The 282,944-nt window shown below is 48.0% G+C and overlaps 2 protein-coding genes, 1 long non-coding RNA gene and 4 pseudogenes across 17 annotated transcripts, besides 22 other annotated features; 1 reads left to right on the forward strand and 6 right to left on the reverse strand.

Moving 5' to 3' along the window:
• Window positions 1–10,074: 10,074 nt before the first annotated feature.
• LOC124901705 (uncharacterized) lies at window positions 10,075–13,810 on the reverse strand. Of its 2 annotated transcripts, XR_007060446.1 has the most exons (3): window positions 13,704–13,810; window positions 11,238–11,360; window positions 10,075–10,208 (listed from the first exon to the last, which is right to left on the reverse strand). It is a non-coding gene; the product is annotated as an uncharacterized LOC124901705 (long non-coding RNA). The 2 variants fall into 2 exon arrangements; XR_007060447.1 differs by lacking the exon at window positions 13,704–13,810 and having other exon boundaries at window positions 10,075–10,398; window positions 11,238–11,285.
• Window positions 23,364–24,348: an enhancer, noted in NCBI's record as "H3K27ac-H3K4me1 hESC enhancer chr7:97909829-97910813 (GRCh37/hg19 assembly coordinates)". NCBI's record gives its function as "activates a minimal SCP1, AML or CMV promoter by ChIP-STARR-seq in primed H9 embryonic stem cells {active_cell/tissue: H9 hESC(primed)}" and the evidence as "EXISTENCE:reporter gene assay evidence [ECO:0000049][PMID:30033119]".
• Window positions 23,364–24,554: a biological region, named in NCBI's record as "H3K27ac-H3K4me1 hESC enhancer GRCh37_chr7:97909829-97910813".
• Window positions 24,045–24,554: a silencer, noted in NCBI's record as "silent region_18393". NCBI's record gives its function as "represses an Ori minimal core promoter by ATAC-STARR-seq in GM12878 lymphoblastoid cells {active_cell/tissue: GM12878}" and the evidence as "EXISTENCE:reporter gene assay evidence [ECO:0000049][PMID:35858748]".
• Window positions 24,533–66,277, forward strand: BRI3 (brain protein I3). Of its 14 annotated transcripts, none has more exons than XR_007059996.1 (5): window positions 24,533–24,824; window positions 25,198–25,300; window positions 49,330–49,512; window positions 50,362–51,243; window positions 51,922–53,290. XR_007059996.1 is itself a non-coding variant. In XM_017011933.3 (4 exons), exons 1-3 carry the CDS (start codon window positions 24,643–24,645, stop codon window positions 49,492–49,494), a joined length of 450 nt encoding a protein of 149 aa, XP_016867422.1. In that variant the 5' UTR covers window positions 24,533–24,642; the 3' UTR covers window positions 49,495–49,512; window positions 65,105–66,277. The 14 variants fall into 14 exon arrangements, 9 of the variants coding, with proteins under 9 accessions (XP_016867422.1, XP_016867420.1, XP_047276073.1 ...); XR_007059997.1 differs by having other exon boundaries at window positions 49,330–49,434; XR_007060000.1 differs by having other exon boundaries at window positions 24,533–24,784; window positions 49,330–49,434.
• Window positions 24,685–25,024: a silencer, noted in NCBI's record as "silent region_18394". NCBI's record gives its function as "represses an Ori minimal core promoter by ATAC-STARR-seq in GM12878 lymphoblastoid cells {active_cell/tissue: GM12878}" and the evidence as "EXISTENCE:reporter gene assay evidence [ECO:0000049][PMID:35858748]".
• Window positions 28,918–29,630: an enhancer, noted in NCBI's record as "H3K27ac-H3K4me1 hESC enhancer chr7:97915383-97916095 (GRCh37/hg19 assembly coordinates)". NCBI's record gives its function as "activates a minimal SCP1, AML or CMV promoter by ChIP-STARR-seq in naive H9 embryonic stem cells {active_cell/tissue: H9 hESC(naive)}" and the evidence as "EXISTENCE:reporter gene assay evidence [ECO:0000049][PMID:30033119]".
• Window positions 30,343–31,055: an enhancer, noted in NCBI's record as "H3K27ac-H3K4me1 hESC enhancer chr7:97916808-97917520 (GRCh37/hg19 assembly coordinates)". NCBI's record gives its function as "activates a minimal SCP1, AML or CMV promoter by ChIP-STARR-seq in naive H9 embryonic stem cells {active_cell/tissue: H9 hESC(naive)}" and the evidence as "EXISTENCE:reporter gene assay evidence [ECO:0000049][PMID:30033119]".
• On the reverse strand, window positions 34,497–143,937 carry BAIAP2L1 (BAR/IMD domain containing adaptor protein 2 like 1). Its single transcript, NM_018842.5, has 14 exons — window positions 143,649–143,937; window positions 105,204–105,279; window positions 97,889–97,975; window positions 63,084–63,145; window positions 62,905–62,976; window positions 60,066–60,203; window positions 58,307–58,459; window positions 54,944–55,111; window positions 53,292–53,439; window positions 50,536–50,743; window positions 49,286–49,363; window positions 47,043–47,223; window positions 36,921–36,958; window positions 34,497–36,443 (listed from the first exon to the last, which is right to left on the reverse strand). Exons 1-14 carry the CDS (start codon window positions 143,697–143,699, stop codon window positions 36,368–36,370), a joined length of 1,536 nt encoding a protein of 511 aa, NP_061330.2. The 5' UTR covers window positions 143,700–143,937; the 3' UTR covers window positions 34,497–36,367.
• Window positions 37,923–38,152: an enhancer, noted in NCBI's record as "active region_26307". NCBI's record gives its function as "activates an Ori minimal core promoter by ATAC-STARR-seq in GM12878 lymphoblastoid cells {active_cell/tissue: GM12878}" and the evidence as "EXISTENCE:reporter gene assay evidence [ECO:0000049][PMID:35858748]".
• Window positions 38,761–38,875: a silencer, noted in NCBI's record as "fragment chr7:97925226-97925340 (GRCh37/hg19 assembly coordinates)". NCBI's record gives its function as "represses an EF-1alpha promoter that drives an FKBP-Casp9 reporter gene in an ReSE screen in phorbol 12-myristate 13-acetate-treated (for megakaryocytic differentiation) K562 erythroleukemia cells {active_cell/tissue: K562(+PMA)}" and the evidence as "EXISTENCE:reporter gene assay evidence [ECO:0000049][PMID:32094911]".
• Window positions 39,486–39,987: an enhancer, noted in NCBI's record as "H3K4me1 hESC enhancer chr7:97925951-97926452 (GRCh37/hg19 assembly coordinates)". NCBI's record gives its function as "activates a minimal SCP1, AML or CMV promoter by ChIP-STARR-seq in primed H9 embryonic stem cells {active_cell/tissue: H9 hESC(primed)}" and the evidence as "EXISTENCE:reporter gene assay evidence [ECO:0000049][PMID:30033119]".
• Window positions 48,691–49,191: an enhancer, noted in NCBI's record as "H3K4me1 hESC enhancer chr7:97935156-97935656 (GRCh37/hg19 assembly coordinates)". NCBI's record gives its function as "activates a minimal SCP1, AML or CMV promoter by ChIP-STARR-seq in primed H9 embryonic stem cells {active_cell/tissue: H9 hESC(primed)}" and the evidence as "EXISTENCE:reporter gene assay evidence [ECO:0000049][PMID:30033119]".
• Window positions 49,192–49,692: an enhancer, noted in NCBI's record as "H3K4me1 hESC enhancer chr7:97935657-97936157 (GRCh37/hg19 assembly coordinates)". NCBI's record gives its function as "activates a minimal SCP1, AML or CMV promoter by ChIP-STARR-seq in primed H9 embryonic stem cells {active_cell/tissue: H9 hESC(primed)}" and the evidence as "EXISTENCE:reporter gene assay evidence [ECO:0000049][PMID:30033119]".
• Window positions 55,705–55,852: a silencer, noted in NCBI's record as "fragment chr7:97942170-97942317 (GRCh37/hg19 assembly coordinates)". NCBI's record gives its function as "represses an EF-1alpha promoter that drives an FKBP-Casp9 reporter gene in an ReSE screen in K562 erythroleukemia cells {active_cell/tissue: K562}" and the evidence as "EXISTENCE:reporter gene assay evidence [ECO:0000049][PMID:32094911]".
• Window positions 60,460–60,960: an enhancer, noted in NCBI's record as "H3K4me1 hESC enhancer chr7:97946925-97947425 (GRCh37/hg19 assembly coordinates)". NCBI's record gives its function as "activates a minimal SCP1, AML or CMV promoter by ChIP-STARR-seq in naive H9 embryonic stem cells {active_cell/tissue: H9 hESC(naive)}" and the evidence as "EXISTENCE:reporter gene assay evidence [ECO:0000049][PMID:30033119]".
• Window positions 66,444–66,738: a silencer, noted in NCBI's record as "tiled region #688; K562 Repressive non-DNase unmatched - State 20:ReprD". NCBI's record gives its function as "represses a minimal TATA promoter and a strong SV40 promoter by Sharpr-MPRA in K562 cells {active_cell/tissue: K562}" and the evidence as "EXISTENCE:reporter gene assay evidence [ECO:0000049][PMID:27701403]".
• Window positions 76,991–77,191: a silencer, noted in NCBI's record as "peak6654 fragment used in MPRA reporter construct". NCBI's record gives its function as "represses an SCP1 promoter by STARR-seq MPRAs in K562 erythroleukemia cells {active_cell/tissue: K562}" and the evidence as "EXISTENCE:reporter gene assay evidence [ECO:0000049][PMID:32103011]".
• Window positions 102,548–103,425: an enhancer, noted in NCBI's record as "NANOG-H3K27ac-H3K4me1 hESC enhancer chr7:97989013-97989890 (GRCh37/hg19 assembly coordinates)". NCBI's record gives its function as "activates a minimal SCP1, AML or CMV promoter by ChIP-STARR-seq in naive H9 embryonic stem cells {active_cell/tissue: H9 hESC(naive)}" and the evidence as "EXISTENCE:reporter gene assay evidence [ECO:0000049][PMID:30033119]".
• Window positions 103,426–104,305: an enhancer, noted in NCBI's record as "NANOG-H3K27ac-H3K4me1 hESC enhancer chr7:97989891-97990770 (GRCh37/hg19 assembly coordinates)". NCBI's record gives its function as "activates a minimal SCP1, AML or CMV promoter by ChIP-STARR-seq in primed H9 embryonic stem cells {active_cell/tissue: H9 hESC(primed)}" and the evidence as "EXISTENCE:reporter gene assay evidence [ECO:0000049][PMID:30033119]".
• Window positions 105,256–106,017: an enhancer, noted in NCBI's record as "OCT4-NANOG hESC enhancer chr7:97991721-97992482 (GRCh37/hg19 assembly coordinates)". NCBI's record gives its function as "activates a minimal SCP1, AML or CMV promoter by ChIP-STARR-seq in naive and primed H9 embryonic stem cells {active_cell/tissue: H9 hESC(naive and primed)}" and the evidence as "EXISTENCE:reporter gene assay evidence [ECO:0000049][PMID:30033119]".
• Window positions 128,597–129,454, reverse strand: RPS3AP26 (RPS3A pseudogene 26; annotated as a pseudogene).
• On the reverse strand, window positions 132,602–132,671 carry LOC124901862 (uncharacterized; annotated as a pseudogene).
• Window positions 143,611–144,270: a silencer, noted in NCBI's record as "silent region_18395". NCBI's record gives its function as "represses an Ori minimal core promoter by ATAC-STARR-seq in GM12878 lymphoblastoid cells {active_cell/tissue: GM12878}" and the evidence as "EXISTENCE:reporter gene assay evidence [ECO:0000049][PMID:35858748]".
• Window positions 161,200–162,399: an enhancer, noted in NCBI's record as "P300/CBP strongly-dependent group 1 enhancer chr7:98047665-98048864 (GRCh37/hg19 assembly coordinates)". NCBI's record gives its function as "activates an origin of replication core promoter dependent on BRD2, BRD4, P300/CBP, MED14 and CDK7 cofactors, with strong dependence on P300/CBP, by STARR-seq in HCT116 cells {active_cell/tissue: HCT116}" and the evidence as "EXISTENCE:reporter gene assay evidence [ECO:0000049][PMID:35650434]".
• Window positions 161,769–161,929: a silencer, noted in NCBI's record as "fragment chr7:98048234-98048394 (GRCh37/hg19 assembly coordinates)". NCBI's record gives its function as "represses an EF-1alpha promoter that drives an FKBP-Casp9 reporter gene in an ReSE screen in K562 erythroleukemia cells {active_cell/tissue: K562}" and the evidence as "EXISTENCE:reporter gene assay evidence [ECO:0000049][PMID:32094911]".
• On the reverse strand, window positions 196,752–197,495 carry PPIAP82 (peptidylprolyl isomerase A pseudogene 82; annotated as a pseudogene).
• Window positions 218,334–218,880: an enhancer, noted in NCBI's record as "H3K27ac-H3K4me1 hESC enhancer chr7:98104799-98105345 (GRCh37/hg19 assembly coordinates)". NCBI's record gives its function as "activates a minimal SCP1, AML or CMV promoter by ChIP-STARR-seq in naive H9 embryonic stem cells {active_cell/tissue: H9 hESC(naive)}" and the evidence as "EXISTENCE:reporter gene assay evidence [ECO:0000049][PMID:30033119]".
• Window positions 221,331–221,637, reverse strand: RPS26P33 (ribosomal protein S26 pseudogene 33; annotated as a pseudogene).

The raw sequence follows: 282,944 nt of genomic DNA on the forward strand, positions 1-282,944 counted from the left end.
ACCAGCCTGGGCATCAAAGTGAGCCTCTATCCCTACAAAACATTTTTTTAATTAGCCAGATGTGGTAGTGCGTGTCTGTAGTCCCAGTTACTAGGGAGGCTGAGGCAAGAGGATCGCTTAAGCCTAGGAGGTCGAAGCTGCAGCGACCTGTGATTGCACCACTGCACTGCAGCCTAGGTGATGGAGCAAGACCCTGTCTCAAAAGAAAAAAGAAGGGCCGGGCATGGTGGCTCACTCCTGTAATCCCAGCAGTTTGGGAGGCCGAGGCAGGCAGATCACGAGGTCAGGAGATTGAGACCATCCTGGCCAACACGGTGAAACCCTGTCTCTACTAAAAATAAAAAAAATCAGCTGGGCGTGGTGGCACGCGCCTGTAGTCCCAGCTACTCGGTAGGGCGAGACAGGAGAATCGCTTGAACCCGGGAAGCGGAGGTTGCAGTGAGCCGATATCGCGCCACTGCACTCCAGCCTGGGTGACAAGGCAAGACTCTGTCTCAAAAAAAAAAAAAAAAAGAAAGAAAAAAGAAGAAAGAAGAAAAAGAAACAAATGGTCAATAAACTTATGAAGAAGTGCTCAACTACAGCGATAAGCAGGAAAATGCAAATTAAACCCACAATGAGTTGCCTGCCAGACAGGCTAAGGGAGTAGAAGTACGAGCTGGTGCCATCACTGGGGAAATCAGTGACATGACCTCATAGAGCTGAAGCTAAGATTGTGCTGTGGCCCAGCAGTGATTTAGGTGCTGTACGTACACACCTTACCAGCATTCTCTATGTAACAACAGCCCCAGGTGTCCATCTGTAGTGGAATGCATGATCAGTGTGATGGAGTCACATTAGGTTGCTGCAAAAGGACTTGTGGTTTTGGCCATTAAAAGTAATGACAGGGTGGGTGCGATGGCTCACACCAGTTATCCCAACGCTTTGGGAGGCCGAGGTGGGCAGATCACTTGAGGTCAGGAGTTTGAGACCAGCCTGGCCAAAATGGCAAAACTCTCTGCTCAAAATACAAAAATTAGCTGGGCATGGTGGCACACACCTGTAATCCCATCTACTCAGGAGGCTGAGGCAGGAAAATTGCTTGAACCCAGGAGGTGGAGGTTGCAGTGAGATGAGATCATGCAACTACACTCCAGCCTGGGCAACAGAGTGAGACTCCGTCTCAAAAAAAAAGAAAAAAGAAAAAAAGAAAAAAGGCCAGGCATAGTAGCTCACGCCTGTAATCCTAGCACTTTGGGAGGCCGAGGCAGGTGGATCACCTGAAGTCAGGAGTTCGAGACCAGCCTGGCCAACATGGCAAAACCTCATCTCTACTGAAAATGCAAAAATTAATTGGGCATGGTGGCGCATGCCTGTAATCCCAGCTACTCAGGAGGCTGAGGCAGGAGAATCACTTGAACCCCAACGGTGGGGTGAGGTTGCAGTGAGCCAAGATCGCACCACACCACTGCACCCCAGCCTGGGTGACAGAGTAAGACTCCTCTAAAATAAATAAATAAGTAAAAGTAATGACAAAAACCACAATTTCTTTGGCACCAACCTAATACAGTGTAATATTATTGGTAACAAAACAATGAAGTACAACTAAATGCAACAACATGAATGAGTCTTGAACATACACCAAGGAGAGAAAAACCAAACACAAAAGAATATATGTGATCCCATTGACATGTGAATTTCAAAAACAGCCAAGAACTTTATTATAGTGTTTGAGAGTGTATGTTTGGTAGTAAAAGTATAAAGACGGCCAGGCGCGGTGGCTCACCCTTGTAATCCTAGCACTTTGGGAGGCCGAGGTGGGTGGATCAAAAGGTCAGGAGTTCGAGACCAGCCTGGCCAACATGGTGAAATCCCATCTCTACTAAAAATACAAAAAATTAGCTGGGAGTGGTGGTGTGCGCCTGTAATCCCAGCTATTTGGGAGGCTGAGGCAGAAGAATCGCTTAAACCCAGGGGGCAGAGGTTGCTGTAAGCTGAGATGGCGCCACTGCCCTCCAGCCTGGGCGACAGAGCGAGACTCCATCTCAAAAAAAAAAAATGTATAAAGACAAGGAGGTGATTAGCATAATGTTACAACAACCAGGATGTGGATGCCTTTGGGGCAGGAAAGGAACACAGAGGGTTGGCCGTGGCCGGCAAGATTCTCATGCTTGACCTTGGTGGTGTCAGGTTTTGCTTTACAATAATTCACAAGATTTATGTCTGATATGCTTTTCTCTGTGTCTTATGTTTTACAATTAAGGAAGGGTTTTACAAAGCACATATGGTCCAGCCTGGCCAACATAGTGAAACCTGTCTCTACTAAAAAATACAAAATTAGCTGGGCATGGTGGTGCGGGCCTGTAGTCCCAGCTACTTGGGAGGCTGAGGTGGGAGGATCACTTGAGCCTGGGAGGTGGAGCAAATCACCTAATTTTACATGAATGGGATAACTTATCAAGTGACAGCATCACACGATTTGTGTGTGTGTGTGTGTGTGTGTGTGATGGGGTCTCGCTCTGTCACCCAGGCTGGAGTGCAGTGGCATAATCATAGTTCACAGTAGCCTCAACCTCCTGGGCTCAAGCAATCCTCCACCCCCAGCCTCTTGAGGAGCTGCGAGTATAGGTCTGCACCACTATGCCTGGTTAATCCCAGCCTCTTGAGTAGCTGGGAGTATAGGTCTGCACCACCATGCCTGGCTAATTTTTTTGTTTTTTTTTTTTGAGATGGAGTTTTGCTCTCGTTGCCCAGCCTGGAGCGTGGTGGCCTGATCTTGGCTCACTGCAAACTCCGCCTTCCAGTTTCAAGCGATTCTCCTGCTTCAGCCTCCCGAGTAGCTGAGATTACAGGCGCACACAACCACGCCTTGATAATTTTTGTATTTTTAATAGAGACAGGGTTTCACCATGTGAGCCAGACTGGTCTCAAACTCCTGACCTTGTGATCTGCCGGCCTCGGCCTCCCAAAGTGCTGGGATTACAGGCGTGAGGCACCGCACCCAGCCACTAACTTTTTTTTTTTTTTTTTTGAGACGGAGTCTCACTCTGTCGCCAGGCTGGAGTGCAGTGGCGCGATCTCATGATTATTTGAGGGAGCCTTCCTTGGAGCTCAGCACATGTAAGGGCAGACCCAGTAGCTGTTATCAGCCCCATCTGTCAATGGAAAGAGAAAGTAACTTGCCTAAGTTCACACAGCTAGTCAGAATTCTTGGGTTGCTGAGGAAGGATGAACCATCATAGGCTGGAAATGAAATAGGTCAAAACTCCTTCAAATAATTTTATAAATGTTGGCTCAACTTCTTGAGAATGAAAATAATACATGTCTATTTATAACACTTATTAATTTGGTTTTACCTACATTTTTCTTTTTTCTTTTTTTTTTTTTTGGAGATACAGTCTCGCTGTCGCCCAGGCTGGAGTGCAATGGCGTGATCTCGTCTCATTGTGACCTCTGCCTCAAGTGATTCTCGTGCCTCAGCCTCTACGGTAGCTGGGATTACAGGTGCTCACCACCATGCCTGGCTAATTTTTGTATTTTTAGTAGAGACGGAGTTTTGCCATGTTGGCCAGGCTGGTCTCAAACTCCTGACCTCAAGTGATCCACCCGCCACAGCCTCCCAAAGTGTTGGGATTACAGGCATGAGCCACAGCACCCAGCCATTATGTACATATTTCAAATCACATTTTGTAGAGAGATTATCTTTAGTAAATGCTTTTCTTTTTTTGTTTTTAGAGACACAGTCTCACTATATTGCCCAAGCCAAAGTGCAGGTGTGATCATTGCACATGACAGCCTCAAACTCCTGGGCTCAAGCAATCTTCCTGCCTCAGCCACCTGAGTAGCCAGGTGCGGATCAGTAGTGGGACTCTGCTGGTGAATAGCCATTGCAACCTGGGCAATATAGCAAGACCTTGTAATCCCAGTACTTTGGGAGGCCTGGGCAGGTGGGTGGATCACTTGAAGTCAGGAGTTTGAGACCAGCCTGTTCAACATGGTGAAACCCCATCTTTACTAAAAATGCAAAAATTAGCCAGGCATGGTGGCAAGTGCCTGTAATCCCAGCTACTCGGGAGGCTGAGGCAGAAGAATCTCTGTAAGATAAAAGCTTATAAGATAAAAAACAAGTTGGTTACTTCCAATATACAATGGTGGTACCAGCAATGGGTAAACATTCCCATTCCAAAAGGGAGAAATTGGCCAACAGAAAGAGGTAACAGGCTCCAGGCAAGTCTGAAACCCAGCAGGGCAGACATTAAGCCTTAAAGCTAAATCTCCCTTTACTCCATGTCAAGGGAGAGCCCCCATGACTGTTCTCCCAGGTTAGAGTCTGCTGCCTGTGGCTTTTCCAGGCTGAGGATGCCAGCAGCTGGTGGATCTACCTTTCTTGGGTCTGGTCTGGAGAGTAGTGGTCCCCTTCCCACAGCTGCACTAGGCAGTGCCCCAGTGGGGCCTCTATGTGTGGGATCCAACCCCACATTTCCCCTCAGCACTCCCCTAGTAGAGTCTCTCTGCAGGGGCTCCATCTCTGCTGCAGGCTTCTGCCTGGGCACCTGGGCTTTCTGATACATCCTGTGACATCTAGGTGGAAGCTGTTAAGCCTCCTTCACTCTTGCATTGTGTGCACCTGCAGGTTTAACACCACGTGGAAGCTGCCAAGTCTTACAGATTGTGCCTTTAGGAATAGCAGTTCAGTTAGATCTGGGACCTTTGGCCTGCGGCTGGAGCTGGAGAGCCAAAATATAGGAAGCAGTGTCCTGAGGCTGCACAGGACAGTGGAGCCCTGGCCCTGGCCCTGGCCCCTGAAGCCATGCTTTCCTCCTAAGCCTCTGGGCCTGTGATGGGAGGGGCTGTCCTGAAGACTTCCAAAATGGCTTCCAGGCCTGTTTTCCATCTCTTGACTCTTAGCACTTGGCTCCCTTTTAGTTATGTAAATCTCTCTACCAAATGATTGCTCCACAAGCTCCTTGAATTCCACCTCCGAAAATGTTCTTTCCTTCTCTACCTACCACATGACCAGGCTGCAAATTTCCAAATTGTTATGCTCTGCTTCCCATTTATTTATTTACTTATTTATTTATTGAGATGGACTTTTGCTCTTGTTGCCCAGGCTGGAGTGCAGTGGCACAGTCTCAGCTTACTGCAACCTCCGCCTCCCAGATTCAAGTGATTCTCCTGCCTCAGCCTCCCGAGTAGCTGGGATTACAGGTGTGCGCCACCACACCCAACTAATTTTTGTATTTTTAGTAGAGATGGGGTTTCACCATATTGGCCAGGCTGATCTCACACTCCTGACCTCAGGTGATCCACCCTTCTTGGCCTGGGTGACAGAGTGAGACTCTGCTAAAAAGAAAAAAGAAAAAAACCAGATCTTGCATGAACTATTAGAGCAAGAACTGATTCATTACCATGAGGGTGGTACCAAGCCATTCACGAGGGATCTGTCCCCATGACCCAGACACCTCCCACTGGGCCATGCCTTCAACACCGGGGGCCACGTTTCAGCATGAGATTTGCAGGGGACAAACATCCAAACCAGATTAACACCACAACCCCATCCTTGGGTTTAAAAATTTGCTAGAATGATTTAGGGAAACATCACTTATGTTCACCAGGTTCATTTTTTTTTTTTTTTTTTTTGAGATGGAGTCTCACTCTGTCCCCCAGGCTAGAGTGCGGTGGTGTGATCTCGGCTCACTGTAACCTCTGCCTCCCAAGTTCAAGCGATTCTCCTGCCTCAGCCTCCCGAGTAGCTGGGACTTCAGGCGCCCACCACCATGCCCGGCTAATTTTTGTATTTTTAGTAGAGACGGGGTTTCACCATATTGGCCAGGCTGGTCTCGAACTCCTGACCTTGTGATCCGCCCGCCTTGGCCTCCCAAAGTGCTGGGATTACAGGCATGAGCCACCGTGTCCGGCCGACCAGGTTCTTATAAAGGTTACAAGTCAGGAACAACTAGATGGAAGAGGTTCATGGGGCAAGGTATGGAGAGACAGTGGTGCATGGAGCTTTACACCCTCTCTGGGCACTTCACCTTCCTCATCAAATCTCACTCAAAAGTTCTTTTTTTTTTTTTTGAGATGGAGTCTTGCTCTTGTCACCCAGCTAGAGTACAATGGTGCAATCTCGGCTGACTGCAACCTCCGCCTCCCAGGTTGAAGTGATTCTCCTGCCTCAGGCTCCCAAGTAGCTGGGATTACAGGCACTGCCATCATGCCTGGCTGATTTTTGTATTCTTGCAGAGACGGGACCTCACCATGCTGGCCAGGCTGGTCTGGAACTCCTGACCGCAGGTGATCCGCCCGCCTCAGCCTCCCAAAGTGCTGGGATTACAGGCGTGAGCCACTGTGCCTGGCCAAAAGTTTTTTTCTGAGACAAGGTCTTGCTCTGCTGCCCAGGCTGGAGTACAGTGACACAATCATGGTTCACTGCAGCCTCGACCTCCCTGGGCTCCAGCGATCCTCCCACCTCAGCCTCCTGAGTAGTTGGGACTATAGTCTTCCTAGGCTAATTTTTAAATTTCTTGTCGAGATGGGGTCTTGCTATGTTCCCCAGGCTGGTTTGAACTCCTGGGCTGAAGTGAGCTTCTCACCATGGCCTCCCAAAGTGCTGGAATTACAGGTGTGAGCCACAGTGCCTGGCCCAAAAGTTCTTATAGAGATTAATCTCCAGCCTCCTCCCCGTTTCCAGAGGTCAAAGGGTGGGGCTTACAATTCCAACTCTAATCACTTGGTCTTTCTGACTGCCAGCCACTATCAAGGGGCTAAAGTCACCGTATTAGCAGAAACTCAGGTGTGATTAATAACAAAAGATGCGCCTATCACTCAGGAAATTCCAAGGTCAAGGGGTGCTCTGAGCCAAGAACTAGGGACAAAAGTCAAATATATTTCTTATTATACCACACCTACAAAGACATCCAGATTTCCCAAGCAACAGAGGGGAGTTGGCATACTTGTCAACCTTAAATAATGTAATGGAGAAAATACAGTTAGGTATAGAGCTTAAGGATGACCACCCAGGAACACCAACTCCCAAAAAATGAAGGGCAGCATTCTGAAGTGGAGAAGTTAAGATTTAACTTACATTGGTGGAGATAGGCAGAGACAGAGAAGTTTTAGCAGAATTACATTTTCTTTTTTAAAAAAATTATTGTATCTTATTTATTTATTTATTTTTGAGACGGAGTTTTGCTCTTATTGCCCAGGCTGGAGTGCAATGGTGCGATCTCGGCTCACCGCAAACCCCGCCTCCCGGATTCAAGTGATTCTCCTGCCTCAGCCTCCCGAGTAGCTGGGATTACAGGCGCCCACCACCATGCCTGGCTAATTTTGTATTTTTAGTAGAGGCGGGGTTCCACCATGTTGGTCAGCCTGGTCTTGAACTCCTGACCTCAGGTGTTCTGTCTGCCTCAGCCTCCTGAAGTGCTGGGATTACAGGCGTGAGCCACCATGCCTGGCTATTTATTTTTTTGAGACAGAGTCTCACTCCGTCACCCAGGCTGGAATGCAGTGGCAGAATCTCGGCTCACTGCAACCTCTGCCTCTTGAGTTCAAGTGATGCTCCTGCCTCAGTCTCCCACATACCTGGGATTACAGCACCCGCCACCATGCCCGGGTAATTTTTGTATTTTTAGTAGAGATGGGGTTTCACCATGTTGGCGAGGCTAGTCTTGAACCCCTGACCTCAGTTGATCCGCCCACCTTGGCCTCCCAAAGTGTTGGAATCACAGTCGTAAGCCACTGCATCCGCCTTTTTTTTTTTTTTTTCTTTTGAGACAGAGTCTCGCCCTGTCACTCAGGCTGGAGTGCAGTGGCGCTATCTCAGCTCACTGCAGCCTCCGCCTCTCAAGTTCAAGTGTTTCTCATACCTCAGCCTCCCGAGTAGCTGGGACTACAGGCATACACCACCACACCCAGCTATTTTTTCTCTATTTTTAGTAAAGATGGGGTTTTACCATGTTCCCCAGGCTGGTCTCGAACTCCTGAACTGAAGCTATCTGCTTGCTTTGGCCTCCCAAAGTGCTGGGATTACAGCCATGAGCCACCACGCCCGGCCAGGATTACATTTTCCATACGAGCCCAGTGTATACATTACAGCAATTTTATTGGTGTAGTTTCAGGGAAGATAATTTATTACTCCCTCTGTAGGGATCGTAATCTGTGAGGGTCTTATCTCTGGCTCTGTTTAGTCTTCCTAATTATTTATTTATTAAAAACAATTTTATAGAGACAGGGTCTCACTATGTTGCCCTGGCTGGTCTGGAACTCCTGGGCTCTAGCCATTGTCCTGCCTCAGCCTCCCAAAGCAGTGGGTATAGGCATGAGCCACCACACCCAGCCTAGTCGTCCTAATTATTTACAGAAAAAAAAAAAGGCAGAAGTTGCCAGGCACGGTGGCTCATGCCTATAATTCCAACACTTTGGGAGTCCGAGGCGGGTGGATCACAAGGTCGGGAGTGCGAGACCAGCCTGGCCAACATGGTGAAACCCCGTCTTTACTAAAAATACAAAAATTAGCTGGGCATGGTGGTGGGCGCCTGTAATCCCAGCTACTTGGGAGGCTGAGGCAGGAGAATCACTTGAACCCGGGGGGCGGAGGTTGCAGTGAGCCGAGATTGTGCCACTGCACTCTAGCCTGGGCAACAGAGCAAGACTCTGTCTCAAAAAAAAAAAAAAAGCTGTATGCCATGTGTGAGTCAAGCCACCTAGCCACATTCCTCTCAAGGGTCAGAATAATTTAAAATTCCAACAGCTGTAAATTTGAATTCTTTCACGTACTGAACTGTCAAAAACCCAGTCATTGTCCCTTCGAGCTCATCAGCTCAGCAGCAGGGCTGGGATGGATGCCTGGGATGACATGAATTCCTCCTGTTCCTTCTGTCTTTCTTTAAACAAGTCACCAGGGGCCATATCCATGTCCCATGGTGGGTAAATGGTGTTGTGTCCCTACAGGCCTCCCGCTCAAGGCTCTCTCTGGCCAGGAATGTGGATTTCTTAATGCACAGTTTGACCAGCTCCTTCACTGCCAGGCATAGATCTTTAGGTACTGTAAGTGTTCAGTAAGCACCCGTGAAAGGTCAGAGATGGGGGCAGACGGTGGAAGTGATTCAGAGAAACAAGAAGGAGAATTTGATTGTGGTATGAAAAGGCTTCCACAAGCAGCCAAAGATAAAATATGCCTATTGATCTACAGGATGTCAAATTAAGAAAAACGGCCAGGTGTGGTGGCTCACGCCTGTAATCCCAGCACTATGGGAGGCTGAGATGGGCGGATCACAAGGTCAGGAGATCGAGACTGTCCTGGCTAACACGGTGAAACCCCATCTCTACTAAAAATACAAAAAATTAGCCAGGCGTGGTGGCGGGCGCCTATAGTCCCAGCTACTCGGGAGGCTGAGGCAGGAGAATGGCGTGAACCTGGGAGGCGGAGCTTGCAGTGAGCCAAGATCACACCACTGCACTCCATCCTGGGCAACAGAGTGAGACTCTGTCTCAAAAAAAAAAAAAGAAAAACATAGGCCGGGCACAGTGGCTCATGCCTGTAATCCCAGCACTTTGGGAGGCTGAGGCGGGCAGATCACGTAAGGTGAGGAGTTCGAGACCAGCCTGGCCAACATGGTGAAACCCCGTCTCTACTAAAAATAGAAAAATCAGCCAGACATGATGGCACATGCCTGTAATCCCAGCTACTCGGGAGGCTGAGGCAGGAGGATTGCTTGAACCCTGGAGACGGAGGCTGCAGGAGGTTGCAGTGAGCCAAAATCACACCATTGCACTCCAGTCTGGGCGACACAGCAAGACTGTCTCAAAAAATAAAAAATAAAAAATAATAATAATAATAATAACTTTAAAAAAAAAGGTTTGAGGCAGCTGTTCACTCCATCTGCCACATGGTGGCACAGCAAGTGGGCAACTATGAAGCAAGAGTGAGCCCTGACCAAGCACTGAATCTGCTGGGGACTTTATATTGGACTCCCCAGTCTCTAGAACCATGAGAAATAAATTTCTGTCATTTATAAATTACCCAGTCTAAGATATTTTGTTATAACATCCCAAAGAAACTAAGACACTGCACAACAAATGGTCACAAATTTATCAGCTCCCAACAGCACACATTTATTCTTCCACAGTTTCCATTGGCGAAGTCTGGGCACTGCTTGGCTGTGTCTTCTGCTCAGGGTCTCTTGGGGTTACATTCAAGGTGTTGGAGGGAGAGGCTGCATTCTCATCTGGAGGTGCGAGTGGGGAATAATCTGCTGTCAAGCTCGTCCAACTTGGCAGAATTCATTTCCTTGCAACCGATGATGGAAGGCACCCTGTGTCTTGCTGACTGCTGTCTTCCCTCAGGTCCTGGAGCCACCTACCATTTCCTGCCACATGACCCTCTCCAGGGGCTGATCACAACATAGTTGCTTGCTTCTGCAAGGCCAGCAGGACAGAGGCTCTAGCCTCCAAAAGGGCCAAATCCCTCTTCCAAGGGCTTCTATTAATTAAACCAAGCTCACCCAAGATATTCTCCCTTTTGATGAACTCAAAAGCAACTCAATTCAGTTAAGTACATCTGCCAAACCCTTTCATCTTTTCCATATTCTATTAGCTAGAAGGAAGATAGAGTTCAATTCAAGGAAAGGGGGTTACATAGGAGGCAGAGAGGCTGGGAGCCACCCAAGGGTCTGTCAGCCGCAGTGAAATGACTGGGAGAAAGATAATTTGATTTTGGTATGGAGAGGGAGCCATAGATAAATATGCCTACTGATCTCAAGGAAGTCAAATTAAGACAAACATAAAGGAGGCCAGGTGCACTGGCTCACGCCTGTAATCCCAACACTTTGGGAGGCCAAGGTGGGCTGATAACCTGAGATCAGGAGTTCGAGAGCAGCCTGGCCAACAGGGTAAAACCACATCTCTACTAAAAATACAAAAATTAGCCTGGCATGGTGGCACATGCCTGTAATCCCAGCCACTCGGGAGGCTGAGTCAAGAGAATTGCTTGAACCCGGGAGGCAGAGGTTGCAGTGAGCTGAGATCACACCGCTGCATTCCAGCCTGGGCGACAGAGCAAGACTCTGTCTCAAAAAGAAAAAGAACTGGTGGGCACGCTGGCACACACGTATAATCCCAGCACTTTGGGAGGCCGAGGTGGGTGGATCACCTGACCTCCTCACCTGAGGTTGGGAGTTCGAGACTGGCCTGACCAACATGGAGAAACCCCGTCCATAGTAAAAAATGCAAAATTAGCTGGGAATGGTGGCACATACCTGTAATCCCAGCTACTCGGGAGGCTGAGGCAGGAGAATTGCTTGAACCCCGGAGGCGGAGGTTGTGGTGATGTGAGATTGTGCCACTGCACTCCAGCCTGGGCAGCAAGAGCGAAACTCCTTCTAAAAAAAAAAAAAAAAAGACCAGCTTATGTGGAAGGTGCTTCTGTTGGGCACTCAGGGTCAACGGATGCAGGGCAGGGTGGTCCTGAATGGCACGCTGAAGGGCCAGGATCTCACACCATGGGCTGCTGAGAGCCACTGAAGGTTTTTAAGCAGGGAGAGCTGGTGGCTCAGCTGAGCACAGTCACTCAAGGAAGATTACTCTGATGGTGGAAGGGGTACGCAGAGATGGGAAGCTTGCAGGTGACAGGGGCTGGGACTAGTCTAGGTCATGAGATGGATAAGAAGGCTGTGTAGGCTTTAAAAGCAAGACACAAGGGCTAGGAGCAGTGGCTCACACCTGAATCCCACCACTTTGGCAGGCCAAGGCAGGAGGATCACTTGAGCTTAGGAGTTTGAGACCAGCCTGGGCAACACAGCAAGACCCTGTCTCTTAAAAAAAAAAAAAGCAAGACACCATTATTACACCTCAATAAGGCTGTACACACACACACACACACACACACACACACACACACACACACACACACGACAGACTACAAGTCGTAGTTCCTGGATACAGGAATACAGGAGCATTGTATGTTTCCATGGAAAAGGGTTTCTCAAAAACTAAAGAGGGGCCAGGCATGGTGGCTCACACCTGTAATCCCAGCACTTTGGGAGGCGTGTCTTGACCTTGTGGCCTCAAGCGATCCTTCCACCTCAGCCTCCTGAGTAGTTGGGACTACAGGTGCGCACCACCACACCTGGTTAGTTTTTGTATTTTTAGTAGACATGGGGTTTCACCATGTTGGCCAGGCTGGTCTCGAACTCCTGACCTCAGGTGATCCATCTGCCTTGGCTCCCAAAGTGCTGGGGTTACAGGCATGAGCCACCGTTCCCGGCCCATATCCCTTTTTCTAATGCTATATTATAAATGCAAAAAGGAATTGTCCCAGGAAAGTAAGGAAAATGATCCACTAAAAAGAATGAATGAATGATGATCTTTTTTTTTTTTAAATTTTTATTTTTTGTAGAGATGGGGTTTCACTGTGTTGCCCAGGCTGGTCTCAAACTCCTGGGCTCAAGCCATCCTCCCGCCTCAGCCTCCCAAAGTGCTGAGATTATAGGCATGAGCCACCAGGCATGGGCATTACAGGCATGAGCCCAGCCTGAGGTGGGGGTCTCTGAGGGGGGCTTGGTTCATGCAACTGAGGGGTCATTCCTGCCTACTCACGGATCAGGCTTTCTGCTCACCTCAACTGACCCTAAAGACACTTTCTTTTTTTTTTTTTTTTTTTTTTTGAGATGAAGCCTCGCTCTTATCCCCCAGTCTGGAGTGCAATGGCGCGATCTCGGCTCACTGCAACCTCTGCCTCCCGGGTTCAAGTGATTCTCCTGTCTCAGCCTCCCTAGTAGCTGGGATTACAGGTGCATACCATCACGCCCAGCTAATTATTTGTATTTTAAGTAGAGACAGGGTTTCACCATGTTGGCCAGGATGGTCTCGAATTCCTGACCTCAGGTGATCCGCTGGCCTCAGCCTCCTAAAGTGCTGGGATTACAGGCGTGAGCCACCACGCCTGGCCCCTGAAGACACTTTCTAGGGCCTCAGGGAAAGCCTGAAACTGGGCTGCTGGCTTGGGCATTTGTCACTTGGCAACTTGGGCATTGTCTTGTCACATTGTGTTCATGTGGCTGGTTCTCCGTTGCCAATTCTCATAAGTCAGGGTTTTTATCAAGGATTCCCTTGGCATTGGTATTAATCCAGCTTCTCCCCAAACCATCCTGGCTCTGAGGGGTGGTACCTGGCTGTGGGCGCCATGAGTCGCTGGCTAGCAGTCGGACTCCAGGCTCAGAACCTGAGAATCTTGGCGGTGGGGCAGGATTGTGAGGCCGCATTCTGTCCCCGGTGAGACCTGGCTCTGTCCAGTTCCTCCCGGGCCTCCCAACGCCCCCGATGGCTCCTTCCCCCTGGCCATCTGTCCGGTCCCTCCTTCATGTCGGTCGCTGGCCCACCGGTGACTGCTTGGCTTCTGCTGGAGTTTAAGGGGGCTTTCCGCTGCCCCGTACTGAGGCATCCCCGCATCATTCCTGGGCGTGTCCCCAAGAACAGCCATGGCCTCCACAGTGCAAGCTGAAGGTAGGAGCCCCCGGAACAGACCAGGGAGGCAGTGGAGGGTGGGCTGGGCCAGAGAGAGGATGGGGGCTACCTGCTGGGGAGAAGGGATGGGGGAGTGGAGAGGGGACCCTCCTGCCACAGTGGCATCGGGAGGCCCTGGGGGCTCCTTCCCTCTGTCTCTTCGCCCATGGCAGCCTCTCTTCTTTGGAGAACCCCTCCCCACTGCTGCCCCCCAAGCTCACATGTGCTGCAAAGCCAAGACTCTATGAAACAGCATCTCCAAGCCTCGGTGCCTTCTCCTCCACTCTGCGGCTTGAAGCAGAACCGAGTTCTGGGCACTGCTGGCAAAATAGAATAATGACGGAGAGGAGGAGACCCAGATCCTTATAGGCCCTGAGAGGGTCCCCCCAAACATCATTGCTTGGGGGTGAGTCCTGAAAGCCGCTCCCTTACTGACCAAAGGAAGTGACCTCTCCATCTCAACCTGGGAGTGGTCATTTTTCTGCTTCATCCTAACCAAAGATGATGCCTCCTGTCACCAAACTCAGAGCTCTGGTGACTGGGGACAAGTTTGCCTCAAATTCCACTTCAATTCTCTCTACCATCATAGATTATTTCAATTTTATAATGTTTATGTATTCAGGGGGTTCAAGTACAGATTTCTTTTTTCTTTTTCTTTTTTTTTTTTGAAACGGAGTCTCGCTCTGTTGCCCAAGGCTAGAGTGCAGTGGCGCGATCTCGGCTCACTGCAATCTCCGCCTCCTGGGTTCAAGCAATTCTCCTGTTTCAGTCTAACAAGTAGCTGGGATTACAGGTGTGTACCACCACACCCAGCTAGTTTTTGTATTTTTAGTATAGATGGGGTTTACCATGTTGGCCAGGCTGGTCTTGAACTCCTGACCTCAAATGATCTGCCCACCTTGGCTCCCAAAGTGAGGGAATTACAGGCATGAGCCACCGTGCCCGGCTTTTTTTTTTTTTGAGATGGAGTCTCGCTCTGCTGCCCAGGCTGGAGTGCAGTGGCGCGATCACAAATCACGGCAGCCTCAACCTCCCAGCCTTAAAACACCTCAGCACCCTGCGTAGCTGGGAACACAGGTGCACATCATCATGACTGGCTAATTTTTAAATTTTTTTTTGTAGAGACGGGGTCTTGCTGTGTTGCCCAGGCTGGTCTCAAACTCCTGGGCTCAAGCAATCCTCCTGTCTTGGCCTCCCAAAATGCTGGGATTACAGGCGTGAGACACTGCAGCCAGCCAGCCACAAGGACAGATGCCTTACATGCAGGTATTGCATAGTGCTGAAGTCTGTGCCTTCAGTGCACCTGTCACCAGAATCGTGAACATTGTACCCAACAGGTGATTTTCAGACCTCACCCCCCTCTTGCCCTCCCACCTGTTTCAGTCTCCAATGTCTATTCTGCCACTCAGTATGTCTGTGGGTACCCATCGTTTAGCTCCCACATATAAGTGAGAACATGCCATCATAAATTAAACCACAGCTAACAGATCCCATAGGGAAAGACCTTCTGTCAGTCTGGATAACTTTTTTTTTTTTTTTTTTCTGAGATGGAGTCTTATTCTGTCATCCAGGCTGGAGTACAGTTGCGCAACCTTGGCTCACTGCAACCTCCACCTCCCAGGTTTAAGCAATTCTCCTGCCTCAGCCTCCTGAGCAGCTGGGATTGCAGGTGTGCACCACCACACCCAGTTAAGATTTGTATTTTTAGTAGAGACGGGGTTTCACCATGTTGGCGAGGATGGTCTTGAACTCCTGACCTCAGGTGATCCACCCGCCTCGGCCTCCCAAAGTGATGGAATTACAGGCGTGAACCACCTCGCCTGGCCAACAATCAGGATAACTTTCATTGTCATCTGATAGAGAATAGAAAAGTCACAGAGGTGCCTCATTTTCCCTGAATGACACTTGTAATCTCCAAAACTATCGAGTGAGATCCCAAAGAGCATCAGTCATCTCCACTGGCATCTTCCCTGCCATCTAGGCACTCTCAATTTATTTTATTTTATTTATTTATTTTTTATTTATTTTATTTTATATTTTATTTTATTTTATTCATTTTATTTTATTTTACTTATGAGACGGAGTCTTGCTCTGTCGCCCAGTCTGGAGTGCAGTGGCGCAGTCTCTGCTCACTGCAAGCTCTGCCTCCCAGGTTCACGCCATTCTCCTGCCTCAGCCTCTCGAGTAGCTGGGACTACAGGCGCCCACGACCGAACCCAGCTAATTTTTTGTATTTTTAGTAGAGACGGGGTTTCACCATGTTAGCCAGGATGGTTTCGATCTCCTGACCTTGTGATTCGCCCGCCTCGGCCTCCCAAAGTGCTGGGATTACAGGCGTGAGCCACCGTGCCCGGCCTATTTTATTTTTTAAAATTTTTTAATTTGTGGAGACAGAGTCTAGCTCTATCGTCCAGGCTGGAGTGCAGTGGTGTGATCTCAGCCCACTGCAACCTCCGCCTCCCGGGTTCAAGTGATTCTCCTGCCTCAGCCTCCCAAGTAGCTGGGATTACAGGTGTCTGCCACCATGCCCAGCTAATTTTTGTATTTTTAGTAGAGACGGGGTTTCACTGTGTTGGCCAGGCTGGTCTGGAACTCCTGACCTCATGATCTGCCCACCTCGGCATCCCAAATTGCTGGGATTACAAGCATGAGCCACCGTGCCTGGCTTCAGTTTATTTTTCTTTTTTCTTTATTTTTAAAAGTAGAGATGGGGGCCAGGCTCGGTGGCTCACGCCTGTAATCCCAGCACTTTGGTAGGTCAACGCAGTTGGATTACCTGAGGTCAGGAGTTCAAGACCAGCCTGGCCAACATGGTGAAACCCCATCTCTACTAAAAATACAGAAATTAGCCAAGCGTGGTGGTGGGTGCCTGTAATCCCAGCTACTCAGGAGGCTGAGGCAGGAGAATCGCTTGAACCCAGGAGACGGAGTTCAAGGTGTAGTGAGCCGAGGTTGCACCATTGCACTCCAGCCTGGGCGACAGAGTGAGACTCCATCTCCAAAAAAAAAAAAAAAAAAGAGATGGGGTCTTGCTATGTTGCCCAGGCTGGTCTCGAACTCCTGAGCTCAAGCGATCCTCCCGCCTCAGCTTCCCAAAGTTCTGGGATTACAGGAGTGAGCCACCGCACCTGGCTGCTCTTGATTTTTTAAAATGAGGAATGGCCTTATGTCATGATCCAGACATATTTCTAGCCTGAAGAGAGGATGCCCTTTATGGTCTAGGAACCAGAGCTTGAGTCTGGAGGTGGGAGAACCTAGGTTTGAATCCCCGCTTAGCAGTCAAATGATTGTGGGCACATGACCTTGAGTTCAATTAAACATTTAGTGAGCTCCTACTACGTCTGAGGCATTGTGGATACAGAGATAAGGCAGTGTCCTGGCCCACAAAGGGCTCAGGGGACCTGCTCAATGAACAGCCCAGCTCCTTCCTCATTTCTAAATCGGGGCTGATAATATCTGTCCATCATGGCTCTGGGGTTAATCGTGACGACAGAATATGGAAGTATGAATCACAACACAGTACTCAACACAAAAGAGAGCAGTGGGACATGCTGCTGCTTTCTCCCTTGAAGTTCCATTTATTTATTTATTTAGAAACAGGGTCTTGCTCTGTCACCCAGGCTGGAGTGCGCTGGTGCAATCATAGCTCACTTCGGCCTCCACCTCCTGGGCTCAGGTGATCCTCCCGCCTCAGCTTCCTGAGTAGCTGGGACTACAGGTGCATGCCACCATGCCCGGCTAAGTTTTTATTTTTATTTCTTATTTTTGAGACAGAGTCTTGCTCTGTCACCCAGGCTGGAGTGCAGTGGCGTGATCTTGGCTCACTGCAACCTCTGCCCCGTGGGTTCACGCAATTCTCCTGTTTCAACCTCCCAAGTAGGTGGGATTACAGGTGTCCACCACCATACCTGGTTAATTTTTGTATTTTTAGTAGAGATGGGGTTTCACCATGTTGGCCAGGCTGGTCTTGAACTCCTAACCTGCTCGGCTTCCCAAAGTGCTGGGATTACAGGTGTGAGCCACCACGCCTAGCCTGGTTTTTATTTTTTGTACAGATCTTGTTGCCCAGGCTGGTCTTGAACTCCTGGGCTCAAGCTTTCCTCCCTCCTTGGCCTCCCAGAGTGCTGGGATTACAGGCATGAGCCACTGTACCTGGCCTTGAAGTTGCATTTAGAAATGATGACTCTGTCATTCTGGAAGGTGATGAGATAAAAATGCCCCCAAAGAATAGATATGATTATAATTCGGAAAGGATGCTTGAGATCTCTGGTTTTAGAAAGCCTGGCTCCCTGAGGTTAACTGACTTGCGCCTGTCCCCCAGGGAGGAGATAGAACAGTCTGAATGAGAACCACTTGTTCTTTCAATCACAACTCACTGCCCTCGACATCCCAATTTGGCTGATGTTTTATTGGATTCCCCCCTGCCACCGATCAAGAAGTCTTGGAAAAGCACCCTGTTCTGTTACTCTGAATATAGCAGAGATAAAAGGTGTCCACTGAATTCTGCGTGTGTTGCCAGAAATGTGTTCACATCCACGTTTTAGCCTGGAGGTATCGGTGCATCTGTTAATCCTGCAGCTGCTTCTCAGGGGTTTTGAGTACAGCAGGTTGGAAACTTACTTAGCCAGAAACTTGCCATTCCGAATTTGTGCTTTTGTTAATTTTTTTTTTCAACCTCCATCTCCCAGGATCAAGCCATTCTCCTGCCTCAGCCTCCCGAGAAGCTGGGATTACAGGCATGCGCCACCACTCCCAGCTAATTTTTGTATTTTTGTATTTTTTATTTTATTTTATTTTTTTTGAGATGGAGTCTCATTCTGTCGCCCAGGCTGGAGTGCAGTGGCGCAATCTCGGCTCACTGTAAACTCTGCCTGCCAGGTTCAAACAATTCTCCTGCCTCAGCCTCCTGGGGTAGCTGGGACTACAGGTGTGTGCCACCACGCCTGGCTAATTTTTTTTTTTGTATTTTTATTAGAGACAGGGTTTCACCATGCTGGCCAGGCTGGTCTCAAACTCCTGACCTCGTGATCCGCCTGCCTCGGCCTCCCAAAGTGCTGGGATTACAGGTGTGAGCCACTGTGCCCAGCCCTAATTTTTGTATTTTTAATAGAGACAGGGTTTCACCATGTTGGCCAGGCTGGTCTCGAACTCGTGACCTCAAGTGATCCGCCCACCTTGGCCTCCGAAAGTGCTGGGATTAAAGGTGTGAACCACCGTGCTTTCTTTTTAAATTTTTTGTAGCGGGCAGAGTCTCACTATGTTGCTCAGGCTGGTCTCGAACTCCTGGCCTCAAGCAATCCTCCTGCCTTGGCCTCCCAAAGTATTGGGATTACAGGCATGAGCCACCATATCTGGCCCAGAATTTGTTCATTGTTCTTGTGGCAAGTGCTTGAAAATGTGGATTACAAAAGAAATGCTTTCTATGTTTCATTGTGTGAGTTAAGTATGTTCTACCAGGCAGATTTATGTAGTGAGGACTACCCCATTAGAGAATGAAGAGTGTAATATAGATTTAAATATGTAAATATATACATAGAGGATATATATATGTATATACACACATGACTTGTGATATAATTTGTCTTGTCACTCAGCAAGAGAAATTTTTGTCTGTGTCATGTAAAAACTTATGTGCTTAAGTTATAAAATATTTAGAAATATTTGCCTAGTAGAACCATAAGGCTTACCTCAGGCTAACCATAAAACTCGGAACTTAAAGTGTTTATCTAAGATAAACATTTAGCAAATATTCAGCAAATATTTGGCAAGGGCCTTCCCTGAGCCAGGCGCTTGTAATTGGTTACAGCCTTGGATTTTGAAATTATATTTGCTTCCTTTTTTTTTTTCTTCTTTTTCTTTTTGGTCTTAGTTCCTACCATGTGAGATACTTGCTGCTTGTGTGTTCCCAGAAGCTCACGTGGTGGATTATCAGCCTTTCTCAAGAGCATTCAAGAAAGGGCATGATCCTGGTTTAGGTTTCCTCTGGTACACTGGAGGAGAGTCAATGGTGACTGTCAAGGTTTCCGGAACAAGACATCTCCCTCATCCCCCAGGCGGGGGCCAGGACCTCCACTGTCCAGCCAGGTCTCCTTGCTGAGTGCCCCCAGTGAAAACATTCACACAGAGCAACAAAAATCACATATATTCATTTGTATGGGAATGGCAGTACTAAAAATAATTTTTTAAATGTCTGCATGAGGCCTGGTGCGGTGGGTCACACCTGTAATCCCGGCACTTTGGGAAGGCCGAGGTCAAGAGTTCGAGACCAGCCTGGCCAACATGGTGAAACCCCATCTCTACGAAAAATACAAAAATTAGCTGGGTGTGGTGGCGCACGCCTGTAATCCCAGCTACTGGGGAGGCTGAGGCAGCAGGAGAATCACTTGAACCTGGGAGGTGGAGATTGCAGTGAGCGAAGATCATGCTGCTGCATTCCAGCCTGGGTGACAGAGTAAGACTCTGTCTCAAAAAAATAAAAATAAAAATAAATGTCTGCATAATACAAAAGTGGATAAAAGGCCGGGCGCAATGGCTCACTCCAGTAATCCCAGCACTCTGGGAGGCCAAGGTAGGAGGATCGCTTGAGGCTAGGAATTCAAGACCAGCCTGGGCAACAGAGGGAGACCCCATCTCAAAAAAAATTAAAAAAATTAGCCAGGTGTGGTGATGGCACACCTGTAGCCCCAGCTACTTGGGGAGGCTGAGGTGGGAGGTCACTGAGCCCGGGAGGTTGAGGCTGCAGTGAGCTATGAATGCACCACTGCACTCCAGCCAGGCAAGCAGAGCAAGACCCTGTCTCTAAAAAAAAACAAGAAAGAAATCCAAAAGTGGACTGTATCCACTTTTGTATTTGTATTCTGTATTCTGTATTTTGTATTTTGTATTCTGCTCTGTAGCAGAATTTCGGAAATCCGAAACATATGCATATTTATGTATTCCAAGTCTTCTTCAATAGGAATGCATTTCTCTTAAAACCAACAAGAGGCCGGGCATGGTGGCTCACACCTATAATCCCAGCACTTTGGGAGGCCGAGGCAGGCGGATCACCTGTGGTTGGGGGCTCGAGACCAGCTTAACCAACATGGAGAAACCCCATCTCTACTAAAGATATGAAAAAATTAGCTGGGTGTGGTGGCACATGCCTGTAATCCCAGCTACTCGGGAGGCTGAGGCAGGAGAATCGCTTGAACCCAGGAGGTGAGCCTGGTGAGCCGAGATCGTGCAACTGCACTCCAGCCGGGGCAATGACAGCAAAACTCCATCTCAAAAAACAAACAAACAAAAAAACAAACCAAAACCAAACCAAACAAAAAATCCAGCAAGAGGCGGCATACTTCTCTTGTATACTTGGCATGGAGGCAGTGTGGGGTGATCCTAGGATTAAGTGTGGTACATCTGTTGTTTGAAGACCCACCTCTACTGGTTGGGAGGCTTTGGAAACGTATGGAGGCCCTCTGTGCTTCAGTTTCCTTTTTTTTTTTTTGAGGCAGGGTCTCGCTCTGTCGCCAGGCTGGAGTGCAATGGCACAATCTTGGCTCACTGCAACCTGTCTCCTGGGTTTAAGTGATTCTCGTGCCTCAGCCTCCCGAGTAGCTGGGACTACAGGCACGTGCCACCACATTCGGTTAATTTTTAAATTTTCTGTAGAGATGGGCGGGGGGCTGGGGGGGGTCTCGCTATGATGCTCATGCTGGTCTCGAACTCCTGGCCTGTAGTGATCCTCCCACCTTGGCCTCCAAAAGTGCTGGGATGACAGGTGTGAGCTACTGTGCCCCTCCCTTCAAAGACATTTTTCTAATACTGAAATCCGATGCTCACACTCCCCTGTTCAAACTCTACGCAGTTCCCCAATAGGCTCTTACAGGATGCTATCCCAACTCCAATGCCCGGCACCGCCTCCCCTGGCCAGCCCCACCTCTGCCTTCTAGAGACTCTTCCAGGGCTCTGGCCACACCAAGTGACAAGTCCTGGCATATAATGGGCCACTGTATACTCTTTGGGATTGCAGTTCACTCTGCCTGGAATGCTCTGCCACTGGTCCCTGGGGCTGACTCGCCACTGGCCTTCCAAGCCAGGCTGTGGCCCTGGAACTCTCCAGGCACCCAGGCTCATCACCACCCTGTGTGTGGCAACTCCAACCCTCTTGCCATACAAAGCTCCCTCCACCACAGTTACTATCTGGCTCCCTGTCTGCTACTTGTGTCCCTGTCATCGTCCTCTTTGGCCCCCCAGGGCTTGCACACAGAGCCCGGGATAGCAGTTCCATCTTCCGCACACTGCACGTTTGGAGGGGCAGGAACTGCTTTGTGTCTGAGGGCAGCACTGGTCAAAGCCATGCCGGGACATCCCAAAGTCACACCCCAGCATTCACAGACTTGGAGTTCCAAACCCAGGGGCATTGCTGGGGCAAAAACAATTGTTGGAAGAGAAGGGGACCAGGAGCTGTGGATTTTGTAGGGTTTATCAGGAAATGCAGGCAAGCAGTGAAGGGACAATTAGCCATGAAATGGAAGGGAAATGTGCCAGCTTTTGTTGATCTGATAGGAAAGGAGATCACCGGGCCTGCAGCTGCTACTCCTCAGCAGTTTGCAAGGCTGGGAGGAGAATCCAGGTGGCCCCTGTTGACCAAGTGTTAGGAGGGTTGACGTGAGCCACATCTCTTCATGGTTGATGAGGCACGAGGCTGCACCCCAGTATTCTCTGGCCAGGGGCTGTCACCCTGTGGTGCCCGGACAGCTGCCCCCAGGAACAATGGCCTCCTCACTGCCTACCAGAGCCTCTACTGGCTCCAAAGCCCTTGGCCACTCCTGGCCAGTCTCCACTCTTTTTTTTTTTTTTTTTTTTGAGATGGAATCTCACTCTGTCATCCAGGCTGGAGTGCAATGGCACGATCTTGGCTCACTGTAACCTCCGCCTCCCAGGTTCATGTGATCCTCGTGCCTCAGCCTCCAGAGTAGCTGGGATTACAGGTACCCCCCACCATGGCCAGCCAATTTTTGTATTTTTAGTAGAGACGGGGTTTCACCATGTTGGCCAGCTGGTCTCGAACTCCTGACCTCAAGTGATCCACCCACCTCACCCTCCCAAAGTGCTGGGATTACAGGCATGAGCCACCACGCCCGGCCCAGTCTTCACTCTTGATCTGGCTGTTCATCAGTGCCAGGGGCCACCCCTCAGTTCCCTAGTGTACCTGGACCACCCCTCAGTTCCTTTTTCGAGGACTGTGGGTACGATGACTAGGACAGCAGGTACAAGATCGATGGGAATGGGCTTCGAAGAGCTGGTCTTGTGATAAAGAAATATGATGGTCAGGTGGGCTTGGTGGCTCATGCCTATAATCCCAGCACCTTGTGAGGCTGAGTGAGGAGGATCACTTGAGCCCAGGAGTTTGAGACCAGCCTGGGAAACATAGCAACACCCCATCTCTACAAAATATAAAAAAAAATTAGCTGGGCACTGTGGCGTGCACCTGTAGTCCCCAGCTACTTAGGAAGCTGAGATGGGAGGATCACTTGAGCCCCGGAGGTCGACGTTGCAGTGAGCCAGGGTTGCATCACTGCACTCCAGCCTGGGCCACAGAGTGAGACTCTGTTAAAAAAAAAAAAAAAAAAGATATATATATATATATATATATATATATGTATGTGTGTGTATATATACATGTGAATGATGATCCCTTATTAAAAAATAAAAATAAGGCCGGGTGCAGGGGCTGACATCTGTAATTCCAGCACTTTGGGAGGCTGATGCAAAAGGATTGGTTGAGGCCAGCAGTTTGAGACTGGCCTGGGCACATAGCAAGATCCCATACAAAAATTTTTAAAAATTAGCTGGGCATGGTGGCGTGTGCCTGTGGTCCCCAGCTACTGAGGAGGCTGAGGTGGGAGGATGGCTTGGGCCCAGGAGGTCGAGACTGCATTGAGCAATGACTGTGTCACTCTACTGCAGCCTGGGTGACAGAGCAAGAGAGCCCCCCCAGCACCCCCTACAAATTTTTTTTTTAAAAATTAAAAAGGCGCGGTTCGAGAAGAGCTGTAGTCGTCCCAGAGCTACAGTGCAGGTGATATCAAAATGCAGGTGAGAAAACTGGAGACAGAATACAGTAACGGATACAGGTGCCCCTGAAAAGGTGCAGAGGCGCTAAGGACGCAAGCAATCCTGAACGTTCCAATCGTTCGTTTTAAAGTTGTCCTGGCCAACCCGTGAAGCCTTGTATGAGGAAATGTTTCAACGAGGGCGCCTGACGCAGTCCCCGAGGCCAGAAAACACCCAGGTTTAGATACGGGCTCTGACCCGCACCTGCCACAGCCAAATCCCTCCCCCTTCTGAGCCCGATCCCGTGTTGTCCTCCAGGGGTAAGCAAAACACCTGGCAGGGCTGCCTGAAGATTAGGGAAACTGAGGAGACGCGGCAGGTGCCCAGTATTTATAGTTTTGTCCCCAAACGGGGGAGTTATTTGTAAGCACTGGCTACTACCCCCGTCAATCACCTAATTGTCCAAAAAAAGGCAAACGGAGGGAATGCGCCGCAGCTGAGCACCGCGCAGGCCGCAGCTGAGGTGCACACCCGGGTGTGCCCTTTGTATTGCTGGAAGCGCTGGCGATCATAGGGGCAGAGGGCTGGCGTTGGGGCGGCCTGGGACCCACCCGGCCCCGCCCCCTCTCAGGCCCCGCCCTCCCCCTCCTCCACCGGTAGGGGGACCTCGGCCGGCCTGGGAGATCGGGGCGTAGGGGGAGGTGGGGGTGCATCCGCGAGCCCTAAAGGTCATGACCCTATGGGGCGTCTCTGGGTCGTCGTGGGGGATGGGCGGGGGGGGGGGTCTCCCCGCCACGGGAGGTCTAGAGAGCAGCGGCGGCGGGGCGGGGCGGAGTGCAGAGGCGCCGCCGGCGGGGCGGCTTCGGGAGGGCGCGGCCCCTTTAAGACGCCCCGCCGGCCCCGCCCCCGAGCCCCGCCTCCCGCCGCCCACGTGACCCCGGTCTTGTGACTGGGCCCGGGAGGGCGGGGGAAGCCCGCGGCTCGCGCCCGCCCCGCCCCGCCCCGCGTCTGCCTCAGAGGGGCCCGAGCCACCCGGTCCGCCGCGTCCCCGCCGCCGCCGCCGCGTCCCCCGCCGGGGCCGACCGAGCCGAGCCGGGCCGGAGCGGCGGGCGCGGCCGGGCCGCCATGGACCACAAGCCGCTGCTGCAGGAGCGGCCGCCCGCCTACAACCTGGAGGCCGGCCAGGGCGACTACGCGTGCGGCCCGCACGGCTACGGCGCCATCCCCGCCGCGCCCCCGCCGCCGCCCTACCCCTACCTCGTCACAGGTGGGCCCGTAACCAACTTTCCCCGCCGGCGGCTTCCGAGGTGGCAAGCCCGGTCGGGGGACGTGGGTCCGGAGGCGGGTGGGGCCCGCCCGGGGGTCCTTCCTGGAGCTGGAGGTCCCCGGGCTGGCTTCGGGACCCGGCGCCGCCGAGGGCCAGCCTCCCCCCCGGGGCTCTAGTCCTCGGGCCCGTCGTAACCCGGCGGGGCCGGATCCCTGCCCCAGATGAACTTTGTGTCACGAGGCGCTCGCTGTTGGCAGATTAGCGCCGAATCAGGCCCGCGGTGGCCGTCCCGAGGGTGGAAAAGACCGGGGGCTTTTTTAGCGGGGTGGAGGTTGAGGGGACAGGATGAGTAGTCCCCGTGGCGGTCCGATTTCTCCTCCCTGCACCCTAATGACCTGCTTTCCCGCCCACAGGGATACCCACCCACCATCCCAGGGTCTACAACATCCACAGCCGGACCGTCACCCGCTATCCTGCCAACTCTATCGTGGTCGTAGGAGGCTGTCCTGTCTGCAGGTGAGTGGGTCTGCAGCCTGGGGACTGGCCCTGGAAGCTCTGAGGACCCCCGCCCTAACCCCCAGGACCTCACAGCTCTGCTTGTGGGAGTGGGTCCGGCTTGACTTGGATCTTGACCAGAGCCCTTTATGGGAGGGACAGACAGGCTGCCCGAATGCGGTGTGGGAGAGTGCGGGTCCGCTCACCCTTGGCTCTGAACACATTTTGTGGGGGCAAAAGGGTGGATTCCTTTTCCTAGATCTTGGGGCATTGCACCCCAAGTGATTGGGATGTAGAAATGGTAACAACGGGACTCGTGGTCCTTTCGTCTTTGTTCTGGGACTTGCAAGGAATCAGGTGTCTGCTTTTTCCTTCACTTTCCGCAAGTTTACTCTGCAGTTGATCGTCGAAGGTGGTGGAAGGTTTCATTTTCCCGGAAGGGGCATTTGGAAGTAAGTGCACCAGCAGGACAGACCTCAGTGGGAGAAGCGACGGCCGTAAGAGCTGCTTTATCCAAAGTTGGCTTGAAACGCTCTTCCACGAGCTGGACCAGGATGGAAACCCCGTGTTTCTTTGAGGCAGGAGTTATTTTTTTCATATCCTCGCATTGGACCTGCACACGCTTTTTGGTTTTTATAGGGCCCCGAGGTGCAGCTAGAGGCTTGTTTTGTGGAGGTTTTGAGGATTCACATTTAAATAAGGATTAATTAAATATAAACCCTTGGCAGCTGGGGGTGTTCAGATTGCTTAGAAAGTAGGGGCAGAGTTGGCCGGGACAGGGTTTTCAGCTGTGTCTCGGAGGAGGAAGTTGAAGCCACTGAGATGGAATTAAGAAACCCTGGTTTGGACTTAGACTTGATTTCAAAAGTGTGTGTGTAAGGCCTAGAGTGGAGTCACGGGGAAGTGAGTGATTTCAGAGCCTTAGCAGGCAACTTCCTGGGAAGGAAGGGCAACCTAGAGGTGGGGACAAGAGGCTGGGACCTCGGGGGCAGGTTGTGGCTGCTTGCCTGCACAGGGACCCCGTGACAAACCCTAACTGGGACGTCAGTTTGACACAGTTGGTCACCACCCAGCAGAAACATTAGCCTTTGGAGTGAAGGTGGAGGGAGGGCAGGGTGGGGCGCTGGCTGCCTTCGGGACATAGTTCTCTCCCGGAGCTGCACCGGGTTGGGGGGCTGGCAGAGCTGTGTGAGTGTGAAGGCACATGGAGGGGACTCAGAACATGGAGGAGCAGAGGGTCTGCCTGCGTGTCATTGTCCATGCCCTGCCATCCCGGTGTCCAGCCTGCCGGAGGAGCCGGGTTCCGGTCCTGGTCCTGCCAGGAACAGCGGGGCTTGTTTCCCCACCTGGGACGTGGGGGTGTCTGGTGAGGTGTCTCTGAAGCTCTTAGCTCTTCTCTGCCCAAACCCCTGAACTTGGAGAGGTGAGAGACCAGCGGCAGCGAGGGATGGGCCAGATATCCCAGGGCTGGGGGGCGCCGAGGTGGTGGCGCAGTTGCTGTCGGTATGGGGGCACTGGCCCTGCCACTTCCCCTTCCCTAGGTGGGAACTGTGTCCCTGCGGAGGCCCATGGCTTCCGCTAACCTGGAGGTGCTCTCCAGTTATGCAGAACCTGGAGCGGGGTCAGACTGTGCTCTGCTGGGAAGGATCTTGGGCTCGGCCCTCAGAGGCTGTAGGGGTGTGGGGTCCTTGGTTACTTAATCACTGCTCTCTGCCTCTGGGCAGCTGCACCAGGCAGGGTGGAGGCTGGGTCCTCTCTGGACAAGGTTGGGGGGTCCTTAGTCCTTTAAGTTGGGACCAGAGCACTCTTGGATCCTGCGGCGACCCCTTGGGTTGCAGCCAGGCCCTCCCAGCACACACGTCCCTGCGCTCTGCCCGTGGTGCCTTGGATGCTGGAGAGTGGCTCTGGCTCCCCGAGGCTTTGCCTCTGCAGCTGCATTGGGCATGGGATGGGCCCCTGTGCCCTGTGGCAGCCAGAGGGCGAGCAGGGGGCTGGGTGCTCTGCTGCTGGCGTGGGTGGGGTGTGTGGTCCCTGGGCCACTCCTCTCTGCGAGGAGAGTGGAGACGGTTCCCTGAACACACAACACACACGTCTGGCCGCTGCCTGGCGTCTTGGCCCGGGAGACAGGATACCACTCACATGACCACACTTCCTCCTGCCCCAGGTCCAGCCCGCCGGGCTCTGTCCCCCTCCCTGCCTGGTGGCATGGCAGGAATTTGCCCAAGTCACACATCTGTTAGTCCTTCTGAGTGAGGCTTGGCCAGAGAAGCCCGTGTCCCTTGTGGCTCTGCTGCCCTGGCCAGGCCTTCGCTGAAGCTGCCTGACTCCATCTTCCCTTTCTAGCCGTTTATGAGGAAGCATTTCCGCAGCCTGGCGGCGGATATGTCCCTGCTCCTCCCACCCTCCTGCTTCACCCCTGCCCTGCCCTGCCCTGCCCTGCCTTGCCCTGCCCAAGGCCTGGGCCTCCCTGAAGCCAGGTTCTCCCTTGCCCAGGGAGGCCAGTCATTCTTTGCTGGGGGTGTGGTTGTACCTAGGTGCAGGATGAGGTAGCTGCGCTGGGAGGCTCTCCTGGGCTGGAGCAGAGCCTGCGTCCTGCAAGCGGGGAAGGCAGGAGTGGGGAAGGCCCCTGGCCTGCACCAGGCCCCCATGAGTACTGGCTGGGCTGTCACTGGGTATTTAGTTTTGGGGGTGACCAGAGAGAGAGGAAATCCTGGAAAGGATTTCACTTTTCCTAGGGAAGGTGAAAAGAACAGCTGTGGAGGGCGGATGTCGCTCAGAGGTCCAGGGTGCGGCTCAGTGGCCAGCGTGGAGGCTGCCACGGCCCTTGGGGGGCAGAGGTGGGCTGTGGAGGGCACGGGGTGGTGACTGTGGAGCCCGGGAGGGGCTGGAGGGGAAGGAGCCTGTGACAGCCTTGGGCTTCCAGACGATGGAGGTGGAGGGGCTGCTCCCTCCTACCACCTGTGACCTGGAAGCCAGAGCTCCCCTGGTTGAGGAAGTGGCTGAGTTAGCTGGGATGGCTCTGCCCATATGTATGGCCTGTGGGCTGTCCCCGTCCTGACAGTCTTGGCCTGAGGTGTGGGGGCAGCGGATGGGCCGGAGCTTGGGCCTGGGCTGCTTGCTGGGCAGGGCTGCAGACCTCGGTGCCCAAGTGCTCCCTCAGTGGCCTCCTGAGTCTCTGACCTTGGGCTCAGCCCCCAGCTGTGGGCCAAGTGGCACTGCTGGGGTGGGTGTGGTGGCAGGCAGAGTCTCCGGGCACCTTCTCAGGCCTTTCTTCCACAGGGGAGGCGAGGGCTGGCCCTGGCCATTGGGTTTGCTGGGAATGGCCCTGGGAGGTCCTGGTGAACTGTCCCTAAGCCAGGCAGCTCCCCTGTGGGGAGTGGACACCCTGGGACAGCCAGAGCCTGGCTGGAGCTGCTTTGGGGCCACCTCGCCCTGCGCTGAGCATGGCTTCAGGCCCTCAGCCCTCTGAGGAAGCCCTGCGTCTCCCCTTTTCCTGGCGAGGCCTGGCCTTCCAGCGGGGTGGTGGTCTGGGGTTGTTCCTGGGCGTGGATGGTGCCTTGAGGCCACCATGTGCGCAGAGGGCAGCTTGGTGCCCTAGGGCCAGCCCCCTGTGACACTGCCTTTGGGGGCTACCTGGGAGGGAGAACTGGGACCTGCAGGATGGGTGCTCGTGACTGGGGAGCCCATCTGGGTTCAGATCCCAGCCACGCCTTTCCCGGCTGGGAGTCCCTGGACACACCCTCAGCTTCAGCCTCCTGTAAAGTGCCTGTGGGGACACAGGGAGGGCGAGGATGGCCTTCTCCCTGGGCAGCTCAGAGCCCTGCTGCCAGCCCCCTCTGTCCTTGGTGAGGCGGGAGCCCCGCGGCCTCTACTGTCCCAGGGCCCAGCTCTGAGTGGATGACAGTGGCATGACTGGCCACTTTCACTGCAGGACTGGAGTCGCCTTAAGGGAGTGCTCTTGGAATTAGTCAGTTCCCTAATTTCGCCAGTGGCCATGGTCCCTCCCTGGCCGCGTGGCTTATTGCACAAGAATGGGGGAGGGGCGGCTAGAGAGAGCCGGTCAGGACCAGAGCGGTTGAGAAGGTTGAAACCCACCTCACCAACTCAGGTGGGCTCTTCCGGGTTTGGAAGGGAGGAGAACTCGAGGCTGTGGGGACCGCAGGTGTTCCGGGGCAGGGGTTCCCCTTCTGCCCTCCAGTGCTGGGGACAGGACTGCCCTGCAGCTTGGGGAGTCTTGACCTAGAATCTGGATTGTGTTTCTCAGTTCAGAAGATTTGGGGTTTTAAAAAGTAAATGATGCCAACACTCCTTTTGAGGTCTAGGGCAGTACTGCAGTTAAAACTTTAATATTTCTGCAGCAAGACATGAATATTCAGATAAAGTAGGATAAATTACGACTATAAATAGCCACACACCAGTTCAGGTCACATGTTGCTGCCAGGTGAGTTTGCTGTCAAGTGACAGCGAGTTCTGCCTTCAGCGCCTCTTGGCGTTTGAAGTTGTGGGTACGGCTGTGGAATCCTGGGGGGTAGGGAATGCTGCCCACCCTTAGGCTGACCCCAGAGCCAGAGGTGAGGGCCGAACTCTCCTGGCCAGCCCTCGGGCCTTCGAAGCCCGTTCAGAGCTCTCAGGCCCAAGTGCTCGTTCTCCCGGGCCGGGGTTCTCAGGTCTGGATCACAGCCTTCTGTTGCTGGCAGAGGCCTGAGCCTCCTGGGACAGCTGGATCTGTCCAGCTCCCGGGCGGCACTGCAGGGAAACAGGCTCGCTCTCCCCAGAGACCCGGGGGCCTTGGCCCTCCTACCCTCTCTTTAAGCGGTGTGGAGGTGGGCAGGAGGGTGGGGGTTGAATGGACCAGGGATAGGGAGGCTGCCTTAGGAGGTGCCGGAGTGGGTCCCTGGACTGAGGGGCTCAGGCCAGGGTGGCACAAACGGCCCAGCCCTGTGCTCTGGCTGAGGATGGGATGGGTCTGGACAGAAATTCCGTGGGTTGGAAGGAGGGTGTTTCCCTGTGCCTGGGAGGCCGTGGGGTCAGCACATTAGGTTTGGCCCATTGTGCTGCTTGCAGCCCCGGGGCTGGGAATCAAGGTGCTGGGAAGAGAGGCGCCGGGGCCTGGGTGGGCTGGGCTGGCGCTGCTGGAAATCCTAGCACTCAGGTGGGCCGGCGCCCTGGCCCGTGGCAGTGGGAGTGCAGCAAGAGTGAGCAGCCTTCCTGCACTTCTCAGCTCTGACAGAGTAGGTGGGTTTTGGGTCTGGATGGAGAATTAGGAAGCAGGAGGGCGCTGCTGCTCTTGGACTTGGGTCCCAGGCGCGAGCAGCAGCTGCAGGTGGGAGGCTGGTGTGGGCGGGGCCCCCAGGCAGCACTGTGAAGCCCCACCCCTGCCCATTGCACCATCACACCTGGATGTCTCTGCTGCGCCCCATGGGCGGGCTCCAGCCGGGCTCCCCACCCACACCCCTTTGCCCAGCCTCCTCCCAGGCATCTCTGGGCCTTTGAACAGGCAGTCAGCTCTGCCTGCAGCCCTGCCTCTCAGCAGCTTTGGTCCTGAGGTGAGGTGCTCAGATGGTCACTGATTGGGCTGGCTGAGGGGTGCCCGGTGACACTGGGGACCACTCTGGGGGGTGCGGGCCTCTCCCCTAGAAGGATTTCTCAGCCGGTTCACCCTCCCTGTCTGCTTTTTCATGGGACATTTTCTAACCAGAATATACAGCCAGTGTGTTTCCTGGGATTTGACCGCAGATGCCAGGAAGAAAAGGGAAGAGGAAGCTCCCCTGAGAGGCCTGAGGCCACTGGCTCCCTCCAGCTCCCCCGGAACCTGTCATGGCCATCTGTGGGGACACAGCTGGTGCTTGGCCTTCCCGAGGCTCCCCCACCTCGACTGTGTGGTCTTGGGAGCTGTGGCACCTGGGGGAGAAGGTCCTGGAGCCAGGCAGGGCGTGCTGCAGTCGGCAGGGCTGGGCGGAGGTGTCCTGCCCAGTCTGGACTGGCAGGGGCAGCCCTGGGCAAGGCTGAACAAGTGTGGTGGCCTGACGACCTTCTGGGGCTTAAATAGGGGACACATTTGTAAAAGCCCACACAGGAAGTAGAAACTTTCCTGGCAGACTCTGGTCTTCTGCTTGGCTTTGCCTTGGAGCTTCATGGTGTGCCCTGCAGCCCAGCTCAGCCCCTCCACACAGACAGGTGGCGTTGTGTGAGTTTGGGAAACACTGGGTATAAGAGTGCTGCAGGACTTCTCAGAGCCTTTTGAGAACGAATGGACATAGGGACTGTAGGAGAAAAGTTTCCCAAAATCGGCTGAACAATCCCCCTTTTCCAAATGCATACCACTGTGTCTGGCTAATTTTAAATTTTTGTAGGGAGGGGTCTTTGTTGCCCAGGCTGGTTTTGAACTGCTGGCTTTAAGCGATCCGCCTCAGCTTCCCAAAGTGCTGCAGTTGCAGGCGTGAGCCACGGTGTCCTACTCCACTGGAGATTGCTGAAGGGACCTCCCTGAGTAGGCTAGAGGGAGGCAGGTGGGCATGAAGTTTTTTTCTTTTTTCTTTTTTTTTGAGACGGAGTTTTGCTCTTGTTGCCCAGGCTAGAGTGCAGTGGCACGATCTCAGCTCACTGCAACCTCTGCCTCCCAGGTTCAAGCAATTCTGTTTCAGCTTCCCGAGTAGCTGGGATTACAGGTACCCACCACTACGCCCAGCTAATTTCTGTATTTTTAGTAGAAACGCGGTTTCACCATGTTGACCAGGCTGGTCTCGAACTCCTGACCTCAGGTCATCCACCCACCTCGGCCTCCCAAAGTGCTGGGATGACAAGCATGAGCCACTGCACTTTGCAACTTTTTCTTTCAGCAGTGGAAAGCCCGACTTCAGAATATTCTGGTTTATTTTTCCATAATCCCCGGAGAAGCAGGGAACAGGTTCTGTGGGTGGGGTTTGGGCTCCCCAGCCTGCTTTGCCCAGCAGGGGTGGGGGCAGTGGCCCTCATGAGTCCAGACCCCCAGGAAGCAGCTGGAAACATCCAGGGGGCTGGGATGGGAGTAGGGTCCCCCAGATGGCCAAGTTTTCTCCCCTTAGCAAGGCACAGGTAGTCATGCTTCCCTGTCGCAGGCAGGCGGCTGCACTGCCTTGCTGTAGGCTCCCCTTCCCCCCTAAGCACCAGGTCCCATCATCTATCAGACAGCCCCACCCTGTTGTGTTTTTCTGTCCACTCACTCCAGCACTGGCTGGATGGGGGGTTTGGGCCCCCAGGAGGCCCAGAAGGAGCCCGTTGGGGTCTGCCTGTCTGGTGGGAGCAAAGCTTTTCTCATTTGGGCTGAGCTGGCTAGTGTGGTTAATTTCAGCTGTGTCCAGAACTTTCCAGAAATAGCCTAAGGAGCTGAGCTGAGCACTAGGCTTCTGGCTTCCTACTTTTAGGGCCTCTGAAACTGACAGTTGGGTTCGATGATGATTTCAGGTCACTGAACCTAGGCTCACTGGCGCAGGATTTGAGGGATGGCCTGCAGGTGTCTTTAGTCTGTTACAAACATTGAACTTTGTTGAAGAGGCGGCTTTGAGATCACATTTCTCAAAATAAGTGGCCTTCAGACATTGTGTGAACATGGCCGACTGTAGTCTCCCATTAACCCACCCCCGCTACCAAAGGAACGGAAATCGAATAAAAGCCCAAACCTGACTGGATCACTAAGCTGCTAGTTGCTCCTTTTCTAAGAGCAGATGTATGTGGCTTGTGGCACCAAAATGATCATGCCTCTCAAGGTTGTTTTTTTTTTTTTTTTTTTTTTTTTGAGACGGAGTCTCGCTCTGTCGCCCAGGCCGGACTGTGGACTGCAGTGGCACAATCTCGGCTCACTGCAAGCTCCGCTTCCTGGGTTCACGCCATTCTCCTGCCTCAGCCTCCTGAGTAGCTGGGACTACAGGCGCCCGCCACCGCGCCCGGCTAATTTTTTGTATTTTTAGTAGAGACGGGGTTTCACCTTGTTAGCCAGGATGGTCTCGATCTCCTGACCTCATGATCCACCCGCCTCGGCCTCCCAAAGTGCTGGGATTACAGGCGTGAGCCACCGCGCCCGGCCATCTCTCAAGGTTTTACTTTTTGAGATGGAGTCTCGCTCTGTCGCCCAGCCTGGAGTGTAGTGGCTTAATCTCGGCTCACTGCAACCTCTGCCTCCTGGATTCAAGCGATTCTCCTGCCTCAGCCTCCCAAGTAGCCGGGACTACAGGCATGTGCCACCACGCCTGGCAGATTTTTGTATTGTTAGTAGAGACAGGGTTTCACCGTGTTGGCCAGGCTGGTCTTGAACTCCTGAACTCAGGTGATCCACCCGCCTCCGCCTCCCACAGTGCTGGGATTACAGGCGTGAGCCACCACACACCCTGCCTTGCCTTTCAAGGTTAACTGATGAGTCCTTTCAACTGTTTTATTCTTCCCGTTTTCTTTGAATGTTACATGTAGTGATTAAATAACTATGGCCATTCCATGAACGGGTACGTGCAGCTGGTTCTTGGGGCTCTCCAGGCCAGTGGGCTGTAGCTGGGTGGTGGGGTGGGGGGCTGTTTTCTGTCACTCGCCAGAGGTCCCCATGTGACTCATGGCCACTGGTTGGTTATTGAATGCAAGGGTGGCAGGGGTGAGGGTTCTGGCTGCCCGGGTCCTTACGGTGCCACCCTCTCTGCCCGTCTCTGCTGCAGGGTTGGGGTGCTGGAGGACTGCTTCACCTTCCTGGGCATCTTCCTGGCCATCATCCTCTTCCCCTTTGGGTTCATTTGCTGTTTTGCCTTGAGGAAGCGACGATGCCCCAACTGTGGAGCCACCTTCGCTTAAAGGGAACACCAGGCCCGGCTTTCCTACACCCAGCTCTCTTTTTCTAATGTAAATGTTGTGTACAATAATTTTATTTGATTAAGCTTCAGGACTGTTTTGTAAAGCGAGGTGGGACCGATGTGGCACACGCCAGCTGCGGTTTCCCGGAGCGTGGAGAGGCAGTGCTGCTGCTCCCGCCCGAGGCTCATGACAACTCAATAAAGCACTGCTTTTATTTTTTGCAGTCTTCAATTTGAGAAAGGTGAGAAATAATGTTTTCAATAAATGAGATTCATACCATTGTTGACCTGGTGCTGCTTACTCGGTGCTTTCAGAGACCCAGGAAAGACTGGAACGACACCCCCATCGCTCCCCCGGCCAGTCCTGACCACAGTTGTATTCAGCAGGCGCTTACAGCTCAAGAAAATGTTTTCAAGTTCTGCTTTATTATTAAAGTTGTAATCCCTTGATATTTACAGAGCAGGCACCTCGGTGCCAAGGACCAGGCCATGCCCGTTCTGGTCTGGGAGGCAGAACCTGGGGTTGGGTGAGCCACGGGGTCTGCAGGTTGCATCCGAGACCCCCAGGTCCTATTCTTCCACCCCGTAACAAAACCAGAAACCTCCCCAAGGCAGAACGCCAAAGGCCAGGTGTCACCCACACCCCAGCAGTTCCCCTTAGCGCCAGATGGGGCTCCCTGAGCCCTGTGGCTGAAGTGGGGAACACGGCCATGGGGCTTGTGTGGACTGAATTCTCATGTGGCTGCAGCCCTTTCTGTAGTACAGACTGGGGTTGTTAACATAGTTCATGGTGCCTGCAGCCCCTTCATGGTGGGGGTGCCTGGTTTGTCCTCCCAGGAGAAGCAGATGGTAACACTGCTGGACCTGGCTGGAAGGAGCCTGAAGCATCGGCCACGTCCACTGGCTTACCTGCATGTAACCTTTCCCAATCTCAGCCTCATAGGATACTACACTTATGGCAAGGCTAAAGGAGAGGGGATAAGTCACAGCCCCAGCACCCAGCAACACACACGGTGAGCGGCCGGGCTGGAGTGCAGCAGCATGATCTGGCTCACTGCAACCTCTGCCTCCCGGGTTCAAGTGATTCTCCTGCCTCAGCCTCCTGAGTGGCGCCCACCACCACACCTGTCTAATTTTTGTATTTTTAGTAGAGACTCCTGACCTCAGGTGATCCCCCTGCCTCGGCCTCACAAAATGCTGGGATTCCCGTACCTGGGCCGGGCTGGGAATTTTAACCATGACTCTCCACTCCAAAATAGGTCCAGATCCTTGGCAGCCAAAGATGATTTCCAGCCCCGGGCTCAGGGCAGCCAGTGCGTAGTCCTCACATCCATACCATAGGGCCAGGTTCCGAGGGCATCATGGCTGCTAGGCTGAAAAACCCGCCCTTCTCCAGGCACCAGAGGTCATCCTGGCTTTACACGTATCCTTTGAGAGTCTGTACCTGATTCAAACACGGAGAAACCAGGACCCCGAGCAGTTTGAGTGTACTGGTAATGGATGCAGCTTTGGCCAACTAGCTGAGTGAGAACACAAGGAGCCGTGACTCCGACGCCCAGGCCTGTGTCCTGGATGGGCCGTGTGCAGCGAATCCGTTGGCGACTCCTAACTACCAAGAAAAGGAGCTCTCGGAGGAGATTTCGTCGAGTGCTACGTGTGGCTGTGATAAGGGCAGGCAAAGCGTCTTAGCACTCTACAGCTCTGGCGTGGTTGGAGGGAGGGTGGGGGTTTCTCCATCTCTGGAAGCTCTACACTTAAACATTTTAAGTTAAATTACATTTATATAGTATTTTCATAATTTATATTGCTTAAAATTATGATTTGCATGCTAAGATGCAAACTTACGTGATATCTTCTTTAGACATAATGCTATTAAGAGCACATGCTTTATAAAATAAAACTGGTCTCATTCATATCAGGTGCAGAAAGCCAGTCCTGAAAGCATAGACTATCCCTTATTCTGGCTGTTATTAAGGAAAAAATTCATTTAAAAAATACAGTAAAGATTGAAACCAAGTTTACTGTTTCTTGAACAGAATAGGAAGAAAATATTTTAAATGGCTGAGCTGGTCATTAGACTATTACTCATTTATCTTAAAGGCAGAAACTTGTCAACCCAACTACGTGAAACAGAGAAGCATGATTTGCTTAAGCAGGCGACATTAGAGTTAGGCCTCTCCACTGAAGCTTCCCGACCGTCAGCACGTGGCAGACAGGATGCGCCCATCATTCCGCAAGGGAGAACCGGAGAGGCCCGGGAGAGTCCTTGGCTGTCCTCTCATCGAATGATGGGTGCCGAGCGATCATTCGTCACAGTCGGGCGGAGTTTCACAGTGGCAAAGGGGTTTTCTCCGCTGCAGGGGATAAGAAAAATCTTTCAGAACTTCTGCTCTACGAGGGAAACTGGATTTTAACAGTGCTAATAACCCGTTCTTGCCCTGTGAGACTGGGCGGCTGACCACCTCCCCAGCTTGTACAGGTCCCAGCAGCGTTTTCTGAGTGTGAAAGTTTTGTTCAGTGATGATTCCTACACCATACCACCTGCTGCAGAACGATCCCAGGTTTTAAGCGTTCTGGACGTGGGCACCCACACCTCTTTAGTCCTGCATTGTGTGTGACATGGGGGTCACTCTGGGGTGGGGAAGCCCTGCTCCCAGCGTGGTCTAAAGTAGTTGGTAAAGCGAGCAGGGGGCTGCACTCCCCCATGGCTCCACAGGCCGAGGCCTTTCTCAGGCTGGACCCCCTGGGCTGGGCACCGAAGGCCCTTCCGGGGGACACTACAGGGAAGAGCAATGTCACACACTGAGGCTCACGTAGGAAGCCACGCCTACCTGAGAAAAGGCGGCTTTGCAGTCCCGTTGGCATCGTTCTGTGAGAAAGATAAAGAAGTTTATGGAGGGCTTAGAATTGGTCTTTTAAAAATTATTTTAGGTAGAGATGGGGATTTGCTATGTTGCCCAGGCTGGTTTCGAACTCCTGAGCTCACGTGATCCTTCCACCTTGGCCTCCTAATGTGCTGGGACTACAGGTGTGAGCCGCTGCGACTGGCCTGTATTGGAGATTTTTAATAAGACCCGAAGGTAAAGACATCTAAAACATAAGGGATGTTTAAAAGTGCCCTGTCCCAATCTGTTAGACTGTCTAAATTCACTTGGAAGAATAAGGCAAGAACAGAAAACGCTCTGAAAGGCGGTAGCGGCCCTCCCAGGTGTCAGAGCGTGAACAGAGCATGGCACTGCCTGCGCGGGTCACCCGTGATGTCGGGAGCTCACATGTGAACGAGCCGCCTGCTAAACTCGGAAACAGTTTCACAAAATGAAGCTTGAGCAACAGAGCGACATCACAGAAGAAAACATTTGTGCCAAACAGAACCTCTCAGACTCGGGGCAAACAGAGATCCCACAGGTCCTCAGCCACGGTCTTTTGAACGCAGAATCTAGTGACTGGGATGTGCTTTTTGGGAGCTGACTCCTGAAGCATGACAAAGAAACAGGAAATAAAAATAAAACCCCACTGGCTTTGGGGCTGCTAGAGCCAGGGATCTTGTAGGAAGCTCAAACTGAGGAAAAGAGAAGGTGGAACCAAAGTGCAAAGGTGCCTACAGGGCTCGGGTGGGGAGCAACTCCTTCCAGCACCTGCCACCCAGGGCGAGCCAGGGCCAGGTGTGTGCGCGCCTTCTTTCCCTCACTCCAAAAAGCCTGGAGGGTTTAACACTCTTTCCTGCCTGCACACAGGGAGTGGAGTCAGGCAGCCGCCCAGGAGAGGGCAGTGTAACACTGTGTAACCAGCCTGTGGCCCGGCCACACCGTCCTGACAGCCCCAGGAAGCGTCCCAGCACCCCCAGGGGGTCTCAGGGAGCACGCAGACCTCTCAAGATTGACTTAGGGGAGGCCCTCTCATGCCCGATGCCAGCGCTAGAGCGCAGGCCGTTCCTGGACATGGAGGCCCAGGCCAGGCCTCCTCTGGGATGGCCTCCACTGCATGTTGGGTGTACAGGCTGTGGAGACGGAAGGCAGTTTGGGAGCCCCAGGGCTGTGCCTGAGACCTGTCCCACCCTCCCCAGATCCCCTGGGCAGGGCATCTGGGGCCAATTCATTGTCTGCTTTTCATCACTGGAGCACAAAGCCACTGACCTGCCTTGCACATCCTACAGGGCTTTAAATGGCCGCAAAAGTGACTTCCTGCGGGGCACTCAACGCTTCCCTAGCAGGCCTCAGAGGAAGTCCTTGCTGGTGTGAGGTGCATGCTCTGCGATTATGATGGGCTAATTTATGATTTAAATGCACCAGGGTGCCTGTCGCATGTGCTCACGGTGCTGGCATTCGTGGACTCTGTTGCAGAAGGGCCATGGCTGGGCCTGAGGCACGATTCATGCCAATCCTGACTCCACTCTGCCCTCCCCTCCTCTCCCACTGGAGTCATCTGACTCCTTGGGGCCAACACCATCTCCCTCACATGTGCAGCTTATGCTAGGGGAAGGCGCTTCCCAAACTAGAAACCAGAAACACCCTCCACCCACCCCAAGCACACCCCGGAGCTTGTTCAGAGCCTCCTGGGCCCCCACGGGACTTTAAAAAGGTCCCAGTAAATCCTCACAAAGAACGCAGCAAGAAGCACCGACTCCTGCCAGGAGGACTGAGGAGGAAAAAGAACGCTTAAGATGACAGCTGGAAGCCACTCAGTGTTGGGCCAACCCCGTGCACGCATGCCTGGGGCCCAACAATCCTGCTCCCTGTAGGAACAAGCAGGGCACACACCCATGGGCACCGAGACACTCGGGCAGCCCTGGAGAAACAGCCCAGACCAGAAACACCAGACGCCCGTCAATGGGAGAGTCAGAACCAGCTTCTGTGCAGACAGCAGGTCACCACACAGCACTGAGCGACTGTCCCTACGGGGCCACCCCAGACAGCCATCTCTGTGCCAGGGCTTGGGGAGTCTGGTGTTGGAGAAGGGATGGTCACGGAGGTGGGCCATGCTGGGTGATCGTGGGGGCCGGGAACGTCCTGCTGGGTATACGGAGTCACATCATGAAAATTCATTGTGTGCTTTTCTGTCTGTGGTATTCTGTAATACAATGTTTACTTTAAAATATGTATTGGGCCAGGGACAGTGGCTCATGCCTGTAATCCCAGCACTTTGGGAGGCTGAGGTGGGCGCATCACCTGAGGTCGGGAGTTCGAGACCAGCCTGACCAACATGGAGAAACCCCGTCTCTACTAAAAATACAAAATTAGCTGGGTGTGGTGGCGCACGCCGGTAATCCCAGCTACTCAGGAGGCTGAGGCAGGAGAATCGCTTGAACAGGGAGGCAGAGGTTGTGGTGAGCTGAGATTGCACCACTGCACTCCAGCCTGGGCAACAGAGTGAGACTCCATCTGTAAAAAACAAAAAAACAAAAAACCAACAAAACAAAAACAGAAACAACAAAAACATATTGGACGTGTTCAGGCAGATTTCCCGTTTAACATCTGCATGTTTCTCAGGGACCTGAAACCCCAGCACTCCTTCTGGATACAAGGCTGGCAGGAGCCTCTCTGCCTCCCTCTCCACTGCAAAGGAGACCCACGAGGGCAGGGGCTTGGCACATACGGTGCCTCTTATCTGGTGGCCCCCAAGGGTCTCACAGCATCCTCCCTGCGTCCCTGTCTCAACCGCATACCTCACACTCAGCCCACTGTGGTGGTCACTGAACATAGACCTGCCCTCCTCTCTGTTCCCTTTCCTTGCAGTGGGGGACACCTCCAAGCCACAGGCAGCACTGCCACCGGCACCCAGGGCCCCGCGGGCACTGCCTGCTGCATGTCCTGTGTCCCCAACAAGACAGGAGACCACTAAGGCCACGAAACCAGCAGCCACTACGAGAGTGGTTGGGCTGCAACTGGAGACTATAGAGCGAGGCCACCAAGCGGCTGACTGCGGCCAGGGTGGACACATCTTGTGATCCCCCATCTCCCGCAAGAATCCAAGAATCCAAAATGTGTGTGTGGACACTGGCTGACCACCCATCACTCGATGCCTGGTCCACACCCCCTTCCCGACTGTACGGAGCTTCCAGGGTGCCCACCACATAGCCATGCGCCCAGGTTGGGGGACTAGTTGACCTGGCTTTCAGAGGGGTCCCGGGCAGCTCGGAGCACCGAGCACCACTTTTTCCCTTGGGCTGCAGCAGAGAATGCTGGTGGCCCTCACTGCAGAGGGCAGGACAGAGTGAACAGGGCCAGTGCAGGTGGCCTTGCTCCTGAGCAGAATGGAACAGCCCTAAGGAACATTTCCAAGCCAGCTGGAGGCCAGTTACTCGCAACAAAAGTGGCCCTCACTGACACCTGTCTTCAGTGTGAAAACCCATTCCAGTCCTCGTCTGTGGCCCGGACTTGTCTTCCAGTTCACTTCTGATCTAGTTCAACCCCTTTATTCTCAAAAGGGGGACGCTGAGGCCCAAACAGGGAAAAGCCAACTGCTCCGAGCCACTGGGATCTTTTTGGAAGCCGAGGCACCCATGTTGTGACGCAAACGAAGATGCGTGCAGGCCTGCACCGGGGGCACTGGCGGCTCTCAGGAGGGGCTCACGCCACGTGAGGGCGCGCTGTGAAATGCAGGCTTGCTTTTACAAAGGAGAGCTGTGTGCTTATTTAAAATGTTGGGAGGGAGCCAATACTTCCTCACTTGGAACTGCAGTAGAAAATACGTAAATTAAAAAAATTCAGGCCGGGCACAGTGGCTCACGCCTGTAATCCCAGCACCTTGGGAGGCCAAGGCAGGAGGACTGCCTGAGGTCAGGAGTTCAAGACCAGCCTGGGCAACATAACAGGATCTTATCATTGTTAATAAAAACTTAAAGAGATATCACGTGACCTGTGGCAAACCCCTAGCTTGAGTCCTGGCAAGTCTCCCCTGCCCCCTTGGGAGAAGCCCCTGCTCTCAGATCGTCTAATAAGACGCGCCGTCACAGGACAGCTGTGGGGCTTCCCAGGTGAGTGGGATGCTCTATGGACACCTAAGGTTAAGCATTCCAGTGTCACACGACCTGTAACTCACAGGAGCTGGATATAAAACCATGTATAAAAATGCTTTTAAAAAACATTAGGGGCTGGGTGCGGTGGCTCACGCCTGTAATCCCAGCACTTTGGGAGGCCGAGGCAGACGGATCACAAGGTCAGGAGATCGAGATCATCCTGGCTAACACGGTGAAACCCCATCTCTAATAAAAATACAAAAAACTTAGCCAGGCGTAGTGGCGGGCGCCTGTAGTCCCAGCTACTCGGGAGGCTGAGGCAGGAGAATGGCGTGAACCCAGGAGGTGGAGTTTGCAGTGAGCCGAGATGGTGCCACTGCACTCCAGCCTGGGTGACAGAGCAAGACTCTGTCTCAAAACAAAACAAAAAAAACATGAGGATGCTTTCCCAGCTCTCATGGATCCCAGTGTTTGGCCTGGGATATAACACAGCTTTCCCCAACATCATCAGCTGGTTTAGGCATTTTGGTTAGGGAAAGCTAAGTTATTAATCGAGGTGGACATAAAAAGGCTGAGACACATAATTCCAGGACTGTGTCCCCAGCCCTCAAGGGTGCCAGAGGCCCCCGGGGCTTTCAGGTGGCAAAGGCTGCCATTGTTTTTGAGACAGGTCTTGCTCTGTCACCCAGGCTGCAGTGCAGTGGCACAATGACAGCTCACTGCAGCCTCGACCTCCTGGGCTCAATCGATCCTCTCACCTCAGGCTCCTGAGTAGACTACAGGTATATGCCACCATGCCTGACTTTTTAATTTTCTGTTTTTTGGTGTTTTTTTTGAGATGGAGTTTTCCTCTTGTTGCCCAGGCTGGAGTGCAGTGGCGTGATCTTGGCTCACTGCAACCTCTGCCTCCCGGGTTCAACTGATTCTCCTGCCTCAGCCTCCCGAGTAGCTGGGATTACAGGCGCCTGCCACCATGCCCAGCTAATTTTTTTTGTATTTTTAGTAGAGACAGGGTTTCACCATGTTGGCCAGGCTGGTCTCAAACTCTTGACATCAGGTGATCCACCTGCCTCGGCCTCCCAAGGTGCTGGGATTACAGGTGTGAGCCACCACGCCTGACTGGTTTTTTAGTTAATTTTCTATATAGACGAGGTCCCACTATATTGCCCAGGCTGATCTGGAACTCCTAGGCTCAAATGATCCTCCCGCCTCGGCCTCCCAAAGTGCTGGGATTACAGGTGTGAGCCACCGTGCCCGGCAGGCTGCCATCTTTTGAGCCTCAGCCATGGTACCTGCTTCTTGACCACCACGTTATGGATCAAGCTTATTTTTATATATAGAGAGAGATGGGTCCTTTCTCTGTCGCTCAGGCTGGACTTGAGTTCCTGGGCTCAAGTGATTCTACCACCTTGGCCTTCCAAGTAGCAGGGATCACAGGTGTGAGCCACCGTGCCCAGCTAGAGCAAGTTTTTAAATGGAACACTGTACTATTTTGTATGATCTATTCCTAACTGTCCAATGTGGCAACCACTAGCTGTATATGGCTACTTAAAATAAAATTTGCCGGGCGCAGTGACTCACGCCTATATTCCCAGCACTTTGGGAGGCTGAGGCGGGAGGATCACCTGAGATCAGGAGTTCGAGACCAGCCTGGCCAACATGGTGAAACCCCGTATCTACTAAAAATACAAAAATTAGCTGGGTGTGGTGGCATGCACCTGTAGTCCCAGCTACTTAGGAGGCTGAGGCGGGAGAATTGCTTGAGCCCGGGAAGTGGAGGTTGCTGTGAACCAAGATCATGCCACTGCACTCCAGCCTGGGCGACAGAGCAAGACTCCGTCTCATAAATAAATAAATAAACAAACAAACAAATGTAAACGTCTAGTTCCTTCGTTGCACCATCCGTTTTTCAAGTGCTCTGCTGCCCTGTGTGCCCTGTGGCTGCTGGACTGGGCAGGGAACATTTCCATCTGTGCTGCTCGTCTCTGACACACACATGCTTGATCCATGATCCCTGCTGGTGAGGAGGCTGTGAGGCCAGGAGGCCCAGAACACACAGCCATTCCCCCTGCTCCCTGCTCCCGCCCTTGGAGCAGCACCAATGCGTCTGTAGGCTGTTTCCCACAGCTGCGCTCCCGGAACTCCTGACTGGGATTGGTCTGGATGAAACGTGGTCACTTGTCTAACAGGAGTGCTGTCTACAGAGGCTGGATGCGGGTGACAGTTGCAGTCCCTCCCCGCAATGCTTTTGCAGTCTGCATAGGATGTTAGAATAACAGCATGCAGATGACCGCGCCATGTCTTATCAGGAAAGCGTACTGATGTGGAGGCCAAGAAGCTGCTGGCTGAGATTTCAGAACTGGGTTTCTAACCTGCCGTGGGCCTTGGACAGCGGCTGCCATTCTTCTGTGCCTCCCTTTCTCCATTTCACGAGGCCCCGCTATCCCTCTACCTCCCCAGGAGGTCCCAGCACAGGCACTGCTCAGGAAGCACCACCGTGAGGTGCGAAGGGTGTGAAGGTACGAAAGACAGGAGGGCACCACAGGCTGGCGGCACCACTCCCCTCGCAGGCCAGCCAGAAGCCAGGCAGCAGTGTGGAGGCTCATCCTGCCTCTCTGGCTGGTGCCCGACCCCAGCTCTTGAGCCCCCCAAGTCACCGCAACGCCCAGGCCTTGTGTTTTTGCCGAAGCTCGTGCCTCAGAGCCTGGCTCCGACGCTTTCCTCCTAGAAGCCTCCCCTGATGCGTCCCAGGAACCCTGGCCTCTCCCCTTGTCCTCACCCCATGCATCGAGCGCTCCCTGGACTCCACCCCTGCGTGGGTCTCATTCCTCTTTGTGTCCTGAGGGCTTGGCTCTAGGCCGCCCAGTAGAGGCCGGCTGGATGAATGCTGATGGGACGGTCTCATCTCTGTCCACAAAACCCCTCCCCCACAGCCATACCCTCACTGCCATGTGACTGTGTTGACAGAAGTCTGCTGGCCTCAGAGGTCTGCGGCCCAGGAAATCTCAGCTGCCATCAGTGATAAACATGACCTCCCTGTGGGCGTCACCTCCACCCCTGTGCTGGATGGGCCTTCTCATCGATTTCAGTGATCATGAAGTTAATCAGCAGTCAGCACTCAAACACGTGCAGAATCAATGACAACTGAAATGATTAGAATCCGCATAAGGAGGGCATTCTCATGAGGTATCTGGGGCTTTTGAATGTTCTTGGATGAAACCAGAAATGAAAGGCTGCTAAAATGAAAGCCTGAAAGCCTTCTAGCTTTTTTTTTTTGGTATATATATATATATATATTTTAAGTGGAGACGGGATTTCACCGTGTTAGCCAGGATGGTTTTGATCTCCTGACCTCGTGATCCGCCCACTTCGGACTCCCAAAGTGCTGGGATTACAGGCGTGAGCCACCGTGCCCGGCCAAGCCTTCTAGCTTTCAAGACAGAAAGGGGGAACCTGAAGATGATGGTGTGTGTGTGTGTGCACACGCGCGTCTGTGTGTGTGGTGGGGGTTAGAGGGAGGGTGGTCTTGGGGAAGTGAGCTTTGGCAGGTGCGGCCTGTGGAGGCAGCCGGGGACTGGATGACTGGGAATCTCTCCCGTGGAGGGGACAGCCTGAAGCTCGCGGGTGTGAGCTGAGAATACCAGCTCAGGTGGGAAGGGTGGTGGTGGTGTCCACATGGGCCAGCTGCGCTGGTGGAGGCTGCAGGGCACCAGGTCACCCCCTGCAGGCAGCCCCAGCTCAGCCCAACCCTCCAGGTCAGGGCCCTCGGGGACAGTGGTGTGCTTAAAGCTCTGCTGCCCGAGGAAGTGGGAAGCCGGTAAGAGGCGTGCACCGTGCGCTGGCAGTCTCCCGACACTGACAGAATGTCATGATCCAGCCAACGAAGAGGTTTAAGAATGAAGCCAGGTCACCTTTCCACTCCCCAGTGCTAAGTAAGGAGGAATCTGTCATTACTGAGTACACTGATACTTACAACCAGGCTTCTTCCATTTATCCAATTCCCTGCAGTAAGAATGGCGGCGACAGTACTTTCTTCACCAAGCTTTATCCACACGATAAATACGCTGACAATGACACGTTTTCATTTTCTAACACTGAAGACTATCCAGGGTTGGCCAAAGTGTCAGTGCTCTCACTTACAATGCCAGAGCTGTGATTTTTGGGGGCAAGATTCTTTTACCTTAAAAGGCATTATCCAACCTCAATAAAGCAGCAGGCTAGGCGAACATCAACAGCTACTAACATCACAAAAAGAGATGGACGTCCACACGTGCCTCCTCACTGGTGAAATGCTCCAGCAAAACACAACAGTCAAACAAGCAAAACAGCAACAGACTCTGAGCAGGGCCTGAGGTCTAACTACCAATTTACAGAAATACAGGAGACACGGGGGAACGCAGAAAGGACACCAACAGCAAAATCCAGATGGGGGACACCCTCCAGGACAAATGACTGGTTCTTCTACAAAGAGACTGCTAAGGACAAGAGGCAGAGGGGGGACCTGTAGCTAGAAAAGGCCTCACGAGCCCTATCCACCAATTATAATGTATGGAGCTGATTTGGATCCAGATTCAAACAACTACACTGTAAACCATTTTTCTTTTTTTATGAGACAGGGTCTCTGTCATCCAGGCTGGCATGCAGTGGTATGATCACAGTTCACAGCAGCCTCGAACTTCTGGGTTCAGGCTATCCTCCCACCACAGCCTCCTGAACAGCTGGGACTACAGACATGTGCCACCGTACCTGGCTAATTTTTTATATTTTTTGTCTACATAGGGTTTTGCTATGTTGCCAGTTTGGTCTAAAACTCCTGGGCTCAAGTGATCCTCCTGCCTTGGCCTCCCAAAGTGTTGGAATTACACAGACATGAGCCATTGCACCTGGCTTCAAAGACATTTTGAATGAAGTTTCAAAAGCTAGCATTCCTAAACCAAATCATGCCAATGCAGTCTACAATGAGGCAGGTCTACGTTCCCAGACTCCTCAAGGCTCACGCGTAGGTCTGGGGCAGGCACATCTTAGAAGCACATCCGTTTCATATCATCAAGACACTCCACACCTGGGCACCACTCACAGCTGAACTAAGGCCCCGGACACAAGGTATAGGGGCCTGGCTCCTTCGCCCCAAAGCAAGACAGCTCCTGGAGCGAGGGGTGCAGACACCACCACCCAGCCTCCTCCCCTTCACCCACAGGTCTCACACCAGGGCGCACTAACCTCAGCCAACCCAGCCCGGGAGTGATGTCCAGCCGCGCTGCTCCCCACCACGCCATCACCTCACCTTGTGTTATTCTCTGCATGGCTTCTAGTGTCAGTGTTTTTGTTTATTTTTTATTGTCTGCTTCCTATCACTAGAACAGAAGTTCTGAAGAGGCAGGCAGAGTCCGGCCTTGTTCTCCTCTAGCTGGAGAGCCCACACCAGGGCCTCTGTGCGGTGGCGGGAATGGATGAACTGGTTCCGGGAGCCCAGGACCTCCATGCTGGGCCCCCAGAGGCACGTTAGGGTTATCTTTCAGGGTTATCGTTAACCCTAAACGCCGTGCCTAGAAGGTTTAGGGTTAAAGATAACATCCACAGTGCCTGGGAGTAAAGACTTTCTGAAGAAAGATGAAGTTACCACTTTTAATGTAAGCCTCTCTTCAGAAAATAAGAAAATGAAAGAAAATGGTGATTCAATGGCTAGAAGACTGCAGCCAGGCAGGAAAGATAAGAAACCTAATAAAATCTAGCAAACTAGAGGCGACTGTGTGTAAACTCTCACTGACAAGATAGAGTCCACATGAAAGAAGGGCTGAAGTCAAGGAGGTGAAAGGCTGCATGACAAAGAAGGGAATCTAGAGGATCAAAGGCAGCAAGTCCCCTCCTCCCTCCTCCCCGGGGACACCACTCTCCCCCTGGGGACAGAGCAGAGCAAGGCGGTCACCACAGGACCTGCGCCTCCCAGTCGGGGATGGCGAGTCCAGGACCCAGGACGCCCTGCTGCGGCTTTACTCACAGGAGCCGCGGTCTCGGGCTTGGACGCTGGGGCCTTAAAGGTGGATGTCGTCCTGGCCGAATCTGCTCTCCTGTCGGCAGCTGCCCCCATGGACAAGCATTCCAAGTAGTCGGGTGGGGGGATGACAACACTGCTATTCTCAGACAAGTTCACGGTGCTGATGCTTCTCACTGGTGTGGGGCTCAAACCCAAAAAGGACACAGCACGTGTTAGATAATGTCTCACCACCAAACCCCAAACATCCTCTGTGTCCCTGACCAAGGACAACAGTAATAGTACATCACCAATCAAAACCTGATCTTGATCTCACACACACAGACACACACAGTACATATATCAATACAAAACACTGTATTTTTTAAATTTTTTTGCGACAGAGTCTCACTCTGTCACCCAGGCTGGAGTGCAATGACATGATGTCAGCTCACTGCAACCTCTGCCTTCTAGGTTTAAGTGATTCTTCTGCTTCAGCCTCCTGAGTAGCTGGGATTACAGGTGCACGCCAGTGTGCCCAGCTAATTTTTTGTATTTTTAGTTGAGATGGGGTTTCACCATATTGGCCAGGCTGGTCTTGAACTCCTGACCTCAGCTGGGATTACAGCATGAGCCACCACACCCGGCCTAAAACACTAATGTTTTTAGTGGTTTCTAAACATATCCTCACAAGAAATTTTTTTTTTTTTTTTTGAGATGGGGTTTCCCTCTTATTGTCCAGGGTGGAGTGCAGTGGCGCGATCTTGGCTCACTGCAACATCCGCCTCCCTGGTTCAAGTGATTCTCCTGCCTCAGCCTCCCAAGTAGCCGGGATTACAGGCGCCTGCCACCACGCCCAGCTAATTTTTTTGTTTTTTGTTTTTTTTTTTTTTTTTTTTTTTAGTAGAGACGGGGTTTCATTATGTTGGCCAGGCTAGTCTTGAACTCTTGATCTCAGGTGATCTGCCCGCCTCGGCCTCCCAAAGTGCTGGGATTACAGGCATGAGCCCCTGCGCCTGGCCAAAAAATTATTTAAAAGACATGACAAAAGGAGAGGAAACCTTTTAAATTAGGGGCTGGCTCTTGATTGATTTAATCTAAGGAAAGAAATTGGAGACTAGCAAAAGCTGGAGTGAGCAATGAGCTAAGAGTTAAAAAAAAAAAAAATGTAAACACTTGAAATTTTAACATCCTAAAAGTGTTACTCAGTTTTTGTTCCCCAGCACAATGGCATTTTAGCTCTTCTGCTAGGGATGAAGATTGCAGACAGCATCAGACCCTGGGGAATGCAACGTCGGACCTGGAGGCCTTCTACCTGGCTAGCTGGATGGGTTATGGGGGTTCTGTGAACTTCGATCCTCCCGCCTCAGCCTCCAGAGTAGATGGGACAATGGGCATATGCCACTATGCCCTGGCTAATTGTTTATTTTTTTTGTAGAGATGGGGATCTTGCTATGTTGCGCAGGCTGGTCCTGAACTTGTGGCCTCAAGTAATCCTCCTGCCTCCATCTCCCAAAGTGCTGGGATTACAGGCACAAGCCACCGTGCCCGGCCAGTTTCCTCATTTTTTAAAGTGGGGGCCCACCTCATGGGTCTGCTGTGAGAATTAAGTGAAAAAATCAATGCAAAGTCCTTTGGACAGTCTCTAGGCAATAACTACTGTTAGTATCTGATCTGGAATACGGATTTGGGGGTTTTCGGCATGGAGGTGCTCAGCAAAGCCCATCAGTGTATTTCAAGCCATGGGAGTGGATGAGATGGCCCAGCACAGGCAGGAAGGATGGACCCAGGGTGACTCCCAAGAACACTGATGTTTAATTGATGGGCAGAAGAGGGGTGCAAAGAGCTGGTGAGGCAGAAGACAAACAGAGCACAGGTCAAGCAGCCGGGGCCAGAGAACATTCCAGAAAAAGCATACAACAGCGTTAAGGGCTGTAAGATAAGAACGGTAAGATAAGTGTAAGATAAGGACGGAAAACACATGGCTTGGGTTTAGCGACCAGGAGGGGCAGGGCACAGGGAGGGAGTTTCAGAGGGCTGCAGGACTGCGAGGAGTAGGTGGCCTGGGCTGGGTCTCCTCACAGCAGCAAAGCTCGGGGACAACAGAAATCACGGCAGACAGCACTGTGAGCCGCGGTCTCATCTCTGACTAGTCCACGAGAGCTGAGGCTTAGGGCAGGGCCTGCGACACAGCTAGATGGTGGTGTGTTACAGAAACGACAAGGCAGGGGTTTCTGTCACCGGGAGAGCTCAGCCACGTTCAGGGCTACCTTGGCGTGGGCACGGTCACTGCTTCTGTCTCATTTTCTTCCAGCAACTTCGTGTACGACGACGGGAACCAACCCCTCCTACCGGCAAAGAGGGAGAAAAGACCCTATCAGCAGTAGACATGTGGACGGCAACCTCCCTGAACAACCTGGTGAGAGCTCAGGGCAGACAGGTCCACTGCTCCAGAAACGCCCATGTGTGGAGGAAATGAAATTAAGGCTTTTAATAGGTAAATATGGACTTTCACATACACTGAACAATGTGTATTGTTAACAATTTTTTTTTAATAGAGACAGGGTCTCGCTCTGTTGCCCAGGCTGGAGTGCAGTGGTGCGATCATAGCTCACAGCAGCCTCGAACTCATGGGCTCAAGCAATCCCCCTGCCTCAGCATCCGAGTAGCTGTGACTAGAAGTGTGCACCACCATGCCTAGCTAAAAAGCAATATATGTTGTATGTATAACATTAATTTGATTTGGATTACCCCTTTTTTTTTCCATATTGGTTTTATTTAATACATCTGAACAATCTGTCTAGAAAACTGACAAGCTAGTTACAGGAAGGCTTGTGCACATAATTATGGCTGAAATTAAGAGGATTGCATTCAAACTACCTACGTGCTAAACCTTAACAAAGTATATCTGATATGCAGATTATCTTCAATAAATCAAATGCTAATTTTATTTATTTTTTTGAGACAGAGTCTTGCTCTGTCACCCAAGGCTGGAGTGCAATGGCGAGATCTCGGCTCACTGCAACCTGCGCCTCCCAGGTTCAATCCTGCCTCAGCCTCCCGAGTAGCTGGGATTACAGGCGCCTGCCACCACGCCTGGCTAATTTTTGTATTTTTCGTAGAGATGGGGTTTCACCATGTTGGCCAGGCTGGTCTGGAACTCCTAACCTCAGGTGATCTGCCCGCCTTAGCCTCCCAAAGTGCTGGGATTACAAGCATGAGCCACTGCACTGGCCAAATGCTAAATTTTTTTTAAAAACAAAAGAATGTTTAAACTACTTTCAGACAGGTGACTTCATACGCTCTAATAACTATGCATGCACCAAATGTATCTCTACATGCACAGACATACAGAAAATAGCCTGGGATCGAATAACTTCAGTTAACTAAACTAGAACTAAACCATAAACTTAACTTTGGCTAAAATGTGAGCATGTCCACGAAGACAGTTTGCAGCTTGGCTGCTCTGGAAGGGAGGGGCCGTCTGGTGCCCTGCGGGGACCATCACGCCCAGACTTACGCCTTGGACACGTCGTGTTCTCCATAGAGCCAGCCATCCTTCTCCTCGGGGATGAGCAGCGTGATGACATCTCCCTGTGCAAAGCTGAGTAAGGTCTTGTTGGAGCCCGCAGTGTGCGGGAAGATGGTCTTCACTTTCTGCTTCTTCATCATGTTCAGTCCCGTTGCAACCGAAACTGATCGCTGTAAACTGGGATCTTCGGAAGTACCTGTTGGAGGGAGTGTAGCAGTAATGGCTTTTCAAAGCATGAGAATCAATAGGCACATTCCAATGAGCAAACCCCAGGAATCCACCTGTTCTCATCTTGCCAACAATGCTCCTTCCACGGAAACTGACCCTGTCCTATTTCCTCGCTTTGATCATTGCCCAGAAGGAACAGGGACTGTTGAGAAACAGAGGCAGCGTGCAGCCTGAAGGCATGCACCGTGCAGAAGAGGATCCCTGCGGCTGCGGGCTCTTTTCCAGGCCCAAGGACAAGGCGGTGTGTGCCGGGTTGATCTGCACTGCTTTAGCCAGGATGGCTCTTCTTAGAGAGACAAACCGCTCCAACGCCAAACTGCCCTCGCAATTCCAATCGCAAAGGCAGGCTAGGGCCACAGTTCAAACCCAACTGCCAATGTCCACAAAGAAAAGAAGAAAGCTGGAAATGCAGTTGGTCTTGCCATGCTGGCCGCTCAGCTTCTCACCCCCAGGCCTAAGAAGGACAAGGTGAGGATGAGTTCCATTTACAGAGTCCTCACCAGGTGCCAGTCACGATCTCAATGTCTCACAGCTGCCATCCCGCCAGGCTCCCAGGAGGAAGGTGCTGCTATTTATTATCCACAGGACAGACCCCACAGCTGGCAAGTGGCTGGGCCAGGAACCAGCTAGGGCAGGTTTGTCCCATACTCTCTACCCATGAGCACGAGGCTGTGCTGTTCATGTCTCCATTCAAACACAGGCTGATATTTCCACTCCAGGGGAAAAAAGGTAGAAAAAAATATATATATATGTATGTATATACATTTGAGACAGAGTCTCACTCTGTTGCCCAGGCTGGAGTGCAGTGGCAGGATCACAGCTCACTGTAGTCTGGACTTCCCAGGCTTAAAGGATCCTCCCTCCTCAGCCTCCTAAGTAGCTGGGACTACAGGCACACGCCGCCATGCCAGGTTCATTTTTAAATTTTTTTGTAGAGACAGTGTCTCGCTATGTTGCCCAGCCTGGTCTTGACCTCCTGGCCTCAAGTGATCCTCCCAGCTTGGCCTCCCAAAGTGCTGGGATTACAGGTTTGAGCCACTGCTTCTGGCCGTTTTTTTTTTCCATTCAAATTTTCCCAGGCTAGTAATACAACAAGCATCTTTAATTTAAAACAATGCAAGATCTCTTTCTGCTTTATTCTTGCAGATTCTTCATGATTACAACATAAACCTGCGCCCCCTTAACCTGCCACTCTCTACTTCGCTGGTGTTGAACCCACCAGCAGTTTTCTTTCTTTTTTGAGACAGAGTCTCGCTCTGTCGCCCAGGCTGGAGTGCAGTGGTGTGATCTCGGCTCACTGCAACCTCTACCTCCTGGCTGGGTTCAAGCAATTCTCTTGCCTCAGCCTCCTGAACAGCTGGAATTACAGGCGCGTGCCACCATGCTCGGCTAATTTTTGTATTTTTAGTAGAGACAGGGTTTCACCATATTGGCCAGGCTGGTCTCGAACTCCTGACATCGAGATCCACCTACCTTGGCCTCCCAAAGTGCTGGGATTACAGGCATGAGTCACCGCGCCCAATCCTCCACCAGCAATTTTCATTCTGCTTTTACCAATAAGAACCAGAGTCATCTGAATCACTGGGATGCACAGAGTATTACATACTTTAACTGTGTATTTTAGTTAACTGACAGGACTTCCTTCAAAGGCAAATGCCTGCAGACCATCATCTTCCTCTACTGGGCCATCCTAGTCATCATTCTGGAAAACTCTGTTCTTTTGCCCAATAGCTTCACACGCTGTGGTCCAGGGCTCTCTCTCACAAACAGCTTGACTGCCGCAACCTTCACACCATGGGGGCCTGTGAGACACCCCACGTGGATGGGTTGGGGCCATGGCACAGGTCTCGAGGGTCCTGGGTGCTAAAGACTGTGCAGAAGGACGGGGTCTGACCAGTGAAGCAGCCGGCAACATCTGCAGACAGTCACTGGCTCCAACTTTTGTTTTTGTCACTGTGTCACCCAGGCTGGAGTGCAGTGGTGCGACCTCAGCTCATTGCAACCTCCGCCTCCTGGGTTCAAGTGATTCTCCTGCCTCAGCCTCCCGAGTAGCTGGGATTACAGGCAGGCACCACCACGCCTGGCTAATTTTTTGTATTTTTAGTAGCGATGGGGTTTCATCATGTTGGCCAGGCTGGTCTCAAACAACTGACCTCAGGTGATCCACCTGCCTCGGCCTCCCAAAGGGCTGGGATTACAGGCGTGAGCCACCGCGCCTGGCCTCCATTTATTTGTAAATAGATAATTCTCAACAGTATGTTTACTCTGGATAAACATCAGTCAGTGCGTAGAACTGGTAAATGTCAGAGAAATGTATCACTTATCAGAGCGTCTCACAGTCTAGTCCTGTATTTCTTCTGAACTCACGCTCTGCAAAGCCAGGGCTGAATGTATCTACCATACCTGCTTGTTTACCTCCAAACCTTGCAATACATTTATACAAAATATTTATTTCACAGCTTATCTTAAAACAAATGTAAAAGGTATCTTCAAATAAATCAGACTGAATCTCTTACCTGTTGAATTATTTACCCTTTGTGAATTCGGGGCAGCCGTGGCTGGGTTATTAAACATATCGATCAAGGGACTGGTATATGCTCTGCCTGAAGGAGCGGGGGGCATCTTTGGTGAGCATTTAGAAAGGGTGTCGTAATCTTTCCTAACCTGTGAAAAATTCTTTATTAGTCCAATATTAGTATAGTGCAGAACCGGAATTACACAGATTCCCAAGGCTGTTTTTTTTTTTTAAATAATAGGCTATTTATTTATTTATTTTGAGACAGAGTCTCGCTGTGTTGCCCAGGCTGGAGTACAGTGGCACGATCTCAGCTCACTGCAACCTCCGCCTCCCAGTTTCAAGTGATTCTTGTGCCTCAGCCTCTTGAGTAGCTGGATAACAGGCACGCACTACCACATCTGGCTATTTTTTGTATTTTTAGTAGAGATGAGGTTTCACCATGTTAGCCAGGCTGGTCTCAAACTTCTGACCTCAAGTGATCTGCCCGCCTAGGCCTCCCAAAGTGCTGGGATTACAGGTGTGAGCCACCATGACTGGCCACATTTCAGGGGGTTTGAGATGGGCAGAAAGAGTGGATCCATGTGTTCAAAGTACCTGCTGCATCCCAATCTCCACAGAGCCCAGGTTCAAAGATCAGCAAACTACAAATGTGTGAATTCATTACTGTGAATACTTTGATGCCTATTTTTTTTCCTGAAGTGCCTTACGTTGTGATGAATGCCATCAGAGTGTGTCTAATTTATTCTGAGACACCTATACTTCCTTACTTGGGAGTAAACTTAGTTGGAATGATTACAAATAAAAACAGTAAGTATGGTTGGGTGCAGTGGCTCACGCCTGTAACCCCAGCACTTTGGGAGGCCGAGGTGGGCGGATCACGAGGTCAGGAGATCGTGACCATCCTGGCTAACATGGTGAAACCCGGTTTCCACTAAAAATACAAAAAAATTAGCCAGGCATGGTGGCGGGCGCCTGTAGTCCCAGCTACTTGGAAGGCTGAGGCAGAATGGCGTGAACCCAGGAGACGGAGCCTACAGTGAGCCGAGATTGCGCCATTGCACTCCAGCCTGAGTGACAGAGCAAGACTGTGTCTCAAAAACAAAAAAAATAAAAAAAAAACAGTAAGGATAAAATTTCCAAAACAAAGATAATAGCGCCAAACATAGTATAAAACATGTGCCCAACTTATGGTGGCTCATGCCTGTAATCCCAGCACTTTGGGAGGCCGAGGCAGACAGATCACGAGGTCAGGAGTTTGAGACCAGCCTGACCAACATGGCAAAACCCTGTCTCTACTAATAATACAAAAATTAGCCAGGCATGGTGGTGCGCCCCAGTAATCCCAGCTACTGAGGAGGCTGAGGCAGGAGAATCACTTGAACCCGGGAGGTGGAGGTTGCAGTGAGCCGAGATCACTCCACTGTACTCCAGCCTGGGCGACAGAGCAAGAAAGACTCCACCTTAACAACAACAAAAAACAAACATGTGCCCAGCTACCTTCGCCCCTAAAGGTAAGGGGATAGAGGTGCGAAAAGGTGGTCCTGGAAGTAATAAAGGGGGACCTGTGATTCCCACCAACACAGGCAAATTTGGCCCAGATCAAGTTAGGAAACACACGATTGAAATCTGGAAGAGAAAACTGGCTCCTACCACATTGCTTCTCTCGATCATGGGTGAAGCCTGAGGAGTTCCAGACACGGGGGTAGAGGCTGGGGTCTTTATTTCTTCGATCATATTCATGATTTTCTCTGGCACTTTGATGGCATCAACACAGGTCTCCTGCCACCGAGGCAGCTTGGAATTCAGTAGTTCTGCAGACTGCAAAGCCAAAAGAAGAAGACTAAAGACAAAGAAGATTGTCTGAAGAGCTGAGAAAAATGACATCACGTCATATCGCTGATAACAGATTACTGGCTTAGCACCAGGAGTGTGGGGGCCCTGGGTTAAACTCGGTGAGCACTTTAAGCACCTAGAGGATCAGCTGTGTCTCACCGGCTGAGAGGGGCAAAGGCTCTGACTCAAAAGGAAATTTCCTGATCCCTCAGTGTGAATACAGAGCATGGGACTAATACGGGGATGGTAAATGGTTAAGAGCAAGAACAGAAACTCAAAGGGAGGGAGGGAGCAATCTGTATGAATCCCGTTTTCCAGGTGGCCCCAGAAACGCCAACCATCACTTTCTCCCTCCCACTCCTACTAAAAGCAGCACCTCCAACACAGGCCACGGGCCCCGTAGTTGACTCTGACCGATTCAGACATTAGAGAAGTGAATCAGACACTGTCCTGAGAGTCTGTCTATGGGGAAGAGGGACTGGGTGAGTGGTGGGCAGTGCTGAGGGACGCCCCCACCACAGGCCAAACAAGGTTTTGCAGAGCAGACCTGACCAGCAGGGGTGAGAACCCGCAACCCTGGAGGCAGAGTGCCCCTCCAGCACCCACAAGCCTGGCTCTGCTCCTGACAACTGGATTCTCAGAGGCCCCCCAAGCGCTTCCAGTGAGCACCTTTTCTGAAGAGCACTCTGGTTGGGAAAGGGGAGGCAGGAGCCTGTCCTGCGGCTGTGTGCATGGCAGTCACACTGCTTTTACTCAGCCTCTGAGTTTATCAAGAGTGGTGGGGGGCTGATGTCAGTCCTGGGGAAGGGCAAAGACCCCCTCACACCACCCCTGTCCCCAAATGCCACCCCACCCCCAACTGTCACCCCACCCCCAACTGTCACCCTGACACTCTGCAGCACCGTGGACCAGCTGCTTGGGCCTGCTTCATCCCAACTCCACAGAAAGGACTGAGGCGCTTTAGCTGAATTAAGGGAAGCCACAAAACCAGTTTTCAGATACTCGAAGAAACTTCCAGCATAGAAACGAGCAGATTTGGTCTGCGTCACTCTAGAAAGCATTACTGGGACCGATGGTTAAGTCTAAGAAAGACTCTGCTGATAACTGGAGCTCCCTGAAAAGGTGCTAGGCTGCCTCATGACACGGTGGGGATATCACGCAGGAAGAGAACCTCAAGGTCACCTCTGTCCTCTCCAGCCTGCGACCCTGGTGCCACAGGATGCCCTCACTCTGGGAAGAGAAGATTCTAAAGTGAACTCTACATTCCCGAAACTAGTACAGACATGCTGTTGACAAAAGTGATCACCTAATACAGCAACTATTTCCTTTGCTGTAACCATTTTCTTCTGCTTTTTTGAGAGAGGATTTTGGCTCTGTCACCCAGGCTGGAGTGCACTGGCACAATCACAGCTCACTGCAACCTCGAACTCCTGGGCTCAAACAATCCTTCCACCTCAGCCTCCTGAGTAGCTGGGGCCACAGATGCACATCACCACAACTGGCTAATTAAAACTTTTTTTTTTTTTTTTTGGTAGAGATAGGGTCTCGCTATGCTGCCCAGGCTGGTCTGGAACTCCTGGGCTCAAGTGATCCTCCTGCCTTGGGCTCCCAAAGGGCTGGGATTATAGGCATGAGCCACTGTGCCTGGCCTGCTGTACTAATTTTAAATCTTATTTAGGGAGCTGAATACTCCTTTTTCTTCCTTTTTTTTTTTTTTTTTTTTTGAGACAGAGTCTTGCTCTGTTGCCCAGGCTGAAGTGCAGTGGTGTGATCTGGGCTCACTGCAACCTCAGCCTCCTGGGTTCAAACAATTCTCCTGCCTCAGCCTCCTGAGTAGCTGGGATTACAGGTGCTCACCACATGTGATTAATTTTTGTATTTTTAGTAGAGACAGGGTTTCACCATGTTGGCCAGGCTGGTCTCAAACTCCTGACCTCAAGTGATTCACCCACTTTGGTCTCCCAAAGTGCTGGGATTACAGGCGTGAGCCACCATGCGCAGTCCTGAATATTCCTTAAAGTTGTAAAAAGTTTATAGAAAATACAACATTTGCATACATACAAGGCCAAAGTATTTTTCCTTTAAAACAAAGACAAAGCTGACTTATATTCAAGCTCTTGCAAAGCTTCTCCTATATTGGAACACTCTCTAACTTTACTATGAACAACAATGAATTTCTGACCTCAACCAGTGCTAGTTTTGGATGTTTACAAAGGCCCAACAGAGTTCATAATTTAAAACAAAGGAAAGGAAATGTGACATGTGTTGCATCATGATTCCTGGGGGTTCGAACCTCACAGCTGTGTGTGTTGGAAGGAGGGTGATGAGGTCATTCAGTTGAATAAACCAGGAACCAATACCACCAAGAGGAATGAACGCATCACTGAGCCCAGCTGTCCTGATGCGCGTGAATGGGGGCCCGTGGGCTGGGGCAGAGCTGCCCGTGACCCCCGGACACGGACCCATGAAGGGAGCATCTCAAATCGCCCAGGTGGGGTAGACCTGGGCCCGCTGGGACTCACCAGCAGCCATGGTGAAGACACTGATGCTGAGGACACATCAGAAAGGGCCTGGGGAAAGCTGACTCGCAGGTGAGAAGAGCAAACATGTGCTATTTTTCAATGATGAAGCATTATTTTATGAAGGACTTTAAATATGGATGTATTATTAATTTATTAAACATTATACATGGACGTTTGACCATTTCAGCTGTATTTCTATAAGTTTATATGTTCAAGTTGGCCAAACACAGTTTCTCTGGAATCTTTTCATTGGCAAAATGGCCCACTGCTTTATATTGGGCATGTGTGGAAGGTGAGTGGCGTGCATGTGTGTATATCTCTGTACGTATGGACTGATTGAGACAGGGTCCCGCTCTGTTGCTCAGGTTGGAGTGCAGTGGCACAATCATGGCTCACTGCAGCCTCAACTTCCCAGGCTGAAGGGATCCTCCCACCTCAGCCTCCTGAGTAGCTGGGACTACAGGCACATGCTACCATGCCTGGCTAGTTTTTTTTTTATTATTTTTTATAGAGACAGAGTTTTGCCATGTTGCCCAGGCCCACCTCAGCCTCCCAAAGTGCTGGGATTACAGGCGTGGGCCACGGCCCAGCCTTCTGGGGCATTTAAATATGAAATAAAGTTATTAATACGCTCAAGGCAATTTGCCACCACACCCACCTGTAAGTGATAATAATGTATGTGGTTTGCAAAGCCACAGTGCTTATCAACCAGAAAGCAGAAGCGCCTCTTCTCTTCAAGCAGAGCCTCTTTGCAACCATCTGCAATGAATTTCTGGATTTCACTCTGACGAGAAGTAACGGTCTCCACATACTAAAAAAAAAAAAATAATAATAATAATAATTATATAAGCATGACATGAGCATCAGATAGCGTGCAGCCTGACGTTTATCTTCTGCCATCTTTACACCTGCTTTATTTGAATAATAGAGTAAATACATGAGAGGAAAGAATGCTGTAACCTGACCTAAGTAGATACCATCGTTCTCCTTGAGGTCCCTGACTCGTGTGCAGAGAGAAGTTGCCCAAGGGCTTGACATTCCCACGGGGCAATTTGCACAAATATTACTTTGTACTTCAGAGATATGATCGTGTCCTACTGGAAAGCACCACGGGCTTTGGAACCAGAAAGTTCCAGGTTCAAACCCAGTTCCAAATGCCAACAATAGGTGATATGCTTTGGCTGTGTCCCCACCCAAATCTCATCTTGAATTGTAGCTCCCGTAATTCCTATGTGTTTGGGGAGGGACCTGGTGGGAGGTAATTGAATCATGGGGGCAGGTCTTTCCCATGCCATTCTTGTGATAGTGAATAAGTCTCACAAGATCTGATGGCTTCATAAAGGGAGTTTCCCTGCACAAGCTCTCCTTTGCCTGCTGCCATCCATGTAAGACGTGACTTGCTCCTCCTTCCCTTCCACCATGATTGTGAGGCCTCCCCGGCCATGTGGAACTGTGAGTCCATTAAATCTCTTTCTTTTGTAAATTGCCCAGTCTCGGGGTATGTCTTTACCAGCAGCATGAAAATGGAGTAATAAAATATGATTTAACCTAAGCCTCATTTTCCCCATCTGTACAATGGGAATAGTAACACTGATCATGGAGAGTCCCTTCTTCTTTCAGAGCCAGGATAAAAAGCCCATGTTTTGGCAGGAGGTCACTGATTAATTATACTTAACTCAGGGAAACTCTACAGCCTTCAGCTCTCAGTCAAAATGCTTATTTTTAAAAACTGATAGATTATATATTTATAGGGCACATGTGATAATGATCAAAGCAGGGTCCTTGGGTGGCCATCACCTCAAATTCTTATTGTTTCTATGTGTTGGGGACATTCCAAGACCTCTCTTCTAACTATTTTGAAATAATGCATCGCTGTTAACTATAGTCACCCTACTCTGCTATTGGACACTAGAACTTATTTCTTTTATCCAATTGTATGTTTGGACCCATTAACCAACCTCTCCTTCATCCACTCCCCAGTCAACACAATGACCATCCTCAGCTATCTAGAGAATGACAGGTAACCATCATTCTACTCCCCACTTCCATGAGATCAACTTCAAAACTTTTTTTTTTTTTTGAGATGGAGTCTCATTCTGTCACCCAGGCTGGAGTGCAGTGGCATAATCTCGGCTCACTGCAACCTCTGCCTCCCAAGTTCAAGCAATTCTCCTGCCTCAGCCTCCGAGTAGCTGTGACTACAGGTACCTGCCATCACCCCAGCTAGTTTTTGTAGAGGCAAGGTTTCACCACATTGGCCAGGCTGGTCTCGAACTCCTGACCTCATATGATCCTACTGCCTCGGCCTCCCAAAGTGCTGGGATTACAGGCGTGAGCCACCGCACCCGGCTAACCTCCTCTTAAACTGTGCAAATTGTCAACAACAAAAGAAAACAAGATATTGTTGAAAAGCTCACCTCAATTTCTTTGTGTTCATATTTGAGTGCGTTTCGGCTTCCTTGGCTTTTCCTTCTGATCTTCTTCAACTCAGCTTGGGATTTCTCCAAAGACTCTAATTTATTCTTGTGTTCTGTTTGGTATCTTTTTAGAGTTGCCTGTAAGTTAAATGGCTGTGCTTATTTTACTGTGGCACCACACGAATTGTCACACAGTTTGCCTTTACTCACACTTCCACTGTGTGTGGCTCAACGGGGCCCTGACACCCTCACTTCACACCATCCTCACACTGGCTGGGGCCCCCACACCCACACCAGTTCACACCATCCTCCTGCTGGCCGGGGTCCCATGCCCACACTTCGCACCATCCTCATGCTGACCAGGGCCCTCATCCCTCAGTTCACACCGTCTGCATGCTGGCTGGGACCCTCACCCTGCAGTTCACACCATCCACACACTGGCTGGGACCCTCACTCATTTCACACCATCCTTACACTGGCTGGGACCATCACCCCGCAGTTCACACCATCTGCATGTTGGCTGGGGACGCTCACCACACAGTTCACATCATCCTCACACTGGCCGGGGCCCTCGCTCATTTCACACCATCTTTACGCTGGCTGGGACTGTCACCCCGTAGTTCACACCATCTGCATGATGGCTGGGACCCTCACTCTGCAGTTCACACCATCTGCATGCTGGCTGGGACCCTCACCCCACAGTTCACATCATCCTCACACTGGCCGGGGCCCTCACTCATTTCACACCATCCTTACGCTGGCTGGGACCCTCACCCCGCAGCTCACACCATCTGCATGATGGCTGGGACCCTTACTCTGCAACTCACACCATCTGCATGCTGGCTGGGACCCTCAACCCGCAGTTCACACCATCCACACACTGGTTAGAGCCCTCACCCCTCAGTTCACATTGCCCCCTTCATGCAACTTTAATGTCTTGGCTTTGTTCTAAAGGTTACTGTTTAAATGAGGAGCCCCCGACCAGAAGCCAAGTCTCTAAGGACATCTTCTCTTTCTTTTATTCCTTCTTTCCTCAAAGGCTTTTTGATGCTGGGTGGTTAACTTTCTTCTGCCACCCAAAGTCTCAAAGTTCCATCCAAAGCACTTAGCCACCAAGGTGGTTGCAGCAAGCTGAGATCGCGCCACTGCACTCTCTGCCTCCCGGGTTCAAGTGATTCTTGTGCCTCAGCCTCTCCAGTAGCTGGGATTACAGGCGCACACAACCACGCCCGGCTGTATTTTTAGTAGAGACCAGGTTTCACCATGTCAGCCAGGCTGGTCTCGAACTCCTGACCTTGGATCCACCCGCCTTGGCCTCCCAAAGTGCTGGGATTACAGGCGTGAGCCACCACGCCCAGTGAACACAGGGTCTTAAACGGACCCGCGTCAGAATTCAAATCCTTGTTTTCCCTATAATCTGTGAAGTGCAGATAAGAAGGATGTCTGGCCGGCATGGTGGCTCACGCCTCTAATCCCAGCACTTTAGGAGGCCGAGGCAGGTGCACCACGAGGTCAGAAGTTTGAGACCAGCCTGGCTAAAATGGTGAAACCCCGTCTCTACTAAAAAATACAAAAATTAGCCGGGTGCAGTGGTGGGTGCCTGTAATCCCAGCTAATTGGGAGGCTGAGGTAGGAGAATCGCTGGAACCCAGGAGGCGGAGGTTGCAGTGAGCCCCGAGATTGCGCCACTGCACTCCAGCCTAGGCAACAGAGCAGGACTCCATCTCAAAAAAAAAAAAAAAAAGAATGGTGTCTATGTTTTGGAGTTTCTGAAGGCATAGCAATTAGATAACGTATGTAAATCACTTGGCATGAAATGCACCTTAGCAGCTGTCCGGGTCCTGTGGCCTCCTGCCGGGAGGGTGCAGCCAGGCAGCAGTCCTCACGAGGACGACAGGGGAGGGATGATTCCAGGGCAACTCGCACACTCACTGCCACATGGGGGTCTGGGTGAGCAGGAAGGGGACTTTGGGTGGCAGGAGAAAGTTAAGTACTCTATAGAGCAAGGGAAGATGGCAAGAGCCCTCAATACCGGGTCTGTAGGGCCACCCTGAAGGGGACCTGGATAAACCTGCTGAAATGGACAAAAGTGGATAGAGAAGGGGCGCCATGCAGGAGCGGTCTCTGCAGATGGGCCAGGGCACACCGGGAGCCCCGGACGGTGCTCTCCCGCACACCACCCACAGCCTGAAGTGCTGCTGGCTTAGGAAGTGTTATGTCTGCATCAGCTGCAGCGACAGAAGCACAAATGTCCTACAGCGTGAATGTATTCTGTGAAGACAATGCTTTCTGGAAGCAGTGTGATTTCCTGCAATACTTTTTCCTATGCCTTTTTTTTTTTTTTTTGAGATGGAGTCTTGCTCTGTCGCCCAGGCTGGAGTGCAGTGGCGCAATCTTGGCTCACTGCAACCTCCGCCTCCCCGGTTCAAGCCATTCTCCTGCCTCATCCTCCCGAGTAGCTGGGATGACAGGCATGCACCACCATGCTCAGCTAATTTTTTTTTGTATTTTGAGTAGAGATGGGGTTTCACTATGTTGGCCAGGCTGGTCTTGAACTACTGACCTCAAGTGATCCGCCTGCCTTGGCCTCCCAAAGTGCTGGGATTACAGGCATGAGCCACCGCACCTGGCCCCTATGCTTTCTAATAAGATCCCAAGTGTTAGCGAAAACCGGCCCACACAGCCCAAAGAGAGCTTGTCGGTTTCATGCATCTGGGCATCATCAACACGGAGCTTCTCTCCTGTCTGCTGCTGATGAGTCAACAGTGGGAACGAGTTCTCCCCAGGCTGGGAGGTCAGGCAGCCCAAGGCTGGGGCTGGAGGAAAACCATGCACTTACGTTCATATATTTCACGTCAAGTTCTATCTTCTTCTCCAGCTCATGGATAATCTCTTTGTGGAATTTTTTAAACTGTTAACAAAAGGAAATAAATTCATACCAGGTTTGAGATTTTAAGCAAAATAAGTTCTAAAACCTGAAATGAGTGTATTTTGTAAATAGAAACACAGATCACGTACATTTTCATCAAGACTCTCGTTGAGTTTCTTGTGGGTACTTGAAATCTCTATGAGGACATGTCCTGGGAACAAAACCAGATATGTTAGCGGGAAGCCATTGCGTATTTTTTTGTTTTGAAATGGAGTTTTTGCTCTGTCGCCCAGGCTGGAGTGCAAAGGCACGATCTTGGCCCGCTGCAACCTCCGCCTCCCGGGTTCAAACTATTCTCCTGCCTCAGCCTCCCAAATAGCTGGATTACAGGTGTGCATCACCATGCCTGGCTAACTTTTTGCATTTTTAGTAGAGACAGGGTTTCATCGTGTTGGCCAGGCTGGTCTTGAACTCCTAACCTCAGGTGATCAACTGCCTTGGCCTCTCAAAGTTCTGGGATTACAGGTGTGAGCCGCCGCGCCAGGCCCATTGCACAGTTTTGTAAAGTATTAGGAAAAGTGAAACAGAACAGGGAAACACAGAAATACACTGTCCTCAGGGTCTCTAAGCATCATCCCTGAGACACATCAGGAGCACAACAGGGTCCCCACAGTGGCTTCCAGGGGGACACAGCTGAGAGCAAACAGCTTCTACAACATAATTAATCAGACAAATGCAAACTCTGTTCAAATTCACATGAGTCTTTCTGTTCTGTCTTTTGTTTTTTGAGACAGGGTCTGGCTCTGTCACGCAGGCTGGAGTGCAGTGGCACGACCTTGGCTCACTGCAGCCTCCACCTCCTGGGTTCAAGTTATCCTTCCACCTCAGCCTCCCGAGTAGCTGGGACTACAGGCGTGCACCACCACACTCAGCTATTTTTTTGGGACATTTTGTGGGGAGGGTTTTTCACCATGTTGCCCAGGTTGGTCTCGAACTCCTGACCTCAAGTGATCCGCACACCTCAGCCTCCCAAAGTGCTGGGATGACAGGTGTGAGCCACTGTACCTGGCCCACGTGGCCCTTTCTATATGCACTTTTTCCCTAAGCCAAGTTCTATATATCTGATTCAAATTTTGAAATTGTCTCACAAATGATTACTTCGGTCATCACAGTAGCTAACTCTAGGAATAAAAAATGATTTATTTTTATCGAATCCCCAGAGTAATCTGATTATCTGTCAGGCACGAGAGATAAAGGCTATTTCTTTTTTCTCACGTTAGTTCTTACAATGTTTTGGAAAATACTAACGCCAGGGGAACCCGCAGCAGGAAGAGTGCTCAGCCCTGCCTCTGCTGGGAATACACCAGCCCCTGAAACCAAGCACAGTCACATGATGGGCAGGATGCTCCAGGACAGAGAAGCCTCACCGCCGAGGGCAGCAATCACGCCCCCGGGTTTGCAATCATATCTCTGCAGTGAGTGGCAGTGCGCCAGCTCTCTGCCACCTTTCTACAGGTGACATCTGATAAAGGTGAACAAGGGCCTCTCTCTGCCAACTTATCTGCAGGAACCAAACGGGTTTCCTAGGGTCTGACACCTAAGAAATGGAGAAACACATAGACTCATCTGGAACCACCGTTACCACCACCATCAAACAATGCCGACCAACAGCAAGATGTGCCGGCGGACCATCCTACAGCTCAGCGGCCAGATAAAAATGAATTCCAGGCCGGGTGTGGTGGCTCACGCCTGTCATCCTAGCACTTTTGGGAGGCTGAGGTGGGAGTATCACGAGGTAAGGAGTTCGAGACCATCCTGGCCAACACGGTGAAACCCCGTCTCTATTAAAAATACAAAAATTAGCTGGGCATGATGGCACGTGCCTGTAATCCCAGCTACTTGGGAGGCTGAGGTGGGAGAACTGCTTGAACCTGGGAGGCAGAGGATGCAGTGAGCCGAGATAGCGCCACTGCACTCCAGCCTGGGTGACAGAGTGAGACCCTGTCTCCCCGCCCCCCAAAAAAGGAATTCTAGTGGGGAACTGAGAGGCTGCAGGGGAGGAATCGGAATGAGGACTGTGGTAGAATATGGGGAGAGAGAGAAAGCACAGACTGGACTATGGCCTCGGCTATGATCACCATACAAATGACCCTATCATGTCCTGTTCTAGGTACATCTGAAGACATCTGAGTCTGACACTGGCCACCCAGGCTTCCCTTGTCCCAGCTCAGGATTCAACCCTTGCTGAACACGACCACGCAGACGTCCCATTGGGCACACCTCATCCTCGACATGTCTCAAAGTGACCTCTCTGGCTGCCCTGCATTCTCTAATTCCAGCTCTCAGCTGCCAGCCAGCCAAGGATCAACTTCTCGCCCATGTGTAATACCTGACAATCCCTTGGGGATAGGAGGCCATCATCGGAGCCACCTGTAGGGTGCAGCCATGTCCCTTCCTAAGCTCTGTGGTCTCTTCCCTGCCCAGGAGAGAAGGCATGGGGCATGGCGTGTGAAGTCACCAAGACATGTTCACCAGGTGATCTGTTCCACCAGAGATGGCGGAGGATTCTCCCATCCACCCCCAGCACTCACGTCCCACCACGTGGGCTTTCGAGGAGGTCCTCTCTCATGCCTGCCCAACCCCAATGCCTGCTTCCATCCCTCATCCTCTCTCTGGACTCCCAGCTTGTTCTTTCCCAGATCACCTTCCTCACAGATGCCAGGGATCTTTCCAAAATGCAGGCGTAACATGTCGCTCCCCTGCTCCCGCCATGGTGTTCCAGGGAAACCAGCTTCCGAGCTGTACTTCAGAGCCCTCTGCAAACAGTGCTACCTAGACAAGGTGGGGTCAGAGGCTCTCAGATAAGCAGAACTTGCAGGGCTTGTGACAGGTATATAACCTAGTCCTTAAGCCCTGTGGGATTTTACAGCGCTCTGACGGAGTAACTCGATGGCTAAACACGGGGAGTAAAGACAGAACCATCCCAGCACTCAGGGCTCCACCCTCCGAGTAAGCGAGCTTCCCACTCCACATCCTTAGCAACGCTGGCTTCATCTTCCAGAACGGGGCATGAGAAAACCGACAGACCAGAATTCTTCACAAAAGCTGCCTTCACACAGCCAAGAGCATAATTCCATTAATATGCCATTTTATAGCCCCTCAGTCATTTCAGATACAAACTCAGTTACTTTCACATCTATTTTAAACCCACAAACAATTCCTCATTGGGGATGAAATATAAACAACAACAAAACCCGCTCCAGTTATTTAGAAAATCAGACACTCTATTCTTGGCAAAGGAGATCTACTTAAAATACATAAATAAATAAACATCTAAAAATAATGTGGCTCAAAGCATTCGGTGATTTGAGCTAGAGGAAACGCATTCACATTTTTTCCCTCATACTGTTCTCTTTCATGAACTTTATTTCCACAACCTTATATAATGTGGATCTCTGGGAAGCATGGTGCCAAAACCAAGGTGTGTGCTAGGGTGGACGCCAACACCGTTGAACCTGGTGCTCTGGCCTGGCCGGGCCTCTGGGCACGCTCCATGCTCCTGCCCGTGGCTTCCCGCAGCATGGCGGAGAGGCGCAGTGAAGCAGCTCTTTCACTCTGCGGGCAGGCAGGCAACACCTGGCCTTGTTATTCCTGTCCCTCACTGCTCCTGGAATTCAGATGCCGACCTCACAGCAGCTGGCCGCCGCGGAGTCAGCGGTCACAGAAAGGATTAACACACATCTTGGCTGCGATTCTGCAAGTAGCCGAAAGAGTATCTTGAAGCGGAAGATGAAAACACCCTTTATGTTCAATCTGCAGAAGTTTCATCTTAAATAGAGCAAGTGTTACTTTATGTTTAAAATGCGATGCCACATTGGTTTGTTTGCTCTTAGTTCGGTAACCTACTTTTTCAGAAATTACATTTGAAAAGGGGGAAAAAAAAAACCCGGAGGGTGGGGCGAAGCAGGCACAGCCTGGACTCAGAAGAAGCAAAGCTAAGCATGCGCCCCAATAAGAAACACACCACTGTGCTGTGCACACTGGGGCGCCTGCTTCCTTTTTCCCCCGGTTACGTTTGGAGTCACCCTTTTGGGAAGAAACTCAGCGCCGTCATTACAGTACTGTGATTCAGTCTGAATAAGTGGCAATATACACGTATTTCAAAAGCAGGAACTCAACATAACTCGAAGACATTTTCTGCCATCAATTTTTCCTCAATATTCGCAGAAATAATTCACACAGAGTGTTAGAGCTCTGCAAGAGCTTGTCTAGCAGGTTGTGGAAATCTCCAACAAAAAAAGAATGGTTAATGGTGGTATCACTCTGATTTTAGAAACTGTGAACAAATATGCCCAACATTTTGGACACTATTGTATAAAGAGATGCATTTAGCCAATAGGTGGTATGGAGTTAAAACAAAAAAAGGACAAAACTTCAGGAAGATTATTGGTATGAATGCCTAGAACATTTTCATTGGAAACACAGGGCCAGGTGTGGTAGCTCAAGTCCCAGCACTTTTTCGGGTTCAGGCGGGAGGATCGCTTGAGGCCAGGAGTTCAAGACCAGCCTGGGCAACACAGTGAGACCTCCACCATCTCTACAAAAAAAAATTAAAAATTAGCTGGGCTTCATGGAACATGCCTGTAGTCCCAGCTACTCAGGAGACAGAGCAAGACCCTGTCTCCAAAAAGAAAAATAATACAGTCATTGGACTATTAATATATTTTCTTCATCAGTTCACAGTACAAATTTAGAGGAACCAGATGGAGATTACTAATGCACCTGAACTGCATAGGACATGTAGGCATAAAGATTCTTTCCATTTATATCTGATCATGGATAATCAGAACCTGCTTCATTTCCAGAGAACGCAGAGCAACGCCTGAGTCACGCACTACTTCCTACACATCACTACAAGTGGAGTCAGACAGTAAAAAGTGGAAGCAGCCAATCTAGTACTGTTCTAAAGCTATGCTGCAGAGATTAAAGTAAAATTGATTAAAAATATCATTGGAGGCCAGGTGCAGTGGCTCACGCCTGTAATCCTAGCACTTTGGGAGGCGGAGGCAGGCAGATCACAAGGTCAGGAGTTCGAGACCAGCCTGGCCAATATGGTGAAACCCTGTCTCTACTCAAAATACAAAAATTAGCTGGGCATGGTGGCAGGTGCCTGTAGTCCCACCTACTAGAGAGGCTGAGGCAGGAGAACTGCAGAGGTGGCAGTGAGCCGAGATCAGGCCACTGCACTCCAGCCTGGGCAACAGAGCAAGACTCTAAAATAAATAAATAAATAATAATAATAATTGGAGGCCAGGTGTGGTGGCTCATGCCTGTAATCCCAGCACTTTAGGATGCTGGGGTGGGTGGATCACTTGAGGTCAGTAGTTTGAGACCAGCCTGGCCAACATGGGAAAACTCCATCTCTACTAAAAATACAAAAATTAGCCGGGCTTGGTGGCGCGTGCCTGTAGTCCTAGCTACTCAGGAGGCTGAGGTAGGAGAACTGCTTGAACTCAGGAGGCAGAGGTTGCAGTGAGCCAAGGTCGTGCTACTGCACTCCAGCCCGGGTGACAGAGCAAGACTTTGTCTCAAAAAATATATACATACAAAAAAAAAATAAAAATGTCATTGGAAAAAGGACTGAATTTTTCTGACAATTTTCCAAGTTTCAAATGGAATGAGGAGAAAACAGTGGAAGTAAAAGCAAACCGCTCCCCAGCACACACACGGGATGCATTAAACGAGCGTGAGCTCTGAAGATTAGAGTCACCACACTGAATCAGTGCGGAGGCAGATGAGCAACCACAAACGTGATCAAATTTGAAAGGCTCGGTCAGCATCTGAGAACCTGCAGTCCCTGGACGCAGTTGGAAGTGAGGTGCCCTCCTGGGGTCAGTACCAACACTGCACAAGCAGCGGGGTGCAATGGCTCACGTCCGTAATCACAGCTCCCAGTTTTGGGAGGCCAAGGCAAGAGGATTGCTTGAGCCCAGGGGATGGGCCACACAGTGAAACCCCATCTCTCCAAAAGATACAATGATAAGCTAGGTGTGGTGGTGTGTGCCTGTGGTCCCAGCTACTCGGGAGGCTGGGGCAGGAGGATCACTTGAGCCCAGGAGGCTGAGGTTACAGTGAGCCATGACTGTGCCACTGTACTCCGGCCTGGGCAACAGAGCAAGGCACAGTCTCAAAAAACCAAAACAAAAACACGTACAAACAACCAATGTGCTTGTAGGGGTGACCCCAAATAAGTGATAGGGTGAGCATTGCCTGGATCATTCCTCCGTGTCTAGCTGCTGACTTAAATAACAACGGCACCACATCCTAATCAATGTCTTACAAGGAGACATTGTAAGTTACTGTACACTGTGCTCAAAACTAACTAACTAACTTAACTAACTAGCGGGTATGCCACAAGAGCCGGCTTGAAGGAGCTAGTACTGGCCATGTAGAAGCTCATACTGGGACAACTTGAGCACCAAAATAAAGGCAGTCACAAATTACAAGTCATGGAAAAGTCTAGGAATCTGCGAGTCCACAGTAAACAGATTAGAAAAAAGAAATGGGGGACCAGGGACAGCTCTTGCTAGAAGTAGAGTTGCACAGTGCCAATCAGTAAATGAAGAGGGAGTACAGAGATGGAAAATCATCACCACAGGGCAGGGAAGACTTGTCTGGACAAAAATCATCAACAGATGCTCAACTAGGGCACAAGTGTTGACAAGGAAAGAGAGGTTTGTATGGTCTGAAAGTGTTTTCCCCACAAATTGCTTACTAGTCGTGACAAAAAAAAAAATTAACTACACAGTGTAGAGATCAGACAACACCTTCAATGGACAATCAAAACAAACATAACAAATGAGAGGAAGATGAACACTGTGTGCTGAAATTTTATACTCAGCGGACATAAAATGACTTGGACAGTATTCCAGCTGAGAACACACAATCTGAATCTAATCAGGGAGATCTGGTATTTGAAAGTGAGGATCCCGGCCAGGCGCGGTGGCTCATGCCTGGAATCCCAGTGCTCTGGGAGGCCAAGGCAGATGGATCACCTGAGGTCAGGAGTTTGAGACCAACCTGGCCAATATGATGAAACCCTGTCTCTATTAAAAATATAAAAATTAGTCGGGTGTGGTGGTGCACATCTGTAATTCCAGCTACTTGGGAGGCTGAAGCATGAGAATTGCTTCAACCAGGGAGGCAGAGGTTGCAGTAAGCTGAGATCATGCCACTGCACTCCAGCCTAGGCAACAGAGCAAGACCTTGTAAATAAATAAATAAATAAATAAATAAATAAATAAAGCCAGGCGTGGTGGCTCACGCCTGTAATCCCAGCACTTTTGGAGGCCAAGGCAGGCGGATCACCTGAAGTAAGGTGTTTGAGACCAGCCTGGCCAACATGGTGAAACTCTGTCTCTACTAAAAATACAAAATTAGCCGGGCATGGTGGTGCACACCTGTGATCCCAGCTACCTGGGAGGCTGAGGCAGAAGAATCACTTGAACTCGGGAGGCAGAGGTTGCAGTGAGCTGAGATTGCACCACTGTACTCCAGCCTGGGTGAAAAGAGCAAAACTCTGTCTCAAAAAAAAAAGAAAAGTGAAGATTTTGTATTCCTGACTATTCATCCTTGTTTAGCATTTCTGATGTGGGTTCGTGCCTGTGCCAATTCTTTATTGCACTACTAAATGGATTTACTTATTTCTTTTTAGAGAGGAATAAATTGATTTCATCCACCTCCGGCGGTTAATCCAGTGTGGTTGAGGGAGGTAAGGGGGAAATGGAGAAGTGTGTTAACAGGATAAATATTATTAACGCTTTGCTTAACAGTAAAATCTCTGGCAACCTCAATTTTAGAAAATGAGAGACATGGCTGAAGACTTGGAGGTGAAAAGCCAAAAAGAGCTGCAAGCAGAAACCCGAACATTGTTTTTTTTTTTGGAGAATGGGTTCCCTTTTAGACACAGCACAAATACACCTTCATTTTATATATAAGTCTAGAATGGATTGCTCAAAAGACATTGATTTTTTTCATACTAAAAAGTCAGAAGCGACTGCTGACCTCTGAGTAATAGAATACAAGATCTTTAGGAAGAAGAGCTCATGAGGAAGATGGGAAGGCTGGCTGAGGAGGCCGGAGAAGGGCCAGGCACCACGAAAGGGAAAAGACTGGACGCAGCTTCAGAAGGCAGAAGGTTCTGGATCAGCCTCTATAGAGAACTCAAGGACACGAAGACGGGGCAAAGGTCACAGCATCCGCAGGAAGATGCAATGACATCAGACAGGCCTCTTAGTACCTGTGCATCCCCGGGAAGTTCCCTAACCTCTTTCTGCAGTATCTCTTGGAGCTGTGGTATTCTCATCTGTGTAGAGTGCCTGCTCCACAGGCTTCGGTGGGTACTGTGCTTTCCAGTGTTCTGGAGAGAAACACTGGCTGCTGAGGTGCCCCAGTCCAGACACGTGGAGCAGATGGGTTCAATAATGCACTGGCTTATACCTGGAGTCCCAGCTACTTGGGAGGCTGAGGTGGGAAGACTGCTTGAGCCCAGAAGTTGGAGACCAGCCTGGCAACATAGCAAGATCCCATCTCAAAAAAAAAAAAAAAAAAAAATTCATGATACACACCAACAAAAATGTGCCCACACACTCCTCAACAGGCCATTTTCTAGGCGAGTACTTGTTTTCTGGAAATAAAATCCACACATGTGATTGTTCAGCCTGTAGTCACCATTTTTTGGTGCACTTTACACATATCCATCTATACACTCAGCTCGACACTTCTGTCATAGCCTTTCTTTCCCCAGTCCCGGAGTCCTCAAAGGAAAAACTGTCAATCTCCTGTTATCTAAGGGAACATACCTGTAGAGTATACTTTATTTTCCTCTATCTTTTAAAACCTTAAACAGAATACTGAGAACCTCAGTCTGAAGTGCTGACATTTCTCCTATAGTTTAAGTTGCATCCATCAGGATTGATCCATCAGAGAACACACACATCTGGTCACCGTTGATGCAAAAACAATCGCAAAGGCACTTCCGGTTTCCACTCCAGCACGTCTAAGAGCTTAGAGGTCGTCACTCCCTTATAATAAGAAAAAGCTAAACAAATGGAAACAAGCTAAAATAAGAAACAGTAATTCTGAGACGCATGACAGGACTAAGCTCACAGGGTGAAGATGTACCCTGAAAACCAGACGGACAGGCTGACGCAGAGACTCACAGTTCACAGGGAGCAGAGACCAATGCTGGGGCCATTCCTGGCAGAAACTCTTACACCGCAGTGGAAGAACTGCTGGGGGCTTGGCATGGAGGAGTCTGAGAGTTGCAAACTTCAGGGGGTCAGTCTTTGCGGGCGGTCCCCACACTTTCATGAGTTTTACGTCTAGGAGTCCCACCACATTCTCAAGGGGAGGTTGGATAAGCTTCCCCTGAGGCTTCTGGTAGAGGGGGTGGGAGGTAAACATTCTGAAATATGCCCAGAGCTTTGTTCTGTTCCAGTTATGTTCTCTGTACGGAAGGCCGGGCCTCAAGGGAATCTGCTGTAATAAAGCCTTATCTGACCAGGGAAAGGGCGACTTGCTAACTCCAGCCCCCTCCAGTCTTCCTGTCTCAAGTAAAGGGATTTAAAAAAAAAAAGACTCAGAAACTCTTCCAAAAGGCATCCCAGGAACTCTGGCCTATCACCCCACACCCATCCAAACACAGGGATTTAAACATAAGAGGAAGATTCTTCCCCTCCCCAGTACTTGGCCACCAAGTTATCCATCAACAGGGCTCCGGGATAATATCTGTGGATTACAGCACAGAGCCGTAAGTAAGACACAGGCTTCATTTAGAAGAATTTTCTTGGGAAAACCAAAGACAACAGCAGCGAGAAAAAACAAGGACATCAGAGGAAAACCAAAGCCTCTGACTCCGTTACAAATACAGCTTCCTCTATCGTTAAATCCATGCTAACTCCTAGCCAGATAAACATAAATCCTCACACTAAAGGCTCATCTACCTCAGTTCCTATTATCTGACACGTCATGTTCAGCTTCTAAAAGCAGCAAACATTACAGGCATGCTAAGAAAAAAAACCAGATTCAGATGTGGTAGAGAATCTGGAATTATCAGACAGAGAACTAACCACCACCATGACTAATATGCTGAGGGTTCTACTGGGAAAAAGTGGGCAACGTGCAAGAAGAGATGGGTAATGGAAGCAGAGAGATGATGTGTTAGTCCGTTTTGTGTTGCTTATAAAGAACACCCGAGACTGGGTAATTCATTAATAAAGGAGGTTTAGGCCAGGCGTGGTGGCTCACACCTGTAATGCCAGCACTTTGGGAGACCGAGGCGGGCGGATCATCTGAGGTCAGGAGTTCTAGACCAGCTGGACCAACATGATGAAACCCTGTCTCTACTAAAAACACAAAATTAGCCGGGCGTGGTGGCGCACGCCTGTAATCCCAGCTACTCGGGAGGCTGAGGCAAAAGAATCGCTTGAACCCTGTAGGCGGAGGTTGCAGTGAGCCGAGATCACACCATTGCATTCCAGCCTGGGTGACAGAGCAAAACTGTTTCAAAAAAATAATAATAAAAATAAAAAATAAAGGAGGTTTATTTGGCTCTGGGTTCTGCGTGGTACCAGCATCTGCTTGGCTTCTGGCGAGCCCTCAGGAAACTTCTACTCATAGCAGAAGGCAACGTGGGCACAGGCATGTCACATGGTGTGAGAGGGAGCAAGGGAGTGGGAGGGGTGCCCTCTCTGTTAAGCAAGCAGATCTTATGTGGACTAATAGAGTGAGAACTCACTTATTACTGCAAGGAGGGCACCAAGCCTTTCACGAGGAATCTGCCCCCATGACACAAATACCTCCCACTAGGCCCCCACCTCCAATAGTGGGGGTCACATTTCAACATAAAATTGGGAGGGGGCTGATATCCAAACTATATCAAATAGAAACTCAAAGATTCAAAAAGAAATACTAGAAATCAAAAACACTGAAATGAAGAAACAAAGAATGCCTTTGATAAGTTCACCAGCAGACTGGACACGACCAAGGGAAGAATGAATGAGCTTGAAGATACGTCAACATAAACTTCCGAAACTGAAATGCAAGGAGAATAAAGAACAAAAAATGAAACAGAATATCCAAGAACTGCGGGAAAATTACAAAAGGTATAAATAGCCACAATGGAAATACCAGGAGAAAAAGAGAGAAGGGAACAAAAACAATAAAAACTGATGTAATAATATGAGAATCTTCCAAAGTTACTGGCAGACACCAAACCACAGACCCAAAAAGCTCAGAGAACACAGGACAGGATAAATACTAGAAAATCTGCACCTTGGTATACATATTCAAACTGTAGACTAGCAAAAAGAAAAATCTTTTTTTTTTTTTTTTTTTGGAGACAGACTTTCACTCTTGTCGTCCAGGCTGGAGTGCAATGGCGTGATCTCGGCTCACCGTGACCTCCGCCTCCCGAGTTCAAGCGATTCTCCTGCCTCAGCCTCCCGAGTAGCTGGGATTACAGGCATGCACCACCACACCCAGCTAATTTCGTATTTTTAGTAGAGATGGGGTTTCACCATGTTGGCCAGACTGTGTTTCGAAATCCTGACCTCAGGTGATCCACCTGCCTCAGCTTCCCAAAGTGCTGGGATTACAGGTGTGAGTCACCATGCCTAGCCAAGAAAAATCTTAAAAGCCAGAGGAAAAGAACACCTTGCTTCTAGAGGAACAATGATAAGAATGACATCAGACTTCTATTTACAAACCATGCAAGCAAGAAGAGAGTGGAGTAAAATACTTAAGTGTTGGAAGAAAAAATTCACCAACATAGAATTCTTCAGTAAAATCATCCTTCAAAAGTGAAGAAGAGATAAAGACATTCTCAGACAAACAAAAACTGAGGGGATTGGTTACCAGTAGGTCTGACTTGGGAAAAGATGTTAAAAGAAGTTCTTCAGAGACAAAAATCACATAGGTCGGAACTTTGGATCTACATAAAGAAAGGAACAGGGCTGGGCGCAGTGGCTCACACCTGTAATTCCAGCACTTTTGGGAGGCTGAGGCGGGTGGATCACTTGAGGCCAGGAGTTAGAGACCAGCCTGGCCAACATGGTGGAACTCTGTCTCTACCAAAAATATAAAAATTAGCCGGGTGTGGTGGCGCACACCTGTAATCCCAGCTACTCGGGAGGCTGAGGCAGGAGAATTGCTTGAATTCAGGAGGCAGAGGTTGCAGTGACCCGAGATCGCTCCACTGCACTCCAGCCTGGGTGACAGAACAAGACTCCATCTCAAAAAAAAAAAAAAAAAAAAAAAAAAAAAAGACAACATTCTAGATATTTAATGTCACCTTTTCAGTGAGGTACAATCTAGTCTTCCAATACCTAAGGTAGTACTTAGTAAAGATGTCTCCTCTAAAAAGTATAACAAAGTATACAGGCCTGGCGCAGTGGCTCACACCAGTAATCCTAGCACTTTGGGAGGCCAAGGCAGGCGAATCACAACGTCAGGAGTTCGAGACCAGGCTGGCCAACAAGGTGAAACCCCATCCCTACTAAAAATACAAAAAATTAGCTGGGCCTAGTGGTGGGCACCTGTAATCCTAGCTACTCAGGAGGCTAAGGCAAGAGAATCACTTGAACCTGGGAGGCAGAGGTTGCAGTGAGCCGAGATCACGCCGCTGCACTCCAGCCTGGGTTACAGAATGAGACTTCGTCCCCAAAAAAAAAAAAAAAAAAAAAAGTTAGCTGGCATCTCTCCTCAGTTGACAACCTCCAGAAGCCCCATCTGCACCCGGGGTTAAGAGGTAGAGCCCTTGCCAGGACTCTCAAAGCCCTACGCGACCCAGCCTCATGCCTTCTGTCTGCAGACCTCATCCTCGCCTGCCCCTCAGCCACACTGGCTTACATGTGTGACCCAAGCCCACTAAAGCCTCAGGGCCTTTGCACTTGCCAGCTCCCACTAGAATGTTCTCCCCAGACACCTGCCTGATGAGTTCCCCGCAGTGCACGTCCCTGACCACCCTACCTAAAACAGCTGCATCCCACCCCTTCTATCACTCAGTGGCCCCTTGCCTTATTACTACCTGGATATTAGACTTGTTTATCTGTCCACCCCACTAGAATGTTAGTTCCCTGATGGCAGGGACTTCTGTTTCATTGATTTATCCCCAGCAACTAGAACAATGCCTACGAGACAGGAGATGTTCATTTAAATGAGCACACTGGGCCAGGTGCGGTGGCTCACACCTATAATCCCAGCACTTTGGGAGGCCGAGGCAGGCGGATCACCTGAGGTCAGGAGTTCAAGACCAGCCTGGCCAACTTGGTGAAACCTCACCTCTACTAAAAATACAAAAAATTAGCTGGGCGTGGTGGTGGGCGCCTGTAATCCCAGTTACTCAGGATGTCGAGGCAGGAGAATCACTTCAACCTGGGAGGTGGAGGTTACAGTGAGCTGAGGTCATGGCACTGCACTCCAGCCTGGGCAACAGAGGAAGACTCTGTCTCAAAATAAATAAATAAATAAATATAAAATAAATGAGCACACTGGTATTTAAATATCAAAGAAAAACTACTGCAATTTCTTGATTATTAGACATTTGGTTTTATGTCATTTTCAGAATACCAAGGGATAACTACCCCGCCCACCCTCCCCAAACTAAGGGACAATTTTCCCCACGAACCAAGAAGAAACAAACCCTGTACCCAATCCCAGTACTCCAGTCTTCATCTTCCTCCCTGGCTCACGGCTCCACGATGGTGCCAAGGCTCATGTGTGGAATGTTACATTTTAAAAAGCGGTGCACAAAGTCTATAGGCACAGGGTTTAATTATGTAAAAAGAGGCATTTAAAAATAATAAAGTTAGAAATTGAGTTTGATGTTTATTAGGTTCATTTCTCAGTAAAGGTATACATTTAAAAAACACATAAAGTATATTTTAATTCCCATTTTAAAATGAAAGTACATTTCTAAACTTCCCGGGGGACTCATAAGCTATTTTAAAATGTTAATATGAAATGAGAAATTAGGCAGAAGAATAAACATGGCCTAAGATTAAAATGTTTAATCAAATAAGAAGAAAAAGAGAGATCTTAGTAGGTAACAAATTTCTATAGTTATAAAAATGGAAGCTACTAACAGCCCTGCCTTCGAGTTTAAATGCCTGAGTCACACAGATCAGCATCAGTGCACCCAAGAGTTATAGGAACAGGCTTACTCTGGAGTCTAAAAGTCCAGCTTCATTGTAAAGAGCTCACCATTTAATATGCCTCTTCAGTCACCTAGTAATTTTTATTTTACCTTTGAACTCATACTTCTAAAATATTAGTCAGTTTTTTTTTAATAACTCAAAACCTTTTAGTCCTAATAATACCAATTCTTATTTCAATTTGAAACAAGAACATACAAACCCAGAATCTGCAGCCTGGCACACAAAATAACGAGGCTCATTAAGGGGTTTTTGTTTTTTTGAGACAGAGTCTTGCTCCGTCACCCAGGCTGGAGTGCAGTGGCACGACCTCGGCTCACTGCAACCTCTGCCTCCTAGGTTCGAGCAATTCTGTCTCAGCCTTCCGAGTAGCTGGGACTGACTATAGGTGCCCCCCACCACGCCCAGCTACTTTTTGTATTTTTAGTAGAGATGTGGTTTCACCATATTGGTCAGGCTGGTCTCGAACTCCTGACCTCAGGTGATCCGCCCGCCTCGGCCTCCCAAAGTGCTGGGATTACAGGCGTGAGCCACCTTGCCTGGCCAAGTTTTTAAAAATTTATCCCTGGCTGGGCGTGGTGGCTCACGCCTGTAATCCCAGCACTTTGGGAGGCCGAGGCAGGTGGATCACGAGATCAGGAGATCGAGACCATCCTGGCTAACATGGTGAAATCCCGTGTTTCTCTACTAAAAATACAAAAAAGTAGCCGGGCGTGGTGGCGGGTGCCTGTAGTCTCAGCCACTCAGAAGTCTGAGGCAGGAGAATGGTGTGAACCCGGGAGGCGGAGCTGGCAGTGAGCCGAGATGACGCCACTGCACTCCAGCCTGGGTGACAGAGCAAGACTCCATCTCAAAAAAAAAAAAAAAAAAAAAAAAAAATTTATCTCCCATGATCCTCTCCATGAGCCCTAAATCCCAGGTCAATGGAAATATCCCATCCCTTCTCTCTGTTCCCTTCTCCAGAAAAGATCACCCTTTCCACTTCCAACGCTGACCATGGGGATATTACATATCATACCCTGACACTCAGTTTCCCTCCACCCCCACATAGGTGGGATCATCTCTTCCTATGAAATCCTATAGGCTTTGTACCATTTTACTCTAGCATTCCATCCTGTATTAAAACTATGAGTATAAATGCACACGTGTGTGTGTATATATTTCATCATCTCCTTTACTGCGTTGCAGGTATCTTGAAGGTGGGGACCAAGTCTTATTAATGCTGTAAATAAGGACCTTGATTTCAAGAAAGCCCAGATAAATCTGATTCATTGGATTAGAGCCCAATACTCTTATCTGATACACTCATTCAGTCAATCAACAAACATTTCTAAGCTCATCCTTAACTATATCCGATTCTCACATCCTTGCCTCACCAGAAATTTATAACTGAGGCAGGCAGCAGTGGCACAGGGGTGGTAACTGCTGCCAGCTCCCCCGCTGGGACTCCTCTCCGGCAGATGCCCCTGAAGGACCACCGGGACACCTTCCCTCAGCTTCAGTCCCATTCTTGAGACACTGCAGCGGCACAGCCGTTCACAGTTCCTGTCCAGGTTTTACAGAAGGGCTTGTCCCAAGGCCATTTTTTATACTGAACCAAATTCTGGCTTCCTGGATCCTCCTTCAACCAGACTGAAGGAATGATAGACAGGGGGTCTAAATCCTCCTTAAAAAGGGAAATCATGTCCTTTGCAGTAGCATGGATGCAGCTGGAGGCCAGTATCCTAAGTGAATTAACGCAGGAACAGAAATCCAAATACCGCATATCTCACTTATAAGTGGGACCTCCACATTGGGTACTCGTGGACATAAAGATGGGAACAACAGACACTGGGGACTATGAGGGGGGGTGGGAGAGAGGGGAATAAGGGTTAAAAAAGTAACTATTGTGTGCTATGCTCACCACCTGGGTGACAGGATCAGTCATACTCCAAACCTTGGCATCACATGATATACCCAGGTAACAAACCCACACATGCACCCCCCGAGTCAAAATATAAGTTGAAAGTAAAATAAATAAATGCATAAATAGGCCAGGCGTGGTGACTCACGCCTGTAATCCCAGCACTTTGGGAGGCCGAGACAGGCGAATCACTTGAGGTCAGGAGTTCGAGACCAGCCTGGCCAACATGGTGAAAAACGCTGTCTCTACTAAAAATACAAAAATTAGCTGGGTGTGGTGGCGGATGGCTGTAGTTCCAGCTACTTGGGAGGCTGAGGCAGGAGAATCGCCTGAACCCAGAAGGCAGAGCTTGCAGTGAGCAGAGATTGCACCACTGCACTCCAGCCTGGGCAACACAGCGAGACTTTGTCTCAAAAAAATAAAATAAAATAAATGCATAAATATATCATTCTCTTACATGCCCAGTCTTCCAGTTTTTGAAGACTGCTTTCATGATTTGCTCCCTGCATAGGCATCCAACATTTAAGGGTCGCCCTTAAGAAAGAGAATACAAAACTACAAATTGAAAATGAAGTGCCCTACAAGGTTTTAGAAGGGGTGGAGAGACTGGAAAGGCCTAAGGTTGAGTGCCGTGAGTTTTGTGGTGAATATTTCACTATCCATGGAATCAAGGACTTTGAATTTAAACCCCAGCTTTGCTCCTTACCTGTTGTGTGTACTCCTTAGCTGGATGAAATTAGACAAGTCACTCAACCTAAGCTTCCATTTTCTTGTCCATAAAATGGGAATAATCTCTCTTACCTGAGAGGACTGCTGTGAAAACTAAATGAGACTCCTGAATTTCGTATTTCCATTAATGCTAATAAAATTCATTTACTGTGCAAAGCGCACTGAGTCAGGGCCAACTAAAACTCTTCACGGGGTCACGGCGAGGTTACGAGGCAGCGCACGTGGGAAGTGCTGGAAAGTGTGTGGCACATTGTCTGAAAGATCTCTGACCAACCAGGACCCAATTCTGGTTTTCAGATACCATTTTTTTTTTTTTTTTGAAAGAGTCTCACTCTGTTGCCCAGGCTGGAGTGGAATGGTGCAATCTTGGCTCACTGAAACCTCCGCCTCCTGGGTTCAAGCAATTCTCCTGCCTCAGTCTCCCGAGTAGCTGAGATTACAGGCGTGTGCCATCACGCTCAGCTAATTTTTGTATTTTTAGTAGAGACGGGGCTTTGCCATTTGTCCACAATGGTCTTGAACTCCTGATCTCAAGTGATCCACCCACCTTGGCCTCAGATACCTTCTTGTGTGAACAGTTGAGGAGAATAAGGCAGCAATCAGATGTTAATGGCATTGCTGCCAGACTGCCTGAATATTCCAGAGTGCCAGAAAACACTGGTCAAATAACTGCTACTCCTACAGGTTTCATAGTTGGGTATGTGGCCGGGCGCGGTGGCTCACGCCTGTAATCCCAGCACTTTGGGAGGCTGAGAAGGGTGGATCACAAGGTCAGGAGTTCGAGACCAGCCTGGCCAACATGGTGAAACCCCATCTCTAATAAAAAGATACAAAAATTAGCTGGGCTTGGTGACGTGCACCTGTAATCCCAGCTACTCAGGAGGCTAAGGTGGGAGAATTGCTTGAACCCAGGAGGTGGAGGTTGCAGTGAGCCGAGATCACGCCACTGCACTCCAGCCTGGGTGACAGAGCAAGACTCCATCTCCAAACAAACAAACAAACAAATATGTACAGCTAGCCTCTTGAGTTATTACAATGCCTATTTTACTGATTTTAGTATGAATTCATTAGGATACCCCATATTGGCATACTTAACTCTTTTTAGTGGTATAATATACAAAAGTTTACCAAGGGTAACATTAGTACATTCACAATATTGTGCAACCATCACCACTACCCAGTTCACAATCATCTTCGTTACCTTAAGAGATGCCGTTAGGCGGGGCATGGTGGCTCACGCTTGTAATCCCAGCACTTTGGGAGGCCGAGGCGGGTGGATCACGAGGTCAGGAGATCGAGACCACGGTGAAAACCCGTCTCTACTAAAAATACAAAAAAAATTAGCCGGGCGCGGTGGCGGGCGCCTGTGGTCCCAGCTACTCAGAAGGCTGAGGCAGGAGAATGGCGTGAACCTGGGAGGCGGAGCTTGCAGTGAGCCGAGATTGCGCCACTGCACTCCAGCCTGGGCCACAGAGCAAGACTCCGTCTTAAAAAAAAAAAAAAAAAAAGACATGCCGTTAAGCAGCCATTCCCCATTCCCCTTTCTCGCATGAAGCCTCAAAATCTGCCTTCTCCCTTGAAGCCTCAAAATCTGCTTTCTATGTGGATTTGCTGATGCTGGGCATTTCATATAAACAAAATCATACAATAAATAGCCTTTTTATCTGGCTTCTTTGACGTGGCACATAACCAAGGTTCACCCGTATTGCAGCATATAGCGGTACTTCATTCTTTTTCGTGGGTAAATAATATTCCATTTTGTTTTTCCACTTATCAGCAGGTGGACATCTGGGCTGCCTCCACCTTTTGGCTATTGTGAGTTGTGCTGCTCTGAACATTTGTGGTCAAGACTATGTGTGGGTCAGGTGTGGTGGCTCATGCCTTTAATCCCAGCACTTTGGGAGGCTGAGGTGGGCGGATCACCTGAGGTCAGGAGTGTGAGACCAGCCTGACCAACATGGAGAAACACCGTCTCTACTAAAAATACAAAATTAGCTGAGTGTGGTAGCGCATGCCTATAATTCCAGCTACTTGGGAGGCTGAGGCAGGAGAATCGCTTGAACCCAGGAGGCAGAGGTTGAGGTGAGGTGAGACTGTACCATTGCACTCCAGCCTGGCCAACAGAGCAAGACTCTGTCTTTAAAAAAAAAAAAAAAAAAAGACTTTGTGTGGGCATATGTTTCATTTCCCTTGGGTTGGTGTCTAGAATGGAATCCTTGGTCATACGGTAATTCTATGCTTGAGTTTTAAGGAACTGGCAGACAGCTCCAATGTGGCTGCTCCATTTTACATGCCCACCAGCAATGGTCAAGGGTTCCAATTTCTCTGCATCTTTGCCAACACTTGTTATTGTCTGACTTTTTAATTGTGGCCACTCTATTGGGTGTGCTGTAGCTATCTTGTGGTTTGGATTTGTGTTTCCCTAATGGCTAATGATGTTGCGCATCTTTTCATGTGCTTGTTGGCACTCTTACTTTTAACAGTTTTGTTAAGTCACTCGGAAGAGGAAAGAGTACATAGGGAAGTGCATTTACTCCCAAGTTGCTAAAGACCAAAAAACTTCTAGAACCCCACCTGCACTAACGAAGACTCTAACCCCCCACCAGAACTGTCTACCCTCCACCGTGGCACCATGGTGTGCCCGGGAATGCGGCTGGCGTGGCCAGGCCTCACTCGCTTCATGATTCTAGCCGCATCCATCTTTGAGTATCCCTCTCTTCAGCCTGTCACGGGAGCTACGCCCTTTGCTGCTACCTGTGCGTGTGACCGCAGCAGCTCTTTCTTGGCATGCTCTCAACCCCACTCCCCAATTTGGGTGTCATAACCTAGTGTTTTCGTTCCTGACCCTTCACTGCAGGCCCAGCATGGTGCTGTGAAAAAGTTAGAAATCCACACCTATTTGTAAGAGGATGTAAGTAGCGCTTGTGAACAAGGATGGTGATGATGGCAGAGGCACAGCCCCAGGTCCTTTGCGCCACCCCCCCTCGCCATGACAGGCCAATTATCCGGCCCAGTTGTTGCAGCTCCTTGGCCAGCGGTCCTTTGGCTGTGGCTGACAGCGTGAGGACAGGGACACTTACGCTGTCTCCATCTTGAGTTACTAGGACACACAATATACTTCAAGGAGAAAAAGACCAATTTGAGTAACTGTGAAAACTGGGTTTAAACAATTTTCTGTTCAAACACTTAAAAATCCAAAGATTTAAGAGAACGGGCAAACATAATAAAGTTACAATGAAAAACAGGAAATGACGTTTCAGGTTGACACTTAGGATGTGCCCAGTGAGCAATCTGGAAGCATGAAGTGTGAAATGGCTAATCTGATTCAATGATTCAGCTTCTACATAAGTAATATTTATTTCTTTATTTTTTTGAGACAGAGTCTTGCCTTGTCGCCCAGGCTGGAATGCAGTGGCCCAATCTCGGCTCACTGCAAGCTCTGCCTCCCGGGTTCACGCCATTCTCTTGCCTCAGCCTCCTGAGTAGCTGGGACTACAGGCGCCCGCCACCACTCCCGGCTAATTTTTTGTATATTTAGTAGAGACGGGGTTTCACTGTGTTAGCCAGGATGGTCTCGATCTCCTGGCCTCGTGATCCACCCGCCTCGGCCTCCCAAAGTGCTGTGATTACAGGCATGAGCCACCACGCCCGGCTATGTAAGTAATATTTACTAATTATAGTACATTGAGTATATATATACTCACTTCAAAGCTGAGAGAAGGAATGTTCTTCTTGTAACAACTTTTGTAAACAAGTACAATTTATAACACAGAACATCTTCCTAAACTTTAGGAATGTACACATACTTACACCAATGCGCCTACACGACACATGGACTTCCACAGTACATGCTCTTACAGGTTTTTTTTTTTTTTTGCAGGGGACAGAGTTTCACTCTGTCACTCAGGCTGGAGAGCAATGGTGTGACCTCAGCTCACCTCCGCCTCCTGGGTTCAAGCGATTCTCCTGCCTCAGCCTCCCGAGTAGCTGGGATTACAGGTGCCTGCCACCAGGCCCAGCTAATTGGTTTTTTTTTTTTTTTTGTCTCTTACAGGTTTTATAAATTATAACCCTACCTTTCTAATTATTCTAGCTGAGACCTTTCCTGTTCCAAAAGGGAGAAGAAAGAACATCCACCCAAAAATTGAGATGAGAAAAGCCACCTTCAAGGTCTAAAGGCATTTATCATGTGCTTGCTTCCAGGAAAAAAATTATTTTCCAAACCCCAAACTGAAAATACTCAAGAAAAAAAGCTGGAATAATGATCGCATTATAAATGCTTCTAAGTAAAACCAGCAAAATTGTGATTACAGCTGAGAAAAATCCAACAAAATACAGACTCATACTCACATGGTTAGTCAGCATGGACCATATGATGGTTTGCAATTTAACACAATCCTTTATTTTGCTGAACTCTAATTGGCAGGAAAATCTGACAGCCATAAAGTAAAGCCGTTAGAAAAGCACAGTCCAGGTGCAGTGGCTCATGTCTGTAATCTTAGCACTCTGGGAGGCTGAGGTGGGAGGACTGCTTCAGCCCAGGAGTTCGAGACCAGCCTGGGCAACACAGAAAGACCCCCATCTCTAAAAAAAATTTTTTATTTTTTAAAAAAGCACATCTTTTGGACATATAGAAAATTAAGTTGGCAGACTAGGTCATATACCTGGTAGGTAGCCTGGGGTCCAATGAACCAGCCACTGACCAGATACGCGACCTCAGCAAGTTACTGCCTTTGTACCTCAGTCTCCTCATCTATAAAACGGAAATAACAAGCATGGGCCTCACAGTGCTGTCATGATGATTATAGGAGTTAATATTACATTTATAATGTGCTTAGAACTGTGCCTGGCATATAGCAGGTACAGTGTTCAGTAAATAAAATCTCCTCTTGTTTCTTTGCTATTTTTGTGGAAGAATTTTAATCTCTTTAAAGTGAGTCTAACCTGTAACTAAAAGATAAGTGATTTTGGTCAATTATAACTGCTGTGGCTCAGCTCAGCTCTTTCCCTACTGTGGTATGAATTCTTTTATCCAGATCTTAGGAATATATTTGTAATATTGTTGTGAATTAGTAACATTTCAAAAATGTTTCAGAAATTTTTTTCTGATTTTTTTTTTTTTTTTTTTTTTTTTATAAAGACAGAGTCTTGCTCTGTCATCCAGGCTGGAGTGCAGTGGTGTAATCATGGCTCACTGCAACCTCCGCCTCCCAGGTTCAAATGATTCTCATGCCTCAGCCTCCCAAGTAGCTGGGATTACAGGTGTACGCCACCATGCCCAGCTAACTTTTGTATTTTTAGTAGAGATGGGGTTTTGCCATGTTGGCCTAGCTGGTCTCAAACTCCTGGCCTCAGGTCCACCCACCTCGGCCTCCCAAAGTGCTAGGATTACAGGTGTGAGCCACTGCACCCAGGCTGAGCCACCGTTCCTGGCTTCTGCTCTAATTTTTAGACCAAAGACTGTCAGATTGGATTCTGAGTATCAGCAAGACAAATCTATAATGTAGTTTTTAAAAATTGCATGATCCATAAGCATTCTATCAATGATTAAAGGAAATCTATGATTTTCTAGGTTCCCTGATAGTGAGGAGATAAAATATTCTGTTTTGTGCCCAATTTCAGAAACTGGCCCAAACAATAAATGATTCAAAATGCAATGGCTGACTAAACTACAACAAAATAACATAGCCTAAATTTACATAATGGTGAGCTCTAAAAAGCTCAAAGCAAATTTATAAACTCCCCAAAGAAAGTCTTATTTCCTGAGAAGTCAATGAGAACATCCTTTATTTTTCTCTGCTTTAAGGATGAAAAAACTGACTCAAAGGTTCTTCTAAAGATTTTGGCAAAACATTTTCCCCTTACCATTTCTGTTTTCCCTTTCACCTTTTCAATATTTTCTGAGTTATAAAAATAAACCTTGCTTGATTTAGGAACAAAACTGGAAGTTTATGAAAATGTCAGATTCCTTTTTTAAATGGGCACTGCTGGGTAGCTGTGCTGCCTTGAACTGAACTGTGTACAGGTAATGAAGGATTAACCTTTATCACGTGTGATAAAGGATTTAACTTTATCACACGTGATAAAGTCACATGAGTGACTTTAGGTACACCCACTGACAATCTGTTGAGTGGCATGAATTTGACCCCATGACCTATTATTTAACAATTAAACAGTGGGAGCGGCCAGGCGCAGTAGCTCACGCCTGTAATCCTAGCACTTTGGGAGGCTGAGGTGGGTGGAACACTTGAGGTCAGGAGTTCGAGACCAGCCTGGCCAACATGGTGAAACCCTGTCTCTACTGGAAAAAAAAAATACACACACACACACACACACACACACACACACACACACAGACACACACACACACTAGCTGGGTGTGGTGGCAGGCGCCAGTAGTCCCAGCTACTTGGGAGGCTGACGTGGGAGAATTGCTTGAGCCCAGGAGGTGGAGCTTGCAGTGAGCCAAGATCACGCCACTGCACTCCAGCCTGGGCAACAGAGCCAGACTCTGTCTCAAAATAAATAAATAAATAAAAATAAACAGTTGGATTAAAATATGTTACTGGCCAAACCCTGACTACTGATCTCTGGATTTGGGTTGACGGTTTGTTTGCTCTGCCCAACAAGACGAAGAGGTTAGGACTTGAGTATCCCATGCTACTGTGGTTGTTAGGATTATGTCGTTAATGCACCTTAAATCCAGACACTTAGCTAGCTGGTAGTAAAGAAGTGCTTTTTCTTTGGAGAAAAGGATACCAAATCCCTCACAAGATTATCCCAATTGAAGCAAGCAACTGTATGACACAAGAGATCTTCTACTGTCTGGGTAAGGGCCAAATTGCAAAAACTTTAGGCCTTGTGGGCCAAACGTCTCTGCTGCAGCCACTCAGCCCTGCTACTGTATCCTGAATGTAACCCCAGACAGGAACAAATGGGCACAGCTGTGTTCCAATAAAACTTTCCTGGCCGGCACAAAGGCTCACGCCTGTAATCCCAGCACTTTGGGAGGCCGAGGCGGACGGATCATGAGGTCAAGAGATCGAGACCATCCTGGCCAATATGGTGAAACCCCATCTCTACTAAAAATACAAAAAAATCAGCTGGGTGTGGTGGGTACCTGTAGTCCCAGCTATAGGGAGGCTGAGGCAAGAGAATCACTTGAACCCGGTAGGTGGAGGTTGCAGTGAGCTGAGATCGCGCCACTGGCACTCCAGCCTGACGACAGAGCAAGACTCCGTTCCAAAAAACAAACAAACAACTTTCTTTACAAGCAGGCCCTGGTCATCCCTGGCTGTAGTTTGCTCACCCCTGCAGTTAAGGTACATCTGGTAAAGGTGATATTTTAGCAAAATGAAATTGAAAGGTTTCAAATTATATGTTAACTCTTATCTTCAAGTCATTGAGAACATTCAGCATGAAAACAACTAGAATTTGGTATTTCTCTTTAAATCATCAATATTTTTCTATCACTTTCAAATATACTTGAAGAAAGAGCAAGGACACATTTTCTGAATCATCTATCTAATAGAATAGATTCTATTCATAAAGGACCTTTTATTTTAAGGAGGAAAATCAAGAAATGAGTTCTCTGGTGGGGGTAAAATGTAGGTCTGACAGATTTGCCGATCATTTAAATCCATCATTATTTCCTAAATTTTAGATACTAACTTGCAAATTTTGCATATGTATATTAAAGTGTATCTTCTTCCTAAGAAGTAGGCTGGGCGTTGTGGCTCACGCCTGTAATCCAGCACTTTGGGAGGCCGAGGTGGGCGGATCACCTGAGGTCAGGAGTTTGAGACCAGCCTGACCAACATGGTGAAACCCCGTCTCTACTAAAAATGCAAAAAATTAGCCAGGCGTGGTGGCACATGCCTGTAATCCCAGCTACTTGGGAGGCTGAGGCAGGAGAATCACTTGAACTCGGGAGGCGGAGGTTGCAGTGAGCTGAGATCGCGCCATTGTACTCCAGCCTAGGCAACAAGAGCGAAACTCTGTCTCAAAAAAAGAAAAACAAGTGAACTATATTATTTTTCAGAGACTCAGAGAGGCTCTCCCATTGCTTGGCATTTCTACTTTTCATTTCCTGGTGATTTCCAATGGCAAAACTTTTACATCTTCCATGAGGCTGAGGCAGGAGGGCTGCTTGAGCCCAGGAGTTCAAGACCAGCCTAGGCAACATAGCGAGACCCTGTCTTTAAAGACACAAAAAAATTTACATCCGCAATAAAGAGGACAACCAGCCTAACATGGAAGAGAACAATAAGAGGACTTGACAAAACCCTTACAGAAAGAATCCTTCATGAACGGCCATCAAGAGATACAATAAAAACACCTAGCAGAATTTGACTCTCAAGAACTTCAAGCAACGGAACTGCTTTATAAATGACAAAAGTCAATTTGCAAACTCAATAATAAAAAAAAACATAATTTAAAATGGGCAAAGGATCTGAACAGACATTTCTCCAAAGAAGATATGCAAATGGTCAGTAAGAACATGAAAAGATGGCTGGGCACGGTGGCTCACGCCTGTAATCCCAGCACTCTGGGAGGCCGAGGCGGGTGGATCACCTGAGGTAAGGAGTTTGAGACGAGCCTGACCAGTATCGTGAAACCCCATCTTTACTAAAAATACAAAAATTAGCTGGGTGTGGTGGGGGGGTACTGTAGTCCCAGCTACTCGGGAGGCTGAGGGACGAGAATCGCTTCAACCTGGGAGGCAGAGATTGCAGTGAGCCGAGATCGCACCACTGCACTCCAGCCTAAAAGTCAATTTGCAAACTCAATAATTAAAAAAAATTAATTTAAAATGGTCAAAGGATCTGAATATACATTTCTCCAAAGAAGATATGCAAATGGCTAGTAAGAACATGAAAAGATGCTCAATGTCGTTAGTCACTAGGGAGATGTGAACGAAAGCCAAAATGAGAGCCCACTTCACACTACAGGATGTGTAAAATCATTTATAGGATGGCTATACTAAAAAAAAAAAAGAGACAATAACAAGTGTTAAAGATGTACAGCAAATGAATGGTTGGATACGGTTGGAGTTAAATGGGAAGCAACTGCTAATGGGTGAGGGTTTCTTTTTGCGGTGATGAAAATATCCTAAAGTTAATTGTGGTGATAATCACACAACTTTGTGAATATACTAAAAACCAGTGAACTGTATACTTTAAATGGGTAAACTGTATCTCAAGCTGCTATAAAAATAAATACAACAAAAAATTAATTTGCAGATTTCAGAAAAGAACTAAATAGGACTTCCAGTAACGAAAGACAGGCACTAAACAATTCAATGGAACCAGCAGTTAGGAAATAAAAATTTAAAAATACCATTTACAATAGGACAAAACACATAAAGAATGAGTCTATAAAAAAGGAGGAGACTTCCACAATAAAAAATACAAAGTAGTGCTACAGAAACGAAAGAAATCTCAAATAAATGAAAGCATCTACCATTTTCATGGATTAGAAAATCCAATATTGCTAAGATGTCAACTCCACCTAAATCCACCCGTAAATTCAATGTATTCCAATCAAAATTCCAAGTGAATTTTTTAAAGTGGAAATTGACAAGCTGATTCTAAGATATAAACAAATGCAGAGGTCCTAGAATATCCAAGGTACTCTCAAATAAACACAAAGCTAGAGGACTTATGCGACTAGATACCAAGATTAGACAGTTGCAGTAATTAAGACAGTCTGCTATTGGTGCAAGGACAGCAGAGCATCCCCACAGACAGCCGAGTGTGTAGCTGCGTTGCCTCCTTGTCTCCCAGTGATAACCCAGGCGATGTTACAAAAATGAGTAACTACAAGAGAAACTGCTAACAAAACTGAAGACACAGAAATGAAATGGGAAAAGTAGCAACACTGAGTCAAACGTAGATGGAATTAGAGAAGAAACAGCTGACTGGAAATGCTGACACTGTTGGCCTTTGTGGCACTGGATGAACGGCCACAGGAACTGAGTGAGGCCAAAACTTACCAACATAATTGAGCCAAGTGGCTGTGATGAAAAGGATGAAGATGTTTCAGGGAAAGCGATGCCAGCAAAACAACAACAACAACAACAACAACAACAAAACAAAACAAAACTTCACCTTAAAGGAACTCTTGAAGATACTTCACAACATTGTAATTGCAAGGATGAAATGTTGGAAGCTGATCCAAATTTGGCAAGGAGTATGGCAATTTGCTAAAGCATAGAAAAGATGCTCGCCCTATCCTAAGCCATGAGAAGGTGGTAAGCCCTATTTACACCACTCCTGGTAGGATTTTTACAAATAAAAACTCTAATTCCCAATGTTTCTAATGCTTTAAAGTGTACAAATATTAGTTTTACTATTTTTTAATTTCCCTATACATTTATAACTGACAGTGAGTGCGTTTTTAACAAACATTTTTAAAGGTCATAGAACAACGTAATTTTGCAGTATCAAAATGACTTTGTGTGGTTTCAGCTTGCACATTTTTATGATGCCATTACCATGCAAAACAGGGCTGCCTGTTTTTAAAATTAGTGAGTTAAATGTACCACTTAAGAAATTAGAAAGGCCAGGCGCAGTGGCTCACGCCTGTAATCCCAGCACTTTGGGAGGCCGAGGTGGGTGGATCAAGAGGTCAGGAGATCGAGACCATCCTGGCTAACATGGTGAAAACCCGCCTCTACTAAAAATACAAAAAATTAGCCGGGCGCCGTGGCAGGCGCCTGTAGTCCCAGCTACTCGGGAGGCTGAGGCAGGAGAATGGTGTGAACCCGGGAAGCGGAGCGTGCAGTGAGCCAAGATCGCGCCACTGCACTCTGTCTGCCCGGGCGACAGAGCGAAACAATGTCTCAAAAAAAAAAAGAAATTAGAAAAAGAGCAGCCATAAGAAAGGATGAGTTCATGTCCTTTGCAGGGACATGGATGAAGCTGGAAACCATCATTCTCAGGAAACTAACACAGAACAGAAAACCAAACACCGCATGTTCTCACTCCTAAGTAGGAGCTGAACAATGAGAACATGGACATAGGGAGGGGAACATCACACACCGGGGCCTGTTGTGGGGTGGGAGGCTAGGGAAGGGATAGCATTAGGAGAAATATCTAATGTAGATGACCGGTTAATGGGTACAGCAAACCACCAAGGCACGTGTATATCTATGTAACAAACCTGCACGTTCTTCACATGTATCCCAGAACTTAAAGTATAATAAAAAAAAGAAATGAGAAAAAGAATAAAAGAGTCATTTCAAAGATACATGAAAGAGAGTAAAGGAGAGACCAATGAAATAGAAAACAAAGACACAATGGAGAGACTTGAACAACTGGTTCATGAATAATCAAGAAAAATATATATTCTGGCCAGGCGCAGTGGCTCACATCTGTAATCCCAGCACTTTGGGAGGCTGAGGTGGCCTGATCACTTGAGGTCAAGAGTTCAAGACCAGCCTGGGCAACATGACAAAACCCCATCTCTACTAAAAATACAAAACTTAGCCGGGCATGGTGGTGGGCACCTATAACCCCAGCTACTCAGGAGGATGCATCACGAGAATCGCTTGAACCCGGGAAGCAGAGGTTGCAGTGAGCCGAGATTGCACCACTGCACTTCAGCCTGGGCAACAGAGTGAGACTCTGCCTCCACAAAAAAAAAAAAAAAAAGAAAGAAAGAAAAGAAAAATGTTATATATTCTTTTATTACTTACTTTATGAGAAGAATGTCAATGAAGAAAATTGTCACTGTTTTTAAATTCTGAAATATTTGCGAATGTGTGAAGTAGAAAGAGAGAGGCATCCTTCTAGTCTTTGATACAGAAGCCACAAGGCACATCATCTCATTTCATCTAATGACCTGGAAGGCGTGGCTGTCACCTCCATGGTGAGTAAATAACCCACTGCCGAAGGTGAAGTGTTGCCCGGGGTCACACAAGTTAACAGCAGGAATGTGGCAACGTCACCACTCCCGAGCATCTCTTAGGTGCCAGGTGGCATGCTATCCAGCAGTCTCAGGGGAAAGTGAGATGTGGCCTGGCCTTACTGTCCTGGGTCAAAGGATCTTTCCCGGACTCGCCTGGGCGGGGTGAGCTCTGCAACCCAGGCAGCACCCATGTCCCTACCATCCCTGGAGGGGTAACCACCCCCACAGTCCATGCTCTGCCTAGCTTGGCTGCAAAACCCCTTGCTGGGGACATGTGACCCAATGTGGTTGCCCATGGAGGTTATCTCTTAGGCCCATGTAGAAAAAGGTGACAGCTACGTTTACCCTTAGGGCCTATCAGCCACCCTGAGGAAAAACACTGCACTCTGCAACCCCTGAGGAAGAAGTCACCCAGGAGGCTACTGAGGATGAAATGAGACAACAGAAGTGCCCGGCACGCGGTGGACACATCCGGAGACCCGTGTTTCTGTATGGAAGCACGTGGCGCAAGGGCAGGGAAATACTTCTAAGACGGCACAAGAGCGGAGCAATACTTCTAAGAAGAGCCACGCCCACGCTACGCCTCTGTGATTTCCACTATCCTTACCCCGTAACTCCTGGCGTTTATGGTTGGAACCCCAGTGAAACCACCATTTCCAAGGGGACTGTGACCGCTAATCATGACACCTGCCAGCCATTCAGACACTAACGATAACCTCTCATCCCCTTCTTGAAAAGTCCCCTGTCAGCCTGGGTGCAGTGGTTCACACCTGTAATCCCAGCACTTTGGGAGGCCGAGGCAGGTGGATTACCTTAAGTCAGGAGTTCAAGACTAGCCTGGCCAGCATGGTGAAACCCCATCTCTACTACAAAAAAAAAAAATACGGCCGGGGATGGTGGCTCACGCCTGTAATCCCAGCACTTTGGGAGGCCGATGGGAAGTTTTTGTTTGTTTGTTTGTTTTCTGACATGGAGTCTCACCTCAGGGCGGATCACCTGAGGTTGGGAGTTCGAGACCAGCCTGACCAACATGGAGAAACCCCATCTCTACTGAAAGTACAAAAATTAGCCAGGCATGGTGGCGCATGCCTGTAATCCCAGCTACTCGGGAGACTAAGGCAGGAGAATCGCCAGGCATGGTGGTGTATGCATATGTCCCATCTACAAGGGAGGCTGAGGTAGGAGGATGGCTTGAGCCCAGAAGATCGAGGCTGCAATGAGCCATGATGGCACAGCCCGGGTTTCAAGGTAAGACCCTGCCTCAAAAAGGGGGGAAAAAAAAAAAGAACATACTGACTGGAAAACAAGGCTAGAAAGAAAGACAAGGATGATAAAGCGTCTGCCTTAGAGTGCTCACATCTCGGGTGATGGTTTTTAATTTTCTCTATTCCCCCTGTTTTCAACCACGAGTCAGTGGCTGCTGACCAGACCATTCAGGTACCTTGGCAGCGAGAAAGATGAGCAGGGGAAATGCACCAGAGTCCATGGTTACAAGATATCCAAAGGCTTAAAAAAAAAAACAAAACAGCAGAAGGCTGGGCACAGTGGCTCATGCCTGTAATCCCAGCACTTTGGGAGGCTGAGGCGGGCAGATCACGAGGTCAAGAGATTGAGACCAGCCTGGCAAACATGGTGAAACAATACCGCTCCTACTAAAAATACAAAAATTAGCTGGGCGTGGTGGTGTGCACCTGTAGTCGCAGCTACTCAGGAGGCTGAGGCAGGAGAATTGCTTGAAGCCGGGACACAGAGGTTGCAGTGAGTCAAGATCGCGCCACTGCACTCCAGCCTGGGCGACAGAGCGAGACTTCGTCTCAAGAACAAAAACAAAAATAAAAAAACAAAACCAGCAGAAAAAACCTACAGCTACCCTAAGGCCCCCTACCCCACAGCCCCTATTTCTTCCTCTGTGCTTAGATCTCCCCTTCCCAAATAGAAACAGACTGGAAAGGATGGCTGTGGTCTTCTGGGGGAAAAAAGTGGGAGGGCCCTGGAAAAACAGCAATTATGAAGTTTTTGTTTGTTTTTTTTTGAGATGGAGTCTCACTCTGTTGCCCAGGCTGGACTGTAGTGGAGCGATCTTGGCTCACTGCAAACTCTGCCTCCCGGGTTCAAGTGATTCTCCTGTATCAGCCTCTCAAGTAGCTGGAATTACAGGCATGCGCCACCATGCCTGGCTAATTTTTTGGTATTTTTTTTAGTACAGACAGGTTTCACCATGTTGGCCAGGCTAGGCTCGAACTCCTGACCTCGGGTGATCCGCCCGCCTTGGCCTTCCAAAGTGCTGGGATTACAGGCCTGAGCCACTGTACCCGGCCACAATTATGAAGTCTGAAGTATATGCATGCTGGTAAAACCACACACCAGCCCACGAGGGAGAAAAACATCACTCCACTCAGACACACAAAAAACGCGGAAGCACCATGTACACCCAGAGCACCGCTAACATTTCTATCAGTCCTGCCCTTTCACTGAAAGTTGTTGAAAACAGACCTTTAATACCAGAGATGCCGACGTGGGGGCTGTCACCAGGCCATCTCCTAACAGCCACATCCTCTCTGACCTGGTGTTCCTTGGCTCATGCCTGGGGAGCTTTGCTAGCAGCTGGGTCCTGGGAGTGTGATCTAAATTGGGCCGTGGGGTATAAGGGGCTGTGTGCTGGAGCTTTGGGGCAAAGGTTGTCAGCACACCTGAGAAGAAATTCCCCTTCCTGCCTTTGGAGACAATGGGGAGAGAGAGGATGTGATGGTTGGAGAGGCAGTGGCAGCCATCCTGGCACCATGAGGAAATGAGTATGAGGATGAGAAGACAGAGAGAAGGAACCTGGGTCCCTAGTGATGATAAACTGACAACCTGCTGCTCCTCATGTGGAATAATAAAGATGCTGATTGCTTAACTCACTGTTCATTGGGTATTTTATTTTTTACTTTTAGGCAAAAGCATCCTACATTATTCACACAGCAGTGAGTGAGCCGATGCCAGGAGAGAGCTAAGTGTAAGTATCCACTGCTAGACATCAGAAATGGCACCGCTGTCACAGAGGCCGACCCTCGAGGCGCACAGAATGAACGTTTTGAAATGATTCATGATTTTCATGTATGTGATAACACCCCTTCGAGTTTTCTCATATGAGAGTTATAAAGTTTCATGATGAAGTTGTGAATACCAAATACCAAAACGGAGTAACTAGACAATAAAATCTTCTTGGAAGATGAGAAAAATACAATCTATCTTTGGTCTTTTTTTTTTTCTATGAATTGTCCATGACTCTTCCATACAGGGAATTTAAACAGATACGGGGTGCCTTTTTAGTCTGAACTGTATCAATAAAAGAAAAATGGAGCCAGTCAAGGAAGTAACTCCTCCTGAGATAGCATTGTACCATGGAATTGTTCGAAACGAGAAGAAAAACCAGTAACTACATGAGATAGCAAGTATTAAGCAAAAGGACAGCTTGAAACTAAATAAAACAGAAAGTTATTTCTGTTCCCTCTGAATAAAATACATACGCACAAGTGGCTGGGCACGGTGGCACACACCTGTAATCCTAGCATTTTGAGAGGCGTAGGCGGGTGGGTCACCCGAGGTCAGGAGTTTGAGACCAGCCTGGCCAAGATGGTGAAACCATGTGTCTACTAAAAATATGAAAATTAGCCGGGTATGGTGGTGGGCACCTGTAATCCCAGTTGCTCAGAAGGCTGAGGCATGAGAATTGCTTGAACCCTGGAGGCAGAGGCTGCAGGGAGCCAAGATCACGCCACTGCACTCCAGCCTAGGTGATGGAGTGAGGTTCCGTCTCAAAAAAACAAAAACAAAAAATACCCCATAGATATATACATGCACATGAAAGAAATTTCACCATCACAAAATACTTTCCTCACTGAAATGAAAGTTCTAAGCCTGTGTTGTTTATACCAACATCGTTGCTGTGGAAATAGCTGTTTCAACATTAGGAACTCACGACTGACTCAAGTAAGGTGTGGAGCAGAAGTCTTATTTAAACAGTGGCAGGACCCATAAAACATTAAAAAGGCAAACTGGGTGTGGTGAGTCAGAGCACCATATGTTTTAATGTAAGGGTCACACATGTTTTCTTTCTGATGCATGACACCAATAGGATGTTTCTTTTTATTCATGCTATTTTTGGAACCCTATAATCATCTCAACGACTCCCCCAAATATCCTAGGTTTTGCTGTCTGCTTCTGTCTACATCCGGCAGCCTCCGTATTTTATTAAATTCATTGTGCTTAGAACAGAGTTACTACAGTTCAGTCCTCGCTGGCACATGCAGGATTATGGCACCAACCAGGGCACAAGCAGGATTTTGGAAAACTTCTGCATGTAACTGAGTCTATTAAATATAGCAGTACTGGGCTGGGTGAGGCCAGTCATCCTAGCACTTTGAGAGGCCAAGGCAGGGGGAATCCTAGAGGCCAAGAGTTCAAGACCAACCTGGCCAACACAGAGAGACCCCCTAAAATATATATAAATATATAAATATATTTATATATTTATATATATACACATATATTTATATTATGTATATTATAAATATACATAATATATATATTATAAATATATTTATATTATATATAAATATATATACATACATATTTATATTATAAATATACATATTTACATTATAAATACACATATATTTATATTATAAATACACATATATTTATAAATATACATATATTTATATTATAAATATATGTATATTAATATTATAAATACATATATATTTATATATGTATATTATATGTATATTTATAATATACATATATTTATATATGTATATTATATATATTTTTATATATATAAATAATATTATGGCTGGGCGCGGTGGCTCACACCTGTAATCTCAGTACTTTGGTAGGCTGAGGCAGGAGGATCACCTGAGGTCAGGAGTTCGAGATCAGCCTGGCCAACATGGCGAAACCCCGTCTCTACTAAAAATACAAAAAAATTAGCCAGGCGTGGTGGCGGGCATCTGTAGTCTCAGCTACTTAGGAGGCTGAGGCAGGAGAATTGCTTGAACCTGGGCAGCAGAGGTTGCAGTGAGCCGAGATCGTGCCACTGCACTCCAGCCTGGGTGACAGAGCAAGACTCTGTCTCAATAAAATAAAATAAAATAAAATAAAATAAAATAAAATAAAATAAAAAATTAAAAAATACATAGATCGCTTTCTCGCAGTACTGACTTATTCACTAACAAGGCATCACTTCCAGCATATGGTCTACCGTGTGCCTATGGCTTTATACGGAGACTGTGAGGACCCAGATCGCCTCTGCACCCAACAGCCCAGCTCCTCAACTCCACTGTCAGGCCTCTCATTTGTCCCTGTCTTTTATGGGTCAGTTAAGAGCTTCCCAAACAATCCTAAAAACCCTCAGGCCAACCCCATCGAGAAACCATGTGACTTGCCCGCACCTTCCCTTGGTGATGCCCCCACTCCTCTGCTTCCCCTTCCTACTTCTTAACTGGACATGGATGCACTTTTCTTTAAATACGCACACACTTTACCATGATTTTCCTCCGGTTAAGCCAGAAATTTTACCCTTTGTACAATAAAACATATTCAACAAGTTTTTTAAATGAGAGTGCTGTGTGGGGCCGTTTTAAAAGCCCACCTTTCCCTAACCCCCGACAGTGAAGTGTTCTATAAACAGAAGCCCAGATCCCCTCGGCAGCGGGCACTGCCCAGGGTGTAACCGCCCTCTCTGCCTGCACAGGAGAGCGATTCATACCAGCAGAACCGGAAAAATCACAGCTGAAAGCAACCAGGGAAGAGGCAAGGGCCAAGAGAGCAATGTAAAGGAGTCGGATTTTCTACTAGGTGAGTCACAGGAAACACTCTGGCCACAGCCCGAGGCCCCAGGAGGCCCGGCTCGCCCATCAGGAATGTAGGTCAAACTCCCAGCGGGAAGGGTGAGAGCCCAGGCACCCAGGGCAAAAGCTCAAGTTCCTAGGAGAACAGGGAGGCTGGCCAGAAAACAAGGCCTCCACTCGCCCTCCGGCACCAGTCCCAGCCCACCCTACGACTAAGCATCAATTTCCACAGACCGCGGTGAAGTAGAACCACAGCATGCTGGCCCAGATCTCTCCTCTGTTCTGGACTGGGCCATCCCACGCGTTTCTCTTGGGGTTCACAGGATGACAAGTGGGGTTTATGTATAAAGGGACAGATCGCTCACCCAGTTCAGTTGACACGGGGGACCCAGTGGCAATCTCACCGATCTTGGCCACTCCATCGTAGTAGGCTTTTCCTGCCAGGATCATAGCTAGACACAAAAGGTGACACACAAAATCGTCACTTAGACAAGGAAAGGAGGAAGCAACACAAGTTTTCTTCCAAACACCCCCTGGTCCCTTCTGGCTGCAGGAAGGTTTGGGCTGTGGCAGGTGTGGCTCTCAGGAGGTAAGACCTGTGTTGAGAGTGGTGCCGGGGTGGAGGCCCTCCAGCCAAGGGACAGCCCCATGAGATCCTCGTCTCTGACCAGCCCCGGGGAACCTTCAGCAGCAGGTGCTGAAAGTCCAGAGAAGGCTCAGCTTGCTCCTGATGCCAGTTTCAGAGTGGATGCGTTCCTAACGTTGAACTAGGGCTTTGCCTGGGCACGGTGGCTCACACCTGTAATCCCAGCCCTTTGGGAGGCTGAGGTGGGAGGAGTTTGAGACCAGCCTGGGCAACATGGTAAAACCCCGCCTCTACAAAAAAAAAAAAAAATACATAAATTAGCCAGGCATGGTGGAGTGTGCCTGCAGTCCCAGCTACTTGGGAGGCTGAGGTGAGAGGATCGCTTGAGCCCAGGAGGCGGAGGTTGCAAGTGAGCCGAGATCATGACACTGCATTCTACTCTGGGTGACACAGCCAGATATTGTCTCAAAAATAAATATAAAAAAAGAAGATACATCCTCTCCAGCCAGAAATCTTTTCTGAGCTAGTTCTTCTCCAGCACTCCAGGTCTGCAACATTCTTAGTTAGGAGTTGTGTGAGGTGGACTAGGAGCCTGGTCCTTTGATGGCAGTGCTTAATTTTTCTATTGAAAAAGGCATTTTGAGCCACAACCAACCAACCTATTTGTTGCCAGGAGAGAATATATGAAATTTGAAATATATTATCATTCCAAAAAGCAACACAATTGTCTGAAAAAATAACTGAATGCTCTACTTTTTCTTTTTTGGCAAAGACAAGAAAACTTTTATTGCTACAAGGTGGGTTCTAATTATCTTAAAAATAGTACTGCCCCCTTCGAACTGATTCTGAAGACTAAATTATAACTATGTAACCTCCAGGGGCAAATTACTTACCCTTTCTGAAACAAAGGTTGCTCATCCTTAAAATGCCCTAAGAATGTGAGTGACAGATGAACAAATGGAAGCTGCTAATACACTTTTTTCACTTTACAATCTAGGTTTGAGGGTATTGAAGATGTATGATAGAGACCCAGCCTGGTTAGTGTAATTTTGGAGAAAAGCATTTATTTGGAATTTTACTCTAAGATTGGTTTCAGACATAGAAATCAGTTTCTCCTGGAGCTTTGGAGACCACACAGTTTTGGAGCTAAAAGAGCCCTCGGGAATCCCAGAGGCTATACCAGCTGCAATGCCGCAATGTATAATGGGCAATTGTTTTAACAAGGTGGATTTTATTTTATTTTATTTTTTTAGAGGCAGAGTCTTGTTCTTTCACCCAGGCTGGAGTGCAGTGGCAAGATCATGGCTCACTGCAGCCTTGACCTCCTGGGCTCAAAGGATCCTTCTGCCTCAGCCTCCCAAGTAGCTGGGACTACAGGCACGTGCCACCATTCCTGGCTAATTAAAAAAAAAAAAAAAAAAAAAATTGAAGGGGCTGGGTGCAGTGGCTTACACCTGTACTCCTAGCATTTTGCGAGGCTGAGGTAGGAGGATCACTTGAGCCCAAGAGTTTGAGACCAGCCTGGGCAACATAAGGAGACCCCCCCATATCTCTACTGAAAACAAACAAAAAAAACTAGCCAGGCATGGTGGTGGTGGCACACGCCTATAGTAGTCCCAGCTACTCAGGAAGCTAAGGTGGGAGAATTGCGTGAGCCCAGAAGGTCAAGACTGCAGTGAACCACAACTGTACCACTGTACTCCAGCGTGGGCAAGAGTGAGGCCCCTGTCTCAAAAAAAAAAAAAAAAAAAAAAAAAAATATATATATATATATATATATATATATATTTTTTTTTTTTTTTTTTTAAGAGTAGGGGTCTCACTCTGTTGCCCAGGCTGGTCTTGAACTCCTGGGTTCAAGGGATCCTCTTGCCTGAGTCACCCAAAGTGTTTGGATTATAGTTGTGAGCCACAGAATTAATTCATGTGCAGGTCCAGCTGAAGGTATGAAAAGCCAAAACAGTAGTATATTTTTTCTGGCACATTAATCTACTTTAGGATTTATTGTAGAGTTAAAAATTTATAGCCAGGTGCTGTGGCTCACACCTGTGATCCCAGTACTTTGGGAGGCTGAGGCAGGAGGATCACGAGGTCAAGAGATTAAGACCGTCCTGGCCAACATGGTGAAATCCCGTCTCCACTAAAAATACAAAAATTAGCCGGGCATGGTGGCACATGCTTGTAATCCCAGCTATTCGGGAGGCTGAGGCAGGAGAATCGCTTGAACTCGGGAGGCAGAGGTTACAGTGAGCTGAGATTGCGCCACTGCACTCCAGCCTGGCGACAAAGTGAGACTCAGTCTCAAAAAAAAAAAAAAAAAGTACATATATATTTATATATATATAAAAGTTATGGTTTTTACCATATACATATCCAACTTTAGGAAATGCAATATTCTATCTACTGCACTATTATAAGACTCAGAACAACCTTAAAGTGTAAATGTAAAAAGAACAATAGCAATTAGCATTTATATACATACTTAGTTAATCTATCCAATTATGTTGAGACACAGTCCGTAATGTCATCAGCCCGTTGCGCTAAGGGCAGCGGAGTGGAGATATTCTGGGACATACCCAAGGTCAATGTTGAGTCAGCGGGAAGGCACACAGCTCTGGCTGGGCACTTCACTTCCTCAGCTCTAAATTATGGTGCTTTCTGATTCTTTGGTCTCGTCTAGAACTAAGAAAGAAGTGACTCCACCTAAAAACAAGGTGTGTAGCCAGGAAACTGTCAAGTTGTAAGATGGAACATCTTAGTATGAAGATGTTAAGTTGTAAAGTACTGATCATCTGAAAAGCAAATTAGTGCGGGAATGGAATGCAGGATTACACAATATTTAAGCAAAATGTTTGGTTTGCATCCACACATGAAATCACAATTTTTCATTAATTGTTGACTTACATTGAAAACCATGTAACCTTCTCGGTCTTGTAAAATATCTTTGCTATGATGATAAAGTTAAATTAACTTGAAAATTATAAAATTTAGCCAGAAGAGATAAATAATACTTTCATAATTTTGCCTCCCTTTTGTGAGCACATTAAGATATTTTCTACTACTTATTGTTTTAAGGAAAGAAGCATATTAGTTTTTTGTTTTTTTTTTTTTAAGAGTCAGCGTCTCACTCTGTTGCCCACACTGGAGTGCAGTGGTGTGATCATAGCTCACTGCAGCCTCCACCTCCTGGACTCAAGCCATCCTCCCACCTCAGCCTCCTGAGTAACTGGGACTACAGGTGCACGCCACCACACCTAGCTAATTTTTTATTTTTTCTAGAAATAGGGTCTCACTATGTTGCCCAGGCTGGTCTTGAACTCCTGGGCTCAAGCGATCCTCCCACCTCAGCCTCCCAAAGTGCTGGCATTACAGGCATAAGCCACCATACCTAGCATAGTTCTATTTTAGTGGTTGGCCAACTACTTCATCAGTCTAGACCAATCTATGTACTTCTACTTGATAATTTTTCCTTAAAATATGGTTTCATTGGGTGAACATTCTGCTCAAAGCCTTTGGTGTCCTCCCACTGCCCATGAGGTAAGGTCACACACCCCAGAGCCCGTAGTAGATTTTTACAGTAATGGCCTTCCAGGAATCACACCTCCCGGAATTCCCAGCGTATGTGGTCCCCTACCAGGTGGTGTGGCCATGGGACCTGCTTTGACCCACGGGTTATCAGCAAGCATGACTCCTGCAGGGACTTGAGAGGTGCTGGGCACTGGGGCTTATACTCTTAGGACACCACTGCTACTGAGTGAGGACAGAGTCTGGCCTCCTTGAAGGGGAAAGACCCCATTGCAGGGCTGCATCCAGCCCACAGCCCCACACGGGCCGCAGAAGACTGCAGGTGCAGGAGTGAGCCCGGAGGGTCTGGAGAACTGCCCTGCCTTATAGGAGAAATAAGAAACTGTTGCTATTCAAGTGCACAGTGATCTGACCCTATCCCGCCCACGCCCCAGCAGTGTGCCACCCATGCCAGTGTGGACCCCAGGTCCTGGCTTACTTGCTGTCTTTTTTTTTTTTTTTTTTGAGACAGAGTCTTGCTCTGTCACTAGGCTGGAGTGCAATGGCACGATCTCTGCTCACTGCAACCTTTACCTCCCGGGTTCAAGTGATTCTCCTGCCTCAGCCTCCTGAGTAGGTGGGATTACAGGCACCCGCCACCACGCCTGGCTAATTTTTGTATCTTTAGCAGAGACGGGGTTTCACCATGTTGGCCAGCCTGGTCTCAATCTCTTGACCTCGTGATCCGCCCGCTTCGGCCTCCCAGTGTGCTGGGATTACAGGCGTGAGCCATCGCGCCCGGCCGACTTGCTGTCTTTTATGCGTGCAGTAGTGTCTGCCTGCTGAAACCTAACATCTGGCAGATAGCTCATCTCCTGCAGGGCCTCCTCCCTGTTCCAGGCCACACCAACCCACACCACTCAAATTCTTGTGACACTGGTCTGTACAATGCTCCTAGCCATTCACCTGTAGACCTGGGTTTTTTTTTTTTTTTTTTTTTTTAATTTTTTTGAGACAGGGTCTTGCTCTGTCTCCTAGGCTGGAGTGCAGTGGTACAATCACAGCTCATTGCAGCCTCGAACTTCTGGACTCAAGCAATCCTCCCACCCCAGGCTCCTGATAGGTAGGACCACAGGAGCATGCCACCATGCCCAGCTAATTTTTTTTTTTTTCTGAGGCCGAGTCTCACTCTGTTGCCCAGGCTGGAGTGCAGTGGCATGATCTTGGCTCATTGCAACCTCTGCCTCCCGGGTTCAAGTGATTCTCCTGCCTCAGCCTCCCACGTAGTTGGGATCACAGGCACGTGCCACCACTCCCGGCTAAATTTTGTATTTTTAGTAGAGACAGGGATTTACCATTTTGGCCAGGCTGGTTTCGAACTTCTGACCTCAGGTGATCTGCCCACCTCGGCCTCCCAAATTGCTGAGATTACAGGCGTGAACCACCGCGCCTGGCCTGAGCTAATTTTTAAATTTTTTTTGTAGTGACGGGGTCTCGAATTCCTGGGCTAAAGCTATCCTCCTGTCTCAGACTCCCAAAGTGCTGGAATTACAGGCACGAGCCACCACGCCCAGCCTGCCTTGTGTTCTAACGTAACTGTGGACTGCACACCTGGCAGCCTCAACTATTTCCAAATTCTCACCAAGGACTTTACACATTTACCTACATTTCTCAATGGCTTCAGCAAAGGCACAACCAGATGGCCTGCAGAAATTCTGGAAATACCTTCTGAAGTATTTACTCCCCAGGAGGTGCTAAAGTGTCAAGAGCCCTTTGGGGAGAAGCCTTGTTAGCAGGAAGCTAAGCTGTAGGCAGCTCACTGGCTCACCTTGTAAAACTCTGCAGCTCATGCTAGAAAGAAAAAAAAAAAAAGAGGCAGCTCATGCTAGAAAGAAAAAAAAACTGCAGGTCACAGTGATTTCCTTCACAAGGACATCTAAAGCAATGACTTTGTGGCCTTGTGACTAAGCAATCTTCGAGGGAGAGTCAGCAGTGCACAGCTCTGGCTTTCTGGAGGACAGGGGCACTTGCAGAAGTCACGGGGACCACTGGAGGGCAAGGGAGCAAAATCCCAGACCTGCTGCATTTCCTGCTGCTGAAATCTCCGAAAGCACAGCAAGGCAGAAGAGTAAATGAGCAGTATACTTTTCCAGCGACTACACACAATGGTGCTCCTCCTCACCCAGAGTCCACAGTCTAGCCAGCTCACACCCTTTCCTGGGGCAGGTTCATGCTGAGCGAGAGTGAGGCCACAGGTTTATTTTCAAAATATCAACAGGGAGCAACCAGTATGGCAAAAAAGATAAGAGGCTGGGTGTGGTGGCTTAAGTTTATAATCCTAGCACTTTGGGAGGCTGAGGGGAGTGGATTACCTGAGGTCAGGAGTTCGAGACCAGCCTGGCCAACATGGTGAAACCCCATCTCTACTAAAAATACAAAAATTAGCTGGGCATGGTGGTGTACACCTATAATCCCAGCTACTTGGGAGGCTGAGGCAGAAGAATCGCTTGAGCCTGGGAGGCAGAGGTTGCAGTGAGCCGAGATTGTTCCACTGCACTCCAGCCTGGGCGACAGAGCAAGACTCTGTCTGGGAAAAAAAAAAAGAAAGAAAGAAAGAAAGAAGAGATAAGAAGATGTAAAACTTGATCTGAAGCTGCCTTCAAATCTGTCAGAAACTACATTTCTACTTATGTTACTTGGTGACAAAAGTAGAGCGGTGGGAGAGGGTGAAACTGGGGTCTGAGTGTTTTGGGGTGATACTTGCTACATTTTGGGGAAGAACTGTCTTGCCCATGTTAGAATTTGGTGATTGCTAGCGTTTTTAAGGTGATCACTGATGCATTTTAATCACAAAGACAGGCCAATAGCAATACTCAAGTTCATTTTAAATGAAGCATATATTTTGAAATGAGAACCTAAGTCCAACTGTTTAATTTAGATGTTTTTCCATTCAGGCTAAAAAAAATTTCTTCTTTTTTTTCTTTTTTGAGACAGACCCTTACTCTGTTGCTCAGGCTGGGGTGCAGTGGCACTATCACAGCTCATTACAGCCTCAGCCTCCCAGGCACAAGCGATCATCCCGCCACACACTCCTGAGTAGCTGGGACTACAGGCGCGCACCACCACGTGCAGCTAATTTCATTCAAGCTAAAAATATTGTTTCTCATGTAACTATCAAAAGTGACACATCGGGGAAAAAAAGATGAAAAAAGTGATACATCTAAAGACAAGAAATTCTTTTATATACATAAAAGGAGAATAATTTCTGTGCTGTAGGACCCTAACTTATAAATGTCTCATGTACACATTTTATATTTGTTAGTTTACCAAGAATTTGGTTTTAAAAGTAGAAAGCACGGTTTTATAGTTAAAAGACATCACTTAGAGTACCCTCACTTTCATTCAATTGACTTGTTTCAAATACGCTAATATCATTGTGTACTGTCATTGCAAAGTTCTGTAGATTAAATTCATTGTGAACAATTTTTAACCACTTAAAGGTATTTAAAAATTCAATACTAAGCATTTAAAAATAATTACATATTTACTGAGTGGCTTTATATATAATCAATTCAGAAAAACAGACTTACCGTTTACAGCTTTCTCATAATTTTTCCCCAGGTTTATTAAATTTCGCAGCCCAGGATTGAACTGTTCCATAACATTCTGCCAAACAAACAAAACACACAAATTAATAAAATAAAAAATAAACCAAGTCATCTTCAGATTTTGTCACTGTGTGGCCCAGGATAGCTATGGATGCCTAACAGCACAGTCTACAAAGTAATGAATGCTGATGTAAAAATAATGAAGCACACCTATTCCCTTACCTGATGGAACAGGGCTCACAGGTGGCAAGGTGCCCGTAACCCTGGCAGTTCTCAGTTGCCCAAGAGGCTGCCTGGAATCTGCTATAAGCGGAGCAGGCAGCAGTCATTCATGTCTCTACCATACCCTGCAGGGACTGTAGGCCTGGCATCCTCTTGGGTTTGAGTGGATTGCTAATGGTTCTCATTCTAGTGTTAAGGAACGCCTGTGGAGGATCAGCTACCTGTACTTACTTACAAAGGCAATGTTTCAAATAGATTTCGATGAATTTCTATCCACTGAATAGAAATTTCCAGGAGATTTTGTTTTTACTCTGCCTAATTATAGGGGTGTGGGCGGGGAGGGACGTGAAAGGGGGCATTGGTAGCATGTTGCTGATGGCCCCAGGACACAGGCCTGCCTGGAAACTTCTGGATGTCCCTGGCATTTTTTCTTTTTTTTTTTTTTTTTTTTTTTTTGAGACGGAGTCTCACTCTGTCATCCAGGCTGGAGTACAGTGGCACGATCTCAGCTCACTGCAACCTCCGCCTACTAGGTTCAAGCAATTCTCCTGCCCCTGCCTCCCGAGTAGCTGGGATTACAGGAGCCCACCACCACACCCAGCTAATTTTTATATTTTTAGTAGAGGCGGGGTTTCACCATGTTGGCCAGGCTGGTCTCGAACTCCTGACCTCAGGTTATCCGCGTACCTTGGCCTCCCAAAATGCTGGGATTACAGGCACGAGCCACTGCGCCCTGCCTCCCTGGCATTTTCCCACTGATTGGTTTATTCACCAAAGTTGTGTGGAGTAACTACCATGGGCCAGACCCTGTGCACACAGCTAAGGATTAGAAGGCACAGTTTCCCTCTCATGGATTTCATGGTGCAGCCAGTGTCCAGGTTTCATTTCAACACGTGTTATTCCTGTATCAGCAGAAAGTCATAAAGACAAATGCTAGGACAAGTATAAGACAAATAACTATTTAGGACGTGGGTCTAAATTTTAAAATACCCTAACTTTGAAGTACAGACAATAAGTCATTCCTACGGTACTCAGACTTCACGACTCACAACACGTGGCGATTGTTATGTGTTTGTTCCATCTAGGAACAATAAGCTTCATGATATTAATCACCCCAAAGAGACCATTCAAGTCTCACCGACCCCTTCCCCAAATGCATGCTCCATTTATATAGACGACCAGATGCAAAAAAGAATGAACAACTACCCAACATTCAAAGAGGCAGGTGCTTTACACACATACCCTTCAGAATAAATGAATCAGGAGGAGAGAGAGAATAGGACGACTCTTGTTTTTAATCAAACTGTGATAACAATGAAAAACAACCCATGCCTCGACCTTTCCATAGCCCTGGTCTTATGCCCGAGAGCACTTTCAACTATGCTCCTATTTTTGTATTTATTGCTGCAGTTTTGAATATTCTTTTTTTTTTTAAATATTCTTGATTTCTTGATTTTGGGGAGTAACTGCAGCTTCCTACGACAGCAGATGAGGCCTCAGGTCTCTATACCTCTCACTCTTCCTTTCCAATGGACTTTCTATGCAATTAGATGGCAATTTGCTGATGAAACTATAGTCAGTGTTCATTATGACTTTGCACTAAGGCTGATGGTTCCCTTTCTCAGTAAAGCCTGGCTGTTTTTCCTGGGATGGACAATTGTTTCTTTCCGCCCCGCCACCTTTGCTTAGTTTTCTGTTTATCTACCTTAAACTTGTCCCCATGCTGTATTAGACTTGGCTGAGGCCTATCAGTGTTATTTTTCAAATGTACAAAACTCTCAGCTAATCTCCTGTTCCGTTTTTCCCTTGACTTCCTCTAAGGACTCTCCACCATCTTGCTCAGTGTGGCTTGACTGTCACGATTGCCCTAGCATGGCCCTCCTGGTGGCCTGTGGCAGCGCTCTTGTCAGCCAGGTAGGTCCACGTCTTCCTATTTCTCCAAAATGGAGATCACATTCCAAAAATGATCTAAGAACTAATGCGTGAGAGGTAAATCTGAGTCCCCGTGTGTCTGAAATTATCTTTACCTTGACGTTTGCTATTTTGCTGAGTAGAGCAGAGTAGATTGAAACTATTTTCCTTAGAATTTTTAAGACATCACTTGGTCAGGCGTGATGGCTCATGCTTGTAATCCCAGAACTTTGGGAGGCTGAAGTGGGAGGATCACCACTTGAGCCCAGGAGTTTGCGACCAACCTGGACAACATATCGAGACTCCCATCGCTACAAAAAATAAAAACAATTAGCCAAGGGTGGTGGCTTGTGGCTGTGGTCCCAGCTACTTGGGAGGCTGAGGTGAGAGGATCACTTGAGCCCAGGAGTTTGAGGCTGCAGTTAGTTGTGACTGCACCACTTCACTCCAATTTGGGTGACAGAGTGAGGATATGTCTCAAAAAAAAAAAAAAAAAAAAAAAAAAAAAAAAAGAGCTATTACTCCACTGTCTTTAGCATCTGGGTCTGCTGAAGTCAGCTGCCATTTCTTCCTATGTGACTTTTTTTTAAAGCTTATTTCTGGAAGCCTTCTCTTTATTCCTGTGTTCTGAAATTGCACCATGGTCTGTCCCAGCATTTTTTTTGTTTGTTTTTCATTTATTTTACCGGACACTCAGTGGGACCCCTAGCCATGTGGAAAATTATGTCCTTCAGGTACAAATATCATTCCTGTTTTATTTCTTGTCTCTTCATTCTTTCTGGAACTCTGATGAAGATTTTATATATCCTGGATTTATTCTCTAATCTTTTTTGATTTTCCACTTTCAGTAGTTTTGTTCTATAACGCTAACAGATATCCTCAACTTTATGTTCCAATTCTATTTTTTGAATTTGATATATCTTAATTTCTAAGAGCATGTTCATGTTTCTTGATTGCTCTTTTTGTTTTGGTTTGGTTTTTGAGATGGAGTTTCACTCCGTTGCCCAGGATGGAGTGCAGTGGTGTGATCCTGGCTCACTACAACCTCGGCCTCCCAGGCTCAAGTGATCCTCGTGCCCCAACCTCCCAAGTAGCTGCGGGGGGTGGATCACAGGCATGCGCCACCACGCCTGGCTAATTTTTTGTATTTTTGGTAGAGACAGGGTTTTGCCATGTTGCCCAGACTGGTCTAAAACTCCTGAGCTCAAGCAATCTGCCCGCCCTGGCCTCCCAAAGTGCTGGGATTACAGGTGTGAGCCACCACGCCCAGCCTTTTGATTGCTTCTTTTTAAAAGTACTCTCCTGTTCTTGTTTTATAGATGCAGTATCTTCTCCTGTCTGAATTTTTTGGTGTGTTTTATTCTAGTTCCCGTATCATCTCCTGATTACCTTTCACTGTTTGATATCCCTGTCTTTCATGTTAGAGACTCTCCTCAAACGTGTGGTGATCCCTGATGGCCAGTTTGTATTGAGGCGTGCAGCCCGTCACTGCCGGCTGGAAGCTGTGGGTGTGTGCACAGGGTAGTGGCTGACTTGCTGGCTTCATTCCAAGCCAATGGCCACTCTACAGTCATCAGGGGCCACTGGGCTTCTGCTGAGAAGTTTCTAATTTCCTGTCATTGGGTGGGGGACAATCATCGGATGGTCAGCTTTCGCAGTCAGGAAGGGGGCCGGGACTGGACAGTTTGGAGCTGATTTTCAGGAACTCCTCTGTTTTCAGCTCAGAGTTCTGCCTCCTCCACCCTTGGCTGCTGTTTCCAAGTCTAGAGCACCTCAGATTATCCTGAGGTTAAATCTCTGCTCTGCCAGAGGGAGCTGCTGGTGGTGGTGGCTGGGGTAGGGAAGGGAAGCCAGGAGCTCCGCCACCCTGTGCACCAGACTCCGATTCCTGCCCCCACCTTCTGCGGCCCAGTCCTCAGCCTCTGGGGCCCCTGGGGTGAATGGCTCAGTTTCCATCAGACTCCTTTCCCCAGGTTCTTCAGGCTCTCTGAGGTCACTGAGCACTCTCTGTCCATTTCCTATCACCCCAGATTTCTTTAGGTCTCTTGTCAATGGATGTTTTCCAGGTCTTTTTGCACTGTGGATTTATTGGGTATTGTTTTTAATTCCTTTGCCATCATTTTAATGGGTTCTCAAAAGGAAGAAAATAAAATACACAAGGTGCCTCTCCCATGCCTGCCTGGAAGCCCGCTCACCTGGTATCACTAGACGCAGTCAGGTGCTTGGCACCTACGCGCAACCAGTGGCCAGGAAGCCCCAGAGCCAGCCAACTCCCCCACGATCCTCTCTACAAGATGGCAAAGCCTCATTACGTAGCCACAGCTGCTCTTTTTCTTTGCTTTGCTTTTTTTCTTTTCTTCCCTCCATCCCTTCTTCCCTCCTTTCTTCCTTCTTCTCTTTCTGAGACAGGGTTTTGATCTGTCACACAGGCTGGCGTGCAGTGGCATGATCACCACACACTGTAGCCCCAAACTCTTGGGCTCAAGTGATCCTCCTGCTTCAGCTTCCCGAGTAGCTGGGAGGTGTGTGCCACCATGCCCAGGTAATTAAATTTTTTTTTTTTTTTTAAGAGACAGGGTCTTGCTATGTTGTCCAGGCTGGTCTGTCCACAGCTGTTATTTCTGTCATCTCTTCTCAATTCTTTTGTTTTGGAGCTTCTTTGAAATAGTTTAAGACTCATAAGAGTTGTAAAAATAATACACAGAGTTCCCAGGTATGCTTCCTGCAATGGTATCTTCTATAACCATAGTATATTATCAAACCCAGGAAACTGTCACTGCTACAGTTCTATTAACTCAACTACAGACCTTATTTGGATTTTCCCACTTTTTGTATCACTCATTTTTGGGGGAAGGTTTCATCATTTCTTTTTTCTTTGTTTGAGACAGAGTCTTGCTCTGTTGCCCAGGTTGGAGTGCAGTGGTACGATCTCAGCTCACTGCAACCTCTGCCTCCCCGGTTCAAGCAATTCTCCTGCCTCAGCCTCTTGAGTAGATGGGATTATAGGCGCGCACCACCACACCTGGCTTTTTTTTTTTTTTTTTGTGAGACGGAGTCTCGCTCTGTCGCCCAGGCTAGAGTGCAGTGACGCAATCTCGGCTCACTGCAAGCTCTGCCTCTGGGGTTCACGTCATTCTCCTGCCTCAGCCTCCCGAGTAGCTGGGACTACAGGCACCCACCACCACGCCCGGCTAATTTTTTGTATTTTTAGTAGAGACGGGTTTCACTGTTAGCCAGGATGGTCTCGATTTCCTGACCTTGTGATCCACTGCGGCCAGCCCAATTTTTGCATTTTTAATAGAGATGGGGTTTCGCCATGTTGGTCAGGCTGGTCTTGAACTCCCGACCTCAGATGGTCCACCTGCCTCGGCCTCCCAAAGTGCTGGGATTACAGGCGTGAGCCACCACGCTTGGCCGGGTTTCATCATTTCTATGAAATTTTATCATACATGTAGGTTGCCACGACCATCACCGCAAGTAAAATACGGAACTGTTCCACTAACACACACGCCTCTTTTGTGCTGCCACTTAATAATCATGCCCTCCTCCTCACCAATCCTCACCTCTGGCAATTCCTGAGCTCAATCTATGATTCTGTCATTGTGAGAATGTTATATAAAAGGAATCATGGCCGGGTGCAGTGGCTCATGCCTGTAATCCCAGCATTTTGGGAGGCCAAGTTGGGCAGATCACCTGAGGTCAGGAGTTCAAGACCAGCCTGGCCAACATGGTGAAACCCTGTCTCTACTAAAAAATACAAAAATTAGCGGGCGTGGTGGCGTTTGCCTGTAATCCCAGCTGCTCAGGAGGCTGAGGCCGGAGAATTGCTTGAATCTGGGAGGCAGAGGTTGCAGTGAGCTGAGACCGTGCCATTGCACTCCAGCCTGGGTGACAGAGTGAGACTCCATCTCAAAAACAAAACAAAACAAAACAAAAGAATCATGGGAGGCCGAGGCGGGTGGATCACAAGGTCAGAAGATCGACACCATTCTGGCCAACATGGTGAAACCCCGCCTCTACTAAAAATACATGAATTAGCTGGGTGTGGTGGTGCGTGCTTGTAATCCCAGCTACTTGGGGGGCTGAGGCAGGAGAATCATTTGAACCTAGGAGGCGGAGGTTGCATTGAGTCGAGATCGCACCACTGCACTCTAGCCTGGTGACAGAGCAAGACTCTGTCTCAAAAAAATAACAAAAAAGGAATCGTATCGTATGTGGCATTTTAAGATTTGCCCTTTTCACCCAGCACAATGCCTTAAGATGTATCCAAGTTGTTGGATGTAGTTTATCACTTTTTATTTTTTTTTTTTGGCTAGTAGCATTCCATGGTATGGATATATTGCAGTTTGTTTATCCACATACTTGTTGAAGACCTGGCTTGTTTCCAGGTTTTGACAATTCCAAGCAAAGCTGCTATGAGCGATCGCATACAGGTTTTTATGTGAGCTTACGTTTTCGTATCTCTAGGATAACCTGGGGGTTCAATGGCTGCGTCACATGGTAGGCACGTGTTTAACTTTTTAAGAAACTGCCAAACTTTTTTTTTTTTTTTTTCAGAACAGCTGCACCATTTTACTTTCCCATTAGCACTCGGAGATTTCACTCATTTTCAAAATCTGATAATTTCATTAGCACACAGCTACTTTCTAATTAAAAGACAAAACTATTTTAAAGTTACTGAAAATTATTACAGGCCATGCGTGGTGACTCATGCCTGTAATCCCAAGCACTTTGGGAGGCCGAGGGAGGTGGGCTGTTTGAGCCCAGGAATTCGAGACTAGCCTGGGCAACGTGGTGAAACCCCATCTCTACCAAAAATACAAAAATTTGCTGGGCACGGCGGTGGGTGCCTGTAGTCCCAGCTACTCAGGAGGCTGAGGTAGGTGAATCGCTTGAACTCAAGAGACGGAGGTAGCAGTGAGATCGTGCCGCTGCACTCCAGCCTGGGCGATAAAGCGAGACCCTGTCTTGAAAAATAAAAAATTCATATGATATTCTTATGAGGCTGGGTGTAGGTAAAAATATAAGAAAACTGACAGAGAGCCGACCCTGCCCAATAACATATGAGCACCACAGAAAGCAGCCCAGATCTGTTCTTTCCTGCGGATATTCCTTCTCCAAATACAATAGGAGGAAAGTCTCATTTGATTTCCTAATTTTTTTTTTTTTTTTTTTTTTTTTTGAGCTAGAGCTTTGCTCTGTCGCCCAGGCTGGAGTGCAATGGTGCCATCTCGGCTCACTGCAACCTCCACCTCCTGGGTTCACGCAACTCTTGTGCCTCCGCCTCCCAAGTAACTGGGATTACAGATGCCTGCTACCACACCCAGCTAATTTTTGTTTTTTTAGTAGAGATGGTGTTTCACCGTGTTGCCCAGGCTGGTTTTGAACTCCTGACCGCAAGTGATTCATCCGCCTCAGCCTCCCAAAGTGCTGGGATTACAGGCATGAGCCATCATACCCAACCAATTTCCTGATATAATTCTTAAAATGTTCACATATAACCCTAACATCTTAAAATACGAAGAACAACAAATGAATGAGAACTTCCACAGTTAACACCATACACAAATCCCTATCCAAATGATTCTACCAGAGGGGGAAAAAAAAAAGTTCAACTAAGACTTGAGACTAGGCTGGGCGCAGTGGCTCACAAGGTCAAGAGATCGAGACCATCCTGGCTAATGTGGCGAAACCCCATCTCTACTAAAAACACAAAAATTAGCCAGGCATGGTGGCGGGTGCTTGTAGTCCTAGCTATTCAGGAGGCTGAGACAAGAGAATTCCTTGAACCCGGGACGCGGGGTTGCAGTGAGCTGAGATTGCGCCACTGCACTCCAGCCTGGCAACAGAGTAAGGCTCCGTCTCAAAAAAAAAAAAAAAAAAAGATTTGCAACTACAGTTTGTAGTCAATACTGAGTTTTTAAGCTTGAAAAGTTCAACATATATACTTCTTTATTACTGTACGTAGGTTCAGCTACAGAAATGTTCCCTCCCAGAAATTTTGGCTTTTTTTTTGAGACAGAGTCTCGCACTGTCGCCCAGGGAGTGCAGTGGCGCGATCTCGGCTCACTGCAAGCTCCGCCTCCTGGGTTCACGCCATTCTCCTGCCTCAGCCCCCTGAGTAGCTGGGACTACAGGCGCCCGCCACCATGCCCAGCTAATTTTTTGTATTTTTAGTAGAGACGGGGTTTCACCATGTTAGCCAGGATGGTCTCGATCTCCTGACCTCATGATCCGTCCGCCTCGGCCTCCCAAAGTGCTGGGATTACAGGTGTGAGCCACCGCGCCTGGCCAATTTTGGTCTTTCTAACAGTGGAAAATCCATTCCTATATTGGCTCTTCACCTAGTTATTTTAGCTGAAGTACATGTTATTTTTAAACCCAGGGACAAAAAAAGCAATGCTGCCTTTGTATTCCAGAATCTATAAAGTTTTATAGTAGTTGTGGACACACTTGTGAATAGAAAGGGTCCCACATTTTGGGGGAGAGCTGTAGTTGAGGCAAAGGTCGGTGCTACTGCAAGGCTTGTGAAGACCTGAATTGTTAAACAGCCTACAATGTTAAGAGTCATCAGGAGTAATGAACAAATCCATTTTAATTTAAGTTTGGCACTAAGAATTAAAGGGCTTAGGATACCAAGTGAATCTTAACAAAGTGAACAGAAAAATTATAAATGGGCCAAGCAGCACTGTTACTAAGAAAAAAAAATAGCAATAGCTTAGTCTATATCTCTATCGATTACTGCCTGGCAAGGATACTCTGCCAAACTGGTTTTAACCAGAATGAGTTTCATTTCCATCCAGGGAAGGGCATGCATAGTTATGGTTGCACAATACATTCTAGGCTAATGGTAATATCACTCTTCTACTTGTGCTGAGTCGCATAAAAAGAAGCTTGGTTCTACCGCAAAACCTTAGCGGTACTGGAAAATTAGTGATTAGCTATTCTAAATAAAATGTTGGAGAACAGTTCCGCTGGAACCAGCACACACTATTCACCAGATTTCTAGCTGCCCTGTTTACCTCGGCATTTCTACTGCCTCTGTAAAGTTACAGATCATAATTATGAATTAAGAATAATTATGAGAAATGAATGATGCAATCTTATGACGGTTTTAACTTCCTTAGCATATGGACTTTTTATAACTCATTTTCAAAGAATTACCAGTATGGAACTATACATAAATTAACTGTGTACATTTATAATAAAGTATACATTAATTCAATTATGACTAGCCAGATAAGCTGAGTGGACTTTAAACTTTTAAAAATTAGTTTCTCTTTTAGTTTCTTTTTTTTTTTTTCTGAGACGGAGTCTCGCTCTGTCACCCAGGCTGTAGTGCAGTGGCGCAATCTCGGCTCACTGCAAGCTCCGCCTCCCGGGTTCACACCGTTCTCCTGCCTCAGCCTCCCGAGTAGCTGAGACTACAGATGCCCGCCACTGCACCTGGCTAGTTTTTTGTATTTTTAGAGAGACGGGGTTTCACCAGTGTTAGCCAGGATGGTCTCGATCTCCTGATCTCGTGATCCACCTGCCTCCGCCTCCCAAAGTGCTGGGATTACAGGCGTGAGCCATCGCGCCCGGCCCTCTTTTAGTTTCTTTTAGTAGTTCTGTATAGGCCGGGTGTGTTGGCTCACGTCTGTAAGCCCAGCACTTTGGGAGGCAAGGCGGTCGGATCACCTGAGGTCAGGAGTTCGAGACCAACCTGGGCAACATAGTGAAACCCCCTCCCTACTAAAAATACAAAAATTAGCTGGGCATGGGGACGGGCGCCTGTAGTCCCAGCTACTCAGCAGGCTGAGGCAGGAGAATTGCTTGAATCCAGGAGGTGGAGGTTGCAGTGAGCTGAGATGGCGTCACTGCTCTGCAGCCTGGGTGACAGAACGAAACTCAGTCTCAAAAAAACAAAACAAAACAAAAATTCTCTATATGAACAAGGACAAATTATTTGATATTTTAGTGCTTTGTTTTTCTCAGCTAAAAGTGTAACATTTATGATAAATAAGCATTAAAAGTGGTTTAAGAATCTCTAAGTAAATATGCAGTTCTGTGGCTTGTAACGTATGTATCCTTGAAATTTTATATATTATTTTATTCTATACTATCTCATACAAATTAACCGAGTGACATCACAAATGTTCAAACCAATCAAGGTACATGCTAATGTCATGTAGCAAAAATAGCTGTAATGAGGGTTAACTGAGGATATGTCAAGATCGATTTTGGTTTTTTTTTTTTTTTTTTTTTTTGAGACACAGTCTCGCTCTGTCTCCCAGGCTGGAATGTAGTGGCCAGTGGCCTGATCTCGGCTCACTGCAACCTCTGCCTCCTGAGTTCAAGCGGTTTTCGTGCCTAAGGAGTAGGTGGGATTACAGGCACCCACCACCACGCCCAGCTAATTTTTGTATTCTTGGTAGAGATGGGGTTTCGCCATGTTGGCCAGGCTGGTCTCGAGCTCCTGACCTCAGGTGATCTGGCCGCCTTGGCCTCCCAAAGTGCTGGGACTACAGGTGCGAGCCAGCACGCCCGGTCAAGATCAATTTTATTTGTAGGAAATCTTGCTTCCTTCTTCCTTAAGTGTTGCTGGAAGCTGCTGTTCCTGGACTAACATCACCAATACTTGATCACCTGCTCTTCCTTTAGGGAAAGTATTAGTAAGCAAATCTGGCAAGGAGACAGCTGCCTGTGGGCTAACAGATGGTCACAAGAGTCATGCTGTTCATACCCATCATGAATTTGGAGCACAAGCCAAGTACAGAAAAATTAGACAACTGAGATGTTTCCTTTGAGGTATTGAGTTAGATCAGAAATACTCATTGAAATATATAAACCCACAAAAATGCTTTTTGTTGGTCAAATATGAGTAATGTTTTGGTTACCTATTGGTCTATATTAGCTATTATATTAGCTATCTTGCATTATGTATTAGTTTGCATTATCTGTAACTTATAAGATGCCATCTCAATAGCAATGGGCCTGGAAGGTGTGGGGAACTTGGCAGAAAGAAAATTTGGCCTTGAATTCTTGGGCAAATCACATCACCACCTCTGTGAGCCTCTAGAAAGCCTGAGTCTCTTCCTGTCTACAATGGGAATCATGATACTTTCTAGCTCATGAGGGGCATGAGGATTCAGTGAGGCAGCTTAACATTATGGAGTGCTTATCATGTACTCTGCAAGCACTTGATACTCAGTACACACTGAACCAACTGTAGTAATTAATATTCTAAGAGAAAAGCTCTAAAATATGAGTCAAGTCTCCAAACAGAGGAACACTCCTATTTACACAGGTATCTCCAGGAACCTCCACTTCCTGTTAACTGGTATCAGCTCTTCCACCCTGGTGTCATCATCAGGACGAGGGAGATCATGAACACAGAACCTCTGGAGAAGGGTACGGGACAAAGGACATTGAAGGTGTTATGATCTTCTGCTTTATTCAGTTGAGAACATTTATTTATTTTGAGATAGGGTCTTGCTGTGTTGCCCAGGCTGGAGTATAGAGGCAAGAACATGGTTTACTGCAGCCTTGACCTCCTGAGATCAAGCACTCCTCCCACCTCAGCCTCCGAGTAGGTGGGACTACAGACGCAAACCATATCCGACTAATTTTTGGATTTTTTGTAGAGATGGGGTCTTGCTATGTTGCCCAGGCTGGCCTTGAACTCCTGGACTCAAGCAATCCTCCTACCTCAGCCTCCCAAAGTGCTGGGATTACAGGTGTGAGCCACCACATCTGGCCCTAGAACATTTATGTCATTAATTTTTTCCATTTGAGGCACATTTTAACATTTACAGAGGGCTACTATGAATCCGGCTCTATGTCTAACATTTTACATGGATTGTCTCAACTGATCCTAACATCGTGGCTGTTATTAATCCCACTTGATAGACAAGATACCAAAGCTTTGAAATGTTGCATTTTAAAACCCTGCTGAAGGTCCTACCAGCAGCGAGAGGTGGGGTGGAGTCAGCTCCAGGCAGTTTCCCTACTGTCCTTTGCCTTAGGCCTCAATAGTTCCTTCAAATGAATGGTGAAAAAAAGTGAGATGAAAATGCATTTTATGAGATCAGAGCACTGACATATTTTAGTATGAGTGATTGTAGGTGTCTCTATAGTACTTTTTTTTTTCTTTTTAGAAGCTTTCTTATAATCTTACTCCTGATTTTTGGTGAATATAATTAATCTAATAGCATAATGTCGAGCAATTCTGCCTGGGCAAATACGTCTGACCCTCTCTCTCTTCTTTCCCATAAAAAAAATAAAATAAAATGGAAGAAAGAAAAAGGTGAATCTGGCCAGGCATCGTGGCTAATGCCTGTAATTCCAGCACTTTGGGAGGCCAAGGTGGGAGGATCGCTTGAGGTCAGGGGTTCAAGACCAGCCTAAGCAACATAGCAAAACCCTGTCTCTACCAAAAATTCAAAAAATTAGCTGGGCGTAGCAGTGTGTACCTGTGGTCCTGGCTACTTGGGAGGCTGAGGGAGGAGAAGTGCTTGACCCCAGGAGGCGGAGGTTTCAATGAGCCGAGATTGTGCCATTGCACTCCAGCTTGGGTGACACAGTGAGACCCTGTCTCAAAAAAAACAAAAAACAAAAACAAAAAGGCCAGGCGTGGTGGCTCACCCCATAATCCCAGCACTTTGGGAGGCTGAGGCAGGTGGATCACGAGGTCAGGAGTCCAAGACCAGCCTGGCCAACATAGTGAAACCCCATCTCTACTAAAAATAACAAAACTTAGTTGGGCCTGGTGGTGAGAGCCTGTAATCCCAGCTACTCGGGAGGCTGAAGCAGGAAAATCACTTGAACCTGGGAGGCGGAGGTTGCAGTGAGCCGACATCCGGCCACTGCACTCCAGCCCAGGCGACAGTACAACACTCCATCTTAAAAAAAAAAAAAAAATTTGTGAGAGTGTAGAATCCACAACCACCTGTAGTCCCCACAAGAATTACTAACAGTTGGCCAGGCGCAGTGGCTCATGCCTATAATCCCAGCACTTTGGGAGGCCGAGGCTGGCAGATCACCTGAGGTAAGGAGTTCGAGACCAGCCTGACCAATATGGAGAAACCCCATCTCTACTAAAAATATAAAATTAGCCAGGCATGGTGGCAGGCACCTATAATCTCAGCTACTCGGGAGGCCGAGGCAGGAGAATCGCTTGAATCTGGGAGGCGGAGGTTGCGGTGATCACACCCCCGCACTCCAGCCTGGGCGACAAAAGCGAAAGTCCATCTCAAAAAAAAAAAAAAAAAAAAGAAAAGAAAAAAAATTACTAACAGTTAACAGTCACACTGGTTCCCTTTGCTGAAAAAGCACTAAAGCACTAGAGATAAAAGGACAGGATGCCTTAGTCACCCCATCCAAGTCTCATACCCTTTCTTTTCTCCCCTGGGGGAGCCACTAATTCAGACTGCTGTTAAATATCTAGCCGATATTTTATATTTTCACACACACGTATATATTTAGTCAAGATTAACATAAAATTTTGCTTTGTGTGTTAAAAAATACTTACATAAATCCTTAAATGGTATCACATAATACATTTCACTCTTACATCTTATTTCTTTATTCAGTGTTATACTTCTGAGATCTGCTCACCTTGGTCTGTACTGACCAAGGTTCTTCCTATTTAACTTCTACACGGTATCCCTTTATGATGGTTTAAGTGTCCACGTAGCAAAGCTACAGTATTCAGTCAATTAAACACTAATCTAGGCTAGGCACGGGAGCTCATACCTGTAATCCCAGCACTTTGGGGGGCTGAGGCAGGAGGACTGCTTGAGTCCAGGAGTTGAGAACAGCCTGGGCAACATAGTGAGACCCCGTCTCTACCAAAAACAACAAAAAAAATTAGCCAGGTGGGGTGGCATGGCGTGTGCTTGTGGTCCCAGCTACTTAGAGGCTGAGATGGGAGAATTGCTTGAGCCAGAGAGGTCGAGGTCACAGCGAGCCACGATCACACAACCATACTCCAACCTGAGCAAGGCAGAGGGAGACCTTGTCTCAAAAAACAAAACAAAACCAACCCATTGGCTGGGAGCGGTGGCTCAAGCCTGTAATCCCAGCACTTTGGGAGGCCGAGGCAGGCAGAACACCTGAGGTCAGGAGTTCGAGACCAGCCTGACCAACATGGAGAAACCCCATCTTTACAAAAAAAAAAAAAAAAAACACACAAAAAGCTGGGTGTGGTGGCGCATGCCTGTAATCTCAGCTACTCGGGGGGCTGAGGCAGGAGAATCACTTGAACCCGGGAGGTGCAGGTTGCGGTGAGCTGAGATTATGCCATCGCACTCCAGCCTAGGCAACAAGAACAAAACTCCATCTCAAACAACAACAAACCAACCCACTAATCTAACACGGTGTTGTCTAAACACAGCGTTGCTATGAAGGTATTTTGTAGATATGGTCAACATCTACACTACAACTTTTATTTAAAGTTGACTTTAAATAAAAGAGATTATCTTCAATAATCAGGGTGGGTGTAATCTAATCAGTCAAAAGCCTGAGGACAAATTGAGGTTTCCCTAAGGAAGAAGATATTCTGCTTAAGGGCTACAGAGTCAGCTCCCAGGCTGCCCTACAGATCTTGGACTAGTCAGCCCCACAATCATGGAAGCCAATTTCTTGAAATAAATCTTTTCACTTATATATAGATATACATATACATACATATCCCATCATGTAAAGAGACTGCATTTTACCCATCTATTTCTTGACTGACAGGCATTTACATGGCTTACGAGCTTCTGCTAATGACGACGACGTGGTAGGGAATGATACATGTCTCCTTGTACATACAGGTAAGAATTTACCCAGAAACAGAACTGCAGAGACACAGGGTATGTGACATATTTCTCCATTTTGTTAGATACTCCCAAATTTGAAGACAGCAACTGTAGCCATTTCCATGCCTGAAACCACCGTGTCAAAGTGCTGTTTTGCCATGTTCTCCCCAACACTTGGTACTGTCATACTTTTTGCCTGTTTGATAGGCAAACAATAGTATCTTTTAAAAAGTACCATACACTAGGCCAGGCCCGGTGGCTCACGCCTGTAATCCCAGCACTTTGGGAGACCAAGGCGGGTGGATCACCAGAGGTCAGGAGTTCGAGATCAGCCTGGCTAACATGGTGAAACCCCATTTCTATTAAATATACAAAATTAGCTGGGTGTGGTGGCACGCGCCTGTAATCCCAGCTACTCAGGAGGCTGAGGCAGGAGAATCACTTAAACTTCAGGAGGCAGAGGCTGCAGTGAGCCAGTATCTCACCACTGACTCTCCAGCCTGGGCGACAGAGTGAGACTCAATCTCAAAAAAAAAAAAAAAAAAAAAAAAAAGGCCAGGTGTGGTGGCTCACACCTGTAATTCCAGCACTTTGGGAGGCCGAGACGGGCGGATCACCTGAGGTCAGGAGTTCGAGACCAGCCTGGCCAACACATAGTGAAACCCCATCTCTACTAAAAAAAAAAAATACAAAAATTAGCTGGGCATAGTGGCGCATGCCTGTAGTTCCAGCTACAGGCTGAGAACTGTGGGAAGCTGAGACAGGAGAATCGCTTGAACCTAGGAGGCGGCAGTTGCAGTGAGCTGGGATTGTGCCATTGCACTCCAGCCTGGGTGACAGAGTAAGACTCTGTCTCTCAAAAAACAAAAATAAAAACAAAAACGAACAAAAAAAAAAGTACCATACACTATTTCTCATCAGCATTAAAAAATAACACGACTGGAAATAGCTAAGCATGGGGAGAGAAATGATGAAAGGTAGTTTCCTGGTGTGTTTTAGCCTCAGTTCTCGTGTCCATCATAAGTGAATGTCATCAGTGACTTCTGTCCTTTTAACACAGGGTGGGAAGAGGCATTGAAAGCCGGGACATTCCCTGCAGCTGCATGCTCCACCTGGGTTTGGGCTGAGGCACACTGGCCTCCGGGCTGTTCTCCAAACAGGTCACATCCATTCCCACAAACTCTCAGAGACACCTTCCTTGACCTCTTCCACAAATGGTGGCAACCCCAGCCTCTCTCTAGCTCTGTTCCTGGCTTCTCTTTCTTTAAAGTACTTATCATACTGTATAAGATATTCCCTGTTTACTCTCTGTCTCCTTGGTAGAAACTACATGTAATCAAGGCTAGGGATGTTTTTTTTTTTAGACTAAGTCTTGCTCTGTCGCGCAGCCTGGAGTACAGTGGCATGACCTCGGCTCACTGCAACCTCTGCCTCCCAGGTTCAAGCAGTTCTCGTGCCTCAGCCTCTCCAGCAGCTGGGACTATAGGCACACGCCACCATGTCCATGGCTCAGCACTTTGGGAGGCCAAGGCAGAAGGCTCACTCTTTTTTTTTTTGAGATGGAGTCTCGCTCTGTTGCTCAGGCTGGTGTACAGTGGCGTGATCTCGGCTCACTGCAACCTCCGCCTCCCGGTTCAAGCAATTCTGCTGCCTCAGCTTCCCGAGTAGCTGGGACTACAGGCGTCTGCCACCGCGCCTGGCTAATTTTTTGTATTTTTAGTAGAGACTGGGTTTCACCGTGTTAGCCAGGATGGTCTCAATCTCCTGACCTCGTGATCTGACCTCGTGGTTGGCCAGGCTGGTCTCGAATTCCTGACCTCAGGCGATCCGCCCGCTTCAGCCTCCCAAAGTGCTGGGATTACAGGCATGAGCCACCGAGCCTGGCCAAAGCTAGGAATCTTAATGTAACCACCACCGCATTTCCAGCACCAAGAACACTGCCTGGATCATCTGATTAATGCCTCACAGTGTTCTCAGCAGCAGCAGGTTCTGACACCTGTATTTCATAAGAGATGCCTGCACCCACGGACGAACCAGCTGCAGGCTGTACCCTCAGCTCCACCAGCTCATCTGAACACATCGCTACAGACACAAAGGCCCCGTGGGTCAATCAGCCTCGAAAATTGAGCATTAGGTAATGGTGCCACTGCTTGCCACTTCCCTAGCTCAAGGCGATAACTCCAACCAAGGTTCACAAAAGCTGCCAGGCTCGGCCTTCTACCTACCAAGTCCTAACAGGCTTACAAATCTGCAAATACCAGGGCTGTCTGTGAATTTTGCTTCCCAATCCTATGTTTTTCTAAGCTGTCATTTAAATTCCCTGTGAAATACAAGGCATTAATGTGGCCTCTTAAAAAAAATCTTGTTTAGAGACAACCCACATGTCCATCAACTGGTGAATGAACAAAACGTGGTATATCCATTTAATAGAATATTATTCAGCCATAGAAAAGGAATAAAATATTAAGACACTCTACAACATAGATAAAACCCATTACGCTAAGAAGCCAGTCACAAAAGACCAAATACTGTATGACTCTATTTACAAAAAGTACAGAAAAGACAAATCTGTAGAGACAGAAAATCTATTAGTGGTTGCCTGGAGCTGGAAGCGAGAATGAGTAATGATAGCAAATGGGGATGAAGGATCTTTTTGAGGTGACAGAAGTGTTATAAATTTAAATTGTGGTGACGGCTGCACAACTTTATAAATTTACTAACAACCATTAAATTGTACGCTTAAAATGCGTGAATTTTATAACGTATAAATTACACCTCAAAAATGCTTTTTTTTTTTTTTTGAGATAGGGACTCTCACTCTGTCACCCAGGCTGGAGTGCAGTGGTGTGATCAGACCTCATGGTAATCTCAAACTCTCAGACTCAAGCGATCCTTCTGCCTCAGCCTCCCATGTAGCAGGGACTTTAGGTACGCACCAACACACCCACCTAATTTTTAAATTTTTTCTAGAGATGGGCTCTTGCCATGTTGCCCAGTGTATCAGTCTGTTTTCATGCTGCTGATAAAGACATACCCAAGACTGGGAAGAAAAAGAGGTTTCACTGGACTTACGGTTCCACATGGCTGGTCTCAGAATCATGGTGGGAGGCGAAAGGCACTTCTAACATGGCGGCAGGAAGAGAAAATGATAAAGCAGCAAAAGCGGAAACCCCTGATAAACCCATCAGATCTTGTGAGACTTATTCACTACCATAAGGACAGTATGGTGGAAACCGCCCCCATGACTCAAATTATCTCCCACCAGGTTCCTCCCACAACACATGGAAATCATAGGAATACAATTCAAAATGAGATTCGGGTGGGGACACAGAGCCAAACCATATCACCCAGGCTGGTTTCAGACTCTTGGCCTCAAGCAATCCTCCTACCTCAGCCTCCTAAAAAGTGCTGGGATTACAAGCATAAGCCACCATATCCGGTCCGTTTTTTTTTTTTTTTTAATAAAAAAAAAAAGGAACCACCACCACCGCCACTACCACCACCACCATCGCCACCACCCAACCACCCAACCCCCGCCCCACCCCTTCTTCCATTACAGGCTGCTAAGGATTCAGGGATCTAAATCCCTAATGTTATGGAATGGCCACAAAGATGTGTATGCCTTTGCTCATTCTTTGGTGGTCTCTAACTAGCCTGCCCACAGCACAGCCCAGCATACTGAGACGCACAGGTCATCCCCCGTCCTTTGGGAACATGGGTCCCAGACAGCTGGACACGCACCACTGGTCTGCAAAGCATTTATGCCTATGGAGCCGTCCACAGCCATTTCCCCTTCTAGGGTGAAAATCAATTTGACCCATTAGTAGAAAATGATAACCCAGCTGTTTTGAGGCAGATCTCCGGCTGGCGTAGCAGTTGTTTTTCCAGCTATGATTGGGTAGGGAGTTTGGCAAATGTTTTTCCAGGCAAAAGTCCTTACTGTGTCCTTCTAAAAGGCGGGGTTTCCTAGGAAATCTTCAGCGCATGGAGAAAACTCTCCGTGAGAATTTCATTATGACATAATCATTGTTTTGCCTTCATTCTTCCTTTCCCATCTTCACCCACAATCTAGGTTTTGGTTTTTACAGAATTATTGCTACAAAGATTGTCCTTCCAGGTGCAAAGGTCATAGCAGAAAGGAAGCCAAGAGGCCTGCAGGCTTACCAGGCCCCATCCCTAGCAACGTGGCCTGAGCCTCCACTGGGCGTGCAGGTACAGTCTTTGGGCTTAGCCTGTCATAGAAGAATATTCTCAGAGTCCTGGGAGCACCTATGAGAGCCTGAGCTCTCTAAGGCCAACCAAGCAATTGGGACCAGTGTGATCACTGAAAGACATGCACCGCTGCTTCTTCTGATATATTACTAGACGCAATCACGTTGCTGTGACCTTTCATTCAGTTGCTTAAAGAGACAGATTTCTGTGACAAACTCTTGGCTTCCTACTCCCTACTCACTTAGGCAGCAAGAATTATTCTGCAGCTAAAGCATAATTAAGCCAAAAAATGGCCCCAATACACTGAGGTAAGAAAGAAGGATGTCCTACAACTGTTCACATCTTCTGGACAAAAGTATCAAGCCCGTTAAGAAAATTAAGTCCCAGAGCTACCCCCACCCACATTAGGGTAAAAATCTAAGGGTTTTTTTTTTTTTTTGAGATGGAGTCTCGCTCTGTCACCCAGGTTGGAGTGCAGTGGCGATATCTCGGCTCACTGCAAGTTCCACCTCCTGAGTTCACGCCATTCTCCTGCCTCAGCCTCCTGAGTAGCTGGGACTACAGGCGCCTGCCACCACGCCCGGCTTTTTTGTATTTTCAGTAGAGAGGGAGTTTCACCGTGTTAGTCAGGATGGTCTCGATCTCCTGACCTCGTGATCCGCCTGCCTCAGCCTCCCAAAGTGCTGGGTTATAGGCGTGAGCAACCGTGCCCAGCCAAAATCTAGGTTTTCAATTGTTAATTTGAAAAAAGAGTGGGGAGGGAGAACAATGTACAGGAAAACTGAGCTCAGCCCATCTGAGAAGGTAACTTGAAGGAAAAAATAATGGTCTTTAACCTAGTTCAAGATTAGAAAATTTCAGCCAGGTACAGTGGCTCACGCCTGTAATCCCAGCACTTTGGGAAGCCAAGGCAGGAGGATTGCTTGAGGCCAGGAGTTTGAAACCAGCCTAAGCAACACAGGGAGACTGTGTCTCTACAAAAAATAAAATTTAAAAAAAGACTAGAAAATTTCATTCTATTTTAATTACTAGACAAAGGTTTTACATTTGCCTATGAATGGAATGGTTCAAAATCACTTTCCTTTGTAGTTTAAGTGTGGATGATTATACTGGGTTTAAGGTCCACAGATACCATAACTCTATATAGTTATGTTTATTTCTTGGCAATGCCAGGAAAGCGTTCAGGTTGAAGCTTTGGCAATTAGCAAGCTATCAAACTTTGGAACAATGTCTCGTCCACACCGGCCTCCATCAGATGAGGGATTGTGGAACCCTGCCCCAGAATTCAAGCAGGTTTTAAATTCTGAACTTCATAGGGAATAAGTAATGCCTATAAGACTGAAGTAAAAATCATTTCTTCAAATTCCTACTAGGATAATACCAGTATCCACGTTTGCTTTGTTCTTAGAGGTACATGTTCTTATTTGAAAGAATGAAACCTGAGGTCAGGAGTTCGAGACCAGCCTGACCAACATGGCGAAACCCTGTCTCTACTAAAAATACAAAAAATTAGCCAAGCATGGTAGCACGTGCCTGTAATCCCAGCTACTTGGGAGGGTGAGGCAGGAGAATCACTTGAACCCAGGAGGCGGAGGCTGCAATGAGCTGAGATGGCGCCACCACACTCCAGCCTGGGCAAGAGACCAAGACTCTGTCTCAAAGTATCAAAAAAGAAACAAACAAACAAAAAAAAGAAAAGAAAAGAAAGAATGGAAACACAATCCTTCCTATTCTAAGCTGCTATACCAAGATGACTACCATGTAATATAACTTTCAATCTTTTTTTTTTTTTTTTTCAGACAGAATTTCCTTCTTGTTGACCAGGCTGGAGTGCAATGGTGCGATCTTGGCTCACCACAACCTCTGCTTCCCTGGTTCAAGCGATTCTCCTGCCTCAGCCTCCCGAGCAGCTGGGATTCCAGGCATGCGCCACCACGCTTGGCTAATTATTTTTGTATTTTTAGTAGAGACGGGGTTTCTCCATGTTGGTCAGGCTGGTCTCGAACTCCAGACCTCAGGTGATCCACCCACCTCGGCCTCCCAAAGTGCTGGGATTACAGGCGTGAGCCACTGCGCCCGGCCATAACTTTCAGTCTTAAAAGTAACATTTCAACCAGAATCTGAAAATGTGCCTCTTTTCTGGGATCTCCTCTTTGTGTAAGTTTGTGCATGTGTGGGAGAGACAGAGAAGTAACATGTGAATGTGTGTACTTACGTTTCATTCCACCAACTCTGTAAAGTCTCACATTTCAGGCTTTCAAACACATAAAAATCTACACATTTCTGCAACATTTATTATTATGCCTACGTTGAGCCCACCCCATCCTGGACCCAGGAAACACAAAGATGAATGAAGAAAGAGCTCCAGGCCGGGTGTGGTGGCTCACGCCTGTAATCCCAGCATTTTGGGAGGCTGAGGCGGGCAGATCACCTGAGGTCAGGAGTTTGAGACCAGCCTGGCCAACAAGGTGAAACCCTGTCTCTACTAAAAATACAAAAATTAGCTGGGCGTGGTGGCACGTGCCTGTAATCCCAGCTACTCAGGAGGCTGAGGCAGGAGAATCACGTGAACCTGGGAGGCGGAGATTGCAGTGAGCCGAGATCGCACCATTGCAATCCAGCCTGGGCAACAAGAGTGAAACTCCGTCTCAGAAAAAAAAAAAAAAAAGAAAGAGCTCCAGTCCTTGGAAATGTACCGTCTTACACGGAAACAGGTACAAAGAAATACCAAGGCAATTCACAGAGACGTGGTGAAAATAAGAAATGCAAACACCTGAAATATTACGTTATCATTTAGAAATATAAAACTACAGATAAATGGCATGTATTAAGGACCAGTAACTGATTAGTTACTGATTCTGAAATAGCTGTTAAAAGATACATACTTTGAAGACCACAGAGTATACTAGGCTGTTTGACTAAGTGCTCTTGCCTGCCTAGTTACTGTTTTTAAAAGGTGTGTCCTGGAATAAAAAAGCAATCAATAAATTTACAGGAAAGGACATCTTATGCACTGGGTTACGTTGTTTAGAAAGCCCCAGAGCACTGAACAGGTAACAGGAACTTTATCGGATCAAAGTACACTGACTTACTGCACTAGTTCTTTCCAAATGCTACTTTTATAGTAGTATCTGGAATCATTCTAGCTAACTTCCTTCAACCAGACTCTGTGAGACAGATCATTCTACCTTTTTTTTTTTTTTTTTTTTGTGAGATGGAGTCTCGCTCTGTTGCCCAGGCTGGAGCGTAGGTGGCACGATCTCGGCTCACTGCAACCTCGGCCTCCCAGGTTCAAGCGATTCTCCTGCCTCAGCCTCCCAAGTAGCTGGGTTTACAGGTGCCCGCCACCACGCCTGGGTAATGTTTGTATTTTTAGTAAAGATGGGATTTTGCCATGTTGGCCAGGCTGGTGCTGAACTCCCGAACTCAGGTGATCCAACCACCTTGGCCACCCAAAGTGCTGGGATTACAGGCATGAGCCACGGCAATCAACCTCATTCTATTGTCTTAAAATCGCAGCTGGGTGGGTGCAGTGGTTCATGCCTATAATTCCAGCACTCTGGGAGGCTGAAGTGGGCAGATCACTTGAGGCCAGGAATTCAAGACCAGCCTGGCCAACATGGTGAAACCCCATCTCTACTAAAAATACAAAAATTAGCCAGGCATGGTGGCAGGGACCTGTAATCCCAGCTACTCAGGAGGCAGAGGTGGGAGGATTATTTGAACCCAGGAGGCGGAGGCTGCAGTGAGCCAAGACTGTGCCAACTGCACTCCAGCCTGGGTGACAGAGCGAGATTCTGTCTCAAATAAAATAAAATTGCGGCCTTTGCGATCTGAGGAATTGTTCAAAAACTCCAAATGATTTAAAAACAGTTTAAATTCTTTACTTTTATTTCTCAGATACCAGTAAGGGGAAATCATTTCTTTTTCTTTTGAGACAGGTTCTTGCTGTGTTGCCCAGGCTGGAGTGCAGTGGCGCAATCTCTGCTCACTGCAGCCTCGACCTCCCGGACTCAAGCGATTCAGCCTCCAGAGTAGCTGGGATTACAGCCACACGCCCCCATGCCCAGTTAATTTTTTTGTTTTTTTCGTAGACATGGGGTTTCACTATGTTGTCCAGGCTGGTCTCGAACTCCTGACCTCAAGCAAGCTGCCTGCTTCAGCCTCCCAAAGTGCTGGGATTATAGGCAGGAGCCCCCACACCCAGCCAGGAATCAACATTTCTTTTTTTTGTTGTTTTTTTTTTCACAAATAGCACTCTTTATTTGCCACTATTTGAAGTCTGAACTTTAAACAGATTCTTGGACTGGTGGTTCATATCCATCAGCTCGTTCAACTTTAGCACCTGTCTCGTCCCCAGTGGCTTTTCCAGAACTACTGCCTTCACCATGAAGCTCCATGAGCTTTCCCAATTCAAACTTGGGCTTCTTCAGCATTTTTACTTTTCTAACGAAGACATCATGGAGAGGATAAATAGACTGGCAAGCCTTTTCTATGTCTTTTCCAATGCTGTCTGGAATCAATTTATTGACCACTTCTTTCAAGTCATTTGTCTGCACCTCTCGGGTCATGATTTCGATCATCTTCTTCCGGATTTGGCGGACCTGTTGGTGCTGAGCATAAGAGGTCTTCCGTATCTGATTGTTGCGTTTTTTAGTAAAACCAACACAGAACAGACGAAGCAAGTAACCATCGGTAGTCTTGACATCAACGTGAGCTTCAATCATTGTCTGCCATTTTTTGACCATGGAACACATTTTGTCACGGGTAAGATCCATGCCATGGAAGTTAGGCAGTTTTTACCCTGAACATCTTCAGTAATCAGCCTGAATTTTCTAAATGCAACTTCATCATTCTGCAAATCAGCAAGACTCACTTCAAACACACGACCCTTGAGACCATCAGATGCAATTTTGGTTCCTTGGGTCCTGGTGACGAGCGTCTTTCCAATATTTCTTATACTGAACATAGCAGGTGCTTTCACATCATACCAATCTTTCTTAGAAAATGGATCAACCACTTTCTTCTTGGCTCCCTTTTTGCCGCCTTTCGTAAGGCGCTTGTTCTTGCCAACCGCCATGGTGCTGGTCAGAGAGCCAAAAGCAGGAATCAACATTTCTACAATGTTCTTTCCGAGAACTTTTTTTTGTCTCTCATCGACTTCTCTCCTATATTCAACTTTCCAAAGGTTTTTTTTTTTTTTTTTTTTTTTTGGTGACAGAGTCTCGCTCTGTCGCCAGGCTGGAGTGCAGTGGTGCCACTTCAGCTCACTGCAACCTCTGCCTCCAGGTTTCAAGTGATTCTCCTGCCTCAGCCTCCCGAGTAGCTGGGACTACAGGCGCCCGCCACTGCACCCAACTAATTTTTTGTATTTTTAGTAGAGACGGGGTTTCACCGTGTTGGCCAGGATGGTCTTGATCTCTTGACTTCGTGATCTGCCCGCCTCGGCCTCCCAAAGTGCTGGGATTACAGGCGTGAGCCACCGTGCCTGGCCTTCCAAAGACTTCCTTAAAGACTGTACATCGCCTTAAAACTCCTCTCAAACTTAACCTACACGCGTATTAAGCTTTTCCTTCTTTCTTCCCATATTGAGACAAAACCAAGTCCAAATATTGAAGTTGTAAAGGCCAGCCCCCGCTGGGACAGAGGGTAGGGAAGGAGCAAGGATGTTTAATTTACGACATGGGCAGGTCCAGGCGGAGGAGAGGGGCTGCGGCTACTAGAACTTGGGGTTGCTGTCCTGTCACAGCTATAAACTCTGGATGGGCACAGACCTTCTTTGTCTTTTCTCCAGCGTGGTTTCTGGTGGTAACCATGGTGCTTGGCACAGCTGTGGTGCTCAAGAAAACAGCTGCGGGAAGAACTCATGTTGGTGGTAAAAGCTCAGCCCGTACCTAACAGGTGCTCACAACATGGCAGTTGTTATTACTGACACGATCTCAGTGCCACCAAAGAGTTGGTGATGATTTCAGTCACCCCTGTGTGATCAGCACAGGTCTTCAGCATTTAAAACACAAAATTCTTGAGTTCTTACTATGCGCCACCACGATAAGGGATTAAATAAACCTTCAAGGGCTGGATGCAGTGGCTCATGCCTTTAATCCCAGCACTTTGGGAGGCTGAGGTGGGAGGACTGCTTGAGCCCAGGAGTTCGAGACCAGCCTGGCCAACAAAGTGAGGCAGGCCCTGTCTCTACAAGAAAAAAAAAAAAAATTAGCTGGGCGTGGTGGTGCACGCCTGTAGTCCCAGCCACTCAGAAGGCTGGGGCAGGAGAATTTGCTTGAGCCTAGGAGTTGGAGGCTGCAATAAGCTATGATTGTGCCATTTCACTCCAGCCTGGGCGACAGAGTTAAGACCCTGTCTCAAAACAAAACAAAACAACAACAACAGAAACCAACAACCAAAAAAACCTTCAAGGACCATATAGCTCCTTCAGGGAGATAAAAATGTGTGCCAATATTTTCAACACTATTCTCTTATCAGGTATTTACTCAGCTCCACCTATTTCAGTCATTTGTAAATAAGGAGGCAGGTAATAAACAGATGAAAATCAATGCTCTTGGTGGGGGTGGGGAGTGACAGTCTAGTAAACACACGCTATGCCTACTAACAGTTAGCCCTAATTGAATACCTACGATGCGCCAGATGCTATTCTAAGAGCTTTCATGTATGACTGCGTTTAATCTTCACAGCAACCCTAGGAGCTATTATCATCCTTATTTACAGACTAAAGCACATCAAATGAAAGAATAGGGCATTATCAAGTACATACAACCATCGGGGATGACACAAAGGATGCACTGGTTAGCTGAAGAAGCCTTCTCAGAGGGCATAAGAGTAAGACTGAGTCTCTAAGCAGATGCCTGTAATCCCGGCTACTCGGGAGGCCAAGGCAGGAGAATCGCTTCAACCCGGGAAGTGGAGGTTGCAGTGAGCCGAGATCGCACCACTGCACTCCAGCCTGAGTGACAGGGCGAGACTCCCTCTCAAAAACAAAACAAAACAAACCCATGTTTTGCATGTTTAAACTTTTTGGTTTACAGGCATATTGTTCCTGCATTTATTGTTCAGTCACATATTGTACTGTCAGACATAACTGATGTCCTGTATCTTAAGCTGCTCAAAGTGTAACATAAGCCCATGCTATGATGAGACATACCATTTAGTCCATTAAATAATCACAACTGGGCCAGATGCAGTGGCTCACATCTGTAATCCCAGCACTTTGGGAGACCGATGCAGGCAGACGGCTTGAGCCCAGGAGTTCAAGACCAGCCTGGGCAGCATAGTGAAACCCTGTCTCTATGAAAAACATAAAAATTAGTCAGACTTGGCGGCACGTGCCTGTAGTCCCAGCTACTTGGGAGGCTGAGGCAGGAGGAACGCTTTAGCCTGGGACGTTGAGGCTGCAGTGAGCCATGATCACACCACTGCACTCCAGCCTGGACAACAGAGACCCTAAGAAATTAAAAAAAAAAAACAAAAAACAAACCATTCAAGTTTTATCCAAAAAATCCTGGCCCCTAAGTATGAGGAATTATCATTGTGACTTTCCTGATTTGTCACCTGAGGTTTTTGTGGCCAGAAACAGATTGGTCTATTAACTAAGACTCAGGCAATTGTGTCAGACAGGCATGTGAAGGTGACAGGGGGCCCTGTCTTCTGTACTCCTCTCCCCTCCCCCAACAGGCAGGGGCTTCCCTCCTCCTAACTCAGCATGGGGCTGCTGGATTAGGGTAGCTGGTGGTTGGATCTGTCATCTGGGACCTATTCCAACCCCTACCCCAATCTTTTCTGCACATTTGTTCGAGGCCTTATTTTTTATTTTTTTTGAGACAGAGTCTCACTCTGTCACCCAGGCTGGAGTGCAGTGGCACCATCTGAGCTCACTGCAACCTCCGCCTCCCAGGTTCAAGCAATTCTCCTGCTTCAGCCTCCCAAGTAGCTGGAATTACAGGTACCCACCACCATGCCCGGCTGATTTTTTTGTATTTTTAGTAGAGACGGGGTTTCACCATGTTGGCCAAGCTGGTTTCAAACTCCTGACCTCAGGTGATCCGCCCGTGTCAGCCTCCGAAACTGCTGGGATTACGGGCATGAGGAGGCCTTATATTTTAATCATCTGAGATTTCCCCCATACTTTTGACAGGTTATTACCACGCTTGTACCTCTTCTTGTCCCTGTTGTCACCTGCTTTTGTGCCTTTCAAAGATACAGCCATGCTTTTAACTGCTTGCAACATAAGAAATGACTTTTTGCTCTACACATTCAGAGAAACTTCTGAACAAACTATAGAAATGACCCCTGAAAGTAAAGTCTTGACTTTTAAAAGGCAGTTTTAAGAACTGGAATTTGAGTATTTTCAATTTTGTTCAGCTAGTTGCCTGTTGCACGTGTAGTCTTGGGTTAGTAAATTTTTTTTTTTTTTTGAGAGGTAGTCTCGCACTGTCGCCCAGGCTGGAGTGCAGTGGCGGGATCTTGGCTCACTGCAAGCTCCGCCTCCCGGGTTCACACCATTCTCCTGCTTCAGCCTCCCGAGTAGCTGGGACTACAGGCACCCGCCACCGCACCCGGCTAATTTTGTGTATTTTTAGTAGAAATGGGGTTTCACCATGTTAGCCAGGATGGTCTCTATCTCCTGACCTCGTGATCTGCCCACCTCGGCCTCCCAAAGTGCTGGGATTACAGGCATGAGCCACTGCGCCCGGTCTCGGGTTAGTAAATGTTAAACATGTATTCCCATACGTAAAAATCAAGACAGAAATCATAAGATTTAAAATTAGGTTTATCTTTAAATGGGTAATTTGCAAACAGAGGTAGGAGATGGCGAATTTTAGCTTAGTTTTAAAAACATTATGTCCATTAAAACGGAATATATATATTTATCTGCTTTACATTAAATATTATAAAAGTAAGCAATTTACATTAAAAAATATAAATATGGCCGGGTGCAGTGGCTCACGCCTGTAATCCCAGCACTTTGGGAGGCCGAGGCGGGCGGATCACAAGGTCAGGAGATCGAGACCATCTTGGCTAACACGGTGAAACCCCGTCTCTATTAAAAATACAAAAACAAAATTAGCCAGGCATGGTGGTGGGTGCCTGCAGTCCCAGCTACTCAGGAGGCTGAGGCAGGAGAATGGCGTGAACCTGGGAGGCAGAGCTTGCAGTGAGCCAAGATTGCGCCACTGCACTACAGCCTGGGTGACAGAGCAAGACTCTGTCTCAAAAAAAAACAAAAAACAAAACCAAAAACTCCTGCCCTAGAGTTAACTAGTGCTTAATTGATATTGTTTAGGGACTTTTTAGCCTCCAAAGTACCATATGAATAAACACAAGTTTTTTTGTTTTGAGACAGTCTCTCGCTCTGTTGCCAGGCTAGAGTGCGGTGGCGTGATTTCAGCTCACTGCTACCTTTGCCTCCCCGGTTCAAGCGATCCTGCCTCAGCCTCTGGAGTAGCTGGGACTACAGGCGCACTCCACCACACCCAGCTAATTTTTTTTTTTTTTTGTATTTTTAGTAGAAATGGGGTTTCACCATGTTGGCCAGGATGGTCTCGATCTCTTGACCTCATGATCTGCCCGCCTCGGCCTCCCAAAGTGCTGGGATTACAGGCGTGAGCCACTGTGCCCGGCCCATAAACACAGTTTAAGCAGGAAATCTGGGGGCATCTTCACCCACCTGCTGTTCTCTCAAAAGCACAAGCACTCTAGGAGGTGAAATACTGGTTAGATCTCTGACTTGGGCTCATCTATTCTGCTCCCTGGTTTGGGAACTCATTCTGGTAATATTTTTTCTTCTATTTTTTAAAGAAAGAGAAACCGGCAACATTTTATCTCATTTATATGCATCTCACTTTTATCCACAAAGACTTCAGGCAGCTGTTACACCAGGAACTAAAACCATTAAAATCTAAAACTTGGCCAGGCACAGTGGCTCACGCCTGTAATCCCAACACTTTTGGGAGGATGAGGCAGGCGGATCACAAGGTCAGGAGACAGAGACCGTCCTGGCTAACAGAGGGAAACCCTGACTCTACTAAAAATACAAAAAAAAATTAGCCGGGCATGGTGGCGGGCACCTGTAGTCCCAGTTACTCGGGAGGCTGAGGCAGGAGAATGGCATGAACTTGGGAGGTGGACGTTGTGAGCCGAGATCGTGCCACTGCACTCCAGCCTGGGCGACAGAGTGAGACTCCGTCTCAAAAAAAAAAAAAAAAAAAATCTAAAACTCAAGTCACTAAAATCATGATAAACCAGAAGGACTCAAGGTTAGGAAGACAAACAGAAGTATAAAATCAAGGCTGAGGAAAATAAAAACAGAAATCTAACGTCTGAAAGGTCACAGAGCTGTAATTACTCTGCACATATCTACAAGTTCTAAGTTTATGGGGAAAAGTATGCCTAGTTATTAATAGGCATGAAATCGTAGGTGTTCTGGCCAATGTCCATATTCTATATGGTACACATGCTTAAATACTGAAAACACACACACATCCCTTCTATGTGTTATTAAAAAGGAAGTGGTTTTAAAAGATCTACTTAATTGAGCTGGGAACGACGGTGCACGACTGTAGTCCCTGTTACTTGGGAGGCTGAGGTAGGATCACTGGAGCCCAGGAGTTCTAGGTCAGCCTGGGCAATGTAGCAAGACCCCCTCGCTAAAAAAAAAAAAAAAAAAAAGTCTACCTTAGCTGGGTGTGGTGGCGGGTGCCTGTAATCCCAGCTACTAAGGGAGGCTGAGGCAGGAGAATCGCTTGAACCTGGGAGGCGGAGGTTGCAGTAAGCTGAGATCGCGCCATTTCACTCCAGCCTGGGCGAACAAGAGTGAACCTCCGTTTCAAAAAAGAAGTCTACCTAACTGGCTAGAGTTCAGGGAAAGGCGCACTCTCACACCATGCAGACAACAGCATCATTTGGTGCATGCTTTCTGGAGGGCATTTTGCAATGTGGAGCAAACAGGCTTTAAAATGTACCTGCCCTTTGACCCAGAGCTCCCTTCTGGGAATGTGGCTTAAGGAAAACATCATGGATCTGCTTACAGATCTGTGCAAAGCTTTGACTGCAACCATGCCCATGGCTGAGCTGTAATAGCAAAGTACTGGCAATGATCTATGTCCAACCACAGGGGCTGATCAATAAATTATGATGAAAAATGGAGTCCTGTGCAGTCATCAAAATGATAGAGCACAGAAAACTGACATGGGGATATGTACGGAAAAGTATCAGAAAAAGCGACAGCAATAGTTAGTGTTATCTCTGGTTTGCAGGATTCTGGGCACACTTATTTACACTTCTTGTTCTTTTTGAGACAGATTCTTGCTGCCACCCAGGCTGGAGTACAGTGGTGCAGTCTCAGCTCACTGCAACCTCCGCCTCCCAGGTTCAGGCAATTCTCCTGCCTCAGCATCCCGAGTAGCTGGAATTACAGGCACCCGCCACCACGCCCAGCTGATTTTTATTTATATATATAGATATATATATGTAATTTTTGTAATTTTTGTGTATATATATACATACACACATATATATACATATATACGTGTACATATATGTACACATATATGTATACACACACATATATACATATATACGTGTACATATATGTACACATATATGTATATATACACACATATGTGTACATATATATGTACACATATATGTATATATATACATATATGTGTGTGTTTATATATATATGTAATTTTTGTATTTTTGGTAGAGATGGGGTTTCGCCATGTTGGCTAGGCTGGTCTCAAACTCCTGACCTCAGGTGATCCATCCTCCTCGGCCTCCCACAGTGCTGGGATTACAGGTGTGAGCCACTGCACCCGGCCATGAAAGGGTTTTATTACATAAGGGATGTTGAAAGCACAGATGAACCCTATTTAAACTGGAGCTCGGAGTGGGGTGCAAAGTTATGGTTAACTGCATTTTCTTGTTAATTAAATATTAATGAAAATACCTTCCTTTTCTTTTTATGTAACTTTTCTATTTATTTATTTTTTTTTGAGACGGAGTCTCCCTCTGTCGCCCAGGCTGGAGTGCAGTGGCATGATCTCAGCTCACTGCAAGCTCCGCCTCCTGGGTTCACGCCATTCTCCCGCCTCAGCCTCCCGAGTAGCTGGGACTACAGCCTCCCGCCACCGCGCCTGGATAATTTTTTGTATTTTTAGTAGAGACGGGGTTTCACTGTGGTCTTGATCTCCTGACTTCGCAATCCGCCCGCCTCGGCCTCCCAAAGTGCTGGGATTACAGACGTGAGCCACCGCGCCTGGTTTATGTAACTTTTCTTGAAAATGTACCTACTTTGGACCAGGCGCAGTGAGGGGCTCATGCCTGTAATCCCAGCACTTTGGGAGGCCGAGGCGGGCGGATCACCTGAAGTCGGGAGTTCGAGACCAGCCTGAACAACATGGTGAAACCCCATCTCTACTAAAAATATAAAAATTAGGCCAGGCGCGGTGGCTCACGCCTGTAATCCCAGCACTTTGGGAGGCCAAGGTAGGCAGGCAGATCATGAGGTCAGGAGATGGAGACCATCCTGGCTAACACGGTGAAAACCCATCTCTACTAAAAATACAAAAAATTAGCCGGGCGTGGTGGCAGGCGCCTGTAGTCCCAGCTACTCGGGAGGCTGAGACAGGAGAATGGCATGAACCCAGGAGGCGGAGCTTGCAGTGAGCAGAGATCTCGCCACTGCACTCCAGCCTGGGCGACAGGGAGACTCCGTCTCAAAAACAAACAAACAAACAAAAAAACCCACACATAAAACAAACAAAAAATCCCTTTCATGCATGCAGTTATGATAGTTTTAGAGTCTAATGAACTTCAGTTTATGTCTTCCTCTAGTGACTACCACAACTGTATGGCCTCTCAGACCAGAATTTCCTAGGTCTTGGTTTGTCTTCTGACATGAAGGATTTCCCACAGGGCTCCCTGCCAAGGTTACATACACCCTACAGAGAAACGGCAGATCATCAGCAGGCCTGGAACAAACGATTTTGTTTGTGTTTACTTTAAAATTTTTTTGCACATACCCACAGGAATGGCAAAAATTAAAAGGATGGGAAATAGCAGCAGCTGGCAAGGATGAAGAGCAACTGGAACTCTCATACTCTGCTGGTGGAATGGCAACTGGTGCGTCACTGTGGAAAATCAATCAGCAGTTTCTCCTAAAGCAAAATATTTGAATGTCTAATACTCAGCCAGTCTGCTCCTGTGTCTCTATCCAAGAGAAATGAGGGCCTATGGCCATCAGACGTGAGCCAGAACATTCATAAAGCACGACTCATAATATCTTGGAATAGTCTGAACATAATCCCAGCTGGGCACAGTGGCTCACGCCTGCAATCCCAGCACTTTGGGAAGCCGAGGCAGGCGGATCACCTGAGGTCGGGAGTTCGAGACCAGCCTGGCCAACATGGTGAAACCCTGTCTCCACTAAAAATACAAAAATTAGCCAGCGTGGTGGCAGGTACCTGTAACCCCAGCTACTCGGGAGGCTGAGACAGGAGAATCGCTTGAACCCGGGAGGCAAGGGTTGTAATGAGCCGAGATCACACCACTGCACTTGAGCCTGGGTGACAGAGCAAGACTCCGTCTCAAAAAAACAAAACAAAACAAAACCAAAGAAAGAAAGAAAATAATCCCAGCCAGGTGTGGTGGCTCATGCCTGTAAGCCCAGAACTTTGGGAGGCCGAGGTGGGTGGATCACGAGGTCAGGAGTTCGAGACCAGCCTGACCAACATGGTGAAACCCGATCTCTACTAAAAAATACAAAAATTAGCTGGGCATGGTGGCATAAGCCTGTAATCCCAACTACTCAGGAGTCTGAGGGAGGAGAATCGCTTGAACCTGGGAGGTGGAGGTTGCAGTGAGCCAAGACTGAGCCACTGCACCCCAGCCTGGGCGACAGAGCAAGACTGTCTCAAAAAAAAAAAAAAAAAGTTAGGAGAGGGGCTACCCTTGGAGGGGTGCAGCGACTGGGAGGTGGCACGAGGGGGACTTCAGGGAGTGGCCATGGTTTGCTCCTTGATCTGGGTGGTGGTTACACAGGTGTGTTCAGTTTGTGACAATTTAGTGAGCTATGTATACTTAAGCACAACTTTATGTATATTGCTATTCAATAAAAAGTTTTAAAAACAAATTTTAAAATATATTTGCATGTGTCAGCAGATAAGTTAAACTAAATTTTATGCAGCTTTTATAACTTATTTTTAAGCTGGAATATTGAGTTGGAATTATTACAGCTTTGAATACAGGCCTGTAATCCCAGCACTTTGGGAAGCCGAGGCAGGCAGATTACTTGAGCTCAGGAGTGCGTGACCAGCCTGGGCAACACAGTGAGACACCATCTCTACCAAAAATAAAAAATTAGCCGGGCATGGCGGTGCATGTGGTCCCAGCTACATGCCTGTAGCTTTTGATTTACATTTGTGACACTATTTCAGTTTTGGGTATTAATTCTTGTCTTGCACAGACCTCCAAGGGAAACCTAATGTGCATGGAATTAAAACAAATTGGATTTTTATTTTCTTCAACATTCCACACAGTTTTTAGTCAAAAAATAATCATTTTTTCTTGAGATGGGGTCTCACTCTGTTGCCCAGGCCAGAGTACAGTGGCACCATTTCAGTACTGCAACCTCTGCCTCCTGGCCTCAAGTGATCCTCCCACCTCAGCCTACTGAGGAGCTGGGACCCCAGGCACGTACCACCACACCCGGCTAATTTTTGTATCTTTGTAGAGGTAGGGTCTCACTACATTACCCAGGCTGGCCTCGAACTCCTGGGCTCAAGCAATCCACCTATCTTGACCCCCCAAAGTGCTGGGATTACAGGCATGAGCCACCGCTCCTAGCCTCATTTTATTAAGAGAGTTTGTTCAAAACATGCCAATGATGATGAATTAACAGAATGACAGAAAATTCCAGTGACACCTTAGATCGCCACATTATGAAAATGTATTCGGTTTGTGCATCTTTGGTCACTGGAAACTAAATTACCATACAAACAAAGGCATGGTAAGTGGGATGTGGCAGCCGGTCACTAAGAGACTCTAGGACTCAGTTTCTCAACCTGGTTAACAACTATCCTGGCCAACATGGTGAAACCCTGCTTCTATCAAAAAATGCAAAAATTTGCCAGGCGTGGCGGCTGTAGTCCCAGCTACTCGGGAGGCTGAGGTGGGAGAATTGCTCGAAAGTGGGAGGTGGAGGTTGCAGAGAGCTGCGATTGCACCACTGCACTCCAGCCTGAGCAACAAAGCAAGACCCTGTCTCAAAAATAAATAAATAAAAATAGTTAAGCCAACACAATCCACATTCACCTGGATGGCTGATGTTTACTTAGAATTAAGCACTCTATGAAAAGTATCATCGGAGGGCGCCAGGAGCCTAGCAAAGGACAGGTGCTTCACACATTAAATGGATAAATGTCCATTCATTCAACAAATATGCATGCCTACTATGTGCCAGGAACTGTTTTAAGTGCTTGGAATACAAAAACAAAAACAAAGCTCATTGCCTTGTAGAGCTCACATTCTAGTTGGGGTGGGAAGAGAGGGAAAGAAACATAAATAAATACATCACATAGCCTATTCTAAGGTAGTGTTATGGGGGAAGGTAATGTAGTCTAAGGTGGGGCTGGGAGATGGATGGAGGCGTCTGCAATCTGAGAGTCTGAGCATACTTCCTTGAGGTGACACTGAAAGGCTTCTGTGATATCTCCCCTTTGACTCTGTTAGCAAGATTCCTGTAGGTAGGACATCCCTCGATGCTGCCACACCCGTTCTTCCTCCACTTCTTAAGCCCTTTTTTTTTTTTTTTTTTTTTTTTGAGATGGAGTCTCGCTCTGTCGCCCAGGCTGGAGTGCAGTGGCGCCATCTTGGCTCACTGCAACCTCTAACTCCCTGGTTCAAGCGATTATCCTGCCTCAGCCTCCCGAGTAGCTGGGACTACAGGCACGCGCCACCACACCCAGCTAATTTTTGTATTTTCAGTAGAGACAGGGTTTCACCATGTTGGCCAGGACGGTCTCGATCTCCTGACCTCATGATCTGCCTGCCCACCTTGGCCTCCCAAAGTGCTGGGATTACAGGCGTGAGCCACCGCGCCGGGCCCTACTTCCTAAGTCTTTAACAGTTCTAGGAAGGCTGTGGCTGCTCTTAATTAAGGGTTTTTTTGAACTACTTCTTCTACCATGAGAGCATATACTCATCAGAAAACCATGCAAAATCACAGCAAGCTTTTGAGGGCAAATTATGGGCATGCTATAAAGTGTGGAGTGGGGAGGGATTTTTGGCTGAACTCTAATTAGTAACAGCAACATTACTGGACATTTTGGGGCTTATAACATCGTTTATGAAGTAGTAAAATACACACATCCTCCTGGGAGTTAGCATGGATCTCCCATAATCATTTGCCTACGTATACATTTTAGACATTTCAGCAAATGTGTACACAGCATATATTTAAGGATATTTGATATTGGCTACAGAGGATCATTCTACTTTATAATTCCTCCTTTTCTCTAAAGTATTCCTTTATTTCATAATTGGAGAAACCTGAGTATTTAAAAACAAAAAACTAAAACCCATACTAGCAAGTCATTAAAAAATCATTTGCAGGTGGCTTTTGTAAACACACCTGGTTGTGTTGCATTTCTATTAGTAAAATATGGTAGATGGTTAGGTAATATAGAGGACATCTCTTCTTAAAAGCACTAGATTCATCAACACTGCCAGATTTTTGCCATATTAAGCTTAAACTGTTTTCAGCTTGAACATCATGGGGCAGGGCTGGATAGGGGGAAGAACCCAATACAGGGGCGGGAAAAGGTTTTTCAGACTCCTGAATTAAAATTTCACTTTGCACTGCCAAAGCCAAAGCATGGGCTAGCAGCCTTCACTATTTCATAGATTACATAAACTTGTAGTCTGATGCTGTAAATATCCTACCACCTGGACATTAAAAAAAAAAAAGGTCCCAAAACACTAACAAGGAAATAGTAATTAAAACGAACAAACATTTAGTGAGCTTTCCAGTTTGCTTTCAGACACCTGGCAATGGAAAACTATCAGGTACTGGTCTTTGATCTCCATTTACAGTGCCTTACGTCTACAAATACGTATAACCAAAATGATGAAATCCACACTTTTTCCCTGCCGTTTCCGTTCTTTGGGTAATAAGACATGCCCAAGTGGTTGGCATTTGTGACGCTGCAATTCGCCTTGGTACGGTCCCTCTAAGGAGTTATTACTAAAAGTCTACGTCAGGAAGAAGCGGGAGAAAAAAAGCAGGGTTTAACTCAGAACACCTGACTGCTGGTCTCAAGTTGCAATCGCAGCTCAGACTGGGAAGATACACAGGGCTGTTCTTGGAAGAAGGGCGGAAGGCAGTGGTGTTCTGTATTTTTGCACCCCAGTGGACATCAGACTCTGCCTCAAATTTGCAATGGCCTGCCTTCCTCAATTACACAGTTTTTCCTTCACTGACAGTCAACAGAGCAGCCACTACTTACTTTCCAGGTCTGAGTCTGGCAGAAAGAACGTTTTATTTACACACTTGGTCAGTACCCCACACCTCATGCAGCAACGTCTTCCGGGTCATTTAAATAGTAGCAATCTCAATACAAATGTAGGAATTTCTCAAATTTCGAATTTCTCAAATTTCTAAAGATCGCCCTCTATGAAGGCAACACACGAATAGAAGAGTTTTTGGTCACAGTGACTGAGCATCAAAAACGCTGTGTCAACTGTGTCTACTCTCCCTACCTGTAAGGCATAATTTATATGTGACAGTATACACTTTGTGTGTTAAGATAAACGGAACGGATCTCTTGGATTTCAATACATAACAAAAATGTTCATGTTCTTCTCTTACTTTCATTCAACAAAAGTTAATAGACTCCTCTGATTTTAGGAATTCAGACCTTGAAAACCCAGAAACTAAAATTTTAGGTTTAAAAAAGTCTATCAAAATGACTAAACTTCCTGATTCAAGCACCAGGGACAGAAAAAAGATAAAACACACCAACCAACCAACCGACCAACCATTTATTTATAACCTTAAACATGCCTATACATGAACTTAGAGAACGTTAAAGTTTCAAGGGTTCGAAGCGCCTAGGCTGAATTAAAACAAAAGTTGTTTTGTGTTCTATTAATAGCAGATGATTAACAGATATCTTATTTCACCTGGAATTCATTTGTAAGTATGTAAACTAAACAGGCCACTAATCCTAAGTCTCTGTCTGTGTCTGGAAAAATTCTCTCCTAATACATGCAAGTTAAGAGACCGGCTATCAACGCATTCCTTAAGGTTAGGTCAATTTCATTAAAACCTCGGTTGTTCTTTGACTTCAAGAACCTCACCAAATAACCCATATATAAAAGCCAAGTTCAACTGAAAGGTGGGAGAGGAAGGGTCTAAGGAGGAGGGCGTTTCCCGGGAGAACGCCCAGAGCTCGGCTCACCTGGCGATCCTAATTACAGGGGAGTTTCACCCCCACATTCTTGGGCGCTTTCTTTTCTTAGAGGAAACTCGAGCTTGTGTCTTTGGTCCCGGAGGGCTTAAGCCCGGCAGCCAGGACAGCACGGGTCACTGATTCCAAGAAGTTGGGAGGAGGACGTGGGCCCCACCGACGCACAACAGACCCCTCCCCAACTTAAGTGCACTAGTTGTAAAATGTGTAGCTGGTCAGGGGATGGGGGGTGGTCTCCAGAGCTCTGAGGGTCAGGGAAGAGGAGAAGGGACGGGGAGGAGAAGGGACAGGGGAGGCGGAGAAGGGCCAGGAGAGGAGGGGGAGACACACGGGGAAGGAGGAAGAACCAAGAGGAGGGGGAGGGGGAGGGGGAGGGAGGGGGATAGACTGGGGAGAAGAAGGGACAGGGGAGGAGGGGGAGACACACGGGGGAGAAGGAAGAACCAGGAGGAGGGGAGGGACAGTGTCGAGGGGCAGGGGAGGAGGGAGAGTGAACGGGGAGCGGAGGGGCAGAGGGAGAGGTACAGCGGGGCGGGAAAGAGAGACAGGGAAGAAGCACAGGGAGGAGGGGAGGGAAGGAGGAGGAAAAGTAGGGGGGAGGGGATGGGGAGGGACTGGGAGGAAGGAGAGGGCCAGGGGAGGAAGAAGAGGGGCTGTGGAGGGCCAGGGGAGGAGTGGGAGAGACCGGGAGAGGTGGAAGGACGCGGGGGAGGGGAGCTGGAGGGAGGGAAAGTACCTTCCCGCGTAAAGTCCCCTTCTGAACCCCGAGGTGGAAAGCCCTGACCTCCCTGAGCCCCGGGCCCTGGGCTTACCCGGTAGGTGCTCTCCGTGAGCCGGTTCACCTCCTCGGGCCCCCGGGACATGGCTGCGGCCGCCGGGCGAGCAAGCGCGGGAGGACGCGGCTGGGCCTCGTGGCCGCCGGACTCCGGGCAGCGGGAGGGCCGGGGCGCGACTAAGGGGCTCTGGAGGGTCGGCCGCCGCCGCAGCCGTCGGCCCGAGAGTGCCCGCGCGCGTCTCCGCTGCGAAAATGTCAAAACTTGCGGCAGCGCCGCCCTGGCCTTCTTCGAGGAGCAGAGGAGAAGCGGCCGGACGCCGCCAGAGGAAGCTGGGCGGGCCGGGCGGCCCCACCTGAGGCGGGCGGGGCAGACGGGGGCGGGGCCGCAGGGCCGGAGGGGCGTGGCGTACCCACCTGAGGCGGCCTGGTGAGCGGGGCCCGGCCGGGGTGGGCGGGGAGGAGGCGGGGCCAGGCAGCTGGAATGGGCGTGGCCAGAGGGAAGCGGGCCCCCCGAGTGGGCGGGGTCACCCCACCTGTGGCGGACAGGGCAGCGAGGCCACGGTGCGCCCCCTCGCGGCTCTCCCAGAGCTCCGGCGACGTAGGGCCCGAGACCCTGGAGTGGGGACCGGTGTGGAGTGGGCTGCTCGCTTTGCTGTTTTGCTAGGGCAAGGGCAGCCTGGGGGTGTTTAGACTGTGGTCCTGGAGCCCTTGTTTGCCTCGCGTGGTGCTGGCCCCGGGGACCCCGAGGCCCACTTCCTCCATGAGGGCTTCCTTCAAGCCCTGCGTTTTGGGGACCAAGGGAAGGGGCCACATTCCCCAGTTGTATTGATTTCCCTGATTGATCTCTTCTTGCCCCGCCGCTCACTGACCCCAAAAGTTAGAGGGACCCGTGGGGGCATCGGCCCTCCTAGGTGGAGAAAACGGGCTGCCACTTGCAGTTTTGAAAGCTCCTGATATATCAAAAAATTAATAAATGCCAGGGTCTAGTTACCGAAATGTTAGTACTTTTTTTTTTTTGAGATGGAGTCTCACTCTGTCGCCTAGGCTGGAGTGCAGTGGTGCGATCTCAGCTTGCTGCAACCTCCGCTTCCCAGGTTCAAGCGATTCTCCTGCCTGGCATGAGCCATCCTGCCTGGCCCCCAGATAGAAGCTTTTTGTTTGTTTTTGAGACAGAGTTTCACTCTTGTCCCCTCAGGCTGGAGTGCAGTGGTGCTCTCTCAGCTTGCTGCAATCTCTGCCCCCCAGGTTTAAGCAATTCTCCTGCCTCAGCCTCTCGAGTAGCTGAGATTACAGGTGCACGTGCCACCAAGCCAGGCTAATTTTTTTGTATTTTTAGTAGAGACGGGGTTTCACCATGTTGGCCAGGTTGGTCCCGAGCTCCTAACCTCAGGTGATCCGCCCTGCTCAGCCTCCCAAAGTGCTGGGATTACAGGCTTGAACCACCGCGCCCGGCCCAGTAGTACATTTTTAAACTTTACATTAACAACGACCTTTAACTCAATGCAGTGTAACCATGCTACTCACGAGATTGTTGTAGGGTTTAGAAAACCACCTGAGCTGAAGTGTTAGGGAAGCCTCTCTTCTTGTCATCACTCAAACTCTGTGGAGGTGTGTGGCTCCTGGGCTCCCTATTTTGTCTCCATCCCGGCCTCAGCCCTGCCCAAGGGTGAGGCAGCTGCCTTCTTTGGGCCTCTCTTCCAGGATTATGTACCTTGGGCTGGGTGACAGCCTTCTCCCCAGTAAGAACCACCATTTAGCTACCTGAGACCCGCACCCAACAAGGGCAGAGGTCTTATTCTGATTTTTTAAAACCTCTGGGCTTGGTGGCTCATGCCTGTAATCCTAGCACTTTGGGAGGCCAAGGCAGGCGGATCACTTGAGGTCAGGAGTTCGAGACCAGCCTAGCCAACATGGTGAAACCGCCCTGCCCCCGTCTCTACTAAAAATACAAAAATTAGCCAGGCATGGTAGCACGTGCACCTGTAATCTCAGCTACTCGGGAGGCTGAGGCAGGAGAATTGCTTAAACCTGGGAGGCAGAGATTGCAGTGAGCTGAGATAGCACCACTGCACTCCAGCCTGAGGGACAAGAGCGAAACTCTGTCTCAAAAACAAACAAACAAAAAGCTTCTATCTGGGGGCCAGGCAGGATGGCTCATGCCTGTAATCCGAGCACTTCGGGAGACCAAGGCAGGAGGACTGGTTGAGTCTAGGAGTTCGAGGCCAGCCTAGGCAATATAGGGAGCCCACCCCCATCTCTGCAAAAAATATAATTAAAAACATTAGCCAAGTGTGATAGTGTGCATCTGTAGTCCCAGCTATTCCGGAGGCTGAGGTAGGAGGATGGCTTGAGCCCAAGAGGTTGCAGTGAGCTGTGATGGTGCCACTGCATTCCAGCTTGGGCCACAGAGTGAGACTCTGTTTCAAAAAACAAACAAAAATGCCAAAACGTCTATGTGAGTGCAATTGCATCTTTTATGGGCTGTTAAGATGTGAGACTTCTGGCCAGGCGCAGTGGCTCACGCCTGTAATGCCAGCACTTTAGGAGACTGAGGCAGGCAGATCACCTGAGGTCAGGAGTTTGAGACCAGCCTGACCAACATGGAGAAACCCCGTCTATACTAAAAATACAACATTGACCAGGTTTGATGGTGCATGCCTAAATCCCAGCTACTCAGCAGGCTGAGGCAGGAGAATCACTTGAACCTGGGAGGCTGAGGTTGTGGTGAGTGAGATCACGCCATTGCACTCCAGCCTGGGCAACAAGAGCGAAAATTTGTCTCAAAAAAAAAAAAAAAAGAAAAAGAAAAGAAAAGAAAAAAGAAAGATGTGAGACTTCTAAACTAATCTTGTGATAAAGTTCACTAGGAAATATACACAATGAAGGCACTGTGTGGCCCAGATGGGAACATCAAGAGGGTGAGTACCACTGGACTTAGAACAGAAACCACCACCTGGACTTGGGGACTGTTTTATTGGGTTTTGCAAACTATAAAACACATCATGCAGCTAGGCACAGCGGCTCACGCCTGTAATCCCAGCACTTTGGGAGGCCAAGGTGGGTGGATCACTTGGGGTCAGGAGTTAGAGATCAGCCTCACCAATATGGTGAAGCCCCGTCTCTACTAAAAATACAAAAATTAGCCGGGTGTGGTGGCAGGCACCTGTAGTCCCAGCTACTCGGGAGGCTGAGACAGGAGAAGCGCTTGAACCCGGGAGGCGGAGGTTACAGTGAGCCGGGATCTCATGCCACTGCACTGCAGCCTGGGCAAGAGAGTGAGACTCTGTCTCAAAACAAACAAGCAAACAAAAAAAACTTACCATTCTTGGGAACCAAAATGTTATGTCTTCCTGATGTTAGGGGGAAATAACACATCAGTCCCAAGTTTCTGGCAATGGAAGCAGGTGCCTTCTTCTTTAACAGATTTACAGTATTTAGTTCATGAGGTTTGCCAACTGGGTTTCACTTCCCATATGGGAGATGCATTCATGACTTTATAATTTCTACCATTATGTATTCGGCTCTGCAAGTATGTCTGTTGGTTTTTATTGAAACTTGAAAATAGGCTGGGCGCGGTGGCTCACGCCTGTAATCCCAGCACTTTGGGAGGCCGAGGCGGGTGGATCACAAGGTCAGGAGATCGAGACCATCCTGGTCAACGTGGTGAAACCCCGTCTCTACTAAAATACAAAAATCAGCCGGGCGTGGCAGTATGTGCCTGTAGTCCCAGCTACTTGGGAAGCTGAGGCAGGATAATTACTTGAACTCGGGTGGCGGAGGTTGCAGTGAGCCGAGATCGTGCCACTGCACTCCAGCCCGGGCGACAGAGTGAGATTCTGTCACAAACAAACAAACAAACAAACAAACAAACAGTAGTGCAGTTCTCAGCTCAGTGCTTGGCACATAGATGCCTGGGAGGTCTTGGCTGAACAAAATACAAATGAGTATTGATGATCTGCTGTGCAGGCAGGGAGTCTGCTGGGGGCTGCAGTGTGCAGAATGAACTGGGCTTGAACCATGCCTGTGCAGAAGGTAGAATTTGAGGACTACAGTGAAAGCCATCCAGGTACAGCCAATCATGCCATAGGTGGACAAGTGGATGTGATCTCAAAAGGCCATTTGTTTTAGACTCTTCAAGTACATTTGCTGGTTTCATCTAAACTTGAAAATCCACAGTCTGTTATTCTGAGACTTCATGATGCTCAGAGATAAAGAAGGCAAATCAATAGGAAGGGATGACTCAGGAGAAGGTGAGAATAGCAGCCCTTGTTTTGCTGAGAACTCCCTGCAGTCTCTTTCCTCCTGCATAGAAGAGCTGCAGAAGAGCTGGTCTGGCCTCTCTGTAAATCAGTCCAATGCCTTCCCAGAGACAGGCAACCAAGATCTCCTCCTTCAGCTCCTACTTCAGCTTAAATAGAGACTATCTCCAATTTACGATGGTTCACCTTTGACGGTTTTGACTTTATGATGGTGCAAAAGTAATATGCATTCAGCGGCAATTGTACTTTTTTGAATTTTGAATTATGATCTTTCCCTGGGCTAGGAATATACATCAGGATGCTTGCTTGCTTGCTTGCTTGCTTTCTTTCTTTCTTTCTTTCTTTCTTTCTTTCTTTCTTTCTTTCTTTCTTTCTTTCTTTCTTTCTTTTTGTGACAGAGTCTCGTTTTGTCACCCAAGCTGGAGTGCAGTGGCGTGATCTTTGCTCACTGCAAACTTTGCCTCCCAGGTTCAAGTGATTCTTTGTCTCTGCCTCCTGAGTAGCTGGGATTACAGGTGCGTGCCACCACGCCCGGCTAATTTTTGAATTTTTAGTAGAGACGGGGTTTCACCACATTGGCCAGGCTGGTCTTGAGCTCCTGACATCGGGATCCGCCTGCCTTGGCCTCCCAAAGTGCTGGGATTACAGGTGTGAGCCACCGCGCCCGGCAGTAGGATGCTTTCTAGCAATGTTAGGCAGGTGGAGTGAGCTCCCAGGTCAGCTGTGGCATCATGAGGGTAAACAGCCGATACTGTGCAGTGCACTGTGGTACCAGATGATTTTGCCTACTGTAGGCTAATGTAGGTGTTCTGAGCATGTGTAAGGTAGGACAGGCTAAGCTATGATGTTTTGGAGGTTAGGTGTATTACATGCATTTTTCAACTTAATGATGTTTTCAACTTACAATGGGTTTATTGGGATGTAACCCCTATTGTAACTTATAGGGCATTGGAGTAAAAAATCCTGTTTATGTCAACAAAGTTTGTAAGACACAATGGCAGATGACAATGTCAATAAGTTTTGTTTTGTTTTGTTTTTGTTTTGAGACAGAGTCTCACTCTGTCACCCAGGCTGGAGTGCAGTGGTGCGATCTTGGCTCACTGCAACCTCCGCCTCCTGGGTTCAAGCGATTCTCCTGCTGCAGCCTCCTAAGTAGCTGGGACTACAGGCATGCGCTACCATGCCTGGCTAATTTTTTTAATTTTTAGTAGAGTCGGGGTTTTGCCATGTTGGCTAGGCTGGTCTCGAACTGCTGACCTCAATTGATCCGCCTGCCTTGGCCTCCCGAAGTGCTTGGGTTACAGGCATGAGCCACCACACCTGGCCGTCAGTAAGATTTTGAAGTCCACAGTTAAAACAAGTTCTTCTTTTGGGGTTTCTCTCTTCTTTCAAACTTACTATGTGGTGTGCCAGTGGCTTCCTTTGCCCTGGTGGGTACTTGAGCAAGGGGAACCCATGAAGATCTCACTGTATTTTGTGACAAAAGAGGTCCCTGCTGATAACAGTAGTTTGGGGCACATTCCTGTAAAAATACTAATAGGCAGGATGGAGCTTTAACCTTTGTTACTCTGTCGCCCAGGCTGGAGTGCAGTGGTGCGATCTCGGCTCACTGCAACCTCCACCTCCCGGGTTCAATCGATTCTCCTGTCTCAGCCTCCCGAGTAGCTGGGCTTATAGGCACGCGCCACCACACCCGGCTAATTTTTGTACTTTTAATAGAGACGGGGGGTTTCACCACGTTGGCCAGGCTGGTCTTGAACTCCTGACCTCGTGATCCACCTGCCTCGGCCTCCCAAAGTGCTGGGATTACAGGCGTGAGCCACCGGGCCTGGCCCGTTTGGGTTTTTTTTTTTTTTGAGACAGAGTCTCACTCTGTTGCCCAGGCTGGAGTGCAGTGGCCTGATCTTGCTTGGCTCACTGCAACCTCCGCCTCCTGGGTTCTCCTGCCTCGGCCTCCAGAGTAGCTGGAATTACAGGTATGTGCCACCACGTCTGGCTGATTTGTGTGTTATTAGTAAAATGAGGTTTCACCATGTTGGTCAGGCTGGTCTTAAATTCCTGACCTCAAGTGATCTGCCCATCTCGGCCCCCAAAGTGCTGGGATTACAGCCACCACACCCAGCTTTTTTTTTTTTTTGAGACAGGATGTCACTCTGTCACCCAGGCTGGAAGTGCAATGGCCCGATCTCGGCTCACTGCAACCCTCGCCTCCCGAGTTCAAGTCATTCTCCTGCTGCAGCCTTCAGAGTAGCTGGAATTACAGGCACGTGCCACCATGCCCGGCTGATTTTTGAATTATTAGTAGAGACAGGGTTTCACCATGTTGGCCAGGCTGGTCTCGAACTCCTGACCTCAAGTGATCCGCCCATCTCGGCCCACAAAGTGCTGGGATTACAGGTGTGAGCCACCGCGCCCGGCCAGAGCTTTAAGTTTTCTTGTTCTGAAAGGCAGATGTGAATTTAAAACTCATTGACTTTTCTGTACTTTTCTTCTAATCTCAACAGCATTGAGTTCTCCTGCATGCCAAGCTCATTTCTGCCCTCGAGTTTTTCTTTTTTTTTTTCTTTTTCTGCGACAGAATCTTGCTCTGTCACTCAGGCTGGAGTGCAGTGGCACCATCTCGGCTCACTGCAAGCTCTGCCTCCCGGGCTCACGCCATTCTCTTGCCTCAGCCTCCCCAGTAGCTGGGACTACAGGCGCCCGCCACCACACCCGGCTAATTTTTTTTGTATTTTTAGTAGAGACGGGGTTTCACCGTGTTAGCCAGGATGGTCTTGATCTCCTGACCTCGTGATCTGCCCACCTTAGCCTCCCAAAGTGCTGGGATTACAGGCGTGAGCCACCGCGCCCGGCCTCCTAGAGTTTTTCACTAGCTATTTCTTCTGCCTGGAATGTTCTCCTCCCTGCCCCCCTACCCCAACCCAGGTATTTCCTGTCATTTGGAGTTCAGTTTAGATGCAGCCTCATAGAGGCCTTTCCTGACCACTCAACCTGAAGTCGTATTTGAGGCCCTCTCTATCATACCATTCTACTTTATTTTATTTTAATGTATTATTTTATTTTTTTTGAGACAGGGTCTTGCAATGTTGCTTAGGCTGGAGTGCAGTGGTGCAATCATAGCTCACTGCAACCTCGAACTCCTGGGCTCAAATGATTCTTTCACCTCAGCCTCCTGAGTAGCTGGGACTACAGGCATGCGCTACCATGCCTGGCTAATTTTTTAAAAAATTTTGGCTGTGCGTGGTGGCTCACACCTGTAATCTCAGCACTTTAGGAGGTCAAGGTGGGAGGGTCACTTGAACCCAGGAGTTAAAGATCTGCCGGGGCCACATAGTGAAACCTTGTCTATACTTAAAAAAATAGTTTTAGAGATAGGATCTTGCTATGTTGTCCAGGCTGGTCTCAAACTCCTGGCCTCAAGCTATCCTCCTGCCTCGGCCTCCCAAAGTGCTGAAATTATAGGCATGAGCCACCGCACCCAGCAGCATTCTATGTTAACTCTAATAGTGCTTAGCGCTAGCTATGGCACGTTGAATAAGGGATCCCCAAAGATGCCCAAGTCCGAATCCTCAGAACCTGTGAATGTTCATGATATGGTTTGGCTGTGTCCCCACCCAAATCTCATCTTGAATTGTAATTCCCACAGTTCCCATGTGTCGTGAGAGGAACCCAGTGGGAGGTGATTGAATTATAAGGGTGGGTCTTTCCTGGGCTGTTCTCATGATAGTAAATGAGTCTCACAAGATCTGATAATCTTAAAAACGGGAGTTTTGCCTGGGCACGGTGGCTCACACCTGTAATCCCAGCACTTTGGGAGGCCGAGGTGGGTGGATCACAAGGTCAGGAGTTCGAGACCAGCCTGGCCAATATGGTGAAACCCCATCTCTACTAAAAATGCAAAAATTAGCTGGATATGGTGGCATGTACCTGTAGTCCCAGCTACTAGGGAGGCTGAGGCAAAAGAATCGCTTGAACCTGGGAGGTGGAGGTTGCAGTGAGCCGAGATGCTGCCACTACACTCTAGCCTGGGCAATAGAGCAAGAGTCTGTCTCAAAACAAAACAAAAACAAAACAAATAAAAAATGGGAGTTTTTCTGCACAAGCTCTCTCTTTGCCTGCTGCCATCCACATAAGATATGGTTTGCTCCTCCTTGACTTCCACCATGATTGTGAGGCCTCCCCAGCCATGTGGAACTGTTAAGTCCAAGAAACCTCTTTGTTTTGTAGATTGCCCAGTCTCGGGTATTCTTTATTAGCAGTGTGAAAATGGACTAATACAGTTCACCTTATATAGCAAAAAAAGTCTCTGATCATTTTATACTTAACATGATTACGTGTTCACAAGTGATCACATGATCATTTTATACTTAACATTTTTAGGAACTGCTAACCTGTTTTTTCTCATTTTCTATGTCTTGGAAGAGTTTATGAAGAATTAGTATTTACTTTATTTAAATGTTTGATGGAATTCACCAGTGACACCAGGTGGGCCTGAGCCTTGCTTTTGGGTTGTTTAAAAATTAGTAATGCAGCTGGGGGCAGTGGCTCACACCTGTAATCCCAGCACTCTGGAAAGCTGAGGAGGGCAGATCACGAGGTCAGGAGTTCAAGATCAGCCTGGCCAACATAGTGAAACCCCATCTCTACTAAAAATACAAAAATTAGCTGGGTGTGATGGTGGGTGTCTGTAGTCCCAGCTACTCGGGAGGCTGAGGCAGGAGAACTGCTTGAACCCGGCAGGTGGAGGTTGCAGTGAGCTGAGATCGCGCCACTGCACTTCAGCCCAGACAAAGGTGCGAGACTCTGTCTCAAAAAAAAAAAAAAATTAGTATTGCAGTCTTTTTACTGGATTAGATCTTTCAATTTCTTTTTCAGAATGTTACTTCCTTATAGCTTCTATTCCTGCATCTCTTTAATCACATACAATATTATTTTATAGTCTCTACCAGGATAGTTCTGTGTGCTTTTGTTTGCTTTGTTTTGTTTGGTTTGGTTTGGTTTTTATTCTTACTCAGCCATTGTTGCGTCTGCTGGTTCCCTATCACAGTGGAGTTTTTCCTTATTTGTTTCGGTAATTTTTTATTATGAGGTCATCTTTGGGGTGGAGGGGGGAAGAACCTTTTTTTTTTTTTGAGAGGAAGTCTCATTCTGTCTCCTAGGCTGGAGTGCAGTGGCACAATCTTGGCTCACTACAACCTCTGCCTCCCAGGTTCAAGCGATTCTCCTTCCTCAGCCTCCTGAGTAGCTGGGACTACAGGTGCCTGCCACTATGCCCGGCTGATTTTTGTATTTTTAGTAGAAATGGGGTTTCACCATGTTGGCCAGGCTGGTCTCCAACTTCTGACCTCAAGTGATCCACTTGCCTCGGCCTCCCAAAGTGCTGGGATTACAGGCGTGAGCCACTGTGCCCGGCCAAGAACCATTTTTTCTATAAGAATCGCTTGTGGCCCGATTTGTAAAATATTCCTCCAGAAAAGTTTTACATTTGTCTCTACCATGCACTCCAAGAAGTTCACCACGAGATTCAGCTTCTGAACCTGCTCCGTCTCACAGGCTTGGTGGGATAATTTCTCTTAGGATATTGTTTTTTTCTACCCAGTTAAGTCAAGCTCCCTTGTCCTCCACCAATGCCAATAAATATTTTCTTTTTTTAAGTTTTTTGAGACAGGGTCTCAATTCATTGCCCAGGCTGGAGCGCAGTGGTGGAATCATAGCTCACTGCAGCCTTCATCTCCCAGGCTCAAGCGATCCTCCCACTTTAGCCTCCCAAGTAGCTGGGACTGCAGGTGCATGCCACCACACCTGCATAATTTTCTTGATGTTTAGTAGAGACGGAGTCTCTCTATGGTACCCAGGCTGGTCTCAAACTCCTGAGCTCAAGCAACCCTCCTACCTCAGCCTCCCAATGTACTGGGATTAGAGGCATGAGTCATTTCTTCCAGCTCCAAAAAGGATTTTCTTTTCTTTTCTTTTCTTTTTTTTTTTTTTTTTTTAAGATGGAGTCTCGCTCTGTCGCCCAGGCTGGAGTGCAGTGATATGATCTTGGCTCACTGCAACCTCCGCCTCCCAGGTTCAAGCGATTCTCCTGCCTCAGCCTCCCGAGTAGCTGGGATTACAGACACTTGCCACCATGCCCAGCTAATATTTTGGATTTTTAATACAGACGGGGTTTCACCATGTTGGCCAGCCTGGTCTTAAACTCCTGACCTCAAGTGATCCACCCACCTTGGCCTCCCAAAGTGCTGGGATTACAGGTGTGAGCCACCATGCCCGGCCTCTCTGTATTCTTTTTTAAACTTCTATCCACAGCCTTGATTCTGAAATCTCTTTCTCTAGGTGCAGGTTGGCTTCTGTGAGAAGAGGCTATTGATTTGCCTAAGGCTGAGATAACCTGAACATTCTTTACTCTTCCAAGGGCAGAAAGGGAGAGACGCTGATCTGTTGTCCTGAAAACTCCTTGAGGATTCGGCTTCTTGGGGAGATGGCCCAACCGGATTTGTGGAAGTTGATCTGCCTGGCTTACCTTCATTTTCCTTGTCTTGATTTTTTCTTTCTTTCTTTTTTTTTTTTCCATAGGAAAACATTAGCAGAGAAAGTTCCAGACTTTCCTTTCCTAAGCAAATTTGTTTTATGTATTGACCAAACTCCAAATATTGACAACTGTTCCTAATGTCCTCTTAGTAAGACTTAAATCCTTGCAGGCATGCCCAGTATTTTTCCTTGATCAACAAATGCAGTCAGTTCTGGAACAATTTTCCCTTCACTTGGGGCTTTTTCTGAGAGGCAAGACTTGGAAGTACTGTTACAGAAATCTATGGAACCAAAAGGTTAGTGCAAAAGTAATTGTGGGGGCCAGACGCGGTGGCTCACGCCTGTAATCCCAGCACTTTGGAAGGCTGAGGTGGGCGGGTGACCTGAGGTCAGGAGTTCGAGACCAGCCTGACCAATATAGTGAAACCCCATCTCTGCTAAAAATACAAAAATTAGCCGGGCATGGTGGTGGGCGCCTGTAGTCCCAGCTACTCGGGAGGCTGAGACAGAAGAATTGCTTGAACCCAGGAGGCTTAGGTTGCAGTGAGCTGAGATCACGCCACTGACTCCAGCCTGCGTGACGGAGTGAGACTCCGTCTCAAAAAAAAATAAATAAATAAGGTAAGAAAAACACCTGGACTGCTAAGCAGTTCCCCAAAGGGGACAGCAGGGGATGCCAAGAGGATGGAATATAATGGAATATTCTTTTCCATGAGGCCTACTTGTCTTTTTTTTTTTTTTTTTTTTTTGAGACAGAGTCTTGTTCTGTCAACCAAGCTGGAGTGCAGTGGCACAATGTTGGCTCACTACAAACTCCACCTCCCAAGTTCAAGCAATTCTCCTGCCTCAGCTTCCCAAGTAGCTGGGACTACAGGCATATGCCACGATGCCCATCTAATTTTTTATTTTATTTTATTTTACTTTATTTTATTTTATTTTTTGAGATGGAGTCTCGCTGTGTCTCCCAGGCTGGAGTGTGGTGGCATGATCTCGGCTCACTGCAAGCTCCCCATCCCGGGTTCACGCCATTCTCCTGCCTCAGCCTCCCGAGTAGTTGGGACTATAGGTGCCCGCCACCACACCCGGCTAATTTTGTTTTTGTATTTTTAGTAGAGACGGGGTTTCACCGTGTTAGCCAGGATGATCTCAATCTCCTGACCTCCTGATCCACCCGCCTTGGGCTCCCAAATTGGTGGAATTACAGGCGTAAGCCACTGCACCCAGCCTTTTTTTTTTTGTATTTTTAATAAAGACACAGGGTTTCACAACCATGTTGGCCAGGCTGGTCTTGAACTCCTGACCTCAGGTGATCCACCTGCCTTGGGCTCCCAAAGTGCTGGGATTACAGGCATGAGCCACCACACCAGCCTCTACTTGTCTTTTAACACTTTCTCTTTCAGGGAGAGCAAAGTTTGGTGACACAAGGTTGCCTCTGATGGTCCTTTTTGTCTGCATCCCACCTGACTACACACCTGTGGCTCTGTTCAGATGGCCAGGTACCACCTCACCACACTGGCCTCTTATTGACGTTTATAGCAACTTTATTTCCACAACAGCCCAGGACTTCTGCCACTTTTCACTGTATTCATCATTGTGCCTCATCTCTGGCTTGGAATTTTCCCAAATCAATGAGTACTGTGAACAAGGAGAGAATGCAACCGTTTCACGAAAAGGGGACGTATTAGCCTTGTGGATCTTGGAATTCAGCATAAAACAAAAATTTCCATTAGACAAATGTACACAATGATAAATTATTAAGCAAAACCTTGAGTGGTAATTTACGCATTTCTGTAACTATGTCCCCAGCATATTGACATTGACCAAGAAGTGCAGGAATGCTTAAGAATCAATGGAAATTTTGCTGAGTACGAAAGGCAGGCTTCGCCAATTAAGCCCATTGTGATGTCCCGTCAGTATCTGATCACTATAAAAGTTTTAGCATGAATTTGGCCATAATGTCAGGAAGTACTGTGGGCCCAGAAAAAGGAGTCGCAAATTCATGGTGGAAAGAGCTTTTCTATTTTAATACTCATCACTAAGACGCCCTCACCAACTAAAAGGATGCATTATATGCATTAGTTATTGTATTTAGAGATTTTAAAATCTATATTTGCTCTAGCGTTGGTAAGGCAATATGCAGGCAGATAGGGGCAGACACTTTTTACTTTTTTTTTTTTGAGTTGGAGTCTTGCTCTGTCGCAAGGCTGGAGTGCAATGGTGCGATCTTGGCTCACTGCAACCTCTGCTTCCTGGATTCAAGTGGTTCTTCTGCCTCAGCCTCCCATGTAGCTGGGACTACAGGCGCCACCAACAGGTCCAGCTAATTTTTGTTAATTTAGTAGAGACAGGGTTTCACCATGTTGGCCAGGCTGGTCTTGAACTCCTGACCTCAGGTGATCCACCTGCCTCAGCCTCCCAAAGCGCTGGGATTACAGGCATGAGCCACTGTGCCCGGCCTCTGCCCCTTTTTTCTACAACAGGGGGCAGAGAGATAGAACCCTGGTTTTCTGGTTTCCTTGCAGGCAGGAGCAGCAAAACAGACACATTCTGGCCAGAGACAAAGGAAACGAAGGAGACAAGGAGACAAAGGTCTACTGAGAAGGCTGAAAAGTGAAATAGTGGAGGTTCTGGAAGGCTTTTCCTTCCTTCCTTCCTTCCTTCCTTCCTTCCTTCCTTCCTTCCTCTCTCTCTTTCTTTCTCTCTTTTTTTTTTTCAGGAAGTCTTTGTTTTTTTTTGCCCTCCTCATAACTTCCTAGAAAGCACATGTGGGCTGGGTGCAGGGGTTCACGCCTGCAATCCCTATGCTTTGGGAGGCTGAGGCAGGAGGATCGCTTGAGCCCAGGAGTCTGAGACCAGCCTGGGCAACATAGCAAGACCCCATCTCTACAAAGAAAAAAAAATAGGCAGGTGTGGTGGCAAGCACCTGTAGTCACAGCTACTTGGAAAGATGAGGCAGGAAGATTGCTTGAGTTCAGGAGTTCGAGGCTGCAGTGAGCTGTGATTGTGCTGCTGTACTGCATCCTGGGCAACAGAACGAGACTATGTCAGAAAGAAAGAAAGAGAGAAAGAGAGAGAGAGGAAGGAAGGAAGGAAGAAAAGAGAAGGGAAGGGAAGGGAAAGGAAAGGAAAGGGAGGAAGGAAGGGAAAGAAGAAGCAAGGAAGAAAGAGAGAAAGAAAGGAAAGAAAGAAAAGGAAGAAAAGCGAGGAAGGAATGAAGGAAGGGAGGGAGGGAGGAAGGGAGAGAGAAAAAAGGAAGGAAGGAGAGGGAATGAAAGGAAAGAAAAAGAAAGAAAGCCTGGGCACAGTGGCTCAGGCCTGTAATCTCAGCACTTTGGGAGGCCGAGGTGGGCGGATCACGAGGTCAAGAGATCAAGACCATCCTGGCCAACCCCGTCTCTACTAAAAATACAAAAATTAGCTGGGTGTGGTGGTGTGTGCCTGTAATCCCAGCTACTTGGGAGGCTGAGGCAGGAGAATCGTTTGAACCTGGGAGGCAGAGGTTGCAATGAGCCGAAATCACGCCATTGCACTCCAGCCTGGCAACAGAGTGAGACTCTGTCTCTGTCTCGAAAAAAAAAAAAAAGGAAAGAAAGAAAGGAGAGGAAGGAATGAAGGAATGAAGGAGAGGGAGGGGGAGAGAGAGGAGGGCGAGTAAGCAGATATGATGATATCATGCAAGAAGTAACCAACATCTTGTAAGCTGCTCTGAGCAACAAACAAGACCAAGCATCATCAAGTTGAGATTGGCCGAGTGGAGAGACACATCCTGAGCCTCTCACAGCATCTGTGAGCATGGAGTTTTCTGTTCCTTTCATCTAAAACATTCCCAAATGACCTATACTGTTCTTAAAACCTGGGAGAATTTGCCATTGTGTTGAATTCAACATATACACACAGAACAAATCTTCAAGTGAAAAAAATTCAAATGGTGAGAAATGTTCTCCTGAGACTTTTCATACATTTAAATTTTTTCATTTTGGGGATGACCATATTTTGAGATAAAATGAAAGATCACGGGCTGCCAAATTCCAGTATGATTATGGAGACCAAAGGAGGGAAATGTTATTAAAATTGGGGTGCTCTTGAAAAACCTATTGTCTGTGAATTTATGTCCTTAGGCCACTTTCCAAAAGCACTTTCGTTTCAACGTAATCAAAGAACATCATTTTACACCCACTCTTCTAAGAAATAAATTTCAGAATCATTTTTCAAGGTTGGAAAATAGGAACCTTGTCTAGAGAAATCACTTTGCTTTTGAGTCACTGTTACTGCAAGACTTCCCACAAAATAACATTGACAATATCCTCAGAAATCCTTGAATAGTATTCATGCATTATTATCAGCTAAAATGATGATTATCTTTGGGCTTGCAATGGAGCAAATAATTCTTAGATCATTTCTCTTTTTCAAAAAATTCTTAACCTGTTGTGGTAGCTCATGCCTGTAATCCCAGCACTTTGGGAGGCCGAGGAGGGTGGATTGCTTAAGCCTAGGAGTTTAAGACCAGCCTGGGCAACACAGTGAAAGCCTGTCTCTACAAAAATTAGCTAGATGGGGTAGCACATGCCTGTAGTCCCAGCTACTTGGGAGGCTGAGGTGGGAGGATTCACTGAGCCCAGGAGGTTGAGGCTGCAGTAAGCCAGGATCCCACCACTGCACTCCAGCCTGGGCAACAGAGCAAGACTTTGTCTCAAAATACATAAATGCATAATAATAATATATTTTTCTGACATCAAGAGTTGGTCATATATATATGTGTGTGTGTGTATATATATGTGTATATGTATATATTTTTTATATGTAAAATATATATGTATATATTTTTTTGAGACACAGTCTCACTCTGTCGCCCAGGCTGGAGTGCAGTAATGTGATCTTAGCTCACCACAATCTCCACCTCCCGTGTTCAAGCAATTCTCTTGCCTCAGCCTCCCGAGTAGCTGGGATTACAGGCGCGTGCCACCATGCCTGGGTAATTTTTGTATTTTTAGTAGAGACGGGGTTTCACTATGTTGGCCATGCTGGTCTTGAACTCCAGCGATCCTCCCACCTTGGCCTCCCATAGTGCTGAGAATACAGACGTAAGCCACTGTCCCTGGCCAAGATTCTTTTTCTTCTAGCAAAGGCTTTCTTCTGAACACAAAAGGAGCTGAGATTTTGGCTGTTTACTCATGGCAAAATGACAGAAAGTCATTTAGATCTTTTTTTTTTTTTTTGAGACAGAGTCTCGCTCTGTTGCCCAGGCTGGAGTGCAGTGGCACGATCTCGGCTCACTGCAAGCTCCGCCTCCCGGGTTCACGCCATTCTCCTGCCTCAGCCTCTGGAGTAGCTGGGACTACAGGCGCCCGCCACCACACCCAGCTAATTTTTTTGTGTGTATTTTTAGTAGAGACGGGGTTTCACTGTGTTAGCCCGGATGGTCTCGATCTCCTGACCTCGTGATCCGCCCGCCTCAGCCTCCCAAAGTGCTGGGATTACAGGCGTGAGCCACTGCGCCCGGCCAGAAAGTCATTTAGATCTTATTTGGTTTTGAAACATTTGGATATTGACACTAACAGGTGAAATATGTGGGCGTGTGCATTTTCCCCTCAGCTCTGACTGCTGTTTGCTTGTTGAATAGACTCCTGAGTCTAGAATCAATGGATTCTTCCTCCTCATAGGCACAGCAGCTAGGACAAAGAGGTCATATTTTTGCCTGGAGATGTTTCCAGGCCCTGATAAGCCTGACATTGGCTACAACAGGAAACCCCCTTCCCAATTCTGAGCAGCTGGAGGCTGTGGCCTCGGTTCCTGAGGACTCCTTGAAACGGGACAGAAATGCAAAGACAGTGTCCTCATCCTGGTGGGAAAACAGTAGGTCTGGGGAATTCACTTCATGTCTCAGTGATAACATCCCCTGTGACTTGGAGTAAGTCACATCACGGTCATGTCCCCAGCTCCCTCTGTCCTGGTCAATAGGAGTTGGAGGGAGCAGTGCTCCAGATGACCTTGTGGGAGTGGTGAGAGGCCACGGTTTTCCTTGGGGGCATTTCCCCAAAGATGTGGCTGCCACCTACCAGGTGTGACTTCAGGTGAGTCGGAGTAGCAGCCAGGGCTGCCTGAGTGGAGGTCGAGGGAAAGTCACTGCCTGCATCGGCTGTCCCCTCCTTCCCCTTCAAGGCTGCCTTTGATCTCTGCTGTCAACAGAAATTGCAGCTCATGCTGAAGTTTTCTGGCCTGGTCTTTCACCCCCCACATTCAGTCTGGTTGGTCAAGTCACGTGTAATTTCCACACCCCCTCAAAGGTTGTGCAACTACCATGCAAATGCATTTCAAGTTTAGCTACCTTTTTTTTTTTTTAAACAGAGTGAACTTTCTTTCTTTTTTTATTTTTGAGACAGAGTCTCACTCTGTCACACAGGCTGGAGTGCAGTGGCATGATTTTGGCTCTCTGCAACCTCCGCCTCCTGGGTTCAAGCGATTCTCCTGCCTCAGCCTCCTAAGTAGCTGGGATTACAGGCGCCTGCCTCCACACCCAGCTAATTTTTCTGTATTTTTAGTAGAGACGGGGTTTCACCATATTGGCCAGTCTGGTCTCGAACTCTTGACCTCGGGTGATCCGCCCACCTTGGCCTCCCAAAGTGCTGGGATTATAGGCATGCACCACCGCTCCCAGCCAGCAGAGTAAACTTTCTTGAATGAATTTTCTTACTATTTAATTTATTTAATTATTTTATTTTATTTTATGATACATGCAGTCTTACTCTGTTGCCCAGGCTGGAGTACTATGGCACCATCATAACTCCCAGCGGCTTTGAACTCCTGGGCTCAAGCGATCCTCCTGAGTAGCTGGAACCACAGCTGCATGCCACCACCCCTGACTTTGATTTATTTCTGCTGGCCCATTTCTCTGCCTCACAATGGTAGAGAAATGCCTGAGTCACAGATAGGCTAGGTGACCAGGGAAGCTTGGAAGAAACCCCACAGGCCACCCAAGCTCCCAGGCTACCATTTGGAGATCGTTGCTTCGGAGGAATCCCGGGTCAGGCTGCTGGAATCTGGACTCACACTTCCGAAACCTCAGTGTTCTGATCGATGCTTTACAAGCTGGCTTTGCCCACCTCTCCCATGGAACACCCTTCCTCCACTGGTCTTTTGAAATTATTGCTGTTGGTCTGATTTTGCTGCCTCTGCTACCAGACGGTAAGCAAACCCTGCTGTCACTTTCTTGCTGTGTGTCCTGGTAAGATGTTTCTCCACATTGAGCCTTTCCCCCTGCTTATTGGCAAAATGGGAATGAGACACTGTGAGTTTTACCCACATGGTATAGACAGAGCCTGCAGGGTACTGGGTATGGGTCTGGGGATCTGAGATGTCCCTTCATCAGCAGCCTTTATATCAGCAGCCACACCTCCTCTGTAGGGTTTCACCCTAGCTTAGCTCTCTGAGGACCAGGTCTCCCCTGGAGCCACGTCCTTGTCTGCCAGGGTGGGTTGAGGCATGACTCACTATGACCAGAGACTCACCCTTGAGTCACTTGGATCAGGCAGCCCAGGACGGATGTGACGTCATCAGCAAATACAAGCAGTCATAGACACAGGGGCAGCTCTGTTTGTCTTGGAGATAAACTCCACCACCCAGGCTGGGCTTTGTGGAAAAGGTGAAGGACACCAGGATCATAGGTATTAACTTCCTATGATGACATGTTTGTGGAGGGACCGGAGAATCTCAGGGTGAGAAAATCGCTGGGGATTGTTCTGTAGCGGAGGAAGGTGTGTCCTTGGCTACTGTAGGGAAAGGTTGCCCTTACTTTGAGGTTGTGTTCTTATCTCCTCCATGTCTCTAACTTTTATAATCCAACCAGAGGATCTTCTAATAAATACTCTGCCTCCTATTACTGTATGTCTCAGCTAAAAGACATATCCTACTGGCCAGGCGTGGTGGCTCACACCTGTAATCCCACACTCTGGGAGGCCGAGGCGAGTGGATCACTTGAGGTCAGGCATTCGAAACCAGCCTGGCTAACATGGTGAAACTCCATCTCTACTAAAAACATAAAAATTAGCCAGGTGTGGGTGGTACATGCCTGTAATCCCAGCTACTCAGGAGGCTGAGGCAGGAGAATCTCTTGAACCCAGGAGGCGGAGGTTGCAGTGAGCCAGGATCGCACCACTGTACTCCAGCCTGGGCGACAAGAGTGAAACTCTGTCTCATAAAAAAAAAAAAAAAAATAGACATACCCTACCCGGGGAAGGTAGGGGCGGCTTTTTAGCCCCGGAGAGCTCATTCAACCCCTAGCCCTGTGCCTGCCTCCCTCGCTGGATAGCAAACTGAAACCAGTCTCCCCCATGTAAACCCAGGGCCCCCATGGGGCCTGGATTTTGTCATTTTCTTCGGGGTCATGTAACTCTTGGTTATACAACAAGAGAGGTGATGGGATTTCCTTCTAGGGTGGTGAAAAGGTTTTGAACTAGTCAGAGGTGAGGATTGTACAACATTGTGAATGTACTGGATCTCCCTGAATTGTACATTTTATTTTACTGATTTACTTATCTATCTGTTTATTTATTTTTTGAGACAGAGTCTCACTCTGTCGCCCAGGTTGGAGTGCAGCGGTGTGATCATAGCTCACTGCAACCTCAACCTCCTGGGCTCAAGTGATCCTCCTGCCTCAGCCTCCAGAGTAGCTGGGACCACAAGTGTGCAGCACTGTGCCCAGCTCATTTTAAAAATATTTTGCAAATCTGAGGTCTTGCTATGTTGCCCAGGCTGGTCTTAAACTCCTAGGTTCAAGCGATCCTCTCACCTCAGCCTCTCTAGTACCTAGGACCACAGGTGCACACTACTGTGCCTGGCTAATTTTTTGATTCTTTGTAGACATGAGGTCTCACTGTGTTGCCCAAGCTGGTCTCAAATGCCTTGACTCAAGCAATCCTTCTGCCTTGGTCTCCCAATGTGCTGGGATTACAGGCGTGAGCCACCTTACCTGGCTGAATTGTACATTTTATTCTCTCTCTCTCTCTCTTTCTATATATATGTGTATATATATATGTATATATGTATATATGTGTATATATATATGTATATATATGTATATATGTATATATGTGTATATGTGTATATATATAATTTTATTTATTTATTTATTTATTGAGATGGAGTCTCACTCTGTAACCCAGGCTGGAATGCAATGGTGTGATCTCGGCTCACTGCCACCTCTGCCTCCCAGGTTAAAGCGATTCTCCTGCCTCAGTCTCCTGAGTAGCTGGGATTACAGGTGTGCACCACCACGCCCGGCTAATCTTTGTATTTTTAGTAGAAACAGGGTTTCATCATATTGCCCAGGCTGATCTCGAACACTGTCTCAAAATAAATAAATAAATAGTGTGCTAAGTCAATTTCTCCCTCTCCACACCTGTCCAGTCTTATTCTTCCTGAGTGTGCTATATCAGAGTTGTGGATGGACGAAAGGAGAGGATCGTGACAGGCAGCAGCCCTGGAGTTCCACTCTCCCCTGCAGGGAAGGCTAAGGGGCCTGCCTTGCGCTACGGTTTCATAGAACTGGAGTCCGTCAAACCTTCCTGAGCCCTAGCGGTAGCCTGGGAGTCAGGAGGGGCAGGTGTGTGGGGAGCTGCGCTGACTGCCCACTGCGTCCACTAGATGGCGCGCTGGCTGCACAGGTAAGCGCGTCGCACCTTCCCTGAGTGGGTCCAGCTTTCGGGAATCACCTGCCGGTATAGCCAGCACCTGTTAGCTGATCCCCGCCCCAGGTCTGCTGCATAGACGAGGAGACTGAGGCACGAACAGGTGAAATGACTCAACTGTTATCTTTTTTTTTTTTTTCTGAGACAGAGTCTCACCCTGTTTCCGAGGCTAGGGTACTGTAACGCAATCACAACTCACTACGGCCTCATCCTCCTGGGCTCAAGCAATCCTCCCACCTCGGCCTCTCGAGTAGGTGGGATCATAGGTGTGCATCATCATACCCAACTAATTAAACACTTTTTTTTTTTTCCAGACAGGATCTCTGTTGCTGGAGTGCAGGGGCACGATCTCGGCTCGCTGCAGCCTCCGCCTCCCGGTTCAAACGATTCTCGTGCCTCAGTCTCTCAAGTACTGGGATTACAGGCGTGCACCACCAACCCCGGCGAATTTTTGTATTTTTAATAGAGATGGGGTTTCACCATGTTGGCCAGGATGGTCTTGAGCTCCTGGCCTCAACTGAGCCTCCCGCCATGGCCTCCCAAAGTGCTGAGACTGCAGGCATGAGCCACCACACCCAGCTAATTTTTGTATTTTTAGTAGAGACAAGGTTTCACCACGTTGGCCAGGCTGGTCTTGAACTTCTGGCCTCAAGTGATCCACTCATCTTGGCCTCCCAAAGTGGATCACTTGTTTCTGATCTGTTTTAGAGGTATCTTTGAGAGCCTGGTGAACGTTACAAGACCCCTTCTTAAAAATTTTTTTGAAATCAATTTCATGGGCTTCAAGAACACCACAGGAATAGATTAAGAACATGTCCTTCATGTTTGCAGTGTATATGTTTAATTGGGCTTTGGCCAGAGGCAGTGGCTCACGCCTGTAATCCCAGCACTTTGGGAAGCTAAGGCAGGAGGATCGCTTGAACCCAGCAGATTGAGATCAGCCTGGGCAACATAGCAAGACCCTGTCTCTAACAACCCCCGCCCCGCCCCCCACCCAAAATTAGCCAGGTGTGGTGGTGCGTGCCTGTAGTCCCAGCTACTCAGGAGGCTGAGGTGGGAGGATCCACTGAGCCCAAGAGGCTGAGGTTGCAGTGAGCCATGATCACACCACTACACTCCAACCTGGGTGACAGAGCGAGACCTTGTCTCAAAAAGAAAAAAAAAAGGAGTTTACATTAGCTCTTAACTTTCAATTCCAGATGTGAATATAATAATGTAATCCATCCACTTACTAAAAAAAATATTTACTGAGCACCTCCTATGTGCTAGGCACTGTTCTAGGTGCTGGGGATACTTGCTTTTGTGTAGTTTACCTTTTAAAGGGGGAAGACAAGTGATAAAAATGGACAAACTGTAGTAGTCATTAGTGCTGTTCTCTAAATATTTCAAATACTCCCCCTTCTTGGTACATGGTAGGATTTTTAATTTTTCTTTAATTAGTAGAAAATTTTTTTTGGCTGGGCATGGTGGCTCAGCTCATGCCTGTAATCCCAGCACTTTGGGAGGCCAAGGCAGGTGGGCCACCTGAGGTCAGGAGTTCGAGACTAGCCTGGTCAATATGGTAGACTAAAAACACACAAAAAAATAGCTGGGCATGGACCTTTAGTCCCAGCTACTTGGGAGGCTTAGGCAGGAGGATCACTTGAACCTGGGAAGCGGAGGTTGCAGTGAGCCAAGATTGTGCCATTGCACTCCAGCCTGGGCACTGCAGCGAGACTCCACCTAAAAAAACAAAAAACAAACAAACAAACAAAAAAACTGCAAACAACAACAAAAAAAAACACCAAACAAAAAAACCCACAAATTTTTAAATTTTCTTTTCTTTTTTTTTTTTTTTTTTTAAGTAGTGGTGAGGCCTTGCTATGTTGCTCAGGCTAGTCTTGAATTCCTGAGCCCAAGCGATCCTCCTACCTTGGCCTCCCAAAATTCTGGGATTACAGGCTTGAGCCATGGAGCCCAGTCATGGTACAATTTTACTTCCTGCTTCTCTTATGGTTGGCTGAAATCATGTGACCAGTTCTGGCCAATGAATTGTGAGGAGTGGTGATGCCATACTTCAGGGCTGAGCGTTTAATTGCTGGTGAGAGGCCCCCTAGAGCTTTCCCTCTGCCCCAGGCATGAGAACTGGAAATATTTAAAATGAAGTCTGTTTAATCAGTATAGATCCCTGAGTCATGAAGCATGAGTGAGAAATAAACATTTTTTTACATCACTGAGATTTTGGGGTTTGCAGTGTATGTTACAGCAGTATAACCTGGCCTGTTCTGACTGATGCAACAATAAGAAGATCATAGAATTTTATAGATTGCTAGGAGATTAGAGCAATGGAGAAAAGAAAATGTTGAGCAGGATCAATGGTATTGCTGGGGACTAGGTGTGGTGGCTCATGCCTGTAATCCCAGCACTTTGGGAGGCTGAGGCAGGAGGATTGCTTGAGCTCAGGAATTCAAGACCAGCCTGGACAACATAGCAAGGCCCCATCTCTAACAAAACCCAAAAATAACCGGGCATGGTGGTGTGCACCTGTGGTCCCAGCTACTCAGGAGCCTGAGGTAGGAGGACGGCTTGAGCCAGGAAGGCTGAGGCTGCAGTAAGCTGTGTTTGAGCCACTGCACTCCAGCCTGGGCAACAGAGCAAGACCCTGTCTCAAAAAAAAAAAAAAAAGGGACGGAAAGGGTGGAGGGGAAGGAAGATGGAATGGTGAAGATGTGATCAAGGTGGGCTTCTTTGAGAAAGTAATATTTGAAAAGGAAGAAGGCAGTAAGCTGTGCAGGTACCTGGCGTGAAGGGGGTCCCAGGCAGGGGAGCAGCCAGGGATACACCAAAGGTTGGAGGTGTGTCTGATGTATTCCAGGAAGATCAAGCGGGTGGTGGGTGAACCAGGTGAGAAGTGAGGTCAGAGAAATAAGAGGGGCCAGGTCATGTGGAGCCTCATGGCCACGGGAGGATGTCACCATGTTTTCGGCGTGAACTTGGGAACCATGGTAGGGATTGGAACCCAAACATGACATGATATGATTTATTTATTTATTCATCCTGAGACAGAGTTTCGCTTTTTTTGCCCAGGCTGGAGTACAATGGCATGATCTTGGCTCACTGCAACCTTCTCCTCCCGGGTTCAAGCCATTCTCCTGCTTCAGCCTCCCAAGTAGCTGGGATTACAGGCATGCGCCACCATGACCGGCTAATTTTATATTTTTAGTAGAGATGGGGTTTCTCCGTGTTGGTCAGGCTGCTCTTGAACTCCCGACCTCAGGTGATGCACCCGCCTCGGCCTCCCAAAGTGCTGGGATTACAGGTGTGAGCCACTGCGCCTAGCCTGACATATGATTTATGTTTGTAAAGGATCTCTCTGACATCTGGGGAGAGATAGACAGCATGCAGGGGTGGGGCAGGATGGAAGGATGGAAGTTGGGGGGCACTTGTATATTTCAGGAGACAGCAATCTGTGGCTCACACTGGGCAGTGACAGCAGAGGTGGGGACAAGTGTCCAGGTGGACAGATCCTGGATATTTTATTTTGTTTATTTCATTTGTTTATTTCCAAGGCAGGGTCTCTCCCTGTCACCCAGGCTGGAGTGCAGGTGGGGCAATCACAGCTCACTGCAGTCTCGACCTCCTTGGCTCAAGCGATCCTCCCACTTCAGCCTCCCCAGTAGCTGGGACCACAGGCACACGCCACCATGCCTGGCTAATTTCTAAATTTTCTTGTAGAGATGAGAGGGGAGTCTCACTATGTTGCCCAGGCTGGTCTCAAAATCCTGGCCTCAAGGGATCCTCCCACCTTAGCCTCCCAAAGCACTGGAATTATACGCTTGAGCTACCACACCTGGCCTTATAATTTCAAGATAGAACCAATACTATTTCATGATAGATTCAATGAAGGATGGGAGAGATTCAAGGCTTTTGGCCCCATCCTTCCAAGAAGGATGAAATTGCTGTCAACTGAAGCGTGGGGGAGGTTACAGATGGAGTGGGTTTCATGGGGGGAAGATCAGAGTTGGTTTTGGCCGTGTTGAGTTTAAAATGTCTATTGGACCCCAAGTGGAGGCATGTGGGTGGCTGTTGGATGTATGAGTCTGGAGTCAGGAGAATATAAATTTGGGAGTTGTTGATGGAAAGATGGTATCAACAGTTTAATGTCTTAAAACACTCTTCTCTATAAGCCAGGAACAGAAAGTTAAACACCGCATGTTCTCACTCTGAAAGCTAAAAAAAGTTGATCTTGTAGAAGTAGAAAGTAGAAGAGAGAATACTCGAGTCTGGGAAGGGTAGGGGAAAGAGAGAGATTTGTTAAATTTGTTTAAAAATTACAGCTAGGGGCCAGGCACGGTGGCTCATGCCTGTAATCCCAGCACTTTGGGAGGCTGAGCTGGGCGGATCACGAGGTCAGGAGTTCGAGACCAGCCTGGTCAATATGGTGAAATCCTGTCTCTACTAAAAATGAAAAATTAGCTGGGCGTGGTGGCGCACCTGTAGACCCAGCTGCTCGGGAGGCTGAGGCAGAAGAATCACTTGAACCCGGGAGGCGGAGGTTGCAGTGAGCCGAGATTGTGCCTCTGCACTCCAGCTGGGTGATAGAGCAAGACTCCGTCTCAAAAAAAAAAAAAAAAAAAAAAATTACCGCTAGATGGGAGGAATAAGTCCTAGTGTTTCATACCACTGTAGGATGACTATAGTTCACAATAATATATAATTCCAAATAGCTAGAAGGAGGAGATGGAACCTTTCCAACACAAGGAAATGATACATGTTTGAGATGAAGGATTTGCTAATTACTCTGAGAACAGACTGGGCAACATAGCGAGACCTCATCTCTACAAAAAAATTAAAAAATTAGCTGGGCTACCTGGCATGAACCTGTAGTCCCAGCTACTTGGGAGGCTGAGGTGGGAGGATTGCTTGAGCCCAGGAGGTGGAGGCTGCAGTGAGCTATGATTGAGCCACTGCATTCTGATTGCTATACATTCTATGTATCACAACGTAACTATGTGGCACATGAATATGTACAATTATTGTCATTTTAAAATGTTTAGGCTAGGTGCAGTGGCTCATGCCTGTAATCCTAGCACTTTGGGAGGCCAAGGTGGGAGGATCGCTGGAGTCCAGAAGTTCGAGACAAGCCTGGATAACATAGTGACACCTTATCTATAAAAATAAATTAAAAAATTAGCCAAGTGTGGTGGCCCGTGCCTGTAGTCCCAGCTATTTGGAAAGCTGAGGTGAGAGGATTCCTTGAGCCCAGGAGTTGAAGGCTGCAATGAGCTATGATTGTGCCACCAACTGCACTTTAGTCTGGGTGACAGAATGACACTCTGTCTCAGAAAAAACAACAACAACAACAAACTTTAAAATAAGCCACGCATGATGGCTCATGCCTGTAATCCTGGTAGTTTGAGAGGCCGAGGCAGGAGGATCGCTTGAACCCAGGAGTTCAGGACAAGCCTGGGCAACATAGTGCAACCCTGTCTCTACAAAAAATATAAAAATTAGCCAGACGTGGTGGCGCGTACCTGTAGTCCCAGCTACTTGCAGGGGCTGAGGTGAGAGATGGCTTGGAGGTCGAGACTGCAGTGAGCCTTGATTTTGTCGCTGTATCCCAGCCTGGGCAACAAAGCAAGAATCTGCCTCAAAATAAATAAATAGAATAAAATAAAATTTAAAAACCTAGTTGGGCACGGTAGCTTATGTCTGTAATCCCAGCACTTTGGGAGGCCAAGGTGGGTGGATCATCTAAGGTCAGGAGTTCAAGACCAGCCTGGCCAACATGGTGAAACTCTGACTCTACCAAAAATACAAAAATTAACTGGGTGTGGTGGTGGGCACCTGCAAAGCTACTCCGGAGGCTGAGGGAGGAGAATCGCTTGAACCCAGGAGTCAGAGGTTGCAGTGAGCCGAGATCGAGCCACTGCACTCCAGCCTGGGCAGCAAGAGCGCAACTCTGTCTCAAAAAGAACAAACCAAAACCAAAACCCCATTGTTCTCTTTATAAAGATAAATTTTTGTTTGTTTGTTTGTTTGTTTTTGAGACAGAGTCTCACTATGTCGCCAGGCTGGAGTGCAGTGGCGTGATCTCCGCTCACTGCAACCTCTGACTCCTGGGTTCAAGCGATTCTCCTGCCTCAGCCTCCCGAGTAGCTGGGATTACAGGCATGCACCACCACGCCCAGCTAAGTTTTGTATTTTTAGTAGAGACAGGGTTTCACCATGTTGGCCAGGATGGTCTTGATCTCCTGACCTCGTGATCTGCCCACCTCGGCCTCCCAAAGTGCTGGGATTACAGGCGTGAGCCAATGCCCCTGGCCTGAAACTCAACTCTTAATCATTTGGGTCTGGAGAGCTTGTGTTTGTTTTATTTATCTTGACTTCTTACTTTTAACTCCTAGTTTTTGTTTTTTTAATTTTCATTTTATCATATGTATTCTCACTCTAAGTTGCCTCAGATCGACACAAAATGAGGCAGAATATAAAACAAAGAAATAAACATAATTGAATAAAGTTGCTTTTTAATAACAACACAACTCATTTATAAGTAAAAAGATATTGAAAATTTGTCTCTAAAGTAATCTATTATGTGCAGAATCTTATATTCCAGCTGACTTTCATTATAAAACAGAAAATGTATCCCTTCAGGAAAAACAATTCTAGTCCCAAAATGTTATAAAAATTACACTTTAAAATTGCAGCATCTATGTAAATTCACATATTTTAAGGCAAATAAGTATGCTATTGTGAGTTATGAGAATAATATGCAAAAGAAGTCACAAAATACAAATGCAAAATAACTAGAATTGCTTTTATGTCTTCATGAAATGACTTAAAGCTTGCAGGAAAAGAACATGAGTTTTCCTAACAGGAGACACCACACTTTGAGTCTCCACGTTTACCTTTCCCTGGAATCCACTGAAGCAGCAATTCTCAGATCATGGGCAAACTCTTATCCTTTCCCTTTTTGACATCCCTGTAAGTCCCTGTTTTTGTTGTTGTTATTATTTGTTTTTGAGATAGGGTCTTGCTCTGTTGCTCAAGCTGAAGTGTGTTGGTGCAATCATAAGTCACTGTAGCCTCAACCTCCTGGGCTCAAGGAATCCTCCCTCCTCAGCCTCCTGAATAGCTGGGACTAGACAGAAGCCACCATGCCCAGGTAATTTTTTTATGTCTTTTGGAAGAAATGGGGTCTTGCTCTGTTGCCCAGGCTGGTCTCAAACTCCTGGCCTCAAGTAATCCTCCTGTCTCAGCCTCTCAGAGCTCTTAGATTACAGGTGTGAGCCACTGGGCTCAGCTCAGGCTCCTGTTTTGTTTTTGATTTTTTTTTTTTTTTTTTTTGAGACGGAGTCTCGCTCTGTCGCCCGGGCTGGAGTGCAGTGGCGCGATCTCGGCTCACTGCAAGCTCTGCCTATTGGGTTCATGCCATTCTCCTGCCTCAGCCTCCGGGTTAGGTGGGACTACAGGTGCCCGCCACCGTGACTGGCTAATTTTTTGTATTTTTAGTAGAGACGGGGTTTCACCATGTTAGCCAGGATGGTCTTGATCTCCTGACCTCGTGATCTGCCTGCCTCAGCCTCCCAAAGTGCTGGGATTATAGGTGTGAGCCACTGCGCCCAGCCAGGCTCCTGTTTTTATAAGTCCATCAATATTGGTCTTTCCAATCAATTTCTTTTTTAAACTTAAATTTATTTAGAGGGGAAACAGTTTAAATAATGTATAGTGTGTGTGAATTCATGGGTTCGCTATTTTCCTAAGGTACACTAAAATCAATTCAGAAGTATTTAAAAAAATAGGATGGGGCCGGGCATGGTGGCTCACGCCTGTAATCCCAGCATTTTGGGAGGCCGAGGTGGGAGGACCACCAGAGGTCAGGAGTTCGAGATCAGCCTGGCCAACATGGTGAAACCCCATCTCTACTAAAAATACAAAAACTAGCTGAGCAAGGTGGTGGGTGCCTGTAATCTCAGCTACTTGGGAGGCCGAGGCAGGAGAATCACTTGAACCTGGGAGGCGGAGATTGCAGTGAGCCGAGATCACATCTCTGCACTCTAGCCTGGGCAACAGAGCCAGACTCCATCTCAAAAAAAAAAAAAAAAAGGTATAGTATGTTGCCCTAAAACTATCTCTTTCACCCCATGTTGCCTATGGAGCAGTGGTGGGGGGCTCTGTCCTGGGGGATAGTTCTGCACTGGGCTGCTCCCAGCCCTTGGAAGTAGATTAACTAGGCTGAATGGAGGAGGAGCCCCAGCCACAGTGAGATACGCATGTCAATGAGTCAGCAGAGAGAAGAGGAAGACTCCCCCCAGTTAAAGAGAAAATGAGGCTGGCGGGGCGCGGTGGGTCACGCCTGTAATCCCAGCACTTTGGGAGGCTAAGGCAGGCGGATCACCTGAGGTCATGTGTTTGAGACCAGCCTGGACAACATGGTGAAACCCTGTCTCTACTAAAAATACAAAAATTAGCCGGGCGTGGTGGTGGGTGCCTGTAATTGTAGCTACGCGGGAGGCTGAGGCAGGAGAATCGCTTGAACCTAGGAGGTGGAGGTTGCAGTGAGCCGAGATCATGCCATTGCACTCCAGCCTGGCCAACAAGAGCAAAACTCGTCTCAAAAAATAAATAAATAAATAAAAATTAAAAAAATAAAGAGACAATGAAGCGAGGTGGGAATACTTTTGCTGAAACACACGCAAGGAAGTCTTGATGAATGGTTGCCGAGCAGGGATGTTAAGAAAGATCTTCAGGAAGCGTGGGGTCAGGACTCATCACAGTCACGTGGTCACCATTAGAGACTAGCTCACCCCAACTCTTTCTTGTTGTGATGTAGAAATGACAGGTTGGTTTGGCCAGGCACGTGGCTCACGCCTTTAATCCCAGGACTTTGGGAGGCCGAGGCGGGCGGATCACAAGGTCAGGAGATCGAGATCATCCTGGCTAACACGGTGAAACACTGTCTCTACTAAAAACACAAAAAATTAGCCGGGTGTGGTGGTGGGCACCTGTAGTCCCAGCTACTCGGGAGGCTGAGGCAGGAGAATGGCGTGAACCTGGGAGGCGGAGCTTGCAATGAGCTGAGATCGTGCCACTGCACTCCAGCCTAGGGACAGAGAGAGACTCTGTCTCAAAAAAAAGAAAAAAAAAAGAAATGACAGGTTGGTTTCCAACAGTCTTTCCAATGGAAATCCAACAGTAATTGCAATTGGCTTTTATTTTATTATTATTATTTATTATTATTTTTTGAGACAGAGTCTTGCTCTGTCTCCCAAGCTGGAATGTAGAGGCACGATCTCGGCTCACTGCAACCTCTGCCTCCCAAATTTAAGTGATTCTCCCGCCTCAGCCTCCCGAGTAGCTGGAATTACAGGTGCCCGCCACCACGCCCAGCTAATTTTACATAACTGGCTTTTAGAACAGTGGTTCTCAGCTGCAAACCCTGAATCTGTAGATTCATCATCACCTGGGAGCTGATTAGAAATGCAAATTCGTTTTTATTTTTTGAGACAGAGTCTTGCTCTGTTGCCCAGGCTGGAGTGTAGTAGTGCAATCTCAGCCCACTGCAAACTCCACCCGCTGGGCTCAAGTGATCCTCCTACCTCAGCTTCCCAAGTAGCTGGGACTCCAGGCGCGCACTACCACGCCCAGCTAATTTTTGTATTTTTTTTGTAGAGACGGGGTCTCGCCATGTTGCCCAGGCTGGTCTTGAACTTCTGGGTTCAAGCGATCCTCCCACCTCGGCCTCCCAAAGTGCTGGGATTACAGGTGTGAGCCACTGTGCCTGACCAAAAATGCAGATTCTTGAGCCCTATCCCAGAGGTATGGACCTCCAGAGAATATAATGGGTGCTAACGTTGAGAACTACTCTTCTAGAAGAAACCCTGTTGTTGCACAGTAAACAGAGGGTGAACAGCAAGGAGACCTGAGATCTAGTCACAGATCTGTAGCCAATTAGCTGTGACCGCAGACCAGAGCCAAATTGCTGTCACCTGGAACCTGGGAACAGGCTTGGGTCTGAGCAAAAGTTCCCAGCCTAGAATCACCTGGGTACCTTTTTCTTTTCTTTTTCTTTCTTTTTTGAGACAGGGTCTCACTTTGTTACCCAGGCTAGAGTACAGTGGTACAATCTCAGCTCACCACAACCTCTGCCTCCCGGGTTCAGGTGATTCTCCCACCTCAATCTCCCAAGTAGCTGGGACTGCAGGCACACGCCACTATACCTGGCTAATTTTTGTATTTTTAGTTGAGTCGGGGTTTTGCCATGTTGGCCAGGTTGGTCTTGAACTCCTGACCTCAAGTGATCTGTCTGCCTCAGCCTCCCAAAGTGCTGGGATTACAGGTGTGAGCCACTGCACCTGGCCTCTGGGTAGCTTTTTGAATTCTGATGCTGCTACACCAGAGTCCATACTTTATGATTCAATTTATGTTAAGTTGTAGAACAGGCTGAAACTAATTTATAACAGGAATAATCAGATCGGTGGTTGCCTGATTGGCAGGTGGGAGTGGATCGACTGAGAAGGTATACAGGGGAAGTTGTGGGATGATGGTGATGTCCTGTCTTGATGGAAATATGGGTTATATGGGTGCATGCATTTGTTAGAATTTATTGAGTGGTATACATAAGATTTGTACATTTTACTATATTCATTACAAATTTTATTTTTGTAGAGACAGGGGTTTCACTGTGTTGCCCATGATGGTCTTGAACTCCTGAACTCAAGTGATCCTCCTGCCTTGGCCTCCCAAAGTGCTGGGATTACATGAGCCACCATGCCTAGCCTAGAATATTTGATTCTTTTCTTTTATGCTATGTTATTATTTAAAGCCATGATTTAGATGATGCTCTGTCTCTGGTCTGGATTGCAAGTTTATTCATTGGAAAAATATGATCCATATTGCAACATGATCTTCAGGAACACATCGAAGCAAAAAGGAAGAGACTTATGTGCTTTCTGTCTTTTTTTCTGAGACAGTCTCGCTCTGAGTGTAGTGGTGCCATCTCGGCTCACTGCAATCTCTGCCTCCCGGGTTCAAGTGATTCTCCCACCTCAGCCTCCTGAGTAGCTGGGATTACAGGTGTGTACCACCATGCCCAGCTAATTTTTGTATTTTTAGTAGAAACAGGGTTTCACCATATTGCTCGGGCTGATCTCGAATTCCTGAACTCAAGTGATCCACCCGCCTTGGCCTCCCAAAGTGCTGGGATTACAGGAGTGAGCCACCGTGCCTGACCTATATGCATATTTTATATCTAAAGAAAAAAGGACTATAAATAAATATGAGAGTCTTGTTATAATATGTGTGCTGAAGTGTTTAGGGGTGAAATGTGCTACTGCCACAATTCATTTTGAAATGCCTCAAAATTGAATGGTTTGAGGGATGGATGGTTGAATAGATTATATGATAAACTGAGCATAATGAAATGTTAATTGTAGAATTCAGGGGTGGGTATATGGATGTTCACTGCAAAATTCTTTCAACTTTTCATTAAGTTTGAACATTTCCTAAAAATTTTTAATTCTTTTTTTTTTTTTTTTGAGACAGAGTCTCGCTCTGTCGCCCAGGCTGGAGTGCAGTGGCGTGATCTCTGCTCACTGCAAGCTCTGGTTCCCAGGTTCATACCATTCTCATGCCTCATAATTCATTTATTTTTTAGAGACAGGGTCTCTCTCTGTCTCCCAGGCTGGAGTGCAGCGATGTGATCCTAGTTCACTGCAGCCTTGAACTCCTGGGATCAAGGGAAGCTCCCTTCTCAGCCTCCCAGGAAGCTGGGACTACAGGTGCGCTCCACCACATTTGGCTAATTACCCAGGCTGGTCTCAAACTCTTGTCCTCAAGCGATCCTCCCACCTCGGCCTCCCAAAGTGTTAGGATTACAGGTGTAAGCCCCACACCTCAAAAGTTTTTATAAGAAAACACTGAAGGGAAATTCTGAAGCTGAGACTCTACACTTACATCTGTTAATGAGATCTTTCCTCAATTAAATATTCTACAATTGGGGGTTGGTACATTTCTCTGTCAAAGGCAACAGTTTTTAAGCCATTCATGTACACATGTTCCTGGGAAAAGTGACACTGTGGGAGATTGTTGGTTTTTTTTTTACCCCTGAAAATTAACTTATTGGGGAATAGGTTCATGATCTCTCCACAGGTTCCAATAATGAGGGGAGACCTGGGTTCTGCACCTGGCCTTGTTGTCGTGGTTACTGTTGCTTTCAGGAGATGGCACCAGGTGTGTCTCGACTTGTACTTGCTTTAGCCAAATATGGCCACCAGGAGGAGCAGTCACCCCACAGTTGCCTGGAGCACCCACACTCTTCAAACTCACGGCTTGAAATGTCACCTGTGGCCGTCTGAGGTCATCCATCGTTATTTTCTTTCTTTCTTTCTTTCTTTCTTTCTTTCTTTCTTTCTTTCTTTCTTTCTTTCTTTCTTTCTTTCTTTCTTTCCTTCTTTCTTTCTTTCATTCTTTCTTTCTCTTTCTTTCTTTCTTTCCTTTCTTTCTCTTTTCTTTCTCTTTCCCTCCCTCCCTCCCTCCCTCCCTCCTTCCTTTCTTCTTTTCTTCCACTCTCTCTTTCTTTCTTCCCTCCCCTCCCCTCCCCTCCCTTTCCCTTCCCTTCCTGACAGAGTTTCGCTCTTGTTGCCCAGGCTGGAGTGCAGTGGCCGGATCTCAGCTCACTGCAACCTCCACCTCCCAGGTTCAAGCGATTTTCCTGCCTCAGCCTCCCAAGTAGCTGGAATTACAGGCACCTGGCACCATGCCTGGCTAATTTTTGTATTTTTAGTAGAGACGGGGTTTCCCCATGTTGGCCAGGCTGGTCTCAAACTCTTGACCTCAGGTGATCCACCAGCCTCGGCCTCCCAAAGTGCTGGGATTACAGGCGTGAGCCAACATGCCCGGCCATCCACGGCTATTTTCATCATGCCTGGCTTTCCCCTTGTTGGTTCAGTCACCCTCAAAGGACAGAGCCTCTGTGCCATGGGCCCTCCCCCGAGATCTGTGCATTGCCTAATGTGACTGGACCCTCCTCCTCACCCCCCATCCTGCCCCAGCTCCTCTGATGACATCATCGGCTCTGGAGCCGCCACTCAGTCTCGTGCAGGAGGGTCCGCTCCCTCTGACCACGCTGGTCCCTCAGGACCCCACTTCCCCCGGCACTGTCTGGTGCAGGGACTCTTTCTCCTTTTATACCCCATGTACCACAGAAGCTAAGGTAGGGTCCATATCCTCCATGCTTCCTGTGGTCACATCCAAGATATTTCTCTTCCAAAGGCAGCAGAGTCACCTGCTGACCCTCTCGGTGACTGCTGTCTGCTGGTCTTCCGCTTGTACCTCCTCATCCATTGAGGACCTGGTCTCCTGGTTGACCGTGTTCTCCATTCTTTTTGCCGTCTTGTGCCCGAGGGCGTTCATCACCCATGTGGACAGGCCAGGCTACTCCCAGTCTCTCTGGGCACCAGGACAGCTGCAGCTCCAGTGAGCTTTTCCAATGTGCCTCTCAGCTACCCCTCCCCGCGGTCACACCTGGGACCCTTCATCACCCGGAAAGGAGACTTCAGACAGCTCCCGGCTGACCTCTCCTTTCTCGTTCCAGAACTCTCTGCTTGGCCTCAACGCCTCACTGCCACTCTCTATATGGTCATTGCCTTCCTTAATCGTGGTTCATAATTAAAATCAACTCCTGCAGGGCGAGGTGGTTCACACCTGTAATTGCAGCACTTTGGGAGGCCGAGGCAGGTGGATCACTTGAGGTCAGGAGTTCGAGACCAGCCTGGCCAACATGGCAAAACCCCATCTCTACTGAAAATATAAAAATTAGCCAGGTGTGGTGGCGGACGCCTGTAATCCCAGCTACTCGGGAATCTGAGGAGGGAGACTCGCTTGAATTTGGGAGGTTGGAGGTTGCAGTGAGCCGAGATCACACCACTGCACTCCAACCTGGGCCACAGAGGAAGACTCTGTCTCAAAACAAACAAACAAACAAAAAAAAAACTCCTTTGTATTTCTCCTGACATTGTTCCCCTCAGCAAGGGTGACACAAATGGGCCGGATCTCTTGCATCTGCACCTGGACAGTCAAGCATCACTTTATTTATTCGTCTATTTATTCATTTACTTATTTATTTATTTATTTTAGAGACAGAGTCTCACTCTGTTGCCCAGGCTGGAGTTCAGTGGTGTGAGCAGAGCTCATTGCAGCCTCCACCTCTTGGGCTCAAGCGATCCTCCCACCTCAGCCTCCCTGTGAGCTGGGATCACAGACATGCACCACACTGCGCCCAGCTAATTTTCTAATTTTCTGTAGAGATGAGGTCTTGCCATGTTGTCCAGGCTGCTCTTGAACTCCTGGCCTCAAACAATCCTCCTTACCTCAACGCCCCCAAAGTGCTGGGATTACAGGTGTGAGCCACAATATCTGGCTGCACTTTCACTTTTTTTTTTGAGACAGAGTTTCGCTCTTGTCACCCAGGCTGGAGTGCAGTGGTACGATCTTGGCTCACTGCAATGAATACATAGATGAATAAATAAAGTGAAAGTTTAGCTGAGTGTGTGCTTTCCCAGTGGGGCTTGGCTGTCCAGATGCAGATGCAATAGATCCAGCTCGTTCATGTCACTCTTGCTGGGGGGAACCATTTAAGGGTTCAAGCCATTCTCCTGCCTCAGCCTCCTGAGTAGCTGTGATTACAGGTGCCCGCCACCACGCCTGGCTAATTTTTATATTTTAAGTAGAGATGGGGTTTCACCATGTTGGCCAGGCTGGTCTCGAACTACTGACCCCAGGTGATCCACCCACTTCGGCCTCTCATAGTGCTGGGATTACAGGCGTGAGCCACCGTGCTCGGCCTGGCTGGGCTTTCACTTTAATTTCACAGACTTCAAATGGGCTGCCCGGCAACCCCTCTACATTCCCCCAGGAAGTTTGCAACAGCGATTTCATACTTCCTGTCTCTCTCCTCAAACTTCCTGTGCTTCCTCCCCTCCCTCCCTTCTGCTCAGCTGAAGCTTACATCTCTAATGTTATTAGAAGCCATCAGAGTGAATGCTCTTATCTTCCCACCACCCACCGGCTGTGTCTGTTCCTTCCACTGTCACTGTGTAATAATTGCCCTTCTGGGGCTGGATATGGTGGCTCATGCCTGTAATCCCAGCACTTTGGGAGGCTGAGGCGGGAGGACTGCTTGAGGCCAAGAGCTCAAGACCAGCCTGGGCAACATAGTGAGACTCCATCTCTACAAAAAAGTTTAAAAATTAGCAAGGGGCCAGGTGCCGTGGCTCATGACTGTAATCCCAGGACTTTGGACAGCCGAGGTGGGAGGATTACCTGAGGTCAGGAGTTCAAGACCAGCCTGGCCAATACCATGAGACCCCATCTCTACAAAAATACAAAAATTAGCAGGGTGCGGTGGCTTGCACCTGTAATTCCAGCTACTTGGGAGGCTGAGGCAGGAGGATCACTTGAACCTTAGAGGTGGTCCTTTGTGGTCTGCACCAAAGAGCTTCCCCAGAAGAGTGATCTACTGGTAAACCCGTACCCGCTTCTCACTCCAAAAATGGCGACTTGTAGCATTCTGCTGACTTTTTTTTTTTTTTTTTTTGAGATAGTCTCCCTCTGTCGCCCAGGCTAGAGTGCAGTGGCCTGTTCACTGCAACCTCCACCTCCCAAGTTCAAGTGATTCTCCTGCCTCAGTCTCCTGAGTAACTGGGAATACAGGCGCCCACCACCTCGGCTGGTTTTGTATTTTTAGTAGAGACAGGGTTTCACCATGTTGGCCAGGCTGGTCTTGAACTTCTGACCTCAAGTGATCTGCCCTCCTTGGCCTCCCAAAGTGCTGAGATTATAGGCCTGAGCCACTGCGCCCGGCCCGCTGACTCTGCCTCGTGAATTCTCCCATCGCACTGGCTCCAAGCCATCCACATGGTGTCACTGAATGGGCATCTGGGAAGAGATGCATGCAGTTGGCTTTTGGGGTATTGGTGGGCTACCTGCCCCGCCCATGACCTGCTGAAGGTGACAGGAGGGTTGGGTATGGGACGGTTGGGAAAGGAGAGGTGGGCTGCACCTCCTCAGAAGCAGAGGAGTCAGTGCTCTGGCCAGGCCATTTCTTGGCAGAGTGACTCTCATTTAAGCTACACCTGGCTGGGCGTGGTGGCTTACACCTGTGGTCCCAGCACTTGGGGAGACTGAGGTGGGAGGATTGCTTGAGCCCAGGAGTTCGAGGCTGCAGCGAGCTATGATGGCGCCACTGCACTCCAACCGGGGTGAACAGAAGAAGACCCTGTCTCAAAAACAAACAAAAAAATCTGGTCGCAGTGGCTCATGCCTGTAATCCCAGGACTTGAGGGTCACTTGAGGCCAGGTGTTCAAGACCAGCCTGAGCAACATAGCCAGACACCCAACTCTAAAAGAAAAAAAGAAAAGCTAGACTGGAGGAAAATGCTTAGAGAGAAAAAGCTGTATTCTCAGGCTCTCATGAGGAAAGTTGAGGTTTTCTCTCCTTTTTGTGTAGAAAAATCCACTGGGATGTGGCATTCTCATTAGACTGTAGTTTAAACAGGACAGGCTTCCATTTGCAGGTGAGAACTTTCGTTTTCACAGCCAGGGCACAAATGTCAGACCTTTTCATGGGATGAATCTGAAATTTGGAAAATCACTGTCATTTTTATACAAATGAAGCCCAGGTGGTTCTCTCTATAGAACTTTCTAGTTAAAAAAGAGGGCAAAAGTCTAATCTCTGAATAGGAATTCCCTGTTTCTTGCAGGTGAATTAATTGCTTTCTGTCTTGGGCTATTTACAGAATACTGATGACAAGCTGAGAGGAAGGAGGAAAAAAATCTCGTAAAAAAAGAGGAATTTTTAGTCACAAAAAGGAAATTATGCCTGCTAAGTGAGACAAGATGTGAATTGGCCTTAAAAAGGAGCAGACATGAATGTTAAGTGGCAGCTTTGTGCTGAAGGTGGGCAGGCGGCCTTGAGTGGCTGAAGAGGAAGACCGGGGGTGTGGAGGCGGTGGATCCTTCTAGAACCTTCTAGAAATTCTGTCCCTTTTAACTTTTTTTTGTCTCGCTCTGTCGCCCAGGCTGGAGTGCAATGGTGCCATCTCGGCTCACTGCAACCTCTCCCTCCTGGGTTCAAGCGATTCTCCTGCCTCAGCCTTCTGAGTAGCTGGGATTACAGGTGCCTGCCTACATGGCCGACTAATTTTTGTATTTTTAGTAGAGATGGGGTTTCACCATGTTGGCCAGGCTAGTCTCGAACTCCTGACTCCATTTTTTTGAGACTCCATCTCAAAAAAAACAAAAAACAAAAAAAAAACCCCAAAGTCTGGGACCTTCCCCTTCTCTCTCACTTGCTCCCACTCTCGCCATGGAACCCTCTGGCTCCCTGTTGCCTTCTGCCATGATTGGAAGCTTCCCAAGGCCCCCCAAGAAGCAGATACTCCTGACATGCTTCCTGTACAGCCTGCAGAATCATAAGCCCATTAAACTGCTTTTCTTTATTAATGACCCTGCCTCAGGTATTCCTTTAGAGCAATGCAAAGAATGCCTATCACAACTCTCTTTCCTTGCAGATGAATTAATCACACCCGATCCTTGTCACAGGCTCTGCTGTTGGGGGAACTCACACTGGGACACCGGGGTGGTGTCCCCTCCCAGCATCACCACTGCCCAGCTATGTGACCTGATTTCCTGGGTCTCCGGGATGTGTTAGGCTCTCAGTGCCTGGAAAGAATGGAGGTCTGTTTGTCCTATGTCTCAGGTTGTTTGATCGTCACAATGTCACCTCCCTACAGGCCTGTTGCTGAGAGGTGTACCTCCCAGCCCACTGACGTCAGGCTCAGCTGTGAGATGGGAGCAGAGGTGATCCACACTGTGTTACAGCAGAAAATTCACGAGCCATTTTCTCATCCTACCATACCCCTTCCCCTCTGCCATGAGACCATCACATTCCAGATTGGGGCCGCCCCTTTAGTCCTGATCCTAGAATAAGGAGGACAGGGAGAAAAACCACTGCTGATCTGCAGTTGACAATGATGGTGGCAAGAAACCCACCTTCCTCCCTCTCTTCCTCCCCTCTACCTTCCTTCCTCCTCTCCTCCCCTCCCTCCCTCCCTCCCTTCCTTCCTTTCCTTCCCTCCCTCCTTCTGTCTTTCTTTCTCTCTCTTTTCTTTCTTTCTTTCTTTTTCTTTCTTTCTTTCTTCTTTCTTTCTTCTTTCTTTCTTTCTTTCTTTCTTTCTTTCTTTCTTTCTTTCTTTCTTTCTTTCTTTCTTTCTTTCCTTTCTTTCCTCCTTTATTTTTTCTTTCCTTTCTTTATTTCCTACTTCTATTCCTCCCTCCTTCCCGCCTTACTTTTTTCCTTCCTCCCTCCTCCTTCCTCCTTCCCTCCCTTTCTTCCTTCCTTCTTTCCTTTCTTCTCCTCTTCTTCTTTCCTTTCCCACTTCCTTCCCTCCACTGAGATTTTTGGGGCTATTTGTTACTGCAGCATAACCTAACCTTTCCTGACTGATACATTAGGAAATCCAGCAATGCCCTCATCTGGCCTCATGAATCTCCACTCCCGGATACAGCCCCTAAGGAAGAAAGTGTCTCTGGCCTTGAGTCCCAGATCCCAGTGGTGAAAGTCTGTGATGCAGGCTTGATCCTGCAGAGCCCCCTTCTTCCTCAGGTCCAGGGATTGGGGACAAAAGGCTCATGGTTCAAATAAACCTGCCCCAGAGGATGCAAGCAGAGAGGAAGAGAGCGAGATGGAACAATACTGGCACCCAGTGCCTAAGACCTGATGGCCTGGTCTGCCAGCCTGGCTGCCCCTTGAGAGAAAAGAGACCAGAGTGGAGGGGCTGGCCCCAGAGGCCAACAAGGAGGAATGGCATGTGTGGCCTGTGTACCATTCTCCCTACATTGTCCCAACTTGCTGCCTAAGTACAGTAGAAACTTAGGTCAAAGGAGAGCAGAACATACAAAAAACACTTGAGCCCTCTGAGGCACAGGGACCTAGGTACTAGCAAACAGGCCCCAAACCAGACCAACTCCATGCAGCAACCTCTTCCCTTGCACACACAGGGCTGGGGTCATGTGAAGAGAGATTCATGAGTGAGTTTTCACCCTAGAGACTGTAGTGAAAGCCAAGTTTGCAAAAACGGTTTTATAAATAGTAAAACATCCACCTGGGTGCAGTGGCTCACACCTGTAATCCCAACACTTTGGGAGGCTGAGGTGGGCAGATTACCTGAGGTCAGGAGTTCAAGACCAGCCTGGCCAACATGGGGAAACCCCGTCTCTACTAAAAATACAAAAATTAGCTGGGCGTGGTGGTGCACGCCTGTAATATGAGCTACTCGGGAGGCTGAGGTGGGAGAATCACTTGAACCCAGGAGGTGGAGCTTGCAGTGAGCCAAGATCGCACCACTGCACTCCAGCCTGGGTTACAGAGTGAGATTGTGTTTCAAAAAGAAAAAAAAAAATAGTAAAACATCTCTTATGTGATAGAATCAACCTAAACACCCATCAATGATAGACTGGATAAAGGAAATGTGGTATATATACATCGTGGAATACTATGCAGTCATAAAAAATCATGAGATCATGTCCTTTGCAGGGACATGGATGGAGCTGGAGGCCATTATCCTCAGCAAACTAAGGGAAAGAAAACCAAATACCACATGTTCTCACTTATAAGTGGGAGCTAAATGATAAGAACACAGGGACACAAAGTGGAGAACAACACACACTGGGGTCCACTGGTGGGTGGAGGGTGGGAGGAGGGACAGGATCAGGAAAAATAACTAATGGGTACTAGGCTTAATACCTGGGTGATAAAATAATCTGTACAACAAACTCCCATGACACAAGTTTACCTACATAACAAACTTGCACTTGTACCCCTGAACTTAAAAAATAAAAGTAAAAAAAATAAAAGAGGTGGGAGGAGGGCCCTCAATTCTAACCCCAGGAAGGGTTCGTGAGTCATATCTTGCTTTCCTGGATGCTGACTTCTTAGGGCAGGTGCTAATTGTGAGATCTTTTCTTTTCTTTTCTTTGTGTTTTTTTTTTTTTTTTTTTTGAGAGAGAGTCTTGCTCTGTCACCCAGGCTGGAGTGCAGTGGTGTGATCTTGGCTCACTGCAATGTCCGCCTCCCAGGTTCAAGTGATTCTCCTGTCTCAGCCTCCTGAATAGCTGGGATTACAGGCACCTGCCACCACACCCAGCTAATTTTTGTATTTTTAGTAGAGATGGAGTTTCACCAGGTTGGCCAGGCTGGTCTTAAACTCCTGACCTCAGCTGATTTGCCCGCTTCAGCCTCCCAAAGTGCTGGGATTACAGACGTGAGCCACCGCGCCTGGCCTAATTGTGAGATTTGAGAAAGAACTTCATTCACATCTACAGCAAGCTGGTAGATGTTTTTCCCAAATCGTTGTTTCTATGGACCGGGCAGATGGAATCATTTATCTAAAAGTTCCTCCCATTGGCATCGAACCAGCTGCATCTGATGCCTCTGGGGGCAGAGGCTGCTCTCGACCCAAAATCTCACCTTCAGCGCTACCTAGCAACAAACGCAAACACAATCTCCTAAGGCTTGAAAGAGAGGTCCAGTTGCAGCCCTAAACTCCATTTACAGCATTCTAGGGGCCGAGAGGACCATGGAGGAGAAGAGGGTTGCCAAAGAAACCAGAGTTATTCTATTTTCTTTTCCTTTTTTGAACTTGAAAATAGAAAATCACTGCTGATGTCTGAATCCTAAGCCTGTACTGACCACAAGGTCCTGTCTTCCACCAGGAGGAGGAGAGGGGAGGATTGGAGGTCGCGGGGCCCTTATGGGCAGTTTCCCTTCCAGGCCCGGGCTCCGGCTCACTTGGTGGAGAAGTTTATTTTCCCTTTTCTCACTCATTTTCAACCTTGCCCATCTCCAGTTTCTTTCTTCCTGGGCGTTGCTCATGTTCTCTCTCTCTTTTTTCTTTTTTTTGAGACGGAGTTTCACTCTTGTCGCCCAGGCTGGAGTGCAGTGGCGTGATCTCAGCTCACTGCAACCTCCGCCTCCCGAGTTCAAGCAATTCTTCTGCCTCAGCCTCCCAAGTAGCTGGGATTACAGGTGTCCGCCACCACACCCAGCTAATTTTGTAATTTTAGTAGAGATGGGGTCTCACCATGTTGGCCAGGCTGGTCTCGAACTCCTGACCTCAGGTGATCCACCTGCCTCTGCCTCCCAAAGTGCTGGGATTACAGACATGAGCCACCATGCTCAGCCGCTCATGTTTTCATTCCTGATGCTTTTTTTTTTTTTTTTTGAGACAGCTACTCAGGAGGCTCTGTCGCCCAGTGGCACGGTCACGGCTCACTGCAGTCTCCACTTCCTGGGCTCAAATGATCCTCCCACTTCAGCCTCCCAAGTAGCTAGGACTACAGGTGTGCACCACCATGCCTATTTTTTTTTAATTGTAGAGATAGGGTCTTGCAATGTTGCCCAGGCTGATCTTGAACTCCTGGCCTCAAGTGATCCTCCTGTCTCAGCCTCCCAAAGTGCTGAGATTACGGGTTGTGAGCTGTCGCACCCTGCCCTCTTTTCTGATTCTAATTCACTATAATCACTCCCTTTCCTTTTTAGAAATTTAATTTCCTTTTAAAATTTTATTTTTATTTATTTATTTTCGACAGGGTCTTGCTGTGTCAACCAGGCTAGAGTGTAGTCGCACGACCACGGCTCACCGCAGGCTTGATTTCCTGGGCTCAGGTGATCCTCCCACCTCAGCCTCCTGAGTAGCTGGGACTATAGGTGTGTGCCATCATGCCTGGCTAATTTTTGTATTTTGGGGGGTAGAGATGGGGTCTTGCTATATTGCCCAGGCTGGTCTCAAATTCCTGGGCTCAAGAGATCCTCCCGCCTTGGCCTCCCAAAGTGCAAGAATTACAGGCATGAGCCTCTGTGCCCAGCCTCCTTTTTGTAATTTGTAAATAAAAAAAATTTTTTTTAATAGGGTCTCACTCTGTCACTCAGGCTGGAGTGCAGTGGTGTGATCCTAGCTCACTGCAGCCTCAACCTCCTGGGCTCAAGCGATCCTCCCACCTCAGCCTCCCGCATAGCTGGGACCACAGGTGCAAGACGCAACACCTGGCTTAGAAAGTGGATTTCTTGATCCACTCTCTTCACTTTTGCATCCTGGGATTGTTTACTGACACAATGAAATGCTAATGTTATAGCAAAGATGCCAGAAAACAGAGAAAAATATCCCTTGTCCCCTGCACTCAGCAGCCCCAGGGTCTGTGGCTGCAGGAAGGTGGACTGTGGCCCAAGGCTGGCCCCAGAAGGCCCCTGTGGGTGCCTGGTGTCAGGGGCAGCGCAGGTCCTGTGCCCGGACCATTTTCTCTTCTTAAAAGACACTAGGCCAGGCGCGGTGGGCTCATGCCTGTAATCCCAGCACTTTGGGAGGCTGAGGTGGGTGGATCACCTGAGGCCAGGAGTTCGAGACCAGCCTGGCCAACTTGGCAAAACCCCATCTCTACTAAAAATAAAAAAAAATTATCTGGGTGTGGTGGCAGGTGCCTGTAATCCCAGCTACTCGGGAGGTTGAGGCAGGAGAATTGCTTGAACCCAGGAGGCGGAGGTTGCAGTGAGCCAAGATCACGCTGCTACACTCCTCAGCCAGGGTGACACAGCAAGACTCTGTCAAAAAAACAAAACAAAACCAAAAAACCCCCCAAACAACAACAACAACAACAACAACAAAAACACCGATCCTTGGATGTAGGGCTGAAATCCAATATGATATCATCTCATGATCTTTAATTTAATTATCTCTGCAAAGACCCTATTTCCAAATAATGTCGCATTCACAGATATTAGAGGTCAGGACTTGGCCGTATCTTTCTGGGAGGCACAATTCAATCTGCAACAGAAGGTACTGGTAGTTTATGAAGAGGACTGCACGATCTCATTGCTGATAGAACAGATCACGCTGGCTGCTCTATGGAGATTAGGCCAAAGTTGGGAGGTGGGGTACGGGGCCACTGCAGGAAGCTGGGCCAGGGATGATGGTAAAAAAGAAAAAAGTGTCACAGGCTTGTGGACTTTCACGGCTGGGCCTGGGTATTCTCCTGTTAGATGTAAATGATTTCGCAGATCATCGACATCGGGCAAAAGGCCGCTCTGTGGCCATGACAAATCAAAACAGTAGTCAGACGCCCCCCTTAAATCATGTCTGAAAACCGATAACATGGGGACAGTGTCTGAACCATAGTATTAACCAAACATGCTCCATCGTGGCTGACAGGAGAGACTGAGCCTTTGAATTTTTCTTTTTTTAAAAAATCAATCAAGCCTAAGCAACATGGTGAGACCCATCTCTACAAAAAATACAAAAAATTAGCTGGGCATGGCGGCGTGTGCCTATAGTCCCAGCTACTCGGGAGGCTGAGGTGGGAGGACTGCTTGAGCCCAGGAAGTCAAGGGGCTGTGGTGAGCCGTGATCATGCCTCTGCACTCCATCCTGGGTGACAGAATGAGACCCTGTCTCAAAAAAGTAAAAATGAGCCGGGTGCAGTGGCTCATGCCTGTAATCCCAGCACTTTGGGAGGCCGAGTAGGGTGGATCACTTGAGGTCAGGAGCTCGAGACCAGCCTGGCCAACATGGTGAAACCCTGTTTCTACTAAAAATACAAAAATTAGCCTGGCATAGTGGTGCACACCTGTAATCCCTGCTACTCGGGAGGCTGAGGTGGGAGAATCACTTGAACCAAGGAGGTGGAGGTTGCAGTGAGCTGAGATCCTGCCACTGCACTCCAGTCTGAGCAACAGAGTGAGACTCTGTCTCAAAAAATAAAAAAATAAAAAAAAATCACAATTCTAGCCTTGCTCCATTCTTCTCACCTTCTAGATGAGAATAATCAAGATAGTCAGGTGTGGTAGCTCACGACTATAATCCTAGTGCTCTGGGAGGCCGGGGCAGGAGGGTCGCTTGAGCCCAGGAGGTTGAGCCTGCCGTGAGCTATAATTGTGTCACTGCATTCCAGACTGGGCAACAAAGGAAGACCCAGTCTCAAAAAAAAAAGATCAAGTTACTCAATTGTGGATACCATCTCACGCCAGTCAGAATGGCGATTATTAAAAAGTGAAGAAACGGTCGGTCATGGTGGCTCACACCTGTAATCCCAGCACTTTGGGAGGCCAAGGCAGGAGGATCACCTGAGGTCAGTAGTTAGAGACCAGCCTGACCAACATGGAGAAACCCCGTCTCTACTAAAAATACAAAAATTAGCCAGGCGTGGTGGTGCATGCCTGTAATCCCAGCTACTTGGGGGGCTGAGGCAGGAGAATCACTTGAACCCAGGAGGTGGAGGTTGCAGTGAGCCAAGATCGTGCCATTGCACTCCAGCCTGGGCAACAAGCATGAAACTCCGTCTTAGGAAAACAAACAAAAAAAAAAAGTAAAGAAACAACAGATGGTGGCGAGGCTGTGGAGAAATAGGAATGCTTTTACACTGTTGGTGGGAATGTAAATTAGTTCAACCATTGTGGAAGAAGGGTGGAGATTCCTCAAAGACCTAGAACCAGAAATAGCATTTGACCCAGCAATCCCATTACTGGGTATATTCCCACAGAAATAGAAATCATTCTATTATAAAGATACATGCACACATGTGTTCATTGCAGCACTATTCACAATAGCAAAGACATGGAATCAGCCCAAATGCCCATCAATGGTAGACTGGATAAAGAAAATGTGGTACATATACACCATGGAATACTACACAGCCATAAAAAGGAATGAGATCCTGTCCTTTGCAGGGACATGGATGAAGCTGGAAGCCATTATCCTCGGCAAACTAATGCAGGAACAGAAAACCAGACACCGCATTTCTGACTTATAAGTGGGAGTTGAACAATGAGAACACATGGACACAGGGAGGGGAACATCACACACTGGGACCTGTTGCAGGGGCGGGCGGGGATGGGAGAGCACCAGGATAGACAGCTAATGCATGCGGGGCTTAATACCTATGGGTTGATAGGTGCAGCAAACCACTATGGCACATGTTTACCTATGTAACAAACATGCACTTTCTGCACATGTATCCCGGAACGTAGAATAAAATTAAATTTAAAAAAAGAAAAAGAAAAAAGGCTGGGTGCGGTAGCTCACACCTGTAATCTCAGTATTTTGGGAGGCTGAGGTGGGTGGATCACGAGGTCAGGAGATTGAGACCATCCTGGCTAACATGGTGAAACCCCGTCTCTACTAAAAATACAAAAAATTAGCTGGGTGTGGTGGCGGGCGCCTGTAGTCATAGCTACTCGGGAGGCTGAGGCAGGATAATCGCTTGAACCCAGGAGGCAGAGGTTGCAGTGAGCTGAGACTGAGCCACTGCATTCTAGCCTGGGTGACAGAGTGAGACTCCATATCAAAAATAATAATAATAATACATCAAGTAAAAAAAGATGCTCAATTGTGGAATGACCTGGTTCTTAGCAGCATGCAATCCAGAACAAAGCCTTGCTTCCTTGAGCTATTCTCCAAAACATACAACCCCAGCATGAATCCTAAATACATCCTTACAGAGATGTCCTAGGGTTTTCCACGATCTGTGCACGCTTCTTGCATCGCATCAATAAACCCACTTTGTTCAGCTGTCAGTGTGTTCCTGGTGGTCTTGGAGGGGCAGGGCCGGCTTCATGTGTGTGGGGCCTGTGCAATCCACAGAGCCCTGCACTTAAGAAGCATTAATCCCTGGACTGGATTCATGCTTGGGTGCTACCATATTGAATTCTTTTATTTTAATTTTTTTTTAGAGATGGGGTCTCTTTCTCTGTTGCCCAGGCTGGACTGCAGTGGCGTGATCACAGCTCACTGCAGGCTCAAGCTCATGGGCTCAAGCGATCCTCCTGCCTCAGCCTCCTGAGTAGCTGGGACTACAGGTGCGGCCACCAAGCCCAGTCAATTAAAATATTTTTTTTTTGTAGAGATGGGGTCTCGCTCTGTTGCCCAGGCTGGTCTTTTGGAGCAGGGGGCTCCCTGTGTTCATTTTTTACTGAGCCCCAGAAGTTACACAGGCAGTTCTGCTGAAGGTCAGGGCTGGTGGGTAACGTCAGGGTGGTCGTGGAAGAGGATGTGAGAAATGGGTGAATTCAGGACTTTTTGGCTAGAATCTGTAAGACTGGCTGATGTTTTGGATTTGGGTGGGAGGATGCAGGGAAGAGGGAGGAATCACTCCTGAATGTGGGGCTGGGACCTGGGGAATGAGTACCCTTTTTCCAGATGGGAAATATCGGGTAAACAAGTCAAGTGGATTTTGGAGTGGGCAGATGGGGTCAAGAATTTCAGTTTGGTGAAAATAAACTTCCTATCAAATTTTATAAAATAGGGACGGGATATTACATTTAAAAAATTGCTGACCAGCCAGGCATGGTGGCTCATGCCTGTAATCCCAACACTTTGGAAAGCCAAGGTGGGAGGATCGTTTGAGGCCAGGAGTTTGAGACCAGCCTGGGCAATATAGCAAGACCCCATCTCTACAAAAAATTTTAAAAAATTAGCTGAGCATGGTGGTGTGCACCTGTAGTCCCAGCTACCTGGAAGGCTGAAGCTGGGGACGATTGCTTGAGCCCAGGAGGTAGGGGTTGCAGCGAGCTATGGTTGTGCCACTGCACTCCAGTGTGGGTGACAGAGCGAGGCCCTGCCTCCTAAAAAAGAAAAAAAAAATTGGGCCAGGCGCGGTGACTCATGCCTGTAATCCTAGCACTTCGGAAGGCCAAGGCGGGCAGATCACCTGAGGTCAGGAGTTTGAAACCTGCCTGGCTAACGTGGTGAAACCCCATCTCTGCTAAAAATACAAAAACATTAGCTGGGCATGGGAGCAGGCACCTGTAATCCCAGCTACCTGGGAGGCTGAGGCAGGAGAATTGCTTGAACCTGGGAGGTGGAGGTTGCAGTGAGCTGAGATTGCACTACTGCACTCCAGCCTGGGTGACAGAGTGAGACTCCGGCTCAAAAAAAAAAAAAAAAGAAAAAGAAAAAGAAAAAAGAAAATTGGTGACCCAATATTGTACTATAGTTTTGCAAGATGCTACCACTGGGGGAAACCAGGTAAGGGAGTTCAAGAGCTCTCTCTGTATTATTTCTTACAACCGCATGTGAATCTACAATCATCTGAAAATGAAAAGTTTAATTAAAAAAAATTGGTGACCCAGAAAATCAGGACGTGAATGGAGCAATAGGCAGCTTGGGGCAGGTGTTACTCATTTTTATTCATCAGTTCCTAAATCTGCAAGGAGTTTGGGGGCAGCTCATAGAGGCAGACACAGCCAGGAACAGTGAAGGGGCTGTTCGTGGTGTCTGAGGGGATGGTGGCAGCGGCTGTGGCTCCTGAGCGTCTGTCCTTCCTGGTGGTCTGGTGTTGAGGGCTGATGGGGTGGACAGCAGCTCATCTCTTGGAGGTCCTGCCAAGTAAAGGGGTGAACTTGGTTCTAGAAGACAATGTCCTTGGCTCTGAGGACGCTGACTTCAGCACTCACCTCCTCTAGCAATTTCAGGTCACTTGGGCAGTGGGACAGACACAGGGGCAGGAAACTATGGGTAGGAGAGGAGGCCAGGATAAGCCCGGTTGGTGTTCACTTACAAGCTTTCCTTCGCTAGAGTCAGGGCTCCCGGTGGGGAGAGGAACATTTCATCTTAAGATATTTGCAGATTTATTCACGGAACTTCCCACATATCTGGATGAGGATATACGACTTGCCCCCTGGAGGAAAGAGTTAAATGAATCGCTAAAGCACAAAATGTTCCTGTAAAATTGCTTCTATATTTTATTAGACGCAGATGAGCATGAATTATTGTGAAGCCAGCAGGGGAGTTTGCAAATTTGGTTCTTGCCTTTTTCCATCAACAACCCCCAATCACCTAGATGGTGATGGAAGGACTGGTTGAGGGATGCTGGTTTGGGGTAGGACCCTTGAATAAAGAGCTCATTCACTTGTTAATTCATCCAGCCATCAGAGGTTTATGGGGCACCTACTGTATGTCAGGGAAAGCAAGCACAATTACAGCTTGCAGGTATCATTCTTGTTAATCTACCTTCCAACGACACCACCAAGGTCCTTCTGAGATGCGCCATTTTTGTTTCACGGTTATGTTGAGGATGGCATTTGGGGGAGGAAGCTTCCTTTTGAGCCTCTCAGAGTGCCACTCTTATCTGTGCCATAGAAAAGAAGTCACATTTCACCTACCCCTCCACGGTCAGAAATGCAAATTAACATGAAATTCCACTTTCCAACAATCTCCCGATTTGCATCAAGGTGTAAAACTCCTTGGGAGGAAAATGGACACAGTTGTGCAAAATTGGTTTTCTAGCTGAATAGATCTGATTAGTTTCTTACACTCGGTGTGGCTCTGTCAATTTATTTTTTCTTTTCTTTTTTATTTTATTTTATTTATTTATTTATTTATTTTTTGAGAGTCTCACTCTGACCCTCAGGCTGGAGTGCAGTGACATGATCTCAGCTCACTGCAACCTCTGCCCCTAGGTTCAAGTGATTCTGCTGCCTCAGCCTCCCGAGTAGCTCGGATTATAGGCACGTGCCACCACACCCGGCTAATTTTTGCATTTTTAGTAGAGACGGGGTTTTACAATGTTGGCCAGGCTGGTCTTGAACTCCTGAGCTCAGATGATCCACCTGCCTCGGCCTCCCAAAGGGCTGGGATTACAGGCGTGAGCCACCATGCCCAGCCAAAAATTTTTTTAAAAAGAAAAAATAGTGGCTGGGCATGGTGGCTCATGCCTGTAATCCCAGCCCTTTGGGAGACAGAGGTGGGAGGACTGATTGAGGCCAGGAGTTTGAGACCAGCCTGGGCAATATAGTGACACCCCATCTCTATAACAAATAAAAAATTAGCCAGGTGTGGTAGTGCGTGCCTGTAGTCCCAGCTACCTGGGAGGCCGAGGCAGCAGGGTCACTTGAGCCTGGAGTTCAAGACCAGCCTAGGCAACATAATAAGACCCCATCCCTGGAAAAATTACAAAAATTAGCCAGATGTGATGGCATGAGCCTGTAGTCCAAGCTATTCAGGAGGCTGAGGTGGGAGGATCACTTGAGCACAGGAGGTTGAGGCTGCAGTGAGCCATGATAGCACTGCTGCCCTTCAATTTAGGAAACAGAGCAAGACTCTGTCTCAAACAAAATTTATTTATTTATTTTTGAGACGGAATCTCACTCTGTTGACCAGGCGGGAGTGCAGTGGCACAATCTTGGCTCACTGCAACCTCCGCCTCCCAAGTTCAAGCGATTCTCCTGTCTCAGCCTCCACAGTAGCTGAAATTACAGACATGTGCCACCATGCCTGGCTAAGTTTTGTATTTTTAGTAGAGGCAGGGTTTCACCATGTTGGCCAGGCTGGTCTCAAACTCCTGACCCCAGGTGATCTGCCAGCCTTGGCCTCCCAAAGTGCTAGGATTACAGGCGTGAGCCACAGAACCCAGCCAAAAATTTATTTTTAAGTTTTTTTTCATTTCAGTAGCTTGAGGGGTACAAGTGGGTTTTGGGATGTGGAAGAATTGTATGGTGGTGAAGCCTAGGATTTTAGAGCCTCTGTCACCTGAGTAGTGTACTTTGTATCCAATAAGTAGTTTTTCATCGTCACCCACTACCATCATCCCCTTTCTGAGTCTCCAATGTCCCCACTCTGCATGTCTTTGCATACCCATAGCTTAGCTCCCACTTATTGGTGAGTACATGCAGTATTTGGTTTTCTGTTCCTGAGTTACTTCACTAAGGATAATGGCCTCCAGTTTCATCCAAGTTGCTGGAAAAGACATTCTTTCTTTCTTTCTTTTTTTTTTTTTTTTTTTTTTTTTTGAGACAGGGTCTTGTTCTGTCACCCAGGCTGGAGTGCAGCAGTACACAGCTCACTGCAGCCTTGACCTCCTGGGTTCAAGCAATCCTCCCACCTCAGCCTCCCAAGTAGCTGGGACTACAGGTGTGCACCACCATGCCCAGCTAATTTTTAAATTTTTCATAGAGATAGGGGTCTCACTATCTCTATGATTGCCCAGGCTGGTGTTGAACTGCTGGCCTCAAGCAATTCTCCTGTCTTGGCCTCCCAAAGTGCTGGGACTACAAGCATGAACCACCTCACCCTGCCCCTATTTCGTTTTTTTTTTTTGAGATGGAGTCTCGCTCTGTCACCCAGGCCAGAGTGCAGTGGCATCACTGCAACCTCCATTTCTTGGGTTCAAGTGATCCTCCCACCTCAGCCTACCTAGTAGGTGGGACTATAGGTGCATGCCACCATGCCTGGCTAATTTTTGTATTTTTAGTAGAGATGGGGTTTCACCATGTTGTTCAGGCTGGTCTGGAACTCTTGAGCTCTGGCAATCCTCCCTCCTTGGCCTCCCAAAGTGCTGGGATTACAGCATGGGCCACCGCACCCAGCCTAATATGTAATCTTAATTGAGAGCCACAAGCATTCGTTCATCAGATATCATTTGGTAGTTTTTATTTAATGGGTATATGTCTTTGAAGGTGATGCCACATTGGAAACGGGTCCCATGGGATTAATTTGGATTACCTTTAGGGAGTGACCATCAGAATTTTGGAACTCAGCTGTTGTGTTCAGTTGAGTCACTTATTAACGTAATCACCCAAAGCTGGGTGCAGTGGCTCACACGTATAATCTCAGCACTTTGGGAGGCCAAGGCAGAAAGATGGTTTGAGCCCAGGAGCTAGACACCAGCCTGAGCAACATAGTGAGACCCCATCTCTACCAAAAAAAAAAAAAAATTAGCCAGTCCGGGCGTGTGGCTTACATCTGTAGTCCCAGCTATGCAGGAGGCTGAGGCGGGAGGATGGCTGGAGTCTGGAAGGTCAAGGCTGCAGTAAGCCACGATTACACAGCTGCACTCCAGCCTGGGCAACAGAGCAAGACCCCAACTCAACAAAATAAAATAATCACCCAAGATCTGAGCTGTTGTATAATTAAAATTTTGTTCTAGAATAAAGAATTTCCCTGGTTTCTGAAAGGGAGCGTCTAAGTTCTTGGAATTTCCTGAGTGATAGGAGTGTGTGTTATTCACACAGACTGCCCATACCTGAGTTTATGTTAATGAGGTGACTTGGGATGGGAGCTGGCCATGCCAGGAAGTCCAATCGTGTGATTACAGGGTTGGGGCTTTGAGCCAGATGATATCAGCCCAGTCTGTGGGGTGGGGTAGGGTGGGAGGCTGGAGACTGAGTTCAGTCACATGGCCAGTTATTCAATTAATAATGTCTATGATGAAACCCTAGTAAAAACTGTGGACACTGAGGCTTGGGGGAGCACCCTTGTTGATGAACATAGAGGTGTGCCAGATTCTATGGGGAGAGGGCCTAGAGACCATGCATTTGAGACCCTGCCCCCTCCCACCACCCTCAGGCCTTGCCCTATGTGTCTCTTTGTTTAGCTTGTCCTGATTTGTACTCTTTATAATAAAACTGTAATTGCAAATATAGAACTTACCTGAATTCTGAGTCATTTTAGTAAATTATTGATCCCGAGGAGGATCATGAAACCTCTTCCCCTCCCAGATTGGTGGCCAGTTGGTCAGAAGTGCATGTGTCTTGGTGACCCCTGAACTGGCCTCTGAAATGAGGGCGGTGTTGCTGGGAACCATGCTCTTAAACCTGTGGAGTCAGATGTTAACTCCAAGTGCCTGGCGTCAGAATTGCATCGCAGTAATTGCAGAGCCAAGAGAACGCCACACCGTATTTCATTTTGTCAGCCAAGAAATGATCTCTCGAGGGCTTATTTTGTGCCAGGCCTGGTGGTGGGTGCCACAGGTACCACCTAACTGTTGAATGTTATGTTACTGAAGGAATTCATCAGGCTTAAAATAGCACCTGTGTCAAAGGGACGACACTGTGAAAAGCATGCCGTGATCGGAATTACTATTTTTGGGAGGATGCACAGATTTGGAGGACCAGATTTTCCCATACATTCATTAAACCAAGGAAGTCAAAAAGCTTCATGAAGTTAAAGGCTGGAAAGGAATTTTTAGCATTACCTTAAGAGGTGTCCCATTTCTTAAGAACTTGGAGTCATTTCTTGATGGAGAAAGGATTCCGGTGGCAGACACTGTGGTCCTATCCATGAGCTCTCCTTGGGATGTGCCAGTTGTGGTGAGTTTGCTGGGGGAAATGTTTGAGACCACTGTTAGCAAGGACTTGAGAAGTGCACCAGGCATAGTGTACCAAGAGCAGGAGGAAGGGCTTGAGGTCTCTTTGAGTCCTCATGTGGATGGGTGGGCCCATGACAGAGAAGCACTAGTAGATGAATGTCTGTAAGATCCCATATTGGGGCTGGGAGCAGTGGCTCATGTCTGTAATCCCAGCACTTTGGGAAGCCGAGGCAGGCAGATCACGAGGTCAGGAGATCAAGACCATCTTGGCTAACACGGTGAAACCCTGTCTCTACTAAAAATACAAAAAATTAGCCAGGCATGGTGGCGGGCACCTGTAGTCCCAGCTACTCGGGAGGCTGAGGCAGGAGAATGGCGTGAACCCGGGAGGCGGAGCTTGCAGTGAGCCGAGATTGCGCCACTGCACTCCAGCCTGGGCAACAGAGTCAGACTCCGTCACAAAAAAAAAAAAAAAAAAAAAGCTCCCATATGATCCCATATTGGGGGTTTTCCTGTCCTGGGGGCCAACACCTCCATTTCTCTCTCTTTATATTTTTTTTGTTATTTAGTTTTTATTTCACAATCATAAACTTAACTCCGTAATCCAGCTAGGCATGGAAGGGAACAAGGAGAACATGGAACCAAAGGGAACTGCAGCGAGACCACAAAGATTCTAGGATACTGCGAGCAAATGGGCCGGAAGGGTGCTCTCCTGAGCTACAGAAGGAATGGTCCGGTGGTTAAGATAAAACAGAAGTCAAACTTATTAGAGTTGTCCGCAGTCAGCAATGGTGATCTTCTTGCTGGTCTTGCCATTCCTGGACCGAAAGTGCTCCATGGCCTCCACAATCTTCATGCCTTCTTTCACCTTGCCAAAGACCACATGCCTGCCATCCACCACTCAGTCTTGGCCGTGCAGATGAAGAACTGGGAACCATTTGTGTTGAGTCCAGCATTTGCCATGGACAAGATGCCAGGACCTGTATGCTTTAGAATGAAGTTCTCATCATCAAATTTCTCCCTGTAGATGGACTTGCCACCAGTGCCATTAAGGAGTGTGAAGTCACCGCCCTGACACATAAACCCTGGAATAATGCTGTGAAAGCAGGAACCTTTATAACCATATCCTTTCTCTCCAGTGCTCAGAGCATGAAAGTTTTCTGTTGTCTTTGGAAACTTGTCTGCAAACAGCTTGAAGGAGACGCGGCCCAAGGGCTCGTCGATAACAGCAATGTCGAAGAACACGGTGGGGTTGACCATGGCTGATAGTACAGAGTTCCTGGTGGCGGCAGTGTCTGCAAAGCTTCTCTCTCTCTTTTTCAAGAAATAGGGTCTCACTCTGTCACCCAGGCTGGAGTTCAGTGGCACAATCATAGCTCATTGCAGCAGCCTCGAACTCCTGACCTCAAGCGATCCTCCTGCCTCAAACTCCTGAGTAGCCGGGACTAGAGGTGTGTGCCTCCATGCTTGGTTAATTTATTATTATTATTTGTAGAGATGGGATATGGCTTTGTTGCCCGGTCTGTTCTCAAACTCCTGGTCTCAAGCGAGGATCCTCCCTCCTGGGCCTCCCAAAGTGTTGGGATTACAGGCATGAGCCACCATGTCTGGCCAATGCCTCCATTTCTGAGGTGGACAGTCTCACTGCCCAGAGGAGTGTCTGGCTGGCCTTCATTTGTTAAAGAGCATCTCAACAGAAGGGGGCCCACCCATTGGAGGTGGTTCAGCTAAGTCTGGAGGCCCACCAATTGGTAGTGGTTGAGCTAAGTCTGGACATTCAGACATGGTGGGCCAGGTGCTTGTTAGAACCCCTTGGAAGCAAGAATGGCTGAGTAAACCAGGATTTTGTTGCAGAATGGAGTTGGTCCTGAATTCTCACTGTTAGAGTCACCAGCTGGGGAACCCTTCCAGCAGCCCCCAGGATCAATGACTAAAATGAAGTGGGCAGGCCTGGGGAGCTGGGAATGATGCAGGTGTATCCAAGCTCTGAAGGCAACCTCTACAAGCCAGTGCCAGTGGGAGGAGGCAGACAGACATCCTCCAGGAGCCTGTTGGGGCTAGAGGGAGTCGCCATGTCCCCAGTATGCTACCAGGGTAGCAGGGGCATCAGCAGCAGCATCACTGGATGGCCTCTTCTTCCATCCTCTGGCGTTTCACAGACTCACCATGAATGGGACAGATTTCATGACCACTCAGGGACTTTTCAGAAATCTAGGAGCAGGGATGACCCTGTACCTTTTTCAGGTCTGAAAGCAAGAAACACCCCATGGGCTGACAGCCCCCACCAGGGAAAGGACAGCTGTATGCAGCATCTTCCTCCTTAACTGGGCACAGATCCCAGGGGCTGGAGAAGGAGTGTTGACACCTAGGGGCTGGCCACACTGAGATGCCAAACTCCCCAACTTCTGGGAGGAAATGCATATAATGGATACAGGTATGTTTGAAAATATGCTCATAATGAGTACATATGTGTTTGAATGTATGCGTTGTGAGTACATGTGTGTGCATTTGTGTGAGTCTGTGTGAGAGCATGAGTGAAAGTGTGTGATATATGAAGCCAGCCTGATGGGGTTTGGTGGCATTGCTAGAAGCCCCTGAGAGGAAGGGAAAATGTGTGTGTGTGTGTGTGTGTGTGTGTGTGTGTGTGTGTGTGTCTGGGAGTGAGTAGGGTGTATGTGTCTATGTGAGTGTAAGGATACATAACTGTGAGTGTGTGTCTTAGTCCAAGGCGGCTGCTATAATGGAATGCACACATTCAAACCACACATAATCTATCTGGCTGTTCTTATGCACCAGTCCTTGCAATGAATAGCATGTATGTTTGAATGTGTGCATATAATGGGTACGTGTATGTTTGAATTCATGCATATAATGGATACATGTATGTTTGAATATGTACACATAATGGGCACACATATGTTTGAATGTGCATTGTGTATATGTGTGTGTACATTTGTGTGAGTCTGTGTAAGTGCATGAGTGAATGCGTAGGATATATAAATATATGTGTATGTGAGCTTTGAATGTGTGCATTTGTAAGTATGTGTATATGTGTGAGTGTGTGTTTGAATGTGTGAGGTGGTGTGCATGGATTGAGAGCATGCGTGAGATCCTGATTTACTATTCTTTAAGAAAGAGCTAATTCTCAAGAATAAGAACAATGGAAGGAGGACATATTAGAAGGAGAGTCACAGGGCAGAAATTCAGAAATCCAGGATGGATTGAGGGGCTCAGGGAGGAGGAGGGAGAAATAAATGGTAGCCAGGGTGCTGCGTGAATAAGCTATAGACCTATTTTAGTAGATGCCAGTAGTGGGAAATTTGGAGAGAGAAAGAGATGTCCGGTGAGGATTTTCAGAAAATTTCCATGAAAAGATTTGTCTAAAGCCCCTGGGCCTACCTTTTGACGAAGCCGATATGAAAGATTTACATGAGTATACATTGCAAGGACTGGTCCATGAGAACAGCCAAATATATTCAGGTTATACAAGGGAATAAAGGCCTAGTGGCCATTTCTCCAGGACATCCTACTGTGTAAATTCCAAAGGACACCCAGAGAAGCTCGATATAGATTTGTAAAAAGATAACGTTTTGAATGTCCATTGGGATATGATGAGTTTCTAAGAAAGAAGCCCAAGGGGGTGGAACAGCTGTTCGCCTATGACCATTGGCCCGATACCTCCCCAGGGAGCATGGCGGTGCATGGGAATGACATTTGATAGGAACCGCAAAGACACAGCCACATTCATCAAAATATGTTCAGCTGTTTGCATTCACTCTGGCTCAGACATTAGAGGAGATTTCCTGGCTTATGTGACTGAAAGGCCAGAGGCAGAGTGGGTGCCAGCATGGGTTTCATTTAGTGAGTCCAGTGTCATGAGGGTTTCTTCCTATCTCTGCTTTGCTTTCTGTGATGAAAGCTTTATCCCCAGGACGGCTCCTCTTCCTGGGTCCACATCATCTCTTCCACACCACCTGGGTAAACAGGGAGACACTCTGGCCCAAGATGTCAAGGGTGAGTCCTGAGATCCACCTGGCAGACAGTAATGACCATGGACGGGGACCAGCAAGGTTCAGACACCTGCTGAGTTTGGATCTGTGGCCTTTGGGTTCTAGAGGACTCAGCCCCAGTAGCAGCAGGATTTTTTTTTTTTTTTGGAGACGGAGTTTCACTCTGTCACCCAGGCTGGTGTGCAGCGGCGCGATCTCAGCTCACTGCAACCTCCACTTCTGGAGTTCAAGGGATTCTTCTGCCTCAGCCTCCCGAGTAGCTGGGATTACAGATGCCCGCCACCATGCTTGACTAATTTTTATATTTTTAGTAGAGATGGGGTTTCAGCATGTGAGCCAGGCTGATCTCGAGCTCCTGACCTCAAGTAATCCACCTGCCTCGGCCTCCCAAAGTGCTGGGATTACAGGCGTGAGCCACCGCACCCAGCCTAAGGCTGGCTTATTTTCCTGGCTCTGCCCCTACTAAACACCATAGGGGACTCCTGCTCCTGGAATGATCAGAGCCACCTTGGGGCCAGCTGCCCCTCTGCAGCACAGATGCTGAGCTGGGGACTCAGAGAAGGACATCAGTGATAGCCATCTTCTTCCCAAGAAGGCGCTGGTGCAGGGCGATGGTGGAGATACCCCTGAATTTCTGAGCTGTGGGCTCACAAGGTTGGGGGTGCAGAATGAATGAGGGGTGGGACCCAGTGTATATGAGGAGGCAGCCTGGATTTTGAATCCCAAGCTTGGAGGACACAGATCATCTGTTTTTGCAGTCTGACATCTGAAGCCCTGTCCTAGGCATTCCCAAAGCCCCTCCTTAAGCATCTTGGTGAGCAGTGGGGACACCTCCCACTCTAGGAACTGAAAACACGAGGTCTTCCATTCCCAGCATGTCTTGCAGCCTGAGCATGTGACCTGAGCTCAGCCAATCAGAGACGTCTGCTCTTCCTGGGCACTCCTTCCGGTGGTGGTGGTCACGTGGACCATGTTGTCTCGGGGCAGCCATGCCTTTCCCAAATTCAAATGTGTGGACTCTCTAGTACCCTGCCCATCAGTTCCCTTCTGTCTAATTAACAATCCAACTCTGTTGCTTGCGACTCATAAGCTGGCTGATACGAAAGGGAATGCAGCCCACCAAAGTCAGCCTGGGGATGTCGAAGGGGGTCCAGGGAGCAGGGCTGGACACCCCAGGACAGGGCAGCCAGGAGAGGATCCTGGGTCAAATGTAGGGGTCCCCTGAAGTGAGGGAGGACAATGACAGATTCACTGCACAGCCCGGTGAAAGCAAAACTGTCAGTCCCCAATACCATCCTGCCCCGACTATCCAACAGGCTGTGTGACCTTGGGCCACCGCCTTCCCTCTCTGAGCTTGGCTCCTCCTGTATGGGCTGGGAGCTGGCGTTGGTAATCTCCAGGGGGCCCCCTCCTCGCCTTTGCCTCTCTGTCTCTGCATTTGGGCTGTGCTGTGGTGGCTGGCGGCTCTGGGTGCTATCTGCCTATCAGTCCAAAGCCTCGGGAATCAGGCCAGGCCTCGGCCCACCTGGGGAGCAAGCAAGTTTTATTTTATTTTCTCTTTCCAGGCTTTGGCGAAAGGCTGTCCCCGATGGGAGACAGCTTGGGGGGTTCCGGAGGCAGGAGGGAGATGAGCTCCGTACTGCAGATCTTCAGGCAATCTGAGGAAAAGTAGGAGAATTTAAAGAGTCGTGAGACAACCTCCCAGGGAGTTCCCAAGACCAGCCTAGGGCAAAACCGGGGATGAGGGCTCAGCCCAGGCTCGGTGAACAGCTACCCCTGGCAGGTATAAATAACGAAACGCTGTAACTACTGACAGAACCACACCATTCGAAGGGTGCTTGTGAATTCTCTTTGTTTTCTCCTCTGCACCTGTGGAGTGCCCGCTATGTGTGTCCGCACCTGCCAGGGAAGCTGAGAGGCCTGGCTGGCTGCTTCGGGTTTGAGCGAGGACAGCAGCTTGGTTCTGAGTTAAGCAGACTGCATCAGAGGTAGCCAAGTATTGAGGCTTCTGCTGGGCCCCGCACCGTGTTCCCCAGCCAGTCAGGGCTACCGGGGACCCCTTTGTCCACACTGGGCACTGGGCTGAGTTGGGCTTCTGCCCGAGAGCCATTCATGAAGGTGTGTAACACACAAGGCCCAGTCAGGAAAAGAGAAACCACTCTGGGTATTTCAGAGTGAACTTGTTGGTTACCCAGGTATAGTAGGGAGTTAAGAAACAGAAAGGGTAAAATGAGGCAAGCCAGAGATTAGCAACGCAGAGAGCTGCAACCACCCCTAGGGTTGGTAAGACCCAGGGGGATGTGGATTTCCTGGAGCCAAGGATCTGGGCCATGGGGTTGGGGGCGGAGCCGTGGCAGGGGCTGACCATAGGGAGCTGGGACCACGGAGGGAGGGACTGTGCAGCAGGGGCTGTGACTGTGGAGGAGCCACCACCAGAGGCTTTACCCAGAGGAAGAGAGAGCAGGAGAAATTCCCTGGTTTCTCCCTTTACCCCATCTTCTAGTCTTTTCTTTAAAACTGTAGTAAAAGACACATAACAGGAAGTTTATCATCTGCACCATAAAAAATATAATAAATAAAAATAATAAATATTTTATTTATTTATTTATTATATTTATTTATTTATTTTAAGGCAGGGTCTCACTCTGTTGCCCAGGCTGGAGTGCAGTGGTGCAATCATAGCTCACTGAAGCCTCCAATTCCTGAGCTCAAGCGATTCTCCCACCTCAGCCTCCTGAGTAGGTGGGACTACAGGCACGTGGCACCATGCCTCACTAATTTTTAAATGATATGTAGAGATGGAGTCTTGCTATGTTGTCTAGGCTGGTCTTGAATTGTCCTTAAGCGATCCTCCTGCCTTGGCCTCCCAAAATGCTGGGATTACAGGTGGGAGCCACTGCACCTGACCAGCTCCACTTTTAAGTGTACAGTTCAGTCGCGTTAAACATATTCACATTGTTGTGCAACCATCACCACCACCCATCTCCAGAGCTTTGTCATCTGGCCACACTGAAACTTTGTCCCCATTAAACAACAACTCCCCATTCCTCCTCCCCCAGCCCCTGGCAACTACCATTCAACTTTCTGTCTCTATGAGTCTGACTGCTCTAGATACCTCATATAAATTGAACTATACAGGCTGGTCGCAGTGGCTCATGCCTGTAATCCCAGCACTTTGGGAGGCCGAGGTGGGTGGATCACCTGAGGTCATGTGTTTGAGACCAGCCTGACCAACATGGCGAAACCCCATCTCAACTAAAAATACAAAAATTAGCCGGGCATGGTGGCGTGGACCTGTAATCGCAGCTACTCAGGAGACTGAGGCAGGAGAATCTCTGTAACCCAGGAGGCTGAGGTTGCAGTGAGCTGAGATCACGCGCCTGCACTCCAGCGTGGGCAACAGAGCGAGACTGTCTCAAAATAAATAAACGAATAGATAAACAAATAGAATTATACAGTATTTCTTTGTGTGCGATTGACCTATTTTATTTAGCATAATGTCTTCAAGGTTCATCCATATCGTAGCATGTATCAGGATGTCCTTCCTTCCTTCCTTTTTTTTTTTGTTTGTCTTAGAGATGAGGTCTTGCTCTGTTGTGCCGGTTGGAGTGCAGTGGTACAGTCATAGCTCACTAAAGCCTTGAATCCCTGGGCTGTAGGGGTCCTCCTGCCTCAGCCTCCTGAGTAGCTGGGATTACAGGTGAGTGCCACCATGTCCAGCTTCCTTCCTTTTTAAGGCCAAATCATCTTCCATTGTATGGATGAGACCACATTTCATTCATTCATTCATTCATTCATTCATTCATTCATCAATGAACACGTGAATGCTTCTACCTTTTGGCTATTGTAAATAATGCCGAAACACATGTGGTATACAAATATCTCTTTGAGACCCTGCTTGCATTCTTTTGGTTATATACCCAGAAGTGGAATTGCTGGATCATATGGCAATTCTGCTTTAATTTACTGAGGAAGCGCCATGCTGTTTTCCACAGCAGCTGCACCATTTTGCACTCCCACTAGCAGCGCACAAGACTTCCAGTGTTTTGTTTGTTTGCTTTTTTGTTTTGAGACAGAATCTCACTCTGTTGCCGAGGCTGGAGTGCAGTGGCGCGATTTCGGCTCACTGCAACCTCTGCTTCCCAGGTTCAAGTGAGGCTTGTGCCTCAGCCTCGTGAATACCTGGGATTATAGGTGCACACCACCATTCCTGGCTAATTTTTATATTTTCAGTAGAGACGGGTTTTCCCTGTGTTCGTCAGGGTGGTCTTGAACTCCTGGCCTCAAGTGATCACCCCACCTTGGCCTCCAAAAGTGTTGGGATTACAGTTGTGAGCCACTGCCCCCAGCCATCTTTTATTTTTTTGTTTTCTTAATAAACTTGTTTTCACTTTACAGACTCACCCGGAACTCTTTCTCATGCGAGATCTAAGAACCCTCTCCTCTTGGGGTCTGGATCTGGGCCCTTGCCTGTAACAGGATGGCAAGGCTGGGCTGAGAAGGCAGTACTGCAGGGAGCTGGCCTGCCTAAGAATAAGGCCAACAGAAGGAAAACAAAGTCCAGGATTGCAGAAGCAGGGAGTCTTGACTGTGTTTCTGTGCCTGGATACAGCTATGCCTAAAGCCACCTCTCACCTGTGGGCATTCACAAGTTCCCTCTTTTTTCAGGGCCTAGTTGGGTTGGGATTTCAGTCAGTTGTCACTAGAGGTCATGACTGATGCATGTGCCTCGGGGCCCAAGCCCTGGCCTTTGCGCGCCTTCTTGATTCTGTATTCCTCGTGTTGCAGTTCGGGAAGTCTGGTCTTCCAGACAGGTGGTCCCTCTGAATACGCCGCAGTACTTCCTTGATTTGCACAGAGACAAGCAGATCAGAAGTTGGTGGGAGGCCAGCTGAGAGTTTTTGAGTCGGAAGGATGCACCTTTGCTGATTCTTAGACTTGGTGACTTGCCTGTGGTACCCTGGATGGTGAGTGATGGAGCTGAGACTGAGTCAGGCTGTGGGGCCACTTGGTTGTTTTGTCCACACTTGGGAGCCTGGTGAAGGCTGCGGGGGACATCCTTGTTAGACCAGGATGACAGAGCTGTTCCTGTTTCTTTTATTATTGTTATTGTTATTATTAATTTATTTAAAAGATGGGGTCTCACTAAGTCGCCCAGCCTAGAGTAGAGTGGCACAATTGTAGCTCACTGCAGACTTCAACTCCTAGGCTCAGGAGATCTTCCTGCCTCAGCCTCCAAGTGGCTAGGACCACTGTTGCACACAACTATGTCTGGCTAGTTTTTAAATTTTTTGTAGAGATAGTCTCACTTTGTTGCCCAGGCTGGTCTCGAACTCCTGGGCTCAAGTAATCCTACCACCTCAGCCTCTCAAAGCCCTGGGATTACAAGCATGAGCCACTGGGCCCGGCTGTTCCTGTCTCTAAAATGGCCATAGAGCTGAAAGAATCTTCTCTTTGTTTGGTGACAGAGTGGAGTGCTGGCCCTTGGAGGTCTCAGTGGCCCTGCTTTTGCTGAGACAGGCTCATCTCCTCCCCAGGCACTCAGGAGGGCCGCTACAGGGTGCTCAAGGCTTTGTGCTTCAAGGACAGAGCTGGAATGAAGCCCTAGCAGCCCAGCTCCTCGTCAGCCCCATTGCCATTCCCTGTCCTCCCCGAGCACTTTGCACATTCAAAAGCTGTTTCAGAAGTAGCAGCACATCTGATTCTCTTTAATGCACTTCCAGGCAGCACAGATGTGCATCAATGAATGAATGTTCCCTGAACCAAAGTGCTTCCGTGGGCCTCATGGTCCCCTCCCTCGGCACCCACTCCCAGGCCAAGAGCGTCCTATGAATCATGCATTTGTTCCTGTTATTGCTGTTCACAGAGTGGCAACTCTTGCAAAGGGAGGGGTACAAAGTGAATTTTTAGATGCTGCAGGAGACGAAGGGTCAGGGACTCTGGCTGGGGTGGGGATGGGGAACGGGAAGAAGCAGACCTTGTCAGGGGGTGATGGATGTAGGCTCCTGGAGGGGAAGCTTGCAGAGTCCAGAGCCCTGCCACCTGTTCACATGGCAACGGCACCCTGGCTGTAACACCTCCTGCATATGTCCATATGTAACAGGCTTTATCCTGAATGGAGAATTTGGCACCTGAAGCAGTCCCATGTGGAGTCCAGCTGACACGGGAGTGGGGTGGGGAGGGAACCAACAGACACAAAACAAAGCACTGGGTTGGGGAGGGGGCAGGTGGAGGGGGTGCAAAAATCTCCATGGCTGAAGAGACAGCAAACCAGAGACCAGACTAACAAGAGATGTGCAGACGGCTATACAGCAACTCCCAAATCGAAATGATTGCATGAAGCTCGTTCAAATATCCAAAGGCATAAATTAAGCACTGAGACCGTCTGTCCCTAAAATGTGTCAGTCAGACAGACAGATGACTGAGGGAAGACAGCTGATGTTTCCGTCGTTTGCAAAAATACAGTACTCTGATTTTGAGGGGGAGGCACCAAAATTCGTGATTCAACTTTGAAAGCAATGTTCAAAGTTTAAAAAAAAAATTTAAAGCTTGAAAAATGTCCCTGGAAAGGAACATGAAGACAAGTGTTATGAAAAGATGAAAGTCTCTCCCTTCAATGAAATGAAGGAAAAACATCATTGCACCAGCCACGTGGATGCTCCTGACAGCAGCGTCTCCTTGGGGAGGGTTGGAGGGGCGGTGGCTGTTTTTCCTTGTGGGAGAAGAGCTGGGATGAGAACTCCAGGGAAACCCGCAAGAGTGGATCCAGGCTTTGTGAGGCCTGAAGCTTAGACACTTCAGGGGATTCCCGTTGAGGGAAAGAATATGTAAATACAATATAAGCTTAGGTACGAAAGTGAATGTTTATTTAAAATGAGAAAAGAAATCACTACAAAGTATAGGCACCCTGTATATTCAGGTCCCTTTCTTCTGCCACCCGTTTAGGTAACTTACTAGAGATGTTTGCAGACTCCATCCTGATTTCTCTCTCCACCCAGAACACTCTATGGCTCCCAGCATCTCCCAACTCTTGCAGGGGCCCAAGCAAGCGAAGGGTCCTGACATTGGGGTATCATTAGCTTTACCCAGAATCTGTCTCTGGAAATGAGGGTGCCCAGAAAAGCCAGCTCTCTGCCCTGACTGGGATTTGCTTTCAGTGGGATTCAGGGTCTGTGAGTAGGAGGCTGGAGGATTTAGAAAAATCCAGAATGCCTGTGCTCTGGGATCTGGGGGCAGTTGCCGGAAGGCAGCCTGGCCTGGGTTTGTAATTTCGGTTCATGGAAATCTGGCCAATTGAATCATACTCTGCAAAGAGCCCAAGCATAGGGAGGCAGAGGCTGGTGAGCACAGGGAGGCAGGCTGGTGAGCACAGGGCCTGGAGACAGCTGTGGGCAGACAGCCATTCAGCTGGGGTCAGGCAAGAGGCATCTTGGCTAAGGTATCGAGGTTTTCTTGCCAGGGCTGGTCCTTCATGTGGGAGAGAAAGCCTCAGGCTGCCCTAGCCCAGAGCCCCTGCCCAAGTTTACCTCCCTCTCCTTGTTCTGATTCTGGGTTAAACAGGCAAATGTGGGCAGGGGCGGGCATTGGTGTCTTTCTCTAGGAGACCTGCTTATTGGACAAGAAATTAAAGCCAGTTTGCAAGGAGGTCTGTCCATCCGAAGCAGCCAGACAATATTAATCTGGCTCTCTTGGGAGCTTGCCTGAGGAACAGAGGGTACTGGTCTGTCACCTTGTATGCCTGATAACTGTGTCTCTCAGGGCAAGTCACTAAATTGGCATTGTGGTTTTATTCATCCATTTCTTTGAACCTGGTTCATGCCAGGTCACCTCCAAGAGAGATGGAACCATTTCACTGTGCCCAGAAAATCAATGTCTGGTGCACAGCCAGCGCTCAATAAATATCACCGGAATGAATGAAAATTAGATTTCTGAGTTTGCTGGGGAGGGCTGGGCTCAGACAGTAGCGGGTTCCCAAGGAAATGGTCGCCTTGCTCGGGCTAGGCTGGGGGAGCAGCCGGCCCGTGCTGGGTTCTCTCTGATGGATCACAGTGAGCAACAGAAGCGTGGGTGGGTATCACCTTCAGCCTCCACTGACTGCTGTGGAATCCTGTTAATGCCACTGCCTAAATACCCCAGAACTGCCCTCTTCTCTCCATCCCTTTGCCCTAGAACTCTCTCTTGCCTAGATGGCCATAGCAGCTTCCTTCACTCTGAAGCCTGGTTGGGTTTCTTCTCTTTTCTCTCTTTCTCTCTCTCTTTTTTTTTTTTGATACAGGGTCTTGCTCTGTTGCCCAGGCTGGAGTGCAGTGGTGCGATCACAGCTCAGTGTACCCTCAACTTCTCTGGCTCGAGCAATCCTCATCCTCCTGAGTAGTTGGGACTACAGGTGCACCACCACACCTGGCTAATTTTTTTTTTTTTTTAAACGGAGTCTTGCTCTGTCACCAGGCTGGAGTGCAGTGGCACGAGCTGGGCTCACTGCAACCTCCAACTCCCTGGTTCAAGCAATTCATTCTCCTGCCTCAGCCTCCTGAGTAGCTGGAATTACAGGCACGTGCCACCACGCCCAGCTAATTTTTGTGTTTTTAATAGCGATGGGTTTCACCATGTTGGCCAGGAGGATCACAATCTCTTGACCTTGTGATCCACCTGCCTCGGCCTCCCAAACTGCTGGGATTACAGGTGTGAGCCACTGCGCCCGGTCGGCTAATTTTTAAAACATTTTTGTAGAGATAGGGCCTCACTGTGTTGCCCAGACTGGTCTTGAATTCCTGGGCCCAAGAGATACTCCTGTCTTGGCTTCCCGAAGTGTTGGGATTACAGGTGTGAGCCACTGCACCTGGTCCAGGTGGGTTTTTATAAAGCTCAAACCAATCACCTTCCCTCCTGGCTCGAAGACCTCTCTGCCTCCCCATTAACCAAAGACAAACCTCAAACTCCTGAACATGGCACTGAACTCCCCTCCTCCCTACCTCATCTGCTCTCACTCCCACCTCCTACTTTGCTACAGATTGTCTGCAGTCCCTCCCACCACCCCACACCCCCAACCTGCATGCAGCTTCAACCTCCGTAACTTACTTGGTGAATTCATTTACCAGGGCTGCTGTAACGAAGGACCTCGGGCTGGGTGGCTTCAACAATAGAAATTTATTCTCTCAAAGTTCAGGAGACCAAAAGTCCAAGATCAAGGTGTCAGCAGGGTTGGTTCCTTCTGCGGGCTGGACGCAGCTATTTTATTTATTTTATTTTTTGAGACAGAGTCTCACTCTGTTACCCAGGCTGGAGTGGAGTGGCACGATCTCGGCTCACTGCAACTTCCGCCTCCCAGGTTCAAGTGATTCTCCTGCCTCAGCCTCCCAAGTAGCTGGGATTATAGGCACGAGCCACCGCACATGGCTAATTTTTGTATTTTTGGTAGAGACAGGGTTTCACCACGTTGGCCAGGCTGGTCTCAAACCCCTGACCTCAGGTGATCCACCTGCCTCGGCCTCCCAAACTGTTGGGATTACAGGCATTTTAGGGGGACACGTTCTGGGGGGAAACCCTTGGCATATGCTGTTCCCTCCATCTGGCATGCTCCTTCCTTCTTTCCTTCTTTCCTTCTTTTCTTTCCTTCTTTCCTCCCCTTTCCCTTTCCCTTTCCTTTCCTTCTTTTTTCAGAGTCTTGCTCTGTCACCCAGGCTGGAGTGCAGTGGCATGATCCCACCTCACTGCAACCTTGACCTCCCTGGTTCAAGTGATTCTTCTGCCTCAGCCTCCCAAGTAGCTGGGATTACAGATGCCTGCCACTGCACCTGGCTAACTTTTGTGTTTTTAGTGGAGTCGGGGTTTCACCATGTTGGCCAGGCTGGTCTCAAACTCCTGACCTCAGGTGATCTGCCCGTCTCGGCCTCCCAAAGTGCTGGGATTACAGGCTGAGCCACCGCACCTGGCCCATGCTCTTCTTCTTGTCCCTCACCCCAATCCCCTCCCACTGCCCTGATAACTCTTTGTTGTCCTGAAAGAGGCCGAATTCGCCTTCTTAAGTGCTTCACTGTTGTCACTGAATGGCCAACTGCTGTTGACACTAGACTGGGAGCCCCTTGAGGGCAGGACCAGAAAGCCTAGCCCTGGGCTAAGGACATTGAGAGGTGAGTTAGTTAAAGTAACATTAGTTGCTGTAACAGATAAACCTCACAGGCTCTCTGGCCAAACACAATAGAAGTAGAAGTATTTTTCTTTCTCGAATTAGAGGTGGGGTGCAGGTGTTTGGTTCGGGCTCCTGAGTCTCTGCCAATGTCACCAGCTGGCTCCAAGGGCACCATGGGCATCACTACCCACCTGATAATGTGTCAGAGATGGGAGGATGGACGGGGAGGTTTGCATGGACCAGGTCCTCTCATTCCACTGGTTGGAACTCAGTCATATGACCCTATGTGGCCACGCCCACCTGCAGGGGAGGTTGGGAGATGTTGTCCCTGGTTGAGCAGCACAAAAGGGAAGCACACATCTTAAGGGGACAGGAGTCCATGTTACATGTATGTGCACCTGAAACCCCACACTCTGATCCTGATATTGAGAAAGGGGCATTTGAAACATAGGGGCTTTCTTATTTTGTATTCCAAAGCTGAACCCACTTGGGGGGATTTTGAGTCCAACCCCTTCTATGAGTCTGTTCTCTTTCCTGGACTGCCTGTGGGATGTCCGCTATGACCCTATTTTGGGGAAGTTGCTGGAGGACTCATATGGTTTGGCTCTGTGTCCCCACCCAAATCTCATTGGATTATAATCCCCACGTGGTGAGGGAGGGACCTGGTAGGAGGTGACTGGATCATGGGGGAGGTTTCCTTCATGCTGTTCTCATAATACTGAGGGAGCTCCCCCAAGATCTGATGGCTTAAAAGTGGCAGTTTCCCCTGCGCGCTCTTTCTCTCTGCTGCCTTGTGAAGAAGGTACTTGCTTCTCTTTTGCCTTCCATCATGATTTTAAGTTTCCTGAGGCCTCCCAGCCATGCAGAACTGTGAGTCAATTAAAACTCTTTCCTTTATAAATTACCCAGTCTCAGGTAGTTTTTCTTTTCTTTTCTTTTTTTTTTTTTTTTTTTTAACATAGTCTCCCTCTGTCACCCAGGCTGGAGGGCAGTGGTGCCATCTCGGCTCACTGCAACTTCTGCCTCCTGGGTTCAAGCGTTCTCCTGCCTCAGCTTCCTGAGTAGCTGGGATTACAGGCACATGCCACCACGCCCAGCTAATTTTTGTATTTTTAGTAGAGCTGGGGTTTCACCATATTGGCCAGGCTAGTCTTGAACTCCTGACCTCAGGTGATTTGCCTGCCTCAGCCTCCCAAAGTGCTGGGATTACAGGTGTGAGCCACTGTGCCCGGCCTCAGGTAGTTCTTTATAGCAGTGTGAAAATGGACTAAAACAAGGGCAGAGCTGGGTTCTTGGTCCACATTAAGCACGGTGGGATCTTACGGGGTGGGTATTCTGAGGAATTGGTTATTTCAAATTCAGGGCACACTAATGGGGTCATTCCTGGGGTGGCCTTGGCCCAGCCTCTGTGGATGCTTTTGGACCCATCTCTCAAGATGCTGGGCTCTGGAGGGTTCAGCCAGGAGCCTCACCTGCTCTGTGTCGGCACTGCTTACCTCATGCCCAGCTGGCCACAGTGGAGTCTGGAATGAGGTGGAGGGAAGAAAGGGAGTTAATCTGTCCTGAAGGCTTGGTGTGTGCCAGCTTCGTACATATATGGCCTCCTCAGAACCTCTCAAGAGACCAGAAAACAGGGTCTTCAAACAATGAGGTGATCTCTACATTAACAAAGGAGTGGAGAAGGCTTCCTCTCACCCCCATTCCAAACCCTTTCTGCAAGAAATCTTCTGTTTACCCAAAGTACATAGAATACATTTGCTCAGACATTTTTCAACACCCATGCCCCTTCCTGCTGTTTGTTTTTAGTTTGCAGATTGTATGAGTCAGATTTGCTGCAATAACAAACATCACACACATTTCAGTGGCTTGCCACAACAAACATTTATTTTCCCTCATGGTGTGAGCCTGTGGCTGTGGGCCAGCTCCATGTGTCTGATTCTGGAACCCAGGCAGAAGGAACTGCTTCCTCGTGGAACTCTCCTATTCTCAAAGCAGAGGGCAGAAGCGGTGGATGCAACTTTCCATTTGGACCTGGCATGCATCATGTCTGCTAATAGAAAATAACATAGTGGATGCCCACCTGCCCACTCCTGGTCCTTCTCTTAAGAAAAGTAACCAAAAAGCAAAGAAGCCCTGGGCCCTGTGGATGTGAACATGTCCACAGAACACATTCCCTGCACCTTACTTTGGGGAACCACAGGCTTAAAACATAAACCTAGGTTTGCAATGTAGATCCTTCAAGGATTTTGCAAACTTCAGGTTTCAGACAAACAAACAAACAAAAAAGGGCATAACCAACTTGGAAAGAAAGGTTCTGAGAACTTGCTGGAAAGTGACCCCATCATACCACCCTATAAAGGTTTCTTTTTTTCTTTTCATTTTTTTTGAGACCGAGTCTCGCTCTGTCACCCAGGCTGGAGTGCAGTGGCACAATCTCGATCACTGCAACCTCCGCCTCCTGGATTCAAGTGATTCTCCTGCTTCAGCCCCGAGAGTGGCTGGGACTACAGGCACGCGCCACCATGCCCAACTAAGTTTTATATTTTTAGTAGAGACAGCGTTTCACCATGTTGGCCAGGCTGGTCTCGAACTCTCGATCTCAGGTGATCTGCCCACTTCAGCCTCCCAAAATGCTGGGATTACAGGCATGAGCCACTGTGCCCGGCCTATAAAGATTTCTTTTACCCCCTCCACATTAGATCCAGGGTATTGAGGCAGGGGTCCTGACTATCTCCTCTAGCTCCTCCAGCACCAGTGCTCACAGCTGCCTGCCTGCAGAGTTGAGGGAGGGGAGGGGAGACAGGGAAGGCGATAGCTCCTAGGGCCACACTGTGACTACTGAAATATGAGCTCAGGGGCCAAGGCAGTTTAGGGGAGGGGTTTCACTTCCTAAGAGGGTGTGCAGGTCTCTCTTTGGAAAGACTTCAGGGTGCTAATGAGGAGCCAGGAATTTCCTAATACTCTGGGGGTGTCTCTTCTCCTCCTCCTCTTGGGGTCCCCCTATTTTGCGAGGCAGAGGCTCCCTCAAGCCTGTGGTGCTCAAGTACCTTCAACCCTAGAGAGGGGAAAGCTGTCTTCACTGCTCCGTCGCCCCAGCCTGGGGTCCTCTTCACCACGCACGTCACCTGCAGGGCCACGCGGCCGGGATTCCCGCTTCCCTGCACCCGCAATGCCCGAGAGGCGGCAACGTCACGCCCCCTCTCCGTCCCGCCCCCCTCCTTTTATTTCTCTGGCCCCGCCCCTCTCCAGCCTCTCGAGTCCTGTCCCCGGCCCGTGGACCACGACCCGCCACGCCCCCAACTGCGGGCCACGCCCCATCCAGTGGCCCCGTCCAGACTCCGCCCACCTCAGGCCCTACCTCGTCAAGGCCCCGCCCCGTGCTTCCGTCCCTCTGCAGGTCCAGGTACGTGTGGCCAAGTGTGGGGTCGCCGCGCCCCCGCCCCCCAGGGACCTCGCGTCCCCTTTTCCCTTGTCCTTTAATTCGGGTCGTCGTCTTTCCTCTGCATTTGTTTGTTTCCAGAATTAATGAGACTAAAATTATTTTTGAGATTTTTTTTTAGGGGTATTTAGAGACTTCCCTTTAGGTAGTAGGGGGTGCCTTGAGGGAAGGCTGGCGCTCCTCGATTTGATAAGTGATTTCTTCAGGGTTGCCAGGCTGAGCTGGCTCTCGGGAGGAGCGCTTCTGCAGGGATTACAGTCCGCAAACATTTACTGTTTATCTGCAAGCCTCAGGGCCTGCGGGAGGAGGGTGAACGTCTTTCTAATGCAAAGAAGGAATAATGATGGCAACAACAGCTCGCCTCAGGCTAATTGATTTTATTTATTTATTTATTTATTTATTTATTTATTTATTTATTTATTTATTTTGAGACGGAGTTTCGCTCTTGTCCCCCAAGTTGGAGTGCAGTGGCGCGATCTCAGTTCACTACAACCTCCGCCTCCCGGGTTCAAGCGATTCTCCTGCCTCAGCCTCCCAAGTAGCTGGGATTACAGGCATGCGCCATCACGCCCAGCTAATTTTTGAATTTTTAGTATAGACGGGGTTTCACCATGTTGGTGAGGCTGGTCTGGACCTCCTAACCTGAAGTGATCCGCCCGCCTCGGCCTCCCAAAGTGCTAAGATTACAGGCGTGAGCCACCAAGGCCTCGGGCTAATTTACAAAGCATGTTCACCGCCACCGTCTCATTTGATCCTTTTTTTTTTTTTCTGAAGCATTTTTTTCTGTCCCCATCTTAAAGACTGCGAAACTGAGGCCCAGGGAGGCGAGTTGGAGCTAGATCTGCCTCATTTCAGATCTGTCTTGTCAGATAAACATATTTAAAACTAGCAAGTACAGAGAAAATGAATGTTGAGTAAATAATTTTAAAGAATGTATCCTCTTATGTTCCAATGAGGGGGTTTTTAAAATTTGATTTTATTGTTGTAACAGAAGCTCTTATTTCCACGTCTTCTTAAAGGGACTTTACTATCCCATATGTTTAAAGCACAATTTAAAGAGAACAAGGCCAGGTGCTGTGGCTCATGCCTGTTATCCCAGCACTTTGGGAGGCAGGAGGATTGCTTGAGCCCAGGAGTTTGAGACCAGCTTGGGCAACATAGTGGAGCCCTGTCTCTACAAAAGAAAAAATTAGCTGGGTGTGGTGGCGCGTGTCTGTAATCCCAGTTACTCAGGAGGTTGAGGCAGGAGAATCACCTAACCCGGGAGGCAGAGGTTGCAGTGAGCCAAGATGGCGCCACTGCACTCCAGCCTGGGTGACAGAGGGAGAACCTGTCTGTGGAAAAAAAAAAAAGAGAGAGCGAGCGAGAGAGAACAAATCAGTTTTGAATAATTATATAATTAAGTTACCACAGGGCACAGACTTGTACCCTGACTTGTAGCTCATGCAGACACATCTTACCTGGTCCTTTGGTGGAGAAGGGGCAAGATGGCTGGCCCCAACAGGGAGTCGAGGCTGGGCTGGAACCACAGGAAGGATGGAGACACAGAGGGAAGGGTGCCTGAGACCCTCGCTGCTGTCTCTGTAGTTAAGCATTTACTCCAAGCCCAGCACGTTGGCTGCACCCAGGAGCAGCTGCGGGGGCTCTGGGTCAGGCTCACCGGACCCTCGTCTGCTGAGAGGAGCCTCCTGTCAACCCCAGCCCCCTGGATGGACCAACCAAGGGCAGACTGCCCCGGTCTCCAGGTTTCTTTTGCATGAAAAGCTGTGCTCAATAATCCTATCAAAGCTGTCAGCCGACCAAGCCCAGAGACCAGCTGTCTCAAGGAAACAGTAAACCAGATGAAGGATGCCTTTCTCCGATTCGGTTGACATGCTTTATGTGTGAGCACTCTTACGACAACAGCAGGTATATAAAAAGGCTCAGTTACAGTTTCTTGGAAATAATAAAATAACTCGGAGGGACTCGTATGCCAAGGAGCTTGAAGATGAATGCCTGGCCATAAAAGTGGGCTCTCTTCATATTTCATAAAGCTGTGGTTCAGCTGTCTGGCAGGTTGAGGAATGAAAGGTGGGATTATTTTAGGAACGTTTTATGTTGCATCCAGAAGTATCCAGTTTATTGTATAAACAGCACTCAGACTTGAATGAAGGCAACAAGCATGATCGTTTTCTCCCTTCAGAAATCCTTTTGGGAGATAACAGTTTTAGGGCTAATTGAGTATAACATCAAATAATTATCAGCTATTGCTATACAGGAAGGAAATCCCTCTTTCATCTCTATAGTGTGTGCCATGCATCGGGCTACTTGGGGTTGAGGAATTATTGTCTCAGTGTTACAAATGGGGAAACTGAGGCTCAGAGTGGCAGCGTGACTTGTGCAAGGCCTCAAAACAGAAAAAAAACAGGGCCAGACGAGGTGGCTCACACCTATAATCCCAGCACTTTGGGAGGCTGGGGCAGGAGGATTGCTTGAGCTCAGGAGTTCAAGACCATCCTGGGCAACATAGTGAGACCCCCGTCTCTACAAAAAATACAAAAAATTAGCTGAACATGGTGGCACCTGCCTGTAGTCCCATCTACTTGGGAGGTTAAGGTGGGAGGATCACTTGAGCCCGGGAGGTGGGGGCTGCAGTAAGCTGTGATTGCGCCACTGCACTCCAGCCTGGGTGACGGAGTGAGACCCTGTCTCTTAAAAAAAAGAAAAGAAAAGAAACAGACTGGGAATCAACCAAAGGACGAGGCAAGAGGACTGTACATGAGACTGTCTGTACACTGTAGTCTTCATTATCTAGTTTAAAACGGATTCATTCTCTTTAAATTGTGCTTTAAACATATGGAATAGTTAAGTCCCTTTAAGAAGACTTGAAAAGAAAAGCTTCTGTTACAAAAATAAAATCAGAATTAAAAAGAAAAACCCTCATTAGAACATAATAGGATCTATTCATTAACATTATTTACTCAACATTAATTTTCTCTGCACTTGCTGATTTTAAATATTTTTAAATATTTCATAAGACAGATCTGGAATTATTCATTTATTATGGTAACACCTCAGTGTTTAATGTATTTTCAATACTTTTCTAAAGTGAAGTCTCACTTTAGTGTCATTTTTTTCTTTTTCTTTCCTTTCTTTTCTATCTAAAATTAGAAGTTGGGTTAAAAGACGTGGAAATTCAGGGCCAGTGGGGAGGTGAAGCTCTCCTCAAAATGTTTTATTTTAGTTCCTTGAGTTGACTTTTTTTTTTTTCCAGTTTGATTCACGTATAATTGTAGTATGTTATGCCACACATATTTAAACTATACAATTTGGGCTGGGCGTGGTGGCTCACGCCTGCAATCCCAGCACTCTGGGAGGCCGAGATGGGTGGATCGCCTGAGGTCAGGAGTTCCAGACCAGCCTGGCTAACATGGTGAAACCCTGTCTCTACTAAAAATACAAAAAAATTAGCAGAGCGTGGTGGGGGTGGGGTGGGGTGGGGGGGGCGCCTGTAATCCCAGCTACTTGGGAGGCTGAGGCAGGAAAATCTCTTGAACCCAGGAGGTGGAGGTTGCAGTGAGCTGAGATCTCACCATTGCACTCCAGCCTGGGCAATAAGAACAAAACTCCATCTCAAAAAAAAAAAAAAAGTATACAATTTGATCAGTTTTAACATATTTAGTAATTCATATAGAGAGTCATGTGTTGCTTAATGACAAGGATACTTTCTGAGAAATGCATTGTTAGGCGATTTCATGGTTGTGTGAAATCACAGAGCGTGTTGCTGCAAACCTAGGTGGTGTGGCCTACTACACACCCAGGCTGGATGATGTAGCCTGTTGCTCCTAAACTGCAAACCTGCACAGCATGTGACTGTACTGAATATTGCAGGCAATTGCAACACAATGGTAAGTATTCGTGTATCTAAATATATTGGCTGGGCGCGGTGCCTCATGTCTGCAATCCCAGCACTTTGGGAGGCCGAGGCAGGCAGATCACTTGAGGTCAGGCATTGGAGACCGGCCTGGCCAACATGGTGAAACCCCAATTTTACTAAAAAAAAAATAAAATTAGCTGGGTGTGGTGGTTTGTGCCTGGAGTCCCAGCTACTCAGGAGGCTGAGGCAGGAGAACTCCTTGAACCTGGGAGGCAGAGGCTGCAATGAGCTGAGATCACGCCACTGCACTCCAGTCTGGGCGACAGAGCGAGACTCCGTCTTAAAAACAAAACAAAACAAAAACATAGGCCAAGTGTGGTGGCTCACTCCTGTAATCCCAGCACTTTGGGAGGCCTAGGCGGGTGGATCACCTGAGATCAGGAGTTTGAGACCAGCCTGGGCAACATGGCAAAACCCCATTTCTACAAAAAATACAAAAAATTAGCTGAGTGTAGTGGTGTGTGCTTGTAGACCCAGCTACCTGGGAGGTTGAGGTGAGAGGATTGCCCGAGCTGGAGAGGTTGAGTCTGCAGTGAGCCGAGATCATACCACTGCACTCCAACCTGGGCAACAGAGTGAGACCCTGTCAAAGAAAAGAAAGAAAGAGAGAGAGGGGGGAAGAAAGAAGGAAAGAAATAAAGAGAGAAAAGGAAGGAAGGAAAAAGAAAGAAGGAAAAAAAGGAAGGAAGGAGGGAGAGAAGGGAGGGAGGAAGGAAGGAAGGAAAGAAGGAAGAAAGGAAGGAAGGAAGGTAGGAAGGAAGTAAGGAAGGGAGGGAGGGAGAGAGGGAGGGAGGGAGGCATTTATTTGTAGCTTGCCAAGCAAGAAGGACCAGGTAGCAAAATGCTCGAATCCTGGCTCACCGATGGCTTTTGCAGGCAAAAGTTTTTAAAGGCAGAGATATATTTCAGAAAAGCAGAAGCTACAGGCAAAATTGTGAATGAGTACACAAAGGTTACACATTGGTTTAGGCCTAAAAGGGTGGTGAGATATCTTGAAGCGAGGGCTTAGTGGTCATAGGTAGACTCAAAGATTTTCTGATTTTCAATTGGTTAAGGAAGAGATGCTTTGTTTAAAACTTTGGGGTCAGCAGAGAAAAATGTTAACTGTCTCAGGGGTGTGATGCCCTCCAAGACCCTCAGAAAGAAATTTAGACCAAAGAATGGTGCTCAGAATTCAGTCTTCAGTTCCCCCTTATCTCAGGCCTTCAGTAGAGGTCCAGGTTTCTGAAACACAGCTCAGGGACATATGGTAAGATGTTATCTTTAGTTTCTATAGGGAAAGCAAACATCTCTGGAACTCTTACTTTCTTGGCTTATTGTTTTAAGCTACTATTACTTTTTTTTTGAGATAGAGTTTTGCTCTTGTTGCCCAGGCTGGAGTGCAATGGCACGATCTTGGCTCACCGCAACCTCCGCCTCCTGGGTTCAAGCAATTCTCCTGCTTCAGCCTCCCGAGTAGCTGGGATTACAGGCATGCACCACCACGCCTGGCTAATTTTTGTATTTTTAATAGAGACGGGGTTTCACCATGTTGGCTAGGCTGGTCTCAAACTCCTGATCTCAGGTGATCCACCCGCCTTTGCTTCCCAAAGTGCTGGGATTATAGGTGTGAGCCACCGTGCCGGCCCTATTGCTACCTTTCGTTTTAACAATTGACTTATTTACTTCTGGGGCTAGCTAGATGCCTGGGATTTCCCTTGTAAGAACCAGAATTTTCCTTAATTTCCATGCTGTGAGGTCCACAGGCACCTAAAAAAGAGGTCCCTGCTCCCTCTCATTTCTCAGCTGGCGGACAGCCTCTTGCCTCTCTGTGGGGATTCAAGATGTTGGCCCATCCTCCACTGTCCCCAGGTAGTCGATGACCTTGGTGGTCAGGATGGACTCTTAGGATCATGGGTGGGGGGGGGGTGTGTTTGGAGCTTTCTTGACCCCGGGAAAGCTGCAGGATGACACCTTGAATTTTCTCTGCAGTGCCACGGGAACTGGCAATTGCATTTAGCACTCGTTTGTCCTCTCTGCGTGCTAAGTGATTGGTGACACATGGAGGCACTGATTGTTTCCTAAGGGCTCTTTTACGAGATCTCCAATAAAGTTCTAAGCGGATCATGCCTGTTTGGGGAAAGATAACACCAGTGTGAGGCCCAGGAGTTTCTCAGAAGAAATTCTAGCTGGATGAGCATTTAAGGAAGGAGATGAAGTCAGCGTTTGGAGACAATGAATTAGATGGCTGGATATGTCACCGCAATCATGAATAATAAATGAGCAGGAAGAGGCTATAATTCACAGAGTGGGAGAGGAGACTAGAAACTTGTAGTGCCTGGGGAAAGAGCATCTGAGACATGCCTTGGACTTGTGAAAAGAAACCTTCTTGAAGAAATGCTTTTCCGCAAAAATGCCTGTTATCGGGAAGAGTGTCCATGTTTCCGAGAGACAAAGGATTTATGGCTGTAACAGAAACTCTCTCCGTGCAACTCCACCCTCCTCTGTCCCTCCCTTTGCACCCTGCAAGATCTTGCCAGCCATAATTAGGGCTGTTTTGGGGACAGGCCATTGCCCCCCCTTCTCAAAGGGAGGTAGAAGGCAGGACTTGACTCCAGAGGTGGGGCTTGGACACTGGACCAAACTGAGGACTAGTTAAAACAGGGCCGGGGGCCGGGTGCCGTGGCTCACGCCTGTAATCCCATTGCTTTGGGAGGCCAAGGCGGGTGCATCACCAGAGGTCAGGAGTTTGAGACCAGCCTGGCCAACATGATGAAACCCCGTCTCTACTAAAAATACAAAAATTAGCTGGGCATGGTGGCGTGTGCCTGTAATCCCAGCTACTTGGGAGGCTGAGGTGGAAAAATCGCTTGAACCCGGGAGGCAGAGGTTGCAGTGAGCTGAGATCTCACCCCTGCACTCCAGCCTGGGTGACAGAGTGAGACTCTGTCTCAAACAAACAAACAAAAACAAAAAACAAACAAAAAACCAAAACAAAAAACAGGGACAGGGTAGAAGCAGCTTTCCATAAGACACACCCCCCAGTGCATCATGTCAGTTTACCACTGCCATGGTAACACCTGGGCGTTTCTGCCCCTTTCCATGGCAATGACTCGACGACCCAAAAGTTACTACCCCTTCTCTAGAAACTTCTGCATAGGCCGGCGCAGTACACACCTGTAATCCCAGCACTTTGGGAGGTCAAAGCAGGTGGATCACCTGAGGTCAGAATTTTGAGACCAGCCTGGCCAACATGGTGAAACCCCGTCTCTACAAAAAATACAAAAATTAGCTGGATGTGGTGGCACAAGCCTGTAGTCCCAGCTACTCAGAAGGCTGAGGTGGGAGGATTGCTTGAACCCAGCAGGCGGAGGTTGCAGTGAGCTGAGATTGTGCCAACTGCACTCCAGCCTGGGCAACAGAGTGAGACCCTGTCTCAAAAACAAAACAAAAAAAAAAATTTTCTCATAGGCCACTTCCTTAATCTATATGTAATTAAAAGTAGGTGTGAATGTGGCTGCAAAGCTGCCTTGAGCTACTGTTCTCTGCCTATGGGACAGTGCTGCTCCCAGGAGCAGTCATGGAGCTGTAACCCTGCAGCCTCAGTAAAGCTGTTTTCTTCTACCCTACCACTGGCTTGCCCCTGAATTCTCCTTTTTTTTAAAAGTACAATTTCCATTTTATTTTTCTCCAGATAATAGTCTGTCTTCAGTCTTGAAGGACTCAGCTCCTTATATGGGCTTTGGTGGGGGTCATGGGGCAGCACCCCCAGGTCTAAATCGGGGTGGGGGTGTTTGGTCCTTGAGGGCTTCACGAGATCAATTCCTGACTACTTTGCTGTGAATGGCACAACCCACACAGTAACACAGCTTCAGATATAGCTTGGGAAGCACATAGGCATTGAAGACGCTCGCTTCAGAAATGTCCCTGACTGCTGTGGCCTCTGCTATGTTTAGAATGATGTCTTTCTTTCTTTCTCTTTTTTTTTTTTTTTTTTTGAGATTGAGTCTTGCTCTGTCACCCAGGCTGGAGTGCAGTGGCGCGATCTCGGCTCACTGCAACCTCCGCCTCCCGGGTTCAAGCGATTCTCCTGCCTCAGCCTCCCGAGTAGCTTGGATGACAGATGCCCGCCACCATGCCCCACTAATTTTTGTATTTTTTAGTAGAGATGGGGTTTCAACATGTTGGTCAGGCTGGTCTTGAATTCCTGACCTCAGGTGATCCACCCGCCTTGGCCTTCCAAAGTGTTGGGATTACAGGTGTGAGCCACCACGCCTGGCCCCAATGATGAATTTCCTAATGGCCTTGTCTTTGGGCACATGTCAGGCACAGTTCATGCAGTGAATAGACTGCACGTGCTCACGGCCCTTTTGGGCATAATCGTTGTTCCTTCTTTTCTTTGTCATCTTGGAGGCCTGGACTGGAGAGAGCTGGCCTTGAATTGTTTCCTGCGTGAAGCCAAGAATCCTCTCAGGCTGAGTCCCAACTTGGGGCTCGCCTGCCCTGCGTCCAAAGTGTGTCCTTCTAAACCTCATCAGGCCCTGTGATTCACAGGTGTAACAGGCCATTGCAAGGGGGAGAAGAGCTCTCAGCTGGAAAAAGGGTTTAATGAGTTTCACAAGCATAGGGAGTCTGCTGTTTTTGTTAGGGTCCAAGGGTTGCCACCTCAGCATCTATTTAGAGCACCCCCTGGAAAAGACAAGAGTCAGCAATAAATGGGCCTTAGGTCTGTGGATCGATGCTGACGTTTAATCACTTATTCATGGTCTCCTGGGAAGCTGCGAGCAGCACAGCCTATGTGAGAAGGTGCCAAGGATGCCGTCTGCAAACTTGCCTGTCTCCTGGACCATTCCTACCCACAAAACAGTGTCTCCCTTTTTATCATGATTTTATTTTATTTATTTTGAGACAGGGCCTCACTCTGTCACTCAGGCTGGAGTACAGTGGTGCAATCTGAGCTCACTGCAGCCTCAACCTCCTGGGTTCAAAGCGATCCTCCAGCCTCAGCCCCCTGAGTAGTTGGGACTACAGGTGCACACTACCATGTCTGGCTATTTTCTTTATGTTTTGTAGAGATGGGGGTTTTTCTTTTTTTTTTTTTTTTGAGATGGAGTCTTGCTCTGTCACCTAGGTTGGAGTGCAGTGGCGTGATCTCAGCTCACTGCAACCTCTGCCTCCCAGGTTCAAGCGATTCTCCTGCCTCAGCCTCCCAAGTAGCTGGGATTACAGGCTCCCACCACCGTGCCTGGCTAATTTTTGTATTTTTGTAGAGACAGGGTTTCACTATGTTGGCCAGGCTGGTCTTGAACTCCTGACCTCAAGTGACCCACCTGCCTTGGCCTCCCAAAGTGTTGGGATTACAGATGTGAGCCACCACTCGCGGTCATGCCCAGCTTTTAAAAAAATTTTAGTAGAGACAGGGACTTGCTGTGTTGCCCAGACTGGAGTGCAGTGGTGCAACTAGAGCTCACTGCAGCCTTGAACTCCTGAGCTCAAGCCATCCTCCCACCTTGACCTCCAAAGTGCTGGAGTTACAGGCGTGAGCCATTGTGCCTGGCCTGACCTCTCTTCTGCATCCCTCCCTAAGTCTTTAAATGCTGCCTTGTCCTACATCTGGGTCCTCTAGAAGTCTCCAACCCCTAGGCCGTGGACTGGTACCAGTTCATGGCCTGTTAGGAACCAGGCTGCACAGCAGGAGGAAAACGGTGGGTGAGCAAGTGTTACCACCTGAGCTCTGCCTCCTGTCAGATCAGCGGCAGCATGACATTCTCATAGAGCATGAACCTTATTGTGAACTGCACATAGAAGGGATCTAGATCACGTGCTTCTTATGAAAATCTAATGCCTGATGATCTGAAGTGGAACAGCTTCATCCTGAAACCATCACCCACCCTTGCCAAGCTGGCGTATGGAAAAATTGTCTTCCATAAAACCAGTCCCTGGTGCCAAGAAGGTTGGGGATCACTGCTGTAGCTACTCTTCTTGGGGAAGGTCTCCTAGCACCCTGGATTTAAATACCATCCTATGCTGAGACTCCAGGACACTTGGTATCCTCCACAGGACCCCAGCTCTCTGTGTGATCACACTGCCCCTGCCCCAGCCCAGCCACCCACAGGGACATGCCACAGGATTGAGGGCAGGAAACTCCTGGAAGGCAGGAGCCTGGGTCCTGATCCTGGGTCAGTCACATGCTGAGGTCTTGGCAGGTCCTTTTCCTTGTGAGGCCTCAGTTTCCCCATTTATCCTTGGTTCATTTTTGAGTTCCAGGCTGCTATGCCAGTTAGGAACTCAACTAAAGGCCAGGCACGGTGGCTTAGGCCTGTAATCCCAGCACTTTGGGAGGCTGAGGTGGGAAGATCGCTTGAGCCCAGGAGTTTGAGACAAGCGTGGGCAACATAGCAAGATACCATCTCTACAAAAAAATAAAAAATAAAAAAATTAGCCAGCCATGGTGGCATGCACCTGTAGTCCCAGCTACTCAGGAGGCTGAGGCAGGAGGATCACTTGAGCCCAGGAGTTCAAGGCTGCTGTGAGCCATGATTGTGCCACTGCACTCCAACCTGGGTGACAGAGCAAGACCCCATCTCTAAAATAATAATAACAATATTAATAATAATTCTCAAAACTGTAGGCAGCTTTGTTTAAATGCAATAGTTAGAACCCCAGGGGAGTTTGTGTAGAGAAGTGTTGAATGGGGTGAGCTATGACACTAAACTGACCAGGTTTGAATCCTGGCTCTGGAACTTCTTAGTTGGGGCATTTTGAACCTGGTAATTAGGATATCTGTGCCTCAGTCCTGTCATCAACAAGAAGGGCAGGATTATGGCACCTCCCTTATGGAGTTGTCATAATGACCTGATGGCTTAATACATGTAGGGCTTGGAGCAGTGCCTAGCACTTGGAAAGCACTCAATAAGTGCTAGTCATTAGCATTAGCATTAGCATTATAATACTTATAGTAATTACTATTTTCCCTCCTGCTCCTTGTCCTGTGGTCTTTGTTTCTTTGAATGACACCAACATCAAGTGGTGTCACTAGGGTTGCCTGGTGAGAGCTGTTGTTAAACTTTCAGGAATTTTACCAGCTGGTGGATGTCACATTGGTAACTTGAAATAGGCTTTGGTGGGAGTATTTACACGTTAGGAATCGGCAGATGCTACAATCAGGTCCTTACACTAGAGAGCTGATTGTTGAACATTGACCAGCACACCCCTGCCATCATTCAACCATCCTATTACCTACGCCAGAGATAAGACATGGGAGGAAAAATTGGGGTATGTATTGCCCCACTGCCTACCTGCCTGCCTGGCCATGGTTCTGACACTCTCCTCCTGACTGGCAGCCCCGTCCTATCACTAGGTTGTAACAGCTTTTTTTTTTTTTTTTTCGAGACAGACTCTTGCTGTGTCGCCCAGGCTGGAGTGCAGTGGCACAATCTAGGCTCACTGCAACCTCTGCCTCCCATGTTCAAGCGATTTTCCTGCCTCAGCCTCTTGATTAGCTGGGATTACAGGTGCACACCACCATGGCTGGCTAATTTTTTTTTTTTTTTAAGACGGAGTTTCACTCTTTGCCCAGGCTGGAGTGCAATGGCATGATCTCGGCTCACCGCAACCTCCGCCTCCCGGGTTCAAGTGATTCTCCTGCCTCAGCCTCCCGAGTAGCTGGGATTACAGGCATGCACCACCATGCCTGGCTAATTTTGTATTTTTTAGTGGAGACAGGGTTTCTCCATGTTGGCCAAGTTGGTCTCGAACTCCCAACTTCAGGTGATCTGCCCGCCTCGGCCTCCCAAAGTGCTGGGATTACAGGTATGAGCCACCGTGCCCGGCCTAATTTTTGTATTTTTAGTAGAGATGGGGTTTCACCATGTTGGTCAGGCTGGTCTTGAACTCCTGACCTTGTTATCTGCCTGCCTTGGCCTCCTAAAGTACTGGGATTACAGGTGTGAGCCACCATGCCTGGCCGGTTGTAACAGCTTTTGACTGATGCTAAACCCTGGGTGTTCACTATCTATGAACTCCACTCACACCTCCGTACTCAGCCCTTTCCTCCCAGCTCCCTTCAGCTGGGCCCTCTGAGTGTGTGTTGTGTTTTTCACCAGGCTCCCACCTCGGCTAGGCTGCCAGGTGCAGATTTCACTGGTGCCTGCCCATATCCCCTGTGACTTACCTTCTCAGTGCACACCGGCCTGATATCCAGCTGCCAGCAGCCACATCACCTTGCCCTAGGGCTTTCTCTGAAGCTGTTCTACATCTAGGGCATTATCACCTCCTAGAAGTCGTCCTCAGTGACTTCCAGGAATTAGTGGATAAATTCATGAGCCTGCCCTCTTGGATGGGTAACTCTGAAGCACTTATGCCACATTCCAGAGAGTTCTGCAGTAGGCCATCCTTCATTGCCTACTGGGGTAACTGGCTTAACAACACACTCTTTACTGGCCACCTTCCCTCCTGTATGACTTCGCTAGGGCTGCCATAGATTGAGTGGTTAAGCAGCAGCAATTTATTTTCTCACAGTTCTGCAGGCTGGATGTCCAGATCAAGGTGCCGTCAGGGTTGGTTCCTGGTGAGGGCTTGCTTTCCGGCTTGCAGATGGCCGCCTGCTAGCTGCATCCTCCCATGGCCGTTCCTCTGTGCTCTCGAGGAGGGAGAGAGAGAGATTCTGGTTTCTCTTCCTCTTATTATAAGGACATCAGACCTGTGAGATTAGGGACCTACCCTTATAAGCTCATTTAACCTTAATGACCTTCTTAAACGCCCTGTCTCCAAATACAGTCTTATTGGCGGTTAGGGCTTCAATATATAAATTTCGACAGAGACAGTTTAGTCCAAAATACCTTCCTTGTTTCAGTGATTCCCCTGAAAATGCTTCCTGGGATCACCTCCCAGGAAACCTTTAGGACCCTGAACCTTTGTCTTGGATCTGCTGTAAGACAATGCTTCTCAGACTGTCCTTTCTAGACTGCAGGCTCACTGACAACAGATAGGGGTCCTCCTACATGAGGGTCCTCCCACAAATGCTCCGCAATACGGGTGACAGGCCAGTGGGGTGTTCCCCAGCTCCTACCAAGGGCTCACAGTCTCGGGCAATCTCTATCCTCCCATCTTTCAGCCTCTGCTGCATTCTGACCTCTTCATTAACCCCATCGGGGAGTTGTCCCCCCAAGGGCAGGGGAAGCCATCCAGGGGCTTTCATTATCCGGGTCTCAAATCTGGGGCCAGATTCAGCCAATGGGTAGGGTACAAGAAGGCCTTCTACGTCCCATCCTGGAGGGCAGAGGTCTGGGCCGTGGCTGGAAGAAAGCCTGCTCTGGTGACCCCTCTCAGGCCCTGGCCCACCCCAGTCCTGCCCTTGACGACAAAAGAGGGTGTCCCTGTCTCTCAGGGGTCTAGGATCCTGGACACTGTGTCTGCTTTGAAGGGAAAGACGCCTCTGAGAGCGGTCTGTGGCTTCACATTTATTATTGATGCAGGCTTCAGCAGCCCTCTCTTGGGCATTTCCATTCTATATGTAAATTCCAATCGGATTTCAGAGCAACAGTGGCCCAGCGCAGGCCTGTGTAAGCTGTGGCTGCTTAGACAAGGCTGGACCGAGGGGGAGACACGTTCCTACCTGACCCCAAAGGACCTTGCTGTTTGGATTTTGGAGACTCAAATTACAATGCATCTGTGCCCTGTTTTGTTTTATTCTATTTGTTTAATTTTTTGAGATGGGGGTGGGGGTCTCAGTACATTGTCCAGGCTGGTCTCGAACTCCTGGGCTCAAGTGATCCTCCCGCCTTGGCTTCCCAAAGTGCTAGGATTACAGGTGTGAGCTAGTGTGCCCAGCCTGTGACCTATTTTATTTTGGACTGACTTTTGGGGAAGATTCCTTTTTGCCACCCAGGGTCACTTGTGGCTGGTGGGTGGGGAGGGAGGCTGATTGCAATAGGTGCCTGCAAGCCCCTCCCCTCCCCTGGTGGTCTGCCTGGATACAGGTCACCCTCTTGAGTTCTGGTGTTGAGGGGAAAATGTCACCCTGTGGTTTGTGAATAGTTTGGGATGGGATGGAAGAGGAGAGGGCTGAAGATACGTGCCCATCTGCCTGCCATGGACCATATGTGACTTTTAAAATTAAAATTAAATAAAATATTTTATTATTTATTTATTTATTTATTTATTTATTTATTTATTTATTGAGATGGAGTATTGCTTTGTCATCCAGGCTGGAGTGCAGTGGCATGATCTCGGCTCACTGCAACCTCTGCCTCCCGGGTTCAAGCGATTCTTGTGCCTCAGCCTCCCAAGTAGCTGGGATTATAGGTGCCTGCCACCACGCCTGGCTAATTTTTTTAAATTTTTAGTAGAGACAGAGTTTTGCCATGTTGGCCAGGTTCGTCTCAAACTCCTAACCTCAGGTGATCCACCTGCCTTGGCCTCCCAAAGTGCTGGGATTACAGCCGTGAGCCACTGCGCCCGGCCAAAGTTAAATAAAATTTAAGATGCAGTTCCTCAGTCACATTAGCCCTATTTCCAGTGCTTAGTGGCCACAGGTGGCTGCTGTATTGGACAGCACAAATATAGAACATTTCCATCCTTATAGAAAGTTCAAAATTAGCCGGGCATGGTGGTGCTTGCCTGCAGTCCAGCTACTCGGGAGGCTGAGGTGGGGAGGTCGCTTGAGCGCAGGAGGTCAAGGCTGCTGCAGTGAGCTGTGATTGCACCACTGCACTCCAGCCTGGGTGACAGAGCGAGACCCTGTCTCTAAACAAGAAAAGAAAGAAAGAAAAAAGCAAGTTCCATTGGCCATGCTGGGCTAGTGCCTGCAGCCTTGCTTGATTCATATAGGTGAGCACCCAAAAGGTGGTTTTCAGCCTTCACGGAAAGGAAGGACTCCTTGGATCCTTGTTAAAAATGTAGCTACATGGAGTGGGTGGCTCGTGGCCTGGACTCCGAGTGCCTACAGCCTTCTCATCTCCATTCTGTCCTGCCTTCTGCTGTGCTCCTGGCCTCAAAGGCTGGTCCTTCCTGGGTCCCTAATGCTAGGCTGGCCCAAGGGTGGATCTGTCAGCCATCCTCAAACCCTAACTAGGGGAAGGGAATGGGAGTGGAAGTGGGGTTCTGTGCTGCTGCCCTTCTGCAGAGCCTGTGTGGTTCACAGGTGATACAGCCCTGGCACTGTGTCCAGAGCAGAGCACGTGTGTCCTGGGAGAATGGCCAGAGGGTTTACAGGGAATCAGTATGTTAGACTGTTAGGGGCTAAACTGTGTCCCTTCAAAGCCCATCTGCTGAAGTCCCAACTGCCACAACCTCAGAACATGACTCCATTTGGAGATACAGTCTAAAAAAAAATGTAGCTACTTGGAGCCCACCCCTAGAGTTTCTCATTTCCTGGGTCTGCACTGGGCCCGGGAACTTTGATTCAAAAAACTTCCAAGGTGATTTAAAAAACACTTTTTATTTTGAGTTCACTTGAAATATACAGAAAAGCTGTAAAAATGGTACAGAGAGTTCCCATGTCCCCCCTCACCCAGCTTCACCTCTAGCTGACATCAGACATAACCACTGTGTAATGATCAGACCCAGGAAATTAACACACTGCAATGCTGTTAACTAAAAGACAGATCGTATTTGCATTGCACGATTTTCTATGCTAATGTTCATTTTCTGTTCCAGGATCTCACCCAGACCACATGCATTTGTGGTTATTTCTCTTGATTCCCTTCTAATCTGAGGTCCTCAGGAGAATCTGATATGGTGTCTCAGGGATTTCACCCTGGGAGATGCTGAGGAACTGGGGCCCAGGATGGGCAAGGGCCGATGAGGAGAAGAGACAGAGGGAAGATGCAGGGAAGTAGCGTTTCAGAGCACAGGCTGCCGTGTGTGTGAGTGTGTGTGTTGGTGTGCATGCACGTCTCTGTGCACATGTGCGTGTGTCGTATGGGGGCGCACACGTGTATCTGTGTGTGCATGCGTAGGTACATGTATGTGTGCATGAGCGTGTGTGTGCACATGTGTATCTGTGGGTGCGTGTGTATGTACATGTATGTGTGCATAAGCGTGTGTGTGCACACGTGTATCTGTGGGTGCATGCGTAGGTACACATATGTGTGCATGAGCGTGTGTGTGCACACATGTATCTGGGTGCATGCATAGGTACACGTATGTGTGCATGAGCGTGTGTGTGCACACTTGTGTCTGTGTGTGCATGCATAGGTACATGTATATGTGCATAAGCATGTGTGTACACACGTGTATCTGTGTGTGCATGCATAGGTGCAGGTATGTGTGCATGAGCATGTGTGTGTTCACATGTGTATCTGTGTGTGTACCTTCCTGTGTCTCTGGGTGTGCAAATACGTGTGCATGTGCAAAATTGGGAGGGTGATGGCTGTAGGGTGGGAGCAGGAGAAACTCCTAGAGAAAAATCCAATGTCTCTCCACTACTATATATATATATATATATAGAGAGAGAGAGAGAGAGAGAGAGAGAGAGAGAGAGAGAGAGAGAGAGACTCTGTCGCCCAGGCTGGAGTTCAGTGGCATGATTGTGCTTCACTGCAACCTCCACCTTCCAGGTTCGAACAATTCTTGTGCCTCAGCCTCCCGAGTAGCTGGAATTACAAGCGTGTGCCACCATGCCTGGCTAATTTTTCTTTTTCCTTTTTAGTATTTTTAGTAGAGACTCCATCTCTACAAAAAATAAGAAAATTAGCCAGCCATAGTGGGGCATGCCTGTGGTCCTAGCTACTCAGGAGAGACTGAGGCAGGAGGATAGCTTGAGCCCAGGAGTTGGAGGCTGCATTAAGCTATGATTGCACCACTGCACTCCAGCCTGGGCAACAAAGTGAGACCTTGTCTCTAAACAAACAAGAAAGAAGCAAAGGGCCAGATGTGGTGGCCCACACCTGTAATCCCAGCACTTTGGGAGGCCAAGGTGGGTGGATCACCTGAGGTCAGGAGTTCGAGACCAGCCTGACCAACACACATGCCCACCACCCAGCTTGAAATGAGAACACAGCCTGTTCATTTGACGTCCTGTGTGTCTCTCCCTCCCCCATCATAGTCTCCTGTCTTCCCACAAAGTTGTTTTTGTTTTGTTTTGTTTGTCTGTTTTTGTAGAGGCAGGGTCTCACTCTATTGCCCAGGCTGGTCTTGAACTCCTGGCTTCAAGAGATCCTCCCACCTCAGCCTCCTGAAGTGCTGGGATTACAGGTGTGATTTCCCCAGTGCAGCCTCCCAGCCCACCACCCTGCACAATCCTCAGCCTCAGTGGATGGGTGTCCCTGACAGTCGCAAGAGGGAAAAAAATAGGACTGTCAGTGTCTTTAATAATAGAAGAGATAAATCACTGTAATAAGACTGGAGACCATACAGGATGCAGATCAGCTTTGCAAATCACAGGCAGGAGCAGCAGCAGAACCTGGGGGGGTCCCCTCCTGGGGAGCAGGATGTTGAAGGCCCCATTGCAGCTCACCCAGCCAGCCACTATCAGCACGTCGTTCTCGAGATTCATGTACGCAATATTTGCTCCTCTGCCCCGTTAAACAAATCTGAACCTGTTCTTGAGGGTAAGCCATAGAGGGACATAAGGACAGAAGTGGTGACATTTATTTGCCTCACAAACAAACGTGCCTCCTGTTTTGCAATGAGGCCATTTAGATATCTCTGGGCATGCATTTCATCACTGTCTGACTGCAAAAGTAATCTGTGTTTATCACAAAAGCTTTGGAAAATACAGAAAAGAACGAAGAGAAAATTAAAAGTCCCTGTAATTTGGAGATGACTACTGTCAGCACTTCTATGCACATAAACATATTTTTTGAAAATGTGAATGAAAAAAACGTTTATCATATATATTATGCATGTATCTGTGTATGTATTATGTATATGCGTAATATATGGATTTAGGGATACATATATTTGAGGAAAACATTAAAGAGAAGCAGAGTTTGAATGCGGTGGCTCACACCTGTAATCCAGCATTTTGGGAGGCCAAGGTAGGAGGATAGCTTGAGCTCAGGAGTTCGAGACCGGCCTGGGCAACATAGCGAGACACCATCTGTATATGCAAAACAAAAAGTAAGCAAGCAAACAAACAAACAAACAAACAAAAAAAACAAAAAAAAACCTAGCTGGGCATGGTGGCACATGTCTGTGGTCCCAGCTACTCTGGAGGCTGAGATGAGAAGATTGCTTCAGCCAGGGAGTTGGAGGCTGCAGTGAGCTATGATGGTGCCCCTGCACTCCAGCCTAAGTGACAGAGCGAGACCGCGTCTCTCCAAAAAAAGAAAAAAAAAGAAAACGAAAAGCGGAGGAATGATTGAACACAAATGAAGGATTGTGATTAACTTTGGGCAACATAGCAAGACTCCATCTTTACAAAACAATTTAAAATTAGCTGGGCGTGGTGGCACGCACCTGTGGTCCCAGCTACTTGGGAGGCTGAGGTAGGAGGATTGTTTGAGCTCAGAGTTCGAGGCTGCAGTGAGCTATGATTGCACCACTGCACTCCAGCCTGGGTGATAGCAAAAGACCCTGTTTCTGGAAAAAAAAAAATAGCAACAGCTGAGCCTGGGACCTTCCAATGTGAACACATTGGGGAGAGGAGGAGGAACCAGCAGAGACTGAGAAGTGGCCTCCAGGGAGCTAGGAGGAGAACCAGGGGAGAGGGTAGGGTCCTGGAGGCCAAGAGAAGAAGCACCCAGAAGAGGGATGTTGATGATGGGCTAGACACGATGAGAATGGAGAATCAATACTGGACTCAGCAGCTTGGGGACCCTGGCCAGTGGAATGATGCCATTTGTAGTGGATGGAGTAGGTTGACTAGTGGTCCCCCAAAAGACATATCCAGGGCCTAACCCATAATACATATGAATGTGACCTCATTTGGAAATAGGCTCTTGGCAGATGCAATTAAGTAAGGTCAGAATCTCAAGCTGGGCGCAGTGGCTCATGCCTGTAAAGCTAGCACCTTGGGAGGCCGAGGCAGGTGGTCACCTGAGGTCAGGAGTTCAAAACTGGCCTGGCCAACATGGAGAAACCCCATCTCTACTAAAAATACAAAAATTAGCTGATGTGGTGGTGGGCGCCTGGAATCCCAGCTACTTGGGAGGCTGAGGCAGCAGAATGGCTTGAACCTGGGAGGCAGAGGTTACAGTGAGCTGAGATTACACCATTGCACTCCAGACCTGGCAACAAGAGTGAAACCCCATCTCAAAAAAAAAAAAAAAAAAAGAATCTCAAGATGAAATCATCCTGGATTTAGGGTTGGCCCTAAATCCAATGATCCAATGATGTATGTCCTTATAAGAGGCAGAAAAGGCTGGGTGCAGTGGCTCATGCCTGTAATCCCAGCACTTTGGGAGACCGAGGCGGGTGGATCACGAGGTCAGGAGTTCGAGACCAGCCTGGCCAATATGGTGAAACCCTGTCTCTACTAAAAATACAAAAATTAGTTGGATGTGGTGGCGCGTGGCTGTAGTCCCAGCTACTCTGGAGGCTGAGGCAGAAGAATCGCTTGAACCTGGGAGGCGGAGGTTGCAGTGAGCAGAGATTGTGCCACTGCACTCCAGCCTGGGTGACAGAGCGAGATTCCGTCTCAAAAAAAAAAAAAGGCAGAAAAGACCACATACACACACACACACACACACACACACACACACACACACACACGCACACACACACACGGGGTCTTTGAAGACAGGCAGAGATTGGAAGGATACCACTGCAAGCCCGAGGTTGCCAGCGACCAGCAAAGAGCTGGGATTATAGATGTGAACCACCGTGCCTGGCCAAGCCTGACTCTTTAAGAGGAGGGAGGGGCTGGGTGCAGTGGCTCATGCCTGTAATCCCAGCACTTTGGGAGGCTGGAGATGGGCAGATCACCTGAGGTCAGGAGTTCGAGACCAGGCTGCCCAACATGGTGAAACCCCATCTCTACTAAAAATACAAAAAATTAGCTGGGTGTGGTGGCAGGCGCCTGTAATCCCAGCTACTTGGGAGGGTGAGGCAGAAGAATCGCTTGAACCCAGGAGATGGAGGTTGCAGTGAGCCGAAATAGCGCCACTGCACTCCAGCCTAGGTGACAAGAGAAAAACTCAGTCAAAAAAGAAAAAAAAAAGAAAAAAAAAAAAGGAAGGAGAAAGAGAGGAATCGGGACAAAGAAATGGGGTGGTGGCGGGGGAGGGAGGTGGAGTCAGGCAGGGAGCTGTGGGTGGAGAAGCTAGTGTGTGCATAGCTGAGCCGGTGGAGGTCTAGAGGCGAGCTTCCATTTCCCCAAAATATAGTGTTATCATTTCCCGTGATTTTCATATTTTATATCATTTTGGAATTTTTAATATAAGCCAATAGATTATTGAAGACCACTCCATTATTCATCGGGTGGAACATTCTTGCATTTTGATTGCAAGTATCATTTTCTGCCACTTCCTTGAAATGCCTTAGGATTCCTGACACCACCTTGTACACCCTCCACTCTAGAAGCTGAGAGTGGGGGGCTCTCAGCTTGGCAGGCTCTGTGACCAGCATGGTCAGGTGCCCGGTGCCCTGGGCCTGGACTAGCCATCGATTCCTGGGCAAGGGGCTTACAGCTGTCGGGATTTCAAACAGCTCTATCTTGCAATGTCCTCATGTAGTCATTTAAAATTCCAGGATTTAATCATCACGCCTGGTATAAAAATAAAGGAGGGTGGGTGGGGAGGACAGGAAAATTTTAATGCAAACACACAAGACCACAGGCTGCAGCAGCTTGAGGCGGGAAGTGTGTTTTTGCCCCTGGCTGCAGAGTGGATTCTGGCGTTTAAGCTGATGGCTTTGTGCAGCCGGGCACCTGAGCACCTGCCAGTCCATCCCCCTGCTCCATCTGTCTGGGTGTAGCTGGGGAAACAGGATGGTCCCACCAGGGATGGAAAGCCAGTCTGCTCTGGGCTAAATGTCTATGTCCCCTCCAAATTTATGTGTTGAAGCCCTAAGTCCCAATGGGGTGGTACTAGGAGGTGGGGCCCCTGGGAGGTGATTAAGTCATGAGGGTAGAGCCCTCATGAAGGGGAGTAGCGCCCTTATGAGAAGAGGCACCAGGAACTTGCTCTCTTTCTTACATTGCAACGATACAGTGATATCGCTTCTTGACCTTTTGGCTAAGATCAAGTGTAAGGATACAATGAGAAGTCACCATCTACAAGCCAGGAAGAGGGAGCTCGCTAGAACTTCCAGCTTCCAGAACTGTAAGAAATTAACAGGGCCGGGCGCGGTGGCTCACGCCTGTAATCCCAGCACTTTGGGAGGCCCAGGTGGGCGGATCACGAGGTCAGGAGATCGAGATCGTCCTGGCTAACACGGTGAAACACGGTCTCTACTAAAAATACAAAAAATTAGCCGGGCGTGGTTGCAGGCGCCTGTAGTCCCAGCTACTCGGGAGGCTGAGGCAGGAGAATGGCGTGAACCCGGGAGGCGGAGCTTGCAGTGAGCGGAGATCGCGCCACTGCACTCCAGCCTGGGCGACAGAGCAAGACTCCATCTCAAAAAAAAAAAAAAAAAAAAAAAAGAAAAAAAGAAAAAGAAATTAACAGGTCGAAGCCACCTAGTCTGCGGCATTTTGTTTTGGCAGCTGGAGCTGAGCAAGTCACGGCCCTTCTGAGTGATGAAGTAAAGCCCGTGACGGGGCCTGTAACGGTGGCTGCAAGAAACCCCCGCCAGGGTGACATTTGTCCTGCTTCTCTCTGGCCCATGTAAGGGATTTCTCCAAGGCGGTTTGGACTACACACACATTTTGCTTGGAGCATCGACTTATAACCCCAGCCCGAGAGAGCCGTGGCGTCCTTGTGTGGGTTAATTCACTCATTCCCTCGTTCATTAAGGGTATCCCTGAAGCCCTGCTCAGTGTCAAAGAAAACAATCGATTCTCCAGTTATTCGTCCGCCCAAGGCCAGGTTATCCGGGTAATGGACTGGAGGGATGTGAGTCCCTGTGGATTAGAGGTCCTTGTGCAGAGTGACAAATTCGGATGAGTTCAGCCCCTGGCTAAAATCAGCCTTCCTCGTGGCTCCTTGCGAATACAGCGGACCATTCATCAATTCTGCACACCTCGTGAACCACTTCCAGAGGGGGCTGCTGGGTCTTTAGAATAATGTTTCTCAAGCCCAGGGAAAAAGCTGGGTGCCCCGGGACCCCATTTAATCAGTGTTGCAAGCATCTATTCCTCAAAGCCAGAGAGAATCCAACCCTTTAACCTCACCACCGCGCCCTGTGTTTTTGTGTTTGCTGCAGGGCTGCCCGATCAACGGATAAATTCATTAGGTTGTATGTTTTAACCTCCATGGCTTCCCTCTTCCGCTCCTTTCCTGGCTTACAAACGGGAGGCATTCCTAATAAGCCGATCGTCTGCCTTTGGCAGGCAGGGGAGCCAGCCCGGTTCTGCATTAACGGTGCGGGGTTTTCATTTTTATTTATAGTGCATGTCTGAGACAAGCCAAGTGTTGAATCCTCCAGGGTATTACGGAGCAAACATCCCCGCACATTTCAAAAATCTTCTGTCTGTCTGAACAAGGGGTTGCCAAGGGGAAATTTACCTAACCAGCTGCTTTTTTTTTTTATGATGAGGAGAGGGAGAGTGTCCAGGCTCATTGTTGGATTGGAACGTTGTCATGCGGCCACCAAAGCAAAGTTTGTAAAGCGGATGCAACATGTTCCCAGCCAGGGCCCAGTAGAGCAGCTCTGTCACTTCCTGCCACCCCACAAATTCTACTGATTTGCTTTAGTGGTAAAGTCACGTGGTATTTCTTTTTTTTTAATTTTTAATTTTATTTTTCCATAAGTTATTGGGGTACACGTGGTTATTTGGTTACATGAGTAAGTTCTTTAGGGAAGATTTGTGAGAGTTTTGATGCACCCATCACCCGAGCAGTACACGCTGCATCACATTTGTAGTCTTTTATTCCTCGACCCCTCCCACTCTTCCCCACAGGTCCCCAAAGTCCATTGTGTCATTCTTACGCCTTTGCATCCTCATAGCTTAGATCCCACATATCAGTGAGAACATACGATGTTTGCTTTTCCATTCCTGAGTTACTTCACTTGGAATAATGGTCTCCAATCTCATCCAGGTCACTGCAAATGCTGTTAATTCATTCCTTTTTATGGCTGAGTAGTATTCCATCATATATATAGCACAGTTTCTTTATCCACTTGTGGATTGATGGGCATTTGGGTTGGTTCCACGATTTTGCAATTGTGAATTGTGCTGCTACAAACACGCGTGTGCAAGGATTTTTTTTGGAATAATGACTTCCTTTCCTCTAGGTAGATACCCAGTAGTGGGATTGCTGGATCAAACGGTGGTTCTGCTGTTAGTTCTTAAAGGAATCGCCACACTGTTTTCCATAGTGGCTGTACTAGTTTACATTCCCACCAGCAGTGTAGAAGTGTTCCCTGATCAACACATCCACACCAACATCTACTGTTTTTTATTTTTTGATTATGACCATTCTTGCAGGAGTAAGGTGGTATTGCATTGAGGTTTTGATTTGCATTTCCGTGATCATTACTGACATTAGTGATGTTGAGCTTCTTGGCTATTTGTTTTTTATATATTGAGCTTTTCTTTCTTTTCTTTTTTTTTTTTTTAGAGATGGCATCTTGCTCTGTCACCCAGGCTGGAGTGCAGTGGTGCAATCATAACTCACTACAGCCTTGAACTCTTGGGCTCAAGTGATCCTCTTGCCTCAGCCTCCCCAGTAACTGGTACTACAGGGACCTGACACTATGCTTGCCTAATTTTTTTATTTTATTTTATTTTATTTTATTTTATAGACACAGGGTCTTGCTATGTTGCCTAGGCTGGTCTTGAATTCCTGGCCTCAAGTGATCCTCCCAGCTTGGCGTCCCATAATGCTAGGATTACAGGCGTGAGCCACCATGGCTGGCCCATGGCTCTTTCTCTTCTCTTCTCTTCTCTTCTCTTCTCTCTCTCCCTCTTTCTTCTTTCTTTCTTTCTTTCTTTCTTTCTTTCTTTCTTTCTTTCTTTCTTTCTCTCTCTCTCTTTCTCTCTTTCTTTTTTTATTCAGAGTCTTGTTCTGTCACCAAGGCTGGAGTGCAGTGGTGCGATCTCGGCTCACTGCAACCTCTGCCTCCCAAGTTCAAGTGATTCTCCTGCCTCAGCTTCCCAAGTAGCTGGGACTACAGGCATGTGCCACCACACCCAGCTAATTTTGTGTCTTTAGTAGAGATGGGATTTCACTATGTGTTGGCCAGGCTGATCTTGAACTCCTGACCTCAAGTGAGCCACCTGCCTTGGCCTTCCAGAGTGCTGGGATTACAGGTGTGAGCCAATGCACCCAGCTGCCCATGGCTATTTCTGTATTCCAGTTCAAAATTAAAGTTAGTTCCAGTGGAGGGGCTGATAAGAGAGAAACATGTCTCTTCCCACACTTCCTTGTCTTTCAGACCTTGGTTTATTAGAGTAGGATTTCTATTCTCCCTAATTTACCTACATGGCTGTAAGAAAAGATGAGAGGGACCAGGATCGGAGCAATCAATCTGCCTCTGTTTCTGATGGGAAGCTGGGCCTCTGGGCTGGGGAGATGTTGACCGCCTGGAGAATATTACAGAGGAAGGCACCATCATTCGTGAACATATAAAAGGCATGTGATTTCCAGTCATTTTCAGCCAGAACATCTGCTTTATTAATATTGAATGAAAGTGCTTTAGGCTGTTAAGAAAACATTACTGTAAAACGTGTAAGTATAATGATCCCATTCTGGATACAGTTTATGAGATCCCCTGTATGGAAAACAGGCAAACGGGTGCTTTTACACTTGTTTTTTTTATCATATGCAAGTGTGATAGGTAATAAGAACATAAATCTACATGGAATCATAAAAATAAAATTTACTGTCTCTTCCTGACATGAAAATCGTCTTGGATTGCATCATCCTCTTTTCTCTGTGAGATGAATCCGGGCTTATTTTGAACGTTACTGTGTCCATCTGAAATATCAGTGCAACAGAGTCTAATTACAAGGGCTTGATGGAATATATTTCTGTTAGTTCTGCGATTGGCAAGGGCAGAATGATCTGGTAGCCAATTCTCCAGCATCACTCGCCTTCGTGGAGGGAAAGCATGAAGGGGAAGATCTTACTGGAACTCAGTGTAAAGGCATTTGGTAGTTCTGCAAACATCTGCCATCCATTGCAAACATAGCGGCAAGCTTTGGAGGAAATGAGGGCGTGCTAATAGGGTAGCGTACATCTTCATTAAGACAGATATTTGTGGGGCCTGAAAAACCACCTTCATCCATACGCATAGCTTTTCAGGCAGGCAAGGAGTGCAGGTCGTAAGAGGTGGTTGATAGAGCATTTTCTTCCCCACCAGAAATCTCTATTAACCAGCAGATCTGCACACCTAAGGTAGGAATAGTAATTCATACTCATAACTATGGCCCTCCAGCAACAAAAAATCCTGGTGAGCCTTTGTGTGTATCAGAGCCAGATTAAATTATGGTCACCAAGGTTTTAGTGCCAAATGCATTTTGTTCTTTTATAATTCTCTGAGAACAGGAGATCTGTGCAAGGTACACATGAATGCTCCATTAACAGGGATATCTGAGACAGAAGGGCCCTCTCTGCCAGCCTTGCTGGAGAGCAGAATTAACTGAAATCTGCTAGTAAAAGTGACAAACTGTGGCCCAGCAAGCCTAGTTCTCCTTACTGTGGTGATAGTAGCAAACGTAGCGGTCAGGATGGGGCTGGTGTGAGCTGGCCATAAGGAGAGGGGCAGAATTCCTAACTCACTGGATGACTCTATAGTATAGGGAAGAACTTGTGGGCATTGGCCCCTGCAGAGTATGGCATGCTGAAATGTATCTTGGCCTCAATGGTCCGTGAATATCTCATCCTTGTCAACAAGCCAAAATGTCAACCCAGTGTGGAATTTAGGGGAATTCTGAGGCCCAGTGACATGAGCAGCTGGGCAGTGTTGTTATAGGACCGCCAGGTTTGTATGTCCATTGGAAAACAATAGGCCAATACATTGAGACAGCAGGATTTGCAGCAGAGAAAGAGTTTAATGATTGCAGGGCACTGAGCAAGGAGATGGGAGAAGATCCTCAAATCCATCTTCCTGAGGAGTTCTGGCCTGGGTTTTTTTTTTTTTTTTTTTTGGAGACAGGGTCTCACTCTGTCACCCAGACTGGAGTGCAGTGGTGTGATTATAGTTCACTGTAGCCTTTACCTCTTGGGCTCAAGCAATCCTCCCACCTCAGCTCCCTGAGTAGCTGGGACTACAGGTGCCTGCCAACATGCCTAGCTATTTTTTTTTTTTTTTGGTAGAGATGGGGGCCTCACTATATTGCCCAGGTTGGTCTTGAACTCCTGGACTCAAGCAATCCTCTTGCTTCAGCCTCCCAAATTGTTGGGATTATAGGTGTGAGCCACCAAGTCTGGCCGAGTTCTGGGCTGCGATTTTTAAGGGGACAATGGAGAGCAAAGGATTGGAAAATTGGCGTCATTGATTGATTGGGGTAAAGGAGATGAAATCCTCAGGATGTGGAAACTGCATTCTTTGGTGAGTCAGCTTGTCATGCAGTCCTTCAGACCAGTTGGTGTCAGCATGCAGGACCTGAAAGAACATCTCAGATGGAAAACGTAATGTTTGATAATGTTCAAGTTGGTATCTATAGAGCTGTTAAGGGGACCTATAATTTTCTAACAGGGTCTACACAATTCTAGGACAATAGGCAATGCACAGCTATGTGGAAACAGGTCAGAAAGCAGGCTGAGACCTAGTGAATGTGCTGAATGTGCTATAAGCTTGGTTTATTTTAATTTCTTCCCCTCCATTCTTCCCTGATTAATTTTATAAAGTTTATAGGGACAGTTTCAGTGTGCTAACAGAGCACTCACTGGGCCACTTGAGGCTTGCAGGGACAGCGACTTGCCCAAGTGACTCAACTTCAAAGTGTCAGAACATGATCTTAGAACCCCACCTCCTGCCATCTGGAATCTGGCTTGTCCCCCATGGCATGCAGAATTCTCTGTCCTGGCTCAGTGGTTCAGCAACAATGGTCCTCTGCTCTCTGAAGATGTCGAAGCTCACTCCTGCCTCAGGACCTTTGCACGGGTCCTTATTGCCACCTGGAATGTTTGCCTCCTTGGCATTTGCACAGCTGGCTCCTTTTGTCATCCCATTCATGGCATGGATACCAGCTCAACGTTGTCCTTCCCTGATCACCCAATCTAGAGTGGCCATTGGGTCACTTTCCATCATGCCATCTTGTTTAAATACCCCACACGTGCCCCTCACATGCTAATATTTTCTCTGGTCTTTTTTTTCTTTTCTTTTTTGAGATGGAGTCTTGCTCTGTTGCCCAGGCTGGAGTGCAGTGGTGTGATATTGGCTCACTGCAAACTCTGCCTGCCGGGTGCAAACAATTCTTGTGCCTCAGCCTCCTGAGTAGCTGGGATTACAGGTGTGCACAACCACACTCAGCTAACTTTTGTATTTTTAGTAGAGACAAGTTTCACCATGTTGGCCAGGCTGGTCTCCAACTCTTGACCTCAAGAGGTCTGCCTGCCTCGGCCTCCCAAAGTGCTGGTATTGCAGGTGTGAGCCACTGCGCCCGGTCTTCTGGTCTTCATGTGGAGTGTATTGTCTGTCTCCATGAGGTTGGAGGATGGGCACATCTTGTTCTAAGCTGCATCTCCAATGCATCATGCACATTGCAGGTGCTCTTAAATGTGGTGGAAAGAATGAAGTAATGAATTGCTTTTGGGCAACTGTGGTTTGACCCAGAATACATCCAAATTCAGCTCTGGAGGTCCAGAGCCGTGCCCTTGACTGACAACAGGCCATCAATCCTTCACTCCCCTGTGGAGGGGATGACATGGAGGAGAGTAACTTTTGGGGACAGGAAAATGCCTGAAATGTGGGTGCTGCTTCAGGCCTGGGGAAGGTGGGGTGTGCTGAGAGCAACATCTTCTAGTCAAGGTCATCAGCAACAAGGCAAGACTCATTCAGCTGAGGCTGAGGTGAGAGGATTGCTTGAGGTCAGGAGTTCAAGACCAGCTTGGGCAACATAATGAGACCCCATCTCTACAAAGAATTAAAAAATTAGTGGGATGTGGTAGCGTGCACCTGTAGAACCAGCTACTCCAGAGGCTGAGGTGGGAGGTTTGCTTGAGCCCAGGGGTTCAAGGCTGCAGTGAGGTGTGATTGCACCATTGCATTCCAGCCTGGGCAACAGGGCGAGGCCCTAAACTCCCCCTCTCCCTGGACTGGGAAACAAAGGTTTTTCACAAAATTCAGTCACAAGTGACAAAAGCAAAAAATAAAAAATAAAAAACAGGCCAGGCGTGGTGGCTCATGCCTGTAACCCCAGCACTTTGGGAGGCCGAGGTGGACAGATCATTTGAGGTCAGGAGTTCAAGACCAGCCTGGCCAATATGGTGAAACCCCATCTCTACTAAAAATACAAAAATTAGCCAGGCGTGGTGGTGGCCGCCTGTAGCCCCAGCTACTTGGGAGGCTGAGGCAGGAGAATCTCTTGAGCCCGGGAGGCAGAGGTTGGAGTGAGCCAAGATGGCACCACCGCACTCTAGCCTGGGCAACAGAGTGAGATGCTGTCTCAAAAAATAAAAAAAAAAATGATACATAAAATAAATACCAAACCAAAACCTACCTAAGATCTCCCCAGGAATCATCTGGAGCAAGAATTAGGAGCTATGACAAAGAAATCCTCAGGGAGGGTCCCAGCCCTTCTCCCATGCAGGCATGGAAGAGCAGAAGGCAGAAAAATCCAAGTTCAGAACTTGGATGGGCCAGACACTTGTAATCTCAGTGCTTTGGGAGGCTGAGGTAGGAGGATCACTTGAGCCCAGGAGTTCAAGACCAGCCTGGGCAACATAGCGAGATGCTGTCTCAAAAAAAAAAAAATTACCTGGGCATGATGGTACACACCTGTAGTCCCAGCTATTCAGGAGACTGAGGGGAGGGTCAGTTGAGCTTAGGAGTTTGAGGCTTCAGGGAGCTATGATTGCACCCCTGCACTCCAGCCTGGGTGACAGGAAGACCTTGTCTCGAAAAAAAAAAAAAAAGAACTTGAATGAATGGAATCCAGGCAGAGTTGACTGGAGCCCAGATCTGCCCTCTCTGCCGCTTGTCTGCATAGTGACTGACAGCTCTCCCTGGCTTCTTCTCAGGAATTGTATTAGTCCATTTTCATGCTGCTGATAAAGACATACCGAGACTGGGAAGAAAAAGAAGTTTAATTGGACTTACAATTCCACATGGCTAGGGAGGCCTGATAAGCATGGTGGAAGGCAAAAGGCACATCTTACATGGCGGCAGACAAGAGAGAATGAGAGCCAAGCAAAAGGGGTTTCCCCTTATAAAACTGTCATATCTCATGAGATTTATTCACTACCACGAGAACAGTATGGGGGAAACTGCCCCCATGATTCACATTATGTCCCACTGGCTCCCTCCCACAACACATGGGAATTATGGGAGTACAATTCAAGATAAGATTTGGGTGAGGACACAGCCGAACCATATCAGGGATACAATAAAGGCCATATGCACCTGCAGGCACAAGTGGGTGTTGCATATGGTACAAATGTCAAATGGTTTTTACTGGACAGCTCCACCCGTAAGCCAAAAATCAAGACCCAATTCCTCACGGCAGCACCAGCCTGAATTATGGCAAACATTTCTGGCTCCAGGTTGATCTTTGGAGACAGAGGCTCATGTGTCTTAGACCAGTGAGAGATCACAGTCCTGCTTGAATAATAGCAATGATAGTAATAACTGGGGATGGCAGTACTGACAGTTTGCATTTAGGAAGAATATTCTATGGGCTGGACACTGTGCTAAACACGTTCCACGTACTGCTGTATCCAACTCACACTAAAGCCATTTCACCAATGATAAAACTGGGGCTTAAAGAAATAAACTCATGTACCTACCCAAGCTCACTTGACTGATAAGTGACAGAGTGAGGATTTGAACCCTGGAGTCTGACATCCAAGCCTCCCTACGAGCCACCATGGCACATGGTCTTTACTAGGGTTAAATGAGACCCAGGGAGGTCTTGTCACGTGTGGAAGAGGTGGAGGGTGGCTGGAGGGGAGGCATCGCTCCCTGTCTGAGAGCGAAGACGATGACATAATTCATGGAAACACTGTCAACTGTGGCTGGTGGTTGGAAAGGTCCCAGCTGGGTCTCCGTCTAGTGCTAATGATTTTGCAGCAACATAGGGCCTCAAAGGAGCTTAAATGCAACACTCTCCAAGTTCAAAAGGGAGAACATAAAATTTCCATCAAAGTAACATTGTAGTGAGAGCCTCCTTTTCCCTGAGGCTGATTGGACAAATTACATTCAATACTTTTGAGTTCTTCCTGGCTAAAGATGGAGGTCATTGACAGGAACTTCTTTTTTCTTTTCTTTTCTTTTCTTTTCTTTTCTTTTCTTTTCTTTTCTTTTCTTTTCTTTCTCTCCTTCCTTCCTTCCTTCCTTCCTTCCTTCCTTCCATCCTTCCTTCCTTTCTTCCTTCTTTCTTTCTTTCTTCTTTTTTTTTAGATAGAGTCTTACTCTGTTGCCCAGGCTGGAGTGCAATGGCATAATCTTGGCTCACTGCAACCTCTGCCTCCTGGTTCAAGCGATTGTCATGCCTCAGTCTCCTGAGTAGCTGGGACTACAGGCACACATGACCATGCCTGACTAATTTTTTTTGTATTTTTAGTGGACACAGCGTTTCTCTATGTTGGCCAGGCTGGTCCTGAACTCCTGAACTCCTGAGCTCAGGCAATCCACCTGCCTTGGCCTCTGAAAGTGGTAGGATTACAGGCATGAGCCACCAAGCCTGGCCTGGAACTTTATATATATATATTCCATAGAGATGGAATCTCACTATGTTGCCCAGGTTGGTCTCAATCTCCTGCCTTAAGTGATCCCACTTCAACTTCTCAAGTAGCTAGGACTACAGGCATGTGCCACCATGCCTGTCTAATTTTCTAAAACAATTTTTTTTTGTAGGGGGGTGGTATCACTATGTTGCCCATCCTGGTCTTGAACTCCTGGCCTCAAGCAGTCCTCCTGCCTCGGCCTCCCAAAGCACTGGGATTACAGGCATGAACCACCGTGCCAGGCCAGGAAGTTTTTTTAAGGTTGATATCGGTGGCCTTGCAGGCAATAAATAGTAGAGGGTAAACCCAGCAGCATAGCCAGGCTGAGCCCTCAGAGAGTCCCAGTGCATTTGGAAGGGGGATGGAGAAGCCAGACAGAGCTGGTTCAAACCCCTGTCTGTGTCTTCCTTGTATGTGACCTGGGCACATTACTTAACCCTTTGTGAGACTCAGTTTTCTCTCCTGTACAATGGGAACAATGTATCCCTTGCAGGGCTTTAATGAGGAACAAGGATATTCTATGTGATATGCTTGACATTGAATTGGTTTCCAGCACAGACTATCAACTCTGCTAGGACTCTGTGCATTTTTTTTTCTTTTCAGATGGAGTCTCGCTTTGTTGCCCAGGCTAGAGTTCAGTGGCGTGATCTTGGCTCACTGCAACCTCCAGTTCCCAAGTTCAAGTGATTCTTGTGCCTCAGTCTCCTTAGTAGCTAGGATTGCAGGCGTCCGCCACCATGCCCAGCTAATTTTTGTATTTTTGTAGAGACGGGGTTTCACCATGTTGGCCAGGCTAGTCTCGAACTCCTGATCTCAAATGATCTGCCCGTCTCAGCCTCCCAAAGTGCTGGGATTACAGGCGTGAGCCACTGCACCTGGCTGGACTCTGTGCCTTTTGAACAAGGTGTCAGGTGGAAAAATATTTTCCTGGATGTCTGCCCTCCCGTGCAATGCTTCTGAGAGCTCTGAGCCCCACCTGCCCCGACAGAGGCACCCTGATGACCTCCCCTGCTGGTGCCCATTTGCCCTGTTCCCCTGCAGAGTGTGACCTGTGATGCAGACCAAGGAATTCCCACCATAAGTGAGTCCCCGATGGGCTGCCCCTCTTAAGAAGGCCCCATGCAGGCTGGGTGTGGTGGCTCACACCTGTAATCCCAGCACTTTGGGAGGCTGAGGCGGGCGGATCACCTGAGAGGTTGGGAGTTCGAGACCAGCCTGACCAACATGGAGAAGCCCCGTCTCTACTAAAAATAAAAAATTAGCCGGCATGGTGGTGCATGCCTGTAATCCCAGCTACACGGGAGGCTGAGGCAGGAGCATCGCTTGAACCTGGGAGGCGGAGGTTGTGGTGAGCCGATATTGTGCCATTGCACTCTAGCCTGGGCAACAAGAGCAAAACTCCATCTCTCCATCTCAAAAAAAAAAAAAAAAGAAAGAAAGAAAGAAAAGAAAAGGGAAAAAGAACGTCCCATGCAAAAGGTGGTGGAGTGCGAGTAGGCTGGGGAAGCTGGGTTGATGGGCTCCTGGAGTGTGCAGAGTGATTGACACCTGGAGGCAGGAGAGAGGCTCTGGTCAGCTCCCATGCTGAGGAGCTGGAGAAGGTGAATGAATGTTGTGGGGAGGGTGGGGAGGGAGTGTCTTGACAAGCGTAGACTTTTTTTTTTTTTTTTTTTTTTTGAGAATGGATCTCACTCTGCTGCCCAGGCTGGAGTGCAGTGGCGCGATCTTGGCTCACTGCAACCTCCACATCCCAGGTTCAAGCAGTTCTCCTGCCTCAGCCTCCCGAGTAGCTGAGATTACAGGCGCCCCTCACCACGTCTGGCTAGTTTTTGTATTTTTTAGTAGAGACGGGGTTTCACTATGTTGGCCAGGCTGGTCTCGAACTCCTGACCTTGGGTGATCTGCCTGCCTTGGCCTCCCAAAGTGCTGGGATTACAGGCGCGAGCCATCGTGACTGGCCAAGTGCAGCCTTTTGAAGTCTGTCCTGGGTTGAATTGTGTACCCCCCAAAATTCATGTCCTTCCTGGACCTCAGAATGTGACTTTATTTGGAAACAGGGTCATTGCAGAAGTAATGGAAGTAATGAGTTAAGGTAAAATGAGATCGAACTGTGGTAGGGGAGCCTTTGATCTGACACAACTGGTGTCCTTATCATCAGAGGAGGACACACAGACACACAGAGGGAAGACAGGCATACAATGACAGAGGCAGAGATTAGAGTGGTGTATGCACAAGCCACTGTCCTGCAAGGATTGCCGGCAGCCGCAGGCAGAGGCAGGCGGATCGCCTGATCCCAGGCATTCAAGACCAGCCTGGGCAACATGGCGAGACCTCATCTCTACAAAAAATGCAAACATTAGCTGGGCATGGTGGTGCGAACCTGTAGTTCCAACTACTTGAGAGGCTGAAGTGGGAGGATCACCTGAGCCTGGGGAGAGTGAGGCTGCAGTGAGCCATGATTGTACCACTGTACTGCACCTGCACCCTGAGCAAGAGTGAGACCCTTTCTCAAGAAGCCAGGAAGGAAGCAAGGGGCAGATCTTCCCCCTGAGCCCCCAAGAAGAAAACAACCTTGCAACAGCTTGAGTTTGGTGTTGTTCTGAGTCACCTAGTTTGTGTCACAGGAAACTAAGACAGACACGCCCAGAGGGTGTGAGGAAGAGGGTCTGCAGAATCGGCTCTTGGGGCCCCCCAGGCAGAACAAGGAGGAGACAAGCTCTAGAAAACTGCATACATTGGATGAGACAGCAAATAAACCAATTGGTATAAGGAAGCACACAGGTTGATAGCACACAATACATTCAGAAACAGTTTCCCATATGCATGAAAATGTTTGGCATTTCAAATCAGTAGAGAAAAAGTGGGATTATCCAAGACATGGTATTGAGATAACTTAGCACAGTCTGAAAAACATGGAACTGGGGTCCCTCTGTTGCTCCTTATGTAAAAATGAATTCTAGATGGATCAGAGAATTAAATGTCTTATCAAAAAAAAAAAAAAAAAACAAAGCCACAGCTTCCAGGACGGTGGAATAGACATACTTTTCACAATTCCTCCTTTGCAGCTAAAACCTTTGAATATTGGATGTAAAACAAACAGATGAAGACTCTGAATGGTGGGGAGAGAAGGCAGATGGGCTGGGAGTTCAGAACTCAAGGAATGGCCTGGCAGTGAGGTCCCTGGGTTTTCTTCTTGTCTCATATATCCCAGACTGCGTTCTGAAGAAGTTGGCAGCCTAGAAATGCCAACAGGTACAGGTTTTTTTTTTTAAACACTCCAAAAAAAGCCTGCTTTTTTAAGCCAAATGACTAGAGGAAAGGGCCAGGAAAGGGACAGCCTCATGAGATTAAAAAAAAAACTTTGGGCTAGAGGTGGTGGCTCCCACCTGTAATTCCAGCACTTTGGGAGGTGGAGGCAGGTGGATCGCTTGATCCCAGGCATTCAAGACCAGCCTGGGCAACACAGCGAGACCTCGTCTCTACGAAAAATACAAAAATTAGCTGGACATGGTGGTGCAAACCTGTAGTTCCAGCTACTTGGGAGGCTGAGGTGGGAGGATCACCTGAGCCTGGGGAGATTGAGGCTGCAGTAAGCCATGATCATGCCACTGTACTCCAGTCTGAGTGACAGAGTGAGACTCTCACTCAAAAAAAATCCCCAAACTTTAGGCAATAACCTCTGCACTCCAGCCAAATAAGGCTGAAAGCACTGAGAACCTATGCCCACTCCTGCCAGCAAAGGCCAAGGGTAGATCTCAGACTGTCACCTTTTTTGGTTGTAATGAGGCACCCTAATCCAGCCCTTCACTGAGGTGGTGGCAGGGAAGCCTCCAGTGAGGACTGATACTTGCATTCCTGCTGGGTGCTCATGAAAGCCGCTCCCTCTGCAGGTTTGGTGGACACCCTTGTGGAACCTAGACTGACACCCCCACCCAGTGATAATGAGGCACCCCTTCTCCTCCCTGTTGGAGTGATTCGAAGGAGTTCTGGTAAAACAGAGGGTTTAAATAAGATCCACAGTCTTGTAACATATTATAAGAGTGATTTCAACTTAAGAAATCACTCATTATACCAAAATCGAGAAATATCTCAACTCGAATGAGACAAAGCAATCAACAGACACCAACACTGAGATGGCACAGATGTTAAAATTATCTGAAATGGATTTTAAAGCTGCTGTCATAAAAATGCTTCCATAATTGTGAACCCACTTGAAACAAATGAAAATGTAGACTGTCTCAGCAAAGGAATAGGAAGTCCTGGCAAAGAAATAGAAGATATGAAATAGAAGATATGAAAAACAACAAATGGAAATTTTATTTTTATTTTTTATTTTTATTTTTACTTTTTGGTTTTTGAGACGGAGTCTGGCTCTGTTGCCCAGGCTGGAGTGCAGTGGCACGATCTCAGCTCACTGCAACCTCCACCTCCTGGGTTCAAGCAATTCTCCTGCCTCAGCCTCCTGAGTAGCTGGGACTACAGTCACGAGCCACCATGCCTGGCTAATTTTTGTATTTTTAGTAGAGACAGGGGTTTCGCCATGTGGCCCCGGGTAGTCTCGAACTCCTGACCTCAGGTGATCCCACCTGCCTTGGCCCTCCAAAGTGCTGGGATTACAGGCGTGAGACACTTCATCTGGCCCCAAATGGAAATTTTAGAACTGAAAAATACAGTAATCAAAATGAAGCCTCAGTGAATGAGCTTGACCACAGAATGATGGGACAGAGGAAACAAGTGGCAAACTTGATAAAAGAATAATAGAAATTACCCAAGCTGAACCACAGGGAGAAAATGGGCTTGTATAAAGCCTCAAGGATCCATAGGATAATAATAAAAGATCTAACATTAATGTCATAGAAGTCCCGAAAGGAGAGTAGAAAGAGGTTGGGGCTAAAAACTCTTCAAAGAAAGAATGGCTGAACCCCCCCACCCCCACCTAATGTGATGGAAGACATAAACCTGCAGGTTGAAGAAGCTTGGTAAACAAACCCCATCAGGAAAATGCAAAGAAATATATTCCAAGACACATCATAATCAGATTTCTAAAAAACATCTGGAACACAATGAGAGAAAATAACACTTCATCTATATGAAAAAATAATTCGAATTATAGCAGATTTCTCATTTGAAACCATAAAGGCCATAAAAGAAGAAGCACAACAGTTTTCAAATGCTTACAGAAAAGAATCGTCAGCCCAGAATTCTACATGAAGTAAAAATGTCCTTTGGAAATGAAGAGGCATTTAAGACATCCTCAGATTAAGAGAAACTAAGAGATTTGGTCACCAGCCAACCTACTTTGAAAGAATGGCTAACGAAAGGTCTCAGTTGGGTGCAGTGGCTCATGCCTGTAACCCCAGCACTTTTAGGGCCAAGGCAGATGGATTGCTTGAGCTCAGGAGTTCAGAACCAGACTGAGCAACCTGGTAAAGCCCTGTCTCTACAAAAAAATACAAAAATTAACTGGGCATGGAGGTGCACACTGGTAGTCCCAGCTACTTAGGAGGCTAAGGTGGGAGGATTGCTTGAGTCCAGGAGGTTGAGGCTGAGGTGAGCCGTGATCACACCACTGCACTCCAGCCTGGGTGACAGAGCAAGATCCTGTCTCAGAAAAAAGAAAATGATAAAGAATGAATCTTGGAATACCAAGAAAAAAGAAAGAAAGAAAGAAAGGCTAAAAATATGGGTAAATACAATATGCCTTCCTTGTATTCTTCAGTGTTCTAAGTTATGTCTGATGGTTAAGTAAAAGGTATAACATTGATGAAGTACTCAATTTATGTAGAGGAAATATTTAAGACAATTAAATTATAAATGGGAAAGTGTAAAGGGAAGTAAAGTTTCTGCATTACCTTCAAACTGATTAAATGCTGACACTAGTAGACTATGATTCATTATGTATACATAGTAAAATATCTAAGGTAACCTTAAAAAGTATGCAAAGAGATACATTAAAACCATAAATAAGAACAGAATTCTAAACAAATGTTCAAGTAAACCACAGGAAGGCAGAAAAAAGAAAACAGAGAAATGACATAAAAAAGAAAACAAAAAATAAAATGTCAGGCTTAAGCCCTAACAAATTAATAATTACATTAAATGTAAATGGCCTAAGTATACCAGTTAAAAGAGAGACATTAGCATAGCAAATTCAAAAACAGCCACTATGGAAAATAATTTAGCAGTTTTTTAAAAATTTAAGAAACACTTACCATATGGTGTAGCAATTGCACTCTTGGATGTTTATCCTAGAGAAATGAAAACTTATATCCATGCAAAAATGGATTATTCATAGCAGCTTTATTTGTAACAGCAAAAACTGGAATAATCCTACAATTGGTGAATGGTTTAACAAACTGTGGAGCATCCATGAAATACTACTTAGCAGTAAAAAGGAATGAACTATTGATATGGGCAACAACTTAGATGGGTCTCAAGGGCATTATGATGATTCAGAAAAGCCAATCCCAAAAGGTCACTGAGTGTAGGATTCCACTTATATAAAATTCTCAAAATGACAAAATTATAGAGATGAAAAACAAATTAGCCTGGGGGTAGAGGTGGTGGAGGGAAAGAGTATGAGTGTGTCTATAAAGAGATAGCATGAGGGAGATCTTTGTGATGATATACAGTTCTGTATCTTGATTGCAGTGGTGGTTACACGAATCCACACAAGTGATAAAATTACGTAGAACTACAAGTACACATTGTACCAACGTCAATTTCTAAAGCTATGTAATCTGTAACCACTGGGAGAAAGCGGGTGGGGATTATGTACAACCTCTCTGTCCTATCTTGATAACGTTCTATAAATCTATAATTGTTTCAGAATAAAACGTTTAAAAAGAAAATAAAATTATAGAAGCAAGTGTGAGTGAAATAAAATACAAAACCTAGAACTCAAAAAGGAAAGAATTGATAAATTTGACTACAGAAAATTCTAAAACTTCCATTTGGCAGAGAAGACTATAACATAAAGTCAAGAACAATGAAACACTGGGAAAACATATTTGCAACATATGTGGCAGATGAATGGGACAGGCCAGTTTCTCTGCTTTATAAAGAATTTGCATAAGTCAATAAGAAAATAAAACAATAGAAAAGTAGGCAAAGGATGTGAATGGTCAATTTATAGTAAAATAAACACAAATGGCCATTAAATGTGGGAAAGCTGCCCAGCCTCATTCTTAAAGAAAGAAATGTAAAACAAACAACAGTGAAATTTGTTGTTCATTTATCAGGTTAACAAAAATGGAAAACTGTGATGCCACAGGGCTGGTGAGGATGGAGGAGTAGATACTTTCCTATGTGCTAGTGGGAGTGTAAATCAGTGCACTCTTTCTGGAAGACAACTAGGAAATAATCATGAAAATTAAAAATATTCTCAGCAGTAAAGTTATGCTAAAAACCTATTCTCAAGATACATGCCCCAGGATCTTTGTTTGTTTTGTTTTGAGATGCTCTGTTCCCCAGGCTGGAGTGCAGTGGCGCGATCTCGGCTCACTGCAACCTCTGCCTCCCGAGTTCACACCATTCTCCTGCCTCAGCCTCCCGAGTAGCTGGGACTACAGGCACCCACCACCATGCCTAGCTAATTTTTTGTATTTTTAGTAGAGATGGGGTTTCACCGTGTTAGCCAGGATGGTCTCGATTTCCTGACCTCGTGATCTGCCCGTCATGGCCTTCCAAAGTACTGAGATTACAGGCAGGAGCCATCCCTCCCGGCCGCCCCAGGATCTTTTTGTGCCAATAAATGGGTTATATTTGTAAAGCTCTTAAAATGGTGTGTGACACATAAGAAGTCCTATGTAAGTGTTTATTAGATAAAGCAACAGAAAAATTATATGTGCAAAGCTTTCAAAAAGAAACAAATAGCATGTGTGTGATAGGACTCCTTTTTGTATTTAAAAATATATCCACATAAATGTGAATATTTGTTTTATACATGTGTGTATGTGTATATTTCTGTATGGGAGTGGGGAGGGAAGTGTTTACTTCATTTCTCTTTATATTTATTTTATTTTTTGTAGAGATGAGGGTCTTGCTATGTTGCCCAGGCTGGTCTCAAACTCCTGGCTTTAAGCAATCCTTCTGCCTCAGCCTCGCAAAATGTTAGGATTACAGGTGTGAACCGTGCCTGGCGTGTGTACTTAATTTCTTTACTTTGTAGAAATCTGTGGTAGGCTGAGCCATTTTTCAATAGTTATCTGCTCCCCTTCCTCTTCCTAATGGGCATGAAGTAGACGTCTCTCCTTGGGTTTGGTTACGTGATTTGCTTTCAGCAATAGAATGTGAGAGAGTGTTGTGCAAACAGAGGCTTTCAACGTGCTTTTGTGGTTTTTTCTGGCTTCTTGTGTTTCTGCCAATGGCCTTAGGAGAACATGCTCTACGTTATCACTGGTCCTAGACTGGGGACGATGTGGAGACCCACAGACTGAAGCAGAGCTGTTCCAGCCACTTGCAGACCTGTAAGTGAAAAATGTATTTGTCACTGAAAGCCACTAAGATTTGGGGGTTCTTTGGGATGCAGCATGATTACTCTAGTAGATGACTAATATAATACCCCTCTAAACTTTTTTTTTTTGAGATGGAGTTTTGCTCTGTTGCCCAGGCTGGAGTGCAGTGGTGTGATCTCAGCTCACCACAACCTCCACCTCCCAGGTTCAAGTGATTCTTGTGCCTCAGCCTCCTGAGTAGCTGGGATTACAGGTGTGCACCACCACACCCGGCTAATTTTCGTATTTTTAGTAGAGACTGGGTTTCACCATGTTGGCCAGGCTGGTCTCGAACTCCTAACCTCAAGTGATCTGCCTGCCTCAGCCTCCCAAAGTGCTGGGATTACAGGCATGAAATACCCACCCAGGCCCCTCTAAACTTTTGATCTGTTTCTAATTTTACATATATATGTATATGTGTGTGTGCTTATATATATATATATATACACATATTTTCAACATATGAATATACATGATATGAATATATAATATGAATATATATGAATATGTGATATAAATATATATTCATATACTATATATATTCAACATATGAATATACACGATATGAATATATATGAATATGTGATATAAATATATATTCATATACTATATATTCAACATATAAATATATATTCAACATATGACTATATAATATGAATATATATAGGCACACATACATATATATTTTATTATTTCAGAATGTCAGTAGGAATTATCTAGGTGGAGAGATTATGGCTCATTTTGAATTTTCTTTTTCTTTTTTTTTTTTTTCTTTTAAATAGAGACAGGGTCTCACTAAGTTGCCCAGGCTGGTCTCAAACTCTTGGGCTCAAGTGATCCTCCTGACTCAGCCTCCCAAAGTGCTGGAATTATAGGCATAAGCCACCACGCCTGGCCAATTTTCTTTAAAAATTAAACAATCTTAAATATCATGTTTTATAAAGGGGAGATTCAGAAGGTGGTTGAAGGAGGCAAGTCTTATTCCTGACTGTTGTGGGGAGACCTGAGGTGGCAAGGAAGAGAGATGTCAGTGGTTCTTTGCTTTTTCATTGACATCTCCATGTTTCTTTGCAGCACATACAGCCACCTGCACATGTGGAGCTTGGTCTGGGAGGCTGCCTGCTCCCCCTTCGAGCCTGGGTGGCATGTGTCCAGGTGCCACCCCTAAGCGGAAGAGCCTTTCCTGGGGTGGTGTGCAGATGGCCACAAGGGAGGCAAGGTGGCCCAGGGAGGAAGAGAGAAGCCCAGGAGAAGCCAGCTCAGGATACCTCTTGGACATGGCATGAGAGCGCGCTGTCTTTGGCATGTTCCGCAGGAGAAATCCATCAGAGGAAGTGAGAGTGAAGGTAGGAAACAGAACTCATCTTGTGAGCAGCCCTTCTTGCCAACGCCACACATCCTTGTTGTCCAAATGTCAAGTGAGAAACGTATCTGTGTGCATTGTCAGACCTCATTGCTGGGAGATGTCAGCGCTGCCCGCAACTCCACTGGGAGGGGACAACTGGGAGATCCATGTGTGGAGCCCCCCTGGACTCTGCCGCACGTGCCTCTTCCCTGAGCTGATTTTAATCTGTGTCCTTTTGCTGTAATAAGCTGTAAGTGTGAGTAGGATGCCCTTCTGAGTTCTGTGAGTCCTTCTAGCAAATTATCAAACATAAAGGTGGTCTTGGAGACCCCCTGAACTTGCTGGGGGTGTCAGAAGTGAGAGTCCTTTTGTGGACTGTTTCCCTAAATTTCCTCTCCCTCATTTTTGGAATACATATATACACACATATATGCATATATATGCATACGTATACACACATATATACATGCATATATGTGTGTGTGTGTGTGTGCGTGCACGTGTGTATAATCTCATCCCTCGGTCCTCACAGGGCCTCTGTTTCCCTGTCTGAACCCTGTGACAGGCACAGGGCTGGTGAGAGGGCATTTCCAGGCTCCAGTTTGGAGAATGGGTGAAACACAGACTACTCATTATCATAGTCATTGGTTTTTATTTTTGATCTTGATGAAAATGGGGCAATTTTTACCTTGTCATAAAGCACACACCACCATGACTTAACTGTGCCAATTTATCAAGCTGACTTCATGCATTAACACATTTGATGGTTTGATACATTTATGACACTTTCAAAACATGTCCCCTTTGGAAAATTGTAGCGTGAAGGGAAAATGTTTACCCTCTTCATACAATTATGACTAATCTGTTTTTAGGAATTGATTAGAATAGAGGCTTTTCTTGGTGGGGCTGAAAGAGGAAGGAGGTGATTTGTGTAGCAGTGACTGGAGAAAGATGGGAAGAAGAGAATACCGAGGAGGGGTCCCAGAGAGGGAACTGCAGTATCTGTGTCCTTCAACAGCCGTTGGAGTTGTGATGTGGAGAGGCGTTTTCAGAAGAACCTCAGTGAAGCCCCAAAGGTGGGCAGAGTGGCCCTGGACTCTGTTGATAGATGCAGAGGTAGATCCAGCGGTGCTTGGCCTCAGGGAGGCCATGGCTTCCAGGGCACTGGCATGCAGACCCCGGGCACAGACACTACAGTTGTGGTGTACATTGTTGGTGCCTACCTGTGATGGTTATTTTATTTTTTATTTTTTTTAGAAACATGGTCTCACTCTGTTGCCTAGGCTGGAGTGCAATGGTGTGATCGTAGTTCACTGCAGCCTGAACTCCTGGGCTCAAGTGATCCTCCCACGTCAGCCTCCTGAGGTATGGGACACCACGCCAGGCTAATTAAAAAAAATTTTTTGTGGAGGTGGAGTCTTGCTATGTTGCCCAGATTGGTCTCAAACATTGGCCTCAAGCAATCCTCCTGCCTCGACCTCCCAAAATGCTGGGATCACAGGCATGAACCACAGCTTTTAACCTGATGGTTAAGTTTATGTGTCAACTTGACTGAGCCACAGAGTGCCTAGACATTTGGTCAAGCATCATCCTGGGTTTGTCTCTAAGAGTGTTTTTGGATGAGATTAACGTTTAAGTCAGTAGGCTGGAGTAAGGCAGATTGCCTCCCCCTTATGTGGGTGGACCTCATCCAATCAATTGAAGACCTCATTAGGATAAAAAACCTGAATAAAAGAGAACTTATTGGCTGGGCACGGTGGCTTACGCCTGTAATCCCAGCACTTTGGGATGACAAGGCAGGCAGATCACTTAAGGTCAGGAGTTCGAGACCAGCCTGGTCAACACGGTGAAACACCATCTCTACTAAAAATACAAAAATTAGCCGAGCATGAGCTGAGCGCGGTGGCTCACGCCTGTAATCCCAGCACTTTGGGAGGCCTAGGCGGGTGGATCATGAGGTCAGGAGTTCGAGACCAGCCTGACGAACATGGTGAAACCCCGTCTCTACTAAAAATACAAAAATTAGCTGGGCGTGGTGGTGTGCGCCTGTAATCCCAGCTACTCAGGAGGCTGAGGCAGGAGAATCGCTTGAACCCAGGAGGCGGAGGTTGCAGTGAGCTGAGATTGTGCCCCTGTGCTCCAGCCTAGGTGACAGAGTGAGACGCCGTCTCAAAAAAAAAAAAAAAAAAAAAAAAAAAAGCCAAGCATGGTGGCGGGTGCCTGTAATCCCAGCTACTCAGTAGGCTGAAGCACAAGAATTTCTTGAACCCAGAGGTCGGAGGTTGCAGAGAGCCAAGATTGGGCCCCTGCACTACAGCCTGGGCAACAGAGCGAGACTCCATCTCAAAAATAAAAAATAACATAACATAACATAACATAACATAACATAACATAACATAAATAATAAAATATAAAATAAAATAAAAAACTTCTGCCTGTCTTTGAGCCTTAAGCCAGCACATTGGTCTTCTGCCTTCAGAGGTGGACTGGGACTGAATCTATACGATCAGTTCTCCTGGGCCTCCCGCGGGCAGACTACACTATCTTAGGGCTTCTCAGTCTCCCTAACTGCATGAGCTAATTCTTTATAATACATTCCTTTATATAGATATCTTATTAGTTCTGTTTCTCTGGAGAACCCTTATGCACTACCGAAAATTCATTTCCCTCTTTCCTTCCACCAGAGCCCTAAGTTGCTAGAGTTGACTGCCTCCCCTCCCACAACACCGACCTTTCCCCACTTGGACCCCAGCAAGCCTGAGCACGTGTCATTTCCCTTGGTGACTGTGATTGGTCCAGGGCTGGCCATGTGACCTAAGCCAGTCCAGTTAGATGGACGGCGAGACTCCGCACTCTATTCCGGGGTGGAGTTTTTGCTCCTCCCTTCAGTCCCTGCTTTTGGGTTGGAACAGGAAACAGGGAGCTGTGATTGACACTTGCAGGCTAAACCGTGTGACGGATGCTGTGGCTTCACGGGGGCACCAGCAGCTGAGGCAGGAAGGCTAGAGCTACAGAATGAGGGCGTGGGTCCCTGAGCCCAATTACGATATTTCTTGGGTGTCCCAGAAATATCCTGGGTGACACTGGGGGGTGCTGAGGTCTTAGGGCCAGCTGTGGTTTCAGAGGCACTGTAATGTGGAAATTGCCGTGATCTCATTTGTAACCCCAGACTAGTAAGGGCTGTAGACAGCTTTGGTCCCATAAGACCAGAGGAGGTCGCACCTCTTTTCATTTCCTTCCAAACTCAGGTGCCCTTTGCTTGAGAGATGCTGTTACCCAGCTCAGCTCCTGGGGGAAGATTCAGCTCCCGAGGCAGCTGGTCCTGAGGATGATGAGGCCTCCTGCTTGTCTTAGGCACTCACTGCATCTATGTGCCTCCGATTTGATGTCTATGACCATACAACTCTTAACGTCACAGCTGCTCTCACCTAGTTACCCAGAAACCACACTCACAACAGGCTGTCCATCAAAGTCCTCCTGGCTCACAATGTTCATGTCACACAGCGAAGAGAACCTCACATGTGGAGTCTTGGTTTTTCTCTAGTCCCCCTTCCTGTGATGATGAATGTCTGGTGCAGTGTTTTTTCCCTACACCTGCAAAAGTCTCTCTGTCTCTGTCTCTGTCTCTCTCTTCTCTTTTTTTTTGAGACAGGGTCTTGCTCTGTCGCTCAGGCTTGAGTTCAGCTGCATGATCTTAGGTCACTGCAGCCTCCAACTCCTGGGGTCAAGCGATCCTCCTGCTTCAGCCTCCCGAGTAGCTGGGACTACAACTGTGCACTACCACATCTGGCTAATTTTACAATTTTTTGTAGAGATGGGGTCTTGCTATGTTGCCCAGGCTGGAGTGCAGTTGCATGACTATAGCTCACTTCAGCCTCCAACTCCTTGGCTCAAGCAATCCTCATGCCTCAGCCTCATGAGCAGCTGGGACTACCATGCCCTAATGTTGGCATGCATCTGTAGTCCCAGCTACTCGTGAGGCTGATTTTTAAATTTTTTGCTAATTAAAAAATTTTATTTTGTTTTGTAGAGACAGGGTCTTGCTATGTTGCCCAGTCTGCAAAAGTCTCTACTCATTTTAAACATGTACCAGGGCGGGATCTGATCCTGAGCACCCAGAAACTCAGCGTTCTGGATTCATACAGTCTTCCCTGCCTCCCCCTACACAGGGAGCCATCTGCAGTGAAGACACTGGCCTTGGTCTTTGGGACACATGGAACATATAGTGTTTATGGCAGGTCCAGTGGACTGTGCCTCATCTCCACGGAACTCCTATCTCACAAGTGCAGGTCAGGCAGAATAAGAAAAGTGATGGTCACACCTTTCTGGTCTCAAATTCCTGAAGTCAAGGTCGTCTTGTGACGGGTGTGACTGTCGCTAAAAGTGAAACAACAGGATGCAGGCCTGTGCAGGAAATGCAATTAGAACCGACACTTCTTATACCTCTCTTCTCACTTATCTAATTATTATCTAATTAAATAAGATGTTCTGTCTACAGTAGAGGCAACCATACAGACAGGGTGACTTGCTCAGCTGGGGGACTTTGGCATGCTCGATCACACATGTATTAGTGACATGTACAGTTATTACTTTAGACTAAACGACAAAATATTGTCCTCTAGAGTAGAATTAGAAAACAGAATTTTGACTTGTGAATTTGCTAGAATTCTTCCTTCTTTCTGTGCCCCTTAGGGGTATTGATTTATTCTTTTTCTTTTTCTTTCTTTTTTTTTTTTTTTTTTTTTTTTTTGAGATAGAGTTTTGCTCTTGTTGCCCAGGCTGGAGTGCAATGGCACAATCTTGGCTCACCTCAACCTCCGCCTCCCGGGTTGAAGCGATTCTCTTGCCTCAGCCTCCCGAGTAGCTGGGATTACAGGCAGGCACCACCACGCCCGGCCAATTTTGTATTTTCAGTAGAGATGGGGTTTCTCCATGTTGGTCAGGCTGGTCTCGAACTCCTGACCTCAGGTGATTCGCCCACCTAGGAGTCCCAAAGTGCTGGGATTACAGGTGTGAGCCACTGCACCTGGCCTAATTTATTCTTTAGCCCATGAGATGCAAAGAAAGTTCTTCGAATGCATCTCAGAAGCACCCCTGGACTCTGAATTCATGGAGACATCATCTTGGAACACACACCATTGCAAGCTCTCAGGGCTGCTCTCTGGGCAGTGTTTTTTTTGTTTTGTTTTTAAAATAAATAAATGTAAGGTGAATACTCTTGAGTTTAAAATGTTTCCTCCCGTTTCTCTCCTCATTCGGCTCCCTTTCTCCCTCTTTTCTATTGAAATCTGCTTTTTAAAAAGTTTTTAATTTTTTTTTTTTTGAGACTTGGTTTCACTCTGTCACCCAGGCTGGAGTGCAGTGGTGTGATCATAGCTCACTGCAGCCTCAAACTCAAGGGATCCTCCCATCTTAGCCTCCCCAGTAGCTGGGACTGCAAGCCCATGTCACCGAACCCAACTAATTTTTTGTAGAGATGGGGTTTCGCTATGTGGCGCCAGGCTGGTCTTGAAATCTGCCTCGGCCCCCCAGAGTGCTGGGATTAGAGGTATGAGCCACTGAGCCTGGCCCCAACAAAGCTCTGAAATTAGGGACCCACTAAGTTTCTCCATTGTGATTGGTGTCTGTGGCCGTAAGTCTTGTGAAAATGTTCTGGTTAAAAAAAAATTTACACAAACGATTTCCAATAATATAAGACCTCAGATACAAATCGAACCAAGTGGAAGCTTAGGATAGAAAATGGCAGTTTCCTGACCCTGTCCTCCCACCCCCATCCTGCTGACTCCAGGACCACCTCTCTGCACAGTTTCCCTCTGCAGCTCATCTGGTAGCTGTTGCTGGAATGCTGGACAATATGCTTCTTTCTCTGTTTCTTCACTTGCCAAGAGTAACAACTGGGGCTGAGAGCAGTGGCTCATGCCTGTAATCTCAGCACTTTGGGAGGCTGAGGTGGGAGGATTGCTTGAACCCAGGAGTTTGAGACCAGCTTGGGTGACATAGTGAGACACTGTGTCTCTTTTTAAATTTTTAAAAATTAGCTGGGCATGGCGGTGCATACCTGTATTCCCGGCTACTCAGAAGGCTGAGAGGGGAGGATCGCTTAAGGCCAGTAGTTGGAGGCTGCAGTGAGCTATGATGGCGCCAGTATACTCTAGCCTGAACAACAGAACAAGAGCCTGTCTCTAAAAATAAAAATAAGCTAGGCATGGTGGCTCACGCCTATAATCCCAGCACTTTGGGAGGCTGGGACTGGCAGATCATTTGAGGTCGGAAGTTCGAGACCAGCCTGGCCAACATGGTAAAACCCCATCTCTACTAAAAATACAACAATTAGCCAGATGTGGTGGCAGGCTCCTGTAATCTCAGCTACTTGGGACACTGAGGCAGGAGAATTGCTTGAACTTGGGAGGCGGAGGTTGCAGTGAGCCGAGATCGTGCCACTGCACTCCAGCCTGGGCAACAGAGCGAGACTCAGTCTCAAAAAACAAACAAACAAACAAACAAACAAAAAATAACAAAAAACCATACAAATAAAAATTAAAAAAGGAACTACTGATGCTTGCTGTGTGGTCAATGAGGACTTAATTGCTCAATTGATCAACACCACATTCTTCCTGCCTCTGCTTCTCTCCCCGTGTGAGCTGAGAACATTCTTTTTCCTTCTTGTATTGGTTCCCTGAGTGGGGTCTTTGGACACCGTGAGGGCGTGCTGACACCCAGGCTTCCTTTGAGGGTGGGTGAGTAGGTTGCCCCGGATGCCCCCAGTCTCTGTGGGAGGAAGGCAATTCTGGGCTCTGGTTCTCTCTCTCCTGATTGCCCAATGATCTGCCTGGGGTTGGATGAAGGCTGCCATATTTGTCAGCACGTGGGCCAGGGAGACGGCTGGTGAAAGCGGACAGGAGCAGACGTTTCCTAATCATGCCACTCTCAGTCCCCCTTTCCCCAGCCTCCACCAGGCTGGCCTGGCTGGATTCCCACCCCGCCTCCCCACCATTCCACTGAATTCCTAGTCACGACTTCCTCCCCCTTTCATCATTCCGTGTGGCTCCATTCATTTTCTTGTCTTCCAGAAACGCGCTGAAGTTTCTTATTCACCGGGTAAGAACTTTCTCCCCTTTCCTGTCTGCCTCCTCCCCGGGAAAACCATATCAGCCTTTTGAATAGGTCTCCAGGCACCACGTGGAGGCCCGAGCTCCACGGCCGGACGGCCCTGGACAGACAGTCTACGAAGAAAGCCCAGGCGTGATCTCCGATGATAGGCTGCTTGGGCCTTTCTGGGTTCCCTTTATAGATGTTCCAGACAGTTCTATTCATCCTAAACTTCCTCGAAGGTTTAATAACAATCACTCAACCTGGGGCCATTTGGGAAGTATTGAGTCATCTTTACAACGGGGGAGTTGAGGTGGTGGTTGAATCAAGCCAAACTGCACATCCCTTCTTCCGAGAAGAGGTGCCCATGAGAGCACACTTCTACATGCCTGGTTACTCCAGGAATCAGTTCTTGTGAAAATGAATGAAAGTTTTGAATGATTCCAAAAATCTCTGTGAGCACTTTCCTTTTTTTTTTTTTTTTTTTTTTTTTTGAGACAGAGTCTCACTCTGTCACCCAGGCTGAAGTGCAGTGGCACGATCTTGGCTCACTGCAGCCTCCGTCTCCTGGGTTCAAGCGATCCTCCTGCCTCAGCCTCCCAAGCAGCTGGGATTACAGGCAAGTGCCTCCACGCCTAGCTAATTTTTGTATTTTTAGTAGAGACGGGGTTTCACCATGTTGGCCAGGCCTGTCTTGAACTCTTGACCTCAAGTGATCCACCAGCCTCAGCCTCCCAAAGTGCTAGGATTACAGGCATGAGCCACCACACCTAGCCTGACATTATTCCATTTTCCAGGGGAAACCAGTGGGCATAGGAGGGCGGCCAGACAGACGGGGGTGTTGCCTCAGGTCTCCAGACTGGGGGTGTTGCAATTCGGTTTCTGGCGGAGTGTGGCTCTTGCATTAGGAACAACTCCAGATCCACTCCCGGGGACTCCACATCAAATCATGGCTCTCCTAATCGCTTGAATCCAGGAGGCAGAAGTTGCAGTGAGCAGAGATTGTGCCACTGCACTCCGGCCTGGACAACAGAGTGAGACTCCATCTCAAGCAAACAAACCAAAAAATCATGGCTGTCCTGGTTGTATCACTTATTTCCAGTCATCAGTCTTTGTAGACTAATTCTTTTTTCTTTTTTTCTTTTCTTTTCTTTCTTTTTTTTTTTTTTTTTTTTTTTTTTTTGAGACAGAGTCTCACTCTGTCACCAGGCTGCAGTGCAGTGGCGCGATCTCGGCTCACTGCAACTTCTGCCTGCTGGGTTCAAGTGATTCTCCTGCCTCAGCCTCCCGAGTAGCTGGGACAACAGGTGTGCACCACCACGCCCAGCTAATTTTTGTATTTTTAGTACAGACGGAGTTTTGCCCTGTTGGCCAGGATGATCTCCATCTCTTGACCTCGTGATCCTCTCCCCTCTGCCTCCCAAACTGCTGGGATTACAGGCGTGAGCCACCATGCCTGGCCTTTGTAGACTAATTCTATTACCCCAAAAGGTTGCCGGGCGGGACCGCCACAATGAATGACAACCCTGACTCAGGGGAGTTTGGGATGGCCCCAAACAGGTGGGTGCTGACTGTTCTCAGAGGAGTCTCTTCCTCTTTTCCTCACTGGATTCTCAGGTAATGCACAGACAAAAGTGCAGAAGGAAGTGTCACTGGCTCTGGTTTATTTTAATTTTTTTTTTTCCAAAGAGCTTTGATTAATAGAACTAAAAAAGAACAGAGTATAGCCAGGACCAAAATTGGAGGTAACAAATCCAAACTGTATCCAGGCTGAGTGTTGGCTCGGGAAAACCCACTTCATGGAGAAGAGGCGCCTTGAGGGTGGACAGGGAACCTGTCAGCTTTCCATGGGCGGGGCCTGGCTTGAGGGGCGGGGCTCTGGATGAGAGTGGGCGGGGCTCTGGATGGGGATGCACAGGCCCTGGCTGGCAATGGGTGGAGCTCTGATGGGGTGGGTGGGGCTCTGAATAAGAATGGGTGGGGCTCTGGCTGGGAGTGGGTGCGGATCTGGATGGGGATGCACAAGGCCCTGAATGGGGATGGGTGGAGCTCTGGGTGGGGTGAGCGGGGCTCTGAATGAGAATGGGTGGGGCTCTGAATGGGGTGGGCAGGGCTCTGGATGAGAATTGGTGGCACTTTGAAAGGAGTTGGGCGGGGCCCTGGATGAGAATGGGCGTGGCTCTGATTGGGGATGCACAGGGCCTGGCTGGATTGGGTGGGGTGCTGGATGAGAGTGGGTGGGGCTCTGGATGAGAGTGGATGGGGCTCTGGATGATTGTGGGTGGGGCTCTGGCTGGGGGTGGGCGGGGCTCTGGCTGGGGGTGGGCAGGGCTCTGGATGATAATTGATGGTGCTTTGGGAGGAGTTGGGTGGCGCCCTGGATGGGGGTGTGCAGGTCTCTGGACATGCATGGGTGTAGATCTGAACCTGTCAGCAGTGGTTGGAAGAGGGGTAATGGGAGGATAAAAGCAGGCTGTGGGAAAAGGTATGGTTCGGGAGAGACCATGGCCTCTGGACCTAGAATCTAGCTCTGCTGCTTGTCTGCTGCATAAGATGGACAAGTCCTTTGCCCCAGTCTCCTCATCAGCAACAGTCACCTCATGCAGATCAAATGGGAAGGTGCCTGTGAGGCACTCACATGGTGCCTGGCACGTGGTGGGCTCTAGGACTGGGTTCCCGTTTTTCCTTCCTCTGGGTTTCCCATCGTCTTCCCTGCAGAGGGGGTCAAGGCACATGAGTGTGTGTGCATACCTGTCCCCTCCCAAGACTTCTATGAGACTCAGTGCACCTGGACGTGTCTTCCCCTTGGGGAACATTTAATGCAACAGAAACCAGGAGACCGAGTTCTGGTTTCAGCCATGCCACTCACTGGCCATGTGACCCTCAGCTTTCTAGACACAGTCGTCCCATCTGAAAACGACAGGTTTGAGACAAGAGAAGTTATCTCCAGCTTCCCTACAAAGCCTCCAAAGTCCTGGGTCCTTGCCTGTGGCTCCAAAACGGGGTCACATCGTGAGTCCCTGTGGGCACTGTTGGTGGGGTCCTCGCCCTTCGGCTCCCACTCAGTCCCCTGTGTCCACTTGCTTGGTTCATGGGACCTCTGGGGGTCCTCACTACAGTCCCTGCCCACTGTGGGAATGTGGAGGGCACAGGCCAGGAAGCTCCTGACCCAAGGGGAGCCAGGGAGCTGAGTTGGATGGGGAAAGTGGCTCTTCCAGGTCTGGGTGGTGCCTGTGGGGTCTGGATGGCAATGGATGCTGGGTGGTTACCTGTTCAACCCCTCCTCACCCGTCCTCCTCCCCCCAACTGGAGGCTCCCATCTTCCCCAGGTCCCTGAGGGTGGATTATCAGTGCATATGCACAGACACTGGTGTGAGTGTGTGTATGAGTGTGAGAGAGTGATATATGGTGTGAGGTCAGGTGTGCATGCAGGTGCATGAGTGTGGGAAGGTGTGTGTGAGAGTGTGCATGTGCCTGTGTGAGGGTGTCAGAGCCCTGCCCCAGCTGCACATATGGAACAGATGAAGGGAGTTACTCTGGCTGTAGAGTTGCGGACTCAGATGCTTCCATGGGCTCCTCCTCCTCATCCACAGCAGCTCCTAGTGCCCTCTGTGCAGCTGGTAGATCTCTGGGCTAGTGGACTTATAAACTCTAACATTCTGTGATTCCAAGATGTAAGACTCAGATGAGTCACTAGAGAAAACCTGGTAACAAAATCCCACTAAGGCACAGATGGCTGCCATGCCCTTCTTCCCAGGGTATACATTTGGGCAGAGGAGGAGTCAGGGTGCTGGTAAAGTTGGGAAGGAGGGAGTGACCTGGGGTGACATGGGTACTTATGTCTGCAGGGAGCCATGGAGGGACACTGATGTCACATTCATGCAATAGGAAGGGAGAGGCCTTTCAAAAGGAGAAAAAGGAGGAGCCCCAGGTCCTAGGAGATGCCTTCAGGGGTCTGCATGCATAAACACCTCAAACGGAGGTATCTTAGTCAGCTCAGGCTGCCATAACAAAATAGCATAGTCTGGGTGGCTTGAACAACTGAAGTTTGTCTTCTCATGGTTCTGGAGGATGGAAGTCCAAGGTCAGGGTACAGCTTCCAGTAAGGGCTCTTTTCCTGGCTTGCAAACAGCCACCTTCTCATTGTATCTTCAAGGTGGGGAGAGAGGAAGAGAGAGAGCTGGCTAGTGTCTCTTCTTGTAAGGACACTAATCCCATCATGGGGACGCTACCCCAAGACCTCATCTAACCGTAATTATCTCCCAAAGGCCCCACTTCTGAATGCCATCATATCACGGGGTAGGGCTTCACCCTATGAATTTTGAAGTTGCAAAAACATTCAGTCCATAGCAGAGGGGTGGAGAACCACTGGGTGGCCAGAAAGGGAAGACTGAACGTAACATGACGATGGCCTTTGGTAGTCACTGACAGCTTGCTATGTGTTAGGCATTGTGCTCAGAGTTCTATATGTATCAGCTCCCATCACTTTTGGGGCCCAAGGTGGGAATTTTTTCCCACACCTTGCACCCTCTGAACACAACCACCCCAAAACACAGCCATCCCAACTGAGCACCCCAATGTCCCAAATAACTCAGTGTATTGCCCTTTAAGTCACAGACTTCCCTGGTGCATTTAAAATGATTCCATTTAGCAAAATCAATTGACCCACAACTTTTTCAGGAACACAAATATTAGCTAATGCAAAAGACAAACAGAAAGGGATATTTTATCTCCTTGCATAACTAGCTCAATAGTTTTCTTTTACCTCCCTGGAGAGGAAGCAGAGTTATATAAGTCAAGCTTTGGTGTCTCAGGATGTCTGAAGTCACTGATGGCAAAAACTTAGAGTTCTAAGAGCCAGTCAGCCGTGAAACTCACTTTGTTAGTGGCAAAACAAGCAGGTTTGTAATCAACAAGTGTCCATTTCTTTTCTGTTCTGTGTACTCTTCACTTTTGGGGTGGGGGTCCCCACTGTTCTTGGGGTTGCCCTTTGAACACAATTAATCAGTATGTCTTTGCCCAAACTGGGGCAAGGGAGGTATTCACAGACAATAGATCACTTATTTGGATCCTAATTTGTGTGTGCATCTTGCCCTATGCTTTTTCCTTCAGGTTCCATAATGGGTTTAACTGTGTCCCCTATACCAGTGATCCCCAACCTTTTTGGCACCAGGGACTGGCTTAGTGAAAGACAATTTTTCCACAGATGGGGCAAGAGATGGTTTCAGAATGATTCAAGCCCATTCCATTTATTGTGCACTTTATTTCAATTATTATTACATTGTAATAGGTAATGAAATAATTCTACAACTCACCATCATGTAGAATCAGTGGGAGCACTGAGCTTGTTTTCCTGCAACTAGACAGTCCCGTCTGGGGGTGATGGGAGACAGTGACAGATCATCAGGCATTAGATTTTCATAAGGAGGTTGCAACCTAGATCCCTCGCATGCACAGTTCACAATAGGGTTTGAGCTCCTATGAGAATCTAATGCCACTGGTTATCTGACAGGAGGCAGAGCTCAGGCCATAATTCGAGCGATGGGGAGTGGCTGTAAATACAGATGAAGCAGCCAGGCGCAGTGGCTCATACCTGTAATCCCAGCACTTTGGGAGGCCAAGGTGGGTGGATCACAAGGGCAAGAGATCAAGACCATCCTGGCCAACATAGTGAAACCCTGTCTCTACTTAAAATACAAAAAAATTAGCCAGGCATGGTGGCAGGTGCCTGTAGTCCCAGTTACTCGGGAGGCTGAGGCAGGAGAATCGCTTGAACCTGGGAGGCGGAGCTTGCAGTGAGTCAAGATCATGCCACTGCACTCCAGCATGGCGACAGAGTGAGACTCCATCTCAAATAAATAAATAAATAAATAAATAAATAAATAAATAAAATACAGATGAAGCTTCACTTGCCAGCTGCTCACCTCCTGCCATGCAGCCCTGTTCCTAACAGGCCATAGACTCCTACCCGTCTGTGGCCTGGGGATTGGGGACTCCTGCCCTGCACCTCCCTGAGTCCCCAGATTCATATGTGAAAGCTCCCAGTACTTCAGGAAATGACTCATCTGGAAATAGAGGCAACAAGTTAAAGCAAGGTTGTTAGGGTGGTCTGTAATCCAATATGACTGATGTCCTTATAAAAAGGGGAAATTTGGGACGAGGTGCAGTGGCTCACACCTGTAATCCCAGCACTTTGGGAGGCCGAGGCAGGCAGATCACAAGGTCAAGGGATGGAGACCACCCTGGTGAACATGGTGAGACCCCGTCTCTACTAAAAATACAAAAATTAGCTGGGCATGGTGGCACGTGCCTGTGGTCCCGGCTACTTGGGAGGCTAAGGCAGGAGAATCGCTTGAACCTGGGAGGCAGAGGTTGCAGTGATCTGAGATCATGCCACTGCACTCCAAACTGGCGACAGAGCAAGGCTCCATCTAAAAAAAAAAACGACAACAACAAAAGGGAAATTGGAGCACAGAGACACACATAGAGGGAAGATGGTGTGAAGAGACAGGGAGAAGACAGCCATCTACATATGAGCGAAGGAGAGAGGCCAGAGCAGATTCTCCCTAACAGCACTGGGAAGGAACCAATCCTGCCCACACCTTGATCTTGGACTTATAGCCTCCAGAATGGTGAGACAATAAATCTCTGTTGTTTAAACCACCCAGTTCATGGTACTTTGTTATGGTGGACCCAGGAAACCAAAACTAAATTCTTTGCATTTCCTGGCTTTGAGGAATTTACAAAATGCAGTGCAGAAAACTGCACTATTGCTGGCTTTGTAAAACTCTATTATCATAGAAGAGAGGTGCTTGGTGTTCCAGAAGGGGAGGGTGGGAGACAGGCCTTGGAGGTTGCGGAGAAGAGGTGTGTGTATTTGTGGGTGGGGGTAGGGATCCTACTTGCAGGATCCGAGGAAGGGGCATCCAGCTGTATGGGGACTTGGCCAACACTTGGTGACAGGGCTTCAGGGCTGCTGCTGGTGCAGGCAGATGAATGGGCTTGGGAAACAGGGTCTCTGAGGTGGGAAAAGATCTCTGCATCCTGGAGAGATTGCCATCTCCAAAGACAGAGCTGACAACGAATGGAGCTGCCCTGACCATAGTCAGGTGGCTCCACTCACTCTCAGATCTTGCCCCATCCAGCCTCGGTTCCTTCCTTTGAAGTGACCAGAATGCTCCGGACATGACACGACATGCTCCCATCATGCAGGTTTGTGTGGATGGCACTTGGGTCTCATTTCTGGGCTCAGTTGGGTGTGTGACCAGTGCAGGTTCATGGAGCCCCGTGCTTGGAAAGGCCCCTCTCTTGGAGTTTAATGCTCTGTGGTTGCCATATTGAAATTCTCAATAGTTTCATCTTTGCATTTGTGTCTTGTAAGTGAAGTCTGATGGGACACAGAAGCTGCTCCCCAGTGTCCCCAGGACAGGTTCGCCCCCTTGCCTACACCGGGCCCTCCAGATGCCCAGTGCTGCCCTCTGTTCCTGGTGGGGCCTGAGCACAGGCATGGGCTGGGACGGGGGTATTCTGTTGTCCCATCCCTGTTACACACTTGGGGCTGCGTGGAGCACCCTGATGTGGAGCCCAAGGCGTCGTCATATCTGCTCCCTGCACACCCAGTGATATGCCTGAGTGTGGCCCTCTCTGCAGGTGAATCCTACGATGCTCATTCACCTTCTCCACTTAGGCTAGAAACAAGCGGGACTTTCAGAGGAAGGACATCATCTCCTCCGATGGGAGCAGCCTGTGCACCCCTAGCCTGAACATCAGGCTCCGGCAGACTGTGGCTGCAAACAGCAAAGGGTCAACTCAGCTTTTGTGGCAGCCCCACGACATGGGAGGCCATGGATAGAAGGAGGCAGGGGGCTAGTGGGCCAGAGGAGGTTGGTGGATGAGGCCTAGGGGGACTTCTCTTAGGGGTGAAGCCTCCATGGGCCACAGGTCAATGCCACCCCTACCTCATTCTGGCACAGGCTCTTGAGTGGCCAATAATTTTTTTGTTTCTTGAGACAGGGTCTCACTCTGTTATTGAGGCTGGAGTGCAGTGGTGGAATCATAGCTCACTGCAGCCTCGACCTCCTGGACTCAAGCGATCCTCCTGCCTCAGCCTCCCGAGTAGCTAGGACTAGCAGGTGCACACCACCATGCTCAGCTGGGATCAATAAATTGCCTCAGCTGTGCCTAGGCTGTGCTGTGGCCTCTGCTCTGGGAGTGAAAGCTTGTGGCTTCCTCTAGTCTGTGATTGTTGATCCTTCCTTCCTCCCTTCCTTCATTCCTTCCTTTCTTCCTTCCCTCCCTCCCTCCCTTCTTTTCTTTCTTTCTTTCTTTCTTTCTTTCTTTCTTTCTTTCTTTCTTTCTTTCTCTCTTTCTTTCTTTCTCTCTTTCTTTCTTTCTTTCCTCTTTCTTTCTTTCTTTCTTTCTTTCTTTCTTTCTTTCCTTCTCTTTATTTCTCTCTCTCTCTCTCTCTCTCTCTCTCTCTCTCTCTCTATATATATATATATATATATATATATATATTTGGGTTTTTTTGAGACAGGGTCTCACTCTATTGCCCAGGCTGGAGTGCAGTGGCATGATCTCGGCTCACTGCAGCCTCTCCCTCCCAGATTAAAGCAATTCTCCTGGCTCAGCCTCCTGAGTAGCTGGGATTACAGGCATGTGCCACCACGCCCGGCTAATTTTTGTATTTTTAGTAGAGACGGGATTTCACCACGTTAGCCGGGCTGGTCTTGAACCCTTGACGTCAGGTGATCTGTCTGTTTTGGCCTCCCAAAGTGCTGGGATTACAGGCATGAGCCACCACACCTGGTCCTTTCTATATATTTTTGATATATTTATCTTTTTATTATACAAAAATACAAACCCATACCTAATGGAGAGAGTATTGGAGTGAATGAAGGAGCCCCATGATCTCATCTCCTTGCTTCAACAGCTCATTGGCAAATTCATTGATTAGTTCTTCAAACCACCCCCCCCACCCCCCCACCTACCACCATCAGGATTATTTTGAAACAAATCCTTAACCATATATCATTTTATCTGCAATTGGGAATTTTTTTTTTTTTTTTTTTTGAGAGAAGGTCCAGCTCCCAGGCTGGAGTGCAGTGGCACGATCATGGCTTACTGCAGCCTCAACCTCCCAGGCTCAAGCAATCCTCCCGCCTCAGTCTCCCAAGTATTTGGGACTACAGGTGTGCACCACCATGCCCAGCTTATTTATTTATTTTTTCTTGTATGTTTTGTAGAGATGAGGTCTTGCTGTGTTGCTCAGGCTGGTCTCTAACTCCCAGGCTCAAGTAATGTGCCCACCTCGGCCTCCCAAAGTGCTGGCATGAGCCACCATACCCTGCCAGGACTGCATTTTTAAGAAAACATAAACACAATACCATCATCTCACTTAAAAAAAAGTGTTAATCTCCAATATTGTTAAATAACTTGTCAGGATTCACGTCGTTTTCATTCTGTCTCTCTTCCTCCTCCTCCTTCCTCCAAAAAGGAAGCTTCCTAGGGCCAATGTAACTTATTACCACAATCCAGGTGGCTTAAGGCAACAAAAATTGATCCTCTCACAGTCTGGAGGCCAGAAGTCCAAAATTCAGGCGTCGGCCGGACTGGTTCCTTCTGGAAGCTCTGAGGGACCGTCATCCTCTGCTTCTCTCCAGCTCCTGGGGTGGCCGGCCGCCTTGGCATTCCTTAGCTTGTAGTTGCATCACTCTAGTCTCTGCCTCCATCTCCACCAGCCTCCTCCTTGTGTGTGTGTGTGTCTCTGTGTCTCTTCCTCTGGGGACACCAGTCCTTGGATTAGCACCCACTCTAATCCAGCACGACCTCATTTTCACTTGATTAATGACCTCTGCAAAGATCCTATTTCCAAACAAGATCCCATACACAGGTTCGGGGTTTGGGACTTCTACATGTATTTTTGGGGAACACGGTTTAACCCCCGTTGGGTCATACCTTGGGATTAGTGGGCACAAAGGTGCTGCTTTGAGTGCTGCTGCCTACAGCCATGGCGGCCAAGGGCCCCTCTTCTGCCTGGGAGTAGAGGGGAAGGGTTACCTTCCACCCCAGAGGCAGCCTGTGGGTATAAACCCTCTCCAACTCCTTGCTTCTCAACAGGACAGCTCTGCAGGGCAATTTTCTCACCAAAGACCCCTTAAGTCTCATTTGGCTGTGGCCTGAGGTCATATCCTTGCTGGACTTCCCCTGTGCCCCGTCTTGCCTGGGCCTCCATCAATAAACCGTGTCCTTTCCTCTCCAATTCCCAACTCAGGCTTTGCTTCCTGGGACCTGATTTAAGAAAATATCTCACTTGATAGGTTCCCCCTCTATGGTTTTGACATTTTGATTTAATTTAATTTTTTAAAGAAACTAGGTTATTTGTCCTGCAGAGTCCCCATTGGCTGGATGTGGCTGATCGTACCCTGGGGTGCAGTTGGCTTTTACTGCCAGCCTCTCTCATGCTCTGATTCACCCTTTGAGGTCTGCAGCCCCTGCCTGTGATGTAGACAGGGCACAGGTGCCACAGATTCACATCCCAGGCAGCCCCCAGCCCCCAGGCCCCCAGCCATGTGGATGATCAGGTAGAGCTCTGTTGAAAAACAACCCCAACCTGCCAGGCGCAGTGGCTCATGCCTGTAATCCCAGCACTTTGGGAGGCTGAGGCGGGAGGATCACTTGAGGTCAGGAGTTTGAGATCAGCCTGACCAACATGGTGAAACCCCATCTCTACTAAATATAAAAAATTAGCCGGGCGTGGTGGTGCAAGCCTGTAATTCCAGCTACTTGGGAGGCCAAGGCAGGAGAATCACTTGAACCTGGGAGGTGGAGGTTGCAGTGAGCCGAGATTGCACCATTGCACTCCACCTTGGGCAATAGAAGTGAAACTCCATCTCAAAAAAAAAAAACAAAAAACAAAAACAAAAACAAAAAACAACCACAGCAAATTCTGTAATATATCCAAAAAGGTTTATTACAAGCCAGTATGAGTGACCATGGGCCTAGGAACAATTTCAAGAGGTCCTGAGAAAGTGTACCTGAGGGCCGGGCATTGTGCTCATGACTGTAATCCCAGCACTTTGAGAGGCCGAGGTGGGTGCATCATTTGAGTTCAGGAGTTTGAGACCAGCCTGGCCAACATGGTGAAACTCTGCCTCTACTAAAAATACAAAAATTAGCCAGGTGTGGTGGCGGGTGCCTGTATTCCTGCTACTCAGGAGGCTGAGGTAGGAGAATCACTTGAATCCCAGGAGGCGGAGCTTGCAGTGAGCCGAGATCACGGCACTGCACTCCAGCCTGGGCTACAGAAGGAGACTCCGTCTCAAAAAAAAAAAAAAAAAAAAAAAAAAAAAGTGTACCTAAGCTGGGGGTTGGCTCCAGGAGGCGGAGCTTGCAGTGAGCTGAGATCACGGCACTGCACTCCAGCCTGGGCTAGAGAAGGAGACTCCAATTAAAAAAAAAAAACAAAGTATACCTAAGTGGGGGATTGGGTTACAGGTTGGTTTTATACATTTTAGGAAGACAGGAATTGTAGGTAAAATTACAAATCAATACATAGAAGATGTACATTGGTTCAGCTTAAAGGGGTGGGTTATCTTGAAGCAGGGACTTACAAGTGGATTCAGAGATTTTCTGATTGGCAACTGGTTGAAAGAGTTAAGCTTTGGCTAAAGACTTGAAGTCAGCAGAAATAAATGCTTAAGTTAAGATAATGGGGTAATATGGTTTGGATCTGTGTCCCCACCCAAGTTCCAGGTTGAATTGTAATTCCAACTGCTGGAGGTGGGGCCTGCTGAGATGTGATTGGATCATGGGGGTGGAGTTCTCATGAATGGCTTAGCACCATCCCCCACCTTGATTCTGTAGAGTGAGTGAGTGTGCACAAGATCTGGTTGTTTAAAAGTGTGTGGCACCTCCCTCCTCTCTCTCTTGCTCCTGTTCTGGCCATGTAAGACGTTCCTGCTTCCCCTTCCCCTTCCGCCATGATTAAAAGTTTCCTGAGGCCTCCCCAGAAACCGAGCAGGTGCCAGGACCATCCTTCCTGTACAGCCTGCAGAAGCGTGAGCCAGTTAAGCCTCTTTTCCTTATAAATTACTCGGTCTTGGGTATTTCTTTTCTTTCTTTCTTTCTTTTTTTTTTTTTTGAGACCAAGTTTCACTCTGTTGCCCAGGCTGGAGTGCAGTGGCACGATCTTGGCTCACTGCAACCTCTGCCTCCCAGGTTCTAGTGATTCTCCTGCCCCAGCCTCCCGAGTACTGGGATTACAGGCACCTGCCACCATACCTGACTAATTTTTTGTTTTTTTAGTAGAGACAGGGTTTCACCATGTTGGCCAGGCTGGTCTTGAACTCCTGACCTCAGGTGATCTGCCTGCCTCGGCCTCCCAAAGTGCTAGGATTACAGGTGTGAGCCACCATGCCTGGCAGGTTTTTTTTTTTTTAATAGTAATGTGAGAATGAACTGATACACAGGGATCGTGGACACCAAGGCTTTTGTTATGTAGATGGAACCTCAGAGGTGGCAGCCCTCAGAGAGAAGAGGTGGCAAATGTCCTTTTTCTGACCTTAAAAGGTGTCATACTCTCAGTTGATCTCTCCTAGATCTGGGAAAGTCCTGGCTTCTCTTTCTCTACAGATGCAAATCTCCCCCACCCACCAAAGACGGCTTTGCAGGGCCATTTCAAAATATGTCAAAGAAACGTATTTTGGGGTAAAATATTTCGATGTCCTTCAGGGTCTGCTATCTGTCATGTGATGCTATACCAGAGTCAGGTTGGAATTTGAGATCTTATTGCCACAAAGAGTCTGTCCTGTCAGTCTCATGATTTCTATTTTAATGTTAATGCTGGCCAGTTGTGTCTAAATCCTAAGAGGGAGGAGGTATAATGAGACATTTCCAACCTCCTTCCTTATTATGGCAGACAATTCCATTTTTCAGGTTTCTCTGGGGTCTTCTTCGCCCAGAGGGAGTTGATTGAGTCATTTGGTTGGGAGTAGTTTATTTTTGGTTTACAGCTCTGAGCCTGGGAGCAAGATGGGGGCCCTCCTGGCTGGAGTCAGCTGAACTGCAAGGTGGGAGAGGCCTTTCAGGGCTGGCTGTGCTCATTGTGGGACTTCAACATGGGGCTATTTACAGTTCCTGAACTACCTCTTCTCAGCCTTTCCTGTCTTACTTGGTGAGGTCTTGTGAAGTAGTGAGCCTTCTCCAGTGGGCAATAGGAAACCAGGGGTTTCATGCACATCTTGCATTGTTCTGGGGGAGCATTTATCTCTAGCAGCCAGCAGGGGGTGGCATCAGGTACCAAAGGCGTGAGCCTGGCCCAAGGGAGTGGGAGCAGAGGGCTTTGCAGATTTGGGAGAGGTCAAGGTCAGGTCCCCCCATGCCCCACCACTCCCTTGTGCTCCACCACAGTTCTCTGGCCTCACCACCAAGCGCCATGATAGGTAGAAATGAGACTCGCAGATTTTTCTCCAAATACCTTCCAGTCCTTCACTCAGGGTGGGCATGTGTTTGGGGATGTACCATGTCTGCGGCTGGCTTGAGCAGAGGTGAGAGTAAAGGTCGTGCAGGGCAGCCCCTTGTCCATATGCATCCAAGGCCTATTTTGCTGGGCACACATTTTTGGCCTCTCATGGGGCAAACATTATCATCCAGGTTTTAAAATCAGGCGTGGCCCTGGAAGTCCTTTCTCTTGCCACCAAGAGATACAGCACCCCTGCGATGAATTAGCCGCTCTGGCATGGCCCTTCCACCATAATTCTTCGCATGGGGCTATTTGTTTTTCTTTCTCATCTTTTCCTTTTTCTGGCTGGGATTCTGGCGCCACAGCTGCCAGCCTGGTCCCAAATCTCACATCAGGGCTGCAGCCCTGAGAGGCTCATTCCGTCAGAGTCTTATTGGGTTGCAAGCTGCCCGGACAATGTCTTAGACAAGGGCATGCTGCTCTGAGATTAAATTCTTCCAATGAGACAGGGCCCATCTTTCCTCATAAAACATGAGCTTCTGTCAATGTCATTGCCCTAGGATCTGAGGGGAGCTCTGCTGTTGAGCCTGCGGGGACAGGGACAAGGAGATGACAAAGATGCTGCTCTCTGGGACTGCCTGCCTCTTGAAGGAGAGACTCCAGGCATGTGGAGAGTGAGTCCTGGGTTGGAATTCTTAGCTTCTCGCCCTACTGGCTGGGTGGCTTTAGGTACCTCACTTTGTCAGCTGGAGCCCCAAGGCCCCTACCTGGGAGATGGTTCATGGTGTAAGGTTGCGGTGCAAATGTAATCAGAGAAGGCAAAGTGTCTGGCACATACTTTGTGATCAAGCTGCGTTTGTTCTCTCTGCTCCCAATATCTTCCACAAGAGTCTGAAATTCCTACTTTTCAGGGTAAAGCAAGCACAATACACTCTTCTGGAGTTATCACTTAAGTTTAAATGGATTAAGCAACATATGAGCATTCAGTCTGTTTTAATGTGGTGTCTTTTTTCCCTTTTCTTCACTCTCCATTAGAAAATGTCAGTCCAGCCGGGTGCAGTGGCTCATGCCTATAATCCCAGCGCTGTGGGAGAGGAAGGTGGGAAGATCCCTTGAGGCCAGAAGTTTGAGACCAGCCTGGGCAACATAGTGAGACTGCATCTCTAGATGTATATACAAAAAATTAGCATGGCATGGTGGTGTGCGCCTGTAGTCCCAGCTGCTTGGGAGGCTGAGGTGGGAGGATCACTTGAGTCCAGGAGGTCGAGGCTGCAGTGAGCTATGATTGTGCCACTGCACTCCTGCCTGGGTGGCAGAGTGAGACCCATCTCAAAAAAAGAAAAAAAATAATATCAGCCCAGTCTAGGGTAGGAGTGAGGGTGTGGGATGGGCAGGGTCCCTCTCCCTGACCCAACCATCAGCTGCAAACCCTTCCTCCGTCTGCCCGCTCATGTCTGTAGTCTCAAGTCTCTTGGCTCTTGTAGTACTGTGGTTTTGGTGGAGGCTATGGCCTTAGTGGCTACCAGAGTGTGCCCTGCTAGGAAAGAGAAGATGTTTTCGGGTGTCAGGATGAAAACTGTGTGCAACTGGAGAGGGAGCTTGGTGTCTGGTACTGTTCTAGGTGCTTAGGACACAACAGTGTAGAGTCAGCCAACCCTCCTTCCTGGGCTCATATTCCAATGGGAAAGAACCAATAAACAGAAAGCATAATGCTTAAAAAGATTCTGCAGCAGCCGGGTGCGGTGGCTCACACCTGTAATCCCAACACTTTGAGAAGCCAAGGGGGTGGCAGATCATGAGGTCAGGAGTTTGAGACCATCCTGGCCAACATAGTAAAACCCTGTCTCTACTAAAAATACAAAAAATTAGCTGGGGGTGGCGGCAAGCGCCTGTAATCCCAGCTACTCAGGAGGCTGAGGCAGAAGAATCGCTTGAATCTGGGAGGCGGAGTTTGCAGTGAGCCAAGATTGTGCCACTGCACTCCGGCCTGGGTGACAGTGCGAGACTCTGTCTCAAAACAAAACAAAACAAAAAACAAAAAAAGATTCTGCAGCATGCTGGAGAGTACCAAGCATCATGAGAAAAGGAAGTATCAAGCTGGGTAAGGGGCTGTGAGTACAGGTAAGGGGTGGGAAGTAGCTCCTGGGGAGAGGTTGCAAAATCCTATAAGGCTGCTGGAAGCTGGGACTCAGTGAGAAGCTGACTTATTTTTTATTTATTACTATATTTAACTTTTTTTTATTTATTTTAGAGAAAGTGTCTCACTCTGTCAGCTGGAGAGCAGTGGAACGATCATAGCTCACTGCAGCCTCAACCTCCTGGACTCAAGGGATCCTCCTGCCTCAGCCTCCTGAGTAGATGGGACCACAGGTGTCACCCACCACCATACGCAGCTAATTTTTTTCTTTACTTTTGGTAAAGATGGGGTCTCACTATGTTGCCCAGGCTGGTCTGGAACTCCTTGCCTCAGGCAATCCTCCTCACCTCAGTCCTCCAAAGTGCTCGGATTATACCAGTATGAGCCACCACACTTGGCCTGAAGGTGACTTTTAAACAAAGACTTGAATTACGCAAGAGGAGTAGTCAAGTGGAGATCTGGGGGAAGGGTGTCCAGGCAGAGAGAACAGTCAGTGCCAACGCCCTGGGGCAGGAGTGTGCCTGGTGTGTTTCAGGCACGGAGGCGGGAGATGAGTGAAGCCATGGAAGGATTTTGGGTTCTACTCTGAATGAGATGGGGAGGTACTACAGGGGTTTTGTTTTGAGATGGAGTCTCGCCCTGTCGCCCAGGCTGGAGTGCAATGGTGCGATCTCGGCTCACTGCAACCTCCGCCTCCCAGGTTCAAGTGATTCTCCTGCCTCAGCCTCTCAAGTAGCTGGGATTACAGGTGCCTGGATGATTTTTGTATTTTTAGTAGAGACGGGGTTTCGCCATGTTGGCCAGGCTAGTCTCGAACTCCTGACCTCAGGTGATCCACCCACCTCAGCCTCCCAAAGCGCAGGGATTACACGTGTGAGCCGCCGCGCCTGGCCTGTTTGGTTTTATTTTTAAGACATAGAGTCTCACTCTGTCTCCCAGGCTGGAGTGCAGTGGCGCCATCATAGTTTACTGCAGCCTCAGCCTCTTGGGCTCAAGTGATCCCCCAACCTGGGCCTCCCAAAGTGCTGGGATCACAGGCATGAGCCACTGAGCCTGGCTGATTCAGGGCTTTGATAAAAGACATGACATTATCTGCTCTAGGGACACAAGAATACAGCAGGTTGCCCAGTTAGGAGGTGGTCACAGCGGTTCACATACGAGATGATGGCCCTAGATCTGAACTTGGGTGGCTGTAGGGAAGTGGGGACATTGGTTTCTGGATGTATTTTTGTAAGAATTTCCAGCCAGATTGGGTGTGGGATGTGAGGGGAAGAGAAGAGTCAAGGATGACTCAAAGCTTTTGACCCAGGGGCCTGGAAGAACAGAGCCGCCATCAACAAGGAGGGAGAGGATGATGTGAGAAGTTGGTTTTGGATGGAAGGCTGGGGGTTCAGTTTTGGACGGGTTGACTGAAGGTGTCTGTTAGACAATTCCATGGAAATACTCATTCGGAAGTTGGATATAAACATCTATCTAGAGTTTGGGAGAGAGAGCCAGGTTAGGGATGTACAACTGGGAGTCACTAGCCCATAGATGGAATTTATACACCATGAGACTGAACAAGGTCAAAGCAACAAGGATACATGAAGAAGAGAAGAGAACAGAAGTCTGAGTCCTGGAGCCCTCCAAAGTCAAGGAGAAGAGAATAAACCAGCACAAGGGTTCAAGAAGCTGCCAATGAGGGGGTGAATTGACCTTGGCAAGAGTACTGTTATTGGCAGAAGCCACATGTTGAAGCCCTAACCCCTATCACCTCAGAATGTGACATTGTTTGGAGACAGGGTCTTTAAGCAGTGAATTAAGGTGAGATGCGGTCACCTTAATCTAATAGGACTGGTGTCCTTATAAAAAGAGGAGCTTGGCTGGGCACAGTGGCTCACACCTGTAATCCCAGCACTTTGGGAGGCCAAGGCGGGCAGGTCACAAGGTCAAGAGATCGAGACCATCCTGGCCAACATGGTGAAACCCCGTCTCTACTAAAAATACAAAAATTAGCTGAGCATGTAGTCCCAGCTACTACTCGGGAGGTTGAGGCAGAAGAATCACTTGAACCCAGGAGGCAGAGGTTGCAGTGAGCTGAGATTGCGCCACTGCACTCAAGCCTGGTGACAGAGTGAGACTCTGTCTCAAAAAAAAAAAAAAAAAAAGAGGAATTTAGACCCAGATGTGTGCAAAGGAAAGATGATATGAAGACACGGGAGAAAACAGCCATCCACAAGCCAAGGAGAGAGGTCTCAGAAGGAACCAGCCCTGCTAACACCTTGATCTTGGACTTCCAGGCTCCAGAGCAGTGAGACAATACATTTCTGTTGTTTAAGCCACTCTTGTGTTGTTACAGCAGCACCAACTCCGATGGGCTTAAGAAAGTGTGGGAAGAGAGAATGGGAACAGGGGAATATGGATAACTCTTCAGAGAGATTTACTATAAACAAGAGCAAAGACAAGGAGTGGTAGCTTCCAGAGGGATTATTTTTCTCTTTCTTTGAAACTTATTTATTGATTTATTTGATGGAAGAGATGGGAGACATAACAGCTTGTTATTTTGCTGCTGGGAATGATCGCCAGGCAAGAAAGAGTATGGAGACCACTGTTCTACTTTCTGCTTCTATGATATCAACTCTTTTTTTTATTTTTTCAAGATTTCACATAAAAGTGAGATCATGCAGTATTTGTCTTTCTGTGTCTGGCATTTGCTTTTCACTTAACATAATGACCTCTGGGTTCATCCCTGTTGCTGGAAGTGGCAGGATTCCATCCTTTTTTATGGCTGCATAGTATTCCACTGTGCATATATACCACATTTGCTTTATCCATTCCACCCATTACTGGACATTTGGGTTGACCCCACATCCTGCAGGGAGGGGGAAAGGGAGGATGGGAGGATGTTGGTTAATGGATACAAAGTGATGATTAGATAGGAAGAGTAAATTCTGGGGTTCTAATGCACATTGGGGTGCTGATAATTGGCAGTAAGGTATATATTATAAAATAGCTAGAAGAGAGGTTTTGAATGTTCTCACTATGAAGAAATAAGTGCATGAGGTGATGGATATGCTATCTACCCTGATTTGATTATTATGATTATTATGCAACATTTATATGTATCAAAACATAAAATTGTATCCCATAAATATGTGCAATTACAATGTGTCAGTAATTTTTTTTATTTTTTTCTAAGAGACAGTCTCACTCTGTTGCCCAGGCTGGAGTGCAGTGGTGTCATCACAGCTCACCGCAGCCTTGAAATCCTGGGTTCACATGATCCTCCCGCCTCAGCCTCCTGAGTAGCTAGGATTACTACTACTAGGCATGCCAGGATCATTTTTTTACATTTTATTTCTTGTAGAGTCTTCGTATGTTGCCCAGGCTGGTCTTGAACTCCTGGCTTCAAGCAATCCTCCTGCCTCAGCCTCCCAAAGCACTGGGATTACAGGCCCAGCCAAAAAAAAAAAAAAATTTATTAAAGAAAAAAAGACTATGTAGCACCCTGTCAAGTTGAGTTATCTCTGCCTTTTGTTGTGTTTGAGCTCTTTTACCACTCTGCACGTTGTAGATAACTGATAGGATGTAAGTGATTCTCGTCCATCGAAATGCAAATGAAGTGTGTCTACTGGAAGGCAATTTATTATCACGCCACAGATAGATCAGTTTTGCATCTATTTGCAAATTTACATCAGCACCGTTTATTGTGATGCTTTCAATCCTTCTTTAAACCATTTGTAACATCTTACTAGTTCCCACAGTAATTAATGAGTTAAAGAAGATCTTTGACATGTGTTCACTTTGTATTTGTATGAGAGTCATTTTTCTACCTGAAAAAAATTCCTTTAATAAGATGCTGACAGATGATAGGTGTCTTTAGATGTGCTCTTCTGATGGGTTAAATTTTTCCATGATGCTGAAGATCTGAGAAAAAGCAGACCCCTCTCTGAAACTTACCTGGGAAGTTCTGAGTTTCTGAGTTTGGGCTATTGAGAGAGACTTTTTTTTTTTTTTTTTTTTTTTTTAGGCGGAGTCTCATTCTGTTGCCCAGGCTGTAGTGCAGTAGTGCAATCTCAGCTCACTGCAATCTCTGCCTCCTGGGTTCAAGCAATTCTCCTGCCTCAGTCTCCTGAGTAGCTGGGATTACAGGTGCATGCCACCACACCCGGCTGATTTTTGTATTTTTAGCAGAGACAAGGTTTCACCATGCTGGCCATGCTGGTCTTGAACTCTTGACCTCAGGTGATCCAACTGCTTCGGCCTCCCAAAGTGCTGGGATTACAGGCATGAGCCACCACGCCTGGCCTGAGAGAGACTCTTTAAATGTACTCATAAGCTGAGTCCTGGCTAGGGGATTGACCCAAGGTTCCCAAGAGTGAAAACCCTTGGTCCTGTGTGGATCGAGGGATCCCATTTGTATTTTGGCTGCAAGTCTGTCTGGCAACACCATGATTTTTCATGCTGAAACCCCTACGGAATTCAGAAATGCCCAGCATGGTTTATATGTGCATCTGACTGCAACCTGATGAAGGCAGGGCCGTCCCACTGGGCTGGGATAAGACCAAGGGCACACACCTCCCTCACACAGTCAATCCCAACTCTCCAAGTTTGGCCTTGAGAAGTCAAACTGCAGGGGCTGGGGCTGCTCAAGGATGGAGAAGCAGGCCAGGTGTGGTGGCTCACGTCTGTAATCCCAGCACCTTGGGGAGCCGAGGTGGGAGGATCACTTGAACCCAGAAGTTCGAGACCAGCCTTGGCAACACAGCGAAACCCCATCTCTACAAAAACGGAATTAGCCATGTGTGGTGGTGTGTGCCTGTAGTCCCAGTTACTCGGGAGGCTGAGGTGCGAGGATTGCTTGAGCCCAGGAGTTCGAGGCTGTGGTGAGCCACGATCGAGCCACTGCACCCCAGCCTGGGTGACACAGCAAGAGCCAATCTCAACAAATAAAAAATAAAGAAAAAAGATATGCAACTGGGCTTGGCCCGCTGACCCCACTTACTCTCCAATACTCCAGTTGTCTCCTGGTGGAGTCCCTCTGTCTGTTCCCTGTGCACATCTCAGATAGAATGGGACTCAGGAACACTAGTTCTTGCCACTCTACCCCCAACCCTGTGTCCCTTCTTAGGTTCACAGACTCCAGTGTCCTTCAGTGCTAAGGCAGGACCTGCTCCTCAGCCTGCAATGAGCCCTTCTCCAGGGGTCACTCCGAGCTCCGCCCCTACTCCTGCCAAGCAGTAACCAATCCCAATCTAACAATAGCAATTCACAAATGAGTAGCAGCTGGAACTTCTCCTTGGAGGTCATGGCCAGACTCTGGGCCTCCTTGACTTCCTCCAGAGATCTCGCTATGACTATTTATTTTTGTTTTTTATTTTTAGAGACAGGGTCCTGCTCTGCTACCCAGGCTGGAATGCAGTGGCACAATCATAGCTCACTGCAGCCTTGAACTCCTGGGCTCAAGTGATCCTTCTGCCTCAGCCTCTTGAGTGGCTGGGACTACAGGCTCACACCATCATGCCCAGCTATTTATTTTTATTTTTTGTAGAGTTGGGGGTCTTGCTATGTTGCCCAGGCTTGTCTTGAATTCCTGGCCTCAAGTAATCCTCCTGTCAGCCTCCCCACATGTTGAGATTACAGGCATGAGCTACTGCACCCAGCCACTATCACTTATAAAAATGCCTCAGTGTTCTAGAATCTGATTAGGTTTGACCTTGTACAGGCTGTTTAGGAATACTGCCCCTGCTTCTGAAAAAAATGTATGTACTTTTTGATATGTGGCCTCCTTCTCCAGTTCTCAAAGGTCTACTCAATCTTTCAAGCTTGGACCAAGTGCTGCCTCCTTCAGGTAGCCTTCCTGGATTGCTTGCAGATTGAAGTGACTGCTCT

This window comes from Homo sapiens, chromosome 7 (assembly GCF_000001405.40).
Source record: "Homo sapiens chromosome 7, GRCh38.p14 Primary Assembly".
Taxonomy (NCBI): domain Eukaryota; kingdom Metazoa; phylum Chordata; class Mammalia; order Primates; family Hominidae; genus Homo; species Homo sapiens.

Excerpts from the sequence above, each read along its gene's own strand:
- BRI3 (XM_017011931.3), top strand. The coding sequence starts at position 24,643 with ATGGACCACAAGCCGCTGCTGCAGGAGCGGCCGCCCGCCTACAACCTG. Across the intron at positions 24,825-25,197 it reads CCCCGCCGGCGGCTTCCGAG|GGATACCCACCCACCATCCC; the intron begins GTGGCAAGCCCG and ends TCCCGCCCACAG. Across the intron at positions 49,435-65,104 it reads CAACCTCCCTGAACAACCTG|GTACATCTGAAGACATCTGA; the intron begins GTGAGAGCTCAG and ends GTCCTGTTCTAG.
- BAIAP2L1 (NM_018842.5), bottom strand. The coding sequence starts at position 143,699 with ATGTCCCGGGGGCCCGAGGAGGTGAACCGGCTCACGGAGAGCACCTAC. Across the intron at positions 62,977-63,083 it reads ACGAGAGTCTTGATGAAAAT|TTTAAAAAATTCCACAAAGA; the intron begins GTACGTGATCTG and ends TTTTGTTAACAG. Across the intron at positions 47,224-49,285 it reads GTGACCGTGCCCACGCCAAG|CCCCACACCAGTGAGAAGCA; the intron begins GTAGCCCTGAAC and ends TTTGGGTTTGAG.